Here is a 288,358-nt window from a genome sequence, read left to right as displayed (position 1 = left end):
TCCCTTTGTTACTGGACAGTCAACTGGATGTCTTAGACAGCCACTAAGTGACTAACGGACAGGTTGTACATATACCACGGTTATGAAGGACAAAGGTTTGTGTCACATCCTGGTCTGGACAGAATAGGAAACACAAGATTTCACCTGGCTTCTCAGGCCAGCACACAATTTACAACTTATAAATTGCTTATCTCTAGGATTTTCTGTTAAACATTTGCAGGGTGTGGTTGACTATGGGCAATTGAAACCACAAGAAGTCAAACTGTGTGTAAGGGGAAAAAAAATACATTTATTTTCCCAATAACCCTCTGAAGAATTAGAGACGTGGTAACCGCATGTCAGATAGGCTAAGTAACTCTCCCAAGGTCAAGCCAGTAGCATGAAGTAGGGTGAAGATTTAAACTTAGGGAGTCTGGCCCAGATCTGCATATTGTGGCATCATCAAACAGTTAGCAATACATCCCAGCAAACTGTGTTGCTCTAGAAACACAGAAATAGATCAATAAATCAGTCAATTAACTGATGTGTAGATGCATGGGTATATGTGCATACATATGTAAGGGTACTACAAAAAGTCACTTGAAAATGGATTTAAAGGGTAAGCTTATTTTCATGCAAAAATTAATATCCTTGCATATAAGATGTCTTCAAAAAGATCATGGAAATAATGTATTGTAAATAAACTAGATGTGGAATTTCAAAGTTGTTACAGCTACAGATTTTTTTCAATTGTGTACTTCCAATTGCCTTTGGAAGCACCTTCATGAATGTTATATATTCAATGACAGATTTTCACTAATATATTGTCTATTGTGTTTCAGCTGCCATCTTCTAAACATACATACACAGTGTCTGAGAGCCTACAAACAGTTCAATGTCAGTTTCTAATCCTAGTTTTTAAGAATCCTGAGTTCAGTTTCTGCAAATCCATTTGAGAGCTCTACATTCCTGTTCTCTCTATTACATAAACCTTTATATATAATCATTCACCAGGGAAACTTTGTGAATTTAGAAATTACTCAAAAACTCCATGTGAAAAATCAGTGAACTCTGAATGAATTTAGATACGAAAAGTGATACAAGTTAAACCCATCTGCGGCTCTGTGGTTGCTTCTGTGTAGTCCTAGAACGTCTGCCTCAGTGCCTGTGGCAAGTCCACTGACCACAACCTCTTCAGCGTGATTGACGCGCACCGTGGCTATACCATTACTGTGCTATGGGTGGCTGTGAAGCTGCTGTCCTCTCACCCTGAGACCCAGAATCTCAGGGAACTCTTAGTGCCCTCTGTCGCAGGTCCTCAAGGCTGCCATTCACTCACCGCTATGGACTAAACCCTGCTGGGAGCATTCTTCCTGGGCGATTTTCTCCCCCAAGCTGTATCCCAGGAGTGAGATACCCCCCATCTGTTCCTGGTGTCTCCCCTTGTCTACCTGTGGGATCTCTTTCCTTCCCCTTTGCCAACCTAGCTGCACAGAGCTGACCAGGGTAGCATCATTTTTGAGGTGCTCACACCCAAGACCAGCCCTAGAGTGGTTTGTTTTTCTCTGCTCTCCTTCCCTTCATGAGCAAAGAAAAGGTGGTCTTTTTTAAAAGGGGAACCTATCTTTTTCCTACCATGAGTTCCTCTTATGTTTATGGTTTATGGATAGATCTGTCAGCTGTGGATCCTTCCGTCTCTTTCTTAGAATAGAAAAAAAAAGTTGTTTTTCTCTCAAAAGACAATCTCTTTCTTAGATATCAGAACTTCTTTGGTAAATTTAATTCTCAGATTAGGATGCATTGGTTCAAACTCCAGCTCTCCAACTCTCATCCATTCACCGTAAGATCTTAGACCAGTTGTTTACAAGCTCTTAAAAAAAAAAAAAAAAAAAAAAAAAAAAAAAGTTAAGGGGCTGGCGCTGTGGCACAGTTAGTTAATCCTCCACCTGCGGCGCCAGCATCCCATATGGGGCCGGTTCTAGTCCCTGTTGCTTCTCTTCCAATCCAGCTTTCTGCTGTGGCCCGGGAAGGCAGTAGAAGATGACCCAAGTACTTGGGCCCCTGCACTCATGTGGGAGACCTGGAAGAAGCCCCTGGCTCCTGGCTTTGGATCGGTACAGCTCCGGCCGTTGTGGCCATTTGGGGAGTGAACCAGCGGAAGGAAGACCTCTCTCTCTCTCTCTCTCTCTCTCCTCACTGTCTGTAACTCTACCTCTCAAATAAATAAATAATCTTTTTAAAAAAGCAAAAACAAAATTCTTTACCTAATGAAAGTAATAATCAAATCCTATGGACCTTGAATTATTTGTCAAACCTGTGAACAGCTTCAGTACACAATTGTATAATAATTTTAAACACTAGATCTTAAAAAATGCAGAATCTAACTCACAGATATAGGATGAAACTGAAATGCAGTTAGAACACAGTAAGTATGTGACAGCATTAATAATAATAAATATAATTATAAGCTAATTTAATATTTAATAATGTATAATATATTATATTATGTATTATATATTTAGTATATAAATATATTATATTTATATATTTACTTATATATTATATTTATGTGTTCAATGATATATAACATTATTGTATATAATGAATATATATTATACTATATATTTAATATAAATATAAATATTATATATAAATAATATAAATATATATTATAATGTAATATACTAATATATAACAATATACAATAGCTTATATTTATTATTATTATTAGAAAACAAATGTTAGATGAAGAATCTCAGGCCATGAGAAGTGGGGGAAAGACAAATACATAATAATACAGAGCATAATAATCTTATTCTAACAAATTTTTTATTTATTCAGAACATCTTTGTGAAAAAGTTGGAAGTCTGATTTTTCTTCAGAATAAAAAACACTATCAAAGATTCACTGATACAGTTCCTGTTACTAAAACAGTGAAAAAAATATTAATTCCATTTCTTGACTTCAAATCCACATTTATTTTCAACTAATCTTCTATTGTGTAATAAGACTTTCCAGGCTCAATAAAAAAAATAGATTTAATAATGATATACAAACTAAACCTTCTAAAATATTTAATTTTTGGAGAAATATTTCTTGAGATTCTTTATGCTAGATGCTGCAGGCCATGCTAAGATTAAGATATATAATTTCTTTTATTTTCTAGTAGTTTAAATATAGTGGGTGGGCAGATAACTGTAAAACTTATTACTCTTGTATTAGAAGCCCTCTATAAATAAGTACCAAGTTTCTGTGGGAAGTAGAGAATCATTGCAATTCTCATTTAGCCAAGACACAATAGACTTCATAGGAGATGTGTACTACAGCAGTGACCGGAGAGAAGATATGCAATAACAATGAAAAACATGTATACATAAACTGTGTTATTATATAATTTTACTATATAAAGCTGCATAGTAGGGCCAGTGCTGTTGCATAGTGGGTAGAGCCCCCGCCTGCTGTGCCAGCATCCCGTATGGGTACCAGTTCTAGTCCTGGCTGCTCCACTTCCAATTCAACTCTCTGCGATGGCCTGGGAAAGCAGTAGAGCATGGCCCAGGTCCTTGGGCCTGCACCCTCATGGGAAACCCAGAAGAAGCTCCTGGTTCCTGGCTCCTGGCTTCAGAACAGCCGAGCTCTGGCTGCTGTAGCCATTTGGAGAGAGAACCAGTGGATGGAGGACCCCTCTCTCTAACTCTGCCTCTCTGTAACTCTGCCTTTCCAATAAAAATAAAATAAATAAATCTTTTTTTAAAAAAAGGATATGTTAGCTATTTGAAAAAAATAAACTTGATGGCACACAATTTATGATTATGAAAGTTATAATATTTTATTTTAATTTCCATACAAATTACAGATTCTCACAGAATGCTTTCACTGATTTTTTTTACTAATTCTTTGTGACTACAGACAACCTATGTTTGCAGTTAATGAAACAGTATAATTGCAGTGTGAATGGTTGATATTCTATGAATTATCGAGTTGAAAGTAATAACCAGATTTTGCAGACCTTGAATGGTTTATAAATTCTGTGAGCAAATTCAATACAAAATTAGATAATAATTTTCAATGCTAGATGTGTGGTACTACTCATTATATTTTAGTTTAATCCACATTCTTGACATTTTCTCTAGAGCCAATCAATAACACAAATCAGGTTCTCATATCTAGTGTTTGCTGATATCCATGATATAAATACCAGAGTACTTTAGAGATTTCATGGAAAAAAATGGAATTAAATTTTAAGTTTATTTTGGTACAAAAGAGATTTGAAATCTGGGACAGGCAGTTGATCTAGCAGTGAAGGCATAAGCTAGGTTATCCACAGCCCATATCAGAGCGCCTGGGTTGGAGTTGGAGTTCCAGCTCCAGCTTCCTGTCATAAAGACACTGGAGAGCAGCCGCCACGGTTCAAGTGATGGGGTCCATGGCACTCACATGGGAAACCCAGCTCTCAAATTCATCCTGGCCCAGTCCCAGCCAAGTTGGGCATTTAGGGAGTGAACCAGCAGAAAAGAGTTCGCACACATTCTCGTTCTTTGCCTCTGAAATAAATAAATGAATATTTTTTAAAATCTATTTTGCAATTCATACGTGTGAGGAGTTTTCAAAATTTATGGAAATTGTGCATGGGTTTCAATTTTTGGGACCAAAGTAAACTTCTCTATTAAGATCATTTCTTGTGAACTTTTTCTAGGCCCCTCATGCTGCTAAAACATGTCTGATTTCAAGCTACTGAGCTTCCTAGCATCTGTGAAAACAGACTTGGGGGGAGAGGTGTAGTTGCACAAAATAATCCTCTAGACTTAAGTAACGTAAGTACATAGAAAATAGTGAAATGTTAGTAAGATATTTAGGAAGTGATGGCCTTCGACTGTTCGTTGTTGTTGTTAACATGATTTACTTATTTGAAAGGCAGAGCAATAGAGAGAGGGAGAGATAGAGATCTTTCAACAGCTGGTTCACCATCCAAATGCCTGCAACAGCTAGGACTAAAGTAGGCAAAACCAGGAGCCAAGAACTCTGAGTGTCCCATGTGGGTGCAGGGGCCCAAGCACTTGAGCCATCTTCTGCTGCCTTCATAAGTGCATTAGCAGGAAGCTGGAGCAGAAGCAGAGTAGCCAGGGTTCAAACACATCTTCCAACATGGGATTCCAGTGTCACTGGCAGGGCGTTAGCTCACTGCACAACACTGGCCCCTGCTTGTGTTATACGGAATTCATGTAATTGCAAGTTTATATTGTTTAAATGATTGTGTTAGGAACCATATAATAAAATTCCTGAGAATTTACCACCAGACTCTTTTAAAAAAAAATCATTTGTGTGTTTATTTGAAAGGCAGAGTGAGCAAGTGAGAGGAAGGGAGATCTTTCATCCATCCTTTCATGCACCAGGTGTCTACAACAGCTGGAGATGGGACCCAGGAACTCCATCCAGGTCTACCACGTGGGTGGCGGGGCCCAAGTACTTGAGCCGTCTTCCACTGCTTTCCCAGGAACATTAACAGAGGGCTGGATAGGAAGCAGAGCAGGCACGACTCGAATTGGCCCTGCAATATGGAATGCCGGCATAGGTAGCAGCAACTTAACCCGCTGCACCACAGTGCTTGCCCACCACTAGACCCTTGTGAGCTGACTGGAGCCAGCCACAGCACACCAGTGGATCAACGTTTATAGAATATCTACTTGCCAGATTTTTCACTCTAATTTGTTGATAAGGAAAGAAAAGATCAGTTGAAAAGTATACTCAAGATCATTCAAAACTAAGGAATGGAGCTAAGATTTAATTCAGGTCTGTCAGATATCCAAGGATTTTTGGTGGCCAGGAAATCAATAAGATTATCAACAAGAGGTATTTTTGCCCACATTTCTAGCCACTGGAGGGACACACCAGTGCAATGCTTCTTCTACACCTTGCTGTGGCTGTGATTGGTTGATATCTGTAATTTACTTTAAAGCACATCACACGGGGAGAATGGTATGAATGGAGGCAGTCTAAGTAAGACACCACATGCCAAGGGTAGTCAGTCCACACACTTCAGAGATGACTACCGTGAGTGCTTGGTTATCCATATCTCAAGTAATATTATACATTTTGTTAATTAAAAATTGAATGTCAGAAAAAGGTCTGCATTGGGAAATTAGTAGTTCATAAGTCTATGGATGCAGAAAGTGGTAGCTTGTAACTACAACTGATTAGCTCAATGCACCTATAGATACTACCTTTTGGTGAACCCAGCATAAGCACACTGTGGTACCTGGGGGATCCTTAACAGGTCTTATGTGTTATGGGTTTCTGGAGATCTACTGCTTCTCTAAATCAAACAGGAGCCTGCTGCTGGAAAATTCTGCCTTTTCCTGCAGTTTAATTTTCTTCCAAGGTTGTGGTTGGAGCACTGTACCTAGAGATGATGTTATATGGGGTGCTTCAAAATGCTTCTGAAAAATGGAATTAAAAGGTAAGTTTGGGACCAGTGTTCTGGCCTAGAGAGTAAAGCTACCACATGTGACACTAGCATTCTGTATGGGTGCCAATTTGTGTCCTGGTTGCTCTGCTGTCAATCCAGCACACTGCTAATGGCCTAGGAAAGCAGCAGAAGATGGCCCAAGTGTCTGGGCCCCTGAACCAGCGTGAGAGACCCAGGTGAAGCTCCTGGCTCCTGGCCCAGATCTGGCTATTGTGGCCATCTGGGGAAGGAGCCAGAGGATGAAAATTCTCTCTCTCTCTCTCTCTCTCTCTAACTCTGACTTTCAAAATACATAAACAAATTTTTTTAAAAAACCAAATAAGCTTATTTTCATGCAAAATAATTTCAAAATTAATGCATAATTTTTTTCATGATACACATTTTCCATGATGTTTTTCTTGAAGAATCCTTGTATATACTGTTTTATGACTGCTTGTTAATATGTTTTTAAGAATAAGAGACAGAATTTGAATTGAGATTTATGTTCATTGAAGTCTGGTTGTTCACTTCAAAGTTATCCTACTGTCATTTTCCAAAACATACACAGAAATTGGCTTACTTGTTCCTCTAGGCAAGTCTTCAGCATTTTCATTAGTGAGGAAAGAATAGGGCATTCTGTGATGAGAAACCTAATTGTGAAATGGTCCAGAGGTGCATCTAGGCAAGCAAACCGTGGGGAGCTCATGGGAGCTCATGCAGTCTTCAGGGAAGAAGTAGCTGAGGAGACCAGGATGTGGAAGGTATTTCTCTAAGGCCACGTAAGGAGTCTAGATTGCAGCAAGCGGATTTATTTGGCTATTTTCAATCTGTGAAAATACTTTCTCACTAGTTGGTAGAAGAGAATTTGTAGGGGGTATCTTGAAAAGAGTTATTTTTCCCTAGGGTTCTGGCCACCAGAGGATCACTCAACTCTTGCCTTTCTTTTAATTTGTATTTAATTTATTTTCTTTATTTAAAAGGCAGAGAGAGAGAGAGAGATGAGAGAGAGAGAGAAAGTGAGAGAGAAGGTTTCTCATTCACTGCACTGGCTCACTCCCCAAGGACCTACAGTTACTGGGCCTGGACCACATCAAAGTTGAGAGCCAGGAATTCCCTCTGAGTTCCCCATGAGGGTGGAGGACCCCCAAGTACTTGAGCCGTCACCTGCTCCTTCCCAGTGTACTCATTAGCAGAAAGCTGGGTTTGGGAGTGCGGTCATGACTCAAACTCAGGTATTACGATATGGAAGTAGGCAGCCCAAACGGTGACATCCACCCACCCCAGTCTTGCACTGTGTATGAGTGATGTCTCAAAAAATCGTGGAAAAATAGAATTAAAAGATAAGCTTGGGGAATGGGCATTTATTTTAGCAATAAAGATGCCCATGTATCACATGAGTTCTTTTCCCAGCAGTAACTCCTGACTCTAGTTTCCTCCCAGTGTGGACCCTGGGAAGCAGCAATTATGGCTCAAGTAATTGGATTCATGCCACCCATGGATTGTGTTCTCAGCACCTAGGTCAGGCTCCAGCCCAGCTCCAGCCCAGCCCCAGCCATTGTGAGAATTTGAATTTCCAGCAGGTGGAAATGTTAGCTCTCTCTCTCATCATCATCATTACCACTCTTTCTGCCTGTCAAAGAAATAAAAGAAGAAGAAGGAAAAAAAAAGAAATAAAAGAAGATTTAAAAAGTATAAAAAAAAGTTTGAAATCTACTGATTGTTTTTTTTTTCATCATACATATTTGCCAAGAGCTCTTTGACGACTCCACATTTGTCGGTGTCAGAGCTCTGCCATCCACCACATTGAGCAGGTGTGTTTTTGTCTGCTCCACCTGAATATTTCAGGTATCACAAGGAGTGACTATTCCCTGGATCCATATCTTAAGAGACTTTAGTCAGCCTTAACACTCACATTATCAATCCCTTCCTTCTGTCCAAAAAACTAAAAAACTAAAATTTCCCCTGATATAAATTTAATCATCTGTGTCTGAAAAATTCTTTAGCTGTTCTCCTTCATACACAGGAAAAATCTAAACTTCTTAGCATTACATGCAAGTCTTTCCATTATCCAGTTCCTGACTGCAGCTCTCATATCTTCTGAAATGCCTTTCAAGGGTTACTGTGTAACTGTGCACGTCCCTTGGCCCTGGTGATGAACCCATTAAGTTGGCTATAGGTTCTTCACTTTCCTGTGCAATTGCTTTATTCGACTCAGGCTCAAAAGCATACTGAGGGAGTGGAATTTGAATGAACAAAAGAAGGGGGGAGTGCATTTTGGAAAATAAGAAAGAGAAAGATCATATCGCACAGGGAATTAGATGTCAGAGGTGAAAAAGAGAAAAATAAGATAGAGGTTCCAATATCTACAGATAATCTACCTCTGCCATCACTGTCACATCAGGTGGCCCTCACCTCCTGTGGAGAGTAAGAGCAATTAAAAACAGAGTCAGACGTGCGCATTTGGTGCAGTGGTTAAGACACCACCAAGGACATCTGTGTTCTATGTCAGAGTGTCTGGGTTTGAATCCTAGCTCTGGCTCCCAATTCCAGCTTCCTTGTAATGTGCACCCTGCTCCGGAGGCAGGCTGGAAAATGTGGATAGGAATTCTTGGCTCTCAGTTTCAACCTGGCCCAGCACTAGATGTTACGGACATTTGGGAAATGAACCAGAAAAAGGGAAATCTCTGTTCGTCTTTGGCTCTGTCTCTCTTCCTGTTAAATAAACAAATAACTAATGGCAATTTTCCTTCAGAGGAAACTCTTAGCTGGGTAATTAATTTTGAAATAAATTAATTTTCACTTCATGAATTTATGGAAAGTTCTTATTTTAATTATGATAGGTTAAAAGATAATGGCCATTAAAATAATCAATAAAATAGCCATCCATTTTCTTTGACTATAAATGTTTTCTAACCAACCATTTAAAAAATAAGGTTCAATGTGATAAAAATCACCTGCCATTTTGGTAACTTTTTTTTTTTTTTTTACAGGCAGAGTGGACAGTGAGAGAGAGAGACAGAGAGAAAGGTCTTCCTTTGCCGTTGGTTCACCCTCCAATGGCCGCCGCAGCCGGCGCACCGCACTGATCCGAAGCCAGGAGCCAGGTACTTATCCTGGTCTCCCATGGGGTGCAGGGCCCAAGCACTTGGGCCATCCTCCACTGCACTCCCACAGCAGAGAGCTGGCCCGGAAGAGGGGCAACCGGGACAGAACCCGGCGCCCCAACCGGGACTAGAACCCGGTGTGCCTGTGCCGCAAGGCAGAGGATTAGCCTAGTGAGCCGCGGCGCCGGCCCATTTTGGCAGCATTAATTGAACACACCATGTGCAGATTCAAACTTCTTAGATAGATTTCCCTCATCAAAGAAGAATTTTACTACCAAAGAAGAATGTCTAAGTTAATAAGAAAATAAAAAGTCCTAATATTGAGCTTAATGATTAATGGTATGGGTTTTAATTTGCAATAACTGGAAGAAAAGAAACCAGCATTGACTAATTCCAAATTAAAGGCATTAAGGTAGACAAAAATGGAATAAAGCTGGAAATTAGCAACTTAAGAAACTAGAAAACTTGCAAACACATAGAGACTGAACAACATGCTCCTGAGTGAACCTTAGGTAATAGAAGAAATGAAAAGGAAATAAAAATTCATAGAAATGAAATATGATGACAACACAGTATATCAAAATTCATGGGATACAGCAAAAGCAGTGTTAAGAAGAAACATTATAGCAAATTAATGTCTACATCAAGAATTTGGAAAGGCATCAAATAAATGATTTGGCAATACATCTCAGTGATCTAGAAAATCAATAACAAATCAAATCCAAAATAAGTAGGAGCGGAGCCAGCATAGTGGTGCAGAGTAAAGCTGGTGCCTGTGACCCCTACAATCCAAATGGCTGCCAGTTCTAGTACTGGCTGCTTCACTTGATAATGCACCTGGGAAAAGTGATGGAAGATGGCCTGAGTGTTTGGGACCTGACACCCACATGGAAGACCCAGATGAAGTTCCTGGATCCTGGCTTTGACTGGCCCAATGCTGTCCATTGTGGCCATGTGGGGGGTGAACCAGGATATCTTTCTCTCTGTCTCTACCTGTCTCTCTATCTGTAACTCTGACTTTAAAAATAAATAAATAAATTTTAAAAAGGAAATAAAATTGAAATAAAAAAGCTACAAAAGATGAGAAAAAAATAAACAAAATTGATAAACCAAGTAACCAAAAAAATAGGTGGGGAGAGGGAGAAGAAGACTCAGATTAACAAAATCAAAGAAGAAAAAGAGATGTTACAATGGATATCACAGAAATAAAGAAGAATCACAGGAATTCCTATTAACCGCTATATGCCAACAAATTGGAAAAATCTATATGTGTTCAGAAATCTATCCATTTTCTTCTAGATTTGCTCAAAATTGAGCAAAATTAATATATGGAGGCGTATGAGGTCTGAATAGACCAATGACTAAGATGGAGAGTGAATCCATAACAAAGACCCTCCCAACAAAGAAAAGCCCAGGTCCAGATGGCTTCACTGCTGAATAGTGAAAGACCAAATTAAATTTGAAAGACCAAATCAAATTCTTCCTAAAGTATTCAAAACAATTGAAAGAGAGAGAATCCTCTCAAACTCCTTCTATGAGGCCAGCATTACCTTAATTCCCAAACCAGAAAATAAACAAAAGAGAAACAGAACTCTAGGGCAATATCCCTGATTAATGTAAATGCAAAAATCCTAAACAAAATACTAGTTAATCAAACCCAACAACATATCAAAAAGATCATTTTCCTGGACCAAGGATAATTTGTCCCTGGAATACACAGATGTTTCAACATATACAAATTTACAAGCATGATATGTCACATTAACACATTGAAGAATAAAAGCCAGACAATTATTTGAATAGATGCACACAAAGCATTTGATAAAAAACAACATCCTTTCATGATAACAACAATAGCAGCAAAATCCTTAAGCAAATTGAGTATAGAAGCAACATACCTCAACACAATCAAGGCAATATATGACAAACTCACAGCCAGCATCTTATTGAATGGGAAAAAACTTGGAACCATTTACACTAAGATCCAAAACCAGAAAAAGATGCCCATTCTCACTATTACTACTCAATATAGTTCTGGAAGTTTTAGCCAGAGCCATTAGGCAAGAAAAAGAAATCAAACAGATCCAAATGGGAAAGGAAGAAGTCAAATTATCCCTGTGTGCAGATAACATGATTCTATACATAGGGGAGCCAGAAGAATCCACGAAGAGGATATTGGAACCATAAGAGAGTTTGGCAAATTCACAGGATATAAAACCAGCACCTAGAAAATGAAAAGTATTTGTATACAAACAATACCATGGCTGAAAAAGAACTTGTAAGATCAGCCCCATTCACAATAGCTATAAAAATTTAAATACCTTGGAATAAACCAAGGATGCAAAAGTTCTTTATAATGAATATTACAAAATACTAAGGAAAGAAATAGAAGAAGATCAAAAAATTGAAAAGTCTTCCATGTTTATGGAATTGGAAGAATTAGTATCATCATTATGTCCATAGATTCTGTGCAATCCCAATCAAAATATCAAGGAAATTCTTCTCAGATCTAGGAAAAATAACCATAAAGTTGATATGGAAACACAAGGAACCTGAATACCTAAAGCAATCTTAAGCAATAAAAACAAAGCTGGAGTTGTCACAATACCAGATTTCAAGACATACTACAGGGCAATTATAATCAAGTAGCCTGGTACGGGCACGCGAATAGACATGTGGATCAATGGAACAGATTCAAGACTCCAGGAATTAATTCATGCATCTACATCCAACTAATCTTTGACAAATGGACTAAAAACCACTCCCCAGAGAAAGGACAGTTTCTCAACAAATGGTGTTAGGATAATCGAACGTTCCACGTGCAGAGATATGAAACAAGAACTCTGCCTCATTCCCTATACTAACATCAACTCCTCCTTCCTAATCCTCTGTCCTCTGCCTCCTTCCTCTTAAGACCTGAACTCATCAAATTACTACAGGGAAACAGAGGAAAATTGCAAAACATTGGCATAGGCAAAGACTTCTTGGATAAGACACCATAAGCATAAGCAATAAAGGCAAAAATCGACTAATGGGATTGTATCAAGTAAGAAGTTTCTGCAGAGCAAACATTGAACAAAGTGAAGAGACAACCAAGAGAATGGAAGAAAATATTTGTAAACTATGAAGTCAATGAAGGATTAGTGTATCCAGAATTGGTAAGGAGTTAAGAAATTCAACAACAAAACAAACAATCCACTTAAGAAATGGACTAAGGATGTAAACAGACACCTTACAAAGGATGAAATAAAAATGGCCACCCAACACATGAAAAAGAATTCAGGCTCACCAGCCATCAGAGCAATGCAAATGAAAACCACAATGAGGTTTCATCTCAGTCCAATTAGAATAGTTATCACCCCAAAATTAAAAAATAACAAATGTTGGCTGGGGTGTGGGGAAAAAGGCTCCCTAATACATTGTTGGTGGGAATATAAACTAGTACAACCAGTATGTATGGAGATTCCTCAAAAATCTGAAAATAGATGTAACATACGACAAGCCAACCCACTCCTGAAGATTTATCCAAAGGAAATTGAATCAGCATATGAAAGAGTTACATGTACCCTCATGTTTATACCAACTGAACTCACAGTAGCAATGATATGGAATCAACCCAGATGTCTATCAACTGATGACTGGAGAAAAAAAATTGTATATATTGATTGTATATATTTTCGTATATATCTATTTTTACTTATTCATCAGTTAATACTTTTCATTCACAAACTTTGCTAAATTCATGTTTATTAACGTTAAAGATTTGAATCTTGGAATCTTTAGGCATCATATTTTTGGATGTCATTAACTTTCTATTCTGGGCACCATGATACCTACCCAGATCCCTGTCCACCTCATACAAGGACATATTCCTCTATATTCTGTGACTTAACTCAATTTCCAGAATGTAGCAATCAACCCTCACTAAGAATTGCCTCTTGCTTAAGTTGGGCAGGTCTATTTCTTGGGAAATGCTGACATTTGGTGCAGGAGAGTATCAGGCTGAAGCCTAAGCCAGCCTCATGGCTCTAAAGACTACCCGCTTCCAAAAGTAGCCAGAGTTGGCTGAGCTCTTTGTTGAGGGAATATTCTTGCTCGACCCACAGGAGCTCCTTTACTTCCCTTAGATTATTCACTGATAACTTCCTGCATGCTAATCTTTGTCTCAGAACCCACACTCCAGGGAACTAACTTGCAATATCCTTGCAATCCAACCTGTCTGATACATGGGAAATGAGCTGATAACAATACCCCCGGCTGGAAAAAGTCAGCATCACTTTCAAAACTACTTAGAAAAAGAAAGAAGTTAAGTAATGAGAATATCACACTTATTTATTTTATATTATGTAACCAATAGAGAGAGACAAGGTTTGGCAAGTTTAAGAAACTTCTGATCCTAGAGATAACTTACTTTTCAAAGCCAAAGTTAAAAATGCACAGAAAAATGTTTAACTTTTTTAGGTAACACTTCCATACATAAAAGAATAAACAAGATTTTTTAAAAAACAAAATCTTGATAGTAAAGCACTCATTAAAATTTGATGTTATAAGCAAAAGATGTCAAATCAATAAATCAATTTGAAAAAATACAGTTGGATTCCTGCGCATTAGGGGAGAAGCAGAACATGAAATGTTGTGCAAAATGACAATCTTGTCTTTGGTGGTAACTGATCTGTTATCACTCAGGAATAAGCTGTGTTCTAAGCTTGAGTTCGAGCTTGTTGCCCTTGCAAAAGCACAGAGGCCATCATGCCGGGGAAGTCTAGGTATGGGCAGGAACCAGGTGTGCACTCATCCATCAAACATGCCCTCCTGCCATGGCACTTGGAGGGGACTGTGCCAAGTCCTTTCTGTTTTCACCTGCCCTCATTGCAAAACCCTGCCCTGAGATGCAGACAAGTTAATAAATGTGTTTTATGCAACATCATAATTTATAAAACGTTCTAGTTCCTGAATTCAAGCTCTGCCAAAGGAATGATCCACAAAGGCATGTAGTTCAAAATTTTTGATTCTGGTTAGATACTCAGGACAATGTTTACTGTTTCTGCCAAGATTTCTAAATAATCGCCCTCAAGAGCCATGTCATAAGAACTGTGATAAATGAATAAATATCTAACCTCTGTAAGTTGTTTGAACTTGAGAAAAGTCCATGGTCCACTTAATTTTGTTTCAGTTTTAAAATCCACTGCCAAATCTTTGCTTTACAAAGAAAAAAATATTTTTGAGGTCTCAAGGTATAGAATATATTTTCTCCAGTATTTTTAATTTTAGAAGAAATATAAAAATATTATATTTTAAAACACGTTTATATCAGTGAATAAATACTAGGAAAACAGTTTTGGCTACAAACATATTTGGTTGTTGGTTCCTAGATGGCAGAATAGTGACAGGACTATCCCAATCACATGGGACAAAATTAATAACTAAAAAGGGGAGAAGATACACACCTGAAATAAAGCTGAGGGAAATCCACAGTGGGAAACCCAAGGAGAACAGCAGAGACAGTCCAGATCTGCGCAGAAAGAGCAAACAAGGAAAGGAAACAGCCGAGGATCCCAGACCAGGGAGGTGAGCACCGGCCCATGAAGGACCAGGTGAGAGGGGAATTTACAAGTCCACGGAGCTGCAGACAGCAGCAAGAGGGAGAGTTTGGTGAACTGCTTTTGAAGTTACATGCAGGAAAAAAAAAAAACAAGAAAATATAAAGGAACAAATGGGTAGGTTGGGCACCTACCTCCTCCTTTTCCCCGGCTGGACTTGCAGCTGGCTGGGAGAAATTATTTTGCTCCTTTCTTTGTTCATATTTTTGGATGCAAACTGGGGACTGCCACCTTTGCCCCCGAGCAAGTGCCCTGCAATAGTGGGGGTCACCTCACATCAGTCCCCACCCAAAAACGAGGGCACAATCCAGAAGATTTTCATCCTCCACCATGCAAGTTGTATAGCAAGGGGAAGCCGTGCCTATCAGAAGCTCATACCTTCCCCTACCACCTTTGAGAAGTGAGCCAGGCTCTACTAGGCAGGGCTCCACACATCTGTTCACAACACGCTGACCCATAGCAGCTCATAACACAGGGAACCGTGCTCACAAGAAAGTCCCACAGATTAGAAGCACAGTTCAGTAAGCAGTGCGAACAAGTGCTAAAAACACCAGGGACTAACACTCGGGCATCCGCAACTGTGAGGAGAAGGGCAGCTCACACCAACAGAAGTGAACAACCTCCTCAAACCAGATAACCCAGGGAAAGCTACAAAGCCCCACGGGGGCCTTACCTTGGATACTTGTTCCACACTGGAATACTGAACAGAGCACCTGGCCACATCCAGCACACATCTCTTGGTACTCACTAGAAGTATAGATGTCCCGCTAAACCACGAAGACACAAATCAAAGAGAAAAGCAACCAGACAAAAAAAAGTACACAAATGCCAAAAGAAGAGAAAGAACCAGACACTATGAGCCCCAAAGGAACACTACAACACTTCAATAGTAGAAGGGGAAGATGAAGTGATTGAGGATATGCCAGAGTGGAATTCAGAAAATTAAGCATCTGATTACTTAGAAGCAATTAGAAGCAAATTTAGAAACTAAATGAAAAGTTTTCCCATGAATCTGAGATATTAAAGAGAAGTCAGAATGAAATACTAGAAATCAAGAATTCAATAGATCAAATAAAAAATGCAGTGGAGAGCCTAATAACAGAATAGATGAGAGAGAATAAAGAATATAGAACTAGAAGACATTTTTCTGGGAATTCTACAGTCAGACCAAAAAAAAAAAAAAAAAGATGAAATTAGAAAACTAAAACATACTATTAGAGATCAACAAGATACTATCAAATGACCAAATATACGGGTCCTAGGAGTTCCTGAAGACGTGGAAAGAAAGGATTAGAAGGCTATTTTAAATGAAATATTAACACAAAACTTCCCCAATCTGGAGAAAGAAAGAGACATACAAGTACAGGAAGTACACAGAACTCCCAATAGATGTGACCAGAAAAGATCTTCACCACAACACATTATAGTAAAACATTCCACAGTAAAACATAAAGAAAAGATCCTAAAATGTGCAGGACAGAAATGCCAGATAACATTCAAAGTAACCCCAAATTTTTCTGATGAGAAGTCTGCTGTGAAACCCTACAGGCAAGGAGAGAATGGTGTATTATATTCCAAGTCTTAAGAGAAAAAAAAAAAACTGAATACTGTATCTTGCAAAGCTCTCATTTATGAATGAAGATGAAATAAAGATCTTCCATAACAAACAGAAATTGAAAGAATTTGTACCTACCCACCAGCCCTACAAAGATAGATGCACAAAGAAACACAGAGACAGGAACATCACTACGAAAGAAGGTGAAGGCAGAAAATTGTCCAGTAAAAGCACAAAGGAAATCCAAAGTAAAAGTTAGAACTATTATTGGAAATATGACAGGCCAAAATGGTTACTTAACAATAGTCACCCTGAGTGTAATTAGTTTCAACTCTAATTAAAAGACACACATTCAGGATTAAAAAAAGAAAACCCATCTACTTGCTGCAACAAGAAACACATCTCACCAACAAAGATGCACTCAGACTGAAAGTGAAAGATGGAAAAAGATCATTCATGCTAACAGAAACTAAAAGAGAGCTGATTTTGTCATCCTAATATCAGGCAAATAAGAATTTAACACGAAAACTATTAAAAGAAAAAAAGAAGTGCACCATATAATGATTAAAATATCAATTCAACAGGCATATGTGACTATTATAAATGTATATGCACCTAAATAGAGCACCTGGCTATTTAAAAGAGATGTTAATGGATTTAAAGGGAGATATAGACTCAAATACAATAGTAATGGGGGACTTCAATACCCCACTATGCAACAAGGGACAGATCAACCAGATAGAAAATCAACCAGAAAACAACAGAGTTAATCAGCATTATAAACCTAACGGATCTAACAGATATCTATAAAGCTTTCCACCCTACAGTCATAGAATATACATTCTTCTCACCAGTGCATGGAACTATCTCTAGGATTGACCACATATGAGGCCATAAAGCAAGTCTCAGCAAATTCAACAAAATCAAAACCATACCATGAATATTTTCTGGCCACAATGGAATGAAGTTGGTAATCAATGACTCAGAAATCCCCAGAACATATGCAAACACATGCAGACTGAACAACATGCTCCTGAAAACAATGGGTCATTAAAGAAATCAAAAGAGATTGGGCCGGTGCTGTGTAACAGGTAAAGCCGCCACCTGCAGTGCTGACATCCCATATGGGTGCCAGTTCAAGACCCAGATGCTCCACTTCTGATCCAGTTCTCTGCTATGGCCTGGGAAAGCAGAGAAGATGGTCGAAATCCTTGGGCCCCTGCATCCACATGGGAGACTTGGAAGAGGCTCCTAGCTCCTGGCTTCCAGTCACCATGTTTCCAGCTGTTGCAGCCATCTGGGGAGTGAACCAGAGGATGAAAGACCTATCTCTATCTTCTCTCTCTCTCTGCCTCTTCTCTCTCTGTGTAACTCTTTCATGTAAAATATAAATAAATCTTAAAAAAAAAGTAATGTCACACCATGGTGCATGTCCAACTGTTAATAAAAACATTTAAAAAATCAAAAGAAAATTTAAAAAATTCTGCAAAGAAATGAAGATGACAATACAACATATCAAAACTTATGGGATTGCAGATGCCGCTATGGCACAGTGGGTTAGTCCTCCACCTGTGTCACCGGCATCCCATATGGGCACCAGTTCTAGTCCGGGCTGCTCCTCTTCCAACCCAGCTCTCTGCTATGGAGTGGGAAAGCAGTAGAAGATGGCACAAGTCTTTGGGCCCCTGCACCCACGTGGAAGACCAGAAGAAGCTCCTGGCTCGTGGCTTGGTATTGGCACAGCTCGAGCCATTGCAGCCATTTGGGGTGTGAACCAACGAATGGAAGACCTTTCTCTCTGTCTCTCCCTCTTATTGTCTGTAACTCTACCTCTCAAATAAATAAATAAAATACTTAAAAATAATTGTGGGATAGAGCAAAAGTAGTGTTAAGAGGAAAGTTTATAGCAATTGGAGCCTACATCAAGAAATTGGGAAGGCACCAAATAAATGAGATATCAATGCATCTCAGAACTTGTATACCAAACCCAAAACTAATAGGAGAAAAGAAATAATTAAAATTAGAGAAGAACTCAACAAAATAAAAACCAATAAAATAATATGAAATATCAGCAATACAAAGAGCTGGTTTTTCAAAAAAAATAAATAAAATTGACACACCATTGGTCCAACTACCCAGAAAAAAGAGGGATAACACCCAAATTAATAAAACCAGAGATGAAAAAGGAAATGTAAAAGACACCACAGAAATAAAAAGAATCATCAGAAATTACTACAAAGAGATGTATGCGAACAAAACAGGAAACTTAGAAGTAATTTATAGATTCTTGACACATAACAACATACCAAAATTGACATGAAGGCATAGAAAACCTAAACACACCCATAATCAAGACCGAAGTTGAATCAGTAATAAAGACCATCCCAACAAAAACCCCAGGACCAGATGGTTTCACCACTGATTCTAACAAGCATTTAAAGAAAAACTAACTTCAATTTTTCTCAAATTATTCAAAACAATTGAAAAGGAGGGAATTGTCCAAAATTATTCCTAAACCTGAAAAAAAGATAGAACAGAGAAAGAGAACTACAGACTCATCTCTTTGATAAACATACACACAAAAATCCTCAACAAAATACTACCCAATTGAATCCAACAAAACATCAGAAAGCTCATCTACCCAGATCAAGTATAATTTGCTCCTGGTATGCAGGGATGGTTCAACATTCACAAATCAATCAATGTGATACATCACATTAACAAAATGAAGAATAAATACCAAATGATTATCCCAGATGAAGCATTTGACAAAATATAACAGCCTTTCATGATGAAAACTTTAAGCAAATTGAGAATAGAAAGATTATTTCTCAACACAATCAAAGCAATATATGACAAACCCACTGCCATTGTCCTATTGAATGGGAAAAAGTTGAAAACATTGCTACAGAGATCCATAACCAGACAAGAATGCCCACTGTCACAACTGCTTTTCTTTTTTTTTTCTTTTTTAATTTATTTGACAGATAGAGTTAGTCAGTGAGTGTGAGAGATAGAGAGAAAGGTCATCCTTCCGTTGGTTCACCCCCCAGATGGCCGCCATGGCCAGAGCTACACCAATCCAAAGCCAGGAGCCAGGTACCTCCTCCTGGTCTCCCACACAGGTGCAGGTGCCCAAGCACTTGGGCCATCCTCCACTGCCTTCCTGGGCCACAGCAGAGAGCTGGACCAGAAGAGGAGCAGCCGGGACTAGAACCCAGCACCCACATGGTATTCCAGCACTGCAAGTGGAGGATTAGCCAAGTGAGCCACGGCAGCGGCCCACAACTGCTTTTCAATATAGTCCTGGAATTTTTAGCCAGAGCCATTAAACAAGAAAAAGAAGTCAAAGGGATACAAATCAGAAAGGAGGAAGTCAAACTATCCCTATTTGCAGATGACATGATCCTATACATAGGGGATCCAAAAGACTCCACTAAGAGACTATTGGAACTCATAGAAGTGTTTCAAAATGTAGCAGGATATAAAATCAACACATAGCAATCTACAACCTTTCTATATGCAATGTCATAGCTGAGAAAGAGCTTCTAAAATCAATCCATTCACAATAGCTATCAAAAGAATCAAATACCTTGGAATAAATTTAACCAAGGATGTCAAAGATCTCTACAATGAGAAGTACAAAAGATAAAAGAAAGAAATAGAAGAAGACATTAAAAAATGGAAAAATACTCCATGATCATGGATTAGAAGAATCAATATCATCAAAATGTCCATACTACTGAAAACAATTTACAGATTCAATGTGATACCAATCAAAATACCAAAGACATTCTTATCAGATTTAGAAAAAATAATATTGGAATTAATATGGAAACACAGGAGACCCCTAATAGCTAAAGCAATATTATTAAACAAAAACAAAGCTGGAAGCACAACAATACCATATTTCAAGACACATTACAGGGTAGTTATAATCAAAACATCCTGGTACTGGTACAAAAAACAGATAGATGGACCAATGGAAAAGAATAGAAACACCTGAAATCAATTCAAATATCTACAGCTAACTAATCTTTGACAAAGGAGCTAAATCAACCCCTGGAGCAATTACAGTCTCTTCAACAAATGGTGCTGGAAAAACTGGATCACCGCATGCAGAAGTATGAAGCAAGACCTTTACCTGACATGTTTCACCAAAATCCATTCACAATGGACAAAAGACCTAAATCTATGACCCAATGCTGTCAAATTATTTGAGAATATTGGGGAAACCCTGCAAGACATTCGCATAGACAAAGAATTATTGTAAAAGACCTCATAGGCACAGGCAATCAAAGCCAAAACTGACAAGTGGGGCTACATCAAATTTAGAATCTTCTGCACTGCAAAAGAAACAATGAGCAAATGAAGAGACAACCAGAATGGGAGAAAATATTTGCAAACTATACAACTGATAAATGATTAATTACCATATTATACAAAGATATCAAGAAACTCAATGACAGCAAAACAATCTGGTTAAAAAGTGGGCAAAGGACTTACACAGACATTTTTCAAAAGAAGAAATCCAAATGGCCAACAGACACATGAAAAAAAATTTCAGGATTGCTAGCTATCAGAGAAATGCAGATCAAAACCACAATGGGGTTTCACCTCACCCCAGTTAAAATGTTTTTCTTATAGAAATCCACAAACATCAAATGCTGTTAAGGATGTGGGGTAAAAGGTACCCTAACCCACTGTTGGTGGGAATGTAAACTGGTGAAGCCACTATGGAAGACACAATTGAGATACCTCAGAGGTATTAATGAAGACCTATCATATGACCCAGCCTTCACACACCTGAGAATCTACCCAAGGGAAGTGAAATCAGCATGTGAAGGAGCAATCCGTACCTCCATGTTTATTGCAGCTCAATTCACAATAGCAAAGATATGGAATCAACCCAATGCTAATCAGCTGAAGACTGGAAAAAGTAATTATGGGACATGTCCACCATGGAATACTACACAGCAGTAAAAAAAAAAAAAAAAAAAGAAAGAAAGAAAAAAAAACTCAAGTCTGGCCATTTTCAACAAAATGAATGAAACTGGAAATCATACTTAGTAAAATAAGCCAGGCTCAAAGTGAGAAATTCTATATGTTCTCCCTGACTTGTGATAACTAACAGAGCACCTAAAAGGCAACAGGTAGAAATAAAATTGACACTATCAGAAGCAATGAGTTTATTTATTTATTTTTTTAATTAATCAGCATATCTTTTTTTTTAACTTTTATTTAATGCATATAAATTTCCAAAGTACGACTTATGGATTACAATGGCTTCCCCCCCATACCGTCCCTCCCACCCACAACCCTCCCCTTTCCCACTCCCTCTCCCCTTCCATTCACATCAAGATTCATTTTCAATTATATTAATATACAGAAGATCAGCTTAGTATACATTAAGTAAGGATTTCAACAATTTTGCTCCCACACAGAAACATAAAGTGAAAAATAATAGATAATTTTTTTTAAATGATGATGAAATCAGATCAGACCCATTGTCATGTTTAATCCCAGTGAGAGTCAAGTTGGGAATTGATAATTTCTTTTCTTTTTTTTTTTTTTACAGAAGATCAGTTTAGTATGCATTAAGTAAAGATTTCAACAGTTTGCACCCCCATAGAAACATAAAGTGAAATATATTGTTTGAGTACTCGTTATAGCATTAAATCTCAATGCACAGCACATTAAGGACAGAGATCCTACATGAGGAGTAAGTGCACAGTGACTCCTGTTGTTGACTTTACCAATTGACACTCCTGTCTATGGCATCAGTAATCTCCCTATGCTCCAGTCATGAGATTCCAAGGCTATGGAAGCCCTCTGAGTTCTCCGACTCTTATCTTGTTTAGACAAGGTCATAGTCAAAGTGGAGGTTCTCTCCTCCCTTCAGAGAAAGGTACCTCCGTCTTTGAAGACCTGTTCTTTCCACTGGGATCTCACTCACAGAGATCTTTTGCCAGAGTGTCTTGGCTTTCCATGCCTGAAATACTCTCATGGGCTTTTCAGCCAGATCGGAATGCCTTTAGGGCTGATTCTGAGGCCAGAGTTCTATTTAGGACATCTGCCATTCTATGAGTCTGCTGAGTATCTCACTTCCCATGTTGGATCACTCTCCCCTTTATTTATTCTATCAGTTAGTGTTAGCAGGTACTAGACTTGTTTATGTGCTCCCTTTGACTCTTAGTCCTTTCATTATGATCAATTGTGAACTGAAATTGATCACTTGGACTAGTGAGATGGCATTGGTACATGCCACCTTGATGGGATTGAATTGGAATCCCCTGGTATGTTTCTAACTCTACCATTTGGGGCAAGTCAGCTTGAGCATGTCCCAAATTATACATCTCTTCCCTCTCTTATTCCCACTCTTATGTTTAACAGGGATCACATTTCAGTTAATTTTCAACACTTAAGAATAACTGTGTATTAATTACAGAATTAAACCAGTCATATTAAGTAGAACAGACAAAAAAAACTACTAAGAGGGATAATGTATTAAGTTGTTCATTAACAGTCAGGGCTATGCTGATCAAGTCACCGTTTCCCATAGTGTCCATTTCACTTCAACAGGTTTCCTTTTTGGTGTTCAGTCAGTTGTCACCGATCAGGGAGAACATATGGTATTTGTCCCTTTGGGACTGGCTTATTTCACTCAGCATGATGTGTTCCAGATTCCTCCATTTTGTTGCAAATGACTGGATTTCGTTGTTTCTTACTGCGGTATAGTATTCTAAAGAGTACATATCCCATAATTTCTTTATCCAGTCTACCGTTGATGGGCATTTAGGTTGGTTCCAGGTCTTAGCTATTGTGAATTGAGCTGCAATAAACATTAGGCTGCAGACCGCTTTTTTGTTTGCCAATTTAAATTCCTTTGGGTAAATTCCAAGGAGTGGGATGGCTGGGTCAAACGGTAGGGTTATCTTCAGGTTTCTGAGGAATCTCCAGACTGGCTTCCATAGTGGCTTGACCAGTTTGCAATCCCACCAACAGTGGGTTACTGTCCCTTTTTCCCCACATCCTCGCCAGTATCTGTTGTTGGTAGATTTCTGCATGTGAGCCATTCTAACCGGGGTGAGGTGAAACCTCATTGTGGTTTTGATTTGCATTTCCCTGAGTGCTAATGACCTTGAACATTTTTTCATGTGCCTGTTGGCCATTTGGATTTCCTCTTTTGAAAAATGTCTATTGAAGTCCTTGGCCCATCTCTTAAGTGGGTTGTTGGTTTTGTTTTTGTGGAGTTTCTTGATCTCTTTGTAGATTCTGGTTATTAACCCTTTATCTGTTGCATAGTTTGCAAATATTTTTTCCCATTCTGTCGGTTGTCTCTTCACTCTCCTGACTGTTTCTTTTGCAGTACAGAAACTTCTCAATTTGATGCAATCCCAATAGTTGATTTTGGCTTTGACTGCCTGTGCCTCCTGGGTCTTTTCCAGAAATTCTTTGCCTGTGCCAATATCTTGAAGGGTTTCTCCAATGTTCTCTAGTAACTTGATGGTGTCAGGTCATAGATTTAGGTCTTTAATCCATGTTGAGTGGATTTTTGTGTAAGGTGTAAGGTAGGGGTCTTGCTTCATGATTCTGCACGTGGAAATCCAATTTTCCCAGCACCATTTATTGAATAGACTGTCCTTGCTCCAGGAATTAGTTTTAGATCCTTGATCAAATATAAGTTGGCTGTAGATGTTTGGGTTGATTTCTGGTGTTTCAATTCTGTTCCATTGGTCTATCCATCTGTTTCTGTACCAGTACCATGCTGTTTTGATTACAACTGCCCTGTAGTATGTCCTGAAATCTGGTATTGTGATGCCTCCGGCTTTGTTTTTGTTGTACAAGATTGCTTTAGCTATTCGAGGTCTCTTGTGCCTCCATATAAATTTCAGCACCATTTTTTCCAGATCTGAGAAGAAGGTCTTCGGTATCTTGATTGGTATTGCATTGAATCTATAAATTGCTTTTGGGAGAATGGACATTTTGATGATATTGATTCTTCCAATCCATGAGCATGGAAGATTTTTCCATTTCTTGGTATCCTCTTCTATTTCTTTCTTTAAGGTTTTGTAATTTTCATCGTAGAGATCTTTAACGTCCTTGGTTAAGTTTATTCCAAGGTATTTGATTGTTTTTGTAGCTATTGTGAATGGGATTGATCTTAGCAGTTCTTCCTCAGCCATGGCATTGTCTGTGTATACAAAGGCTGTTGATTTTTGTGCATTGATTTTATACCCTGCTACTTTGCCAAACTCTTCTATGAGTTCCAATAGTCTCTTAGTAGAGTTCTTTGGGTCCCCTAAATAAAGAATCATGTCATCTGCAAAGAGGGATAGTTTGAGTTCTTCCTTCCCAATTTGTATCCCTTTAATTTCTTTTTCTTGCCTAATAGCTCTGGCTAGAACCTCCAGAACTATATTGAATAGCAGTGGTGAGAGTGGACATCCCTGTCTGATACCAGATCTCAGTGGAAATGCTTCCAACTTTTCCCCATTCAATAGGATGTTGGCTGTAACAACAGACACCACAGAAATAAAAAGAATCATCAGAAATTACTACAAGGACTTGTATGCCAGCAAACAGGGAAACCTATCAGAAATGGATAGATTCCTGGACACATGCAACCTGCCTAAATTGAACCAGGAAGACATCGAAAACCTAAACAGACCCATAACTGTGGCAGAAATTGAATCAGTAATAAAGGCCCTCCCAACAAAGAAAAGCCCAGGACCAGATGGATTTACTGCTGAATTCTACCAGACATTTAAAGAAGAACTAACTCCAATTCTTCTCAAACTATTCAGAACAATCGAAGAAGAGGGAATCCTCCCAAATTCTTTCTATGAAGCCAGCATCACCTTAATTCCTAAGCCGGAAAAAGATGCAGCACTGAAAGAGAATTACAGACCAATATCCCTGATGAACATAGATGCAAAAATCCTCAATAAAATTCTCACCAATAGAATGCAACAACACATCAGAAAGATCATCCACCCAGACCAAGTGGGATTTATCCCTGGTATGCAGGGATGGTTTAATGTGCGCAAGACAATCAATGTGATACACCACATTAACAGACTGCAGAAGAAAAACCATATGATTATCTCAATAGATGCCGAGAAAGCATTTGATAAAATACAACACCCGTTCATGATGAAAACTCTAAGCAAACTGGGTTTGGAAGGAACATTCCTCAATACAATCAAAGCAATCTATGAAAAACCCACAGCCAACATCCTATTGAATGGAGTTTATTTATTTTTTAAAGATTTTATTTATTTATTTGAGAGGTAGAGTTACAGACAATGAGAGGGAGAGACAGAGAGAAAGGTCTTCCATCTGCTGGTTCACTCCCCAATTGGCCACAATGATAGGAACTGTGCTGATCCAAAGCCAGGAGCCAGGTGCTTCTTCCTTGTCTCCCATGCAGGTGCAGGGACCCAAGCACTTGCACTATCTTCCACTGCTTTTCCAGGCCATAGCAGAGAGCTGGATTGGAAGAGGAGCATCTGGGACTAGAACCAGCACCCATTTGGGATGCCAACGCCACAGATGGAGGATTACCTACTGCGCCACAGTGCTGTCCCTGAGAAGCAATAATTTTAAACAGCTCTTCTCTTGACTCTTGGGTTACAGCCTTTATTCCATATTTTTGGTCATCTTTTCCTTTATAATATTTTTCTTATCTTTTTCTCTTTCATACGAATCACTGAACTCTATCCTTAACATAGAGTTAATTATACATGTATAAAGTTAATGGAAAATAGATCTTTGTAAACAATAAGAGTGAGAATAAGAAAGGGAGGAGGATAGGGTTGAGAGTGTGGGAGGGAGGGTATGCACAGTAGGAAGAATTACCAAGATCCAAAATTGTAATTTTGATATGTATGAAGTTTGTAATTGCAAAGCAGTATAGTCCTACATACTTTCCTAGGGACTCAATTCTATGGATACAGCTAAACAGCTTGCTATAGGACCCCAAAATCCCTTAAGCTACCTGATAAAAATAGCATCTTAAGTGTTATAAAGACCAAATGGATAGGATTAAGTTGTAAAATGACCATACAGATAGGATCAAGTGGTAAAGTGAACATATAAATAGCACTAAGTGATTGAAAACAATAATAGAATTAAAAAGAAGTGAAGGCTCCAACATGGGAAGCAATCCATAAAAAAAAGACTCATAGAATAACAATCACTTTAAGTAGCACTCCAACCTCAGAATCACCCCTTAAGGCACTCCGGTGTGCCTGGGTAGCCCAAGGGAAGCATTTCAGACATGGAAAGCCAAGGGCCAGTGCTGCAGCTCACTAGGCGGGTTCTAGTCCTGGTCAGGGTGCCGGATTCTGTCCCGGTTGCCCCTCTTCCAGGCAAGCTCTCTGCTGTGGCCCAGGAGTGCAGTGGAGGATGGCCCAAGTGCTTAGGCCCTGCACCCCATGGGAGACCAGGAGAAGCACCTGGCTCCTGGCTTTGGATCAGCGCAGTGCGCCGGCCGCAGTACTCCAGCGGTGGCAGCCATTGGAGGGTGAACCAACAGCAAAAGGGAGACCTTTCCCTCTGTCTCTCTCTCACTGTCCACTCTGCCTGTCAAAAAAAGAAAGAAAGCCAAGACAGTCCTACAAAAAATTTCCTACATAAATGACCCCTGTGGGTGAGACCCCAGTGGAAAGAAGGTGCCATCAAAGAAGGGAGGGAAGTACTTCCATTTTTCTTATGGCCTTGTCAAGCTAGTGGATCCTAAAGGCTTCCATAGCCAAGGCAGCTCATGTCAAGAACCTTGGGTGATCACTTATGTCATTCATAAGAGTGTTATTTGTCAAATAAACAACAGTGCACTAACTTCTCATGCAGGACCTCTAGCCCCAAAGAGTTGTAACATGAAACTTAACAGCAAAACTTGTTCTCAAGAATCACTTCCTTTTAGTGTATTAAATGGTGGATATTATTATGTCTCATAAGTCACAGCTATATCTGAGAGCTCAGAAGAGAAGTAACATTCTTGGGTTCTTCTTTAAAGACAATTAAGTTTCTAAAAGGAAAGAAGGGGGAGGAAGGAAGGGAAAAGAGGAAGGGGGGGAAGCGAAATCGCCTTTGAGAAGCAGTAACATAGAATAGCCCTTGTGTAGACTGTTGAAGAACAGTTCTTTCATTCTTTTTCTTTTTCTTTCCCAGATAAAACAGGACATGGAGCAGGAAGGGAGTGAGGGGAGAATGGGTGGAGGGTGGTTATAGTTGGAAGAATTGCTATGTTCATAATGCTGTTTTTATGAGATACATACAAATAAAAAATTAAAAACCATATTCATCAATTTTGGCTAATGTGTCATTCTCAAAATCATTTTTTAATTTACTTTAATACTAATTCAGAACCAAGAGATAAACAACCAAATTTGAAATAATTCTCTGATTTAATTGTTCCTTTGTAAAAGGTACAATCTTGCAGAAAACTCGGCCACCACACCATGGGTGCCTTCCATAGGTTAAGGCTTCTGAGATCATACACCACCAGAAATGTAAACTGGCCATGACATAACACATGGCAGGCATCTGCTGGGTTCCCCAACATTGAGGCTTATTGTCACACTACACTAATATCCAGCTGACAAGTGGAAATAATTTAGAGGTAAACATATTACTAAATATGCATTTGGGCAAGGCTAATTAGGAAAAAATTCATTAAGCCTATTACTAATGTGGTAGGAATGGGTTCACACAAAGATAGACGTGATAAAAGTTCACTGATGCAAAGTCATTTGAGGAACAGAAGAGTCTTTTTTCCTCCATACTTTCCCTGAGACTTGAAGGTTTCCATTAAGAGGCACATGTTGTCTGGGTGAATTGAATTTTGCTGAAGAGTCCAGAGAGTAAGCAAAGCAATGATCTGTGCCCTGTATGTGACTTCTCGTGGAGAATTGCCTGAGTACATGTCCACCTCAAAGTGGAATATCTGGAGTAGCAGGAGAAACAATAATATCATTTATGGACTGTGAAGTCCTTGGTGTTATACTAATGCTTTGTATGATTTATCTTATTTATTGCTTACTCATTAAGACAGATACCGTTAGTATTGTACAGATTAGGAAGCCTCTGAAATTTAGAGAGATTTGTAAATACTTTTTCTAAAGTCACAAGAATAGCAGGAAAGAGACTAAGTTCAGTTCCTAAATTTCTGGAATTATTACACAAACTGTCCTTCAAGATGTGAGTGGGGTCTTCACAAAGTTCATAAAAGGTGGCAAGCATTTGATCTAGGATTAAGAAACCCACATCCAGGGCTGGCATTGTGGCATAGTGGGTAAAGCCACCACCTGCTGTGCCAGCATCCCATATGGACCCTGGTTCATGTCCCAGTTGCTCTACTTCCCATCCAGCTCCCTGATAATGTCCTGGGAAAAGAGCAAAAGATGGCTCAAGTGTTTGGGCCCCTGCAACCATGTGGAAGACCTGGATGGAGTTCTGGGCTCCTGGTTTTGGCTTGGCCTAGCCCTGAATGGTGCAACCATATAGGGAAGAAACCAGCAGATGGAAGATTTCTGTGTGTGTGTGTGTTCATGTGTGTGTGTGTGTGTGTGCCTCTCAAATTTTAAAAGTTCATAAAATGCATGGATTTCAAAACATGTTTGCACTGAAACAAACTTAACCAAGAATTCTGAAGTACCCTCATATCCATATGTCCCCACACGTATCTTCTCTTCCAGTGTTCTTGTGTCACATGGCATGCCATCATTCCATGACCATCTCCATGCCATGACCATCTCATTTCTCCATCCTATCTAATCTGTCTGCACCATGAGAGTGATATGGCAGCTCTTGGTTTTCTCCTGCTCACCCCATACTGTCTATGCAGTATCCTCAGGGAATCCTATAGAACAGCCCCCTCTTCTCCACTTCCCAGGACCCCTCCACTTGACAGAAAAAGCATTTTCACTGGCCACCACTCTCTCCTATATGAACCTTATTATTTCTCTAGTTCTTCCCACTGACAGTTTATCAAAATACACATCCTAAAAGTCCCCATTTTCTAGTCCAACAATTTAAACCACTTACGCATTGTTTTTGAAAGTACCACCAAATGAGGCAATGAGTGCTTAGTGATTATTCACGGTCTCTAGCTGCCCTTCTGCTCATTTCCCACATGCGCATCAGTATACTTCACACACCCTTCGCTATCGTTTTGTTCATTTTTCCTCCTATTATCACTAGACATAATGGACTCACAAATGATTTTTCTTTTTCCATCTTTAACAGGTGCTTCTGCCTCTTGCCACTCACTTTCCCAGCACGTAGAATACCACCTCTGCAGGCTGCAACCCACTCAGAATAGCGCTTTGATCACGTATTTGCCTTTTATCTGAGCTTGTTCAGAGTTCTTTTGGTCTCAGAGTAATACAGAAATTCCTTCACTTTCCAAGCTGTCAAGGCACCAAATTTGGCTTCACTTCACTGCTTATCCTTCCCCCTGTTCACAAAACATCTCTTCAGGAAGTGCTCCTGTCTTCTTGATTTACATTATTCAATAGTATCCGCACTTTTTCTGATCTAGGTCTTTTTTATCTATATGTGATTTCTTTTCTGCTTTAGGACTTCTTCACAACTGCTCACTTCCCTCCTATTGCTTTCATCCTCTCTGACACTTGCATTTCACATTCCAGTTTCCTCTGAGAAATCTTTCCTCACTATCTCATCCAGCAGCCTTTCCAACATTACACTTAGTAGGGTGCTTTAAAATTCTTCTTTTATAATTGTTGTGTTTGTGGATATCTTCCTTATTGAGCTACATTTAACATATTCTTGAGAGCATTATAGGATAGATAGATAATTTTTTGGTCTCTATCTGCTCTGGTTTGGCTACTAATTTCTGTGTCCCCCAAAGGCCCATGTGATAAAGGCAAGATCCGAGGGAGTAGCTATTTGGACAGTTGGAAATGGAATGCAATTATGGTGTTTAGGAGGTAGTCCTAACAGGAGGCACTCTGGTCACTTGGGGCTTACTCTTGGAAGGTAGAAAGCTGAGTTTGGCCTAACCACGATTTCTCTCTGTGTCTTGGCTCTCCGTGTGATCATCACTCTGCAGATGCTTTTCCCCTGTCATCTTCCAACCTCAGTAGGAATGCTGAGCCAATGAGACCTACTGTCTTGGACTGTGAAACTCCAAAACTGTGAGTGAAAATAAATCTCATTTCTTCAAAAGTAGTTTATCGTAGCTATTTCATTGTAGTAACAAAGAGTTGACTAGTATACTGTGCCTTTCCAATGCAGGACATAATACAATTCATTGCTGCGTAGTCATTGAGTATTTCATAGGTAATATTTATTTGATTTTATACTAATTATCTAAAGAATTGGAAACCATATCCTAAGGCAATTCTGTAACAAGTAAAGTAAATTTCTTATTAAAACAGATTTTGCATACTAATTATTGGATTTGCTCCCAACTTTATCATTCACATGAAAAATGCAAATCATATAACTAACCACTTATTTTAGGACAATTTTTGAAATAATTTATTTATGGCTCCATTTGTAAGGACATTTTATACATAATTAGGACACTAAATAAGCACAATAGGTAGTAATTAAAAAATAATAGGAAGAGGTCCATGCATTCAAAGAATTGTAGTCAGTCCATAAATAACACTTCTCAAAATAAATTAAACTATATCAAATGGAAGAATTCAATATGGGACTCTAGATGAAGAATAGAGTCGATACTATAACAGAGATGTGTCCAAAGGAATCATGAAATTTGTTTCAGTCAAAAATGTAAAAATTAACTATTAGACAGAACTAGAACCATTGTTTCCTTTGAGTCAATCAGCCATATTCATCCTGATGTTTTGAAAATTTTATTTGAAAGGAAAAGACACATTAAGAGAGATACTGTCAGGGATATCGTCCATCATCTGGTTCACTCACCAGTTGCCAGCAATGACAGTGGCTAGGCTAGGCCAAAGCCACTCTGGAGAATTTATCCAAGTCTCCCAAGTGGAGTGGCAACTAGTTGGGCCACGACCTGTTGCATGTCAGGGTGTGCATTAGCAGGAAGCTGGAATTGGGAGCAGAGCTTATTCTGAAACCCAGACACTCTGATACAGAATGCAAGTGTCCCAACCTGCCTTTTAACCACTGCACTAGATGTCTGCTCCCCTCGGATTGAACAAATTATAACTAAATATTTTTCAATTATTCAAGTGCTGGTAGTAATTACCATAAAATGAGAAGAAATACTAAGGTAATCATGAATAGATAATTAGCATAAATTACCATTATTTTATTTAAAATTTATTCTGGTCTGCAGTTTCTGGAAAGATGGAGTATATATACTTTTTTTTTTCTATACCTCTCACCAAGTACATGGAATTATACTGGATGTCATATATAAAGCAAATGTGAGACTGCTTTTATAGGAGGGAAAAAACAGAGCACATTGGAAAGGGGCCATGGGATCTAAAGCATTACTCCATGGCGAAGGAACTGGATTCTTTTTGTGCTGTGTATCACACACTGGAGAAGCAGATAAGTTAGAAATCACAATATGGCCAGACAAAAAGAGCCCCCATAAATGCCTTCTTTCCATGGCCAAAGGAATAGAAACACAGCAGTTTAGAAGGATAACTTTTAGATCCTAACCACTCTGTTCCAGCCAAACATCACAGAAAAATCCGTAATACACTCCTGTCGCTGTCAGCAAAGTCCAAGAGAAGAGCTTAGACCTGCATCCACATGAGGTCATAACAGGAGACCCTTTAACCTTTGAGTGGTATCAGAGAAGACCAAGTGGGGAGTCTAGATCTCCACCCCAACCTCACTAGGGTGGTGGGGTGCCACTCTGAAACCTCACTAGGGAGGTTTAAAGGAGGCCTACTTGGGAGTTAGGACAATTTAACAGTAATGGGAGACCCTCCACAGTGTCATAGGACACGGTGCAGGAAGCAGTATAGGGGTAGCCTTTCCTGCCATCCAATGTGGTATCAATAAAGAACTATTGGGAGACATTAACTCCCGCCCCACCTCCCAGCAATACAAAGGAGCACCCACTTGTCATGTCAGGAGAGAGCCAAGAGGGACCTGAGCATCCACTGCTGTCTGCTGATAACAAAGCAGTGCTCTCTTCACTTGTCAAAGTGGAGTCGAGAGGACCGTGAAACACATGCTTTTTAAAAAATCCAAAGTCAGATAACATAACACCAAAATGTCCAGATTTCAATAAAAAATTATAAATGGGGAGATGGTCATTCGGTGTAGTTAAACCTCTGGTTATGACCCTTGCATCTCACACCAGAATGGCTAGGTTCAAGTCCTGGCTGTGCTCCCAACCCCAGCTATCTGCAAACGCACACTCTGGGAGACAGCAGGTGATGGCCTAAATACTTGGGTCATACCACGCACCCAGATTGAGTTCCTAGCCCCTGGCTTTAGCCTAGCCTGGCTCTAGTTATTGCTGGCATTTGAGCAATGAACCAGCAGATAAGAGATCTCTCTCTCTCTCTGTCTCTCTGACTTTGAAATAAATAAAAAAATCTGTATGAAGAACAGTTAAAGAAATGACAAATTACCATGTGGCCAAATAATGTGAGCGGCAGCAGATTTCTTAAATGATAGAAGGCGTGAGACAATCTCTATCTAGTGCTGAAGAACACTTTCTATTTAGGATTCTATACCCAGTGGAAGTGTCCTTCAGACTCAAGTCAAAATTTTGCTTGGAGAAAGAGTTCTCCAGAGATATTTGTTTCCCCATTTCTTTGTCACAATTGACAGGTGACGGTAGAATCACATTAGAGATCACTGCTTTAGTGATGAAATGCTAACATCTAAAACTACAATCATTATTAAAATTAGTATTAAAATAATAAAGGAGTTTCTAGAAGAAATTTTATAGATAGAAATAAAATGATGACAAGAGAGATCTTAGAATAACATGATGAAAGAATGAATAGAGCAAAAATAAGAGTAAACACCATAAAATTTTACTTTCTTGAGTTTTCTAAATTATGTTTGATGTTTGATGGGAAATTTGCAACACTGTGGTTCTTAAAGGATGTAGAAGAGAAATTAACACAATTATATTATAAAGAAGGGAAGGTAAAAGGACAGAAAAACTTAACATGTATTGCTAAAATGTTGATGTCTGAAGACTACAAGAAGTTAAGCATGCAGAATAACCTGGTGCAACCTAGAGCAATAAACTTCGCACAACCAGAAAAACAGCTACACAAACAGATGCATTCAAAATTACTGCAGATCTCCAAATATCAAAATTATAGAAATGGAAATATGAGTATCTGTTGCCCACGCCAGGGAAGATGGAGCAGATTTGTTGACTGTTAACAGTACAAGAGTAGCATGAGAGATCTGGAGGGGATAGAATGCTTATCTTGACTGAAACAGTGCTTGCATGAATTTCCACATGTAACTAAATGCATAGAACCATGACGGTGCTTCAAAACATTAAAGGAAAATGAAATGGAGATATGTTTATCTTGGTGCAAAAAAATTTGAAATCCATGCATAAGAGGAGTCTTTTTAAAAACTTATGGAAATGGGACGGCGCCGCAGCTCACTAGGCTAATCCTCCACCTTGCGGCGCCGGCACACCGGGTTCTAGTCCCAGTCGGGGCGCTGGATTCTGTCCCAGTGGCCCCTCTTCCAGGCCAGCTCTCTGCTGTGGCCCGGGAGTGCAGTGGAGGATGGCCCAAGTCCTTGGGCCCTGCACCCCATGGGAGACCAGGAGAAGTACCTGGCTCCTGCCATTGGATCAGCGCGGTGCGCCTGTCACAGCATGCCGGCCGCGGCGGCCATTGGAGGGTGAACCAACGGTAAAGGAAGACCTTTCTCCCTGTCTCTCTAACTGTCCACTCTGCCTTTCTTAAAAAAAAAAAAAAACTTATGGAAATCGCATATCATATACACACAAAAAAAACCGGTGAATTACAAACCATTTTTGCAATCAAATAAACTTACATCTTAATTCCATTTTCTCTCAAACTTCTTGAAGTACAGTAGTACATACCCACGTTGTACCAATGCTAGTTTCCTGGTTTGAATAATACAATTATTATTAACTCTTAAATGAAGAGTTCATAATCCTCCCTATACTGTCTTTTCCATTTTATTCCTTTCGATATAACGTAGTGATGGAGAATCAGTGATCTCTAATGTTGCCTGTCGATTGTGACAAAAAATGGAAAAACAAACATCTCTGGCAAATTCTGTCTCCATGCAAAATTTTGACTTGATTGAGTTTTTGTACAGTAGCACCAATGCCCTTCACAAGGCACTCTATCTCCCTGTATTGCCTTCATCCTCAATTTGGTTATATGCCGATTGTTCTTTCCAGGAAAATTGAACAAGTAGGGTTCCTCCTTGGAACTGTGGTTGGTAACACTTTCAATCAAATCTTAAGAGTTGCCTGGGGAAAAGATGTTCTGAAAAATAAACTCAGGGTACCCTTACCAGAAAGAAGGAACGATTGATTCTGAGAAATAAATGAGAAGCAAGGGGAAAAGTTGGGGGAGGAGAGAGGAGTGCAGAAAAGGAAGAAGAGGAAGGGAGAAATTGACACAACTCGCGATTGAATTAGAGAAAATATCAACTTTATTTTTCAATTTTATTCTTTTCTCTTTCTGGTTTTGTAAACAAATATTAGAACTATGGTGGTAGAAAATAAAAATAAAACATAATAAGAAATATGCTATGCTGGAAACATTTACTTGAAATTAATCCACTAAAACATATAACCACTTGCAAGTTATATAATATGTCTAAGGAAGAAATTGTCAGGATATTATTCATCTGGAATAATAAATAAATAAGCAAATACAAAGATCAGGTCTGCAAAGGAAAGTCCTTCCTTTGAATTTTGCTTGCCACTGTCTCTATTAAAAATTAACTAATAATGAGATTCATATGCACTTAGTTCAGGCTGAATGCAGAGGGAAAAACTGACAAGGACAGCAAGCAGAGGAAAATAAAGCATCAGTCTTTGGCCCCTGCAGAGGGTCAGTGAATACATTACCAAACTGCCATTAATTTCTTTTCTACTTAGGTTGGTTAGAAAGGATTCTGTGGTTTGCAAGTATAACACCCAGGTGACACAATGCCTCTGTAAGTTTGCAGGTCTGCCAGCCCAAGGTGCCTGTGGGCCACCTTGGATAGGATATGCATGTGGATGTCTTGTGTTCTTGTTATTTTCTTTCCCCTCCCAAGTAAAAGAATGAAGAAAGCAAGCACATCAAAATTTTACCTTCCCAGGCATCATTCAAGGGGATCCTTTTGTGTTTACAATAGTTTAAACCTCAGCTACCATATTTAAGACAGTGCCCAAACTCTGGCACTGTGATTGAGTGTTGTTTTTATAGGCTTGATACGTTAATGCTGGGACCATAAAGCAAAATATTTATACAATGGGTCTTGTTCATGGCATTTCTAGTAGAAGGAATGCTGCACTTACTTCTTTAAGTGCCATCTTAAAATGATGGTAAAGGGAATTATAATGTACTTTAAACAAACATTTAGCCTTACACTTTCAAACGAGCAAACATATGCATCAGTGTGTTTTAAAGGGACAAGAAGCAAAGGGACTAGGTTAAATGAAAGATCCTTTTCATCTCACATCAGTAAAGCATGCTATGACTTACATGGATTTAACTCAAGTGTGCTATTATGGCGTGATTAGCATAGAAAGCTGACTTTGCACATCATGCCCTTATACTACCTCCATACCCTAAATTTACAGAACTTCATGTAAGGCTTGTGTGTACGTTGAATCACTTCTAATGTATATCACAAAAATAATTCCATGTCATCAACTATTCCCTGCATCTCCATCAAACCTAACAAGAATTTTATTGGCTATTCTTTCTTTATCCCCCCATGCAGAGTCCCTCATTATAGACCATGCTGTCCACATATCCTACTCAGAGACTGCAATACACAAGAAGATTGCTGATTGGGCCTCGACCCACAGACTTGTCACAGGTAGAGGCGACTGAGGCAGTGGGATCTGATACAAGTCAGTGCTGGTGAATGTTGTGGATCCTACAGCCTTCACTTTGGGACCGAGGCATTGATTCTGCTGGCGTGTTGGTGATTGGGAGTGTGCATTGGAGTCCATTCCTTGCTAATGTCCTTCCCAGCTCTGTCATAAAATGATTGATGACACAAGGAAATGATTGATGACACAAGGAAGGCAATGCTCAGCCCTGTGGCCCCAACTCATAGCAACTGAGAAGGGCATTTTGGCTTTAGTGCTTTAGAGAGTTTGGCTGAGACTTTTGCTGAAGTTGTTTCAAGGCATGAATCTTCCCTCTGCCCAGTCCTGCTTCCTTCTTTCCCCTAGAAGTGTCAGTCACACAACACACTCCAGTAAACCTCATTGGCAATGGTCCTTGCTTCTGTTTGTTTCCTGCAACCTGATTTACAATATCTACTGCTGTGTTCAGTGACCTGACCTTTATGAAAAATCTTACTTTGTCTTGAGAATTTAAAACAATAAACAAAGCAAGAAATAAGGAATGAATGATGAGTAATGAAACAGAGTTCGTGAAAATAAAAAAAAAAGCATAGGGACAGCCACATAGGATCCTATTTAAGATAAACGCAGGGAGTCATTTGACAAATGAGGGTAATGGCAAAGATTCACCAAGGCACTCATGGGAGGGATTGTGTGTCCCTGAGAGACAGAAAAGTCTCTGTACTCCTTTAAATCTCTGTGATGCCAGGGTACAATCAATATCCCCTCAACAAATATCTAAGAGGTTATATGTTATATCTGTATAAGTCTTCTCTTTACTTGAATCTATTTTCCGTTTTGTTGGTTTATTTTGCAATTAAACTAGCTTTGAAATGGAAAGTTAATTGAAACATAACTATAGACTTTTAAAATTTTTACAAAGTTCTAGGCGAATAAAATTATAAGCCATGGTCAAAATCAGTTTCTGAATCAATGATTCAAGGGCAAATGATTTACAGAGGACAATATCCAGGAAAAACCAATCCAGAACCGGAGGAATCATGAAAGGAAGAGGGAAAAGCCCAGCTGATGGGCAACTTTAGGTGAAGCCCAATATTTTGCCTCATCTCAAAGGGAGTTCCAGAAAATAAAGTTGATTCTGCTTCAGAGAGAAGAGGTTGGGCTGTTTTTATTTGCACAACAGCCAGTCACCAACTGCAGACACTGGTGTTTGTAAGTATGTGGGTGTGTAGTTGTTGGAGCATGGAAAGACCTCATTTTCTTTCTGTATGAGTGGAGCCCTTCAGTGACTAAGAGTGAGACTCTAAGAATGCCAAGTGCATGCTTTTGGCAGCAAGGCAGAAGCTGGAGAACAGGTGCATGAGAGTGCTGAAAAGCCCCCAAGAGGGACAGGTAAGGCCTTGAGACTGGAGAGAGCTTATCTACTGAAACAAAAAAGCAGGAGACTTGGCGAACTCAAAAGGCTTCCATAGCTTTGGCAAGAGCCTAGGATGATTACTAATGCCATAAACAAGAGTGTCAATTGTTAAATCAACAACAGGAGTCACTGTGCACTTGTACTCCCCATGTAGGATCTCTGTCCTTAATGTGTTGTACATTGTGAATTAACAGCATAACTAGTACTCAAACAGTACTTAATACTTTGTGTGTCTGTGTGGGTGCAAACTGTTGAAATCTTTACTTAGTATATACTAAATTGATCTTCTGTATATAAAGATAATTGAAAATCTTGATCAAGAATGGAATGGGAGAGGGAGTGGGAGATGGGAAGGTTGTGGGTGAGAGGGAGGTTATGGGGGGAAAGAGCCACTGTAATCCAAAAGCTGTACTTTGGAAATTTATATTTATTAAATAAAAGTTAAAAAAAAAGAAAAAAGCAGGAGAGTCTCAGAACTGCAGTTACCACTGTGGTGGTTTACAGACAATGTCCACGAGTTTTGCTGTTCCTCCTTTAAGAGTTATAACTTAATTCCTTTCCTCTGAGTGTAGGCTGGAATTGATGACTCTATTCTAACAAATATAGCAAGGCAGAAGTGATGGCTTGTGATCGGAGGCCAGGTCATAGTAGATGAAAATGGCTTCTCTCTCTCTCTCTCTCTCTCTCCCCTCCTCCTCCTCCTCCTCCTTCTCCTTCTCTCTCTCTCTCCCCTCCTCCTCTCTCTCTCTCTCTCTCCTCCTCCTCCCTCTCTCTCTCTCCCCTCATCCCTCTTTCTCTCTCTCCCTCTCTTTCTCTGGATCCCAATGGTAGGGCAGGTGAGCCAGCTATGCTATTATGATCAGGAGAGGGCTATGTTCTGAAAACTGTGACCAACAGTCGACAAGGAGTCGGACACTCCTGACAAGGTCCCCAGAGTAAGCTTGAAACCAAACCTTCCAGCCCCAGTCAATCCTCTAGATGATATGTTCCCACCTATATTCTGACAGAATCCTAAGAGAGAGCCTGAGGCACAAACACCTATCTAACCCAATCCTGGATTCCTGACTCCAGCAACTTTCTGAAGTAACAAGTGTGCATTGTTTCAAGCTGCTAAGTGCAGGGGCTAATTTATTACATCAGAATAAATAATGAAAACAAGCCCCCAGTGTCTTAGAGGCCTGGATTCCTTTGAGGCAACAAGGTAATTACTAGGTCAGGTAGTAAAAGACAGCAGAACTCAAAGAACAGGCAGAACCCTCAACAATGCAAGGGGTTCTGGTTCTCTTAAAAGCTGACAATAAAAAAACCAACTTCTCTAGCATCCAAAAACTCCAGAACAGATAGCCTCAGCCATGAAAGCTTTTCAGGAGGGGATAGAAATTATGCAAAAATAAGAATGGACAAACAAGATAAACGATTCATAAGTACTGGCCTATAAAAGGACAGCTTGGGGGCTAGCATTGTGGCATTGTGGTTAAAATCAGAAAAGGACATAACAAAATTTAAAGCTATCAGCTAACATCCTTGAGAAACACATAGGCAACAATTCTCAACAAAATAGTGGCAAATTGAATTCAAGAGCACATTAGAAAAACTTGTGGGGGTAGTGTTGTGGTGCGGCAGGTAAACCTATGCCTGCTATGCCAGCATCCTATGTGAGTGCTGGTTCGTGTCCTGGCTGCTCCACTTTGAATCCAGCTCCCTGCTAATGGCCTTGGAAAGCAGTGGAAGACGGCCCAAGTGCTTGGGGCCCTGCACCCACCAATGAGACTCAGGTGAAATTCCTCGTTCTTGGTTTTGGCCTGGCCCAGCCCTGGCTGTTGCAGCCATCTGAGGAGTGAACCAGTGGTTGGAAGACATATCTCTCTCTCTCTCTCTCTCTCTCTCTCTCTCTCTCTCATTCTTACTTTCAAATAACTAAATGAATCTTTAAAAAAAGTCAGCAGGGTGAGAAATGACAATGTCTAGGTTAGACGATGTCCTGCTTTTCCTCTCAATGATGCTAGGTCATTATCTAAGAGTTTGTGTCCCTCAATGACCTTCTCCACCAAGTGGAAACAAGAAGATGAGCTGCCCAGGTTGTTCTAAGGGTTCACTGGGTCAGCGGCTCTCATGGGAGGTGGGGGGCATTTGGCAAATGTTGTCAACTTGAGTAGAGCAGCACCGCTGGGACTCCCTGGAAAGGGCCAGGGAGGAGATCCCCACTGGTAGCGGACAGGGCAGAACAGCCGCACAGACTGCACAGCTCTCTCAAGCTTCACCTGCTTCCTAGCATCTTGGCACTCATCTGAAACCCAGGCTCTGACCCCGGAGCATCACACCTTCTAAAAATATAAGTGTAACAACAACCGAATCTCAGATTTGTGAAATAATGAATTTTCCAGGAAAACAGTTGCCTCAAATATTAAAATTTGCAATTTTTAGATATAAAATATCTTCTTTATTTTAAGATTTATATTTATTCCTTTGAAAGGCAGAGTTACAGACAGAGGAAGAAACAGAGCGAGAGAGAGGTCTTGCATCTACTACCCAAATGGCCGCGATGGCCACAGCTGGCTTACACCGAAGCCAGGAGCCAGGAGCTTCTTCTGGGTGTCTCACATGGGTATCAGGGGCCCAAGGACTTGGGCCATCTTCCACTGCTTTCCCAGGCCATTATCTGAGAGCTGGATCAGAAATGGAGCAGCTGGGACAGGAACCCATGCTCACAGGGAATGTCAGCACTGCAGGTGGCAGTTTAACCTGCTACAACACAGTGCTGGCACCTAAAATTTGCAACTTTTAAAAAGGGACTTTACCCAGTGCTGTTTAGCATTACGGAAATCATGTCTGGAACATGAATGCTGGTATCCTATCAGCGTAGCATTAGCAGCTAACACAGGCTATGACTCTAAACTTACGTATAAAACTTGAAATATTTTTGTTATATTTTCCAGTGAGCAGAGTCTCAAGTGCTGCATGTACTAACAAGTGTCATAAATGTATTAATTCCATTTTTTGGTTAATTTCAGGAACAGAGAAAGAGAGAGAGAGAGAGAGAGATACAGAAGAGTAAGCTCCCATCAGCTGGTTCACACCTCAAATGTTTGCAATGGGCAAAGCTGGACCAAAGCCATGAGCCAGGAACCCAATCCACGTCTTCCACATGGGTAGCAGAAACTCAGTTATTTAAGCTGTCACTGCTGCCTCCCAGGTTCTGCACTAGGAGGGAGCTGGAATCAGGAGCTGGAGCTGGGTGTCAAACCCAGGCACTGCAATACAGTGTGCAAACATCTTAGTCAGCATTTAACTGCTAAGCGAAATGCCTGCTTCCACATAATTTGTTGGTTTTCAGTATTTAAGAACTTTCTACTGTGTTTCAGGCTCTGGGCACCAGGCCCCTGGATGAAGACCCAGTAATGCTTTTCAAGAAATTCTGAATCTAATAGGGTATACATCATGAGAGTGAGTGACTATGACAAAAGATGCTACAGAAAGACATGGGTTTATGGAAATCTTGGCTATCACATCATGGATGGGTGAAAGACCAAGTAAACATGTAACACTAATCTAGAAAAGTTGTCTATTTTTTAAAAAATCTTCCTTATTTTTGGAACAAAGCCTTGTTGACATTTTTGTTGTATTCTAGTTTAAGAAGCTCTCTGTTCCAGGGATCATCTATGTCTAGGACCAACAAGGAATACAATGCAATGCTAAAATCAGTCATTCTTCAAGCTGTGCTGAGAATAAGAAGGTTCTCAGGAAAGCCAATCAATGCATGCCTGGTAATATTCCTAATCCCTATGTTGTGTAGCCCTGACATTTCTCCATTCCCCTCTATGAGCCCACATCCAGATCCCCTATGCCCATTCAGAAAGTTTGAGATAATTCCCTAGAGTTTCACAGGGCTCATCCACCTTCTGTTTTCTTCTTCCTCCCCAACATATTTGCTTGGGCCCACAACTCATGGATTAAACTGTGGTCTCCAAAAGTTTTTCAATTGAAGGCTTAATCATGGAGGATTTTTCCCATCTGGTCAAACATGGGGATCTGCAGACATGGGTAGATTAGCCTGTGCTGATGGCTCATCATTTGCTGTGAGAAAGAAACACAGAACAGAGGCATTGGTATCATCTGCAACAGAATCTGAGAAAGCTCTGTAGTTCCCAACGAAGAGGGCAGACAACAAAGCCATCAGTGATGAGAATTTTGAATTTTAAGGAAGGTATACTAAAGAAAAGCAAAACTAATACTAACTGATAAAATTAAAAAGGAGAGACCAATCCAACATGGGAAGCAGGATAGACAGCAGACTCATAGAATGGCAGATGTCCTAAACAGCACTCTGGCCTCAGAATCAGCCCTTAAAGCATTCGGGTCTGGCTAAAAAGCCCAGGAGAGTATTTCAGGCATGGAAAGGAAAGCCAAGACACTGTGGAAAAAAAAGTGACCTAAATGAAAGATCTCTGTGAGTGAGATCCCAGTGGAAAGAATGGACCATCAAAGAAGGAGGTACCTTTCTCTGAAGGGAGGAAAGAACTTCCACTTTGAATATGGCCTTGTCTAAATAAGATCAGAGTTGGCAAACTCAAGAGGCTTCCATAGCCTTGGCAGCTCATGACAAGAGCCTTGGGTGATTACTGATGTCAAAAATAAGAGTGTCAATTGTTAAATCAACAACAGGAGTCACTGTGCACTTACTCCTCATGTAGGATCTCTGTCCTTAATGTGTTGTACTATGTGAATTAACAGCATAACTAGTACTCAAACAGTACTTTATACTTTGTGTGTCTGTGTGGGTGCAAACTGTTGAAATCTTTACTTAGTATATACTAAATTGATCTTCTGTATATAAAGATAATTGAAAATCTTGATCAAGTGTCGCTCCCCGTCTTCGTGGAGGAGCAACACAGGACCCTGCGCTGTTCTTTCGTCTGCTCGGCCCTCCCCGGGTTTGCTGCTGGTTCTTCCCGGGTTGGCTACTATCCCTTCCACCTCCGTGGAAGGGCGGTTCCCCCTGGCCACATTCCCCACTTCCGCAGGGGAGCGGCACACCGCCGGCCGGCTCTTCTCGGGGGCTGCACAGGTGTTCCTTCAGCTAGATGTTCCCCTTAGATGTTCCTGGTGCATGCCGTCTCTCTCCTCCTTTATAGTCCTCCTCCGCCAATCCTAACTCGGCTGCCCACACGCCGAGTACGCTGCTCTCCTCCAATCAGGAGCAAGTCCTACAGTTTATTAGCTGAACTGGAGGCAGCTGTGTGGAAGCTGTTTACTTCTCTCCCAGCGCCATATTGTGGGAGAGCAGATGCATAGAATAAGTCTTAATTCCAGTAACTCAGTCCAGTCCGGGCTGCTCCCCACAATCAAGAATGGGATGGGAGAGGGAGTGGATGATGGAATGGTTGAGGGTGGGAGGGAAGTGATGGGTGTAAAAAGCCGCTATAATCCAAAAGTTGTATTTTTGAAATTTATATTTATTAAATAAAAGTTCTAAAAAAGAAAAGAAAAGAAAAACTAGACATCAGGATGAAGAGTGATTTGATTCAATTAATAATAAAAAATTATAAATAGCTCCTGTCAACCTTGTGTCTAACAGTATTCTCACAAAATATTTCTAGTGTATTTTCTTTTTTTTTAAAGATTTATTTATTTGAAAGTCAGAGTTACACAGAGAGAGGAGAGGCAGAGAGAGAGAGAGAGAGGTCTTCCATCCAATGGTTCACTCCACAGATGGCCACAAAGGCCAGAGCTTCTTCCAGGTCTCCCACATGGGTGCAGGGGCCTAAGGACTTGGGCCATCTTCCACTGCTTTCCCAGGACATAGCAGAGAGCTGGACAGGAAGTGGAGCAGCCAGGTCTCAAACCAGCATCTGCCGGCACTTCAGGCCAGGGCATTAACCCACTGCGCCACTCTAGTACATTTTCTGATTTAATCCTTTAAACAATCTGAGAAGTTGGGTACTGTTATAATTTTCCCTCACCTTTTTAGTTGTAGACTTGGTATCTTACTGAAGGTGAGAGACTTTCCCAAGCTAACACAGCTGATAGCTACGCTGTTTGACCCAAGTGCCCTGACTATAACCATGTGCTCACTGCATTTTCCAGTGTGTCTAAATATCATCACTGAGAATGCTTCTTGTGTGTTGAAATCCCTACAAGGAACATTCTCAGTCATACGTGATAGTAGCAGCAAAATGTGATAGTAGTAAAGTATAGACAGATGCAAAACATCGGTTTTATGGAAACCATTAGCCTTCAGAAACAAAGGGGCATGAGAGTGAGCGCCCTTCATTCATGAAAGGACATTAAAGAGGTAGCTTAATATATCAAACACTGAACTGAACTGAACTGAACACTATTTTTTGCAGTGGCGTTCAGACTTTTGGCAAGGGAAATGAAGCAATCCCATTCTTATTTTAGGTACAAGGGGTGGGAGACAATTCCTAGAAAGGCAATATTAGTGATTTCGGTTCTTATGGTAATGTACAAAAGTGAATTGTTATTTATGGGAAAATATTACTTTTTCCTAATTAGAAAGCGATTCCTCTTCATCTTGTAGCATTGTGTGTGTGGGCGGGGTGGGGGGAGTTAAATGGATCCAAAACGCTTAAAATAGCATTTTATGGTGTTTTAGAATCTGCTTGCAGGGTTTAAGGTGTGATATAAACATAGTACAGGAAAGAATGTTAGGTGGAGTGGGAGAAAACAACACGGAAAATGCCAATAGATAAATCATGGATGCAAAATACATCTTAAATACTTGATCTAACCTTTGTGTTTGATCCAAAGCAAAATTGAATAACAAGATAAAACACAGATTCTGTATGGTTATGTCAAAGAAACATTAAACATGAATCTTTGAGAGCATTTATTTACTTTGGGAAGTTAAATTTTTTTGCTATCAAACTATTCTTAGTTTGTGTTAATATTTTATTTCATTTACTCAGTTATTTAAATTTGGACTGTCAACAAGTGTTCACTGAGTGTCCACCGAGTGTCAGACACAGTTCCCAAATATAGTCAGCACTTTTAAAAAACAATGTTCTGTGTTCCATTCCTTCTTTCTAAACTCCACATTGGGTATAATTTGCAATAACGCACATGACTGTACATGCTGTGTGTTTGTGACAGTGTGTATGTTTCTGTACACACATCTCTGCTTGTGTTAGAAAGTGTGGGGGGGGGGTCAGAGTCTGTGAATAGAGTCCTGGTAAATGCTGTCACAAAGCAAAGTTTTTCCTTTTATTAATGTAATTTTATTTCTCTTAAAGGTAGATGCATATCTATATCTCCATCTGTGTGTGTGTGTGTTTGTGTCTCCCTCTACACACACGCACACATACACACACACACACACACTTCCATCCGTCTCCTGGTTACCTCTTCAAATACCCACAATACCCAGGGCTGGGCCACACCAAGGTCAGGAGCCAAGAACTCCATTTTAATCTTGCTCATGTGTGGCAGGGACCCACTTCAGCCGTCATCTTCTGCTTCTCAGTCTGCTGGCAAGACCCTGGTTCGGAAGTGGAGACAGGGTTCAAACCAAGGCATTCTGATAGGGATTGCAAGTAGAGGCTTAACCTGCTGTGCCACAACACCCCCAAAGCAGGTTTTACTCTTTACTGCTTGTCCAAAATATTGAGCTTTCCTTAGAATTAAAAACTCAACTGAAGACACACATTACTAAGCTTTTTGATGGGAACATTTCACAGTTAGCATGTGTTTTTCTTTGGAGTTTGAAAGCATCATTTTCCATATTTTCATTGATGCTTTATAACTCTTCTCTGTTAAACTGCAATAGTCCTTTAAAATTTATATTATGGATCTTTAGTATTGCTGTCTAAGTTAGGTCTGCCCAATGCTGTGACAGAAATAATTCCTTAGATGGCATACAAAGATGAAAGGAAAATCTGCAACCCACTGTAGGGAAAATACAGGTAATTGTACCCATGTATTAATAGTAGGTATCTACAACTACATGATGAAGTTGATCCATATCACCAGATCCTCCCCACCAAGAGCTGGCATTTACTTAACTTGATTTTTTTTTTTTTTTTGACAGGCAGAGTTAGACAGTGAGAGAGAGAGAGACAGAGAGAAAGGTCTTCCTTTTTCCGTTGGTTCACCCCCCAAGTGGCTGCTAAGGCCAGCACGCTGTGCCGATTCGAAGCCAGGAGCCAGGTGCTTCCTCCCGGTCTCCCATGCGGGTGCAGGGCCCAAGGACCTGGGCCATCCTCCACTGCACTGCCGGGCCACAGCAGTGAGCTGGACCTGAAAAGGAGCAACCAGGACAGAATCCGGCGCCCCAGCCGGGACTAGAACCCGGGGTGCCGGAGCCGCAGGCAGAGGATTAGCCTAGTGAGCCGCGGCGCCAGCTACTTAAATTTATTTTTAACAAGTAATGAAAATTGTCTTGCTAAGCAGTTAGCAAAATAAACTTGAAACTTAATGTGCTCCAGACTTGAGCCACATCATTTTCTAAGAGACAAGAAGATAAAATCCTTTACCAGACTCACATTCTGCATTCAAGGCAAGAAGAATGTGGATTATGCACTTGTTAGGAATTTAAACAATTAGCTTTCAATGTAGATGGAATTTTTGTGCCATGGAAACCCTCAAAAAGAGATCAAAGATCCTTTTAAAGTTGCTTGTTGATAGTGTACTAATCTTGTAAACAATTCAAACTAGAAAAAGGATATCTGCCATGAGGAAGAGCTGGACTGATAAGACAGAGATCCCCCAAAAGTGTTTATGATTTGTACCATTAACATGATCAATAAATAATATATATATATTGTTTTATTTATCTATAGTGAATTGTAAGAGTTACATTCATATCTATCATGGTATTTACTCATCAATATATTTGAAAATTTTTACCTAATAACAAAGCTTTGAATAAAAAGTCAGTAAAAGAAAATATAAATTAGTGATTATATTTCCATGCATTCCAATATTACAAAACAACTAATTAAACCATTCAATTTTTTAAAGGTGTATTTATTGATGCCAGAGCTGCATAATAGCAGTTAAAGCCGCTGCCTGCAGTATCAGCATCCCAAAAAGAATGATTAAAATAATCATACCCGACACTGTGGGGTAGTGATAAAGCTGCCACCTGCAGTGCCGGCATCCTATATGCGTGCCGGTTTGGATCCCAGCTGCTCCACTTCCAATCCAGCTCTCTGCTATGGCCTGGGAAAGCAGTAGAAGATAGCCCGAGTGCTTAGGCCCCTTCACTGGCATGGAAGACCCAGAAAAAGCTCCTGGCTCCTGACTTTGGATTGGCACAGCTGCGGCAGTTTCGGCTATCCGGGGAGTTAATCAGCGGATGAAGATCCTCCCACCCCCACCTCTGCCTCTCTACAACTCCACCTTTCAATTTATTTGTTGGAAAGCCAGTGTTACAGAAACAGAGATCTTCTCTGCTGGATCACTTCTCCAGCTGCTACAACAGCCAGAGCTGGTCGAGGCCAATGCCAAGAAGCCAGAACTCCATTCCATTCTTCCATGTGGGTGGCAGGTGGCAAGTAGTTGAGTCATCCTCCACTGCTTTTCTGGGTACAATAGCAGGGACCTGAATCAGAAGTACAGTAGCTGGGCCTCCAACCAGTGCTCCAGTATGGATGCTGGCATCACAAATAGTGGCTTAGCTGCTATACCACAATGCTGGCTCCTGCATTATTTAATAAATTATGCAACTTAAATGATGAGAGAGAGTTTATCATACAGCACTATATAGCAATGCACAAGAGAAGAATTGCTGATAATATCATTCCAACTTGGTAGAGCTAATGAGAACTAATTATGTCAAGACTTTAAATTAGAAAATATTGTATTAATAGAAATCTAATCAATACCCTCTTCCGAAATTAGCATTCAACGACACTTCATCAAAGGACACTCTTCTTGTTGCTGTCATATTGAAAAATTGTAAGAAGAATCATGAAATTTTCATTTTTGAATGATTTGAAGAGGGCATATGCACTTTACAGAACAGATATGGCATCAAATTCTAAGTGAGAAAATATCACATCAGGGACAAATTTACTAAGAAGTTAGAAACCTGTCGGGGTCATGTGGCAGGCAAGAATTCCTTCCCTATTTTATCACATCTAAATTAAGACTCCGCTCCCTGAGCCAGATGGTTTTTCTCTAAGCATGTGGTGAGGTTTGCATTCTTAGGGGATTGGGAGGCAAAGAAGGGGAAGGCTTCAAAATCAGAACATGTGAAAATCAGGTGGTCGCAATGTTGGAGGTGAGTCCAAAATTGACCAGGGGTTAATGTGCTTAAGCTTTTGTTACACTCTCTGTCATCTCTCCCATAATTTCACCAAAGCAGTTCTGCTTTCTTTCTTAGTAATTATCACTGACATACATCTGGCAACTTAATCCATGAGAATCTTCCTGTAGTTCTGCATGAAAGTCAAATTCACCTTGCTCTAGGTTGGCGCATAGAAGCATCCTTGAACTTAAATTTCTGTAGTTAGGTTGCTAGCCTGATTCCCACAGGTCCTCATTTGCAGGATCTGCTTTCACTGAGACTAAAGTACAAGTTAACGACAGTGCTGATGAAAGAGATAATCTCTAAATGCAGCACACTCCTTCCTGCTGTGTGACTTTTTCCAATAGATACTGGATACTTAGATTATAGAGTCAAGTTTATTCCTACCATCACTCTTCAGAAATTCTGAATTTAAAAATTCAAACTGTGTTATCTTGTAACACAATTTATTTTATTAGACCACTGATAAATAGCCTATTTTTTAATCAAAAAGCCTTCTGACAGTGTTAGATAAATATCCACACATGTATTGAAAAAATGTTTGCATGCAGTGTTGTGAAACTCACAGATGACTTCAAGTGCATCCAAGAGGTCTTTCTCTAGGTTCCAAACTATATGAACAGATTTCTGCAGCAGGATTTTAGAAGAGGGATGCATTCCACCTGAGAGCTATGCCGACTTTCTGAGAAAATTCTGTAATGGAATCTTCCTTTCCCATTTATTTACACAATGATATCAGACATCCATAACTTTTCTTGTAGAAAGATAAATATGACATTTAGACTCAAGAATTCCTAAACACTTGATTTCCAGTCACACATTATTGATAAATTACAAATTTTGAAATCTGAAAACATACTATACATACCTATTGACATGCAGGGTGGGAAATTTATCTTTTTATTTTTGTGAATAGCTATTGAGTTAATTATTGAGATAAATTATAATAATAACTTATTGAGAAAATAAAACACGTGGCACCAATTTAAAGGGTACACCTTGAAAAATTTTGACATATGTATACACCCATCACCACAATCAGGATAATGAACATCTAAGTCACATTGAACATCTCTTGTGTCATTTGTAATCCATTCTTTCCAATCCTCCCCAATTCTCTATTCTCAGGCAATTACTTATGTGCTTTCTAGCACCATAGATTATTTTGCATTTTCTAAACTTTTGTATAAATTGAGTCTCACAGTACAGCCTCTTTTTTTTTTTTTTTGTCTGGTATAATTCTAACATGGGCATAATAAGACCAACACCACAACATTGTAGGAAGAATACTACATATACATGAATAATGACCTATAGAAGTGACAGACTCCATCAACAAATGAAAATGTCAGCACACTGTGGAATCCCCTACAGTGGAATGCCATTCAGCAATAAAGAGGAATAAATTTGGTGTGTCAATCAACATGAATATATCTCAAAATAATTTTGCCAGGGACATTCTTTGTGGATTTCTTTTTCAAACCAAAATTGAGGTTTTTTTTTTTAAATTTTATTCTTTGCTTTTATAGCTCCTTGGTAATTTTTCTTGACATATATCCCTGGCAGGTGATTTGGTAACGTGATAGACTTAATAGGCAACTCAAGACACTGGCAGATCAAACAGAATATTCTCAAAAATACACAAAGTTCCATGTTATAAAATCAGCACACAAAAATTAATAGCATTTGTATACACAAGCAATACCATGGCTGAAAAAGAACTTGTTTTATTTTTTATTTATTTATTTGACAGGCTGAGTTGACAGTGAGAGAGAGAGAGAGACAGAGAGAAAAGTCTTCCTTTTCCATTGGTTCAGCCCCCAATGGCCGCTGCGGTCGGCGCACGGTGCTGATCCAAAGCCAGGAGCCAGGTGCTTCTCCTGGTCTCCCTTGGGGTGCAGGGCCCAAGCACTTGGGCCATCCTCCACTGCACTCCCGGGCCACAGCAGAGAGCTGGCCTGGAAGAGGAGCAACCGGGACACAATCCGGCGCCCCGACCGGGACTAGAACCTGATGTGCTGGCGCCACAGGCAGATTAGCCTAGTGAGCTGCGGCACCTGTCCCTGAAAAAGAACTTGTAAGATCAGTACAATTCTCAATAAATACACAATAATTTAAATATTGTGGAAAAAATTTAACTAAGGAAAGAAAAATTCTGTACGTTGAATGTTACAAAATATGAAGGAAAGAAATTAAAGAAGATACCAAAAAAATGGAAAAAATCTTCCATGTTCATGAATTGGGAGAATTAATATCATCAAAATGTCCTTACTACCTAAAGTGATTTTCAGATTCAATGTGACCACAATCAAAATACCAAGGACATTCTTTTCAGGTCTAGAAAAAATGATACTAAAATTCATATGGAAGCACAAGAGACTGCAAATAGCTAAAGCAACATTAAAGAACAAAAACAAAACTGGAGATACCACAATTTCAAATTTCAAGACATACTGCAAGGCACTTATAATCAAAACTGTCTGGTACTGTCACAAAAATAGACCTGTAGGCAAATGAAACAGAATAGAATCTCCAGAAATTAATCCACATATCTACAGCTAATCTTTGACAACTGAGCGAAAATTTATTCTTGGATAAAGGACAGTTTCTTCAACAAATAGTGTGGCATAATTGGTTCTACATGTGCAGAAGTTTGAAACACAATTCCTACCTTTCACCTTATACAAAAATGAACTCACAGTGGATCATGGAACTAAATCTATGACATGATGCTGTCAAATTACCAGAGGAAAACAGGGAAACTCTGCAAGTCATTGGCAAAGACTTCTTGGGTAAGACCTTAGAAGCACAAACCAAAAAACAAAATAGACAAATGAGATTACTCAAGCTAAGAAGTTTCTGCACAGCAAAGGTAACACTGACTGAAGAGGCAACTAACAGAATGGGAGAAAATACTTGCAAACTATACATTTGATAAAGGATTAATATCCAGAGTATATAATGAACTCAAGAAATTCAACAAGAACAAAACAAGAAATCCAGTTAAGAAGCAGGCTAAGTGTTCTGGTTAATGGATAAAGCTGCCACCTGCAGTGCCAGCATCCTTCATGAGCACCAGTTTGAGTCTGGCTGCTCCACTTCTGATCCAGTTCCCTGCTAATGTTACTGGGAAATCAGCACAGGATGTCCCAAGTGCTTGAGCTCCTGCACCCCCGTGGGAGACCCAGAAAAATCTCCTGGTCCTGAGGGAAATCAGCAGGTGGAAAATCTATCCCAGTCTGTTTTTCTCTTTCTCTCTGTAACTCTGACTTTCAAATAAATAAAATAAAATAAGTGGGCCAGCTCTGTGACATAGAGGGTAAAGCCACTGCCTGCAGTGCCAGCATCCCATATGGGCACCAGTTCAAGTCCTGGCTGTTCCACTTCCAACCCAGGTCTCTGCTATGGCCTGGGAAAGCAGTACATGATGGTCCAAGTCCTTGGGTCCCTGTACCCATGTGGGAAACACAGAAGAACCTCTTGGCTCCTGGCTTCGGATGGGCTCAGCTCCAGCTGCTGCAGCCATCTGGGAGTAAACCAGCGTATGGAAGACTGCTCTCTCTCTCTCTCTCTCTCTGCCTTTGCCTCTCTGTAACTCTGCCTATCTAATAAACAAATAAATCTTTTTTAAAAAATGGGCTAAATATACAAACAGGCATTTTTCAAAGGATGAACTACAAATGGCCAACAGACATATGAAAAGAGGCTCAGGATCACTAGCCATCAAGGAAATGCAAATAAAAGTCCCAATGTGGTTTCATCTCACTCCAATTAGAATAGGTATCGTCTAATAATCAAAAAATAATAAATTCTGATGAAGATGTGAGGAACAAGGTACTTTAAACATTATTGGTGGAAATGTAAAGTAGTACAATCACTATGGAAGACAGTATAGAGAGTCCTCAGAAATCTAAAAATACATCATTTGACCCAGTTATTCCACTGCTGGGAATTTACTCAAATGAAATGAAATCAGCGTATGAAAAAGTTGCCTATAAAACCATGTTTATGGCAGGTCAATTCACAACAGCTATGATATGGAATCAACCCAGATGTCTAGCAACTGATGGCTGGCTAAAGAAAATGTAACACATACACAATGGAATACTACAAATCCATAAAAAGAATGAAATAATGTCTTTTGCAACAGAATGGATGAAAATGGAGGGAGATCATTTTGCTAAGTGAAATAAGGCTGTCCTCAAAAGACAAATATAACTTTTGTCTGATATGTGGTAGTTAATATAGAGTACAAAGAGAAACCCACAATGTATAGAATAGAATTGATATCTTATGATTTCACTATTGTTTATAGCCCTAGTCTATATTCATGTGGAGCAGTGGTCTTTCTACGATTTTACTTGTTGAACGGTATAGTTAGTGGTACCTTACGCCTGTGTTTAAAAAATAATAAATGTTTCCTGTTTCAAAAAAAAGGGGGGGAATATACATATCCCATTAAAAGAACCACAGTGGCACATGTGCTCAGGAAGTTCTCTCTCTCCCTCTCTCTCTATTTGATCTACTTTTCAAATAAATAAAAATAAAAAAGTTTGAAAAATAGTACTGACCAATTTGAGGGTCAACTTGTTAAGTAAAACCAAAAGAAACTTAGTCAGTTTTTTTGAGGAGTGAATTTCCGAGAAATATCAGGAGTTTACTTCAAAAATAATATTTGGGAAACCACCCAGACTTTTAGTCATCCATTACACATGATTGAATAGCTATACATCATCTCATTACCCAAGAGAAGGTTTAAGTGCTCTGAAAAAGTTGGCTACTGACTGCTACATTTATTTATTTGAAGTTAGTTGAGGAGCTGCTAGATGTGAACACTTAGACTGGCTTTTAAGGGTGGTGGGATGAATTTACTTCTATGGGATGACTGTGGAACTAAAGGCTGTCCTTGAAACTTGAGGAAGTGAGGAGCTGGGCTGTGAGGTTCAAGTCATTTCTTGTTAGTGTGCTAAACTGTCTTTGAACCGAAAGCTGATGAACTGTAAATTCAAGATGATGGGGAGGCACATTGGAGATTGTGCATCCCACATCATGCCTGATGGAAATGGAATCCCTGGTTGATAGAGACTAGAGGGTCTCATGTTCAAAGTTTTTAAATTATTTTGTAAATTTATTTGAAAGGCACAAGACAGAGACAGACAGAAAGACACATAGAGAAAGATTTCCCATCCTGGTGCTCCACACAAATGCGTGCATCAGCCCAGGATGGGCCAGGCTGATGTTGGGAACCAGGAATTAAAGTCAGATCTCCCATTTGGGTAGCAGGGACCCAAGTGCTTGAGCATTTACCTGCTGCTTCCCAGGGCGTGCTTAGTTTATAGAAAGGAAGACACAGCTTTGTTTATGCAGGAAATCTCGTAGCTAAATTTAACAACAGATGAATGTGCAGGCAAAAGAATTTGATTTCTCTCATGAATAGAAACCATATATGAACCTCATAATTTTCTTCAAATGTTTTTACATGCCTATGTCTGATGCTGAGCAATTATTCAGTCATGTCACATTCCCACTTCCTGACTCAATCTCCAGTTGCAAAAATTAAGATGAAAAACTTTCTACAAAAGTAATCATTACAAGGTATTTAACTATCTTTGGATAAAAGTTTAAAAACAAATCACTATGATTTATTACCACGCCAGTTAAGATTGCACCAAGACTTACATTTTGTTAGCAATAATTTGTATGCCTTTATTCCACAATGATGACAAAATATATTATCAAAACAGATAAACTTTAGGTAATATTGTAAGTTTTTAATAGAACAAATCATTCACATTAAGCTATCAAAATATAGGATGGTGATCAAAATTCATTACTTGAATTATTGTGTCTTCCAGAAAACATCTGCAAATACTCAACACAAAGTTGTTCAAATTAAGCCATTTCATTTTATGATTTTGCTTATAGTCAATCACTTATTGCAATGGCCAAGTACATAGTCTCTGAGGCTCCAAGGCTTTGATGGTTAAGCTGGAACTCTGTTTTTTTACCTTACTTACACTTCTGGTGAAAGGCTGCCAAAATCAAATTTTTAGATTACGGAAGTAGGATGAAAAACAAAGCAAACCGAAATGTAGTTGATGAATTATTCATGCAATTTTACTGTCTTTGTAACATATTTTTCCCCTTCAATATACGTGACATGTTGGTTGATTTGTGAACATGCATTTGAAATTCAGATTATCTGTCTGGGTACTTGAAGGATATTGACTACTGAAAAGTTTGCTTCCAGATTAAGAGAAATAAATTTCAATACGTGTTCAATACAATAGGGAAGCATCTTATTTTCCAGATTTTGAAGCAGCTGCTTCTCCTAGCTTGTCCAATGTTATTATTAATTATCTAGACATTTAAATTCTGTCGGAATATAGATTATTCCGTAATAGTGATATCTATCTATCTATCTATGGAGCTATATGTCTGTTAGTAATTTTAGTGAAATATTTCTTTGAATAACTGCACAAAAATTGAGTTTTTTTTCCTTGGATCTTTTGGTTAATAGGAACTTGGATATTATTGCATTTCATAAAGGTGACTTATATTACAGGTGTCACTTAAGGAAGTAATTCTGAGTTCTTTACACAGATTTATAATTTATATTTCTTACTAAAGTATTTAGTTACAATTTGATGTACAATGATCACAAAATTCATTCATTTTATTTTTTCCCTAAATAAGAAGAAAATGTTTATACAGAATTGTTTTACATTGTCCGAGTCCTGGGGAAATCTTGTCTCACAAATGGGAATAGAAAGCGATACCAGTGGTAGAATACTCACAGTCTTTCTAGTACTAAGTAGTTTTCCTAATGTTTTTAATTAAAATTTCAATATGACTGAAACATGTATGCTTATATAGGACCTTATAGTATTCCTTTTTTTTTTTTTTTTTTTTGACAGGCAGAGTGGACAGTGAGAGAGAGAGAGAGAGAGAGACAGAGAGAAAGGTCTTCCTTTTGCCGTTGGTTCACCCTCCAATGGCCGCTGCGGCCAGCGCGCTGCGGCCGGCGCACTGCACTGATCCGATGGCAGGAGCCAGGTGCTTCTCCTGGTCTCCCATGGGGTGCAGGGCCCAAGCACTTGGGCCATCCTCCACTGCACTCCCTGGCCACAGCAGAGAGCTGGCCTGGAAGAGGGGCAACGGGGACAGAATCCGGCGCCCCGACCGGGACTAGAACCTGGTGTGCTGGAGCCGCAAGGCGGAGGATTAGCCTATTGAGCCACGGCGCCGGCTATATTATTCCATTTTTGAGTATAAAATGGAAATAGCTTACTCCAGTAGCAAACAAATACAAATTATTGTTAAAATCATAACAATTTGTGATATTCACACATTTCTAACATCAGGGCAAAATAGTAGAGGAGAGCAGTGTTGCAGAACCCAAAGTCTGACATTAATTTTCCAACAAGATCCAATAAAAGGACATACTTCATGCAATGACTTTCAAGGAATGACAATTAAGGAATGAGAGTAGCTTACAGTGAGGCTTATGTGAATTCTAGTCTAACCTCTCCTTCCTGACATAGTACTGGAATAAAATTCTAAGCATCCTTACTGATCTGGCCAGTTTTGAAGAAGAGCAGTTTGAGGAGGTCGCACTGTCTTTTTCTCCACTGTGAGTAGCAGCAGAAGGAAAGATGATTTCTGAGGAGATTCAGAGACAACATGGAAACTGAGAAGCTGGGACCAGCGCCCTCAGATGAAAGCTGGCCTCACGGTCTTCACCGAGCTGCGGAGAAGATCTGAAACCCATTCCACGAGAAATGGACACAGGCCTCTTCCAGAGTTAATCTCAGCAAAAGATATTTTGAGAGAGCGCTGAATAGATTTCCTTCATCAAAGACTGCACATTCCTTTAGCTGCTCCCTACTGCTGCCTCCAACAGAAATAGAAAGTTCAGTTGAGTATATCTAATCCTCCAACTGTAGCTCTGTTTGGCAAATAAGTTTTGGAAAAGTGAAACAGGACCAAGAATTCACCTTTCCCACATCCGAGTAAATAGCAGTTTGAAACTATGTACAATGTAAATAATCAGAAAAAAATGTAAAGGCATCAGAATCATGCAAATATCTTAGGTTACAAAGAGGAAAGAGGGAAGAAGGAAGAAAGGAAGAGAAGAAATGAGAAGGAGGAAGAGGAGGAAGAAGAGAGAGAAAGAGAAAGAAAAGAAAGAGAGAGAGATGCCATAACCACGTTTGGAGAGAAAATTAATTTAAAGGACAAAGAAAATTCCCCAAAGTGCTTCACATTATAAATATATTTATTTAAACATAAACATAAAACATTTTCATTAAATGACTAAATATTCATGAAATGGTTTTCACTATATTTATTAAATATTCATGTACTGTTATTAAATAAAAATCATAGAGTCAACAATATAATTAACAAAAAGGAGATGGCTGTGGAAGAGCTGAGCTGTTAGAATGCTATTTCCCCTCTCTTAATGGTGAATTGAAAATCTTTGATTGAAACAAAAGAAATACTTAGGAAATAATTCCATGCTTTTAATATTCTCAATTCTACTCCCCCCCCCCCCAACTTCATTGGGATTGTTTAGAAAGGTTTATCCTGGGGCCATTATTGTGGTGCTGTGAGCTTAGCCACTGCCTGTGATACAGGTATCCCATATCGATGTCCCAGCTGCTCTGCTTCTGATCCATCACTGTTAATTTGCCTGGGTAAGCAGTAGAAGATGCTGAAGTGTATGGGCCCCTGCCACCCACATGCAAGACTTGGATGGGGTTCTAAGCCACTGGCTTCAGACTGGCCCAGCCCTGGCCGTTGCAGCCATTTGGCAAATGAACCAACACAATAAATGGGAGAATTGGGTGATCTCTTTCTCTGTCTGTTTCTGCCACTCTCAGTCATTCTGCATTTCAAATAAAAAAATGAATCGTTAAAAAAAGAACGTTCTAGCCCTTGTCTAGACTGTGGAAGAACAGTTCTCTTAGTTTTTTTTTTTTTTATTCCATTCTTTCTTTTTATTTCTTAGACTAAACAGAAGAGGGAGGAGGAAGAGGGGTGAGAGTGGGTGGGAGGACGGGTAAGGTGGGAAGAATTACTATGTTCCTAATGTATTTATGAGATATATATATATAAATAAAAAACAACAAAAACAAAAAGAATGTTCTATCATATGTTGGTGAAACATTTTCCTGCATACATGTTTGCTTTTTTTGCTCCTCAATTTTTTTGCCTGTAAGTTTCAAGTGATATGTACTAGTTTCACTAAACAATATGTTATAATATGATCCAATTATAAATGAAATAATATACTTCTATTAGCTGACCAATGCCAAATAATGCTGCAAAACAAAACCCCTCAACATTTCAGTGACTTACAAATAAAAACCTTAACTTCTTATCTAAGCATCCATTGGTAGCCTGGACTCAGCTAAATACAACACTACATTACAGATTAGGTTCAAATCCACACAAAGTGCACTCTGGGAACACCAGACTCTTGCAAGCATACTTTTCTCATGGTGATGACAGGAGTCCACCACCACCACCAACAAGAAACCCAAGTGAGAGCACACTTGAAGCCTTTGCACACATCACAGGCTTTTTATCCATCCCCTTAAAGCCAGAAAAATGCCAAAGAGCAAATCCAGGAAGTGAGAAAATACAGTGTGACTCCCATGAGGCCATGGCAAAGGTAGAGACGTAGAACACTACTAGAGGGGACAGAACTGAGAGTACTGATTCTATCACAGCCTCCATTTCCTTACCTCCAAATGCACACACATAGGGAGCAAAAGGAATGAGTACGGGGCGGGACAACTTTAGATCTTTTTTTTTCTTTTATTCCTTAATTCCTTGTTTTAGAGGAGAAGAGTGACTGCTTTTCAAATTATTGTAATTTATACACCTACATTTTAAAAGGTTTACTGAAACTTAATCCATATATTAAAAATTCACTCCTTTAAGGTATGTAATTCAACGCACAAATATATATATATATATATTCACACAATTTGCAACTGTTATACAATACATTCAGCATTAATTCTAATTGAAGCCTATTTTCATAATTCAAAAGAAAGACAAGTAATGCCTACTAGCAGTCACTCCCTGTTTATCTTTTCACCCAGCCTCTGGCGAACACCAATGTACATCCCATGCCTATCAGTTTGTTTACCCAGAGCATTTCATATCAACAGAATCACACCACATACTGCTTTTGGTGAACAGCTTCTTCTACGCAGCATAATATTTACAGGGCTCATCTTCGCTGTGGTGTGTAGCAGTACTTTGTTCCCTTTTATTTCCTGATAAAATTTCTTTGCCTAGACAGGTGACACTGTTCACTCACTTCAACTGATGGACATTTGGGCAGTTTCTACTTTTTTGCTCTTGTGAAAAATATTGCTGTGAGAAGCCCGTACAGGATTTTTAATTCTATTGGGTGCATACCCATGAGTGGAGCTGTTGAGTCCAATTCAGCTCCATGTAAACTTTGTGTAGAACTGCATAACCTTTCAAGTTGGTTGCATCATTTTATAATTGACTAACTCAATGACATGAAAGGAGTCTTCTACACCAATGCCTTTCCAATAGTTCCATAGTTCTGTTTCTTACACTTGGGCCTTTGATGCATTTGGGGTTATTATTATTATTATTTGTATGTGGTGTGAGGAAAGGATCCAAATTCATTCTCTTGAATGTGTATATACAATTGTCCTGAATCCATTTATCAAAAATACTATTCTGTCATCGTTAAATTATCTTGCCACCCTTTCCAGAAATCAGTTGACTATAAATGCAAGGGTTTATTTCTGGATTCTTAACGCCATTCCATCAATATGTTTGTCCAGCTGTATCAACCTCATCACACTCTTCATGTGACTTTATAGTAAGTTTTGAAATGAGGAGAGAGCTCTTTACCTTTGAACAGCTTTACAATTTTTGGCAGGTTATTTGGGGCTCCTGTATTTCCATATGAAAACATCAATTTTTGTATGAAAGCCAGATGGAGTTGCATATGTAATTTTTCAAATGATGAAGTTATTAACCTCAAAATATATACTTCTTACAAAAATGAAAAGTATCTTCTCTAAAATTCATAGATTTATGATGGATAATATTTACTATAATGACTTAGTAGCTATATAAGAAATTGGTGCACAAAGGCTTTCTAGAGGAGAGTACAAAAAGATATTATCAACATTTTGTAGACTTCAGAGGATGTCATCGAGATAGGTAAGGGGCAGGAACAGTGTTGCGAAAAGAGAACACAGGATGTTCTTCCTGCACAGGCACATGAAGGATGCTGGTATTCTTAGGAAACTGAGTATTCATGAGAGCTATTATGTTTTAGAATTGATTATGCAAAATGATTTAAAGGAAGTAATTATGAGATGATAAACTATTAATCACTAAAATGCTTATATGTTCACATAGGTTGCTCTAAATGCTAAGAAGTTAGTATTCTACAGAGTAAGGATCTAAAATATGAATAACATATAAATAATTCATTAAGTTTTTAACATTAAAAAGAAGTGATTAGGTGTGGAGTTTGGCTTATCAGTTAAGAAGCCTGTTAACATGCCTGCAGCCCACATCAGAGTACCTGGGTTCACTCCCTAACTCGGGCTCCAGATTCTAGCTCTCTGCTAATGTGCACTCTGGGAGGTAGCAAGTGATAGTACAAGTTTGCCACCCCTATTTGAGGTCTAGACTTAGATCAGATGTATCAGCTGATGGGAGCTTTCTGTGTCTCCTCTCTCAAAAAAACAAGATAAAATAAAACAATCAAAAGCTTCTTTAAAAAAGTGATATCTGAGATAAATTTGGTAGGAAAATCTTTAATTGGAAAATCAAATATATGGTCTGGGGGCCAGTATTGTGATGCAGTGGGTTAAACTGCTGCCTGCTATACTGGCATCCCGTATCAGAACACCTGTTCATGTCCTGTAGGAGTCACAGCTTCTCTGGCTCCTTGCTAATGAACCTGAGAAAGCAGTGGAAGGTGGTCCAACTACCTGGGCATTTGACCCTATGCAAGAGACCTAGATGGATTTTCTGGCTCCTAGCTTTGGCCTGGAACAGACCTGGCAGTCATGACCAATTGGGGAGAGAACCGGCAGATGCAAGATCTCTTTCTCTTTCTCTACCTCTTTCTCTGTCACCCTGGTTTCAAGAAATAAAACTCTCCTCTCTCTCTCTCTCTCTCTCTCTCTCTCTCTCTATATATATATATATATGGTATTATATACACAGTATATATAAAGCATTATTTAAAAAGCAAATAAGTGTACAGCATTATTAAAAAGGGGAATAACTATCACCTTCCATCATAAGAAGCACACATTTTTGTCCATACACTCATCATTTTGGCAGGTGTCTCTAAAAAACTAAAGCCCAGAGTGTTTAGAATTAAAAAGTAGCCAGCCCCATCAACTAATTCCTTCATTATACATTAAGTAGCTAAAGTTTGGAGACATTTAGGAATGTCAGGGTTTATGGCGCTATATTTTAAGAAATCATTCATTCTTTTGTATGTTCACTTCACTTAATCATTGGTGTGAGCTGTAATTGAATCTGAATTTGATTCAATGTCTAATCAGGCATTGGAGAAAGAAGGGTGAGATGCATCCTGCTGGGAGCTCCATTATCCTAGGAGTCCAATGAGAAATCAAAAGGAGGGCAGGCGATTATAACTATTTTTAATTGAAATGTTTTGGGAGAATTGGGAGAATGGAGCCTGAAGTTCTTGGGGAGGGAGGAGAAGGAAGGAAAGCATCACTGAGTAGCAGCACTGAGCCGAGATTTGAAGGGGAAATTGCTGAGATAGGTAAGGCTAGGACAATGCTCCAAAGAGAACATGGCCTGTGCCAACCCACTAATGTGTGGCAATATTGGTAAAAACCACAAGTATTCACCAGAGCTTTTTCGTGGGCTCGATGGTGCAGAATGAGCAGAAAGTGGTAAACAATGAGATTATGAAGGATTTCGAGTGCCATACAGGGATTAAACCTTCACCTGTGGAGTTTCATCATAAAATTTCTACCCAAGTGCCAGGATCAGAGTTGCTTTCAAGGCTCTTGGGTTAGTGGTGTGGAGGGTGGATCAGAGGGCACGTGACGCCAGAGGCAGGCAGGCTGCTGCTCTGTAATGGGAGTGAGACATGACGAGGAGTAATTAGAGCTGCAGGAACGGATCGGTAGGAGGGGACACTGAACAGGCTGGCTGATGATTACCTTGGATCTTGAAGGGAAAACAGAATGTAAAATGAGTCATCTACTCCCATAGATTGTTTGTGTCTCCCCCAAAGTTATTTGTTGAAGTCCCAGTTTCCAACGAGAAGGTATTGGGAGGCAGAACCCTTGCAGATCATCAGGTCCTAAGTGTGGAGCCTCCAGAGACGGGATCGCGCCCTTAGGAAAGGGTCCCCGCTGGCTCACTCAGCAGCTTTTCTACCATGTGAGCACACAACAGAGAGGGCAGTCCGCGAGGGCCATGCCAGCTCTCTGATTTCACACTTACAGCCCCCACAACCAGGTGACATAAAGTTCTGTGATTTAGAATCTTCCTAGTCTATGAGATTTTGCTATTGCCACCTGAAGTACCATGTTTTTCCTTTTCCATGAATATGAAGGATGACATTTATAATTTTCATACGTGTTTATCATATGTAATTAAAGTAGACTAAAATATCCGAAGAGATAAGGACAGTGCATTACCGGTTTGAAGGATCTTACATGAAATGTGAAATTTGTATTTCCTGTCTTTTCTTAACCCAAACTGCAAATGTAACTCAGTGTGCATAGAGGCAGTGATGCACCAAGGACAGATAACAAAACCATTCCAGTATGGTTTCCCTAGTGCAGATTCTCATTACTTTGTTCCCTGTACTCTTTCAAAGTGTACACAAAGATTATTAGCTGAGGGAGGCGATGTAGAAATGTACAAAAAATGTAGACACAAGCACCTGCCTAGGAGCAATTCAGCCTCGCTGGTTTATTTTAATAAACATCACTCACTATGCACAAGAGTCCGTCATTCAGGGACAAAGGCAAGAAACACAGATACCGTGTGCAAAACAGGGTTTGGCCAATACAGTCAATGCTTCCTGAACTTCTGAGAAATTAGGTCCATGTGACTAACAGATTAATTTTTCCTAAGTGAAAATCACATAAGGTCTATGAGTAAGTGGTTATATTGTGGTTAATCCTCATACCCTTCTCACCACTGACTGCTACATTCAAAGAGTAATTTCTTTTGTCTGTCAACTTTTTACGCAAACAAAAAATATGAAAAAAAAGAAGGGGAAGAGGGTATCTAATTTAAGATTGGAAATGGCATTAAACTGTTAAACAGGTCATTTACTGTAAGATTCCATAGGGTCTTTACTGTGCCAGTGAGCATTGCAAATTGCTAGCTGCCTGCATTTTTTAAGGAGTATAGTTAAGTTCTGTTAGGGCTTCATAGGGCCAAGCAAAAAATATTAAAATATAATGAAATAAGACAGTACATCCATGCTTATTTGGTTCATTTGCTTTTCATGTGGTTGGGAGCAGGGTAGGACTGAAAGATGTAGAAGTACAAAACATGGAAGAGTGGTCGGAAGACTGCATGACACTCGGCAGGAGGCCATCTCCGACAACTTCAAGACCTAAGGAGAGGGTGTTTAAGACACTGGCCCTAAAAACAAAGAATGGTGCCTGGAACTGAGGCACCATTCTTTGAAGTGTGCTATGTGGAACACTTTAATGCTCACCCCATCTAGTAGTTGCCTTTGAATATGAAGATAGGAGTAAAAACATACCGTTTTTTTCTCCTCGTTTTACAATCACTGAGCAATCATGACTCACAGATCATAAATCACACATAACTTTCAAGTTTTAGTTTATTTACCAAGAATCATGATGAAGACCACAAGGAAAAGAAAGCTCTGCTCAAAGGCATTGGAAAGAAAAGACCTGGAATCCTCTAGAGAATGAGTCCGTTTCTACCTGTCTTTGGAAATGACACCTGTTATTCATTGCGTAATGAAAAGCATGGTATCACTAATGTTTATCATTTCCATTTCTTGGAGTCCAAGTGATAACTCTTGCATGTGTACACACATGCATGCACATGTTCAGGTATGTGCACACATGCAGATACACACACACACATACACACACACGCAGTTTCTCCCCAAAACAGCCTCATTCTTTTATTTGATGATTCAATACATTTTTAATTAAAATAGTCACCACATAACCTAGGCACAATATTAAGCATTTTACAAGCAAAGTAGTTTACTGATTTTCTTTTCAATTGCCAAAGAGTATAGTAAGTGGGCTTGCTAAAGGATATACTTCTGTACATAAAAATATCCATGTATTTATACAAGTGTATGGAACAGAGTTTAAAGATAATAAAACTGCAACATCGCAATAAATAGGATGTGTTCCTACAGCACAGGAAAGCACGCCTTGTGAGGAAGCTGCCGAGTCTCTGTTTTCAAGGTGCTTTATGGTCTTCTGAGCTAGGCTCACAATCCCCCCAGAAGGGTTAGGTTAGTAATGATTGGATCTGCATGTCTTCTTTCATATGTTGTATTTTATTTGCATACCCAATAACAGGGGTAGAAGACAGGATAATTTAATTATTTTCAAAGTCATTCCAACTTACCAATTCTATTGACTTCCCACTTAATAGTTTAAAATGCAGATTACTCTAAGCTCTAGCACCATACAAGAATGAAATACATGTATTTTTTTTTGTCAGAGCAACAATATTTTATATCGTCTTTGTTCCTCTGGCTATAACAATTCTGTTTAGAAAAAATTTACCAAGCTAAAAATAGTTGATCTAGGTTGTCATAAAAAAGAATATTAAATACCTTTGGTAAAAATAGATATATTTAACAAGATTAGAAAAGGCAACAGTTATAATGTCAAAAGGAGATTATAAAATGTACACAATAAAACAAATAAACCAACTTATAGATAAAGTGAGGATAAGGCCACTCTTCTTTCAAGGTCTGCCTCTTCCAAACCATCATTATAGTTCTTTTCTTCTAAATGGCAGAGATTTTATCAAGAAATATGGAAAATCCAGTCTTTCTTACCAGCAACACACACCTGTAATTCATAGCAACATAGTTCCTTTTGAAAAACCAAGTTTTCAGAACACAGACAATTCTGGTTTACACGTGTGAGGCCCAGAGCGCGGAGCTGTACAGTCGCGGAAGGGAAGAGAAGCAGGCGTCCGTCCGTTCACGTGCACTCGTCCCTCTCCTGACACCGACCTAAGTCCTATCACCACAGCTGGAATACAGAAGGCAGCGAGCGAGCGGAGGGCGAGCCTGGTGACGGGGTAACTAGCTAGAGAGCCGCAACTCCTCTTTTTCTCCCACGATTGAAGAGCTTGTCTCCGGTCCTTTGGGCCAAAGAGCTGCTGCGCAACTCCTAATTCCTGTGGTATCTCCTCTTTTAGAACGCGCTGCAAATCCTGAAGACGGAGGTCCTTGAAGCAAACAAGTGAGGTTATGGAAGGAGATCACGCGAGCCTCAGTTCGCCGTCGGCGTCAGCCGCTGCCCCGCGCAGCTCTGCGAAAGGGCCGCCGGGACGTTTACCCTCCCGCGTTCCCTCTGCACACACAGTCACACGCCTCGTGATGCTCCAGGGCCACGTCGGTGAGTGATTTATGCAAACCCCTGACACCAATCTTTGGTCTCAACTGCAGGACCTGAAAGGGAACAAGACAAACCACCTTTAAAACCAATGTCTACAACTGCAGATTCCACGTGCAGGTAACAGTGCAGAAAAGAACTTTGGGCCCCACAAAGACAAATTTTCCCGCTTCCTAGTGAACGTGTTAAGAAAATATTCCCCACCCAAGGAAAACCATAAACTTTAGTCATCGTTTCATGAAGGAAAGGACATGGTCACGTCAACTGCTTGGAATCACAACCGTCTCAGAAAAAGAAGCTTTTACATTGAAAGACTCACTATGGCACTGGACTTTGCTTAGCTAATTATGCTGGAGAGAATTTCACCTTAAGTATTTTGGAGCTACTAATGCGCAAGTCATTTTTTTTCTGTTTGTTGGTTTCTTCTTTCATTCATTTATTCACACACTTAAAAAATATTGATACTTGAAGCCATGCACTCAAGTACAGGAATACTGTGCAAAGAAACACGATCACTGCACAGCTGAGTCTGCTCAATTATGCCACTCATTAATTTTCTTGGCTACACTTCAAGTCCTCTATAAACTTGATGAGATGGATTAGATGTACTTCATAGACATCAGCTTCAGTCACAGCTAACTTTGCGCAGCTGGATCCTACTGTGCAGTGCAAGTAGGTTTGCATTTGCATCGTCGAGATCTCTAATAAGAATATCGCAAGATAGATGCCGATACTAAACATATTTCCTTTCAGCACTGTGACAAAGGGATATGGCTGTGCATTCTACCAAAGATTTAGTATTTATCAGTGGTAGCTAGATATTAAAGTGTATTAGATTTTATTTCTTCTAACAGACATGATAAAGTTTCAGAAACTGTCTTTTGTTTGGATTATGAACAGAGATCAGAACATATAATAATGTGAAGTTGTCTAGCATATTTGGTTTCTGGATACGACACAGACAACTTCTAAAACCTATCATTCCTGTACATTGTCATTAATTTCAAAAGGCACAAATCAAGTCTCTTGATTGTTCTACTCTAAGACTTAAAAAACAAAACTGGAGAACGCATATCTCATTTGGAGTGTGTGGTTATACCAGAGGTTAATTAGCTAACATTTTTTGAATGCTTACTGGATGCCGGGCACAATAACAATGTTTTCACATACTTTAACTCACAAGAATTCTATGAAGTAATTTACAATTATTACCCATATTTTACACATGAGTGAACAGCCGTTATTTGTACCTTTGCCAAATGTGACTTAGTGATAGACAATGATCGCATAAAGACTTAGAATATTACTATTCATACTTTCCATTTATTTGGTAACTTTCTCCCTAGAGCGATAAACTTCAAAGCCTTATAATGATTATCAGATAGTAAACTTTTAGAGTACATTGTTCCAATGTGACATTCCATAATTCCAGAAGAAAAATGACAACTACTGCATTACTTTATTGTGAAACTGAACCCAGTTTCTACCGAATGTTATTTTCTATCAGAAATGACTTACCATTCTTGAGCAACCTAGGGTGACACCCAAACTAATTATAGGTAAGATTTGCTCTTGCTATCGATTGTTCCTGGAATGAGGCTGGATGGGTAAGATGAACTACAACATTGACATAGCTAATGTCTTCAATTCCTTTCGCCATATGTATTTTCCCATTCATAGAAAAAACCTGAATGAAGGTGAAGGTGGGAGAGGCCACCATCTTCAATCCTAACAGAGGCAAAAGCTAGACTTTCCTTGCCTGCTTCAGCATGCTCAGGCCAAGAAGTACTTGCTGAATAAAAGCCACCAGTTTGCCCACTGATGCTTGTCGAAGCTTGGAAATAGCAGAATCCCATAACTTTCTAAGTCAGGGATATAAAATTCTAGATAGTGGGGGATGTTATTAGGGTTTTCCTTTTTAATTCTTTTAGACAAGTTTACTGTCTTGCAGGTGACCCAGGAGGCCACCCAAATAATGTTAAAGAAAAATTCAGCTTTCAAGACGTGGATTATGGGGGCAGCTAAGAGTGAAGGCAGAGGTATATCTCAAAATGTTTTGGGAAAGAGCTTCCAACTAAAAGTACAAATCCATGAAAAAGAAGTCCAAGGGAAAGCTCAAAGCAGAGATGATGGAGGTGAACAGAGGAGACACAAAGAACTGCCTCAGAACAGATGTCTGTGAACCTCTGCTCAACAGCCTTCAACGTTGCGGGATTTGGAGAGCACTGGGGAGCAGGATTCATTACAACAGTAAGTCTTTGGATGGTACACGTCTTCCTCAGAACAAACAGATCGGAGGTTAGAACTCTATACCTTATATTAAAAAAAGAAGGTAAATATATGTAGATATAAAATGAAAATCATTAAGCTGATTCAAAATGAAGAAAGAGGAACAAATATATTACTATTGTGAGATCCTAGAGATCTTTCGGCCATATTCACTCACGTAGGCAACTTCATTAATATTTTATTATTTATTCATAATAGAAGAATAAGTGTGGACATGGCAAGAAAAATAAAGATTAGCTAATTTCAAGGGCTTTACATGTGCCAAAGCTTGTTCTAAGTGTTCTGCAAGTCCCGACGTATTGTATCCTTACAATAAGGACTGAGGGTTGGAAACTCAACTTTACTGATGAGGAAACTGGGGCATAGGGAGTTAAGTAATTTGTTCAAAGTCCCAAAGCAAATTCCAGATTCAAAACTGGGGTGTGTGGCTTCGGAGTGTGCGTTGTCAAACACTGCAGTGTAAAGTCATCTTTGTTTTCATTACCTCTTGGTTTGCTAGAAACCAAGAGAAATAAACAAAGATGTTGAAAATATAGAAGTTCTCTAACAGGGATGTCTTTGAAGTCCCATAGATGTGTATGCCACGTTGGAACTAGCAGGTTACTGTTAGGACACCTGTGCTGAGGAGAGACTAACAGTAGTTATCACGGGGCAGGGAAGACACTAAAAAACATCTCAAGGAAGCGGTGAGGTCTAAGGTCATACATATGGAAGTTCCAGACTTGCTTTTCTGAACACTTCTATTCAGTGGGTGGAAAAATTATTAAGGGAATATATTTATTTAGCTAAAATGGCTTCCAAAATAGAGATCTACAGATTGACTAAAGCATGAAGAATGGGGCCAGTGAGTGGGGCAGCAGGTTAACCTTCTGTTTCCAGTGCCGGCCACTTGGATTCCCAGCTGCTCCACCTCCAATCCACCTACCTGCTAATCCGCTTCCTGGGAAAGCAGTGAAAGATCGCCCAAGTGCATGAGCCACTGTCACCCCCGTGGGAGATCTGGATGGGGTTTCAGGTGGCTGGCTTCAGCCTGGCCCATTTGGGGAGTAAACCAGCAAATGCAAGATATCTTTCTCTGTGTCTCTCTGTCTCTCCATCTCTGTCTTTCCCTCTCTTTCTGTAATTTTGCCTTTCAAATAAATAAATCTTTTGAAAAAATGAAGCAGGTTTTAAATAAAAAATTAAGAGTTAAAAAAGCACTAAGAATCTTACTAATAACAATATGATGCCATATTATTTTGCTATCATTAACACCATGACAATAATAACATCTTATATTTTTTGAGCTCTTAATTTTCTAAACTTACTTTTAATATTCACAATAGTTGAACAAAACCCAGTAAAAGTGGTATAGGAAACCAAATGAGGGAATAATTCAGTTTTATATATATAGTTCAAAAAAGAATATGATTCTAGTCTGATACTTATGAAAGCTAGTACATAGATGAAAGAGAGAAAAATTAGAACTTCTAAGATGTCTTTATTTTATTTCCATGAGGTGAAATGATCTTCAAACTGAAAACTGGAACAATCACCAAAACTAACTAACGTCATGATAAACCTGTCTTTAATTGAGTTAAATCTCTTGGTTCAGATGAATAATATTCAATTATCTAGTAATTTAAAACAAATTTAAATTATGCTAAAACATTTTCGATTATTTAGAGGAAGTAGTAGACTCAGACTTTATTTCCAGGAAATAAGAAAATCTCAGGCCTCAGAAATTATTCCATATGGTAAAAAAAAATTACAAAAATATTACTGAAAAATTAATGATTCCCACAAAGCATAAAAATTAGGTATTCTTGCTGCTGGAAATGTAGACTATGTCACTTTATCTGTCTGTACTCACCTGTGTATGCGAGGCATTTGAAGGACACTAATGGATGATCACGTAACTATCACATGTGTAGACCAACACCCATAGTTATGCATGAACATATGTGTCTACACATGCACAAGGCATGAATATGTAATCAACCTCACCCAAGATGTCATTCTGGAAAGAAGCCAGAGTCTACAGGTACTGTCACAGGCTTGCCCCAAACAAGATTTTTTTTATCTAAGGCTTGAAACAGATACTGCACACTCTGTGTCAATTCTGGGGATAGCCCTGGGCTAAGGTGACTTTGAAAGATATTTACAAGTATAGTATGGAGGAGGATGTGCTGGACCTGGGGACTGATTTGGTTGACCACAAGCATGATACAGATTCAGCATCTGATAAACTAGTTTTAGAATGCGACTATGTCATGTTTGGGTTTATAGATCATAGAAAAGCATTTGTAAATGCTAATTTGTTGTCCTAGAATAAACTCTGCTTCTTCAGTACCTGCTTAGCAACTGCAAAACTGATCGATTTTTAGGTGGGAGAAGATCACTCCAGTTTCACCCACATTCTCACTGCATCCTTTCATGTTCTGCCAGGTAATTCTGATATATGCCCAGCCCTTACGGCATTTTAGTTTCTATGTAACTTTAAACCTACCATGGTAAGGGTTTTTCTTGCCTACAGTCCCAGTTCTGGAGTAGTAGCAAGAGCTGTCTGGAGCTCTGTGAGCCACCATGTCCTTGTATCTACTTGAACCCTGAGTAGCGCTTCAGTTCCCCTCACAGATCTTTAGAACTCTAGGGCAGATGCCGGCACAGCGGCTCACTAGGCTAATCCTCCGCCTAGCGGCGCCGGCACACCGGGTTCTAGTCCCGGTTGGGGCGCAGGATTCTGTCCCGGTTGCCCCTCTTCCAGGCCAGCTCTCTGCTGTGGCCAGGGAGTGCAGTGGAGGATGGCCCAAGTGCTTAGGCCCTGCACCCCATGGGAGACCAGGAGAAGCACCTGGCTCCTGGCTTCGGATCAGCGCGGTGCGCCAGGATATGGTCCAGTGTTTGGGCCTCTGTACCTACCACGTGGGAGACCCAGATGAAGCTACTGGCTCTTGGCTTTCACTTGACCCAGTCCCTGCCATTGAGACCAGCTGGGGTGTAAACCAGAGGATGGAAGATTTCTCTCTCTCTTTCTCTCTAACTGTGCCTCTCAAATAAATAAAAATAAATCTTAAAAGAAAAAAACACCAAAATCTATGGGGCAAAAATGAAAGTAGAATGTGGATAACAACAGTCACTCTATTTTCATTTACAGTTTGACAATTTAGGGTGTTATCTTCTAAAAGACTGCCACCCAGTAGTTGTCATGGAATAATGCAGCTAGGAAAAGCCAGAGAGATTATCCTGGTTTATACTTCTTTTATCGAGGCTGTGTGTCCTGATGACAGTGACAACAAGTCAATGGTAGAAACTGGAAAGAGTCCCTTTTCTTCTGGATTCCAGAGCTTTCTTCTCCACGTTCTCAGCTGCCAATAGCACTTGGTGAAGGGCGGGAAACTCATGTCCTGTGAAGTACCTGTTCTAATGACCTCTCAGAAGAAGGTTTTACGGATGCCGCTTCGCATAAAAAATGCATTTATGAAGCAGATATTTATTCTGTACTATGACTTAGTATGTGGAAAAATTAAAAAGTAAGGAAAAGAAGGCATGTTGAAATGAAACCAGATGGGCCGATTTTGGGCGGCTGTCATATAAATATTTTGCTGAAATTAAAGGTGACTCATTGAGAGGACGTTAGTTCCTGATTAACATATGGTGCGTGATACTGAGGGAAAAGTTGAGGCAGGATTCAGCATATCCCAGCACTGATGACAGGGTTGTGTCCTAACATTTGCAAAGCTCTAAAAACCATCAATCCTAACACTTCATATTATACTTTCCTTAATTCCAGAGGAGAAAGACAGAAAAAGTAAAGACTCTTTAAAACATTTTGTGTGCTATTTGATGCCAAATGAATGATCCAATGATTAGTAAAATTATAAATATGTCCTCTGACATGTGCTCACATTGACTGAAATAAAAATAAATATCAGAGATCTCCTTTCTCCAAAACAGTCCATGATTTAGTCTGAAGTTTGTCTTTAAAGTTTTCCTTTCATAGTTTGAAAAATTTAAAAGTTGGAAAAACTTCACCCTTTTGTTTTTTCCGTCAGTAGAACACATTTTCTTGTTTTGGTATGACAGGTAAAGCTTCCTTGACTAACCATGATATACTACCAGAGTGTAAGCTCTCTGACTCCTTAATGCCTGGGTTTTTAAATTAAAGGCTCAGTAAAAAAATAAAACAAAACAAAACAAAACCAAAACAAACAAACAAAAAAAACAACTATTTGTAAACGCTGTTTTTTTTCTCTCAGGCATGCAACATCTCCATCCCAAACGTGAATCCATTTTAGACCGACTGTTTTGTCAGACCTGGAGTACCTGAAGAAAACCATGAAGGAATATACTTACCTCATGGTATTTTTTAGTGACTTTGCTGGGGACACACTGACATTCATTGCAATTGTGCAGACAACAGGCGCAGTTGCCACCACAGCGTTTAACCAGGAGACAACCTGGCCAGAAAATGGTATCGGTTCTCTTTAATTCTTCCCTTATGGACACGGAGAAGTTACGAGGGGTGCAGCTGTACAACCTCACCTCTTCTTTCAGCAGGTTCAGATCCACCACTGCAAGACACGGCAGACAGTGAAGAGAAATAGACGCTCACGTCCTGGGCCTGGGTGCCTTTCATTCAGAAATCTAGTTATTTCATGAATAATTGCCCTAACAATATTCCTTCTGAGTTTAACCAGGTTTTGGGGCTCTACAGCTCACAAATTGGACTTTCTATTTCGTAGTAAACAAAGCTTCATTATGACTAAGTGACCAATAAAGAGATGCTGTTGTGCACTATTAAGAACAGAGCCAAAAACACAGTTGAGAACTATAAATAGGAAACTTGATAGAGAAAGAAAAAAGGGCTGTTCCTTTTAACTTCAGTAAAAAAAAAAAAAAATGTAGACAAGGAGAGCATTGGAGGGAAGACTAGAACGTAAAAGGATGAACGCTTTGATTAAAAAGCCAATGCAATTTTTAAAAGGATTACAGGCTCAAATAATTACTGAAGAACAAGTTCACGAAACACATCAAGAGAACTTCCCATATCATAATCTTTATGGCGATAGGAATCACAAAATGTAAAAAAGGAATGAAGAAAATGTACTTTTACAGACAGATGATTGGACCATGAGTGAAAACACTATGCATTGTCTAAGAGCAAAGTTGTTGAAAAGCACAGCCTCAAACAGAGTGAGTAATTTATGACCTTGGAGATTGAGACTAACTAGATTCCTCAGGTTTCTATCTTTCCCTTGCTAACGGATGTAAGAAATGTCTAATTTATAACCATTGTCTCTATTCTTTTAGCCAGTTGTTTAACTGTATTGTGCTTTCTTTTAGAAGAATACCTATTTGTGAAGACTAAACAAAATACTCTTTCATCAGAGTGTTGCAGTAAATCCTCAAAGAACCATTATTTTTAACTACAAAATGACAGTGCTGTAAGAAAATTATGTCAGAGTAAAATGTCCTATTTAATATGAATTTATACATAACACACGAACAGCAGTTCTTAGGACAGATACCTAAAATTTTCATTTCTGTTTTGTAGCTCTGCTTATTTTTCCCCTGGAAATATCCAAGTAAAGTCATTCCAATAAAATTCAAGAGTTTCCAACAACAAATTCCTTCAGGCTTTTGTTTTTTAAATTTACAAACATTATCTAAAATATAATCAATCTTGTTAAATGCTTTTCATTAATATGGAAAAGCATCAACATGAATTAAAGGAAAATATTTTTAGATAAAGATGACTTAAAATGGGAACAATCACCATATAATCCAATTTCATAAATTAAGTACTAATATCTCTCAATAACTTTAAAATGGTGAGCAAATTAAGAATCAAATGCTGTTTTCTTGGCATTGTTATACTTATGGATATAATCAGGCTTTTCCAAATTGTTAAAGAGAGGAAATTTGAGTATTTCTAAGAAACAGAGGATAAAATTATGCATATGCAATTATAAATTACAAGCATATAAAATATGATGAACTAAAACCCAGGTCAAGCAATGCTAATTCAAAGGTTCCATTTCAAAATGTAATTCAACTAAAAAATTATTTTCAATTCAATAGCAAACCACTCTTTGAGTATTTAAAGATTTCTTTTTCATCTAAAAATGATCCTGTGAAAGCAAAGCTTTTATATATTTAAAAGCAAATGAGTTCATTCTTTCAAGCACCCTGAAGAGACCAACATATTTCTAATAAAATTAATGAGATCATTAGAGTAAATGATGTCACGTATTTTACCTGATATCATTTTGCTGAACTAACATGATATTTATACATTCCTCTTTTGTTGGTAAAGCTATATGTAAGTTTATTTGAAATTTTTCTCTAGAAATGAATATCTAAGCAACAAAGAAAAACTAATTAAAAACACGCAGAAACTTAAAAGCTCGTTGCCAAAATTTTGAAAGTTTAATATGTGTGTGCCTTTACAATGTGAAAGAAATTCTTAGTTTTCAAAGGATAGTTACCTATCTCAAATAGTTTTAAAAACACTATTTCATGAAACTAGAAAAACAGACTGTATACGTTCCCTTTAAAATGTTTACTTAACCACAATAAAAGGTTAGAGAGATTTCCCAAGTGAACTAAGTTATGATACCTGCTACAATGTGAAAATTTAAACACACTTTCAACTTAGCTTCCACTCATTTATCATGTTTGACACAAAGTCAAAAACTCTTTTTAAGCACTAGTTAGGCTTGATTTAGAAAATCTGGTTTTTTTTTTTGTCTGTGTGTGTGTGTGCAGTAACAACATCTTAGTGAGAATTCTGAACCAGAGGAAGAAAGGAAATAAAAGAAACAAAAACATTAATGGAGCCCACAGTGGGCTAAGAATGCAATTAAGGACTTTAAATCTGGCACATCATATTTGAAATTTACGTTTCCTCTTCCTAAGGCTTAAACTCATACAAGCTTCATTAAAATAAGTCACATGTCCATAATCTTGTGTCATAAATTCTCCAAACATTGTGCAGAATGTCTGGGCCAAAAAAAAAAAAAAAAAAAAATGGGGGAAAAAATCTGAGAGGGGAAAAAAAGAATCATTTCCCAAAGCAGATATTTTTGTAGGTTAACTATAACATTTAGGACATTTTTCCTTTGCAAAACATTTGTCAAGTAAAACTCTGCTTTCAAACTTTCCTGTTTTCATAATTCTCTCTGAAGACAATACATGTGGTAGGTTGTCTTGCTAAAGGAAGAAGACTTCGAACACACCACCAATCAACATTGTTATTTCTAATGCAAATATCATCAATATTGTTAAGTTTTATCACAAAGGGTAATACTGACAAAAAAATTATGGTCACGTTCTCCTTCGTTAGTTGTTCCTTCTTTTAAGATACTTGATCTAAGGCTATTCTATTACTGAAATGCAACCTGAGGGTGGTCTTGCGAAGATAAATGTGGTAACACTGTGGTATGTTTATTCTGTGGAAAATCTATTTCAGTGTCTAATTAGAAGCTTTTAAAAGTTTTAGTCCTTGTTCCTTTGTAGCAAGACTCTTGGGAGGGGAGTTGGTTTTGTCTACATAGATGTTATCCCACACCTGCATTTTAGTTTATGTAAAGTTCCAAAAATATACACTGCTTTTCTCACACTTACTGTGTGTGCTTAAAAAGTTAATAGTTTTGGCAAACTGCAAAGGGCTTCAATTTTGAAAGTGTTAAATGAATATTTGAAAGCTCTGGTTCAATGCTGACTGCTTTTAAATGCATGCTAGCCCTGCCTGGCCAAATCTTTTTTGCACACCAGGCTCAGAGAGTCACTCAGGAGGCCTGTTTAAAAGGGAGGTTTCTAGGCTTGAATCTAGAAGTCCGCTGTGAACAAGCCGAGCTTAGAACCCTTTCCACTCCCTGGCTTCTTACAGACGCACATGACCGCCTCCTTGAAAACTGCTAACAAGAGCTGTATTCATGGGTGTTCTAGCTAGTCTCTCCGATCTTCATTTTCCTCTTCCTAAGTGGGAGGGAAGGGAAGTGTTGTTCGGAACTTACTCATCAAGTTATTCATCAAGATCAAATCTTATAAATATGGAACAGTTTTCAGCATCTGGACGGGATTTTGCTGTCCCTGCACTTGAACAACCCATTTCAGACACTGCCAAAAGGAATCCACATCTGTCGGCACAGCCAAATACCAAGGCTGGGCAAGTCAGAACATGATCTGCTGAGATTAAAGCTCCTGATCCAAGGGCTGCCAGGCGCAGTGCAGGAAAGCAGGAATCCGGTTTCTTTCTGACAAGATTAAGAAGAACAAGGCTGGTGCAGCCTACCCCTGAGAATGGCTCAAATTCGCTGAATACTGTTCCAGCCACATAACTTCTCAGACTGTCATTCTGCTCTCTGAAGTGACAAGGGGTGCCCTCCAGTGTTTCTGACAGACCAGAGCAGATTTTCTGCATGCTCTATGAGTATCCAGTTATTTCTGTTATATTTTTATTTGTGTCGTTATGGAGGCTTTCTGCCTCTCATGTTACTAGGAGAATTAGCTAACCTTGTAGAAGACTCGGTTAACATCATTTACAATTTCTTGACTATGTGGAATTAGGTCTAATTACTAGCACGTTCACTCTTGAAGGGTGATATTGTCAGAGGTCAAAAGTGATCATTTCAAAAGCAAAGTGATATGGAAAAAATTATCAGGATGTGGGGCCCTTTAGATAATTTTTTTTCTCACTAGGAATCCAAACTTGGAGAGTACTGCCCATTTTATTTTGCACCATTACTATTTTTCATATTATTTAGAAGTTTCCAGGGTAAGGACATAGGAATTGATACAACTTTGACCCCTGGAAGATGTGGTGAAGAATGATTATTTTTAAAACGTCCCCCTCTGCTAGCCCCAGACCTGGTTTTGTGGCTCTGATAGTTTCTACTGTATCTTGAAATCAATATATTCTAAATATTAGGTTTGAGTAAGCAATGATCCTTATGAAATGCAATGAAAGACTTCACAACAATGGTATTTTTGCAGATAAGAACTATGGTATTTTTCAGTCAAAGTAACCCTTTTAATTTTCCAAGCCTGCTAATTTATAATTAAGTGCCTCCTTTTGTATGTATGCTTATTTAACGTACACAAATGTTGGAATGATAAGAAAATGGGTTGTTTGGATTTATCACTGAAGAATTTTAAACTCTAACCTTTAGAAGCTGTGCCTGAAGAATCTGAAACATTAGCTGCTAAGAAAATTAAACGAGGTTCTAATCTGAAAGGGGAGCTTACCTCTGGATTTTCTTCCAAAAACAAAAGCCTTGCCAAGAAGTTGCCAAGTTGGCCTATACAGATCTTCTAAGTCCAACTGCCATCTATCTGGCTCAAGATACCGAATAAGATCTTCCAAAGTACTAAAGGCAGTGACGGCATTATTAAGCAGGTCCAGTGGCAATGCTGAAGCGGGTAGCACTGAAGGGCTCACAGCTTCTGTGAATTGCTGAAAGTAAAACGAATCCCACGTTAACTGCTTGAATCACAACCATGCCCTCATTCTGCATCTCCACGCAAAGTCACAGAGCCTTAAGGCTGAAAATGTATGGGAAGTGAAATTGTTTTAAACCCAAGTAACAAGTAATTACTTTGCAAAGGCTTCATGGAGATGAACTCAGAGATGTTTTTGAAGTCAATGAGAAATACATTATTTCCATTAACACAAACCACGGTGGGTGTGGAAAACTTTTGCTCCTATTAAAAACATGGACATATCTCCAACTTTTCAACTATGGACTTACAATGGAAACTATATTATTGTTTACCAAAGTTTTCTTTTGATTTCCACTTTTTATTGTCCTCAGTCTGGAAAAATCATCGGGTTGTTATGCAAATTACATGTTTTAAAACTTCATACAGGGGCTGGCTTTGTGGCAAAATGGGTTAAGCTGCCACCTACAATGCCAGCATTCCACATGGGCCCCAGTTCTAGTCCTGGCTGCTCTACTTCCAAGTCAGCTCCCTGATAATGATGCTAGGAAAGCAGTAGACAATGGCTCAGTGCTTGGGCCTCGCCCACATGGGAGACCTGGAAGAAGCTCCTGGCTCCTGGCTTCCACCTGGCCGTGCCCTAGCCTTTGCAGCCATATGGGGAGTGAACCAGCAGATGGAAGCTATCTGTCTATCTTTCCTCACTCTAACTCTGCCTTTCAAATAAATAAAATAATTTTTTTAAAAAAAGCTTCATATAAGATAATCCATAAAAGAACTTGAGCAAAATATGAGTGAAAATCCTTTGACCTGGGAGAGTAATTTGTTCATCAGGAAAGAAAATACCTAAACCATAAAAGATCAGTTCTATAAATTTGCCTACAATATTTTTAACCTACAAAAGACTAAATAAACAAATTTAAAAACACAAATAACACAGGAAGAACACCTTGTCGAAAATACCTAACTGTCACAAAATTATCATCCAGAATTTTAAAAACATAAATGACAGGGCTGGCCCTGTGGTGCAGAGGCTTCAGCCAGCACCTGCAGTGCCAGCACTCCATTTGCGCACCAGAAGGACTCCCTGTTGTTCCACTTCTGCTCCAGCTCCTGGCTGGGGTACCTGGGAGTGCAGTGGAAGATGGCCCAAGTCCTTGCATTCCTAAACCCACAAGGGAGACCAGAATGGAGTTCCTACCTTCTGGCTTTGTCTGGCTTAGCCCTAACATTGTGGCCATTTGGAGAGTGAACCAGTGTGTGGAAGATCTCTTTCTCTCTCTCAACCTATCAAACTATGTTAAATTCAACAGTTAGCAGAAAACTGTAAAATACAATGATATTCTTATTCCACATACAAAAAATGAGATGGGGGCCGGCACCGCGGCTCAATAGGCTAATCCTCCGCCTTGCGGCGCTGGCACACTGGGTTCTAGTCCCAGTCGGGGCACCGGATTCTGTCCTGGTTGCCCCTCTTCCAGGCCAGCTCTCTGCTGTGGCGCAGGAAGGCAGTGGAGGATGGCCCAAGTGCTTGGGCCCTGCACCCGCATGGGAGACCAGGAGAAGCACCTGGCTCCTGGCTTCGGATCAGCGCGGTGCGCTGGCCACAGCGCGCGGGGCCGCGGCCGGCCATTGGAGGGTGAACCAACGGCAAAAGGAAGACCTTTCTCTCTGTCTCTCTCTCTCACTATCCACTCTGTCCAAAAAAAAAAAAAAAAAAAAAGAGAGAGAGAGAGAGAGAGAGATGGGGCTTATTCCACATACATAAGGTTGACAAGACTAAGATAAAGGAATAAGGAGCACATACACTGGAATTCCTTTGTTCTGCCTCCAAGAAGGAATGTAATGGCCACGACATTTTAGCTGGTGTAACTGGTGTATAGTGAATACAAGACATACACTTGTCATAGTTTCTTATAATTAGCTTTGAGATTTCTATCCTTTTGTGCACATGAAAGCATCTGCCATGATATTCACCACAGCATTGTGTGAAATAAAAGATCGGGAGCAACTTAATGTCACGTATAGGATTAAAACAAAATGGCAAGCCACAAAATATGACAATAATTCAAACAAAAACGAGAAGCATCAATACCATTTATATATATGGAACTCTTTAAGATTTCTTTATTTATTTGAAAGTCAGAGTTACCAAGATAGAGGGAGAGACAGATAGAAAGATTCTCCCTCAGTTGTCTCACTCTCCAGATGGCCGCTAAAAACAGGGGTGGGCCAGGCTGGTTTGGAGTAGGTGGGACAGGAATTGGTGCCCATAAGGGATGCAGGCATTGCAGGCAGCAGTTTACACACAATGCTATGATGCTAGCCCCCATAAATAGAGCTCTTAAAACTCAGTAAGAACAATTCATTCCCAATTTTAAATGTTGACTAAAGGTAGATAGTGGAAGGTAAGAATTGAAATCAAAATATGAAAAATAATCACAAACTATTTATCAGAATAAAAATATTACTTCCAATGTATAAATGATGAAGAGTACAGAATAAAACATTTATCTTGATTGATATTCATTATAGAAACACAATAGCAAAAACTGGGAGGGATCTAAATTTATAATAGTGGAATTACATTATACTAAAAATGCAATGGTGTATAGCCATGAAAAATGAGGGTCCCTTGGAAAATTTTATTTTAACCAGGGAAATGACAAAATGAAAACTACATAAATATAGCTTTAAAATTACCATGATTCCAGCATGCATAAATTGAAACAAAACAAAAATTAAAATCAAAAGTGCCTAAATGCAAAGCATGTTTATCTATCACATGAGAATCAGTGATTTTAATTTTCTTTCTTATTTATGCCCATATTTCCAACATTTTCTATAATCACTATGGATTCTTTTGGGAAATCAGTTAAAAATAGTATTTGCTATAATAAAAACACCATCACATCAGCTCATTACAGGGATTCTAGGCTTTTACTCAAAGCAGAGGCTACACACAGCAGCTGCTAACCTTGCCTCCTGGCCTTCAAGCTTTCCTTATTCCTTTTTGTTCTATGATGCGTAACCTTAGGTTAATCCACCTAAAATAAGCTATCACGGATCATGCGATGAATTTGGACAAATGCTTATGTGATTTCTCATCTGGAGGATAAAATCCAAATTCCTTACCCAGCATTTGAGACCCTTAAAATCTGACCTCTGCTCACCTTCCCTTTTAATCCCCCACTCATCAAAGACATGCATTTTGTTTCCATCAATCTGGTCTCTTTCACAAACTACTACACATGTCATATTCATCTCGGACTTTGTACCTTTACCCATACTGATGTTGCCCCTCCTCCCCCATACGGAAAATTCTTCCTCTTGTTGATTCACACAGTAAATCTTTACCATTTACAGTGCCTTACAGTGGTCTTGGAAAAAATCCAATTCACGAAAGCTTCCGCAACAACAGGGCAATCACGGTCCCATATATCTCAATTGTGTCCATTTAAGAGACTTGTTCTGTGCGCTGCCTGTGGACACCTGGCTTGAGGATCAGAAGTCCACTCTGTAAACTAATAAAAGGGGCAACTTTCTTTGGGCAGGGACAACCTTTATCAGGGCTCACAATCTTGTAGGTGCAGAGTCCCTACCCGCTGGGGACATTTCAACAAACCATCTCAGGGACAGGACTGCAGTACTAATTTTTTTTTTTTTGTATTTATTTTGAATGACATTGTTTCTGTAAGTTCTATCTCAGTGAGTTTGTGGTTAAAATGCTAATGAATTTTGCTTGTTGCTTTTTTAACCTCCAACTCTGCTGAATTCGCTGATGAGTTAAGAGTAACTTGGTGGAGTCTCTTTTTCCTCCATGTATAGAATCACGTCATTTGTACACATGGAAAATTTGACTTCCTCCTTTCCTATTTGTATGTCTTTGACTTCTTTTTCCTATAAATTGCTTTAGCTAAAACTCTTAGAGAAGTAATGAATAAGAGTGGTGGGATTGGACATCTTTGGTACCAAATCTTAATGAAAATATTTCAGGCATGGAAAGCCAAGACACTCTGGGGAAAATGCTTTCACCTTGTCCCCACTAAATGGGATGCTGGTTGTGGGTTTGTTATGTAATTGAGGTATGTTGAGGTGTGTTGTTTATATGCATAACTTATTCAAAGTTGGTATGCTGTGTTTCATCAAATGCTTTTCCCCCATCTATCAGATGATCCATCATTCTTTGGATGCATTGCAATGCATTGATTTGCATATGTTGAACCATCCCTACAACCCTAGGATAAATCTTACTTGGATAGGGTGGATGATGATTTTATTGTGCTATTGAATTCTATTCGCTAGTATTTTTTTAAGAATTTTTGCATTTATGTTCATTAGGGAGGCTGGACAATAGTTTTTTCTTTTTTTGTTGTGACCTTTCTGATTTTGGAGTCAAGGTAATTCTAGCCTCAGAATGAGTCTGGGTGTTTTCCATTCCTTTCAATTTTTTTGAATATTTGAGAATAACAGCATTAGTTTTCTCTTAAATATTTAGTAGAATTCAGCAGTGAAGACATCTGGTCCTGAGGTTTTCTTTGTTGGGAGACTATTCCTGACTCAATCTCACCACTCAATATTGGTTTGTTCAGGTTTTCTATGTTTTGGGATTTTGGTAAATTACATTTCCAGGAATTCATTCATTTTCTCTAGGTTTTCCAATTTACCGGCATATAATTGTTCACAATATCCCTTGATGATCATTGTTATTTATGTAACATCAGTTGTAGTATCCCTTTTGTCATGTCTGATTTTATTGATTGAGTCTTCTCTCTTTTTTTCTTAGTTAATCCAGCTAAAGGTTTACCAATTTTATCTTTTCAAAGAATCAACTCTTAATTTATATTTTGTATTGTCTTTTCAACTTCTGTTTTATTTATTTCTTGTGTCATTTTTATTATTTTTTCCTTGTACTAATACTGAATTCTAATCGAGAATGTAAATGACATTGACAATGAAAATTAGAAAATATTAATGAAAAGAACAGAACAAGACACACACAAAAAATGGTACTGGCATAACAACAGATACATAGACCAATGGAACAGACTAGGAACCACAGGGATAAATCCATGCACCTGTAGTCAATTAACACTCCCTGGAGAAAGGAGAGTCTCCTCCAAACAATGGTGTGGAACAAGTGTGTTTCCCCATGTAGAAGTTTGAAACAAGCTGCCTCTCACCCTATAGAAAAATCAACTCAAAATGGATTATAGGTCTAAATTAAGAACTAAAACTATGAAACTACTAGAAGAAAACATATGGGACGCACTTCAAGACATTAGCATAGGCAATGACATTTTAGATAAAACCCCAAAAGCACAATCAATAATAGCAAAGATAGACAAGTGGAATTTTATCAAACTAGGAAGTTTCTGCACAGCAGAGGAAACAATCAACAGAATGAAATAACCGACAGAATGGGAGAAAATATTTGTAACTTGTGCATTTGACAAAGAATTAATACTCAGAATATGGGGCTGGCGTTGCAGCCGCCTGCGATGCTGGCATCACACATAATTGAAAGTTCGAGTCCTGGCTATTCCACTTCCAATCCAGCCCCCTGCTAATGAGCCTCAGAAAGCAGTGGAGGATGGTCCACGTCCTTGGGCCCAGCGCCCACATGAGAGACTCAGAGAAAGCTCTGGCTCCTGGCTTCGGATCTGCCCAGCTGCAGCTGTTGTGGCCATTTGGGAGTGAACCAGAGAATAGAAGACCTCTCTCTCTCTGTCTCTGCCTCTCTCTCTCTCTGTAACTCTGCCTTTCAAATAAATTAATAAATCTTAATTTAAAAATACTCAGGATATATAAAGAACTTACAAAATTAAACGACAACAATAAAACAATCCAGTAAACAAATGGCTAAAGGGCATGAATAGAAAAATTTTTAAAGAAATACAAAAGTCCAACACATGAAAAAATGCTCATTATCTGTAGTTCTCAGGGAAGTGAAAATAAAAATCACAATGAAATATTACCACTGCATTTAGAATCGCTATTATCTAAAAGAAAAAATCAGCAATGCTGGCAAGGTTGTAGAAAAGGGAACTCTAACACCTTGTTGCTTGGAATACAAATTATTACAGACATTATGGAGAACAGCATAGAAGATATCTGCATTTCATGTTCATTGCAGCAACACTCCTAAGACATGAAATCACCTTAGATGTCTACCAATGGATGAATGGATAAAGAAACTGTGAGATACACACACCCACACACACACACAAAATGGAATATTATTTAATCATAAGGAGAATGAAATTGTGACACTTGCAACAAAATGGATGAACCTAAAGATCATGATTTTAACTGAAACAAACCAGGCACAAATATCATGTTTTCTTTCGTATGGAGAAGTTACACATGTATATTTAGTCTATATGAGTCTAAAATAGTGTTCTTCCAGAAGCCGGGATATGCAGGGGGCAGATGGATGTGATAATCAGCAACAAAATGCAGTTCGGAAAGGGAACAGGTTCTGGTGTTGCACAGAACAGCAGGTGAACTACAGACTGCGATGAAAGAACTGTGGAGGCTAACGGCCCAGTATGACTGGTTCATACTGTGTATATGTTACAATGTCACATCACACCCCAGTAAATAAGTTCAATTAATACAGAAATGCATGGTCTAGAGTCACCCTCTATGCCCCAGCTCACTTCAAATAAATGTGGCAGCCTTGAAACTACAAGAATTTTTTTTCTTTAGGAGAGAATATTTTAATAATTTCATGGGTTTTGTTAAAATATTAGGATATTTTCCAATCATTTTAAGATATTTTTGTTCTGGCCGGTGCCGCGGCTCACTAAGCTAATCCTCCGCCTTGTGGTGCCGGCACACCGGGTTCTAGTCCCGGTCGGGGCGCCGGATTCTGTCCCGGTTGCCCCTCTTCCAGGCCAGCCCTCTGCTGTGGCCAGGGAGTGCAGTGGAGGATGGCCCAAGTCGTTGGGCCCTGTACCCCATGGGAGACCAGGAAAAGCACCTGGCTCCTGTCATCAGATCAGCATGGTGCGCTGGCCACAGCACACCGGCCGTGGCGGCCATTGGAGGGTGAACCAACGGCAAAGGAAAACCTTTCTCTCTGTCTCTCTCACTGTCCACTCTGCCTGTCAAAAAAAAAAAATAAAGATATTTTTGTTCTATGAACTAGATTCTTAAAGTTTTTGAGAGTAGAAACTAAATCTTATTCATTTTTATCTATTCATTGCTTTTTATAGTTGTCCAAAAACAACAAATTTTATGACTGATAACTCTACAGATAAATAGAAAAACAATATACAAAGATATAGAAAATCTAATACAGATTTTTATTTTAATTTAAACAATTTGGTTAAAATTGATTAAATTTATAATATGAACAGGTTAACACAAATATATTACAAACTTAAAAAATAGAAGTCACTACATATGCATTTTTATAAATTTTAAATTAGGGGTTAGTCATAAAAAACAAGTGAGTGTTTCCCATTACTATTATGATGTAAAACACATTGAAGTTTCATACTTTGCACACAAAAAGCAAATGGTTTCTAAGAATAAAGATACGATTTATGAAAGTTTCAGTGCTCAGATGTATATTATAGGCATGAAATAAAATTGTAATTTAGGGTACATTTTGACTTTTCTTTTAAAAAGTATTTACCTGGGAAAGAGAGAGAGAGGCAGAGACAGAATTCAAATGCCTGCGATGGTTGGGTCTGAAGCAGGCCAAGGACAGGAGCTAGGAACCCAATCCAACTCTCACATGCATGGCAGCCCTCCCTGCTGCCTCCTAGGGCCCGCATTAGCAGGAAGATGGAGGCAGGAGCCCAAGCTGGGAACTGCACCCAGGCATTCCAACACAGGACGCCTTATCTGAGATCTTCATCACTAGACCACTGTCCACTCTGAGTACTTTCAATTAGACCATCTAAGAGACGGCTTTATTTTGCATCCACATCTTTTGGAGAATCCCTGAGTTCAGCATTCAGCCTGAACAGGTCCAGGATCAGCATCGCTGTGATAAAGTGCAAAATATTAACACAAGAGAAAGCAAAGCAAAATAGCCCCATAATACTGGACAAGTAAAATATGCACATCTCAGGTCCAGTGAAGTGTCAGCCTCTCTACCCCCTCAAAGGACAAAGGTGGGAGAAAAGCATCTTGTCTATGTTGTTTGCTGCAAGGAACTTCCATGTTTTTAAATATTTAAATTGAGAAAATTAAAAAATATACCCAACCAGTACTACCACACAAGTACCAGTCCCCCAGATTCTTCAACTCTTGCAAAAAAAAAAAAAAAAAAAAAAAAAAAAAAAAAAAAAAAAAAAAAAAAAAAAAAAAGAAGGGACAATCAACATGCTTGTCGTGAATTCAAAGAATCAACCCCTGGACAGAACAGAGGAAGTAGTGATTCTATTTAAGGCCTTCTCATGATGGTCACCCCACCCACTGGTTCAAGGAACAACCAAGTGGTTCGCTGTTGAGGTTCTGCTTTTCTCAGCTAAGGGATTCTTCTCCTACGGAGGGAGCATGGCAAAAAAGAAGTAAGAGGGAAAACTGCCCTCTCATCGTTTTTATAAGATTTAATTATCACTCTTATGAAACACCATTCATCAGTACAAATTTCCTTTCTAGTGTATAGAAAATTCTAACAATAACTTGGATATTTAAAAATACCTAAGGGTAGGGTGGTTAAGCTAGTTAGAACATGCAATGTGTGCCTTTGATTTGCATTGGAATTTCAAATTTCTTAATTTCTCTTTTCCATGAAAATATTACAAATTATGTGCTGTCCTCCATGACTGCTGCTCAACAGGAAGGGAAACCAAGGTTTTCTGTAATGGAAACAACTCAATCGACACCCTTCCTTCTGTAAGCCAGAGAGAAGCTGTGCAGCTCTCACCTGCAGGGCCCTAGTGACAACCTCCCCTCCAGTAAACAGGCCTCCTGAGGCCATCCCACCCACAGACCATTCTGTTAGCACAGATGTTCAAGGAGTGGTAATGGGATCTGAATTCTCTCTGAAATAAAGTGTCCCGTCAAACAGCTCATTTCTACAATGTCAGCTCCAGGTACGAAGGGTCCTATATAAAGTGAAGTCTTTAAAATTATAGAGTGAAAGTTTCTATGAATTACAACATGACACCAGAGAAGAACCCTGACAAGGAGACAAAAAGAGCTTGTAGGGCCAGCGCCGCAGCTCACTTGGCTAATCCTCCGCCTGTGGCGCCGGCACACCGGGTTTTAGTCCCAGTTGGGGTGCTGGATTCTGTCCCGGTTGCTCCTCTTCCAGTCCAGCTCTCTGCTGTGGCCCAGAAGTGCAGTGGAGGATGGCCCAAGTGCTTGGGCTCTGTTGGGAGACCAGGAGAAGCACCTGGCTCCTGGCTTCGGATCAGTGCAGTGCGCTGGCCGCAGTGGCTATTGGGGGGGGTGAACCAACAGAAAAGGAAGACCTTTCTCTCTGTCTCTCTCTCTCACTGTCTACTCTGCCTGTCCAAAAAAAAAAAAAATAGTTTAGATCCTGATCCTGGAGTTGTTCACATTTAGGGAGGAGAATTTCAGCAAATAACTGAGTTTCTGTGCTTCAGTTTCCTACTCTGTAAACCATAGAAGCTAGACCAATTCCCATTTGCATTTCTATGTAATTGTTTGCCTGTAATAATTCAGCAGAATTATCCTGAGAACTTAAGAAAAACTATCATGCATAACTTCTTAAAAGATGGGGCTGTTTCCTTTAAATCTCCTTTGTTGCTTTATATTAGTGAGTTTGGGAGACATCGTCCTGTGTACAACTAACATACAAGAATATTTCAAAAACTTTGTGCAAAATGGAATGAAAAGGAAGTTCATTTTGGTGCAAAAAAGTTTTTAAATCCAAGCATAGTTTTTTTTTTTCAGATTATAAATTTTCTATGATCTTCTGAAGTATCCTTATAATTCTACGTATATTTTAATGGGTTCATATATGCATGTATGTACACATATCTTGAGAGCACACATTCATCCTGCCCATTTAGAATCCAAATATACTACAAACACATATCTAATTTCTGCATGGGAACTTTATGGTACTCCAGATTGGAAGAAAACAGGTCTATGCTTAGAGACTTGATGTCAAATTTTCAAGTCCATACGAGACACCTGCTGTGTTACAGGCTGAACCGCATTGACCCTAAATTGCTATGTTTACCTCTTATTCTCCAGTACCACAGAGGGTGACTGTATTTGGAGGCAGTCTTTAAGAACATAATTAGGTTAAAATGAGGTCACAGGGATAGGCCCTAATCCAATATGACCAGTGGCTTTACAAAGAGATTACCCAGGGAAGACCCTGTGAAGACACAGGGGGGAGACAGGCACCTGCAAACCTAGGAGAGAGGCCTCAGCCCCACTCTGATCTCAAACTTGAGTACCCGCTGCTTAGAGAACATGCATTTCTGTCACCAAAACCAGCCAGACCAAAGCTAAAGTCTCCTTAGAGAGATAATATATGATGTCATCAACTTCTCAAATTATTACCTGTTAGACCAGTCAACTAAAGTTACTATTATACTATGTCTATCACATTACTTAACAAACAACTATTAAACAGCCTATGAGGTGAGCATGGTGATCCAGACCCAAATTCCTTCTGTGTGCAGTACATCCTTAGTAGGCCAAATACTGTGCATCCCAGGAGAGATTTTCTTCTTGCCAGAACAAAGTCAAACTGAAAATGCGCTGTTATGAATCACACCAGCAACCAAACAACATCTCACAAATCCTGGTGAGTGCAATCCATAAAAAGTGGACTTGGTATGAAAGGATACATGAAAAACAAATGTAGGTTAACTTTTGTTATTGAAAAATAACTGGTAACCCATAATTTCAGCAAAGTAAGTGTCGAATGAACCAGTGTTAAAACCAAGACAGAAAGTTGAGCTGCAAAAATAAATTGTATTATAGACTTCTCCAGTGTTAGTTTTGAAAATCAATATTTTAGTGTTTCATATTTCATTATGACTACCTTAAATATTCTATGCATTTATTATCACTGTTCCTTTTTTTATAAAAATGAAAGCTGACTTTCTGTTTACACTAGTTCTATCGGAACTGCTTATAATTTCACAATAGATAGCCGCTTATCTCTGAGAAACCATAGTCATCTTATTAGAATTTTTGTGGTGAGTGCAATTTCAAAAATACAGCATTCACAATGAATCTTCCTGGGACAAATATGCATGCACCAATGTTTACCTTGAGTAGCATAGCAACTGTTGTTAAAACTTTTGGGGCCTACCAAGATTTACATTGCAGCTTTCCTACTAGTCAAATGCAGACAGGACTTTGGAAATTGATAACAAGGCTTTCACTCCATTCATACCTAACAGAAAATCACGAATGCACATTAGGCTTTATCATTACAGTTAAAAACAAAACAATCAGGTGTGTGGTAGATGGATTAAAAAATGGTGTCTTGTGTAATATCATTTCTTAAAGATGCCTTCACTCTCATTAGTATCATGTCAAGCGCATACACTGTACTCCTACGCAGGTCTGACTTTTGAAGAACTTAAGAAGCATACAGAAATGCCTGCCAGGAACAACTGATGGGAGGTTCTGTCGAGATACAAGAATGTCTGGAACAATTCATGTAAACACGCTTCTTTGTCTTCCCCCTTTTTCTTATCTAAATTCATCCCCAAAGTTCTCTGTGTTATGTTTTTAAATTATTTTTAAGCCAGCACAGAAAAGCCAACGCTTGCATTCCTTCAGAAGAACAGATGTTTTAATACTGTGTGGGTAACGCAGACTATGTGTTTAAGGGAGAAATCCTGGGGAAGATGGTCAATTGTATTCCTATCAGGTCTTAATATTAAATGGTTCTTCTTAAAAGAGCATGGCAACTGAACAAAACTTGATATAGTTGTACCACCATTCATAGTGACAGTCCAGCAGGAAAGAGAAAACTGTGTATCATTCAGCACTTACTGAAAACAGGAAATTTTCAGGCTCAAACCCGAAGTTGAGCCTTGAGGCCATGATTTGCATGGTTTCAGGAATGCCCTGAAGAGCAGCAGAATTCTGCAGGGAGCCATATGGAGGGAAGCGATGCTGAGTGTTGTTGAACACATTGTCTCAAGCACAAGTCCTGTTTACCGGTGTTAAGTGCAGCTTGCTAAGTGTACGGATGGAACACTGCTACTGGCTCCATTTTCCTATCAGCATGAAACTTGAGCACTATCAAGATTTGACAACAGTGACAAGACATCCTCGTCTCCAATACGCCTCTACTAGAGTACTCTGCAGGCCAAAGAGAACTTCACCTTAGAGCCCGTCCTTGGGTTTGAAGGTCAGCAAAGAAGTCAGTTCGTGACCACAGAGCAGGGAAATTGTGGGCCGATGAGTCAGGGTCAACGCACACAGTTTTCCACTTCCGAGGTAAAAGTGTGGATTTTAAGGAATAATCTATATTGAAAACTAGAATTCCATGGGATGACTAAATAACATAGTTCCAAGAACATTTTCCACAATGGCATTTGTGGGAAGCCAAAATTAAGGTTTTTTTTTTTTCCCTACCAAGATTTGAAAAATTATTACTCTGAATCAAAAAATGTGACAGGCCATAATAATGCTGAAGTAACTTCTAACAGCTGCAAGTTTTTGACAACAAAGCATCACATGTTTTCCTTTCCTTATTATACGGATGCTTATGGATTCACTTTGTTAGTGCTCAAGAAGTGACCAGTAGATGGGGAGTGACAATAGAAGAGAATGGAAAGTAATAACTGTTAGAACAACATACCTTCATGCAAAACTTAAATATTCCTCAAACCAGAATCTCTGAAGCCACTTTCTCACAGTTTATTATGGAAATTTCTCCTTTGGGACAATATTTATTCAATGTATTATGCTCAACAGCCTCTATGGGAAATTTGGAATGTTACATGGAAAGCAAGATGAGAAACGGTGACTATTCCTGTTACTTACCTGCAGCCAAATCAGATACTACAACCCAATCTAATCTCATATGAGAGTTGACGGGAAGGACTTATTTTGGATAAGAAGCATGGTACAGATATTTATTCTAAAGTGGCTTCATAGTATAAATAAAGGCGGGTAAATCAAACTGATTGGCAATAAAAATAAATCCCTCAGGGGATTGCTTTGAGAGGAAAAATGAGATAATCCAATGGAAGTAGTCAGAACGCTTGAGAGTCACTCAACATGGTTGCATCAATGTCCGCTTTCTCTGTCCTTGTCCCAGCTGACCTGTCAGGTGCACATGGATGGCACTTGGCATGCTACAGGAGCAGACGGTCCTCCCACCTGGCTGCCTGTCTCCTGGTGCTTCTGACACTCTCCCTTCTTCCTGCCAGACAGTCCCAAAGCTCGCTGCTGGGACCTCTTGCACTTTCCGTCTGCTTTCGTTCCTCTGGAAATACCCCATAATTTATGTGATTTCTATAGTTGCTACCAGCAAATCCTAGTTCTAACCTGCACTTTGTTTTTAAACCATCTCATTAAATGCCTCAGTAACCGGCAGTCATCTTTCGCTCCTTTGCTTGCAGCCCATGTCCCACACCATGTTGGCTTGGTTCTACCTGCAGACCACAGCTCCGTCCTGCCCACTGCCACCTCCTTCACCAGTGCCATGCTACGGCGCAAGCATCATCCAGAACTGCCTCCCAGTTTCTGCTCTTGCTGTTGCTGCCTGAATTAAAGAACAGGACTATCACATCTGTTCGTTTTTAAATGTTAAAGTTTTAAAAATGGCCTTTATTTGAAACATTTTATAAATTATTTACAGTAGAACCTAGAGAAGCGGTGTGCAGAGTTTTCATGAACCACAGATGACCCAGTGTGCCTTCTGGACCTGCCACTCATCCTCTCTTTGGGGTACATTCTCTCTGGTCAGGAGGTGCTGACCCGACTGCTGTTGTGGTGCAGTGGGTTAAGTTGCACAGGCGACGCTGGCAATGCTGTCATCCATACTGAAGCACCAGTTTGTGTCCCATCTTCTCCACTTCCAATCCAGCCCCCTGTTAATGCCCCTGGGCTGGGAAAGCAACCAAAGAGTGCCTAAATGTTTGTGCCCCTGCCACACACATGGGAGACCCAGATAGTGTTTCAGGCTCCTGGCTTGGACTTGGCCCAGCTCAGGCTGTTGTGTCCATTTGAGGAGTGAAACAGCAGATGGAGAATCTCTCTCTCTCTCTCTCTCTCTCTCTGTCTCTCCATCTCTCCCCATCACTCTGCCTTTCAAATGAATAAAATATGTCTTTTTTTAAAGGTAATAAAGGAGCCTGCCCACATACTGTGATGATGGTCACCCCCTGCCTCCTCCAGACCCTTGCCCACAGCCTAAGAAGATGGCATTCTTCTAAATGGCACGCTGAACACCTCACCAATGTGTGTGTCTGTACTGACAAATATTTCAAGCAGGGACACCACCACCTATGCGGTGTCTTCAAAAAGTTCATGAAGAATGCACATTATGAAAAACTATGTGTGGATTTCAAACAATTTTCTGCCAAAAAAATTATCTCTTAATTCCATCTTCCAGCAAACTTTTTAAAAGTACCTGCATACTTACAGAAATTGTTGTGAGGGTGAAGTAAAATAGTACAATGAACAATTTAACAAACCACTAAGCATTATACATTCTTGGGAATTATCATGCACACTATTTTTATTGAATATATAATTATCTGAGTTACAGCAATTTTAACTAAGGTCAATAATTATTTTCACATTGATTTCATGATTGATGTCGCTCTGTGCTGTATGAAGTGACATCATCTATTGGTTAGCAGGCAACAGTCTTCTGCCTAACATTGTTATTACACTGACATGTGTGACATGGCAGATCAGAGCTTGCCCTGCCCCACAGGGAAAGTCCTTGAACAAACCTTTTCCCTCCACTAAAACAGAGTTATGTCCAGCAAGTCTTCTGAGCGAATAAATGGGCATTTCCCAACAATCAAGTCAGTAATTGCGAGCCTAAGTCTTTTGATAGCCATAAATAGTTATATGTTGAGGAACTTCTAAAAAATAAGGATAATAATATCCTTAGTTCCTATCTCCTATGACGATTTTCCTTTATAAATTCTTTATATGAAATAAACCAAAACCCCATCAAAAGTGTTGGCTAAGTTTCTCTATTTAACTGCTTTGATTGAAGATTTATTTATTAATTTATATGAAAGGAAGAGTGACACAGACAGTAAAAGGGGGAGAGAGAAAGAGAAAGGGATAATCTTCCATCTGTGGTTCTTTCTCCAAATGGTTGCAACAGCCAGGTCTCCCACGTGGGTGGTAGTAGTCCAAGCACTTGAGCCATCTTCCACTGCCTTCTCAGACACAGTAGCAGGAAGCTGGATTGGAAGCAGAGCAGATGATTCCAGCTTCCTGCTAAGGCAGAGCCAGGGAAGCAGCAGACAATGGCTATGGTAGTTGGGTCCTTGCCACCCACATGAAAGACCGGGATTGAGTTCCTGGCTCTGAGCTTTGGCTTGGCACAGTCTGGCTATTGTGGGCATCTGATGAGTTACTTAGTGGATAAGTGATCTTTCCCTTTCTGTTCCTTTCTCATATTTTGTCTACTTCTGTCTCAGGTTGCCTTCCTCTGGAATGATTAAACAACATGTAAGACAGCACACAATCAAGTTTATTTTTGTGCCTTTCCTATTCTATACGGAGTGGAGTTCCAGTTGGGGTGAAGGGAGTGCGAGGATTCTCCTGGGGGCTGTAAGCAAGGCTCTGGAAGCTGAACTGTGTCTCATGCTGTTGTCCTTTGTCACTAATTGCCTTTCCTCTCTCATCACATAGTTCATCATCTCTCATCAGTAGGACCCAGCTCCATCAGGACATGTCAGCCAACGAGACCTCTCTCTTTGTTCTCCACTGCTGCCCAGCTAGTTCTCCCTTCTGATCCTCCATCGTTATGCTCATATCCCTGCACGGCAAAGAACTGAAATCACTGTACATCTCTCTCCTGTCATCTGTAAGTTCTTTCAGAACAGGACACACATATTTCTTCTGCATAATTTTTGACTGGTTTTCTGGATCTGGGAGAAAAAATACGAATGAAATGCTGACAAAAAGAATGCCTTGCAAACTGACCAGTTGCAAGCACTACTGGTGCTTGTTTAAACAGGGGCCATTATACTGTCAATAATTTTCAGTTTCAGGGAAATATCATAAAAATGAGACTAACTCCTGGAAGCTCAACCATTAGACAAGTAAGATGATTGCATCCTGCATGGGTAAAGAAACTAAAGAACAATGAGGCTAAGATCTTATTGTTCCTTCACTTAAGGGTGAAACGCATCTAAAAGTAGACCCACAGACCTACTTAGAATGTGCAAGCTACACATGGCATGCCTAAGAGGCTTGAAAGGGAGCAGATGGACATTAGGTACAAGAATTCTTGACATCCTTGCAGGTACACATTAGGAAGGAATATGACACTTTAAAAAGGGTAACCCTCATGTATTTACAGAAGGTAACATTCCATCAATAAGAATCAACTGTTATTCCTAAAATAGTAAGTGTTTTCTGTATGTTGTATCTAAGATCTAGATTGGGCTAGGCTAGAATATTCAATAGATGCAAAGTCACAGTAAAATTTAATGAGGTTCAAGGTCATTTGATAAATGCCTTCCCACACTCTTTTCTCTGCTTGGATCTAAACCCAACCTTGCTTTCCCCCAAACCTCAATGCTTTAGCTGATTTTAGATAACAGTATTGTGAAACTAGTAAATACTACTGTATAAACAGGTAGGTACATTCGTAACCACAAGAGTAGGCTCATGATGAGTTTGTGGTTCTTCTCATGATACTAGATACATTCATCTGATTATTCAACAAATACACGCTGGGCACCTAATGTAAGTCAGGTACTGTTTTGGTGGTGAGTAGGAAGAAGTGAGCAAAAGAAAAAAGTATCTCTGCCTTTACAGAGTACACAGTGGAGAAACAGACCATAACTAAACAAATAAAGCAAAGAGATGATTAGATGGTGAGATATACTGCAGGGAAAGCAAAGCAGGGAGAGTGTAAGACGCAGACGGGAGATGCTGAAATGCATGCACACTTAGAGCAGTTGAGGGAACAAGTCCTGCAGCTATCTGAAGCCCATCACCCCAGGTATGAGGAAGAGCAAGGCAAACAATCCGAGGCAGCAAGTAGATCTGGTAAATTCAGTTCAAGGAATGGCAAGAAAAGGTCATCGTAGCTGAAAGGAAGTTTAGAGACAGCTAGCAACCAGATGATGGGGGAGTATCAGAGGACATGTATTAGGAATTTACTGTGGGGGTCGGAGCTGTGGTGTACCCTGTAGAGGCGCCACGTGCAGTGCTGGTGTCCCATATGGGCAACGGTTCAAGTCCTGGCTGCTCCACTTCCAATCCAGCTCTCTGCTATGGCCTGGGAAAGCAGTGGAAGATGACCCAAGTATTTGGGCCCTTGCATTACATGGGAGACCTGGAAGAAACTCCTTGCTCCTGGCTTTGGATCAGCCCAGCTCTGGCTGTTGCAGTCATTTGGGGAGTGAAGCAGTGGATGGAAGACTTCTCTGTCTGTCTGCCTGTCCGTTTGTCTCTCTCTGCCTCTCTGTAACTCTGCCTTTCAAGTAAATTAATTAATTAAAAAGAAAAGAATTTACTGTGAGGAGCCAACGTCATGGCATAGTGAGTTAAGCCGATGTCTGTAATGTTGGCATGCCATATGGGTGCTGGTTCGTGTCCCGGTTACTCCACTGCTGATACAGTATCCTGTGAATGACCTGGGTAAAGCAGAAAAAGATGGCCCACATGCTTGGGTCCTTGTTACCTATGCGGGAGACCTGGAAGAATCTCTTGACTTTGGCCTGGCTCATCTCTAGCTATTGTGGCCATCTGGGGAGTGAGTGAGTCAATGGATAGATGAACTCTCTCTCTCTCTCTCTCTCTCTCTCTCTCTCTCTCTTTCTCTCTCTCCCATCTTTCCCTCTCTCTCTTTCTTCTCTCTCTCTCTCTCTTCCCCTCTCTCTCTGTAGCCCTTTCAAATAAATAATTTTTTAAAGAATTTACTCTGAGTGGGTTGGCAGTTGAGTTGCTAGATAAAATATAGGATGGTCAGTTACACTTGATTTCTGATAAACAATGAATTTTTTGAAAATGCATGTCCCAGAGGATAGAAAACCATTATTGTTTAAGTGACAATTACATATGCAACTGGGCATCCTTGATTTTCATGTGCTGACTCTGCCAACCACAGTGAGAGCCACTGGAGAGGTTCAGGTAAAGGTGGGGCATCAGGTACCTCATGTCTGAAAAGGATCACACTCCCTTGCAGGAAGGCAGAGGCAGAAACAGGGAGGCCTCTTAGGAAGCAGTTTAATAACCCAAATGGAAAGGTTGGACAGGGGGACAGATATTCAGGAGAGGAGGTGAGATGAGGTGTATGGGCTGGATCTGTAAAGCTGGGAGCCAGTGGACTATGATGGTTCTAAACGCCATGAGACTGGATGAGCTCTGTAACTGAGTTGTCATTAGAAGAGGGCAGTGCTATGGTTATCAAGCTGTTCTTGATGTAAAAAGGAACTAACTGCACTCCCACCATTCCAGGTCAAGGAGAGGAGGAGGAGCCAGTAAATGGATTGAGAAGGAGGAGCGAGGCAGGGAGAAAATGGGGAGAATACGTTGGTGTGGAAATCAAGTGACAAAGGGTCCAGTGGGGGTTACACTGTGCCGAGAATTTTCCAACAGAGTTAGCAAGGTGTGGTTTCCTGAAACTTGCATGGGTGATAATTGTAGGATGGTAAGGAGAAAAGCATGATGACCATGAGGTAGGAGAGCAAGTGGAGACTGCAAACACACACACACACACACACACACACTCGCTGTTCCAAGTAGTTGCTGGAAAGGAGAGCTAAGAACACAGACAGCAGTTGCATAGGGATGTGGGACCAAGAGAAGCTCTTACATTTTCTTAAGATGGAGGAATAGCAGCATACATGTATGCTGAGGGGGAATGAATGAAGAAAGTGGCCCAAAGAAAAGGAAACAAAAAGAGGATGTGAAAGAAGACAGCGGAGTGAGGAAGGGAGATGAGGCTGGAAGACAGAGGAGAGAATGCTGAATGCTAAGTCCAGCAGTGAGACAGAACACCTGACTCTAAGGTAAACCTAGTTTCAGTGAGAATGGCAGACCTCAGGGTTTCTTTCCTATGTGAGCTGTGGGGGACTAACTTTAGTGGCTGGGCATTTCCAGAACTTTCCGAAGGGTGCTGGCCGACAACCTCAGACTCACAGACTTACAAGGTGTCAAACTGGGCACAGGCTATGTGGATGGCAGCAAAGAAACCAAACACAGGGCAGAGGCTCACAGTGAATGGAGAGAGAAAACAGAGGAGGCAAGAGAACGCATGAGGGGTGACAGTGAATTTCCCCAACCTCCAAAGACTGTGAGGTCAGCAGGCATTTTCAGAACCCCGAAGCTGAGAACCCCTAAGAACTTGACCATCAGAGATCACAGTAGAGTCTGCAATGAGCTACATTAGAACTTTCTGAAGACAGGTGGGTCTGAAAAGTTTACTATAATTAAAGAGTTAAATTTCAACACCATAATGTCAGCGGAGGCTAAAGTCTTGAACCTATCACTTGGCTGTCTTCACAGTGAATTCAATATTACTTTGAATTCAAGATAAAAGAAAAATGCTGAATTCTAATTATATTCTAATTATACCCACCTTCTAAACACATAGCTTCAGAGAAGCTGTTTAACTTATTCAAAATACTAAAACTTTCAGTAATACAAAAACTTTCAGTAAAAACAGAGAGAGCACAGTTTAAATAGGAGTACATAAATGTGATATCATGAACACTCATGCAAAGAATGCTGCTTCTAAAGTGTTTTTCAAAAATAGTGACTTTCACATAACTGTTCTTCCAAATGTCCTCCTATGCATTGATGCAGAAATACTTTCTGACTTCTGATGATTTTATGCAGACTATTCTGGGCAGAATTATGCACTAGTACTAGGAAAATTGTGGTTTTATGTGCACTGATCAACTGTGGTTTCAGCTCGTGCTACTGCTAGTCACAATCTAGGAAGTGGTTAGTGTTGTTCTTGGGCTTACAGTATAGAATTATAGAACTGCTGACACTGGGCTAACCTCTTACTTTGATATTCAGAGCATGGTATAATCGTGTATCACTGGGCAAAGTTCTTTCTCGGTGAATTTTGGAAATCCTTTATATTACTGATTCCACTCCTACAACTTGAAGGCATTTATTTCCTGTGCTGATTGAAGTTGGCATGGCCTGAGGGTTTCCCTTTAACCAAATAAGGAGTGCAGAGAGAAAAACTCATGAATTTTAAACAGCTATGCAGGAAAAAAAAAAAAAATTAATTCCCCTGATTCCACTGGAGTCATATATAAAGTAAGCGAGAAGCCTGTAATTCTTCAGTTGAAAACTCTATACTCTGAAACGGTAAATGATGCACACATTAGTTTTTGAAAATGTCTACATAAAATTTTACATAAAACAGAAAACTCAGAGAAACCAAGATTATCTAAGGGAGTGGGGAGTAGGCCAGTGTTCAGACACTGGGTGTAATTCCAAAATATATAATTCCAAAATACACCAGCCATAAGGCCAGGGACTATTCCCAAGCTCTGCATGTGCATAGAGGCACACACAAAGCATCTGCATTACCAAAGCTGCTCTTATTAAAAATCAGGTCATCTGAGGAATGGCTGACAAAATTGAGAAACTAAAGCAGTGGAGGGTACTGAATGTGAAGACGTGCAATGTTGGTGGGACATCACCAGATTCGGAAAAGGTACTTTGAGGCAACACAGTGTCACAGAAAGAACATGGGGTTTTGTATGGACCTGGATCCACCATTTCTAATTCGTGAGTGTGAGCATTGCCAAATTACTTATTTTATCTGTGTTCTAGAGTGTTTACTTATATGGCAAAGATAATACACAACTTAACTAATTTACTTAGTTGTTTGGAAGCTCAAATGAAATGATGTACAAAATATATTTCATAAAGCAGTAAGCAAGTATGTGTTAGCGGCGGTGAGAAAGGTAGCACAATTATATGTAGTTTCAAAGAAAAGATGAGGGCCAGTGGCAGAGCATTGAGAGGAGAAAGATTTTTGCTTAAACCGGGTAAGAAACTACTAAAAACCACACTGAGTAGCCTTGAGAACTTAGAGACAAGGAATTCATAAGCATTGTGCCCAAGTCAAAAAGCCATTTTCTTCAGGAAGAAAGGGCATTGCCAATCAGATGGAAGCCATCCAAAATAAATTAAAGGTTTTTTTTTTCCACTTTGATACTTTATGCATCTTGTCAGAGTAAAAAAAAAGATTCAAGTATTAATAATACAAGGCGGGCCGGCGCCGCGGCTCACTAGGCTAATCCTCCACCTTGCGGTGCCGGCACACCAGGTTCTAGTCCCGGTCAGGGTGCCGGATTCTGTCCCAGTTGCTACTCTTCCTGGCCAGCTCTCTGCTGTGGCCAGGGAGTGCAGTGGAGGATGGCCCAAGTGCTTGGGCCCTGCACCCCATGGGAGACCAGGATAAGTACCTGGCTCCTGCCATCGGATCAGCGTGGTGCGCTGGCCGCAGCGCGCCAGCCGCGGCGGCCATTGGAGGGTGAACCAAGGGCAAAAGGAAGACCTTTCTCTCTGTTTCTCTCACTGTCCACTCTGCCTGTCAAAAAAAAAAAAAAAAAAATACAAGGCGAATCTACCCCTTAAGCTAGCCTCCAGATCTATTGCTGTATCTATTGCAAACTGTACCCATGCTACATTTTGTAAATAAAAATATTAACCTCAAGGTACAAACAGAGGAATTCACATGAATTATTTATAGAGTTTTCCCATCATCATTATCCATGAAGCATATTAATACATATAAGAGGACTGTGTGATGTGAAAGCCACCATACGAACTCAGACACAGTTACAGACTGCAAAGTGAGTACAAGACAGTAAAGTTAACTTCCTTCTGACACACAGGGTGGGAACATGGACTTTTTAAATTCTTTTTTCCACATGATCTGAATCTGTTTTCCTGTTCCTCCTGCAAATTCTACATCCTGGGCAAGTATCACTTTCACATCTTGGAGGTGCCAAAGATTCCGCAGGCAAATCACCGAAGGGTTTCTCTAGGATGAGAATTCATGTTGGGCACAGGGGTGCTGCCCTCTGGCTCTGGGCTTTGAGATCTGATTTGCTGCACAAGGCAACTGCAGGCACTTCCTCAGCCGGTGCTAATTAATGAGTGCTGCTGTTAGCTGTCACTGGAACTCTGGCACACCCGTGAAGGATGAGTCTGTAATTCATTCCTTGTGCTTGCTGCGTTCTAGGTACTCTGCTATGCCCTGGAAATGCAACAGTGGGCAACACACTCGGCTCTCAAGGCACTGAGATCAACTGCAGTCACTCCTGCAAATAAGCCTTACTACTGAATCACGCATTTACTAGGAAATTGGAATAAAAAAATACTGTATGAGTTTGATCTTAAACATCCATCCCGAGAGGGTTAAACATGAATTTTATTTGAGGTAGAAATGTAATTTTATTTGAGGCAGAAATATAATTCAAAACCAGATTTAGGAAATCAATTAGCAAAGCAGAAGAAATAAAGTAAAGAATGCTCCAGGCCAGCGCCATGGAGCAGTAGGTTAATCCTCTGCCTGTGGTGCCAGAATCCCATATGGGCGCTGGTTCTAGTCCTGGCTGCTCCTCTTCTGATCCAGCCTCTCTGTTGTGGCCCGGCAGTGCAGTGGAGGATGGCCTAAGTCCTTGGGCTCCTGCACCCGCATGGGAGACCAGGAGGAAGCACCTGGCTCCTGGCTTCGGATCAGCGCGGCCATCTGGGGAGTGAACCAACGGAAGGAAGACCTTTCACTCTGTCTCTTCCTCTCACTGGCTGTAACTCTACCTCTTAAATAAATAAATAAAATTAAAAAAAAGAATGCACCAAAAAGACTTAATGAAAGAGGGCTATTTAAAACAAAGCCTGAATTCCAAAGAACTGACTCACACATCAATGGGAGGAATATCCACTAAATGTAGAGCAGTGCAGACACAATTTTACATATTGTATGAAGGCTCAAAACAAAAATGCGTACGTTTATTGTGTTTCCTACAGGCTAATCATATAGCATTGCAGACGGTCCCAGTGAAGTTGCTCTGAAGTAAGAAATAATCAGTGGAATACACAATCCATTTCAGAACATGGAAAACATGCATTTGGTGACTAATACAAATAGGTGTCCTGGCTACCATGGAGCACCTTGCCTAGCACTGGCTTCAAAGGCTGATCTCCGCTTGGCCATGATTTTAAAAATATATTTTGAGAAAGCCTACAAACTTTGATATACCTAAGGGAACTCTCCCATTTATTATTCATAGAGATCAAAGGGATGTATGAAAAGCAATTTCACCAAGGCTGTCAATCTTCTGTCAACCCTTCCCCCTGCCACCTCCAAGTATCCACAGACAAGACCTGTCACCTTTACATTTAAAACAAATAGAAATTCTTAATATCTTTAAAAGTATAGCATTGGAGATATGTAGGAAGGTAGGAAAGTGACTGAATAAATATTAATCTCTGTATGAATACAATTAGGATAAAATTTAAAAAATACAGATTTCACTGGGACTACAATTCAAATAGATAAAGGAAAATACATTTGTATTAATGTAAGTCATTCATAAGATGAATAGATATGAATAGTCATTCATAATATGAATTAAGAGAACGCTTGTGCCAATTTGGAATTGAGTTAAAACCCAAAAGTCACATTCCACGAGAAGAACATCAAAGAGGAGATTTCAAAAACAATAAGATGTCAAGATGAGAAAACAGAACAGCAGGAAAACAGGTGAGCATGTAGGGACAGAGAAACGGTTCTGAAATTCCAGCCTCTCTCAAGCAAAATGCCTCAACCGAATGACAAGCTATTTCTACAAAAAATGTGCTATCTTCAGGCAAAAATGCCATTAATACACGAAGTAAATACCACTAACGGCCCCATTCCACGTTGTGTGCATAGTTCAGGAAGCCCACAGACCTGTCTAAACAATGCATAACTGTGGTTTCCAAAAACCTTTTATCTGTGTTTCCCATTATACCATGGAGAGCACGGAGAAGAAATTTCACAGTCCCGCATTTTATAAGCACGTCCAGGAGATAGCTACCCGCAGCTCTCCAGAGCTCTGGCCCCTTCTCTGGCTTCACGGAAAACCTAGATAGCCAGAAGGCTTGCAAGAAACCCTGTTCTTCACCTGTGCTTATCGCCGATGGCACCAAAGAGTTTGGGGGTTGGGGGGGTTGACCCTTCTGTTGACTCAGAAACCACTCACTGAAGCCTAAGTTGCTGTACAAGAAGACGGATGAGTTCCTCAAAAGGTAAGTGGGGAGGCAACTAAACCAGTAGTGTGTGGTGGCAGCAAGTCATCACTTTTAACACCACAGAGCTCCTGCAGGCACACAGAGAGGCCCTATCATCAGTAACGTCACAGCCAGAATGCTGAAAATGATCACGAAGGACAAGTTCTTAGGACAAGTGTTGAGTGAAGACCTTGAACCCAAATTTTCTAAAATCTATATTAGGTTTTACACATTACAATCAAAAGTATATTTAACATCCGTTTTGGGGATTGCATGAGTGACTTTTTTTCATATTTTCATGTAATACAATATTTTTTCCAGAAAAAAAGTAAAATGGTCAAAGAGCATAGTCTTTCATGATAAATGATACATCTTTCACAACCTAGGTCAGACTTTCAAAGTCCAATTATGACATATGTAATGGGGTTGTGAAATCAGTGTAATGGATCATGATCAGCATTCTCAAAAAAAGAAATGGAAAAGAAAACCTAACAGTGATTTCATGTTATGGTTGGGTATTACTTCATAATATATTCATAGGCACATCCATATCACATTTTTAATGTGAGGTATTATTTCATTTTTATAGTTAGGTATTATTTCATTTTTTATGTGATCATTTGTGTTTGTGAGCATGCTTCCACTAGAATTACTCTTATGCCGGGACTAGATCAAATATGTTTAAAAACATTGATTTAGGAGGGTTGTGGTTTGGAGTCAACATGTCAGCACACCTGACTTTCAAACAAAGGTAACACATGAGCTGGCGCTGTGGTGCAGCAGGTTAACGCCCTGGCCTGAAGCACCAGCATCCCATATGGGCGCTGGTTCAAGACCCAGCTGCTCCACTTCCAATCCAGTTCTCTGCTATGGCCTGAGATAGCAGTAGAAGATGGCCCAAGTCCTTGGGTCCCTGCACCCATGTGAGAGTCCTGGAAGAACCTCCTGGCTCCTAGCTTCAGATCAGCGCAGCTCTGGCCGTTGCAGCCAACTGAAGAGTGAACCTGAGGATGGAAGACCTCTCTCTCTCTCTGACTCTTCTCTCTCTGTGTAACTCTTTCAAATAAATAATATAAAATAAAATTAAATAAAGGTAAATATACTCACGTTTTTTGACTATGCATGGCAGACACTGAGCTAAGCATGACATATTTAATACGCACAGCACTGGATGATACAGTTTTGTTGTTCACATTTTGTGGCTAGGAAAACTAGGGTTACTATAGGAATCCAAGCCAGATCTGAAGCACTTAGGCCCCAAGAATACAACCCCTATGCAGTGAGGACAAAGAATCTTGGCCAGGAGCTACAGACACCTTGGTAGTATACAAAGTCTTAAAGCAGTAAATAGTATTGTTAACACGGATAATGTCATTTGTATCAGAAAACGGTGTTATATACAAGCACCCACAATGGTGTGCTAAGTGTAGCCAATGGCAGCTTTAGCTTGAGCCTATTTTAATTTTGTTTCTTTGGCTTGATCTGTTCTTAGCCTTGGGGTTGCTGATACCATCAGACAGCTTCAGTAGCTTATCTGGTTAGACCTCAGTCACTCAGTGGTCTCTTTCCCTGACATCAGAGTGTTTCCACATTAGAAGAACACGCTGCAATGTTACAAAGTAGAATATATGACATGGATTCTCTGCAAAGAAATATTAAGGCAATTTAGACAGAATTTTAGACAATAATTTTCAAAAGAACACATCAGGAAATATAGTTTAGGATATGGGAGAATTTAAGAAATAAAACAGAGGGTGGAGGGAGCAAAGGTAGGAGGCAGGAAAGTGGTAGGAGATTACTTTGGTGAATATCTAATATTTTTATAAGACCCTCTGATTCTCATTGAAGCAAAAAATACCTATTTATACATCTTCGTCTGGAATTCTTCACAAAGGAGACTGCTCTAGTAGAGAACTTACTCCAAAATTCAAGTAGCCTCCAATTTCCCATGATATTATCTATAGCTTATAAAATGAAGTTTAATCACAGGAAAAATTATGGAAGAGGAGAAAATTGGATTAAAGGTCTTCATTTTGTCAGGTATATTGTTAGCTACTTTGATAGACACAGAGAAACAATTGTCAATTGCCTTTCTTTTAACCACATGCACTGAACATAAATTTTCTGATGATGCAAGGCTATTCAATATCATGATGGAGTCTCAACAAAGGTCAAGGGAAAAGTCATTATTTTAACTGACTTCAGGTAACTGGCCTGGTTTAGTCTCCTCTCCTACAGGTGCAAAGGATACCCACTGATGACACCTGTTATCTCATCGAATGCTATGCTGACTGAATGCTAAATTGACCAAGAGATGTATATGTTTTATGTGTACATATATATCTATATATTTATTAGTTGTACTTCCTATTATAGTTACCGAGTTATTTAAATATTATGTAACTCAACAAAATACATGTCATTGCCTCTCCGAAATTGAGACAAATGCTTTGAAAGGAGTCTAAATAAAATGAGTTGCTATAAAAATTGCTGTTAAATCAGGTATGAGAAAGGGAACTGTAAAATGTAGAAAAAGAGAAAAATCACAAAAAATCCTAGAGGAATTCTGTCCTTGGAAGGCATCTTTTTAATTTTGTTTAAAGAAACCCAAACAGAAAGTTATCATTAAAGGCATTATGAAGGTGATTCTTGAAAGAAATACAACAAAACTCCAATCAGGAAAGCCCTACTTATAAGAAAAAAAAAAGTACTGACCTAAATTAAGGGCAGCGAAATGAAAGGTTTAAAAGTATAAGAATCACAGTGGGTATTTGGTGCAGCAATTAAGTATCTGCTTTGGCATGAGTGCATCCATTTCAGACTGTCTGGTTCTAGGCCTTGCATCTGATCCAGCTTACTGCCAATTCATACCTCCAAAGGTACGAAGTGAGATGATGTCTCAACTACTTGGGTCTCTGGCACCCATGTGAGAGACCTGGATTGGGTGCAGATTTGCTGACTTGGGTCTGGCCCAGCCCTGATTTTTGTGGGAACTTAAGAAATGAACCACAAGATGAAAGATCTTTTCTGTCCTTTTCTGTCTGCATTCAATTAAAATAAACTTAAATAAATAAATAGTTCTTGAAAATAGTCTATCATTTTTATAATTGTCCACCTGGATGACTCAAGTCAATCTGAAGAGAAGCTACCAATTCAAGATATGTTCATGAGACAGTGTCCATGAAATTCTACAATTAAGATAAATTTGAAAATATCATATGCAAATGTCTTTTGCTTTGAAAATAGTTTAACTTTTATATAAAATACTTACATGTAATATGTAAACATTACCACATACCATACTTGTTGGAACCAAATTATACATTTTGAATGAGAATATTTAGTAGCACTAACGTCATCAATCTATTCTGGAGAAATGAAGGGCTTTTTAAGCAATCAGTTCTGCATCTTGACATCAGTTTAAAGCTATAGATTGTATCTTGGGCTCTCAGCATCTGGAAACTTCATTAATCTCTGTCTTGGAGGTAGAAAAGCCTTATTCATGGATTTATTTATAGTGACTATTTATGTTTCACACATTCACTTTGGATCCCACATCAAAAGGAATGATTTGTGGGATTATTTTTGATTCTGTAATCTTTAATCTATGAGAGATGTTCTGCTTTAGACTGTAATATTGGTTCTGCACCACGGTATAGAAGTTTAGACGAAGACTGTGAGATCACTTAGTTTAGAATAAAAGATTCCCTCCTTAACTAAGTTAATATTCTGAAAGCATTTCATGACTTCAGAAAGTATAGATGTTCATTGTCTTCTTATTCTTGATTAATTTTTAAAACTAAGTAATAATCAAGTATATTTCTGACTCTTATCAAAGTCTTTTTAAAAATATTTTTATTTAATAACTCCAGTAGTGCTTTGCATTTATTTATTTCTTATTGACATAGGCAGATTGTATCATGGTCACTTTCCAGGCTGTGGAAACTGTGTATACTGTACTGTATATACTCACCAAGGACGCCACTGTTGGGGACAATTAGGTGGAGAGTACACAGGACCTCTCAGTATTTGCACTTACAAATGTGTGTCACTTTATAATTATCTCAAAATAAAACCCTATAAAAGTCCTAAGCTATATTCTCTGAGATTCCTGTCCCCTAACTAGAAGGGGGTTAATCGCTCATGGAATCTACAAAAACTGGGATGATGTACACAAACAAACCAGTACAACAGCAAGTGTTGAAGAAACCGCATATATAGTGCTGTCATCATTGAAATGTGTAGTGGCTACGGTTTGCACATGGTTTGACCCAGAGTTTCACATGCCCCCCCAGCGTAATAGTACAGAGAGGTGGGGGTCTTTAAGAGGTGGGCCCGCTGGATGGTGATGAAGTTATTCAGGCACCATCCTTTTGGAGGAATATAATGAATCAGGTCCCACATGAACGTGTTGTTACACAGCCAGTTTGGCTTTCTGGCATGGTTTCTAGTTTCCACTCTCTCTCACACGTGCTCCCTTCATAGGTGCCTGCTTACCCCTCATGTCATAATGTAGCTAGGAGCACTGGCCAGAGGTTGGAACTGTTACTTGGACTTTCCAGCCATTAGAACGAGCTAAAAAAAAAAAAAAAAAACACCTCTTTTCTTTAAGAAGTACCCAGCCTCAGGTACAGGTATTTTGTAATAGCAACACTAAAAGATGAAGATAACTGACTTTTTAAAACTGACTTAAAGAAAACTTATAATTGAATACAAAATTACATAGACAAGTATCTCTAATTCAAATGAGTGCTTACTTTAAGCAAAATCATCTCTTACCACAGGCTCATAGTTTATTAAGGGAATCACAATCAGATGCAAAAAGGCACTACAAAAGAAAACTCTAAGGATCACATCTAAAAACTATCTGAACTCAAAAAAGTTAGAATCCTTAAGTTTTTGGGTGACACAGAATTATGACATGCTCTTAATGCCAACCGAAGCTTATGCCAAGGCATGGAAAACACTGAAGGGTTAGTAAAGCCCTCTTATGTCATAAGGAATTCCACTGGAAAAGAAACATAAGCTGAGATTAGGAACAGGGAAAGCAATTTAAATATGCAAGAAAAATGAGCATCTTTCCAACTAGTGTTGTTCCACCAATAGCCTTTAGTGGAATGTACCCTTCTAGCATGCAGTCATACAATATTACACTTTTTTCAAGTTGGAGGAGGACACTACGTGGCCTGGAAGCTTAAATTCAGCAGTAGCACCTTGCAGTAGATCGAGTCTGAAGGATATTCCCAACTGCAAAACAAACCAAAACACTGACTGCCTGGTGGACCTGAGAATTTTTTCTGTTACTTCTATCAGTAATGTGTCACTTGTCATATTCCAGAAAGAAAGGGATGCCTATGTCAGAATGTTTGAGATGACTTCTAAAGGCTCACCCAAAGGATGCGTCATGTATTTTAATACCTCCTCACTCCAGAACTGGAAGTCAAGTTTTGGCATGCTCTGTCTCTCTCACACTTCAGTGTCTTGCATTCTTCTTTCTCTAAAACAACTAATTATACTTAATGCTGTTTCATTAAATTATAATACCCAGCAGCAAAGCACAGTTTTGTTTTTCACTCAATCAGAATGTTATTCCAAAGGAAAAAGGCATTTCCTCTTCTACTGCATTTAAAAGCACATACCGCAAAGGATGATTTGAAGAGTTCGGTATTTATTTCCAATTGTATCTCAGATTTTACTTTCAAGTCTTAGATAATTGTTAATTTCTATTATTTCTCCATAAGAAAAAGAAGCTTCTTATTATAAATTTTGGCTTTCTTTTTTTAATTTTATATAATGTATTTTATTAAAAACATATGAAAATACATTGGCTGTATATTATCAATCTTAGATTTCATAATGACAAAAGCATTCTGTTTTTAAGATACAGTGTGGCTTAAAATAGAAATTATTTACTATATTTCATATTTTAATATTTATAAGTTACAGATTGAAATAGAAACAAATGAGAAGTAAATTCTCAACATTTTATACAAATTAACATTAAAATTTATATTTTTCTACTTCAAAAATTGCATCTGTATGATCTAGAGTTCTGGAACTTCTTTTTTTTAAGTTTTTAACTAACAAATGCATTTTTTCATGGATACAACCTTAGGAATATAGTGGTCTTTCCCCCATACCCAACCTCCCACCCTAACTCCCATCCTACCTCCTTCTTCCTCTCCCATCTCCTTCTTTATTATGGTTCATTTTTAGTTTGATTTTATATACAGAGGACCAACTCCATGTTAAACATGGATTTCAACAGTTTGCACCCATGCACATATAGAGTACAGTTTGGGAACAAAATTTGCAGTCGATTCTCATAGTACAACACATTAAGGACAGAGGTCCTACATGGGGAGTAAGTTCACAGTGATTCTGTTGTTCCTTTAACAATTAACACTCCTATTTATGATGTCCGTGATCACACGAGGCTTTTGCCATGGGCTGCCAAGGCTGCCTTTTGTGACCACAGACTCCATTGGTATTTGAAAAAAAAAAAAAAGATGTATTTTTTATATATATATATATATATATATATATTTGAAAAGCAGAGAGAGGGAGAGGAAAAGACACAGAGAGATGTCTTCCATCTACTGGTTGACTCCCCAAATGACTGCAATGGCAGGGGCTAAGCCAGGCCAATGCCAGGAGCCAGGAACTTGTGGATCTCCCAAGAAGTTGCAGGGGCCCAAACCCTTGGGTTATTCTCTACTGCTTTCCCCGGGCACATGAGCAGGGAGCTGGATCAAAGTGGAGCAGCCAGGACTTGAATTGGCATCCAAATGGGATGCCATGTGCCTTTTAAAGGAGCAAATGATAGCCTTAATCACTCCACAGCCTGAATAATTCCTTGCAGGGGAGACACACAAAGAAATTTCCTATCCAGGTATTTTTCTAATGGCTATGCTTCTAACTTAAACAAAGCCTGACTTACTAGGGTGGTAACACCTACACAGAGCTAGGGCCTGAGCCCCGGGGTCATGACCCAAAGACCATGGTCCCAGAATCTCCCCCTCAGTTGTCTCAGGCCCTTCATGACTTACAGGTAGCCCCACCCGGCAAACATCTGTTAACGGATTCCACATATATATCCGAGATCTTCAAAAAGTTCATGGGAATACATATTTTGAAAAAACTGTGCAAGGATTTCAAAACACTTTGCACCAAAATAAATTTACCTTTCCATGCATTTTCCCACAAACTTTTTGAAGGGCCCTCTATTAGCCCTGTGAGTCCCATTCATTTGAAATATTTATCCATGCCTATTGGTTTTGGAAACTAAACACAAATGGCGTACGATCAGACTAAAAATGCTATGTGTCTTATGCATTCAGAGCAATGCACACGACAGCTGACTGGAAGGAGACAACATGTTCACTAGACACACTTGCTTTCTAATTTTACTTTCCTGTTTCTTCTATGAAATTTAGTCTGCAAAGTTACCCGAATAACACACAATTCTGGAAACTTTGGCACTGATAAAATCTCCAGGATATTCACACTAAAGACCCGGATAATTTTTTAGTAGTGATGGATTTTACTGTCGTATGTTCAGCTTCTCATAACTATAATGACACCAGAGGCAGCTACCTTATAAGGAGCAAAGGTTTATTTCAGTTCACAATGATGAAGGTTCATGTCCAAGATCAGAAAGCCCCACTTATCAGCCTCTGATGATGGTCTCGCTAGCAGATTCCTAAGGTGGTGTAGAGCTTTGGATGGCAAGATGTAGGGAGTGTGCACATCTATCTATATCTACCTGTGTCTTGCTTATAAAGTCAGCAGGATTCAATCACATATGTCTATTATAATGACCCAATCCAAGCTAAAATCACTCCCTAAAGACTCCACCTCTGAATGCCATATTTGGATTAAATGTTCACTTTCTTAGTACCATTAACATATGACTATGGGGTTTAAACTCCTAGGTAAGATCAGGGACCAAATCATATTCAAATCATAGTAACTGTGTGACACTTGACTGCATTTGTATTTGTACTTGGTTTTTACATTGTTTACATAGCAGATGACTTTTAAAGGACCTTATGTCTTAATTGTGTTTGCATTTTAAAGGTAAATGTGTGGAAAGGGTACAATTTAATTCTCATTATGTATCACTATAGTCGTTGACTAAAACAACAACAAAAACATGGAAAATTCTACCACAGTTTACTAAATTATCAGTTTCAAATTTTCTGTTTCATCACAATCAACAGAAAGAGTATTTAGCTATTTTTAGAGGACAAGTAAGATGGTCAAAGATTTTAAATTTGCTCTTGTCATTCTTCAGTGACTTTCCTCATATTGGCCAAACCAGTCCAGAGGCAGCCTGGACTCTGGCAATCTGGAAATCAGGGGAATTCTAAATAACATCCTCACGTGTATGTAGGTAGGTGACCTTCTCTGAGTTTTCATCTTGCAACATCATAACAAGTCCAGAACCTTCTGTATCTTTAGTTCTACAGGTTTATGCACTTGTTTTCGAAGAGCTGAGAGTATATACCTGTGCCTTTCAACAGGAACTTCTTCAGACTTACGCAACACTTACTGTACTTACCTTTTGTCTTTGTTCTAAAACTGTCACAGGATGTAAAAAATGAGAGTTACATATCTAAAATCAGGTTTCATAGGAATCTTAATACATTAGTAGTATTACTCCAAAAGATAAATATTTACAGACAGTTTAAGAGGCTAGCGTTTTCTCAAATGAATGGGTGATACAATGAGTTACTGGGTTACACCTACCAAGGATAAGGAAGGAAGCACAGTTAGTGTGCCTTAGATATGACTAGACATAGCACTAATATTAAGGCAGAGTTCAAGCTATGCTAAATCACTAATCACTATCTGGGTCTTTCTTACATTAATAAAGGTAAAACATATTACTAACATAATTATCCAAAGCATCTTCTAAGGAGTTTTTTTTTTTTTTTTCAAGATTTTCATTTATTTACCTGAGAGGTAGAGTTACAGACAGTGAGAGAGAGAGAGAGACAGAAAGGTCTTCCATCTGCTGCTTCACTCCCCAAATGGCCACAATGGAGCCAGGAGCTTCTAACGGATCTCAAACGTGGGTGCAAGGGCCCAAGAGCTTGGGCCATCTTCTACTGCTTTCCCATGCCATAAGTACGTAAGTCCAGAGCTGGATCGGGGGAGCAACCAGGACTGGAGCCAGCACCTACATGCGATGCCAGCACTGCAGACGGAGGATTAACCTACATGCCGCAGCACTGGCCCCTACCAGCTTTCTTTCATCTGACATGGGAGGGTAATCCATGAGTTGTTGCTGAAAGTCAGTCACCAAGCAGGGCATCTGGCACTTTCCATGTCATTAATATATTTGTGCAGTTTCTGGACACTATTCTTTAAAAGATTTATTTGAAAGTCAGGGTTTTAGAGAAAGAGGGAGAGACAGACAGAAGTCTTCCACACACTGGTTCACTCCCCAGATGCCTGCAATGGTTGGCGATGAGCCAGGCTGAAGCCAGGAGCCAGAAACTTTGTCTCTATGTCTCTCACAGAGGTGGCAACAGCCCAAACATGTGGGCCATCTTTTGCTGCTTTTCACAGGCCATTTGCAGGCAGCTGGATTGGAAGTGGAGCTGCCAGAAAACGAACCCGCACCCATATGGGATGCTGGCCTCGCTGGTGGCAGCTTCACCTGCATTTCCACAACACTGGCCCCTCTGGATAAGTTGTTAATAAAATATAAAGTGAATTGCTAATAAGGGCAACAAAATATGAATTTCCTAAGTAAGGAAAAAAAAGATGTAAATTTTAGTTCTGTTCTCTCCTGAAATTATTAATTATAAAACTAGCTTTTAAAATTCACAATCCCTTAAGGCTGAAGAAGATCAGAAATGAGCCAACAGTAATAAAATCTTGGAAACTAGAAATGAGGCTGCTATGTGGCATTGGGTTGGTGGATTTGATAAAGCTTGGGGAGGGCAAAGCCAAGAGGCAAGTTGACAGACATGAAAGGACACCTAAAAAGCTCTGGGGTTCAGTGGCAACCTCAGGTGCTCACAGAAGTGGTATTGACAATGGGGTTGGAAACAGGAGGAAAATATGTTAATGAAACTGTCAGACTCCTCAGATCTGTTTACCCTCTTGGCAGAAGACTGACTCCCTGCTCAGATCTGTTGCCTTAACTCAATAAAACTGAAGATTTATGAACTGGGAAACCTCACTAGAGTTGGCAGTGGTGACAGGATTTTGATTACGATGGTATGGAGGAAGTAGAGATGAAATTTTTATACTTAATGCTGAGACTCTTCATATTAATCCACTCAGCTCCAGTTCTAAGAACTGGGAACCAGGATTTAAACTTCCAGAGAACAGGTTGCAGCAAACAGTAGATTTTCCAGGAATGGACCCATCTAGCTCCCCACACAGTAAAGATCCCTCATCAAATATCCGTTTAAGTTTCAAAGTTAAATACAGGCATTTTCAGTTATTTCAGTTAGAAGGTCTCTCCATGCTCGATTTCCTCAGTAAATTCATGGAGGTGTTGCTCCCCTCTCGAGCAATGAAATGAACTATGAGAGAAGACAAGAGATCCAACAAGAAGGCAATGCCAGAAAAGGAAAGAACACCCAGGAGGGTAGAAAAAGGGTGAGGTCCCAAGGATGAGCGTCGTGCAGCAATTCTAAAGCGCTTTCTACAATCATATGACTTTCCTAGAAAATCGAATGTGTTTTATGCAAAGGAACAGTTTGGGGATGATTCAGGGGTACAATGTAACACCAAGCCAATCAAGAAAATAACACAACTCCAGACAAAACAGAAGAAGGGAAGGAAAGAAAGTGTAGTCCCTGTATACTTCATAGCTCAGCTGTGAGAAATGATTGCATGGCCACCACAATGTAGACAATGATGTGAAATCTAACTAGGGAATGAGAGGAAGAGGTGGTGGGACAATGTCCAAGTGTATAGTAAAGGAAACGAGAGCTTCATCTTCCAGAAAGTGAAGTCAACAGACAATTCTTTAAAACAAAGAACCAAAAAAAAAAAAAAAATTAAAAAAAGCAAGAAAAGCATGTTCCATGAAGTTGTGGAAGTAAAATCTGAAAAGTGAGCCTGTAGTATGAACACATGGAAATACTGGATTGAGCACCCCTAAAATGAATCTCACTGATACATAATCAAAGGACTCCTAAAGGATTTGTAATTTTGTAATGACAGAAGTGGACTGAAAAGACAGACTACTGATAATTTTTGTAGAACTTAAAAGCATTTTTCTGAAATGTACTTTTCATTTATTTAGTTTTTTTTTTATATTTCTAGAAAGAGTGACAGAGATGGTGGCAGGAGAGGCAGAGAGGGAGAAAGGGGGGAGAGAGAGAGAGGGAGAGGGAGAGAGAGAGAGAGAGAGATATGTGCTGGTTCAATGCCCAAATGGCTGCAACAGATGGGCTAGGAAAACTGGAGCTCCATCCGTGTCTCCCATGTGCTTGGGCCATCTTGGGCCATCTTGTTCTACTCTTCTCCTGGGTACATTAGCATGGACCTGGACAGTAAGCTGAGCAGCCAGTTTGGGTGTAGCAAGCAGCAGTTTAATTTCCTGTGTGACAATACTAGCCCCATTTATTCAAAAAGAAAGAAGTGCTTGCTTGCAAGGAGTAGAAAAAGACTTTAAGCAAAGGAAAGTCAGATGAACTGCGATTTTTATAAGTCCAAGCGCCATATTTACCCTTTAACACTACATGGAAGACTATCCAAGACAAGATGTAAGCACAAAGATTGAGGAAATGATAAAAACCTTAAGCAAATTAGATATAGAAGGAATATTTCTGAGACAATCAAGACAACATATGACAAATCCACAGTCAGCATTATATTGAATGAAGAAAAGTTGGAAGCACCTCTACTAAGATCTAGAACCAGATAGGGATCCCCTCTTTCATCACTGCAATTCAATACAGCTTGGAAGTTCTGGCCCGAGCCATTAGACATGAAAAAGAAATCAAAAGAATACAAATGGGAAAGAAGGCCGTCAAATTATCCCTGTTTGCAGGTGATTCTACATATTAGAGAACCACAAACCTCCACTAAGAGACAACTGGAACTCATTAGCTAAGTGGAATAAGTGAGTGCAAAAAAGACAAGTATCACATGTTTTCTCTGATATGTGGCAGTTAATATGGAATGCAAAAAATATATAGGGACGAAATGGACATCTTGTGATATGACAGTTCTTTGTTTATACTCCTGTGGAACTGTGCTCTTCCTACTTTTTACTTGTTGAATACTATGGTTAGTGATGAATTAAGCCAGTGAAGAAGAGATTAAAGTTATGTCTTTGCAAAAGTTAAAGAAAAAAAAGGACGGAAACAGGGGATTGAGGGAGGGAGAGAGGGAAGTACACTTATCGTCTTAGAACTGTACCTATGAAGTACATGAAATCTGTTCTCTTCATATTAATAAAAATAAAAATAATGAAGAAATGAAAGAATATTTCTTTAAAATGATTTTTAAAATATTTATTTATTTGAAAGGGAGAATTGCAGAGAGATTGAGAAGGACAGACAGAGAAATCTTTCATCAACTTGTTCGCTTCCCAGATGACAGCAATGACCAGGACTGGGCTAGGCCAAAGCCAAGAGACAGGTGCTTCATCGGGGTCTCTCACTTGGGTGGCAGTGGCCCAAGAACTTGAGACTTCCTCAATGCTTTTTCAGGTCATTAGCAGAGAACTGGATCAGAAGTGGAGCATCAGGGACTTGAACTGGCACCTACATGGGATGCAAGCACGGCAGGCATAACTCATTATGCCATGGTGCTGACCCAAAGAACATTTCTTGATGATTGTAAATGTGTTGTTTACTAAGAATATCTTATCACATAGTATAATGAAAGACTTTTCTAGAACTCTGTGCCTCAATGGTAGAAAATGCCATCTGCAAATTACAAGCTTAGTGTTGAAGAGGAAAGAAGAAAGGAATAATCATTACAGTTCCATGCATAACAGATATTGACATTTGGTACAACATATTGTCTTTCATAAGAAGGTTAGAAAAGTTGGTACAATAACACAAATGCTAAAAACTGCAATATAAGCATCTAATCTTATGAGAAAACCCATTCCTTTCACAACACTGAGAAATAAACATAGGAAACATGGGTAAGTTAGGAATTAAAAATGCATGTAGGATTTCTAATCTGCTCCATAAAATATTCACGTTTGACTGAATATAAAAAATGTCTTCAAAATCTTGTAATACAACTCACTCTTTCTGACTCAATTTGTATTTTATGGAACTCCATTGCACACCCCAAATTTCCAACAAGAGAACATTTTATATTACAGTCTCTGAAGAAAATGCATATAACTGGGCATGACTGAAGACCAAGAGACTGAAGACCAAGAGAATCGTAATCTCTGACATGCGATAAAAAGCATTTAATATAAGTTCTTGAGAGATCTTTATAGTATATTTGATATTACATTTATACTAGAGATCTCCCAGTGCTTTTGTCTGATTGACTGCTTATATTTTTAACATTTTTAATTTAAGGGCTATGATCTCTGTTCTCAACAATCACCTCTCTTTCTTCTCTAAAACTTTCCAATCATTTACAGGATTATACGACTATGGCACTTACTCTCGTGCTGTTCATATACGGGCATGCATTCTCCTCCAATACAAGCTATCAAAGACTCATGGCAATATCTGACACATCCTTGGAATTTCTCAAAACAACACGTGTTATCATATAGCCCTCACTAACTTTTACTGAAAGGCTTAAAGGGAAAAATAGAGGGTATATTGCGATCTATTTAATGTATACTTTGTGCACCAAACTTACTTATACAGAACAACTCTCTATCCATCAGGTTCAGGCTGCTATTGTAAATCTAAGCTTTTAAATCTTTGTGGCTTAAGATGTACTATACGAATCAATCAAGTCTTAAGGTTTCAAAGAGTCTAAATTTTTTATAAAACAACTTAAAATATTCTGGTTTACTTTTTTTTTTTTTTTGACAGGCAGAGTGGACAGTGAGATAGAGAGAGAGAGAGAGAGAGAGAGAGAGAGAGAAAGGTCTTCCTTTTCCATTGGTTCACCCTCCAATGGCCGCCGCAGCCAGCGCACCTCGCTGATCCGATGGCAGGAGCCAGGTGCTTCTCCTGGTCTCCCATGGGGTGCAGGGCCCAAGCACTTGGGCCATCCTCCACTGCACTCCCGGGCCACAGCAGAGAGCTGGCCTGGAAGAGGGGCAACCGGGACAGAATCCGGAGCCCCGACCGGGACTAGAACCCGATGTGCCGGCGCCGCAAGGCGGAGGATTAGCCTAGTGAGCCGCGGCGCTGGCCCTCTGGTTTACTTTTACCACTTCTACAGTAGTACTGGCTACCTTTTCTTTCTAATTACAAAGCATGCCATCTGCAGAATTGTTTCCTAAATAGCAGAGCTAACTGGAGTAAGAGGCATAGGTAGAAATGGAAGACAAATATCACAATCTTCTTATGAGGTAGTACTCTGCCTATGGGGTAGAAGCTAGACTGAAAAATATATTAAAAGGCTCTGAGTTAGTCTCTGGGGCAGCTGAATAATTTCCTTGATGCAAAAATATATTGTTATCTCAAGATTACTTACATAAGTACCCAAGCATATTCTATATTTCATAAAAATGTAATCATACAATAAGTGCTTCAGATATATTATAGATATACCATACCTAAAACACCACTTCCATTCTCTAAATACAATAATAAATTCTAAGAGACAAATTTTATTAATTCCCTATAATTGTAAAGAAAAAATTTATATCGAGATCATATAAATATTCACCTATTAAAACAGTTTAATAAAATTACATGGGAACGCACCACAATTTGTTATGAAAATTTAAAATTTTTAAAAATCTTGAGTATATTCTGTCACTGATATTTTAGCTATATGACTAGGTTATGATATTTGTCTAAGTATATTTCTTTTAGGTATGTTTCTTTTTTCTCCTAAGAAAGTGAACTGATAAATTGGAAGCTTTACTTTAGAGTTGGTTGGAGTTTTTCTTAAACTGCACATAAAAGCAAATTTGGCATTCAGTTGAGACTTTTCTTTACAGGACACTGACAGTGAAATAACCTACTGGCATATGCCAGAAGGGATTAAAAAAATATCCTCCCTAACTCACTCTTCCTCCAACTGCGGTAGTCACTGAGCTGCTTTGTTCTCCATATCCTGCATAATTAATAACCACTTTGCCCATCAGTCATGCATTCCTTAATGGCACCTCAGGCATCCAGTGTCCTTCTGAACTCCCCCACAGGAGCTAGTGCACAATGGCGGGAACCCTGACTTCACTCCGGACAAGTCATTCACAAAATCCTTCCGAAGGAAAATGCGTACTTGGGGCTGTAACACTTACATACTACTTGATATTAAAATTTAATCTCTGAGTATAATGCTACCAATGCATAGCTTGCAATATTCAAATAAGTACAATTTATTAAACATAGCTTTTAAAGTAAAACCGTAAGAAAGGTAGAACAAATTGGAACCAACTTAAAAGAAGATGTTTTAGTGAATGGTTGTGAGGTAAAATACTCCTCCTTTCATTCATCATCCCCTCCCTGCCTACTCTCTGTGGTAATAAAGAAAAGATATAAATATGGAGTTACTTGGTATTGAAGGCTACGTCTTTTTCTCTTGATCTAAACTGATACATTCACCAAAAGGAAAAAAGAAACTGCTTCTCATCAGAAACTTTAGATTAAAATGATTTAAAAGATGATACTCACTAATACTATTTCAGAGAAACCAGCGGTTGTTTAATCATTTTTTTTTCAGTGTTAACCAGACTGGAGGGAAAAAAATGAAATACTTCAGATCTCAGAACTATTTAAAAAATGCATTACCAGAAGCACTGCACTCAAAAAGCAAAGTTCTACACATTAAGACTACTCAAAAATTCAGACTTGGATCTGTACATTTTATTTTAAAAAGAAGCATCATTTTAAAAAATCTTTTGACAAAAATATGCAGTTTTTTTTCACATTTAAAGTTGAGAAGTAAAACTTTTAATAAGGCCCTTTGATACCAGAGGAAAAGTTGTTCATTTCCACCTTTGTAGGTTTCTTAACATTTAAAAAAAAAAAATGGTGCTTATGCTGCAGTCTGGAGTAAAACATATATAATCCATTATAAATTTCTACAAAATCAAACAAGAAATTTTCTTTTCTTTCTGAGAGATCTGAAATGTGTTCTGGCCTCTCACTGTGTGTGGCCTCCAAACAGAAACAAGCTCGCACTGTTTTATTTCAGTTTTGCTTCATTTCTTCTCAAACAATCTCTCATTGCTAATCTACCAGGCCCCCCTTTTTCCTCTCTCTTTTAGCAGAAAGGGAAAAAAAAGACATTATTAACTCCTTAGGAACAATCATAAAATCCCAGAATAAGTCATTTGGCAAGAGTTTGCATGGCTTTGCTTTTCATTATTTATTAATGGGGCATGATAGGAAAATACCATTTCCATAAATAATTATCTGAAATAGCACTGAAATGTTAAAATTTCAAATTGGTGTAACAAATCCAGGACTATTTTTTTTTTAAATATACAACTGGCTATAACTCCAGGTAAAGACCTTAAGCTAAAGTTATGTTTAAAATTAAACTTAGCCTAAAATACCAAATTAAGATAATAAAATAAAGAGAAATTTATGTCTTATTCTAATGCACCTAGGATTAAGGAAATGATACTCTGTTAATAGCGTTTAAAGGGATGTTGATATATATTTGTATATATAAGATATACATAAAATCTTTAAATATTAGATCAGTTTCAGTTTATTCAAAATAATGCCACCTCTTGTTTAACTATATGCTCCATTATCCATTTGTTGAGGGAAAGAGACTAGGTAGCTCATCTTACAAAGGTGAACATAATTTCTAATGAAAACTTGCATGGCAATAACTGTTTCTGGGAATAATAACTAATGTGTCAAAACTCTACCACTAAGACATATGGTTATCAGAATCATGGGATTTTAAATGTTGACCTGAATCAGATACCCTTTTATGCTCTCAACTGAGCTAGCAGACTTACCTTTTTACTTATAAAATGTAAAAATGCTAAACTAAACTTTCTCCATAATTTCTTCTAAAAAATGAATAATTAAGCTCACTTAAAATCTTTTTTCTATATATGAACAGATAAACAAATATGCACTGGGTTGATTATTAAAAGTATTGAAGGCTAAATTATAAAAATTAATCATTATAAAATGGTAAGTATGTACTGATTTTTTAAACAACAGGGAATGTTTCACCATTTTCCCTTCATTTACTCCCCAAAAAAGAGGAAACTGAGCAAGAACAGGACCAGGAGAATATCTGGGGGTCAGGAAACTGATTGTCCAGTTCCCTCATTTCTGAATCTTGTCCACTGTGTGACAACCACAAAAGTAACAGACAATACACGCGCAGTTAGCCCCACTCTACCTGGGCGTTAGACAACTCTATAGCAAAATGGCTCGATTTTTAGGAAGCCTTAATGAGCAGCTGCAATAGGTGTGGCATTGTATTAGGCACTCCTAGTAATGCCAGCAGTTAATCCACTACCAAGAACTGTGGTAACTTTTTATCAGTACGAAGTGAAGGTTCCATTGAGGTCAGTGGAGGCTCATGTGCTATTTTGCAGTGGTGAGTTTGCATCAGTGAGCCCACTGCTCCCCCTTCCTCCCTGAGCTATTGGGTGTGCTACTGTGAGGTTTATCCACAGCAAAAAGAACACAACAAAAATATCAGAGATGGTCCAGGGGCTTGGAGGGGCACTTGCCCCTGAGCAAATGCCACAGGAACATCTCAGCCTGCTGTCCAAGGGGCACAGGTTCTTGCTCTGGGCTTTCACTCATCTGATACATAGATAAGGCTGATGGATTACTGCCCTGCTACTAAGGCTGGGGAGTGCACACAGGGAGGAATGTCATGGGGAAACATACAATGATAAATCAAAGCCTTCTGCAAGGCTTCAAATCATGACCGCTTGCCAAATTTCCATTCATCAAATCTCCTGCAGGTAGTTATTAAGATCAGGATGAATGAGGCTGTAAGGAGACATGACTATGTGGAACCAACACAACAGACAGGAGAAGAAACAGCAGTTTAACTGCCACCATCAATTTAAACATTTAAACAATCAAATTCATATGTCAATAATTTTATCACAAGTAAACTTCAAAATTAAAATGACCAAGTGGCACTTAATAGACAATGCAAGACCCTGCCTTGATGCTCTGTCTTCCCGTCCAAGCCTACCATTTTCCTACACATAATCAGATTAATTATAATACCTCCTATGCTATTTCTCACATATCTCCATTAGCTACAACCAAGCAGAGACAGACTCAACAAACAGGAAAGTGGCTCAACAGAAGTCAGGAAGGTTGACAACAGCCCACCCCATTCCACATGTACAACTTATCAAACTATTTCAGTAACGAAAGTCTCTGAAAACAGGTCAAAGCCGGTGGCTGGCAGGCTCTTCCCTATTCAAGAGAATGGAGGGGTGGGCCCTGTGGTTGGATCCCTGTCCTGTGGTCCTTTGACCTCATCCCAGGGCTCCCGAATCTCATATATGTGTACAGACTTTTAATACACCTGGCAAAGGATATTGTAAGTTAAGGTGGGACAACTGAGTGGCATGATCAACTCGGCACTCAATACTTCCTGAGAAAACATAATGAGTTCAGAGCTGAGCAAGGCACTGTTAATACTCTTTGTTTTTATTTGAACATATTTCATTTAATCCACAGGACTCCTTGGATTCTAGAACCAGGTAACTCACGTGGTTACAAAACCAGAGGAAAATGCTTAGTGGTAGCATATAGAGATTTTAGCTTTCATGGTTTATTCTGCAGCAGGATAGTAGATTCCTATTTATACATATTTAAATTGATTTAACCTTAAGAAAGCTGCTCATTTAAAATACAAATAATCATAGCTTTCAGCTTATTTTGTCATAGATTAGGATACATAAAACCTGTGTTCCTGGGCTGGGCTTGTGGTGCAGCGGGTTGAGCCGCTGCCTGCAATGCCAGGATCCGATAGCTAGTTCATGTCCTAGCTGCTCCATTTCCAATCTAGAAGATGGCCCAAATGTTTGGGCTCCTGACACCAACAGAGACCCAGATGAAGCTCCTGACTTTGGCCTAGCCCAGCTCCAGTCGTTTTATAGTGCAACAAATAGGCACAAATGGTTGAAATAACACACACAATATAAGAACAATATAGTTAATATACAACACAATTATAATTAAGTAAAATATAAATTTTTCAATTTCAGTGAGAATTTCAAAACTTCTTTGCATATAAGGGTCATCAGTATTATTCAAGCACAATAAATATTAATATAAATAGGAAAATCTAGATAACTAGTATTAAGTATATTTTATTAATATATTGTTTTAAAGATAATATCTAATGGTTATTTTTTCCAAGGTAAAAATTATGTCGATATTTATAAAAAAGAGATATAAAAATAAATGCTTGCTGGGTAAAGAATAATGCCATTTTAGTAAAAAGAAATCTAAAAGATTATATAAGCTCATAGATTTTTGGGGCAATACACACATGAATTAGACTAAAATGGTATAAATCTCAAATACTGATGGTTCTCTAGCACTACAATATTTGTTTCAAAATTTATATGTGCTTTTGAAAATAAGAACACAAAATTACTCTATTCACCCATCAGCTATGGAATATACATTCTTCTCATCAGAACATGGAACATTTTCTAGGATACAACACATTTTAGGCCACAAATCAATTCTCAACAAATTTAAAGACCGAAATAATATCATGTATCTTCTCAGACAAAAAAGGAAAAGAAGAACAATAGAACACTCACAATACTTGGAAATTAAACAACATGCTACTAAATGATCAATGGGTCACTGAAGAAATTAAAAAGGAAATCAAAAGCTTTCTCGAAATAAATGAAAATGAAAACACAACATATCAAAACCTGAGGGACACAGCAAAATCAGTATTAAGAGGAAGTTTATAGCATTAAGTACTTAACATTAAGAGAAACCTCTCAAATTAAAGATGCAGTGAGGCATCTTGAAGACTTAGAAAAACAGGAACAAACCAAACCCCAGATTAGCAGGAGGCAAGAAATAATTAGGATAAGAACAGAAATAAATGAAATTGAAGCTAAAACACACACACACACACACACACACAAAATATCAGCAAAACAAAAAAATGGTTTTTTAGAAGAGAAAAAAATAGAAAAACCTCTAGCCTGACTAACAAAGAAAAAAGGAGTAAGAACTCAACTAAATAAAATCAGAGATGAAAAAGAAGACATTACGACTGACATCACTGAAATACAAAGGATCATAAGAAACTACTATGCTGGCTGGTGCTGTGGTATAGTGGGTAAAGCTGCCGTCTGCGGTGCCAGCATCCAATATGGGCACTGGTTCGAGTCCTGGCTGCTACACTTCCGATCCAGCTCCCTGCTAATGTGCCTGGGGAGCAGCAGAGTATAGCCCAAGTCCTTGGGCTTCCTGTACCCCTGTGGGAGACGTGGAGGAAGCTCCTGGTTCCTGGTTTCAGATGGGCCCAGCTCTGGCCATTGTAGCCATTTGTGGAGTGAAGCAGTAGATGGAAGAATTTCTCTCTCTCTCTTTCTCTCTCTCTCTCTCTGCCTTTGGCTCTGACTTTTTGTAACTCTGCCTTCAAATAAATAAATAAATCTTAAAAAAAGAGAAATTACTATAAAGAAATTACTATTACTATATGCTAAAAAACTGGAAAACCCTCCAAAAATGGATAAATTTCTGTATTCGTATAACCTACCAAGAATAGATAACCTAAACAGACCCATAACAAGCAGTGAGATTGAAGCAGTCATCAAAAGTCTTTCATCAGGGAAAAGTCTGGAACCTGATAGTTTTACTACCGAATTCTGCAAAATGTTAAAAAAGGAAGTAACTCCAATAATCTTCAAACTATTCCAAAATATTGAACAAGATGGAACTCTGCCAAACTCTTTATGAGGCCAGCATTACTTTGATACCAAAATCAAAGACACGACATGAAAACTGCAAAACCTATATCTTTGATGAACATAGATGCAAAGATTCTCAACAAAATACTAGCAAATCGAATTCAAAACCACATCAAATCAAAAGATCATACATCACAATCAAGTGGGATTTATCCCAGAAATGCAAGGGTAGTTCAACATTCATGAATCAATAAATGTCATAAATCAAATCAACAGAATGAAGAACAAAAAACATATGGTCATCTGAATAGACGCAGAGAAAGCATTTGATAAGATCCAACACCCCTTCCTGATAAAAACTCTTCTCAAAATTACAAAGGCTATATATCAGAAACCAACAACCAATTTCATACAGAATGGGGAAAAGCTGAAAGCATTTCCCCTCAGATCTGGAACAAGACAACAATGTGCTACTTTGCCACTCTTATTCAATACAGTATTGGAATTGTTAGCAAGAGTGATTAGGGAGGAGAAAGAATTAAAGAGCATCAAAATTGGGAAAGACGAAGTGAAATCATTCATGTTTGCAGATGTCATGACGTTGTAGATGGATAAAACTAACACCCCACCCAAAAGCTGTTAGAATTGATAAACCAACTTTGTATCTTTAAAGTAAAAGGAATATTTAGCAAAAGAACAAGAGTATCATAAAAAATGGGTCTTCAAATATGCTAGAAAACTAAAATTAGGTTTGTTGTTTACCATGACTCAAACTGGAAATTCATTCAGAAATGGCAGTGTAGAGTCAAATTTTGACGGTGATCCCTACCTAAGAGTAATAAATAACAAAAATTTTCCTAAAGAGAAAATCCCTGTGTAATTTCCTAACAACACTAAAATGCTAATCAATAACCACATAAATGTTATAAAATATTTTATTTCATTATATTGACAAGGTATCCAAGATTGCTAATGATCTATAATGACAACATTTATAAGTTACTTGTAATGCAGTGACATTTATATGAGAATAAAAAGTCCAGGCTTTGGAAAGGTTATTGTTTTTTAGGCTTGCAGATTCTTATGTTTAAAGGGAGGTGGAGGAAAAAAAAAAAAAAACAAATAGAGGACTCGCAAAAGGATTCATTAAATAAGAGGAACTCAAAGCAGTACTTACTGGCATGACAATGTTGTAGTGGATGCAGAACCCTGGTTCAGACGGAAAATATTCATCAGATACAAATCGTATCCTGATCTGATTTCCTTTAGAAATCTGCTTTCCTGGTACAGAACCAGAACCACACCAGCGTCCTAAGACAGTGCCATCACTGGGTTCTTCAACTTCTACAAAATCATACCTAGAAGAGTCAGGGAAAAGAGACATAAAGTCATGATCTATTGTTTTGACAAATCAAATTCCATATTTCTGAATGCAATGAAGCAATGAATCAGTTAGTGAGTTATCCCAAATTTGGGTAGGTGTAATTAAATATTCCAACAAAGAGAAGCAACTGAAAATGAGTCACCAACGAAAGACATAATGGGTCTTCAATGTAAAGTTCTCTAACTTTGCCACAACAAGTTAGAAATTTAGCAGTTATTTATTTTAAAAGTCAATAGTTTTGTATGGAGCACCTTATATATGATGTTCAATTCATGAATTACACAATGAAATTTTAAGCTGGACATGAGAGTCCAGTTTTAATTTCTACTGTTAGCATCCGTTACTTTACCACAGTTATTTTATCCGCAGCTGTGACTCCAGCCTTCCAGAGTCACTTCATTATGTACACACCTTTCACATTTCACTTTACACAGTCCTGGGTATGCCCCGCTCTCAGTCATCTTTCTCTTTTGGATAAACAAACATTTTAAATGTTAACCGTATATGTGTAAGTGGCCCATCTTCTTGGTTAGGATGTTAAAACCTTGAAGAAGGTGATCATTTCATACATACTTCTATTTTACCTTGCGCTACACATCTTAACCAAGGAAAAACTAATTGTTTTGAATAAATGCTAACTTTGGTTTGGAAGGTTTTTAAACAGTGGTACTTATTTAGGACAGTATTTCCCCATGAGAGAATCTTTCAGAGAGTTGTAGAAGCATTTTAGGTTGCCTCAATGATTGGTGGTGGGAAGGGTACTACTGATGTGGTGGGTGAGGTTCAGAAACACTTACCATTGGAAAGTCCCCCAAACCAGTATTTCACCCACCATGTCCCCATTGCCTTCCAGATACTTCACTGGGTGTTTCATATAGGGGAAACCACTCTCATTCATCGGAGTCCTAAGCCCAACACTATGTCATATATAACCACATATGTCCTTTACACTTTCAGTCTAAGCTAAGTTTTCCAGAAATAAAATCCAACAATCAAATAAATTGAGGTAAGTTGCTGCATTTCATATGGAGCTTTACCAAGAGTTACTCTTTTGGAAAAACACGTCACCAGTAGGAACACTGGTTATACTAGTCGCCTCACAGACAAAACAACTTGAAAATTCCTATGTGTATAATGGCTGTCATGTTCACAATGATTCTACCTAAAAAATCATTTGGGGAGTGAACCAGTGGAATGGAAGACCCCCCTCTCTCTCTCTGTCTTCTCTCTCCATGTAACTCGGACTTTCAAATAAATAAAATAATTATTTAAAAAAAGATCAAACATCTGAACATCCCTTTTAGTTTCCTAGTGTAATTGTCAATGTGCAGTTATGTGTTAAAATGCATAAAGGTTGTCCTCTTCTCCAGTTTGCATGCTCCTGCCCACCCCCCCAACCTACCTTTTAAGATGACCTTGGGAGTTTGAGGGCAATAAATAAGCAAATCCAAATACAAAGGGGAATGTTTTTGCTATAGTATATGACAAATCCAGGGTTATAAATTACAAATGCAAAAGTCAGCAAGCATAACCATTCCAGAAGTTTTGGTGTGTGTGTGGCAGGAGGTGAGGGTGAGTTTGACTGTGAGGCAGTACAGAGTGCACTGGGGTAAAGTAGGCCTTTCAGATATACCTGGTACAAAGTGTGATAATTATGACTTTTACCAAATGAAAAGTTTTATGTCAAGCTGATTAACACATGAAAGAAAGCTTCAGTTCAGAGAAAACTGTCTGTTCCATGCTTGCAAGGTAAACCTATTGGATGGAGTTAACTACTGCTCATTCTGAGATATTTACAAAGCACTGATTTTGTTACAAACTGCTGTGCTGAACTCCTGGTATGCAAAGATGAAACTATAGCTTTGGGCAGGGTGGGAGGGGTTCAGCAGCACAGTGGTAAGTGTTCCAATAAAAGAACATTTAAGAAATCCTGTGCAGTACTGGAAGAATAAGAGGAATTTTGATACAGTGAGATTAGGATTTGCTTTCAAAGGATTTAACACTGGGCTATCTATGAGCATCAACCAACCGGGGATGAAAAGGGAGAGAAATGGAAGCACATTCTAGCAAGAAGTACAATACATAAGAAGCAACAGAGGAAAGAAGCGGCCAGACATTTCGATCAGAAACAGAGGATGGTAAACAAAAAAGTAGGCAGAGATCAAACTGGAAAATCGAACACAGTTTGGGATTGTAGACTATGATGGCAGAATATTATTTTATAAGGCCAATGTTGCAAATAGATGGGTGTGGTTTCAATTGGTCCTGCATCTTTAAGCATTTTAAGTCAACATCTAAAAGAAAATATGGAATTGTATAGGAACCTGGAGTTCCGTTTATCTTTTTTTTTTTTAATTTTGAAGATCTAGTGATCTTGAACATCACTTCACAAGCTTTTGTTTGACATCTTGAGAAACAGTTAAGCTCCAAAAGACATGGCTTATTGTATTTTCTTCTCTTTGTCCACCTGCATGCCAAGCACATAGTAAGTACTTTATCAGTAGTAGGTGAGTGAAGAAATGAGCACCTGCTTTCATAGGAAACAGGCTGGGGTGAAGTAAAGCAGCTTTAGAAGAAGCACACTCTTCCTCATTTCTGGAAATTCCTCTCTGCTTTCTATGTGTGTGTTTTTTTTTAATATCCTCATCTCCTCATTTACTGACATTATTGCCTCTGGAAGGACCTGCATTTGCCATCCTTGCAGCACTTGAGAAAACCCTTGGAGCTTTCAATGAAAGGAGTAACACAGACATTGTATTATCCTGTGTTTGAGGAATTCCAAGAAACGACCACATTTCAAGCATCAGTCAGAAGAAAAGAGCCTTTCACAAACGCATTTTGAAAAGGGACACTCATGGTGACCAGGGGCAAACTGCCCTGAGAGACGGCACAGAAGCTGAGGCGTGGGGGTGAGGGGGATTTCCATCAGAAGCAGAACAAGCCAACAGTGCCAAGTGCCAATGAAAGGTCAAAGATGAAACCATGCTGGTGTTGTGGCGCAGCAGGTGGAGCTGCCATTTGCAACACCAGAATCCCATATTGGAGCGCCAGTTCAAGTTCCGGCTGCTCCACTTCCCAGGCAGCTCCCTGGTAATGCACCTGGGAAGCTGCAGAGGATGTCCCAAATGTCTGGGCTCCTCCCACACAAGTGGGAGATCTGGATGGAGTTCCAGGTTCCTGGCTTCAGCCTGGCCCAGACACCCCTGCCCCGGACCTGCTGCAACTTGGGAAGTGAGCAAACAGAAGGGAAGATCTTTCTCTCTGTGTCTCTCCCTGTTTCCTTGCCACTCTGTGTTTCAAATAAGTAAATAAATCATTAAAAATAGAAAAAAGATAAAACCCCAAAACTAGCCATCGAACTTGGAATTTATGAAGTGATTTTCAATAAATAGACTGGGCAGAACCCATCAGGTCAAAATTTTTCTTGAGAGCATTCCCATAATAACTATTATGATCTTTCTAATATAGTAAGAATCCCAAGAAAAAAGTATCAAATTCAGGAAACCTCAGGTTAACAGTTTACATAGTTATTTTATTTCTGTTCTTTTTATTTTTGTTGAAAAAGAAACATCATATGCGTCATATGATTTGTAACTTCATTAAATGCATTTTAAAAATAATTAACCACAGACAGAAATATCTGGATTATAAATGTTAAGAGTTGATTAACAAACAAATAAATCTGAACTTGACCTATATTAACTTATATCTTGATACAAAAGCCAGTGTCCTTCAAGTAAGAGAAGGGTGAGTTGTACCTTGTTACCTATTAGATGAAGATTTTCTACTGAATTTGATACCACTGAAATAACAAACTTAATCTTTATAACAATTTTTGGATTTACAGCCAGCCATCTGGCAATGAATTTGTACATGCTCGTGCAAGTTGGGTGCATTCATTTATCATACTGCTTTAAAAAATTCTATACAGGTTTGCATTCCATGAAACTTAAGAGAAATGAATGTCTTAAAAAGTACTATGTTCTTTGCCTATAAAACAGCAGAATTTAGCATATGTTATTAATTATTTAATAGTAAATTAGATATGTTAAGCATTTACCAGAATTTTATGGTAATACAATAATATAGTTCTAAATTCATCCTGTTATTCCCCCATTAAGTTTTAGGGTTATATTCAGTAATTGTTAGAATGCCTGTGGAATTCAAAAGTGCTAATAAAATCATTACTCATTAACATTTAACTTTTTCTCTCTAAAGAAAATATTTAAGCCCCTTGCAAACTGATAGTTATAAAAATAGCATTTTTTAATTTAAGTCACATTCAAGATCCTGCAAAAGAGACCAATTACAGATCTACCTGGAAAGTTTCCCCATGACTCACTGTTGCTATCTTATCTTCTAAACAGCAAAAGGAAAAAAAAAATGCAATTGCCACTTGCCTCTTGATTTCATTATTTCCTTTTAACTTGTCTGAGAATGTCTCATAAAGTTGGAAAAAGAATAACATTAAAACCAGTCATCTTCCCTAGCAACTTGAAGTGTTTCTTTTTTCTGAGACAATGCCATTTGCAGAATCTGAGGTTCACAGAAGAAGTTGGTTGGAGGGCAACTCTGACATAGCTCAAAACATCAAGAAGGAAATGAAGAGAGAAAATAATGACAAAAAACTTATGTGTAGGTCAGTGCCAAGGAGGGGAGATAATAAAACCAAGCGACATTTGACAGATAAAAGGGAAATCATAAAATGTAACCACCCTAAAACCAGAACACTACACATGCCTGGGTGATGGTTCTGGAGACACAGTGATCCTTATAATACACTCTCAGGTATTAATTTCCAACGTGCACAATTACCCACATCAGTATTTACAGGATTTACTAAGCCTACTTTATGAGCCAATCAAACAGCACTTTCTCAGGGCAACATGATACAGAGCACACAGCACTAAGTGGTTTATAATGATCACTCCCTTTCTCTAACATCCCCCTGGGGACCCGCGGAGGATTTATGTTCTTTTATGTTGAACAAACAAGTCTGGTGTTGTAGACAAAATTTTCATTCTCATGTGGGAATTTAAAAACTGTGAGGACATGAGGACTGTTTTCTTACTCCTAAGAACTGTAAGGAGTATACCAAAGAAATAAATTCACTGGTAAACACAATTGTCAGACACCCAGCTTGCTTCAACAAAAATAAACCAACCCGGCAAAACAGGCTGTTTCTGGTTCATACTAACTAAAGCCCTGTCAATTAAATCTGTCCTATGACTTATCGAGACTGACAGTAGGGTGAAACCCTGCCAACAAACGAATGTGGATATTAAAAAGGCCCAGCTCTGCAAGTGTCAACTGGAGTCTGAACTTGTTGGGAAAGGTAACAGAATTAATAAGATGACAATTATTCTACAGTGCTTATTGGCTTTTACTTTAGTTCAGCAGAATGAACGTCACAGAAATAGAAGTTTCTGACATCTGTTTGAGAAACAGAATCTTTATGCATACTTTAACAAATATTGAAAATAACTTTAAGACATTTATTTCTAACATAAATAACCATTGCATTTATTAAGTGATTATTTTGATTTTCAATGTGCTTTTGGGTACAGTCCTCACTCCTCCTTCAGTCCTCACAACAGTCATAAAAAACTGACACTGCTATTGTGCCCATTTATAGGTAACAAAATATACTGAGTCTAAGTAATGTGGCCAAGGATATACTTAGGTTACATTCAGCAGCTAAATGTAAAGCCAAAGCTTCAATGGTAGGAGTCAAACTCCAAAATACATGCTCTGAAGTGCTAGGCAATGTTGTTCATTATATTTAAAATAAACCTATATTAAGCATATTTATTCTGAGGTCTAACTGCAGAGAAAGTGTGGCCCTTTATTTAAACTGGCCAGCTGGTTTTGTTCAATGGCTGAAGAAACACAGAGGGTCATTACGAATAAACCTGGTCAACTAGGTAACATGGACATGTAAATTTCACAGAAATTTTAATTAGTTAGGCAACATTATCTGACACTCTAAATTCTAAGTGTAGGCTTTACACCTACATAAGAAATGTCTAAGTTAAACCAATAAATGTGCTTCACAGGACTAACAACATGGGATGGAAGACTTCCTGTGAAACCTGTGAGAAATTATTTAAATTATACACAATGTGAAATTAATAGTTTCACACTGTATTAATTAAAACACTAAAATAATGTTACTACTCAATAAAAATATTGCAAATATGTAAGCTTTGAGTTTAACTTGCAAAGCTAGAAAATTTAATAAAATAAAAAAACCTAATGAAGACAAAAGCTGGAACAGATACAATCAAAAACAAAACTAAAATTCAGAATGGAAAAACAAGAGGAAGTGAAGGGGGAGTCCAAGCAGGGGTTGGGACCAGGAGGAGAAGGGCGGTGGGGGAAGGCGGGAGAAATACGAATGAATCAATGAAGAATCTACAAAGGAGGAACACACAATCACAGACAGGAGTGTATTTAAAATTCATACACACACTTCACAAAACACTATGTTAGTTAAACCTGAAAAAACTCAACAAACGGATGAGCAGGAAAATGTAAATGATCAATATTTAATGAGAAAATGTACAAGCTAAAACTCTGGAAGAAATGGAAGATATATTCAAACGTTTATCAGTAGATGCAGATGCAGAGGTGGGCATTTGGCCTAGCAGTGCAGGTGCTGCTTGGATATCCATGCCCTATATCAGAGTTCCTGGGTTCAAGTCCCAACTCTGCTCCTGACTGCAGCTTCTTGTCAACATGGACTCTAGGAGGCAGCAGTAATGGCTCAAGTAGTTGGGTCATGATCATCATGTGGGAGACCAGCACTGCGTTCTCAGCTCTTGGCTTCAGCCTGGCCCAGCTCCATCCATTACAAATCTAAAAATATAATGATATTCGTTCCTCCTTCCATCACTCCCACTTGCTCTCTTTCTTTAGTTTTTGATATAACATATTTTTAATTTATATTACATTCAAGGGCTTTATACTCCACTTCATAAAGAGCTCAGCAAGTTACAGCACAAGCATAGCTATAACAAGGACTATAAATAATAAGTTTAAACAGTAAAGCATGAATATCAAATAAGGAAACATAATATTACTGAATGACAAAAAGTAATGAGTTAGTTTTTATCAAAAATACAAAAGGCATCTAAAATATTGATATACAACAAACAGTAACAATAAAGCAAACATAATGAAAGGTATACAATGAGTGAGATACTTCATACATTTCAAGTGATCCAACATTCAATCACAATCCCATCTGGCTATTATTATAAAACCCATTCTAGAGGTACAGACAGGTTATGTAACTAGGTAAAGGGCATAAAGTAATCTAGCTGGGACAGAAACCTCAGCCTAGGCTGCAGAGCCAGGTTCTTAACCATTACATGATTTCCAGTTCCACTTAACCAAGGGACAATAAAATATCGTTCACCCAAATTGTCTCTAACCATAATCCAACAGATTTAAGCTCTCCACATCCTCTTCTTCAAAATGAGCATAATACGCATCAACTCTCAAGGCTGCTGTGAGAATCAAATGAGAAACAGAATCTATATAAAGTGTTAGCACAGTGCGAACAATCAGTTGCTCATTAATTTATATTATTTTTAAGGATTGCTTATACTGCAACCTCACATGAGTACATAACCCTGAAAAATTCATGGGTTGAATACTGTGAAAGAACAGCTTCCCAAACTCCTCACTGACTGCTAAGTTGCACAGATCACTATGTTTTTATAACATGATGTTTTGTACATTGTTAGCGGTAATGTAAACCAGTATGGTCCTTTTGGGAAATACTACAGAGATTCCTCAAAAAACTCAAAATAGAGTTACCATGTGATCCAGTGGCACCACATTTGAGTATATACACAAAGGAATTGAAATAAACATGGCACAGTGATAGCTACAAACCCATGTTCATTTCAGTATAACTCACAATAGCCGAGATATGGAAATAAGATAAGTATCCATTAAAAGCTGAATGGATAAAGAAAATTCAGTATATATTCACAAAATAATACTATTTAGTCTTGTAAAAGAAGAGAATTTTATGATTTGTGACAACATGGATTGAAATAAGCAGGTATAGAAAGACAAACAGTGCATAAACATATTTATATGTACAATGTAAAAACAGCCTATCTCATAGAAACAGAGAGTGGAAAGGTAGTAAACAGGGGTGAAAAAGATGTGATATTCAGCTTTCTCTTCTCTCTAAGGATCATTTTCTATACTACTCATTCAGTCTGTTATAATTAATTTTACCAAAAAGCTTTTTTTTTTTTAATATTTAGGCCTGCCTAGTGGTTTTTTTTCTTCTTTCTGTTGTGTGGCTGCTTAGGAAACACATATTCAATGAGTTACTATTAATTCAGTTTTTTTTTTTTTTTTTTGACAGGCAGAGTGGACAGTGAGAGAGAGACACAGAGAAAGGTCTTCCTTTTTGCCGTTGGTTCACCCTCCAATGGCTGCCATAGCCAGCGCGCTGCGGCCGGTGCACCGCGCTGATCTGATGGCAGGAGCCAGGTGCTTTTCCTGGTCTCCCATGGGGTGCAGGGCCCAAGCACCTGGGCCATCCTCCACTGCACTCCTTGGCCACAGCAGAGAGCTGGCCTGGAAGAGGGGCAACCGGGACAGAATCCGGCACCCCAACTGGGACTAGAACCCGGTGTGCCGGCGCCGCAGGCAGAGGATTAGCCTAGTGAGCCGCGGCGCCGGCCTAATTCAGTTTTAAGTTAATAATAGTTCATGTAACTGATAGACCCAATACCTTTATTACATTTGCCAACTGAACCACTGCATATGGAAAGAAAGCTGAGAAACTAAATTTAAGAAATAGAATTTACATTCTATTTAGACATAAGCAACATTTTTTTTCTCATGGATTATCACCTTATCATTTCTCTTTTTACTTTCTTATTTTATCTTTTTTTTTTTTAAAGATTTATTTATTTTACTTCAAAGTCAGAGTTACACAGAGAGAGAAGGAGAGGCACAGAGAGAGAGGTCTTCCATCCGCTGGATCACTCCCCAATTGGCTGCAACAGCCGAAGCTGCACCGATCTGAAACCAGGAGCCAAGAACTTCCTCAGGGTCTCCCATGTGGGTGCAGGAGCCCAAGGATTTGGGCCATTTTCCACTGCTTTCCCAGGTCATAGCAGAGAGCTGGATCAGAAGTGGAGCAGCCAGGATATGAACCGGCACCCATATGGGATGCTGGCACTGCAGGTGGCAGCCTTATCCATTATGCCACAGCGCCCGCCCCTCTTTCTACTTTCTTTCTTTCTTTTTTTTTTTTTTTTTTTTTTTTTTTGACAGGCAGAGTGGACAGTGAGAGAGAGAGAGAGAAAGGTCTTCCTTTGCCGTTGGTTCACCTTCCAATGGCCGCCGCGGCCAGCGCGCTGCGGCCGGCGCACCACGCTGATCCAATGGCAGGAGCCAGGAGCCAGGTGCTTTTCCTGGTCTCCCATGGGGTGCAGGGCCCAAGCACCTGGGCCATCCTCCACTGCACTCCCTGGCCACAGCAGAGAGCTGGCCTGGAAGAGGGGCAACCGGGACAGAATCCGGCGCCCCGACTGGGACTAGAACCTGGTGTGCCGGCGCCGCTAGGCGGAGGATTAGCCTAGTGAGCCGCGGCGCCGGCCACCTTTCTACTTTCAATACAACAAGGTATGAATAAAGATGTTCCAAAGAGGGTAGACAGATACAGGGAAGGGTCAGGGCCCCCTCCAATGCATTCTGATGGCTTTGATTAGGACCTCTAGGAATGAGATCAGAATGTATGTATCAAGACTTCAACGGTTAAAACTTTCAGAAAAGAAGGGCTATGAATATATTCTCTCAGAAACTCAACACCAAGACTATTCTAGGCACAGGAAACCCATAACTCAAAGTCTTCTGGATAACATTCAAGGGTTGCTTCTTTTAAACATTAATTATCTACCAAATTACATGGTTTTTTGTTAAGATTTATTTATTTATTTGAAAGAGTTAGAGAGAAGGAGAGGCAGAGAGAGAGAGAAAGGTCTTCCATCTGCTGGTTCACTCCCCAGTTGGCCGCAAAGGCCGGAGCTGCACCGATCTGAAGCCGGGAGCCAGGAGCCTCCTCTGGGTCTCCCATGTGGGTGTAGGGGCACAAGGCCTTGGACCATCTTCTACTGCTTTCCTAGGCCACAGCAGAGAGCTGGATTGGAAGTGGAGCAGCTGGGTATTGATCCAGTGCCCAAATGGGATGCCGGCACCGTGGGCGGCGGCTTTACTCAATAAGCCACAGCTCCAGCTGCGCAAATTACGTTTTTTTTTTTTAATTAAAAAAAAAAACCACATTTATTCAAAGGGGTAGAGAGAGAGAGAGATGGATTTTACATCTGCTGGTTCACTTCCCAAATGGCCCCAACAGGTCTGGGCCAGGCAGAAGCCTGGAACTCCAACTGGGTCTCCCATGTGGGAGCCCGGGCCCCAAGCACTGGGACCACGTTCTGCGGCCTTCCCAGGCATGTTAGCAGTGAGATGGATCTGAAAAGGAGTAGCTAGACTAGAACTGATGCTCTGATAGTGAGTCAGTGTCCCAAGGGGAAGCTGAAGGAACTGCCCCTAGTTATGTTCTTTGATTTTCATTGCTTAAACCTATCTATAACAGAACATGACAATATTAATTGTATTCTTTTAGTTCAATAACAAACTTCTGGTGACTATAAAGCAAATTATTTTCTACTTAAGATGACTTAAATTATTCACTATTATAATTATCTTTAAAGGACAAACTACAGATTATCTATTTGAAAGGCAAGATGACCTCAAAAGAGAGAGGGAGAGAGCCATCCACAGTGCTTCCATCCATTGGTACACTCCTCACCTCAAATGGCTAAAAGGGCTTGGACTGGGCCGGGCTGAAACCAGGAGCCTGGAACTCCATCTGGGTCACCTGCATGGGTGGCAGGGGCCCAGCAGTTGGGCCATCTTCTGATGTCTTTCCAGGCACATTAGCAGGTAGCTGGATCAGAAGCAGAGCAGCCAAGATTCGTGCCGGCACTCTGATCTCAGATGCTAGCATTGCAGGAGGTGGTTTGGCCCACTATACCACAACACCAGTCCCAGTTCTTTGGTTTTTTATTTGTACTATATCATTGCTACACTGACAAATGACAATGTATTTCAGATATGGGTTTATCTAATCCTGAGAGCAATATGTAAGTAACATAATAATAAAAATTATGACAGGATTCATGTGACGTTTATCAGTGCTTCATGCCTAAAGAAATTATTTAAAAACATGGCCATAAGGAATTTTAAAAGGGTGAGCTGTTTGGAAATATGAGCTTACCTTTTGATGATGTCTGTGAACATCACAAGGACAGCTTGTTTTAGGATACACCAAAGTGAAAGGAAATTGTCTCATTTTCAGGATATTAGAGAATTCATTAGCAGTTCCTCAATATGACTGTTTTAAAAACTATTTATTTTGAGCATTTACACTTATGAAAATCCATTTCATAATGAGATGGTTTCTCATAAATGTGTCCGAATAACTATCCTCTGAAGTTCAAATGGAACTTCAGGTCATCCACCATAATTCATTATTCAAAATGTGATTGCAGTTAAGAGCAGATCAGGAGACCTGAACTTGAACGCACACAAGCCCATGAGCACTGCATTTCTATCCTGGTTGATGACTGCTTATTTTAAGGAACTGGGTGCTTTATACAAAACAGCTGTAGACTTCAGGTTCCTTGTTGGCAAAACACAAGGCTGAGTAGATAATTTAAAAGCTCAGTTCTTAAATGTTTAAATTCTTTTTTTCTGACTTAAGAACCAACCACACTTCCTTTGAATGTATAATTACACCAAAAATTGTGCAGCTTAGACACAGAGTATGTTATTATAACATGACTATTAGGACGTTTTCCTGAAATTTTGATTTTATTATTTTCCATATTTTCTATATAGCACCACTACCACAATATACCCTAAGTTTATAGTTAATGTCAATGCAATGCAAGTTATAAATGCCCATGTATCATGAAGTCCTTAAAGATTTGCTATTAGAAAGTGAGAGAACAGATACTTGGGAGAGTGGTGAGATGCAAAACACACACACAAAGAAGTCCTGTATTTGAAAGGCCTGCCCTGAACATGCAGGCCCAGCACCAGGAGAAGCACTAAAGCCTTCCAGGGACGAGGGACGCTGCCGCTATGGAAAAGTCTAGAATATCTACCACTGCCCTTACCTGGGCACATTCACAAAGCTCTTTGGAAGAACATTACAGGTAAATGCAGAACACCTGTGTCTCCCCACTGCACGTGTTCTCCTCCAGGACAAAAACCTTCTTCTTAAATACTCTGTATCACAAATCACATTTAAAAGCTTAACTTTTAGAACACAAAACAGTACTTCGAAATACAGCGGAGGTATGTTCCATCCTAGTCTTTTGAGAAGAAATATAATCCCTGTTCCTTATCAGCATTAAGAGTTTTCTAACACATAATGATAGACTAGGCATAAAGAAGATACTTAACAAAGTGAATATGTTTTCATCCAATCATTCTGTCAGTTTATAAATTTATTAGTTTTTCATTCACCTTTGTTGTCCAATATAAGTTACAAGACTGTCTCAATTTTGATGGCTTGTCTGCTTCCTGTACCTTTTCTTCATGGATCACTACACTTTACATATGTACACACACACACACACACACACACACTTCAAAAAGGCCATGGAAAATAGAATTAAAATTTAAGTTGATTTGAGTGCAAAAAATTGAAATCTAGGCAGTTTTCTCATAATATACACTTTCCACATATGCATAGATTTCAAAAATATTTTGCACCAAAATAAGCTTGCCCTTTTTTTAAAAAATTTATTTGACAAGTAGAGATATAGATAGTGAGAGAGAGACAGAGAGAAACATCTTCCTTCTGTGGTTCACCCCTCAAATGGCCGCTGCAGCCGGTGCTGTGTCAATCCAAAGCCAGGAGCCAATTGCTTCCTCCTGGTCTCCCATGCGGGTGCAGGGGCCCAAGCACCTGGGCCAACCTCCACTGCCCTCCCAGGCCACAGCAGGGAGCTGGACTGGAAGAGGAGCAGCCAGGACTAGAACCCAGTGCCCATATGGGATGCTGGTGCCGCAGGCGGAGGATTAACCAAGAGCCACGGTGCCGGCCCCTAAGCTTACCTTTTAATTTCATTTTACATGAACATTTTGCTGCACCCTTATATGTAGGCAAACAAACATTCCTGAGCATGGACAATGGAACTGAAAGATAAAGTTATTTTGGTACAAATTTTTAAAAAACCTACAAAACATTTTTAATAATATACACTTTTTAATGAACTTTTTGAAAAGCCCTCCAATTTATATATATGGTAGTATATTATGTACATATATTTGTATACAAGGACATGTATGTACATGTGAATAGGTAAATAGGCACAAAGAACAGGTAAAATTTTACTTATATCATTTTAAGTTTTGTATTATCTCTTAAGTAAGCCTGTTTCTATTTTAAGTCTGTTCACTATCTATAAAGTTAATATCAAAATATTTTAAATATCACAAAAGAAGCAGATTCTTGGATAAAATTAGATAAAGCAGGAAATCAAGGTTCACTGGCAATTTTAAGATCATATCTACTAGAAAATGAGATTTCATGGAGAACAAAATTATTTAAAGAAAATTAATCAACTATACACAGTGATAGCATTCCTTTAGACTTAAAATCTTGACAATGGAAACTAGTGGAAAACCTGGAATTTTAGAAATCAGAGAAGCAAGTCATCCTATTCATATGACACATGTTAAAATACGGAAACAAGTTTTTAACTTTTGTGTTGTTCTTACTTTAGTTTCTAACGACAAAGTCTTATGAGATGCACAGGATTACATTTTCCATAGAAACAGATTATCGTATGAGGGATTTTAAGAAAGGATGACTGTCATTTCACAAGAAACAAACAAAACAAGAATCTTCATATAAAAGGAAACATTGGGATTGTTGGATGATTTGATCACTGTACTAAGTCCCACTAAGGCGATTACTTCATATTTCATGCATGAAGAGGGAAATAAGAAACACTAGGCTTGGTGCCCACTTGGCTAAATCCATCTTCCTGGGTAGTATCCCTGCACAGGGATTTTCTTGGCCCTGGATTTATTTTATTTTCCTCTCCTCCTTCAAAAACGTTCCTCTTGCTGTCTATTTCTTTCCTTATCCTGTTAAAACTACATTTTCAAGGTGCTTGGATAGCCAAGATTCCTAGCGTAACTTTTACTGGGTTCATGTGCTACCAGAAAGCTCTGCAGTGTTTAACAGCTTAAAACATTATCACTCAATTCATTTCCTCTTTTGCTCCAGATGTTTTCTCTTGCTCCTGGAGAGAACAGCAGCATGCTTTGAAATCAAAGCTGTTATCATCTTGCGATGAACTCACTTTTGTTTATTCCGAAGTTTTATATGCCCACCTCTACAATAACTCAATTTCCCCTACTGCAAATACCAAGAGTCAATCATACATTTCATGTTTTAATTTTATGAATTTTATAGATAAGAAAACAATAAGCACAAGCGTCTCAAAGCATTAATATCACTTCTGATATTTAATAGAACCAAATGGACACTAACCCCCATTAGTTTATAACGTCATCTACAAAGTTGTATTAATTATCAACCATAAAGGGAAAATCGAGATCCAACAAGTGACAATTAGTATTAATTTACATATTATAATTTCAAATTAGTAACTCATTTCTATTTTAGTTTAAACTTGAGTTTAAAATATGAAAAGTAAAGGGGCCGGCACTATGGCATAGCAGGTAAAGCAGCTGCCTGAAGTGCTGACATCCCATATGAGCGCCAGTCTGAGTCCTGGCTGCTGCACTTCTGCTCTAGCTCTACGATTGCTACGTCCTGGGAAGGCAGTAGAAGATGGCCCAAGTCCTTGAGCCCCTGCACCTGCGTGAAGACCAAGAGGAAGCTCCTGGCTCCTGGCTTTTTTTTTTTTTTTTTTTTTTTTGACAGGCAGAGTGGACAGTGAGAGAGAGAGACAGAGAGAAAGGTCTTCCTTTGCCGTTGGTTCACCCTCCAATGGCTGTCACAGCCGGCGTGCTGCGGCCAGCACACCGTGCTGATCCGAAGCCAGGAGCCAGGTGCTTCTCCTGGTCTCCCATCGGGTGCAGGGCCCAAGCACCTGGGCCATCCTCCACTGCACTCCCTGGCCACAGCAGAGGGCTGGCCTGGAAGAGGGGCAACCGGGACAGAATCTGGCGCCCCAACCAGGACTAGAACCCGGTGTGCCGGCGCCGCTAGGTGGAGGATTAGCCTAGTGAGGCGCGGCGCCGGCTCCTGGCTTTGAATCAACCCAGCTCTGGTCATTGTGGCCATTTGGGGAGTGAACCAGCAAATGGAATACTTCTCTCTCTGCCTCTCCCTCTGTCTCTGCAACTAAGCCTTTCAAATAAATAAGTAAATCTTTAAAAATATGAAAAATAAAATTTGAACGTCTTAAATTTTTATATAAAGAAGACACTTGTAAAAATAAACTCAGCAAGTAAGTTCCTTGAAGGCAGGGACTACCTTTGGTCTTATGTACATGTGTCTAGGTCATATCTGTGATGTTACACAGTGGGTTCAGAGCATGCACACCGAACCATTCCATTTGGTTGACAAGAGAACTGAAGTTTCCAAAGGGCAAAGGAAAATAAAAGATAGAGCAATGTGAATCCCCTCCCTGCCCCCGCCACCCACTTCAGCCCAGGAATCTGATGAGAGGCAGACAGCTTTCCACGCCATGTGTGGGCCTGAGTAATTGTGGGCTACTTAGGGCTTTAGTCATTTGTGAACCTCAACTTGGGCGAGACAGCATACTTCACCAGATGGCAAATATGATCACATTTTTTGGTACAGCAAGTCCAGCAATAATAGTCCTGTCATAGGTCAAGAACGTACTTTATATCACCAAGTTATGACTAATGGGTTCCAATCACATACGGCGGCACATTGTCAGTGAATATACTTAGAAACTGTGTAATGTGACTTTACAGATTTGGGGCCTATAATTGTTTAAAACAAAGGATTTCAGGCTCCATATTTTAAAAGCAGGTTGATTCCCTTTCTCACTACCAATTATTCCGCCTTTGCTGCTTCCCTAGGCACATTTCCACCTCTCCTTCAGATTTCTGCTAAATGGGACCTTCCCAAAGAAGCCTTCTGGGTATTCTGCAGACAGGGGTTGCAATGTCTTTGCGTGGTGCCCTACCACATTCATTAGTATTTTGAATAATAATTTGTGTATGCCTGTCCCTTACGATTTAATACATTCTGGAGGTCTGGAGCCTATATATATACATGTATAATATATAATTATATAATATATATATTATATGCCATAGTGCGCATTTATATACATATATAGGCAGCATAGACAAACAAGGTCATGATTATGCAGGGAGTGTTGAAATATCATCTTTATACTCTTCAAAATATTTTTCATTTTTTTCTCAAATATTGGCTGTTGAACTATAATTTTCACAAAAATAATGCAAGTGGCTTTTTAAAGATGATTAAAAATGAATCTTAATGAAAAATGGGATGGGAGAGGGAGTAGGAGGTGGGATGATTTGGAGGTGGAAGGCAGGTATGGGGGGAAGAACCATTATAATCCAAAAGTTGTACTTATGAAATTTATATTTATTAAATAAAAGCTTTCTATAAAAAATAAGGACACTGTGGGTTGTGGGGAGCAACTCGGACTAGACTGTTACTGGAATTAAGACTTATTCTATGCATCTGCTCTCCCACAATATGGCGCTGGGAGAGAAGTAAACAGCTTCCGCACAGCTGCCTCCAGTTCAACCAATTAACTGTAGGACTTGCTCCTGATTGGAGAGCAGCGTACTTGGCGTGTGGGCAGCCGAGTTAGGATTGGCGGAAGAGGACTATAAAGGAGGAGAGACGGCACGCACCGGGAACATCTATGGGGAACATCTATCTGAAGGAACACCTGTGCAGCCCCCGAGAGAGCCGGCCGGCGGTGTGCCGCTCCCCTGCGGAAGTGGGGAATGTGGCCAGGGGGAACTGCCCTTCCACGGAGGTGGAAGGGATAGTAGCCAACCCGGGAAGAACCAGCAGCAAACCCGGGGAGGGCCGAGCAGACGAAAGAACAGCGCAGGGTCCTGTGTTGCTCCTCCACGAAGAGGGGGAGCGACAGTGGGTGGCGTGTGGCCTAGCAATAGAGAAACCAGTCAGAATGCACAGGATCTCTGGCTCCTGACTGGTTTCCTGCTAAGCCAGCCCCGGGAGGCAGCAGTGATGTTCCGGGCAGTGGGTCCCTGCCAGCCACGTGAGAGACCTGGGTTGAGCTCCTGGCTCTCAGCTTCAGCTCCTGGCTTTGGCCTGGAGCCCAGCGACTGCGGGTGCACATGGAAGTGTTCCAGTGAATGGCAGTGCTCTAGTGCACTCTGTCTCTCCTCTCTCTCTCCCTCTTAAATACAATTTTAAAAAACAGCAGGGCACTAGACATTATTCAAAGTAATGAGCTAGACGGATTTTTTTAGAAATCCACGATAGGGTTAACTATCCCCCAGTTTTCAGTCACCATCTGGCACACTAGCTTGAGTACAGGTCATGCCCCTTGATGTCTTGTAAGTCTGTGGTCCAGGTGTTTTACTGCTTCTTTTTCAAAGTTGTCTCCAACTCGGGATATTATCAGATCTCACTGGAAATTCAGCTAACTGAGGACACATATATATCCTATCCGCAGTTGTGGTTACTAAACTGAATAAAGAACTGGAAATGCAGTAATCATTACATATTCACAAGTAAATTCATATGCATATGAATAAATATTTTTTCATTTTTTCAAGGAAGTGACAGAGGACAGAAGATGAGTTTTTCCCTAGCTCTCCTCATCGGCAGTCTTCAACAGGAGATTAATGGATACGATGTGGTGTACGACCAATCCTTCCCCCTTATCACACAGCTCACTTTATTAACTTGTGAGTTCCAATAGGTTTTCTATTTAAAAATACTTTTCTCCTATTTCCTCTTTTCATTCTGAAGCCCCCTTATCCCAGGTCCTTATTAATCAATACAGATTCTCCCCATAGCCTCCCACAAGGCCTGTTTCACCCACAGTCTTCCTCTTATTCCCTCCACACACATTTCTCTATATCAGTGCACAACTCTTCCTTAAAACCAATCCAGGAACTTCTTAACACCTAGACTGGCACTGCAATCACATATAAAACCATCAATGGTCATTCACTTTCTCCTCAATCAAGTCAGGACTTCCAACAGTGTTTGAATTCAACCTAGAGCAACTGCACGGAGCATCTCAGCTGAAGGGCACGTTCTGGCTGTGACTCCTGGAAGGCAAATCGCAACAGGGGAAGCTTCCTGGCAGGCAGCCGGCTGATGACCTCCTGCAGTTATATTCTGTTCTTCACAGCATGGCCTTTGATTTCATAGGCTTTTGTTTCCACTTCTGTTACGCATTTCTGTAGTATCTCTGGTTGGTTCCGATGTTCCCTGGGGGCTGGGATGGTTTCACGGCTTCCCTGCCACTCATGCTTCCTTATGGAGAGCAGAAGTTCAGTCAGCTCCTGTGAACTCTTGACTATGGGCGAGGAAATGCTCGCACCACCTGACCACAACGCAAACCAAGCATAATTAAACTTTAACTTTGCATCTATTTAAAAACATTTGAGGGCCATAAATTCCAGTTAGCAAATGCTTCTGGGATGGATAGAGTCCAGGGGTGGGGTTATAAAGTGTAAACCTGTGACTGCTTTATTGTCACAATCATGAAGCAGAAAGTCAACTGTTCACGTGATTATGACTGTGTCGCTTAACAATTTATATTCATTACTAAGGTGTCTTTTTTATGTAGCCCTACAATGAAAATGGAAGAGATATTAAGGAAATAATCTACAACTTTTTTTCCATGCCTACTTAGAAAAACAAAATATCGGCCTGCGCCGTGGCTCACTAGGCTAATCCTCCGCCTGCGGCGCCGGCACACCAGGTTCTAGTCCCAGTCAGGGTGCCGGATTCTGTCCCAGTTGCTCCTCTTCCAGACCAGCTCTCTGCTGTGGCCCGGGAAGGCAGTGGAGGATGGCCAAAGTGCTTGGGTCCTGCACCCCACGGGAGACCAGGAGAAGCACCTGGCTCCAGCCTTCGGATCAGTGCGGTGCGCCGGCCGCAGTGCGCTGGCCGCAGTGGCCATTGTGGGGTGAACCAATGGAAAAGGAAGACCTTTCTCTCTGTCTCTCTCTCACTGTCCACTCTGCCTGTCTGAAAAAAAAAAAAAGAAAAAGAAAAACAAAATATCTTCAAAAGATTGAGAGAAACTACATATTATGAAAAAAATTATGCATGGCTTTCAAATATTTGCCCCCAAATAAACTCATACTAACTTGTTACATGCCTGAAGAGGATCTGGTTGGAGGCACTAAGAAGTATTCAACATCAGTTTGAAAAGAACCTTTAACAGAGCAAAATGAATTCTGATAAAATAAATGCAAGAAAAATGGTAAAATTCATGGTAAAATCTGGGTTAATAAATGGAAAAAACACTGATGGCTTGATAAAAAGATTATGAGGACAATGTCTCAAAGAAACCCGCAATTTACAAGGGTACTCATTTTAAGAGAGAAGACAGGGTGGGCATAGTAGCACAGTAGGTTAAGGCACCACTTGGAACAGCTGCATACCACATAGGAATGCCCTGGATTGAATCCTGCCTCTGCCTTCGATTCACTGTCCTGTTAATGCACCTGGATGGCAGCAGATAATGGCCAAGAACTTGGTTTCCTGCCACCCATGTGGTAGAATGGATGGCATTCTGGGCTCCTGGCTTTGGCCTGGTCTAGTCCTGCCTAATGCAAGCATATGAGAAGTGAAATAGTGGATGAAATCTCAATCTCTCTCTCTCTCTCTCTCTCTCTCTCTCTCTCTCAAATTACCTTTCAGATAAATAAATAAAACTGTAAAAACCAGGACATGACAGTGTTAAAGCTGAAGCCCATGGTGCAGAACATCCGTATCAGTTTTTAAGGAAGAATTTAGCCTTGTTTGTGCACAAATAGCAGAAGATCAAAGACGACCAGAAAAAAAACAATGGCCAACACCACAGGCATCTCAGCAGGTTCAATTTACACAGTTCTGACTAAAAAGTTAAAATTGAGTAAATTTCTGCTCAACTGGTCACAAAATTATGAAATTCAGAAAACTGCAAACAAGTGCAGAGCTTTCAACAGCAATTCTAGGGGCCAGTGTTGTGCTCTAACGGGCAAAGCTGCTGCCTGTGAAGCATCCCATGCGGGCACCAGTTTGAGTCCTAGCTGCTCCATTCGATCCAGCTCCTTGCTGATGATATGGAGAATGCAGAAGAATGTGCTCCAAGTAGTTGGGTACCTGCCACCTACATGGGAGACCTAGATTAAGCTCCTGGCTCAGCCCTGGACATTGTGGCTACTTAGGGAGTGAGCCAGTTGATGAAAGAGCCCTCTCTCTCTCTCTTTCTCTGTCTTCCCTTCTCCCTCTCCCTCTCTCTAATTTTGATTTTCGAAAAAATAAATAAATATTTAAAAAATAAAATAAACTATAAAGAAGTGAGATGAAGATCCTGAAGCACATCTTTGAAGAATTATATTATAGAAGATATAATTGGGTTTTTCCAGTACAGTCCTGAAAACAAAGCATAATCAAATGAATGGCTACCAAAAGGTAGAAGTGGTCCAGTCAAAGCATGAGTGGACTCGTGAAGAGCAAAGGTCAAAGAATAATCATATTTGGTCACTGAGAGAAAGTGTTGAAAAAGTTAGAGAATGTTTTCCAGAAAAAAATGCAGGAAGCTTCAAAGAGAGGCAAACACAGTGACCTTATCCCTGCTCATTCCTCTGACCAAACAGCTGCGGGTTTGTGAGATTCTCAGTGGGAAATCATTATGCATCTACCTTACTGCTACTACCAATGTGGCTCCTTCTGACTTCTTTTAGTTTCCTAATCTTCAAAACCTTGGCGGGTACCCATTTTTCTTCTGTCAATAATGTCAAAAGCTGCACTGACCTGGTTAAATATGCAAGACTCTCAGAGCTTTCAGTAAAGATGAAATGGCTGGTATCAATGGTTACAAAAAATATCTTGAACTTGATTGAGCTGACATTGAACAACAAAATTTATATGCTTTATATTTTCTTTTAATCCAATTTTCCGCAAAATTTTAAGACCCTCAAATAACAGAGACAGTGGTACTGCTAATCGTATTACTACATTTAGAGAAATGGTGTGAATTCCATTTCTGCAAACTTAGTCAATTTTCTCCCTCCTTTTACCCTGCATACTCTTATATACAACAGGGAATAATATGAGGAATATCACACATATGTGGACTCTCAATAATATGAGTGATATCACTCATATGTGGTTCTCACAGAATTAAAGAACAGAACAGTGGTTACCAGAAACTGGGGAAGATATGGGGGGAAGGGGCACAAAGAGCACATAGTCCATGTGTAAAAAATTATAATGAGTTGGAGGAATAAGTTCTCATGCTCTATACTGCACTACTATAGCAGGTTCACCACACTTAATAATACAATATGTGAGGGTACTTCAAAAAGCTTGTGGAAAAATGTAATTAAAAGATAATTTTGTAGGCTGGCGCCGTAGCTCAATAGGTTAATCCTCTGCCTTTGGCGCCGGCACACCGGGTTCTAGTCCTGGTAGGGGCGCCAGATTCTGTCCTGGTTGCCCCTCTTCCAGGCCAGCTCTCTGCTGTGGCCCGGGAGGGCAGGGGAGGATGGCCCAAGTGCTTGGGCCCTGCACCCGCATGGGAGACCAGGAGAAGCACCTGGCTCCTGGCTTCGGATCAGCACAGTGTGCCGGCTGCAGTGGCCATTGGAGGGTGAACCAACGGAAAAGGAAGACCTTTCTCTCTGTCTCTCTCTCACTGTCCACTCTGCCTGTCAAAAAATAAAAATAAAAAAAAAGATAATTTTGTGCAAAAAATCTTGAAATAAATGTATATGTTTTCATAATACACATTTTCTCACAAAGTTTGGAAGACTCTTCATATACTTCCAAATAGCAAGAAAGGGGGATTTCATGTGATTTCACCACAAAAAAATGAATATTTAACCCAGTGGCTATGTTAAATTACTCTGATTTGACCACTGCATAATATAAAGACATTCCAAGCAGGACAATATACTACATAAGTACGCACACTTAATTGCCTGTTGACTGAAGAGCGATAATACCTCCCACCATGGAGACGGCTGAGCTATGAGAGCTCCTCCATTGACCAGTGGTAGCATTTATTCGAGGGCACCTAATGCTTGGCTTGTGAGCACCAGCAGAGGCCTGCACGTGGCCTGCAGCACCCAGAGGCCTCTTCTTCCCCATTCCTCCTCCCTCCCTCCTGAGTGTCTCCCCTTCTCTTCATCTTGCTTTCTTTGCATGATACATGGGAAACACACATTCATTTGCCTTCCCTTTCTGCCTCTCAGGAAATTTTCTCATGTTACAATTTTTTTTTTCTTTTACAATGATATACTTCTGGTCTATTTTACAATCTTAAGCTTAACTTCCATTAAGTGAAGAATTCAACAAGTAAGAAAAAAACACTGTTCCTCAACAGTAGAGACAAGGGCTGTAAACAATGCTCACATCTCAAAATGTCAGTTTTGCTCATATACATTACCTTTTTGTACTCTATTAGTTACTACAGATCAAGAAAAACATATGATATTTGTCTTTTGGGGACTAGTTTATTTCACTAAGTATGATGGTTTCTAGTTGCATCCATTTTGGTACAAAAGACAAGATTTCATATTAGGAATTTTGTGATTTATAAACCACTACCTGAATTTTGGTGACCTTGAATGAGGACCATTTGCAGCATGATATCAAACAGTTACAGTCACTTTTTTGGAAGTCCTTAATCTAGGTAAATAGTAGGTAACTTGCGATTAGGGAGATTTTTTTTCCCTCAAAATGTGTTACGATAACATCTAGTGCAGGCCTCATTTCCACTGAGATTAACCCCAATGCCTCAACAAAAACAGTGCCTACCACAATCCCGTGAAATCATTTCAGAAGCAATAAATTATGGCTGGTTCCATTTACATAAATATTTTGATATCATGCACTGGCTTGCTTATTCAAACTGAGGGACAGAGATGGAGCGCTACAGATAGAAAGGTCAAGGAGTAGATGATGTTTTTGAAGTTAGTGTGTGGAGCTGCTGATACGAAAGGAGTAGGGGGTTAAGTCAGCTGCTGGGAGCAAAGCATACCACAGACATGCACATTTATTCAAAGCTTTTCCAAGGGCTTCGGACAGTTATGGAGAATAGGTTTTTGGGGGAAATAAATCCTTGGGCACTGAGGTTGCAAAAAGTATTGTGGTACTCATTTCATAACTCCAGGCAATATACTGAATCAAAAGAATTTTGACTGCAATCATCACAATTTGGAATTGTTTATGGTTTGGGGCCAGGCAGTTAAGAGTTTGAAGATGGCAAAAGAGACAGTTAAGCATGTTAATTCTTAGCATTGAAATTTTTGTCATGTTGAGTTTAATTTAAAGGAAGAGGTTTCTTAAACCTCAAAAATACTAAGGATTAGGACTAAGATATTACAGTACTCAGAAAAGAGCGGGATAGGAGGAGATGAGGAAGGTTCATTATGGCAGTGGCATTTCCACAGGGAGTTTATCAGAACACGAAGCATGTAGCACTCAAAACTAATATCACATTAAAAATGGATTTTAATCCAAGGGATTACATGTAACTCAGCAGCTTAAAATATGAATTCTATCTTACTCATTAATATTTTAAAGAATTTTCATAGTTGAAGAGGAGAAAGACAGTTTCCCCAAAAGCCTGTGGCTATTCAGGGAAACACAGGTCTTTAAGTGTTGGAAGGAACTTGAATCCACACCTGAAAGCAGTGGAAGATTCTGTGTGTGTGTGTGTGTATGCGTGTGTGTGTGTGTGTGCGTGTGTCTCCTCTCTCTAACTCTGCCTTTCAAATAAGTAAATAAATATTTTTTAAAGTATCCCTTTCAAAAATTATTTAAGAAAACATTGAGAGATGATGCCCTTATTTTCTTATATTTTAAGAGCATAATGACAAAGCAGAGAAGGTAATGTAAACAAGACCATATTGCTAATAGTGAGGGAATCTGATGCTAAAACATGGGCAGAATCTCAAGCTGGCACGTCTGCTAGTACATTCACCTCACTCACGTAAGAAGTTGCAAATTCATCCCACCAACAAATCTAAGTGACCAGAATAGTACCTGGAGCAAGTCTCTCCGTTTCTCTACGCATGTGGGATTTCACCTTCACGCACAAGCTGTAATTTCTTCCCCTCAAGGTCTGTTCTGAGGGCCTAATCATTGGGAACAGGAACACAAACCTGTGTGTTCTGGCTTCCTAGACAGGCTATTAATACTCATATTGAATTATAGAAGGCATACAGTACTCTCGGCAAGAGCATGTTTCCATTCCTACAGAAAACAAAATGGGCCACTGAATCACTTACTATCTCAGAACTCTGAACTGGTTCCACAAAGGGAAAGTTTATTCCACGGAGACTGCAACTTCTGGTCTCCTCCGTCTGCACTGCCCATCTCGGAAGGAATATCCATGAACACACAGTCTCCTGACTGCTCCTAAGCCAGGAGCCGGCTTATACAAGCATCCGTAGCACTTCATATCATCCAATCTGTGCGTGAGTCATAACTTCCAGAAATCTCTGTGTTAGAGCACTGCAACATGGCAAGGCCTTCTCCCTCAACGGAACGTGCTGATATGTTAAATTTACAGGAGCCGCTTTCCAGACTTCCTTTCTTCATTAACTTTAATCTAATAAAGAACTTCCTCCTAGAATTCTATGAAATGGGCTGTCTGCCTATTTATGTTTCTATGTAAGTACTTAGCTATGTATCTATTTACCTGAATAGACCAACAAAAACCCTTTTTTCTCTGTTATTTATACATGTGTCAGTGAAAGATAATAGTTATTTCTGTCTTCACGGGTAGTCTACTAGGGCTCACTTATTTCCCTTACTTAAAGTGAACATGGATATATTACTCACATCATTTCTTCTGCTGAAAATGGAGATATGCACATGACAAAACATTGCCAAGGAAATTGGAAAGATGGTACTGAATCAGTTGCAATACAATCTCTTTTAGCTTAATCTGGAAGGGCTGCGTTAAATACACATTCAAGCTTTGTTAATCATACAGCAAAACAATAATTCTTCTGTGAAAGAGTTTTTAAGTCGCTGTGGAAATACCTTAGAGGAGAAACCAGATGACAATTAGAAATAAATCCTCCATCAGCATCTGCCTGTATCATGAAAGTCAGTGAGGGTGGTCTATTGAACAGTCAGCCTATTTAAAGGGTAGGTCCTTCCATGAAGACAGCTAAGACCTAGTCCTCCAAAATCAAGCATTAATAGGGTCAGGTGAATTTAAGGATGTGTGTTATGCAAAAGCTCATACAGCATAAATTATAGTCATCCCTTAATATGAGGTATAAAATAACCACAAACATTGAGAAACCTTAGATATGAAAGGCCAATGCTGAATTCTTAAGTTAAGCTTGATCCATTTAGAAGTCCAAAAATGACTGCTACTCTACTGCTACTACTTGGCTTTTGTTTCTAGCTAGTTAGCTAGACAGACAGTCAGAAATATGGCTATTTCTTTGATGCTCTAAGTTGTCCAAGTGTAAGACAGCTTGGCAACAAGCCAGAGATTCCATCATCACCCCAGCGGCAGCAGGGTGACAACTGAAAAGAGGAAGCACGGCACAAAGAATGTCATTTCAACATTCCCCCAATAATCATGGAGTGCAAACTGTGAAACCCATCCTGAATCAACACAGCAAAGTGATGTGGGCCACAAACAGGGTGAGTGGGTCAAGAAAGGCAAAGGAGAGGCAGGTGCTGGGAGTAGAGTAGGAAATGATACAGCCAGGACAACACACAAGGCTGGTGAGACGAGCACCGGGTGAGCCAGACAGGGCTTTGGGAGTCGCACGACACATTCTTTCTCTACTTGGAATGTCGATTTTGAACATTTCAAAACACAAAACCAAAACATCTCATTAGCCAAGAGCAGAGTCCCTTGATCTCTGACTTGGTCAGATCTCCACCCTTCATTTTAAGCCCTCTTGGGATTTTTTTTTAACAGTTACAAAAGTAACTGCTACAGAGGTCAACGGATAACAAAACTATAAATTAAGCCACTGAGTTAACTATACTCAAAAGAATTTCGGGAAAGGGCACTGACAAAATCTGAACTCTAAGGAGAACTTTATTCTGTGGCCAGGAGTGCAGGTAGGGAAATCAGCATGTGCTAAGTTTGGAAGCAGTGCTTCAATTCCTATCTGTCCTTAAGGCTAACAGTGGTGATCATTATTTTTGAACCACAAGCAACTCTTGGCTCCTTTGGATGGAAAAAAAAAAAAAAAAAGGTCTGCTTTAGGAACCACCATCTGCTAATCACAGTGCATCTCTTGGATCTCAGAATGGGCATGCAAACCAAGCTTGCCAGGCACAGTGACACAAGCTTCAAGCTCCTGCTGTTGCAACTGGTTGAGGTATGTATACTTGGTCCGCATCAGTCTGATCAAAATTCTTCCTAAAACTTCTGCAGGGAATGTTCCTCTCTCCTTCCAAGATTGCAAAGGATAAAATCTGGGCACTGCCAATGGCTTTCTCTGCCATATGATGATGACATCCTGATAGAGACTGAGGTCCACTGGAGGAAAGCAAGCCTACAGAAGCAGACCAAAAGCAGCACAGACTTGCTGGCATCTTTTGAGACTGTGGGTAGTCTTCCTCCTGGAATTTTCAAGAACGTTTTCCAATTATTTCCATTTTAATCTGGTTAGAATCACTATTTGCAGTCACTTAAAACCAAGAGTTTTAAAGCAACATTTCATCCTATGAATTCTACTATCTTTCAACTTATGCTTCTACCTGTTAGGGAAACTTAACTCAGTATGGCATACTGCTAGTAGAAGTGTTGTAATTCCTAAACATGGTGCAACATTGGTCTCTCCTCCTGTCAGGGCCCCTCTAAAATGTCCCTGCCCTAATGCAGGAAAATCAAGGAAGACCCCCACATATCCATGATAATCCAATGACCATCTAACATGTGAAGTTACTCTTCGAATTATCTGTAACGTAATTTTTTTTAATGTCAGCAAAATTGAGATTGGTGATGTTGTTCCTTTTAAAACTTGTGCCCTGGGCCAAAGGAGTATTTATCTTTGAAATGCTAAAAACAAACAAACAAAAAGCATTGGGAATATCTGTAGGTTTTCTTCATGCACTAGACCATACTTTCACCTCCTTACTATGCAGAGTGCTAACAAGAAAGGGAGCAATGTTAAAGGGATCAATGCTTTTTCTGTTATTGGTTTAATCAAAAGTGACCAAGGCAAAATGTGAGTATCAGGGAATATCTACCTGTAAAGTTTTGTGTTTGAGAAATTAAAAAAAAAAAAAAATTCTTCCAACAACTCCAACTGCTTTCTCTCCTCTGATATATTCTACATGATTCTTTCAGGATTGTCTTCCTAAAATATAGACTGTCATGTAACACACTATTCTGCCACAAACCCTGTTTTTGACAATATAAGAAAGGAAGTCCAAATCCAGTTTAATATTCAAAGTTCTTCACAAGCTGATTATTGCCACCACTGCAGGAACCACTCACCACACTTCCAAGGTATCCTATGTTTCAGGGAAATTCATTGTTTCAAAATACTCCCTACATCTTCTACCTCCAACTTACCTCTGTTGGTCTCATTATAACCCATCTTTTGCTTTAACTTTCACTTAGTATGGAACAGGTTCTAGGCAGCTATTCAGATCTCACTTATCCTTCAAAGCCCAACACCTCTTCTCATTATAAAGCTTCCCAAAATTCACAAACTCTAACCCCCAAGGTGAAGGTAATAGGAGGTAGGGTTTTGGGGAGATGTTAGTTCATGAGTGGAGTTAGTGCCCTGGTAAAGGACACCGCCCTCTCACCCCTTATACCAAGTGAGGACACAGGGTGAAGACAGCCATCTATGGATAAGGAAGTATCTCTCCCTAGCCAGGCATCAGATTTGCTAAGTGCCTCAATACTGGAAGTCCCAGTTTCCATAACTGTGACAAATAAAATTCTGTGGTTTATGAACCACGCAGATAGCAGTGGTTTTGTTTTTTTTTTTCTTTTTTCCAGTAGGCTGAATGGACCGATAGTGACCAACAAGTCTACACGTCAGTGAACATGGTCTCCCAAAGCCAGCCTTGGGGAGGTGTAACGAGTGCTTTAAATCAATGTGATACTCCTGCCCCAGCAGTGGCTGGGATAGGCTAGCACAAGAAGGAACCCTACTGTCACCTATACCACAGGGTAAATACTCTTCTGGCCTTACAGCTGGGTTCCCACAGTATACTGTGCAAAGAAGATGACATTTTGTTTATCTTTTCCTTGCCATCACACAGAATCTAAAATTCCGAGTTACTGCCCAAAATTCAGTTGCTTATTCTCAGGCCCAGTTTTGCATATTCAGGATAGGGAGAGAAGCTTGGAATTGTGCATATAAGGTTTCATGTGATGCCTTCATGTGATGTGAAAGGAATATGCTTATAAAGTGGTATTTCCTTGAATTTAATAATGCAAAGCTCACACTGGCATTGCAAACTTGGTTAAGGAGTCTGTATTGTCTTTGAAAGCAGTATCTACTACAGAAAACCCAGAAAGTGAGTGAGTTGTTGAGGTCTCCAGAGGAGAACTTGTCGACTACCAAACCCCCGTACAATAAATTAATAACAACTGTTTAGAGACTGTTACTGGTAAAAAATAGACAATTATGGTATGAATTATAAAAATGGGCAACAAAGCAATCTAAACAAAGCCTCTGAAGTTACCGTGTCCTATGGTGGGGGCATTCTATCATCTCTGCCTGTTTACTTCTTTGCCTCTTGACCCAGACTGTGAGCTACTTGAGCTACTTGAGGGCATGAGCCAAATGCTGTTCACTGATGACATCTTATTACCCACCACAGTACTCGGCAAATGTTGTTGAATGTAGGAGTAAATAAATGAGCAAATAATAAGGCCACATTAACTCTATTATAAACAGGAGGAAGAGAGGAAGAGAATAAAATGTCTAAATTTATAAAAGAAAAACTAATATGCTTTGTTCTTAAGTTCTAAATGTTAAAAAATCAGGTTTTTTTTTCATTTAACAGATTTAGCATTCCTATAAATTGTTAATTTTTCCCCACATTGGTCTGGTTATGGATTTCTCCAAAAGAAACTAAGGAAGTTTGTTGAAGAATTGGCACAATTTCCAATTGAATACATTGATTCACTCACTTTTTTTTTTCAAATATTGTCTCATAATCCTTATCTTTGAAAAATCTTACATATAATAAGCATATTAGCTTTTATCAGAACCATTTATTTATCATTTTAAAAATATTTATTTAAAGTCAATGTTACAGAGAGAGACAGAGACGCAGATAGAGAAAGAGAGATCTGCCATTCTCTAGTTCACTCCCCAGATAGCGGCTGTGGCAGAGACTGGGCCAGAACCAAGCCAGGAGACAGGAGCTTCTTCCAGGTCCCCAACATGGGTGCAGGGGCCCAAGCACTTGGGCCATCTCCCTTGCTCTTCCCATGTCATTAGCAAGTAGCTGGACTGGAAGTGGAGTAGCTGGGGTACGAACTAGAACTGACATGGGATCCCAACATTGAAGGCACCAGCTTTATCCATTATGCCATAACATCAGTCCACATTTACCTATTTTCAATGTATTTTTAGTTTTAAATCTCAGACTAAACTGAAATGCCCATTTATTTAGAAGAACATTATGTAATATTTAAACAGATATACACAGTATTATCATACCAGGCAATTAGGAATCATAGATTATGGTTTACCTACTGTTCTGTGGAATACCTGAACCTATGGGTACCAAAACATAGTAAAATGAAGATAATAAGCTGTAAGCAGATTATCTACTGCAGAAAGAAAGAAAGAAGTGAATAAGAAAATCTTTGCTCTAAAAGACATATTCTTGTAGGGACATCATGTGTAACTAACATCAGAAGTCTTGGAGAAAACATAATCTCTAAGTAATATGACTGACTGTTTCAAGCAGAGGACTAGAAGTCCACTGATACTCACTTGTGCCTTTTTCTATATTTAGCCATCTGATTCTCTCTCTCTCTCTTTTCTGTATCTCTCTGTCTCTGTTTCTCTTTCTTTTACACACACACACACAGACTCCACAAGTGACCTCCATTTCTCAGCTTTCTATCAGGGACCAGGAATCTCCATAAGACACATGCATCATTGAAAAACAAGACACAGTTCATTATGTACTGTATCAAAGCAGTGCTGGTACCCTCTATGTACCCAAATGTATGCACACGATCCCCTGTTCTCCTTCCTGCCTGTCCTACCTCAATACCCTCTACAACATTTCTTGCATGTACAAATCAGGCTATAAAAGTAAAAGGACCTTACTTGCATTTTGTAATACTCTTCAATGTCATGAACATTTGATTCACTATTTTTCTTTAGAATAGCTGATTTGAGAAACATGGCAGGGCTATACAGAAGCTTCACACATCCCGCCAAACCCTATCCTCTTTTAAAATACAGCTAGAAGAATGAATGAGATTTTTTTAGACTTTCCTATGTTTTAGCCTTGAAAAAATATTTCAAATGTAGCAGGATATATTCTTAAAATAAATTCTAAAGGGACACATTTGTATTTCAGATCCATAGTACTATCATGGAAAAGAGTTGACTCTGCCTTTAAAAAAAATAGGGTTCAATTTAGTAGTAGTAGGCCCTAGCAGGAAATAAAAATTCATTTTCCTTGTCATCAGTCTATGTTCTCACCACATGGAGTTGGACAAAAGTCAGGCAGAAATGTTCTTCTTGGTACTTTACAACTAAAGTTACTGAGAAAAAAATGAATGAAAACCATTGTTTTTAATCAGGGAATTAAAGACATACAAACAAGAGAAACTGCGAGTTCAGGGAGTTGAGTATGCCCTGACACCCTGGGGTGTCTGCTGAGCCCTGGCATCACGAGGCTGAACTTAATGCACCATGGTGGGCACAGCAGAAGAAGCTGGGGTTGGAGAAAAACATGTGCTGCTCTGTGGAGACCACGAGCCTATGTCAGCAAGTAATGTGATGATGGCAAGATATTGAAAAAAAACTTCAACACAGAGCCTAAAATTCTATATCCAACCTGACCGCCTTCTAAGAATGAATGTGAAATAAACAGAATATCAAAAACACTACAATAGAGTATTGAATACCAACAGACTTTCATCTGAGAAACTTATTTCAAAGTCTACAATTAAAGAAGTCAAGTAAACCTAAAAAAATATTGTGGAAGGTGAGAAGGAACAGTTGGCACCCAAACTAGACAAATGATTAAAGATACACACAGATTACACAAAATGATAAAAGCAATTTGTACAGTTAAAAACAATAAGAAAGCTAAAATCCTCAACCACCACTGCCGGTGACTGCAGTGAGAACCAGAACCACCCTGGACTGAAAGGATTCACACTGCCTGCTCGGCCCAGATCACCGCTCACAGCACCAGCACTCTGTCTCAGTGCCTCCATTACAGTCCCGGAGGCTTCTGCACAGGAAAACAGCTTTACTAATCTTTATCTAACCCCAGTCAAGTCCCTGCATGGAAAGATCCATTCTAAGCCAAACTTCACATTCATAAGTCTGGATTGTTTTTCTTCATCAGACAGACTTCAGTGATCCTGTCAAGGGGTTCCCTACATCATCACAAAAAGCAGAAAAGTCACCTCGGTTTTATCAACAGGTTACAGCTCATCTAAGGGTTACAGTCCATGCTTAGCTCCATCTAAGGAGCCAGCATTTGGCAGTAGCTAAAACCTTACAAGGCAATTCTGTATTGCGGGAAGTGGACAAACATGATTACCTTTAGTTAATCTGTGAGAGGCAGAGAGACAGAGAGAGGCAGACACACAGATTGTCCATCTTCTTTATCACACTCCAAATGCCTGCAACAACCTGGGCTGGGCCAGCCACAAGCCAGTAGCCAGGAACTCAAGCTGATACTCCAAAACAGGTGGCAGCAGCTCAAATACTTGAGCCATCAATCCCTGATCTTCCAGGGTATGTATTAGCAAGCAGCTGGAGTTGGAAGTTGAGCTGGCTCTTGAACCCGGGCACTGTGATATGGGATGTGGGGGTCCCAGGCGTATTTTGAACACTGGGCGAGTGCCTACTCCCTGATTAGCTATAGATATCGTTATGTGAAATGTGCATTTCTAAGGTACTCATTCAAAGCAGAAACTAATGGATACTCTGAAGATTAGTACAAATAAAAATGCAATGAGAAGACAACTTGCATGAAAGGAAACGGAAGAAATATAAAACTGTGAATAAATGAAATGTACAAAATAAGTAGTAGAATTGAATCCAAAATACTCATGAAAACAATGTACTAGATTAAATTCCATAGTGAAAATATGAAGAATTTTTTTTTTGCTGAATTGTTCTTTATTACACTGTGCACATGACTTTCAGGAAAGACAACCAAAACACACACAGACACACATACTGAAATGCATTTCCAAATAAACACAGGGACATAAGAAAGTTAATAATCAGAATGCCAAACAAATAGCAACCAAAATTAGTTGACGTACTTACATTAACATTAAGCATAATATATTTAGCATTTTTTTTTCAAGAGAGAGAAAGAAAGGAATGCACAGTCAGACAGAAATAAATCTCCCACGCACTGGTTCATGCCACCAGATACACACATGCCTAGATGGAAGACGGGAGCTGAGAACTCAATCCAGGTCTCCTATGTCGGTGGCAGGGATCCAACTACCAAAGCCGTCACCTGCTGCCTTTCAGGGCACAGATTAGCAAGAAGCTGGAATTGAAATTGAGCTTGAAATGGAACAAGGCACGATGATACAGGATGAAGGCATCCCAACCAGTGGCTTAACCACTAAACCAACCACCTGTTCTAGGCATAATATACTTTGAGGGAAAAACAAAACATTAATAAAGATAAATAAGTTTTTATCTCTGGACTTGTATGTATCTTTATAAGCACATTCACAACAATTAGATTTCTGCAGCTAATAAAACAAGTTTTCAATTTTAAACCATTACAAAGAGGACATAATCTTTATCTAAAACACAATTAAGTTAGAAATCTATAATAAAAATGCTTTTTATAAAACTAATTCATAAATACAGAAATTGAAAAATTGCTTCTATATAACTTTTGGTTTAAAAGAAGAAACATTATAAAAACATCAACCAGATAACAATTAAAATATTATATAATCAAAATTGGCAGAGTACATCTAAAACAGGATTGATCCATAAAGAAATGACTGTGATTTATATGAATAATATAAAAGCGCAAGATTTTAAAATAACATTCAACTCACAAATGAGTAAGTATCACAAGAAAGAATACGTGATGAATACAAAACCACAAAAGTGGTTTTGGTTCATGAATTAAAAGAATTAATATAATCAAAATGTCCATACCACCCAAAGCAATTTATATATTTAATGCAATTCCAATCAAAATACCAACAACATTCTTCTCAGCTCTAGAAAAACAAACCTGAAAGTCATATGGAAATGTAGGAGACCCCAGGTAGCTAAGGAAACCTTAAACAATTAAAAACAAAGCTGGAGGCATCACAATACCAGATTTCAAGATATATTACAGAAAAGTTATTATGAAAACAGCCTGGTACTGGCACAAGAATAGACATATGGACCAATGGAACAGATTAGTAACCCCTGAAATGAATCCAGGCATCTACAATCAACCAATCTTTGATAAATGAGCTTATATCACTACCTGAAGAAAGGACATTCTCTTCAACAAATGGTTTTGAAAAAACTGGATGTCCATGTGCAGAAGCATAAAACAAGACCCATACCTTATACCCTGTACATAAATCAATCCACAGTGGATCAAAGTTCTAAACCTAAGACCCGAAAACATCAAATAACTAGGGAGAAACAATGCAACACATTGGCACAGGCAAAGACTTCTTGGATAGGATCCCAGAAGCAAAGGCAATAAAAGCAAAACTAGGCAAATGGGATTACATTAAGCTAAGAAGGTCCTGCACAGCAAAGGAAACACTTAACAAAGTTAAGAGGCCAATAACAGAATGGGAGAAAATATTTGCAAACTATACATCTGATAAAGGGTTAGTGTCCAGAATATATAAGGAGCTCAAGAAATTAAACAACACAACAATCCAATTAAGAAATGGGCTAAGAAATGAACAGGCATTTTTCATTGCAAATAGACACATGAAACAAAGCTCAGGATAACTAGCTATCAGGGGAATGCACATAAAATCCACAATGAGGTTTCATCTCACTGCAGTTAGAATGGCTATCATCCAAAAATCAAAAACTAATAAATATTGGTGAGGATGTAGAGAAAAAGGCACACTAATACACTGTTGGTGGGAATGTAAACTTACACATAATCATTATGGAAAACAATATGGAGATTCATCAGAAATCTGAAAATTCATCTACCATATGACCCAGCCATCCCACTCCTGGGAATTTATTAAAATGAAATGAAATCAGCATAAGAAAGGATTATCTGTATGTCATGTTTATAGCAGCTCAATTCACAATCCATCAGCTGATGACTGGACAAGGAAAACTGTGTATACATGCACGATGGAATAGTAAGGAACCATAAAAAAGTAATGAAATTCTGTCTTTTGCAACCAAATGGATGCAACTGGAGACCATTATGCTTAGTGAAATAAGCTAGTCCCAAAAGACAAATATCTGATTTGTAGAAAATATATAGATTACCAAAAAATGTTAATCTATATATTAGATTATTATTGAACTGAGTTGCTTCCTCAATAAGTTACTCTTATTTTTTGAATTCGGAAATTGCTAATAACAGTTAAGTTTCACTATTTTTTCAAAGAAATTCTACACATCAATGAAACCAATGATCTAAGCTCTGGTCACCAACATAAATCAATTTTAATGTAATATTGTTTATATTTGCTTGTTTTTAAATGTTATATCAAGTCACCAAGAAAACCTATAGCATTAATACATTGACATATTTGAAAACAAGCAAAAATAAATTATTTTAAAGGGTAGGGCATAGGCAAATGTGTATATGTCATTAAATTATAGAGAAAGGAAGAATAAGTAGCAATTTAAGAAAATGATTCTTTTCACAAGGACAAGAAGATGTGATCAGGGATAAACATGGAAAAGAGATTTCAAACTACTGGTAGTATATGCTGGGTGAAGCTGTGTAACACACTGGCGAGGCACGCTGGATAAGAATTTAATTTTTATTACTTAACTAATAACATATTATTTATACACATGAATATGTAAATATGAATGTACACATCTGTAGTGTTTCCTCATCCATAACACACTAAGTATTCAAGTATAACATGAACCCTGTTGGTGTTGACTATGGGAAATAGGACTCTGGAAAAAGAATAAGCAAGCACCAGAACATCAGATATTTATATTATTCTACTAAAAACTTTTCTCCATGACTCAGCCATCTCTGGTCTTCATCCACGAAACTGTGATAGGCTAACTAGCTACTCAAAAGGCAGGGCAAAAATCTAAGACCCTTTTCTATAACTGACAAGATTATGAATTCTCACTTACAGAAAGAATACAAAGGGTGCTACTAGTATCACCTGGGGAAAACCAACCCAAATGAATGTTACAAAAAATGGGTTCTAGCATTTGTTTAGATATAATATACTAATGAAATCTAGAACAATTACTTTACTTCTCCATTCTGTTTCCTTATGAAGTGTTGAATAACACATTCCACTAATGATAGGATAGCTCCTAGTTCTCACAGTCTAAAATTACAGATGTAAGGAATAAAACAACATGAAATGCATAATCACATAAAAAGTTATGTGAAAAAATGTAACTATGTAAATACTAAAGATAAAAAGTGTGATGACAGCAAGTACAAAGTTTAGTTCATCCACTGAAATATTTATCTGTAATATACCATAAAATGAAAATTCTCTTTTAACTTGAATATCAAAGAGAAAATGAAGATCCCTGCAAAGAAGTTCAAGTAAAATATTTTTATGATATACAAATGCCACTGAAGTGAAAAATCTTCAATAAGACCACCCAACCTTGACAAGTGTATTCATATGGGATTTAAAGAGTAATATTTGTATGACATAAAGTAGGTGGTCTTTCATGTGGGTGAAATATTCCAGCTGACTTTGGTTCATGAATGTTTCTAGAATTATGGTGAATTTTTACCTGGCAAAATATATAGTAGCCAAAATTTTAAATTCTGTTTTCAAAAATCTACTTTTTCTTTGTGATAAATTTTTAAGCGTCTTGGCCGTGTGTATGTGCATGTGTGTGTGTGTGCATTTGAGAGAGAGATCGAAAGAGAGAGAGAGAGAAGGAAAGAGAGAGAGGGAAGGAAGGAAGGAAGGAAGGAAGGAAGGAAGGAAGGAAGGAAGGAAGGAAGGAAGGAGGGAGGGATGGAAGGAAGGAAGGAGGGAAGGAAAATATATGTATCAAGATAATATGAACTCATGGATACAGCTTTTCTTTCAACAGCTTATCCCTTATTTGGCCGTTAGAAAGCTCAAATGTAAGATTTTTAACACTAACAGTAACAGGATTTCTGGCAAAATTTCATTATTTTATGTAGTTTTTTATTCTCTCTTCTTTAGTTTAAATGGTCTTACTCTATATGTAACAATACTTCAAAAATTTGTGGAATGATGAAATTAAAAGAGAAGTTTATTTTGGTGTAAAGCAAGCTTAAGTCCATGCCTAGTCTTCATAATACATATTTTCCTTAAGCTTCTGGTGAACTTTTGTATATTATTAAATTATCTCAAATCATTTTAGAAATCCAATCATTTTCTTAAGTCATGAGCAAAACAGAAGAAAGCTGCCATTTTAATTCACAGCACTGAGGCAACTTGGAAGACTCCAGTTGTTGGTACATTCCACCAGAATTTCAAGTACGACAACTTACTTGCATATATCATCTTCTGGGTCCTCAAGCCCAAATCTTTCATCAAATGTAAGTTGTATCCACACATTTTCCTCTACGGCTACTAATCTCCATACCAAGACTGTATTTCTTGGATAAGCATGAGGAAACCTCGGGCTGTGGATACTTCCATTAGTAGACACAGTAATAACTCTCTCATGCTGGGGATCTTGTACTCCTAAAACAAAAGCATAGACACAGAAATGCATTTAGAACAGACAGTCCAAAAAATTTAAGTTTAAAAGGAACATTTTTTAAAAAGACTCATTTTATTTATTTAAAAGGCAGAGTGAAAGAGAGAAGAGGAGAAATAGAGCAAGAGATCTTCCATGCACTGATTCACTCCCCAGATAGTCACAACAGCCGGGGCTGGGCCAGGCTTCAGCCAGGAACCAGAAGCCTCACTGTGTCTCCCACGCAGGTGGCAGGGGTCCAAATACTTGGGCCTTCTTCTGCTGCTTTTCCCAGACCAATAGCAGAGAGCTGGATTGGAAATGGAGTGGCCAGAACTCCCACTGGCGGGCATATAGGATGACAGTGCTGCAGCCAGTGGCTTTACCCACACTATGTCACCATGCTAGTCCCCAAAATAAACCTTTTTTCATTAACCCACATCTAGCCCCCCACAAAAGTACTGAGTAAGCATCACACAATACAAATGCAGTATCATTTTTCAGATTTACTGAGAAATAAGGAATACTTTAATGTTATTAAATAAAATACTATTTATACTTGATAGGGCCCAGTAAAATAGTGTGAAAAATCAATCAACCACCAGCTAGTCTGGATTCCTAAAATCACAATAAAACTGTGTTAAGATTATTATCTCCAAGAATTTATCACATACGAGTCATATGATAATAAAAGTGCCATATAACCCTATTTTTAAAAATAAAAAGTGATTAAAGTGTCCTAATTTTAAAATCAGACAGCTCCAATTAATTATATAAAGATCTGCACTACTTCTATATTTGACGAAATAAGAAGGGTATGCAGATAACAGAAAGTAGAAATGTGAGGACTGGGGCCTGGCATTGTAGTGCATCAGGTTAAGCTGCTGCTTGCAACACCTGCATCTAATATCTGAGCACAGGATTGAGTCCCAGGTGCCCTGCTCCATATCTAGCACCCCACTGATGTGCTTGGTAAGGGCATGGGTGATGGTTCAAGTACTTGGGAATTGCCATCCACATGGGAGACACAGATGGAATTCCTGGCTCCTGGATTCAGTCTAGCCCAAGGCCTAGCATGATCTGCTAGGCCCTACTAAACTGCAATGCAGAGTTTGCTGGAGCATACCCAAAGGACTTGAATAAAATGAGATTTATCGTATTTATTTCCTTGTGTAAATGCTTTTTAAGAGATTGGGTACAGACCCACCAAAGTCACCTGCCTCTTGGTTAACTCAAAGTTAACTAGCTGTTCCTGGGAGTGCAGTAATATCTCATCAGGTTCCACATCTCAACTGAGAGGAGTATACTAGGAGGAAGGACACTGGAGATGATCTTTGAATTCTGCCTACCCCAGAGTAACTAAGCTCACTGGTGTAAAATCAAAAAGTCAACAGAGTTTAAGATATTGAGTAGAGATGCAAGAACTAGGGAATAGCCTGGATAAAAGACTGTTGTAGCCATTTGGGGGTGGAAGATATATATCTCCAGTGGTTGGAAGATATATACTCTCCCTCTGTCACTCAATTTTGCAAATAAAAATATTAATAAACATTTACCAAAATAAAGAAATATGATAGAAGAGGCAGCAATGGAATAATGTAGGAGGAAACTAACTGGTTTTCTCTTTAATCCTGAACTGTCAGTCAGCCCAGCATATCACACATCAATTATTGTGTTTTACCTACTCTTTATTCCTAATGCTTTAGAAATCAAGCTGACAAAATGACCTCAACAGTGGCATACTATTTGGATTTACAACTTCCTAGAAGCTCCAAGACACACAAAAATTGGAATTCTAAATAATGTCAAGCCTAAATGACCTCAAAAAGTAAAATGAGGTCAAAATACTGGTCTTAATGTCTTATTATTAAGAAACTATTAACATTATATGCAAGTGTTAAGATAGAAGAAATGGTGCAGAAGCTCTTAGTGAATTACTATGGTAACATGAATTTTGAGCTTCTGAAGAGTATTTAGTACACAGGATATATTTTTACGGCTGTGAAATAAAATATTTCACATCTGCTAAGATATGCGTTTGTTTTTTTTTTTTTCTTTTTATTTGACATCAGAGTTAGACAGTGAGAGAGACAGAAAGGTCTTCCTTTCGTTGGTTCACTCCCCAGATGGCCGCTAGGGCCAGCACGCTGCACCGCTCTGAAGCCAGGAGCCAGGTGCTTCTTCCCGGTCTCCCATGTGGGCCCAAGCACCTGGGCCATCCTCCACTGCTCCTCCCCCCTATCCCCCCAGACCACAGCAGAGAGCTGGACTGGAAGAGGAGAAACTGGGACTAGAATCTGGCGCCCATATGAAATGCCGGCGCCTCAGGAAGAGGATTAACCAAATGAGCCACGGCCCCGACCCCACGATATGCGTTTAATAATTGAATAAGAATGATCGGGAGAGAACTGAAGGTATGGCAAAACTGGAACTGCTAAGAAAAAGTTTTCTTACTCCTGTCCAACAGGGAGTTACTAACACAAAGAAACACAATTTTTTTATAGGCAGAGTTAGACAGTGAGAGAGTGAAACTGACAGAAAGGTCTTCCTTTTCCGTTGGTTCACCCCCACCAAATGGCTGCTACAGCCGGCGCACTGCACTGATCCGAAGCCAGGAGCCAGGTGCTTCCTCCCGGTCTCCCATGCAGGTACAGAGCCCAAGCACCTGGGCCATTCTCCACTGCTTTCCCGGGCCACAGCAGAGAGATGACTGGAAGAGGAGCAACCGGGACAGAACCGGCACCCCAACCAGGACTAGAACCTGGGGTGCTACTGCCACAGGCAGAAGATTAGCCTAGTGAGCCACGGCACCGGCCTAAAGCTGTTATTTGTGGAATGAGCATTTGTAAACTCGGAAAAAAAAATCTAAGAACTAATACATTCATGGTCTTTAGACCATGTAAAGCCCTTTAAACATGCTAAATTTCAATGATAAAAAAACTATCCTATCCTTTATTCAATTCATAATAATATAATTTTATGAAAATTTTCCAAAGCACTAAACTGGACTCTACTACATGAAGTCATGTGCTGGCCCATGGCAGGATAACTGACATGTTAATAGGTTGGTGCGACTTTTACAAACTTATGTAGCGGGACAGTAGCTTCACCAGAGCAAGTTCTCATTAGTATTTGTGATTTAGAGAAATGCTATCCAACTCGGAACTTTGTATTTGCAGTGAGATTATATTATTACTTGATAAGCACCATTCATTTGCCTCTTTCCCAACACCCAATCTCTTAAGTAAGCATTTACACAAGGAAATAAATACGATAAATCTCATTTTATTCAAGTCCTTTGGGTATGCTCCAGCAAACTGCATTGCAGTTTAGTAGGGCCTAGCAAATCATGATCTTTTACGGTAAATTCTACATCTTTCTCTTCTCTGCCTTATTCCATGAGAATTTCTATCTTTTTCTCTTCTCTACTTCCATTTCTCATAACTAGTTCCCTTTTATCCAGGCAATTCCCTAGTTCTTGCATCTCTACTCAATATCTTAAACTCTGTTGACTTTTTGATTTTACACCAGTGAGCTTAGTTACTCTGGGGTAGGCAGAATTCAAAGATCATCTCCACTGTCCCTCCTCCTAGTATACTCCTCTCAGTTGGGATGTGGAACCTGATGAGATATTACTGCACTCCCAGGAACAGCTAGTTAACTTTGAGTTAACCAAGAGGCAGGTGACTTCGGTGGGTCTGAACTCATCAAGTGAGCTCCTGAAAGACACTGGGTCCTTCTTAAACTTAGAGAAAGCAAACTGTAGAAAGGCTTCAACAGGAGGGAGGTGCTCTGTTGCTAGCTTTGAAAATGGACAGGGCTATGTGTCACAGAAACTGGGGTTGGGGGCGGTATTCTAGAAGCTAAGAACAGTCTATTGAAATGGGGATCCCAGCCTTAAAATGTCAAGGGACATAGATAAAGCTTGGAGGAAGATCTTCTTCAGAGCCTTGAGGAAGGAATCAAGTCTAGCTGAAACCTCCATTGTAGTCTTGCAAGATACTCTTTACAAAATTAGGGGCTGGTGCTCTGGCATAGTGGGTAAAGCCGCTGCCTGCAGTATTGGCATCCCATGTGGGTTCCCGTTTGAGACCCGGCTGCTCCATTTCTGATCCAGCTCTCTACTATGGCCTGGGAAAACAGAAGAGGATGGCCCAATGCTTGGGCCCCTTCACCCACGTGGGAGACCTGGAAAAAGCTCCTGGTTCCTGGCTTCAGATCAGCTCAGCTCCAGCAACTGAGGCCATCTGGGGAGTGAACCAGGGGATGGAAGACCTTTCTCTCTGTTTCTTCATCTCTCTGCCTGGAACACTACCTCTCAAATAAGTCAATCTAAAAAAAAAAAAAAAAAAAACAAAAAAAAACCCACAAATGTGGGCATGCAATGATTTTTCTTCCATACACAATCTAGAAACCACATTGCCATTCAAAGGTTTGTATTGTATTTTTATACCTTTAGTCAGAAAGGTCATGGCTAAACTGAGTATACTTAAATTTGGGATTAAAAAGTGCCTTTTCCTTTATAGTTCATAATTTCATTAGACTATAATTAAACATAACTTAAAAACATCTAAGCCTTATTTATAGTCACAGAATTGTAAATTTTCTTTTAAGTTAAATTGCTGTTCCTCCAAATTCACCTCAAAATGGAATAAGGTTTGCCACCAAACACATATGATTTGCAGATGACTATAAAAGTTTCATGTAAATCTCCAGCAACTAGGCCTTTAATTGAGGGGAGAAATGAGGAACAAACATTAAATTCTACCAAATTAAGACTCTGCACTTACAATTCTATTGTTTTCAGTCATCTTTTAAAGCATATATAGTATTTTAGGGATAAGCCACATATTTAATATCTTGTGACTATTTTATTGAATGTTTGTTTTTCCTATGTTTAATTGACAGTGCATTCAAAATACCATTAAACTAAAACAAATCATTAAAATATTTACAACATGATCTTTGCAATATACACTGAAACAAGAATAATTCTTGTACATCTTAGATAGTGAGCTTAACATGAAAAGTGAAATTTCATGTAAAAATTAAAGTTTTAAAATTATAATCACACACAAATTCATATCCTGCCCAACCCCTTTGAATGCAGAAGTTTTGAAAACTTAAATGAAGCAAAAAGAGAAAAAAAGAAAGATTTATAATGTGAATATTGTAAAACTGACAGGTACAATTATAATTCAATTATATAGAATCATTATACATCTGTACATATATATTAAGTTTAGCATTAAAATCAAATCAACTGGAGCTAGCAAATGTAGCATAGTGGATAAAACAGCTCTGATTCATGACCCCGTTGCTCCACTTCCAATCCAGCTCCCTGCTAATGGCCTGGGAAAAGCAGCAGAAGATGGTCCAAGTGTGTAGGCCCCTACCACCACAGGGGAAACCAGAAGAAGCTCCTGGTTAACTTATGCTACAGCCGGGCCCAGCTGTTGTGGCTTTTTGAGGACAGAATCAGTGGACAGAAGTTCTCTGTCTCTGTTTCTCTGTCTCTTCCTCTCTCTCTGTACCTATGACTCTAAAATAAATCACAAATCTTTAAAAACAAAACAATTCTATGATGTGTGCATGCATTACATACTCTGTGCTCTTTAAAAGATGCATTAATCTTGAATGAAGGAAGACAGCAGTAACAGAATTACAAAAAAAAAAAAAACAGTAAAAACTATGATGGCTTAAAAATGCTGTGTTATTAAAAATGATAATAGTAAAAAGAAATTTCTGGATAATAGGTAATTTATAAAGAAAGGTAACCATCCACATCCTTCTCCTTGCTATTATTTAAGCGGACTCTATCAGGTAAGAACCACAGGCTTAACAGGTAAAAAGAAAGAGATCTCCAATCTCCACTTAGTTTGGGGTTCTGAAGAATTGTTTCCCTGTTTCACGTGGGCAAGACTAGCAACATGTCAGAGAAATGGTAGATTTCAAAGCTGTCTAGTGAGACTTTTAATGTGTTCACTCTCAAATATATGCTATTTTCAAAGCAAAAAAAAAAAAAAATTCTCTAAGAGTCAGCTGCATTTACTTTCCAATCTTACTCGACAATCGCACAAATTCCCTCGTCTTATTTGTGCTTTGCCCTGCTGTTTCATCACCAGCAATACTGCTTCCTTATCTTAATCTTGCTAGTTGGTTTATATAGCTACTTCTGCTTCATTCTCACTAGCTCTCAATTAAAAATTCATTTTAACAACTTAAAACTACATTATGTATATACATGCATGCATATATATTTTCATATGACTCATGGGTACCCTTTTGTCTCGAAAATCCAGGCTAATTTCATCTTAATGTAATCATTTCTATAGAGAGATGTATCTGAGTACTGTAGTGAACAAACGAAATCTCTCCATCAATTGCAATCCATGCCAAAGCACCACATTTGTATGATTACTATTTGAAATTCTATCAATACAAAAGTCTGATAGTATACTGGACAGAAAACCTAGACTCTGATGTTTGTTTCTTCATTAGATGTTTTTTATCATTTATATTTAGAACAGTTTAATAAAATAATCAACAAAGCTTGTGTTGTCTACCTCAAAGTACTTACTTATTACAAGAAAAAATGTTGACTAAGAGAAGATAAAAGAAGGGTTTGTTACATGAAGCAAATCATGAAAACCGATCATTTTAAGACATGCCCTACTGAATCTCTTGAATGCATCCCAGAAGAGGGTTAATCATTGCACTCCTCTGGTAATAAATGGCCAAAGCTTGTATCTGGAGAACATGTTATGCTTGAGGCATTGTTTCAGAGGCTGGGGACATCAGAAACAAAACACAGCCCTATCATCTTAATATGACAACTGCCAGGACAGTAATTTAGTGTCTTTCCAAGTATCATCATCAACTGGTATTCAGTTAACAAAACACAGCTCAGAGGGTTTTTTGCACATTTCTTCAGGTTTGCAAATTTTTAATCTTATGTTTATATTTACTTTTCTTTCTCATCGACCTCACTATGACTTGAAGGGAAAATTATTTCTATTGAAGGCTAAAACCATTATCTAGTTCTGTGTCTGGCACATGGCACTCCCTCCTACTCACATCAGTAGTTTAAGGAAACTTGGTGTCTCAGAATACGCCAAGTATCATTTAGGTATTATTTCACTTTGTCTCCTTTCCTCCTAAGTTTTCACAGAAGGTATATAATAAACCCAAGACAATCTTACAATTTGTATTCCTCCAATTAACGATCCTTAACTCACACTGGATATCTTTCTCAAAGTTCATCTGTTATAAGCCAATATTTCAACTGATGGTGATCTATCTTTTGGGATTCATTATTGAGATGTCAGTTTCTGAATATGCCCTTCTACTTTAAAAAAAGACATGTTCTATAATTTTACCACACACTGAGAAGGCCATATTATAGTCATTTATTTTGCTTAAACGCTGAAATATAAATCAAATAATGATTAAAAATCTGATATTTTACGCAAGATTGAGAGAGAAAATTTACTAGTATGCATCACATTTCCTGATGTCACTGAATAGCAGACTGTTATGCAAGACAAAAAGCAAAACTGATCATATAATTAATATCACAAAGCTCAAATTAAACTATAAACACTCATTGTTAGCAAAGATTTCAAATTTATTTCCCTTCTACTTGTTGATAAAAGCGGAAAGAAAGCAGCTCCTTTGTAGAAATTGTGCCATTTCCTTGATTTGATACTATCTTTAAAATAAGGTTTGAAATTCCCTCGACTCCAGTGAGAATTACAAGAACTGATCTTACTAGCTTCTTGTCTATGTGCAACTATCATAGAAGCCTGTGCTCAGGAAGCTTCCATGTGCAGTGGAGAAAAGTGGATATGCTGAGCGTCTCCCCAGTCTCCCCCTCACCACTGGATAATCACTACACTGATCAAATCCAGCAACACACATGGGAAATCAACTTAAGTGATTTCCCTTACGGAGAGGTTGATCGGGGTAACCACAAGGGCTTTTTTTCAGCATCTGAGGATGATAATATTTTGAGTGTTAAGGTATGGTCAGAACTAGGGTAGCACTTTGCTACAATAAAATGGGATCCAGTCCAATGAAGCAGTCATTGCCCACAAGTGGGCAGGTAGATGTTACCACAGAAAAACAAAGCTAGACCTCAACTCAAATAACACATAAGTCACTCTGTCTCCACACTTCTTAGTTACTTGAACATACAATTCACTATGCAAGTCAATTAGAGCAGGAAATTTCTATACTTGCAACCTAAATCATTATATTAGAAACATATATTTGGATGCACCTGGGATAATCTTGGTTTAAGTGTGATTACTACCAGTGCCCACATTTCAACCTCAAAAATACTCCCATTTGCATGCTAAGACTCAGTCAGAGCTATAAAATTCTTCTAGTATTGAGGCATGTGACAGAGAAATTGTGAACATTTGACAATATACTTTTCTAGCCTCCAGGTGAGGCTAAAAACAATTGATTTTGGTTTTATACAGTGGAATGTGACTTTTTAAAATGAAAGCTTGATTATGGAAGACAAGCTGGCAATAATCTTCATAACCTCCAGTGGCACAAGATAAACAGTCATCTATAAAATCGTAAAATCTATTTAAAGCCTTTAGCACACTCTAATTAGTAATGAGTATTATTGCATATGCGTGACTACATACCCTACCACAGTAAAACATGGTTAGATAATGCTGTTATTTTTTACTGTATTAAGTTGTGCAGTGTTTTAGAAATCACACAGAAGCCGAAGCCAGAGTGTACAAGAGAGATAAATTAAGAGTAATTCACATTACAGAGAAAGATCCATCTTAAAGATTTACCATTCCTGTCATTTTTTTCAATATTTGATCCATTGTTATTGAACTGAAACTATCACTTTGGAAAATTAACACAAAATAGTAGGCACTCTGAAATATCTTATGTAGCAAAATGCATTTATACTAAATAATATTTTTATGCCAAAAAATTGGCTGACATGATAAAGCACAACTTCACATTATCCTTAAAACAACCAAGCTTATTTAACAAAAAGTGCTTTCAGTAAAGAGCTGTGTGGACTCTTCCTGCGAGAGGGAGCAGGGCGATGGTGTTCTCCCACAAGCAGCACCGGGGACAGGCTTCCGTGAGCACGGCCGTCTTTATTCACAGCCACGTACACTTTTAAAAGGCAGGCCAAAGGGACGAAACTACTCAGGGGAACACTAACTTTATAGGACAGAACCGACATGGTGCCAATACGCCTCTCCAATCAGCTGAAAGGCCACGTAGCTAGGGTAGCTCTCCAGGTGGGCCTGGGCCACACCTGGGAACAGTCAACCTAATTGGCAGAAGGCGGGGTGGGGAGAACAGTGCCTGTGGCTCCAGGCCGTGAGGGTCCCTCCCTCCCGGGAGGCATGGCACACCATGCCCTCTCAACCTGCTGCATGGGCAGGGCAGGCATCTACATGGGATCGCCCACAGGCCTTCATCTATTTGGAAGACTTAGCACTTGCCAGCTTTATGTCCACACTGCCCACAGTATACACAACAATCAAACTGGAGTTTACCAGTTACCTATTTCTTTCATGGCAAACAGTGTCTAGACTAAACGCTAACATTTTGACAGGAAGATGTTTAAAATTTTCAGTGAAAACAACAACAAAAAGCAATATAAACTTACTCTTTCATAGAAAAAATGCAAATAAATCCATTAGTTTATGTCTTTAATGAATATTTAAAGTCCATTTAAAATTCTATTTTGGGTTAAGCTCTTTGAAAATAAATGTTGGAACCCATGAGTCGTACTTTGGAAATTTATATTCATTAAATAAAAGATTAAAAAAAAAAAAAAAAAAGAAAAAAGAAAATAAATGTTGGCCGGCGCCGCGGCTCACTGGGCTAATCCTCCACCTTGCGGCGCTGGCATACCAGGTTCTAGTCCCGGTCGGGGCGCCGGATTCTGTCCCAGTTGCCCCTCTTCCAGGCCAGCTCTCTGCTGTGGCCAGGGAGTGCAGTGGAGGATGGCCCAAGTGCTTGGGCCCTGCACCCCATGGGAGACCAGGAAAAGCACCTGGCTCCTGGATTCGGATCAGCGCGGTACGACGGCCGCGGCGGCCATTGGAGGGTGAACCAACGGCAAAAGGAAGACCTTTCTCTCTGTCTCTCTCTCTCTCTCACTGTCCACTCTGCCTGTAAAAAAATTAAAAAAAAAAAAAAAAGAACAGAAATGTATCCTAAAGAAAATAATAGGTTAGGAATATATTTAACTCAGTCCTAGTATATACAGCTTAATATATTATTGCTGAAAATTAGACTTTACTCCTTCCTATTTTAAACAAGAAATATATTTAGCATTCTACATTCAAAGATGAATGCATACCATGTATATTAATAAACCTATAATTTTCTTATGAATGCCATGCAAATATAAAAAAATAAATTTATTTACTTCTTTACAAATTACATCCTCCTATCCTGTTCTTTAGTTATTAAATACTGTTAATAATACATTTGCCTAAGAAATAGTTCATATTTTTAAGTTTTAGTTGTAGCAAGAGCTTTGGTTTTTAGCAGTAACTCTACAAACAGCAGTAACTCTACAAACAGTATCAAGAATAAAGAGTAATTTGGGTAAGTTTAAACAAACTATACTCATGAAATTTCTCATCATTCTGTCCTGCTAGAAAACACTGTCTTGCCACCCCACACTCTTCCCTTAATAATCCCTGTCGATATTAAATTGAAATATAAATATGAAAAAGTGAAGATTTTAAAAGGAATGAAAGTAATAATTTTATAAAAATACCTATGGCATTTTCATGATAAAACAAGTGGTTTAAATTTTATTAAAATAAGGACATTTTTAAATAATGATGAAAATTAGCCAATCATGCCAAGCTATTCCATCTCTACCCACACTATTTTTCATCTAGCTGGTCCATAACAAAAGCGTGAATGAGCATAAATATGAAGATTTTATGTATCCTTCATTCTAAAATTAGCTTTAGCATGTGTATTAGTGGGATTCTTCAGCAACAGCTTAGCTTTATGACAACACTTTTAAAATCAAGCCCAAGACCAAGGGACAAGGGGATTAAAAAAAGACAAGCTGAAACACAGGATGAAACAGAAGATATACGCGTTTATTTAAAATAGGGACTCAACTTTATGAAGCCTACCAGAAGCTCCACTTGCAAGATGGGATTATTCTCTAACGCCCCATTATCAGTATTTCCTTTCAACATTATTCAAAAATACCGACTTTCCTGTCGTCTGACCTCAGGGAATACTTTGAGAATCTGTCTGTCACATTGGACAATGTCAGATGCCACAAAAAGATCTGCGAATCCCTCTCCATGGCATCTGCAGTGTTTACACGAGTGTAATCCCCAGCCAGCAAAGGCACCAGCTGCATTCACGACCTCCCAGCAAGCGGGCAGACCTGTTTGAACGCAGCATTTCCTTGAGAATTCCTGCCCATGAATCTAAACGTGACGCTGAAAACTCGCCACTCACTACCTATAAGTCCATTCATTCCTCTTCTGGAGAAATGGAGTCAAGATATGGGCAAATGCCAGAGTGGGGGAGAAGATGACAGAAGAAAACCAAGAGGGCAAAAGTCCACATTATATTCTAATTCAACTGCAGCAGTTGTAACAATACTAATTACCTTGACAAATGGTCTGACTCCTATTCTCAAGATGACATAGAGCTTTTTAAAGAAAGATATGCACAATCTAAACCTTAAGAACAACTATAGTAATCCTTTAAACTGTCTGAGTTAAACTAACAGAGATTTGTTACTGCAAATCACCTCAATTATCAAGTTATTTACTTTATGAAAAAAATACCACCAGGCAAAGTTTGATCACAATGGCATAATCTTAGTCAATGTGAGCCAATACAATTTCAAAAACAATTCTGATGGGGAAGCAAAACACGAAATGTTTAAAAACTGATGTAAATATGTGAGGACTTACTCATTAATTATCAAGAAGCTTTTATTGAGTACTTTCTGCCAAACTAAAATACTTAACAAATGAAGCATGGGAAATATTCAAGAAACACCTGAATAATAAGATATCTTGAGAATGGTAGTTCTATTCTCTCTGAATCATAACAGTCAGGATATCTTGCCAAGTACAATTATTTTAAACATGTCAGAGAATGCAGAGAAACAAGAATATAGACATTTCAGTAAGCACACGACAAGTGAAAGATCATTAGGAATATGAAAACAGCACTGAAGCACTGGAATGAATAAAAAGAAACGTACTACAGACAGAAGACTGTCACTATGAAAGAAGGGACCCAAGCCTACACTTGCTTGTGTGTACGAATCAGATTAGAGTATTATACCACCTCAACAAGTCATTTTGCTTTAGGACGGCTTGCTATATTAACCTTAGTTATCTGAGAATAAAATAGAGTGTATGACCACAAAAGTTTAAAAATCAGAGTAAATAAAAATATATGTTTTGCTTACCTTTTAAATGTTCTTTCTCCTCTTTTCTATGCCAGTCCAGATGCCTGGGTATAGTTCCTCCCTGCCAGTAGATGGAGATAGTAAAATTGAGTCTTTGGTGACCTCAAATCCTAATCTAGCTGGTTCAGAATATTCAATTTCAGATTTTGGAAGTAAAAAAAAAAATTGAGTGATTGAATAGACACATGAAGATTATAAAAATGATTATCTGAGTCAGTCAAATGAACTTTTATTCATGATCATTTGTTTTAGTCTTTAAGGGAGAGAGTCTTGGCTGGCATAGAAAAAAATAAAAGAAAGAGCATTATTTGGTAGGATAGAGATCCCCTTGACGGTTCATTCTTCCCAGATCTTGCTCATTCACTCAGCTAATATCTATTGTATACCTACTAAAAATTGCAGGCTACTGGCCAGATACTTTCATCAATATCTACTTTATGTTTTCATAACCCCACGAAGTAGTACTTATCGTCTCATAATATCTTGTCCCATAAACTCCACTTTTAAAGTTCTTTTAAAGAGTCTGAGCTGACTCTTGTTTGCCAAGTTTCTGTAGTCCTTCTGATGGTTTGTTAAAGGCTTCTCGGATTTAGGCAGAATTAATTTCTTCTTCCTTTTGTTAAAGGGATTTTGCAGTTAGAAATTCATTTGCTACTGTTAAAAACTGATTTTGCTTTCTTTTGATTCAGCTTAATACAAATCCTCCAACACCTTTCCAGGAAGAAATTAAAAAGGCTAAGACGCAGCCCTTTTGTGCAGATGAAGTGGTTCATCTAAAATACAGCACGATTCAGGACAGGGCTGCATGGAAAGGGTTTAGCTTGAGAGCTACACACATCTGATCAATCCATAGGGAGCAGCAAGAAAATTTATGATTGCTGATGAAGGCTTACGAAAATAATGAAATATTAACATTTTCAAAAGCTAAAAGAAGGATGTGCATGTACCTTTTGAAGATGATAAAGAATGAAACTGAAGAACATTCAACACTGAACTGTTATGGCAACATGAAATAATTTTTAAAATTATGCAATAATTGTTCTCACTGAATTTTAATTAAATGGAATATATTCCTTATCTTTATCACAGGCAAAGTCCAAGTGTCAATATGCCTTGTAGTGTGGCTTATGACTTGATTTCAGAATAACATATGTTGGGAAAATAGGCAATATACAACAAATCAAGAAAAAGCAATATCAATTTGTTCAATAATGACAAATAAAACTATTGTCTTTTAAAAAGCCGCCTCAATCACTCTGTGCAAATGAATAAACCAGTATTTGCCAATCTATTTATAGCTCTTATACAAATTTTAGATTATAAAATATTTTCTTTTAAAAAAGTGTTTTTCAGCTACCATAACAAACATAAAAACTAAATGTGGTACGGGTGCTTGTTGCAGAGGTTAAAATGTTATTTGGAGCACATGAATCCCTTATCAGAGGGCCTAGGTTTGAGTACTGGCTCTGCTTCCAATTCCAGCTTTTAGCTAATGCACATCCCGAGAGACAACAGATGATGGTTCAAGTCTTGAGTCTCTGCCACTCACAAGGGAGACCTGAATTGAGTTCCAGGTGCCTGACTGGCCTAGATCAGCCACAGCTACTGCAGGCATTTTAGGAGTGGAACAGTGGCTAGAAGTCATCTCTCTCTCTCTTCCTCTCTCTCTTTCTCTGTGTCTCCCTGCATTTCAAATAACTGTTTATAAATTTAAAAAAGAATCATGCACTTTGCTCTTGTGAAAACAGTTGGCTGTCAGCATAGGTTGGATGATCATATCATTTCTTGTGCAAAACAATATATTATTTTTGTGTTTTGATTACAGTATGCTTTATTACCATGTTTACATTTTAAGCATTTTATTGAAATACAGTATACATACCAAAAGTATACAAAGGTGTACATATAAATGATTTTTTTATATTTTATCTCACTCATAACCAATGCCAGATTAAAAGCAAAGCATTACTACTTTCCCCAGAGTCCTCACTATTTGCTCTGTTTCCTTTTTTTTAAACAGGTGAAATAATAGCATATGGTCATTTGCATGGTATGATTTAGTGAAGTACTACTTATAAGTATATACTAATTGAAATAAGCCAGACCCCAAAACACAAACATCAGATGTCTTCTCTATTTGTGGTAGTTAACATAGAGAAAAAGCATAAAAATTGTGGTGGATGTCATATCATTCAGTATATACTTTTATAGATAGTGCTTCACTGAATTTTACCAAGCCAATATAATTTTAAGTATGCGAAGGCTGATCACATTAATTGTGTCAGAGCATCAGAACAAAATATGACTGCTCCCAGAAAGCTGGACATGCGGTATCCCAGTGACAAGTGACTGCGAACTTTTAATCCAAATCTCCTGAATCCAAACATTGTTCTCTTTGAACTGTTCTGGGATTCAGTCTGGAAATCTTTGTGCTTATTCTTATGTTTTCCGATTTTTTTTCTAGGTCAACATAGCACACAAATTATAATTTCCCTTTTTGCTTTCAGAAACTTGGTAATATCCATTGCATTTATAGTACTTTAATGATATGTTAAAACAACAACAAAAACAATAACTTTTTCTGTTTAATTGATTTTAATGGATTATGTGTAAGGTGTTTATAATACTACTAATGAAGCAAGAAACTTTGCTTGTAAAATATTAGTGATTTGCGGCCGGCGCCACGGCTCACTAGGCTAATCCTCCACCTTGCGACGCCAGCACACCGGGTTCTAGTCCCGGTCGGGGCGCCCGATTTTGTCCCGGTTGCCCCGCTTCCAGGCCAGCTCTCTGCTGTGGCCAGGGAGTGCAGTGGAGGATGGCCCAAGTACTTGGGCCCTGCACCCCATGGGAGACCAGGAGAAGCACCTGGCTCCTGCCTTCGGATAGGCGCTATGCGCCGGCTGCGGCAGCCATTGGAGGGTGAACCAACGGTAAAGGAAGACCTTTCTCTCTGTCTCTCTCTCTCTCTCACTGTCCACTCTGCCTGTCAAGAATAAATAAATAAATAATAAAAAAATAATAAAGAATAAAATATTAGTAATTTGCTTGGTTCGGGTTCCATTCCACTGCTTAAATCAATAGGGTGTACATTAATTCTACTTCTAATTATAAAATTTTTTCCAGAGCTTGGTATTTCTTAAAAAGTGGTGAATCCCATATTAATTCAGAGATTATTCAAAAAATCATTTAAAATGTGTTACATGATTACAATTTAAAAAATATGTAAAAATAAATACTAAACTAAAAACACTTGTAACTTTCACAGTGAATCCAAATCTCACACACAGGGCCAGCGTTGTGACACAGCAGGTTAAGGGGCTGCCTGTGATACTGGAATCCCATGTGGGCACAGGTTCTAGTCCCCACTGTTACACTTCCAATGCAGCTCCTTGCTAACATGCCTGGGAAAGTAATGGAAAATGGCCCAAGTCCTGGGGGCCCTGCATCCATGTGGGAGACCCAGATGGATTTCAGTCGCCTAGCTTCTGCCTGGCCCAGTCCTTGCTGTTTCAGCCGTTTGAAAAGTGAACCATCATATGGAAAGTCTCTCTCTTTCTCTCTCTCTCTGTGTGTGTGTGTGTTTGTGTGTGTGTATGTGTGTGTGTGTGTGTGAGACTCCATCTTTCAAATAAATAAATAAATAAATATTTAAAAATTTTCACAGGTATATTATTTATTTCATTTTTAAAATATCCATGTGTAATTTCATGAACAAAGTCTAGAGACGTAGATTTTGCCTAGGTTTTTGTTTTGTTTAGTGTTGACAATGTTTTGTTTTACTATTGGGGCCCCCCAATGCACAGCACATGGCCTCACACAAAATAAGCACTCAATAAATATTTACTGATTCTCTGACTTTCCAGAGAAAAGTCTATATTTCACCTGCAAACATATTTACAAAAAAAAAAAAAAAGGTAGTTTAGAAGGATGGAATTTGGGTGGATTTCCAGGCTACCATTGCTTCCTGTGTCACTGGCTTAAGAACAATTGACTAAGATCCCACAGGCTATATGAAAAGACACCAGAAACCCATTGTATTGGCATCATCTGTTCTATGGAGTACAACTGTATTTAATTCACATTTGAAATTACTTCACCATGATAGTTGAGATATCCAAAGTAAAACGTTCAACAACTGCACAATTCCATCAAAAGATCATCATTTTCAGAGAAGGATGATTCTTTTTTTCACTTGACTGCAAAAGTCAAGTATTTTCTTTAAAAATAAGACCCCTATTCTCTTCACAAGACTTGGGAAACATTCAGATCACACTAATCCAATGGCAAATTTGAGACTTTGCCTCTTCACAATGCCCTTCTTTGCCAGAAATCCAAGATCAAAACTAGTCTGAGACAACTATATTCCTTTATTTTCCTGTCCCAGATGTCAAGTATAAAACTGATTGTGAGTATCTGTGGCAAATGAAGGAATATTGTATTAGAAATGTTATGACAATTTACCAGTGTGCAACAATGTAATTAAAAGAACATAATAATGCAGGAAGTTTCTGAGACAAAGACAAACCTTAGCATGATTTATTAAATAATGTCTACTAATTCTCTGGACTTTTATAATTGTTCCATTTTTAAAATGAGCCTTTAGAATTCCTATGCATGTTAAACTTCTGAACCAGATATTTATAAAACAAAAGCTACTTTTATAGGCATTTAAATCAATGGCTTAAGAAAGTTTGAGAATCTGATGAAAAGGTACTGCTGCTCAAACAAGACAATTATGTACCTAAATAAATACTCAACACAGTTCTCACAAAGGAGAACCCAATTTCTGAGTATTCACTCAACTTCCAGAAACCACTGATCCTTTTATAAATGAGTAATTTAAAAAGCAATTTCTCCAAAAAAAAATTGTCATTATAAAGTGAAATCAAATGACCAGTTTTTCATTCCAGGATCAGAAGGGCTAAATGGCATTTGGAAACACACACAGATACACACACACACGTATCCACACAGTAAGTGTAGTATGCCTTTTATATAAAAATAATAACATTTCAACACCTCTAACACAACTTCATAAATACATTTGATATACTGTCTGGAATAGTGTATCTTCAATGCATAATTTATAATAATCTAAGACTTCTTTATATTCATTCATTTAAAAAATATTAACTTTACTCAAGAAGTTTAAAAGACTGTTATCAAGAAATATTTATATAAAAGACTACAGTACATAAATCAGTTGTACTACATTTCAAGAACAGTGATTTATTCGGTAGTTTCTCAGTGCTGATGACAATAGCAATAACCAACGATTGAGCACCCCAGTGAGCTAGCTGTTAGGCAATCCCATGACCTTCCTGCAGCAGTATTTATAGCAGGGGACATTATCATCCACAGTCTGCCGGGAGAAAACTCCAAGCTATACCAACACATCAGGAACAGAGAGAACAAGCTGGCGCCTCACTGGGAAAGATGCTACAAATGCAGGCACGAACTGATGTCAAAGCTGCTTTTTCCCTCTGGCCTCCATGAACAGCTCCTTTAGGGAGAGTGGCAGGAGTTCATATATTGTAAAATGACCACTGGTTTCTTGTGAGCGAGCTCAGGTAGCATAAAACAGATTTAATTTGATCTTGGTCCTTTTTTGGCTGAGTTGTTAGCGTTACATTTTGAGAAGATATTCAAGGCAACATTACAAGTTTTCCTCTTTTAACAGCAAAAAAAAATCTTCAGGTCTAAAAGCAGTTAACATATAGACTATATATGTTATTCTTTGCTTCTTACTTCTAAATTTTTATTCAATTATTTTCAATTTATTTGAAAAGCCAATAGAAAGAGGCAGGAAGACAAACAGATTCCATCCACTTGTTTATTTTCCAAAGGCCAGCAACAGCCAAGTCTGGACCAGGGAGAAAACGGGTGGCAGATACAAATTCTTAAGCCATCACCTGCTGCCTACCAGGGTGTGCATTAGCAGGAGGCCAGAACAGGAAGCAGAGTCAAGACTCAAACCCAGACACTCCGCCATGGGTTGCAGGCATTCCAAGCAGTATCTTTAATCACTGTACCACTCACCCCTATTTTGTGGTTCTTAAATAAAACTTTTAACAATAGAATCAAAGTCCTTCACCAAATTTCTTTTCTAAATTAATATAAACATCAACTCTATATAGATTTAAGATCTTTTCTCCTAGCAAATATCAACTACACAATACATTATTATTATCATTTCACTGTCCCTAGGCTCTACACCAGATCCCCAGAATTTGTTTAACTTGCACATCTGAAAATTTGTATCCTTTGAATAACATTACCAGACTTTTTTTTTTTTTTTAATAAAAGGATACTAAGGAACATTTTCAAAAGTAACAGTACTAAGTAAGAGGGGCCTTTGAAAAGACTATGGAAGGCCGGTGCTGCGGCTCACTAGGCTAATCCTCCGCCTGCGGCGCCGGCACACCGGGTTCTAGTCCCGGTAGGGGTGCCGGATTCTGTCCCGGTTGCTCCTCTTCCAATACAGCTCTCTGCTGTGGCCCGGGAGTGCAGTGGAGGATGGCCCAAGTGCTTGGGCCCTGCACCCCATGGGAGACCAGGAGAAGCACCTGGCTCCTGGCTTCAGATCAGTGCGGTGTGCCAGTCGCAGCGGCCATTGAGGGGTGAACCAACGGAAAAAAGGAAGACCTTTCTCTCTGTCTCTCTCTCTCTCACTGTCCACTCTGCCTGTCCAAAATGAATCTTTCTGTCAGTATTAGTAACCGAAACAGTTTTGCCTTGAGAACTGTATGTAAGTTCTCTCCTATGGTCCATTAGTAAGGCGACTAGAGTAAACTTAGCATATAAAAGTGTCCAGTGAGTATATCTTCACTCCTCCTTTTATCCTGGCTCATTCAATGCTATCACTTCTCTACCTGTTACTGGATGAAGAGTGTTAAGTGGGATGGAAAAGACAACCAATAACTGAGTTTGTCTTATTATTTTTCAGTTACCTCTGCTACTTAAAAAGTATAACAGTGTATTGCAGTATAAAAAATCCAGTATATTAAAGCCCTTGGAAGGGTATTAAATTATAATTTTTAAAGATTTAATTTACTTATTTGAGAGGTAGAGTTACAGACAAAGAGAGGGACACACAAAATTCTTCCATCCACTGGTTCATTCTCCAAATGGCCACAATGGCTGGAGCTGGGCCGATCCGAAGCCAGGAGCTTCTTTCAATTCTCCCATGTGGGTGCAGGGGCCCAAGCACTTGGGCCATCTTCCACTGCTTTCCATGCCATAGCAGAGAACTGGATTGGAAGAGGAGCAGCCAGGACTAGAATCGGAGCCCATATTGGATGTGGGCACTGCAGGCAGGATCTTAGCCTACTATGCCACAGTGCTGGCCCCTTAAATTGTAATTTTTAAAATACTTTTTCAGCCATAAGTTTGGCATTGCAATCTAGAATAACATATTTTAGAATGGGTGTTTAGCTTAGTAAGACAGACATCACTTGGGAAACACACATCCTATATCAGCATGCCTGGATTCAAGTTCCAATTCTGTTCCTGATTCCATCTTACTACTTCTTGCACACCTTGGGAGACAGCAGATAATGACTCAAATGGTTCAGTCCCTGACACCCACATGCAGACCCAGACTGAGTTCCCAACTCCATGCTTCAATCATATACAGGGGCTGTTCCGGGCATTTGGGGATGAGACAAGTAGGTTTGAAGTTTCTCTCTGCCCCTTAAATAAATTAATAAATAAAGTACTAATAGATGGATAAACCTAAAAAAAATTAGAAGAGAATAACACTTTAACATGCATATCAAGCTGAATGTTTTAGTAAAATATGGAACATGTTCCAAGTAGAATTAGATTTCAGAATTATGTATAACGAGTTCAGTCTATAAATACTCATCAAATGACTACTGAGTTAAGGCAACACACCATGGAGCCAGACTGCTACAAATGAACCTTGGCTCACTGTTCAACACTAACCTGTGCCATCTATTTGAACTAAAGGACTCACAGCATTTTGCAGCTGACCCTTCTTCCTCCAGAACTGGATGACTTTTAAAACTATATGTAATATCTCCACATGCATAATGTTCAACATTTCTTTGGTTTCAGGAGTTGGTGATGTTTGGTAATGGTCTTGCTGGTGAAAGTACATACAAAGAGCTACTGTGCTAATATCATGGTCAAGGACAAGTGCACTTATCTATCAATTCTCCCACACTCTGTGGTTACCTTAAGAGCAGCAAGTCACCCAGAGAAGGCTTACAGAATCAAAAAATAATCAACAAAAGCACCTGTGACTCATATGTTAACTTCTTTGCCTCTTTTGTTGTCCACTAACACATGGCCATAGCTAGTTTCAATATTTTTCTACATTAAACAGAATTACAGAAAGTAAAATGTTTAAACCTCAAATACATATAGAATTGTCTTAGTCCTAATAATATGAATTTGCATACATGTATGTATGTAACAGAAAAATATGAAAGATGATAGATTCAAGTAAAAAAACGCCAAATCATTTTATTCAATGACACTGACTGTCCATATTGGAAAATAAATGAAATTAAACATAACTCAGAACATAAACACAAATATTTTTTAAATATTCAAGAGAGGGCCTAGCATTGTGGTGCAGTAGGTTTAGCCACCACTTGCAATTCCAGCATCCCAAACCAGTACACTAGTGTGAATTCCAGCTGCTCCACTTTCAATTCAGCTCCCTGCTAATGTGCCTGAAATAGCAGCAGAAGATGGTCCAAGAACCTGGGCCCCTGTCATGCACATGGGAGACCTGAATGCAGCTCTAGCTCCTCGCTTTTGCCTGGCCTGGCCATGGCAACTGCAGCCATTTGTGAATAAACCAGCAGATGGAAGGTCTGTCTCTTTCTCACTGTATTCCTCTCTCTTTTTCTCTCTTTCTCTTTCTCTCCGTAACTCTGCCTTTCAAATAAATAAAAATAAACCTTAAAATAAAATATTCAGAAGAAAAATACAAAATGACATGTTTGATATTAGGCAAGGTATATTTTCCCAAATTAGACAAAGATGACTCAAAATATGACTATTATAATTAAGTTATTTGAATCTGTATATATCAGAAACATTAACAAGCTTACTGAAGAAATGCTGAATGAGAAACCACCTTACTCTCATCTTTTCCACTTAAAAAATTGGTTAAATAAAACCAGACATGAAACTTAACAAAATAAGTTTCACAAAAAAATACATTAACTACTAGGAATAATCCGCATCTTGAAATTTTAGGGACAATAATATCTACAACAGAAAAAAAAACTAATGCATATAAGAACTTGAAGTAAAATATTTTATAATGCAAAACTGTTAAGCTGGAAACTAAATCTTTCACAGGTCTCTTCAAAGACAAATAAAATCTCAGTGCTGAGAAAATAAAAAGTTCTAAAATGAGCTCTGTGCAAACATTTCTTCTTAAGAATTCTCATGGTAAACAGCAAATGTTGGGTCAAGGACATGTGGTAGAGAAAACCAATGATGCTTTACCATGAACAAAAATACTCAAGGGGAAAAAAAAAACTGGTACATAAAAGCAAATCTACCCAAAAGCAAAGCATACCATTTGCTTTTCTTGTGACTAAGAAAGTAAGCAATTTTCAGAGACTGATTTGTAATTGTTTTCTATCAATGAACCACCAACAGGAAAATATGACAGTGATGGATCTGTCATTTTATTTAGTATGATACCACTTTGTACTTTTTATGTAAAATAACTACAGAACTGTACCCTTTTAAACTGAAGTTCTTTCTTAAAGATACTGTGCTCAATTTTCTAAAATCTCAACCCTACGTGATCATAGGTACTCCTTGGATTTAAATGAATTTAACTTTCATAATCACTAGCTCTTTAATCTGCAGCAATAGTCAGAACTCTCTTCCAAATCAATGAGCAATGACAATCCACGGGGTCTCCTTAGGTCAACTGGAAATCGCCAATTGCAGATTCGGGAGAAATCCTAAAGCCACATCCAAGAATATGGGGTAGAAAGAGAGGAGTGCTAGAAAAAGTAACCGCTGTGGCAGCTCCCAAAATATAAAATGTTAAAATCGCATAATTTGTAATTCCCTCACTCCAAACCAAGAGACTACCCTCATATATGTTATATCCATATCCTTTATCAGTTCTCCAAAAAATATCCCAGTAAGTTTTAAATGATCTCGTATACTTCTTTTTAGGTAAATTAAAAGGTAAAAATTTTGTAATTTTTGTGAATGGGATCTTTTCTTCACTATGTTTATCATACATCTTCTTCGTATTGCTTTAAGTTTACCTTTTTTTTTTTTTATTTGAATGGGAATTTATTTTTGGCTTTTCCTTCCTTGGGAATCCCAGACTCTCATTGATTAACATTTAAAAATCATTTTATTTTTTCCTTGCTTGCAAGGAGATCATTTTATTTTTATTTTTTAAATTTTATTTAAGGTATACAAATTTCATGTTCTTCCTACATACAGATTCAGGAACGTAGTGATAACCTTCCAGTAAGTTACCTGTTGCACTCTGCACTGTCAAATTGTGTTAGGAGACATAAGAATACTGTACTGTCCTCCTGCCTGTGTGCTGCTACATCTCCAGCAACTGGAATAGTATAAAACCCACACACTGCCAATACATATTTGTTAAATTAACACATTTATATTTACCTAATGATATGCTTAAATGTAACTATGCAAGTAATCACACTGTCTTAGCAGTTTTATGACTTTATAACCTCTTATCCATTAAGATACACCAAAGAAAACCAAGATAATAGACCAGAGCCAGCAATAACAGGAGAGTCTACTAGACAAAAATGATTGACTCACTTCTCTACTCCAAGGTCACCCCATTTCTTCTTCCTTTCACTTCCTTTTACATACATATTACCTTAATTTTTTAAATATTTATTTTATTTATTCGAAGGACAGAGTTACAGAGAGAAGTAGAGCCAGAGAGAGAGAGAGAGAAAGAGGTCTTCCATCCGCGGGTTCATTCCCCAAATGACCGCAATGGTCAGAGCTGAGCTGATCGGAAGCCAAGAGCCAGGAGCTTCTTCCGGGTCTCCCACGGGTGTGCAGAAGCCCAAGAACTTGGGTCATCTTCTACGCTTTCTCAGGCCACAGCAGAGAACTGGATGGGGAGTGGAACAGCAGGGATTTGAACCAGCTCCCATATGGGATGCCAGTACTGCAGGCCAGGGCTTTAACCCTCTGCGCCACAGCACCAGTCCTAACATTTTATCTTTAACAAGTATTTTTTCTTTGTGTCTTATTTTGACTTAATAGCATTTCCTTTCCCTCTCCTTGAACCTCTTGCCCACATATCTCATCCAAAGGAATTTCATTAGAAATAAAGCTCAAAATGTTTCAGAAGAGACAATATTTCAGTGTTATAAAACCACAAGGCCAAAGGGAGCTTAATGAAATATTTCTTTCTTACGTCTTCAGCTGAAATACAAGCGTATTATGAGTGATTATCTTCTGTTCCTAAGAAAGTTTACTTCTGGGTATGGCTACGCTGTGAAATGAGCTCTTTCCCATCTTGTTCTTGAACAAGGTGTTATTCTTACTGTACCTGCACAGCTTTTATCCTCCTCATCTACAAATAAACTGGTGTTACAAAGTTGCTTCTACTGCTTATTAACCCAAATTTTTAACAAAACAATTGGCACAGGGTATGAGTGCTTCAAAGGAGCGCTCAGTTCTTAGAGTTGATGGGAAAACACCATGAAGATGCAGAGCCACTTCCTGAGGGTAACAGCTGACGTTCATGCCACAACAGGCTCACACAATTTTCCAAATTTAACCCAATTTTATTATAATTTATTTGTGTATTATGTCATGAAGTAATTACATGACCGAAAATCCATGCTATGAGAAGGTTTCACTAAGAAACTCCTAAAGGAAAATTTAAAGGTGAGAGCATAAAAGAAAACAATGAATGCTGAATGGTCCGAAACACTGAAAGTTAAGGTGAAGGGACCATCCTGTAAGTAAACAGAAGGACGGTCCACAAAGCAGGAGCTGTTTGATGCACAGGGTCTGATGCAGGAAAACACAGTGTGGGGAAGTAAACCCTAAGCTGGGCATGCCTTCCTATGAACGCTCACTTTCTAGCAGCGGCTGCAGTGTCTCTTAAGTAAATGCCTACATAGGGCTTTTAATCCGCTTAGGACGGGAAGTGCACAAGAAACCCCTTGCAAATATTAGCACAACACAGAAACGAAAGGCAGGATATAGAACAAATCTAGAGAATTTAGAGATGAAAAGGCCTAAAAAGGATCAAATTTTAAAATAGTTTCCTGGCAATGACTGCAGAACAAAAAAATGAATAAATAAAACCAAAAATAAACAAGTAATCAAATGACCTGGTGAATCTAACCAAACAGCTAATGTGTTATTCTGAGCTTTCCATTTACAAATTTGACTGAAAGTAAGAAATGGTGGAAATAAAGTCAAAACAATGCATAATCTAAGAGTGGCTTGTTAATCTAAACATCTCTAGTTAATAATTTCAATATCTCCTAGTAATGACATAGCTTCTTCATACCTAAGTACTGCATATGAGCAAATAGGTTGATTTTCAACACTGCTCTTCTTTAATCTAGAAATTACTGATGACAAATTTTAAGTGACATACTCAAGTGACCATAACTACATAATTCCAAGTCAGTTATGAAATTATAATAGGATAAGCAATGCCTGTGTTAGTTATTTTTATAAAAATCATTTCTTCTTTCTTGCCTCTGTTCCAAATGTTGCAAAAATCTAGTAGTATACTAAATCGAAGATCACTTAGCAAATGCTCTCTGCAAAGCACTGTTCAAGACATTGTGGTGGTAAAAACATAAAACTCCCATATTCTAGGAATACAGAATGAGGAGGTAATAAAAAATAGCATAATATTAAAATTAAAATCTGAATGACTTGCACAGACACTAAAGTAGTAGGAAATTCAGAAAAGACAAAGGGGACCAAAATGAAGTATGTTTCCTCTACTAAGATCTCCCTATGGGGATCCCCAGCCAACTCCCAACCCTCCACCCAGAACCTGCATCCCAAGTGCTTTTTCTTGGTTAATTCCACTTGCCCTACAGCTTGCAACACAAATATTGTCTCCCTCATCTATCACAGTGGGACAGTCCCTTGGTAATATGCTCTCCAAGAATGCTGTACCATAACACATACAATGATTTCAATTAAATTAGTTGTATTTCATATCCCTTCCCAGGTAGAAGGTAAATTCTCTACCTCAGGTCACTCCCGAGGGCCTTGAACATGGAAAGCACCTAACAAATACTTGGGGAATCAGTAAACAGGTGCTGTGGTGGGACAGACAGATGGGTACATGTAACTTAGATCAGGCATTTAGAACGGGGAGGGGAGGTACAACTAACTTCGTTGGGCAGAATGTGAGCAAAAAGCAATACATTCCAGTAAAATCCAACCATTTTGTGTTTAGAGTAAATAAAATACTTTGCCAAAGTGGCTTGCAACCAAAATATGGCAGCCTGCATTACACCAGAGATATAATTCACCAGAAAAGTGATTAACTAACAAGTCAGTTATCCAAGCATATTATTCCTTTGTTGAAAGGGGGTGGGTGTTTGGCCTAACAGTGCCTAGATTGCTCCTCACCTCTGGATCCTAACACCAGCTTCCTGCTAATGCAGACCCGAGGCAGTGGTGATGGATAAATGGATTCCTAGCACTCTCAGATGAGACCTGGGTTGAGTTCCTAGCTCCAGGCTTTGGCTTGGTCTGCCCTACCCATTGTGGACGTTTTAGGAGTGACCCAGCAGATGGGATCTCTCATTCTCTGTCTGTCTCTCTTTCCATGTCTCTCTGCCTCTCAAATACATTAAAACACACACACACACACACGCACGCACATACACACACACACACACACACGCACATACAGTCTCCCAGTACACAAGGGAGTAATGCACAATCATTGATCTATCATTCAAAAACTTCCCTGAGGAGCTGCCCACAGTGCCAGCATCCTACATGGGCACCGGTTTGAGTCCTGGCTGCTCCACTTATGATTCAGCTCTCTGCTATGGGTTGGGAATGCAGTGGAAGATGGCCCAAGTCCTTGGGTCCCTGCATCTGAGTGGGAGACCAAGAAGCTCCTGGCTTTGGATCTGTGCAGCTGTGGCCATTGGTGAGTGAACCAGCAGATGCAAGACTTCTCTCTCTCTCTCTTTCTGCCTCTCCCTCTCTGTAACTCTGCCTTTCAAATAAATAAATAAATCTTAAAGAAAACAATAAAATAACTTCTCTGAGTCCATTTCTTCTAACTACTCCAGGATTTTTACCTGGTACATAACATCCACCTGCAATACCACCTAAAATGCACTAACAGTACCAAGACTTCACAGTTAGACAACGACTTTCTGCGTGAAGTTACTCCTGCAAAGAAGCTGTGTGTCTAATTCATCTCATTCCTCCAAAGACGAACATGGTGCCTGACATCTTGTTAAGTGCTACGTGGAAGAAACATGTCTGATTTTTAAGCTTCTCAAGCCTTTGCAAGCTATGTGATCATGACTAATTGACCTAATATCTCCATGAAGCAGATACTTCATCTGTAAATTCAGATAACACCAGTGCTTTATGGGATGTTTTATGCCTAGAATATGTTTAAAAATGAGTCCCCTTTTTTCCCATTCTCTTTCTTTCTGGCGGTTTCCTTTAGTACTCTTTGAAGATCACAACACAATTTAATCCTTAAATCAACCCCTCTTTGGGGATCATATTAAAGAAAAGTCTCTACTGTTGGTGAGAGCAACTAATCATTTATGTGCTCTTCACTAGGGCTATTATGAAGGACTTACTGTCACATTGATAGATAAAAATCAACTACCAACACGAAAGTGAATCACCCAACTCCAGACAGGTAAAGCAGGAGCAGCGAAAGCCAAGCTGAGAAAACAAAGCATTGCAGACTTCACTCCCTTGCTGCTTTCTCTTAAATCACTTACTTACTCAAATCCCTCCTCTTAGTAAAGTCCAATAGGGACAAATACAACAAGAATGAATTCTCCAGGAGCACTGAACACCCCGTTCCCAACAACTGGGTGTTACTCCAAAGTACAGTAAATCAATAATAAAGGATAAAGCTGCTGATCAGAACCTACGTTTAATCTCTGTACAAACAACAGGGCAATTACTCTAAATACCAATGTTTCAAAACACGATTTATGGATATTTCTAGCTACAGAGTAAAACATGCAGATAGTTACTGTTTTGATTTTCAAAAATAACACGCTCTTCTTCCTATGCTGACATAAACATAGTTCCCTCAAAGCCTCCAGAAATCCGCAAAGCAAAATTATCAATTATTTTTGTGACTGGACATTAAGCAGGCAGACTTTCCAGGCTGAATTTTTCCATGTAAAGTCATAAGCTAATTATATAATCCATTTAATATGTAAAAAAGTACAAATATATGTATGTATATATACATATATATTTCACATACATATGGATATGGCTATGGATATGGATATATGCATTTTACTTGAAATGCAGAGCAATGGGGTATGGATAGGGGGAGAAGACGGACAGAGAGTCCATAACAGGCAGGTCTGGGCCAGGCTGAAGTCAAGAGCCAGGAACTCCATCTTGGTTTCCTACCTAGCAGCAGCGGCTCATTTAGGCCATCCACCTTCTGCAGTCTTCCCAGGCACATTAGCAGGAAGCTGGATCAGATCCGGGGCAGCACGTCCTCCAGCCAGCACTGCGATGTGGGATGCTGACATCCCAAGCGGCTGCTTTATCCACTGTGCTACAACACTAGTCCCATACTAAAGTAGACTGATATTGAGGCAGTTCTCCTTGAAGGTGAATTTAATGGCCTAAATATAAATAATCCTAGAAAATATCTTCAAAGATATATGGTGAAATAGTTAAAATACTATCTACACTATATAATCATACAAGGTATAGAAAGCTAAAAAATAGCACACAGGATACAGTCTGAAAGTTGCATGTCTACAGAATCACTCTCCCTTCTTAAAAACATGTTCATATTCATCGTCAGTATTGACACTAAAGCAGGGCGCACTAAATACTGGAGTAGTTTTCTCTCTCCTTTTAAGCAAAAGTTTAAGCTAATTATTACTTCAGAATTAGACACTTGCAACTTTGAGGTTCTATGATACAACATAAAAAATGTCACTCAGCAACTCTGGTTTGAAGTCATCACTAATCAACTAGTAGTTACATTCCTAAGAACTTCCTCTTTCTAAGTTGTATTTATTTATTTTGATTTATTTGAAAGACAGAGTAACAGAGAGAGACACAGAGAGATGTTTTGTCTATTGGTTCACTCTTCTAATACCCATAACAGCTGGGGTTGGGCCAGGCTGGAGCCAAGGGCCAGGAACCCCATCAATTCTCCCAACGTGGGTGGCAGGGACCCAAAACTTGAGCCATCACCTGCCGCCCTCAGAGTGTGCATTAGTAGGAAAACTGGTTGAAAGCAGAGGAATGAGTAGATCTCAAATTGCACCACTATGCATGTCCCTCTATGCACTTTCCTGAATGAGGCTTTGTCTGCATCAATCTATACTGCATGGTTTTCTACACCGCTGTATCTTTTTCCTTATTATTTTGTAATATTGTACAGTTGAGGGTAAAGCATTTGGCTTGGAGGCCAGGATGCCATTTGGGAAGCCCATGTACCACACTGGATTGCAGGCTTGGAGTCCTGGCTTTCCTTTCACTTCCAGGTTCCTAATGAGCATCCTGGGAGGCAGGTGATGGCTAAAGTAGTTTGGTCCCTGCCACCTCACAGAAGACCCAGATGGATTTCCCAGTTCCCAGCTTTCCCTTGGCCAAGCCTTAGATACTATAGGCATTTGGGGAAATAACTAGCAGATGAGAGATGTTTCTGCTTCTCTCTTGCTCTGCCTTCTCCAACAAATAAATCAAATGTGTATGTTTGTGTGTGTGACACAAGACACTACACAGTTGAAAAAATCCAACTTAGAAATTTTTGGATCAACTCTGCTAACTTCCAGATGAAGAATATCTGTCCAGGTTCAATGGAATGGCTGTGTTAAAATCATGGGATAAAAGTCATTTGGGTTTTGTGAGCACAAACCTGAAAATGTACCCAAGTGATCTTTATACTCCATCTGCACCTCATTCTAGCTAGCTCCGTTACCATCTCATTCACATGCATACATTAAACTACCACCAAAAAGATAAATTTCAGGCAATGGCATTGTAAAATCTTCTTTATGAAATACCTAAAAATATATAAATTAATCTAAATTATTATTTAGATAGTTTCATTTTATTTGAAAAGCTGAGAGGACACAGAGAGAGAGATGGGGGAGAGATAGTGAGCTTTCTTCAACTCTTTCACCCCCCACATGTCTTCAACAGCCAGAGAGGGACAATGGCGAGCCAAGAGCCTGGACCCCACCCAAGATCTCCTGTCAGAGTGGCGGGCACATGTACTTGAGCCATCAGTGCTACTTCCCAGGTTGCACATGAGCAGGAAGCTGGATGGGAAGCAGAGGAGCTGGACCACACATTCTAATATGGGAGGTGGACAGCCCAAGCAGGGATTGAACTGCTACGCTAAACCTCCACCCACAAAGTACAAATTATTTTAGTATTGATCATTTACACTTCCCATTTACAATATGCCCAAGAAAACAAATTAACTAGAATACTGCCAGTGACCATTCACTACTTGTATATATATCATTGAATTACTGCAGTCTCAGTGCGCTTTCTTAACTTCTTGATAAAGGCAATGACATTCTTGATGCTTTGGGACTCTTTTTCCCTCTTTTTAAAAAATGAAATAAGGCTGGTGCCACAGTTCACTAGGCTAATCCTCCACCTGCGGCACCAGCACCCCGGGTTCTAGTCCCGGTTGGGGTGCCAGACTCTGTCCCGGTTGCCCCTCTTCTAGTCCAGCTCTCTGCTGTGGCCTGGGAAGGCAGTGGAGGATGGCCCAAGTGCTTGGGCCCTGCACCCGCATGGAAGACCAGGAGGAAGCACCTGGCTCCTGGCTTCGGATCAATGCAGTGCACTGGCGGTGGCAGCCATTTGGGGGGGGTGAACCAATGGAAGGAAGACCTTTCTCTCTGTCTCTCTCACTGTCTAACTCTGCCCGTCAAAAAAAAAAAAAAAAAAAGAAAGAAAGAAAGAAAGAAAATCTGTTTAGCTGTTCATCTCAACCATTATTTTCTAAACTATTTCAACTGATGGAAAATTTAACAATATCATGTATTGGAACGAATTCTGTCTACTTCTCAACTTGTGTTCACTTTTACTAAGGTATCTGTTCTGAATCCAAATATCTTCAAGATAATGGTCTCTATTAGAAAATAATGTTTCCACCAGTCTTGAGGAGGAAGTTAATGATCTCCATCTCTCCAGGCCAGTTAGGATTTATTCACTCGATTTTTCACAGGAAAAGTACAAGCAAGTATTCCACGGTGGTTCCCCAAGGATCCCTGCCGTTCTTTAAGTTCATGTGCTGCATGAACACTGCAACCAGGAGGGAAAGCTAAACACCAGGGGAAAATCTAAGGGAGTGCAACAGAGCCGGGAGAGCATGTGCCTTCTCTATTTATGTGGGAAGGGCGCTTCCTATCTTCTTACCTGATTTATTTCTTTCTCAGCTACAAAGATAAAAATTTGTGAGGCCAAGCTTAGAGCTGATTCCAAGGTACAAGAGACAAGAAACAGACCCATATGCAGGCACCAGTCTAGGCTGTGGGAAACACTTTCTATGGTTCCCAAGGTCATCAGGCAGAAATTCAGTGAGCTGGTAATAAAGAATGTGCAAAGGTCTTTCCTGGAGTGTCCAGCTGCTAACAGATCCCTGAGAACCTAGCCGGGGAGGTAGTTCCAGGTCACCAGACTCCAGGAAAGTCTGACTCACAGAGATGAGTTCCCAGGCACTTCTCTCTCTAACAGGTAATACCTTAAACAGTTGAGTATCTGGATTCAAAGCAATAAATTAACAGCTAGACCACGGCCTCCTCATATATCCTAAGCAAAAAACGCATGAGTAAAAGTAATCAGAAGTTTCTGATTTATTCGAATTTTTATTTGTCATCATTACGTGCCTCCTAATATATTTCGATCTAAACATCTGTATATTGACTAATTAGTTTCAAAAGTAAAAAGGGAATTTTTAACATTTAATTTAAAACACATTTGAAGTTCATATTGTTTACATCCAAATGCACCCGTACACTATGCATGCTAGGAAACTAGTTCAATGGTAAGTATTTTATTGGATACACAAAAGATAATAAATATGTAACTATCCCATGATGAATTAATTTTTCAGCCCTTCTTACAAATTTCTTTTCTTTTTTTTTTTTTTTTTTTTTTTTTGACAGGCAGAGTGGACAGTGAGAGAAAGAGACAGAGATAAATGTCATCCTTTTTCCGTTGGTTCACCCCCCAATGGCTGCTGCGGCTGGCGCACCGTGCTGATCTGAAGCCAGGAGCCAGGTGCTTCTCCTGGTCTCCCATTCGGTGCAGGGCCCAAGGACTTGGGCCATCCTCCACTGCACTCCCGAGCCCCAGCAGAGAGCTGGCCTGGAAGAGGGGCAACTGGGACAGAATCCGGTGCCTCGACCAGGACTAGAACTGGGTGCCAGCGCAGTGGAGGATTAGCAGGTGGAGGATTAGCCTAGTGAGCCACAGCGCTGGCCCAGATTTCAACAATGGTACATACATAACACAATATCCAGTCTACTACTTCATTTCTAATTCAATATAATATACCAATTGATAATTTAAATTAGTATAATGATAAATTATCCATCATCTTCCATATTCTTATTTTTATTTTATGAAATAAGTTACATAATAAATATAATAATAACTACCTGTATGGGTAATTGATTTTTACTGTTTTCATCCAATTTTAGTATCATTCTTAAAACTTTTGAGCTCTTGGCTCTAGTCAAAATTCAGTCTTATGAACCATAATGAAATACAAAACTACCCATATGAACATCTGCAGATGAATTTCAGCATTTGGTGAATGAGCCCTAGTTCTCATATATTTTGCATTAAGTATTTTTATTTACCACAACACAAATTTACTAGTTTTAAATCAACTGAAATAGTTTGTATGGAACATTTACAAAATTTGAATTTTTCTTCATCCTATTTTTGCTCTTTTTTTGTAATAGAAATATATGTGAAACCAAAGATATTTAGGAATATATAAACACAATGTACTATATCTTATTATGTTTATTTGTTCCTATAGCTGACTACTTATATATGGATATTCTTTTTAATAGCAAACATCTACAGAAATAAAGTTTGTATTTATGTTTAGAAAATAACTATTGCCCATTATTTTGTCCTATCTGTTTAACTTTGTAAGCTAAAGAATGTCTACCTCAAATTAATATAATAGTCACAATTATTCTAAAAATGAAAAAAGATCCTATTAATATGACTTTGAAATGTCATACAGAATATGACAGGCACATTCATGAAGTCCTCCAGGGGTGGGAAACATCTGGTTCATGGGCCAATAAGTCCCACAAAATCATTTCACCTGGTCCTGCTATGGCAACAGCAGCTGGGCTCAAAATTCAGTGAATCTACAGCAGACTAATTTTTAAAACTGGTATTTTGTATGGCAATGAACAATGTTATAAATGTCCAAACGGTCCTTGAAAGAAAAAATGTTCCCCACCTATGAGGCTGAAGAGATGCTTTTCTGCTCCCAACCACAAACACCCAAATATACCCAAGGCTTACCCATCAGGGAACATAAATTGCCTCAAGCAAATATGGCATGTAAGAGTGATTTTTATTTGTACTTGTACAAAATTATTAATTTGCTACCATAAAACATACTGGATCACCTACAAGGATCTATAAAAGTAGAATCTTATCCTGGTTTTCTTAGAAAAGAATAAAGGGCTCTGTAAGACTCAAGTTGCTGGGAATTCAGGTTTGCCTTAGACAAACCGCTCAAAAAAAAAAAAAAAAAAGAAACCTTCCAGTCTAGATATTTATATTCAACTTTTACATGAAAGACAATTTTAGTATTACTGGTACAGTTGCTTTAGGTGTCGTGTATCTGGAGAGATCATACTAGTAAGATACCTTGAGGTCAGATTTTCCAGAGTGAATGTCCTACATCAAGCAGAAATAGAAAATGTAGAGAAAAATAAATATTTGCACATATAAGTGTGCATGAACACATCCCACCCCTAGCTTACCTAAACATTTAATAATATCTAAACATTAAATGATCATATTTCTGCTCTACAATTGCACACATATAGTTTCACATTTTAACTTGACCTTTCCATTTTAAATAGCATCCAGGGAAATTTTGTATTTCATAATAGGCCAAAAACTAATGACTGGTATAATATTTAATATGTAAATCAATAAAAATATGTTTTAAAATTTTCCAAACTATAGTCATTTAAATTGATGATTAGATTATTTGTGTAGCCTTTTAAAACAGCCTATGTGACATTATATCTTACATTTCTAACAATCTGAATATGAAATATGAGAAATATAAATTTCAACTGATTAATTAGAAGTATTTTCTCATGATGTTCAAACTGCGGGCAATTTACAATGTAAAAAGATTTAGCCCTATCTAGTCCTTATTTTCATCTTCTAATATGGCAAAATAACTTTAGCAATTCTCTTCCGTATCTTAGCATACCTAGAATAATATTCAAACTTACATTACAACTTATAACTCCCAGATTGATAATTATCACCTAGAATGCTGGCTATTCCCTGAAGAAGCCAAAATATAACAGATTTATCAGGAAATGAGCCTTGAGGGTGGATAGAAATGGCATGGGCAGTCAGTTGGAAATAAGCAAAGGAAAATACACAAAACAGAACAAAGAAACACAGTAAAATCTTTCACATGATGTACTGTTTGATGCATTAACAGGAAGAGATGACAATTTTCACAGATTTCACTTGCCTGTCGTGAGAAAGCCAATGCACGACACAGTATCCTGCGATGGACAGAGAGCCAAAAGATGAACAGCTACTTCATTTTAACAGCTCATTCCCATCAGACTTGTACTTCCAGTTGAGACACGTGTTTTTAACTGTAGCTTTTATGGCGTAGCAAATTATGTAAAATATTAAGAATTCATATTTGTCAGACACAATTTTGTTACTAACCCAACTGTCATCCTACTGTCACTTACACTCTGTTTGCAGAATCTTGTGTTTTCTCTCAACAAGGTCATCACGTCCTTCAGGGGAGCCTGAACCCCATCCAGCCCCCAGCTCAGTGGTACACAGTACCTGAACTAACAGGATGACAGTTAGCCTCCTTGCCCCTTGGCTAGTGATTGCTCTAGCCAGGATCACAAGGCCTAACGATGGGGAAGTTGTTTTAAAAAGAGATGCTGTAGAAGCAGCTTTCCTTTTCTATGTCAAAACACTGGGTTGGATTTCTGGCTCTGGTCTCTCACTCCAGGTGTCTCCCACTGTAGCCTCTGGGAGACAGCAGTGATTTGGGGCCTGCCAGCCAAGTGGGAGACAGTGACTGAATTTCAGTGCCTGTCTTTGTCCCAGCCCAGTCCAGGCTGGTGCAGGCATCTGCAGAGTGAACCAGCAGATGAAATCTCTGTCTGCCTGTTTGTTATCTTTCTCTGTCCCTCTGCCTCACAAATTTATAATAATAATAATGATAGTATAAATTTATTTCTATATTCAAATAATCATTAGACCATGCATCCATAAGAATGTGAGGAAGAAAATCATCATAAACATTTCATAGCACCACAATTGACTGTAGGTGTGAAAATCTGACTTACATTTTTATCAACCGTTTATTTAAAATTCTAATCACTAACTTGCTAGCTCCATTAGTTTGTTTTTGTTTTTATACTTTTTTAATTTTATAAATGTAGAAAACAAATTATAAGTGCTTCATAGATACAATTTTAACAACATAGTGATACACCCCTCCTCCATCACTCCCCCACTACTTTGTAACAAGCAACAAGCAAGGCTGGGGATATACAAAGCTGCTCAGTTCAAGGTCACTGTGTCATTCTCCACTTAAAATCTTGTATCTTTTCCATAATAACAGGGTTATGTTCTTATTATGAAATACGAGCATTAACACACTGTCGGAAGTCACATACTTTAACACGTTATAACTAATGGATTTGCTGATGTCACAGAAGTAACAGCATGCTTCAAAATAAAGAAAATGTAAGAGTCCATACAAAATACTTATTATTATAACTGGTCCAAAGCTTTCTAATAGGTATCTTCCTTAGAAATAATTCACTTTTTAAAAACCTTTTCTTGAGAAATATCAACAGGAAATTCAAGTGTGGCTATAATGTGTGGGTACTGCAGGTCAGGCTGGCCTAACAGATTGGAAAGAGGGCAGGTTGGGAAGTATCACTATGTTCCTAAATCTATATATATGAATTACATGAAATTTGCTTTTTTTAAAAGATCTCAGTTGTTTGAATTCCTGTCAAGTTACGGAGGAGCCCATGCACAGACCTGGTTAGGTACTCGTTTTCACAAAGGACAGCGAAGTTACGAGAACGCAGTCCTGCCCTACTGACTTGGATGTGTATTCTCTTCCTTCTCAGGCAAGGATCAGAAACATGACACTCATCCTGGTGCGTAGAGGACAATACAAAAAAGAAAACGCGATATTGTGGTAAGCCAGATGGGTCACACTTAGTCATCCGCCAATGTATGAATATTATTTTAGAATTCAATTTAGTGCACATATTTACATCATTTGATAATTACAGCTTAATTTAGCTTATTGATAGGGCTCTTAAGTAAATAAGAACTTTTCTGATTATTAATTAGATTTAAGTTCAAAATATTTTCTATCATATGGCATCTATTTCTTATCCTATGACATTTTTCTTCTTCTTATCCTACGACATTTTTCTTCTTCTTATCCTATTATCCAAAACACTTTCCATAGAAGTCCCTTATTTTTAAAAGTGGTGAACAATTTTTGTTGACTTCTATTATTGGGTGCTTTGATTTACTATGCAAACTCTCTGTCATGCCTGACCTTTTTTGTTTTTTGTAATTCGCATGTTTTTCTTAGTGCTTCTTTTTTTTTTTTTTTCCCTCCACATCTACACACACAGTATTGTGTATTTACTCCTGACCAGTTTTGCACTCTACCATCTGGCCTCTGGGCCTTCATTAAGTATGTATGTTAAGCATTCACAACTTGGTGGGAGAGACACAGTATATACAACTCGCCTATAACTGGGGAGGAGGATTGTTCACCCAGGAAATAAATACACGCTTAAGAAAAAAGTGTCTCTCAAAGTCTGTCAAATGGCTTGAGTTATTCACACTTGGAGGTATTTTACTGTGGAACTTCATGGTGTATTAAAGATTCCTTTGTGAACTGCTCTCAGAACTTAGAAAGAACACACACATTGTGTGTCTACTACTTGTGTGAAAGATTCAGACACCATTATTCTGGATGATTGCAAACCTCTCACTTTTAACTCAAAGCTATTATCTTCAGAATTCTAGTTTCCCTACCCAAAGACACCTATCCTTCCTTGGACAATAATTCTTTTTTTATATTTTTAATTTTTAATTAGTTTTTAATAGATTCAATGTGCTTTGTAGATAAAATTCTAAGAACATAATGATATTCCCTCCCTCATCCCCTCCCCCTCTCTCCCTCCTACTTGCCTTCCTTCTGTTTCTTAAAAACACTTGAGATAACATATTTTAAATCTACATTACAGTAAAGTGGCTCAATACTTCACCAAATAAGTTTTAAAAATAAGAAGGAAAAAGATCCTAGTTTAGTGGGAATATAGACAACAGCTATAAACAAGAACTGAATGGAAAAATGACCAATTCACCCATATGCAGTACATTTTACAGTTATCACAGACCATTAAAACTACAGTAGTATAACATTCTAAACCACTGGTTTCACAAAAGTATAAAACAAAGTTTTACAAACCCATATTTGCAGCAATACTGATATACACATACATGTCTTTCTTTTTTCTTTCTTCTTTTAATTTTAGCTCCCACATATAAAGGAGAACATGTGGTGTTTGTTTTTCTGGGTCTGGTCTATTTCACTCAACATGATGCCCCAGTTGCATCCATTTTGCTGCAAATGCTAAGATTTTGCTCCTTTTTTATGGATGACTAACATCCCAGTGCGTACATATACCCATTTCCTTTATCTGTTCATCTGATGATGGGCACCTTGGTTGATTCCAAATTTTGGCTAGAGTGAGCAGTACCGCTATAAACATGGTGGTACAGGTGCCTCTCTGATACGTTGTGTTCAAGTCTTCTAGATATACATTCAGTAGTGGGATTGCTAGATCATATGGCAAGTCTATTTCTAGTTTTTTAAAGAAATCTCCACATTATTTTCTACAGTGGCTGCATTAATTTACATACCCACCAACAGTGTATAAGCATTTTCCTTTTCCACATCCTCGCCAGCATTTATTCCTCTCTGTGCTTTGGATTTCAGCCATTCTAACAAAGGTGAGGTGCTATCGCGTCGTGGTTTGGATTAGCATTTCCCCAATGGGGAGTGATAATGAACACTGTGTCATATACTTGTTGGCCATTTGTATTTCTTCTTTTACCAACTACAAATTGAAGTCTTTTGCCTATTTCTCTAATGGATTGGTATTTTTGTTCTTGAGTTTTTTAGGTTTCAGCCATTGATACTTAACACTATTCACAGTTGCTCCTTTTTCTTTCCCCCCTCAACTTTTCGTCTACTCAAAAACTCAGCTATAATTACAAAAACCTCACACCCAGGTCTGGAAGTTTCCCTAAACGTATTAACCCCAACCTAATTTGGATTGCATTTTATGTTTTCCAAAATACATCAGTTCCTCACAGTGCCCTGAGGCTATTCTAGCAAGAACAGGTATCACTGACAGCGTAACCTGCACAAAAAAACAGCCCTGGCAGTATAACCTGCACAAAAAACAGCCCTGGCAGAGTTAGGCAACTTGCCCAAGTGGTTTTCAAACTTAATGCCCTTAATTGCCATGCTGCTTCTTAACATTCATCATCACTTGTCCACATGTCTATGATGACAATGTTGTAATTAGCAGTTAACATGTAAAACTGGAACCTTTTGTTCACCAGCATTGAGGTCCTAGGCTAATGGATAACCCCCACAGAGCCTACTGGACAAGCTTAATACACAAAATTCCAAAACCGAAAGGAGATCTGAAGCTTGTGGGCATTGTGTGACATTTTCTAAGCCTGGAGTTTGCCCAGGTCTTAACAGTAGCCAACTGACTTTATGAAAGGAGTCACATGCACGTGTACATATAAATGGCAACCTTGCAAGTTTTATTTATAATGGTTTAATCATAGCTAAGCTGTGTGTATATAGCTCCCTTTAAAATGTTGAATTATCAGTGGAAAATCTGTGTGGTATCTGGAACCAGGTATGTAAGTTGCATTTGTTATTTGATTGGTTAATTTTTTTTTTTTACTTATTTACTTATATTTAACTTAAGCAGGTCATCTGAGTTAACATATACTGAGAGCCTACATTTTGCTAGCTCCAGGGGTTACCAGAAGGGTGTGCACTGCTCTGGAACCTACATGTGTCAACTGAGGAGACTGAAGTAAACAGGAAAGGGGCGTTGTCTATTAAAATCAGTGATCAAGGGAGGGGAGGTATTTGAGCATTTATCCAGAATGGAGAGACCAGGGTGGCAGGGGAAGAACATGTTCGTACTTAGACTTTGAGGTCCTGCTGCTCTAAAAGTGACGGTCTACCTCCTGCACCCATGATGCCATGTAAGCCAAATTAGGAACCACGGGATACGCTGCTTCAGCATTTGGCACATGATACAGCCTCAGCTTGAATGCTCCTTCCACGAAACTCATTCCCCTCACTCCTCCAGACCTGAATAACGTCTCAGCTTTCCTGACAAGTCTCCTACGATCAGCCCCCTCTTCTAGCACCCTGCCTGTACTCTTAGCCTGTTGAAAGTTAAGGCTTTTTCTTTCCCCTGCTGCCAAAGCACATAGGTTTCCTTTGGTTGGTTTGTTCACCTGTCATTAAAATGAGAGCCTTTTGAAGTGGAAGCAAGATCCTTCAGCTTTCTTTACCTAACTCAAAACACAGACAAAAGAGATGCTCAAAAATGTGTTGATTAAAGTGCTAATATAAACAGTGCTCTATGTTGCATATAAATATTGGTAAGGTAACACATCGGCAAATATGAAGAATGCTTCTACAAACCTAATACTCACTAACCCTGTTATTTCAATGTTTGCATCTTTCTATGCATCCACCCATATGTATTCATTTGGTTATTTGTGCAAGGTTGGACCCATCACTACTGTAATGAATGTAATAGGTGTTCAAACACATTTTTTAAAACTTCAACAACTAATCAATTATACTTAGCAAATACATAGCAGTATTTCAACCTTGAAAATCATGTGTTCAAAATTAATTAATCCTTGAGTTCAGAGGGAGGTTTTACAGAGAAAAAAAGGATAGCATGGGATTGTAGAATAATTGGTTTTTCACCACCTAGGAAACTACAAGGACCCAGTAGGTAATATGTCTGGAGACACATGAAATGTTAACAGAAAACTTAAAAAAAATAAGTTCTTCACTCACTTTATCCCCTCCAATTTAGATGTAGATACTCATTTCTCTGCATTTGATCCATCCTCACAAGCTGTCAATGAAACTTTGCTAGTCATTACCACCTTCAGGATTTTCATAACCTGCACATGTAACTTACTAATTCTATGTCCAACTATGAAATGCCCATGACACATTTACCCTTCTATTTCTGCAAGTAACACAGACATTTTTTGAGGTCAGATAACATATTTTCCTTGTAACCCTCACAGAGCCTATTACTATATGCACTGTGTAAGAGTAAAACCACAAGGTAACCGCACAAGTTATTGTCCACTGGGCTCTATTAATAAGATGAAACAAAAGATCAAACCAGTTTGCACCATTCACACAGTTCTCCAAATCTATGTCCTATCACAATGCTAGTACAATCATAACAGAGGACTGTAAAATATTTAAAAAATTAAATATTTTATGGAACTTGAGATAGTAAATCAATAGAAAACACACGGGTGTCATGTGGAACTGCTGAAAGTGACCAATTCTGACTTTATTCATCAAAGAGATAAAAAGAATCATTGCACATGTGTGTACATCTGCACAACAGTACAAGTGATAAGTGAAATGCGTAAGTGGTCTAAACAAAAACATGAGACTAAAACAGTCACACAGGAAAGCAGGAGAGTAAGTCAACAAGGAAGAATGAAACACTGAAATAGGAAAGTTAATAAAGTAGCAAAGGAGCTGAGTATTGATTTACTAGGGAGGCAAACATGACTAATGTATTAAACATTAATGTTGCTACAATAATAACTAATCCACCTTTATTTGAGTTAATCAAAAGAAAGCAATTTAGTCAACTCTCCAAAAATTGAGATTAGAAATGATTACATTTTAGTACAGAGAAAATGAATGATAATGAAAATGATCAGGACTAAGAAATTCTGGTTAATTAAATATTAACGAAAGAAATTACACTAAATGTCAGGTATCTTTTTACCAAATGTAAAATTCAAATACATAAGGTATAATTCAATATCTATTAAAATATAGAATGATTCAAAAATACTTAATGGGCTATACTGTCCAAAGGTTAGATATACAAACAATTGTTGTCTTGCAGAAGTTTTTGAGGATCAACCTATCTTTGCTAATTTTGAATCTCTGATCTACAACTGAAGACTTGAAGCTGCTATCATAAGTCAATTCTCTGTTATGCCCCAAAACAACCCTGAGTTGTAAGACTTTCATTTCATAGAAGAGTCTAAAGATAAAACAGTTTAAACTTTTAATTATTTATTTATTTGAGAGGCAAGCGAAAGAGATTGAGCAAGCTCCCCATGCACGGGTTCCTTCCCCAGATGATCAGAACAGCTGAGGCTGGACCAGGGCTGACAGCTGGGAGCTGAGAACTGAATGCAGGTGTCCTCCTGGGTGGCAGGAATCCAACCACTTGAACCAACAATACTGCCTCCCAAGGCCTGCATGGCAGCTCACTGAAAGAAGCAGGCAGAGCTAAGGCAAAACTCAGCACTCCGACGTGGGATGTAGACATCTGAACCACTGGGTCAAACACCCATGTCAAGGATTAAGGAGTTTTTGCAAACGGCTGGCACACAGTTCTGCAGATCATACTGCGAAGAGGAATGCACTCTGATACAGACTCCTCCAGCCCAGTATCATCCTTTCAACATAACCAGAACAAACTTTTACTGCAGCTTAAGCTTATAAAATTTTATAAAATTTTAAGTAATAGATTGGTACAATATTTTGTATGAAAAAATTAAAAACTCAGTTTTATATCTGGAAAGATCATACATACATCAATGGCAAATGAAGACATGAAACTACAAAGAAAACCACAGATACCATCATGCTATCTCGACAAATAATTAAAGCAGATAAAAGGCAGGAAGTTTTTCAGTCACACAAGCTCATTAAATTCCTGAAAATACGGGCAGCCACTGAAAGATGTTCCCATAAGAAAAGTATGTATGCTTAATATCATCAAGTACCACATTTGGAAACATATATTAAGAAAGTGTTCTACCCGCATAGGCATTTGCTGCACCCATCAAGACACAAGTGGGGACCCCCACGTCCAATACTACAGAGCTTGGTTTGAGTCCTAGCCACACTCCTGATTCCAGCTTCCAGGTAATTTGCACACTTCAAGGCACAAGGTGATGGCCCAAGTAGTAGGGTCGCTGCCCCTCCCCAAGTGGAGACACAGACTGAATCCCAGGCTCAGGGCTTCAGCCTTGCCCAACCCTGACTCTTACAGGCATTTGGGGAGTGAACCAACAGATGAAAGATTCTCGTTCATTCTCTCTCTCTCTCTCTCTCTCACTCTCTCCTCCTCTTCTCTCCCCTCCTCTTCTTTCCTCTTTCTTCTCTCCTTTTCAAATAAATTTTAAAAATAGAGGGGCAAGCACTATGGTGTAGCCTGCAGTGCCAGCATCTCACACGGGTACCAGTGTAAGTCCCAGCTGCTCCTCTTCTGATCTTCTTGCTAATGCTCCTGGGAAAGCAGCAGAAGATGGCCCAAGTGCTTGGTTCCTGCATGCATGTGAGAGACTAGGACGAAACTCCTGGCTCCTGGCTTCAGCCTGGCCCAGCCCTGGCCGCTGCAGCCATTTGGGGAATGAATTGAAGTGGATTGCGGACCTGTCTCTCTCTGCTTCTGCCTTTGACTTTCCCTTTCTATAACTGTCTTTTAAATAAAGTAATGAACCTGTTTAAAAAATAGATTAAACTTTTTAAAAGTTGTCTACCAGGATTTGAAATCATTCCAACAATGAACTAGTCGATCTACCACTTGTTAAAATGATGACATTAACTTGGCAGAAATGATCTCACTCATTTTATGAGTAATAAGTTAATATCTAAAACAAAGAAGCCCATTTCACTATCCATTTGCAGTAACAAAGAAATCTTAAAATGTGAAGATTTGTAGGTAAAATAGAAAGGAGGACACAAAATTTATTTGGGGATTTAGAAGCAGTGAGATTAATTTTTTTAGATTTTTGTTGAGGTACACTGAAAGGCATTTCACTCAAAAATAAATGAAGTATAACACACTTTGTAATCAGAAATGACATTTTCCTTAATAATTCACAAAAGGGCACTGCTTGTACTAACTATAATACAGTCAAGTTCATGCTTCCAAACCCAACACAATTAAGGTTGCTCTTAAATTTTTACTCTGCACCTGCATAGATATACGTTTTCTGGCCTTAAAGCTGCAGGATGCTTTCCTCATATTAAACTGACTCAATCAGCTCCATCTGACCTAACAGAAGAGAGGCTCGCCAGGGTACCATTCTTTTTTCTAAAATATGCATTAACCAAAACGTGATCACCTACATGGATTCACAGAGACAGGTGACATTTACCAAAAGGTTCGCAGCAAACACCAGCATGTGTAATGGCCATGGATGTCTCCAGAAACTATGATAAGGATTTATACAAAGAGTGAGTCCAAGAGAGGGATAGACATGAGCATAGACAGGAGCAGGGCAGGGAGGAGATGCTGGGGGCCTTACTCTGGCAATGATGGCAAGGCCACATGACACAAAGCTATGCGAAAAGAAATGGGAGCTGGCGAACAATCACCTATTAATGGCAAAAGCCAAGGAAGGCTAACGGTCAGCTATTGTGATTAAAGTGAAATGTGTCACCTGATACCAGTCTAAGGGCAGTGGGACAAAATTAGCTGATATTCAGAGGAGCAGACTACCTGGGGATGGGCTCAAGGATTTCAGAGTCATCAACATATTGATGAGTAACCAAGGCCAGAAAATTGGATACACTGATAAGGAAAGTTAAAATCTCAGCAAGCCACTTAACAGTCTTATAATCTGACTCCCAACTACTTCTTCAACTTACTTTCAATTGCTGTCTATTGCATATCTTGTTATAAAACATACTTTCAGGGCCTGCCTTAAAATATTTCAAGCAGTTCAGGAAAGATTATAAGAATCACTGAGTATCTACTACCCAGCTTTAAGAAATCTTTTTTTTTTTAATATTTATTTTATTTATTTGAAAAGTAGAGTTACAGAGAAGCAGAGGCACTGGGCTGGGCCGGCGAGAAGAGGTCTTCCATCCTCTGGTTCATTCCCTAAATGGCTGCAACAGCCAGAGTTGAGCTGGGCTGAAGCCAGGAGCCAGGAGCTTCTGCCGGTCCTCCCACGTGGGTGCAGGGGCCCAAGCACTTGGGCCATCTTCTACTGCTTTCCCAGGCCATAGCAGAGAGCTATATTTTAAGTGGAGCAGCTAGGACTAGAATAGGTCCTCATATAGGATGCCGGCACTTCAGGCAGTGGCATAACTCACTAAGCCACAGTGCTGGCCCCAAAATCTTAATATTTTTAAATAAACTAATCATCAAAGGCACAGTTCAAGAGCCTGTGTTCCTTTTACTATCCCATAATGCTTCTTGCCTTTCAACTTTTATCTTAAATTTGGTTTTAAACATTTCTTTCATGTTTTTATGCTAATCCTAGTATGTGTATATCCCCAAACAACATATCCTGTTGTTTTGCATGTTTCCACACTTCACATATTTCAAACTGTAAGAATTATGTGAAATTCACTCCTTTAAATTAAAGGTTATATTTCTGAGACTTATCCTCTTAAAAAGGGGCTTAAGGAGTAAGAGTTGTGCTACAGGGGGTCAAGCCACTGCCTCAATGCCAGCCTCTCATACAAGCACCAGTATGAGTCCCTGCTGTTCCACTTCTGATCCAGCTTCCTGCTAATGCACCTAGAAAAGCAAAGGAGGATGGCCCTAGTGCTTGGGTCTGTGCCACCTATGTGGAATGCCCAGATGGAGTTCAGGTTCCTTTCTCTGGCCTGGCCTAGCCCTGGCTATTGCAGCCATTTGGGGAGTGAACCAGAGGATGGAAGATCTCTCACTTTCTCTCTTCCTGTCTCTCCCATTATCTTTCACTCCCTGGTAATTCTGCCTTTCAAATAAATACATAATTTTTTTAAAAAACAGGGTTATATATTAATTTATTGTTGTGGAGTTTTGTATATTAAGTTACCATAGTTTATCCACACAATTTCCTATTGATGGACTGGTGGTTAACAACCCATTTGCATTCTATGCACCAGCCAAACCAAACATGTGTGAAACTATGTGGTATAGACTTCTGGCCTGGATTCACTTGACCTCTGCATGAAATATCCTTCTTAGCTTTAGCACATCAGCACTCGGTATTTTTTCTTGTTTGGAATCCCTGCAAACTTTTTATTTTTGTGATGGCAAAAATGTAAGCAGTCAACAATTACTTACTGGATAGACTCAGTATCTAGTTCTTGAAGATCAATTTATAGTGTTTATTATGTTCCAGTGTTGGAAGTAACCTAAAAGAGTTTCAAATACTTCCTACCCTCAAACATGTGATGCATTCACACATATGACACAGTGTGAAATTGGTACCTGCCTAAAGGAACCGTCATTCTTGTAGAGAAATACTAAACCTAAATAACACTACAGGGAAAATTACAAAATAACTAAGGGCACAACTTAAACATTAACTAACTTTCTGTAACACAATGATGTGTAAGGAGCCACATGACCAGGAGCATCTATGTATATACTCAATTCTACATGGGGGAGCATGTGCTCAGTGAAAATCATTAGAGAAGCACACGGAACTAAAAGGTGACACAAGAAATCGTTTACCAGATGGATTTGTAATACTCATGGATGGTAAAGCTAAGTACTTCTTCTATATCTAGACTTATTACAAATAATGCCATCAACAACATGACAGATGTCTTCCTCTATTAAGAGTGGAATAATACTAAAAGAAAGAGTGGAATAATACAACCAACAACTGAAAAGTAAAAATAAAAGATAGAAACAGGTATCAGAAACAGCTGATAAGAATAACAGATACAGACATGTTAAGAACAAAAGCTACCCAGTAATTAAAGAATGAAGTTTCACTGATAAAACTAGTAAATGAAGCATGGGAATTCAAGACAACACACCTGTCAGTGATTACCAGTAACACAAATAAATCCAAGTGTGAAACACTGAATAGGTACCCAATGTCTTACCAAATACCAGCAAACAAATCACACAATTCATTTCTGTAGACAAATAATTCAGTACTCCTTTGGCATAATTTCAAGATTAATTTTAAAATGCAGCAATATACAGGCAGAGAAAATAAACAATTGCATAGTTTGGCTGGAAGAGGAAGGGAGGCAAGAATTCAGATTCATGTATTATGAGAGTCTACTAAAAAGTCTATTTTAATCACACTCGTGTGATTTAATGCAAAAGGCAATTCCTTGTTAGTAATCCAAAACCAAGATACATATGTATTTAAATCAACCACAAAATGTAATATTCAAGTTTGTCAATTAAAATGGGAACTTAACTGTCACATGGTTGTAACATGATTACAGTACACAATTTACAGGAAATTTGAACTAAATTGAGCTTTAAACAAGATGGGGGAGTTAGGGAAGAATCAGGGAATTTTTAATTGGACAGAGAACTGAGTTCCATATCAACTGACTTGGATTTTCATCCTTGAAGCGTCCTTATTTATCAGAACTCATGGATGGAAGCAAGTATAAAGGAAAGAGACCACGACTGAAATCCTTTTCCATCCGTCATTCATAGTGTTTTAAGGCACTTTACTTAGTTTTACTGAGCTTCTAACACCTCTGTAATAGAGTTAATTATACTCTCTCAAATCACTGTGAACATAAAACAAAATAACACACTGCAAGTATCCTTGCCTATAGAACCCCATCACTTAGTAAAAATAACTGCTATTTATCCACTGCTCAAAATACTAATTCCTTCATTCAGAATATTCAAAGAGGAATTAAGACTCTGCCAAGTTCTTTGTGTGACATCAACCTTAGTACAAATGAACTAAAAAAAAAAAAAAAAAAAAAAAAAAAAAAAAAAACCTTCATCCATGTGTGTCTGTGTCTGAGTGTTTTACAGTTATTTTAACTAGCTACTCTCACACGAAGTTGAGATGCCCCTTCTCAGTCAGGTCTTTCCTGGCCACTAAAATAGTACCTGCCAATCAGGACACCAGGATTCCCTAACTGGTGCCGCTACCCTTGTTTTCCTCTTTGCATTCATCACCACATGGCACATCTACTCTTAAATGTTAAAATGGCTGCTTGCTACTGCTGAATTGCTGGCACTGAATAGGTACCCAATAAACAATTTCTGAATAAAAGCACAAGTTAAAAAAGAAAATTAGAGACCATCTCTGCAGAAGAAAACCATCCTTAGAGAAAATGGAATGCCAGGTGAGGAAACGCACACTTGCTGAAGTCCCCCATCCCAGCAGGGTGCTGGGCACTCTACGGCTGTCAGAGCCAGGTTCTGTGTGTGTCCTTTGCCCCTAAGTGATCTATAAAAGGAAGGCACAGGAGCTGGCAAAGACTCAGAATAAGCTCAGAACCAGAAATCAAACACTGACTGCCAACACAACCTTCAAGATGTACTCAATGAGTCCAACATGCTTTCATAGCAAATAAGAGGATGGCAATGAGAGCACATATGGAATGATGGTACCATATTTGAACATCGCGTAAATGACACTGCTTCAGATGGCTTTACTTTTGTTTTCATCATCTTCAATAAAAGCTTATGAGTATCTGTAGTATCCTCTTTTTATTATTCTATGTGCAGACACCTTGTTGAGGTTTTTATCATAATCACTAAGCTTTGGTTTATTTCTCAAAGACAAGACTGTTATCCACAATAGTGCAGATGGGTACACTGAAATCATGGCTGAAAAATATTAATAAAACATTCTCAGGGGCCAGCGCTGTGGCATAGCAGGTAAAGCCACCACTTGCAGTGCCAGTATGCCATGCGGGAGACCCGGAAGAAGCTCCTGGCTCCTGGGTTCCGATTGGCCCAGCTCCGGCTGTTGCAACCATTTGGGTAGTGAGCCAGCAGATGGAAGACTTCTGTCTCTGTCTCTCTGCCTCTGCCTCTCTGTAACTCTGCCTTTCAAATAGATAAACAGATACTTTAAAAAAAATCTACCTAAATAGCACAGAGATTTAAGTACTAATCCAGGATTCACACCCAACACTATCACTTCAAAGCTCATTTTTGGATCTAACACAAATCACTTCAGAACACTGGCTGCCCAATTTCTCAACATTTTGAAAATGCCAAATTTAGGTTTCTCAGCTCTTTTGCAAAAACTATATTCACTGTTAAAGACAGCAAATTCAATTTCTATTTCACTGCTTAAAATTCTGGAATGTTTAGGGCTCCCAATGAGGGGTGGCTTGGTTTACTATTTCATATATTGCAAAATGGAAATAATCACTTTCTCCTTCTGATTTACTGTACTTTTTATCCTCACTTGTAAAACCTGATACAATGGAATGTAAAGCTATCACATAAAGAGGAGACCATGAATAATGGGAGCTCACTTCCTGCTTTTTCACTGTGCAGTAATTAAGAATTCTTGGAAGGTAGCTTAGGGGGACAGTGAATTCATGAAAAGATTTATGATGTACTTTTAAAAAATTCTTCGCATGGGCACAGATTTACCTTTGAAGTTTGGGGATGTAATTAAAGTGTAAATACTCTTGATTCATAGTACTCGTATACAGCATTTCCTCTCCGCAGGCTCCAGTTTCCAGATTTCCTTTTGGCACTGTTCTCAGGGAGGCACAAGGCGGGAAAAGCGCGTACTCACTCATAGCTCAATTAAATTTGGCACCTGGAACGGTCTCCCTCGATTAGAATTATATGGACTTACAGTTACATACAGTCTTTTAAAGATGAGTATGTATGTAGGTGTTTGAAAGGCAGAGCCACAGAGGCAAAGACAGAGAGAGAGATCTTTCATTTGCTGATTCACTCCCTTGAAATGGCCACAATAGCCAGGGCTGGACCAGGTAGAAGCCAGGAGCCACAAACTCCATCTGGGTGGCAAGTGCCAAAGCACTTGAGCCATCATCCACTGACTTCCCAGGCACATTAGCAGAGAGCTGGATCTGAAGCAGGGCAGCCAGGATTCGAACTGGTACTCAAATATGGAATGTTGGTGACACAGTAGCTTATCTTGCTACACCATAACTGCTCCTTTTATATGTAATTTTTAAATAAACTTTTTATTCTAGCCGAGTTTGAAATCTGCAGAAAAACTGAAGACTTACCAAGTTTCCACCTATCCTATGTCCAGTTTCTCCTATCATCAACATCTTACAGGTAATGATACATTTGTCCAACTTAAAGAACTGATAGTGATACATTAATTATTGTCGGTATTTTACTCAGATTTGCCAAAAATCCTTTTTTCTGTTCCAGGACAAACCTTTATGTTTGGCCACTACGTAACCCTGGGCTTGTACCACTTTTTCAGATATTCCTTTTCCTCCTTTTCTTTGATGGCCTTTACAGTTCTGAGTTGTGGACAGGTTTGTATGGAATGTTCCTCAACTGATGTTGGCCTGATGTTCGTCTCACGGTTAGAGCGGGTGACACAGATTTAGAAGCAAGAGCACACAAGAGAGTATCATGCTCATCACACCATTTGCATTTTTTCTGTACAAGAAATTTGTCTCCTCTCCCATGCATTTATTCAATTATTTACAGCAGTATGGACATTAGTTTAAATGTTGGATTTTATATGTACTTTCTAAAGATTTATCTATTTGTGTGAATGTCAGAGTCACGGAGAAAGGTATTTTAGCTTTTAAGATTATTTATTTGAGGCCGGCGCCACAGCTCACTAGGCTAATCCTGCACCTGCGGCGCCAGTACCCCGGGTTCTAGTCCCGGTGGGGGGGTAGGGGCGCCAGTTCTGACCCAGTTGCTCCTCTTTCAGTCCAGCTCTCTGCTTTGGCCCGGGAGGGCAGTGGAGGATGGCCCAAGTGCTTGGGCCCTGCACCCGCATGGGAGACCAGAAGGAAGCACCAGGCTCCTGGCTTCGGATTGGCGCAGCACGCCGACCTCAAGGCACCGGTGGTAGCAGCCACTTGGGGAGTGAACCAACGGAAAAAGGAAGACCTTTCTCTCTGTCTCTCTCATTAACTCTGCCTGTCAAAAAAAAAAAAAAAAAAAAAAGATTATTTATTTGAAAGGCAGAGAGAGAGAGAGAGAGAGGTCTTCCATCTGATGGTTTACTCCTCAGAAGACTGCAATGGCCAGAGCTGCACCAATCTGAAGCCAAGAGCCAGGAACTTCTTTCAGGTCTCCTAGGCGGGTGCAGGGGCCTAAGCACTTGGGCCATCTTCTACTGCTTTCCCAGGCCACAGCAGAGAGCTGGATCGGAAGTGAAACAGTGGGACATGAACCAGAGCCCGTACAGGATGCCAGCACTGAAGAAGAAAGTTTTACTGGCTCCACCACAGCGGTGGCGCTGAGAGGGAGAGATCTTCCATCCAATGATTCACTCACCAAGTGGCCACAACAGCCAGGGCTTGGCCAGGTTGAAGCCAGGAGCTTTCATAAGTACCTTCCAGGAAAATGGAATTAACTTTATTTTGATGCAAAATATTTTTAAATCCATGCATTGTTTTTTCATAATCCATATTACCATGAATTTTAGAAGACCGCTTTTTGTATATATTTCAAAAAATGTTTGCATCAAAACATATTAAGTTTTAATTCTATTTTCCAAGAACTTTTTTGAAATATTCCCCATATACCGTGATATGTATAGAAAATTCCTAGAAAGGCAAATTTCTATAGACAGAAAGTACATCAGTGTTTGCTTAGGGACTAATTTATTGAGGAATAAAGTGATAGGTAATGAGTACCAGTTACTTTCTTCCTTTTTTTTTTTATAGTTAAAGACTTATTTGTTTATTTATTTGAAAGTCAGAGTTACACAGAGAGGAGAGGCAGAGAGAGAGAGAGAGAGAGAGAGAGAGAGAGAGAGAGAGAGAGAGAGGTCTTCCATCCACTGGTTCACTCCCCAATTGGCCGCAACAGCTGGAGCTGGGCCAACCCGAAGCCAGGAGCCAGGAACTTCTGCCAGGTCTCCCACGTGGGGGCAGGGGCCCAAGGACTTGGGCCATCTTCTACTGCTTTCCCAGGCCATAGCAGAGAGCTGGATCGGAAGTGGAGCAGCCAGGTCTCAAACCGGCGCCCACATAAGATGCCGGGCGCTTCAGGCCGGCCCCAACCAGTTACTTTCTAAGGTGAGGAAAATATTTTTTTAAAGTTATAGTGATGTTTCTACAAGTCTATCAATATACTAAAAGCATTTAATTGTACACCTTAAATAAGTAAATTATATAGTAAGTGAATTATTACTCAATAAATAAGCTATTAAAAATGAAATTCCTAAAATGATGTGAAATTTATTTATTTAAATAAAAATAGCAAATAAATAAATAAATAAAAAGTGGCCGGCGCTGTGGCGCAGTAGGTTAAAGCCCTGGCCTGAAGCACTGGCATGACATATGGCCACCAATTCTAGTCCCTGCCGCTCTTCTTCGAATCCAGCTATCTGCTATGGCCTGGGATAGCAGCAGAAGATGGCCCGAGTCTTTGGGCCTCTGGACCCATGTGGGAGACCTGGAAGAAGCTCCTGGCTCCTGGCTTCAGTTCAGCACAGCTCTGGCCATTGTGGACATCTGGGGAGTGAACCAGTACCTCTACTTCCTTTTTTTCTTTTAAAGATTTTATTTATTTATTTGACAGGTAGAGTTACAGACAGTGAGAGAGAAAGAGAGAGAGAGAGGTCTTCTTTCTGTTGGTTCACTCCCCACATGGCTGAAACGGCCGGCGCTATGCCGATCCGAAGCCAGGAGCCAGGTGCTTCTTTCTGGTCTCCCACGTGGGTGCAGGGGCCCAAGCACTTGGGCCATCTTCTACTGCTTTCCCAGGCATAGCAGAAAGTTGGACTGGAAGAGGAGCAACCGGGACTAGACCCGGCACCCATATGGGATGCTGGCGCCACAGGCAGAGGAATAACTCACTGGGCCAAGGTGCCGGCCCCTGTCTCCACCTCTCTCTGTAATTCTTTCAAATAAATAAAATTTTAAAAACTTTAAAATAAATAAATAAAAACAGCATTTTCACACGCTCATCAACCCAACCTTCTCCAAAGCTAGGGCAAACAGAATTCTGTCTTGGCATTGCAAAAATTATGGCCATAATAGAAAACAACGAGGAAAGGAAAATAAAAGAAGTGAGTAAGAGGTACAGAATTATACGACACAGTGTACTTCACAACCATTTGTGTAATTATAGTTGCATGTCACTCAGTGAGAGCTACTGTATTATCCTAAAAATTGTTCATGATACAAAAGTAAGAAAAGATATGAGACATTAGCTATAAAATGATCTATTTCCATAAATATTCACATACAATTATATTCCCATATTAGTACAGTGTAACCTTTAGGTAACAGCAGTTATGAATTCATTCCATTTCTTGTGTGTAGTTGCCCAGTATATTTCCCCAAAGGAACAGACCCTGTGCTTAATTCCGTGTACCTGAGAATGTGAACGTATCTGGTCTTTTCAGATTCTTAGCTAAGGATCTTGTGATGAGATCATCCTGGACTTTGGGTGAGCCCTAATTCCTCGTAAGAGAAGGGAGAAAGAGACTGGGAAAGCTGAGACACAGGGCGAAAGCTCTGTGAAGAGAAATGTAGAGAGGGGAGTGATGATTCTGCAAGCCTAGAAATGCCAAGGACTGCCCGAGCCCCTGCACGTCAGGACACTGTCCTGGAGCAGCGTCTTCCCCAGGCTTCTCGAAGCAGCCACCCTGCAGGCCCCAGCGCTGCAGACTGCTGGCGTTCTGAACTGAGAAGCAATAAATCCCCGTTGTTTTAAGCCTCTCGAATTGTGGCAATTTGTTATCCTAGTCTGCACGAATAAAAAGCTATATACTGTAGCTTCTAGCTTTTTTAAAACTTTAAAATGATTACTCGTAAAGTTCCAAAATATAGAATGGGAGACTTCAAAGAGTTCATGGAATTAAAGGATGATGTGAAAGAGTGAGCTTTGGGCCTAAGGGTTAAGATTCCAGGGTCCCACATCAGGGCCTGGGTTCATTCAAGTCCCAGCTCTGGCTTCTGAGTCCAGCTTCATGCTAACCCAGATCCTGGCAGACAGCCATGGCAGCTTAAGTCACTGGAGTCCTGCCACCCACCTGGGAGACCTGGATCGGGTTAGGGCCTTCCAGAACGGGCATGGCCCAGCCCCAGCTGTCAGACACATCTGGGAAGTGAACCAGCGAATGACATGTCTATGTTTATCTGTCTCCAGCCCTGTCGCTCTGCCTCCCAAATAAACAGATACAATTTTTTTTCTTAAAGGATAATGTGAATGTTCTGTGATCTGTTTTGAAGCCCATTATACATAATGCCCGTTAAGCTCTTTGCTTTCCCAGATTTTGACATCTTATATAACTACTACAATATCAAAACAGAGAAAGTGACCGGGAAACACCATTGTTACCACACCCTTATGTAGCTGTCCCTGTTCATTGATGCGTGTGTATGTGTACATATGTCCACCTGTGAGTACGTATGTCCTCCTATGTGTGTACGTATGTCCTCCTATGTGATCCGATGCCTTGGACAGGCTTTTCTACCCATCACCACATTCAGGCAGCCCCATCAACACAAAGGAATCCTCCAGTGCGGCTGTGCCCATCACATGTTCCACCCCTGTGTCTGTCTGTGCTCTGGCAACCATCAATTCATTTTCTGTACCTGTAATTTGGTCATTAGATAAAATCATAAAAATGCAATTAGGCACCATGTAATCTTTTCTCGCTGGCTTTTTCATTCGATATAATGACCTGAAAGTGCATCCAAATTGTTGCATTTATCAATAAATCAGATTTTTTTCAATTGCTAAGCAATATTCCATTGTACAGATGTACCACAGTTTGTTTAACCATTCATTCCTCAAAAGCCATTTGGCTTACAGTTCATGGCTCTTACAAATATAGATGCTATCAAAATTTATACACAAATTTTTGAGAGAGTATAGCTTTAAATTTATGTGGACTAAGTGTCCCCTAGAGTGTAATTTCTGGATTATTGGGTAAATGCATTTCAGGTTTTATAAGAAACTGCCAAGGTCAGCATTTTGGCATTTGGGTTAAGCCATTGCCTGCAGTGCCAGCATTCTTTATGGTTGCTGGTTCAAGTCCCGGCTGCTCTCCTTCTGATCCAGTTCGCTGCTAATGCACCTGGAAAAGCAGTGGAAGATTCCCCAAGTCCTTATACCCCTGCACCCATATGGGAAACCTGGAGGAAGCTCCTGGCTCCTGGCTTTAGCCTGGCCCAGACCTGGCCATTGCAGCCATTTGGGGAGTGAACCAGCAGATGGAAGATTTCTGTCCCTAGTTCTCCCTCTCTCTGTATGTAACTCTGCCTTTAAGACAAATAAAATGAATATTAAAAAAATTGCTAATCGTTTCCCATAACGGCTGAGTATTTTGCATTCCCACTTAGAATGGATGAGATTCACTTTCTCTAGTTTCTCCAAATCCTCACCATTTGGTGAGGATACCCAGTCTTTTTTCTTTTCTTTCTTTTCATTTTAGCTATCTAACAGGAATGTAGTGCCACCACCTCGATCCCGATCTCACACATGGGTGGCAGGAATCTAATCACTAGAGTTTTCACCAATGCTACCCAGCTGGAGCCAGGAGCCAAACTCAGCTTCTCTGATGTGGCTGGGGCTTGGGGATCTTAAACCACGTGTTAACTCCAGGCTAAACACCTGTCCCAAATTTGTTGTTTTGATGAAGTCAAATTTATCAGTCATTTCTTTGATGACTTATGCTTTTGGTTCCCTATCTAAGAACTCTTTACCTAGCCTTTCGTACCATATAAATTTGTGTGAGAAAAATGGCTTACTAGTGTAATTTACGCAAAGTTCCTCTGAACTCACATGTAAATGAGTCACATGCAAGGAAGAATTCCTTTTTCAAAGAAGCATAAATTTATTATATTTCACTAGCACTTATATCTTGTTTAAAAAGTCCTTTCATACATTTAACTGAATACATAGGCCCTTCAAATAACTCAGAAAGTATGTTATATGAAAAAATTCAGGCATGAATTACTAATTATTTTGCACCAAAACAAAGTTATCTTTTAGTTCCCATTTTCAAAGGATTTTTTAAGTACTTTGGCATTTGTACTATACAATTAAAACATTGTATAAGCTTAGAGTTTTCTTCTTCTTTCATTGTAAAAAAGAAACAAACTTCCCCCATTCTTTGACTACAAGGAAGTATTTCTCTTTTCTGTCCTGAAGAAATAGGGTCATAAAATTAATATTCTACTTCTAAGTATTATGATGGGTGTTCTATAAAAGAATACTAATATCAATAACAGTAATAATAATGGTTATTGACAGCTTTCTCTTACTAGATTTTATGCTATGCACATTATCTGTATCAATTCATTCTATCTTAACAGAGGAAGCAGATATAACTGTTGAATTTTTACTCCCATTTTATGGATGAGAATGCCAAAGCACAAAGAAGCAAATCATTTGTTCAAGAGATAGAGTCAAGAAGTAAAGATGAGAGGAATCCGCTTCAGCTGGATTCCAGGATTAACCCTTAAGCACAACAATGCTCTAATTACCCTAAAAAGACCTCTAGGCTTGCACCGCGGCTCAATAGGCTAATCCTCCACCTGCAGCACCGGCACACCGGGTTCTAGTCCTGGTTGCTCCTCTTCCAGGCCAGCTCTCTGCTGTGGCCAGGGAGTGCAGTGGAGGATAGCCCAAGTGCTTGGGCCCTGAACCCGCAAGGGAGACCAGCAGGAGGCACCTGGCTCCTGGCTTCAGATCGGCGCAGTGCGCCACTGGAGCGGCCACTGGAGGGTGAACCAACAGAAAAGGAAGACCTTTCTCTCTGTCTCTCTCTCTCACTGTCCACTCTGCCTGTCAAAAAAAAAAAAAAAAAGTCCTCTATACAATGGAATTGAAAAACAGAAATTAAGACTACATAAAAAATGTACCATGCACTGGTTACATGTAAGTTTTATTTCCTACAGTAGACACATATAATTTACATATGATAGTATAATGACTAAAGAATTAAGTAATTATGGCCGGCGCCGCGGCTCACTAGGCTAATCCTCCGCCTTGCAGCGCCGGCACACCGGGTTCTAGTCCTGGTCGGGGCGCCAGATTCTGTCCCGGTTGCCCCTCTTCCAGGCCAGCTCTCTGCTGTGGCCAGGGAGTGCAGTGGAGGATGGCCCAAGTACTTGGGCCCTGCACCCCATGGGAGACCAGGAGAAGCACCTGGCTCCTGCCATCAGATCAGCACGGTGCGCCGGCCGCAGCAGCCATTGGAGGGTGAACCAACAGCAAAAGAAGACCTTTCTCTCTGTCTCTCTCTCTCACTGTCCACTCTGCCTGTCAAAATATATATATATATAAAAAAATTAAAAAAAGAATTAAGTAATTATGGCTAAAAACAGCAAGTGTCCCTATTCTTGGGCAGAAGTTAAATTGCAATACGAAAGAGGAGGGGCCAGAATCAGGACAAGAGGGGCTGGGCAGAGCTCCCTCAGGATTCCACCAGAAAAAAAGGAGAGAACCAAGAACCAACCCAGCCCAGAGCTTGGAAACCCATAGGACGACCTAGGTATCATCTCCAAACCTGAAAGAACCCAGACTTCACCTGTTTGATTTGGCTGATATCACCACCTAGAAAGCTCGCAAACCGGAGCCCAGGAATCCTGTCTGTGTTGATGTTAAATCCCCCACAGGGTACGTGTTCAAACAGGCAAATGCTCATTAATCGCAGCCTTTTCTGAGCTGGAAGTGATTAGGGCGCTCCAGACAAACGCCCTTGGAAAACAACACTGCCTGCCTGCCTCCCTTTCTCCATGCCTCCCCCCTCCCTTCTATTTCGTCCCCGGAGAAATGTGGCCCAGGCAAAGTGGCAAAACATCGGTAAATCTTGAAAACTGAGAGCAATCTAAAAACCTACCGCACATTAAGTTTGTTTCATTCATCTACTGCAATGAGATCATACCATTTTAATAAAATCAATCAATCAATCACAGTCTTAGGTGGATAACACAGGCAAGCTCTAAAAGTCCGTAAGTGTACATTCTGTGGTCTATGGATATCGAAATGTTTTTTCTACATCAGAAGTTGTCAGATTTTGGATATTCTTGACAGCCGGATGGAACACAGTTCACAAATGGTTTTTCTTTTTCTTTTTCAAAATTATAGACTATGAAACAAAAAGAATGCTGGTAAAAGAGCTGGAGGATAAAAAAAAAATCTTTTAAGAGGTATTTTCCCTTCACTTTCATGATTATAGTCTTTTGAGGCATAACCCACATCCATTCTTCCATTATGCACACAAGGTTGCCTCCCAAGACCCACTGACAGAAAAACCTACATGAAACATGTAGTTAAAAACACCTGCCTCCTGGGACTGGCATTTGGCCTCGTGGTTAAGCCACTGGTCAAGACGACCGTGTCCCACACTGGAGCACCTGGATTTACATCCCAGCTTGGCCTCCCAGTTCTAGCTTCCTGCTGATGCAGACCCTGGGAGTCAGCAGGTGATGGCTCAAGTATTAGATCCTTGCCACCCAAGTGGGAAACCTGGATTGAATTCCTAGCTCCTGACAAGGGTACTGCCAAGCCCATGCTATTACTGGCATTTGGAACATGAACCAGAGTATGGGAGATTCCTCTATCTATATTCTCAAGCTCTCTCTCATAAAATATACATCTGCCTCATAAAGCCTGTCTACTTTGTGCCCTCTTTTCCTCCAAGGAATACATGAGATCCCATAATATTCCATGTATGCCCTTGGCAAAAACTACACTTTCATATCAAAACAGTGTTCAATGCCAATCACTACCTCCATCTGTTGGTTAAGTGCCAGGAGTTTCTAACAAATTTGTGGATCTCACAGGTCACTATGCTTTTTGGAACAGCTTTACTGAGGTTTATTTTGTTCGTTTTTAAAGGGGTTTATTAATAAATAAGATTTTCTGGGTCACAGTAACAGCATGATAATTACCACAACACAATGCTCATGTGAATATGATACTAATGCAAAGAGAACAGATTCAATGCAATTCCTAGGTATAAATTTAAGACTATAATGATATACACCCACACAATTCATATTTTAAAGTATATGATTTGTTGGTTTGGGTATATACAGAGTTGTGCGACTCAATATATACTTTTAACTAGTTAACTTGCTACTTACTGAAATCAGATGAACATCATTTTAACATACATTTTAAAATCTATCATTGATGCTCAGCATCACTTTATAAAATGCTAAAACAATAAGCAGTCAAAACACTGTACTTCCCCCAAAAAAAGATACTTAAAAATTAGCCAATGCCAATATACATCCACATACAAAACTCCTTTCTTCTATTTTTTTTTTTATTTGATTTGACCATGTGAACTCCACTGAGGGTGAGACTTACGCAGTGCCGTGAAGACTGGAGTAGCTCACAGTCTATGTGCCTTACTTCCTCTTCCACAGAACCCAGGCAAACAAATGCTATGACGATTACCATCAGAAAAGAAAACTCTCTCCATACTCAGTGTAAAACAAATGCACTACCAAGGTGTTTCCTGTAATTATAACCTGAAAATCACTTTTAAATAATCTGAGTGCTACCAAACCCATATACTAATAATGTTAAAATGTAAAGTAAAAAATTCCATTTAATCCTGCACTCTAATGTTTAAGTTACATAATTAAAAAAAGAAAGAAAAAAGAACTTCCTCACTGAGGTTCTACAATAAGAGTTTCAAAAGTATTTATTTTGCAAAATGTTTAACAAATTAATTTAAGTCAACTATAACCCACCTAAACACCTGAGTGACATTCAACAGGATAAAGTGCTTCTACACAGTTCTTAGCTTCCAAACTCTGTGAATGTTACAAGACAATGCTGTGCCAATGTTAAATAATGTTCTTTTGTTTTCATTAGTTGCTCAAGTAGATTCATACTTCAAGCCATGCGTCTGTTCCAACATTCAGAAGAGTTTTAATTATTTCAAATCAAATTAAATTCCACTGGTGAGGGAAAAAATGCTTTTTAAATTTTAGATGTGTGCTTCACAGCATTTTGTTTTAGGTCCCAAGCTACTTTCCAGAGCTGGCATTCCTTAAGTAACACTTCCGCCACAGCACCTTTAGGTCATAACTGAATAGTTTTCATTATTCTGTTGTTTCAGAAGCACTTACATACCCTAAGAAATAACTGTTCCTGGGAATTTATTCTAAGAAGTCATAATTACATTAATTCTAAACATGTACGGAGTGGAGCTTACACAACCCATTTTGGAGAAATAAAGGATAAGAGGGGAATTAGAAAAGTTCTCTCTATAGCCCTGTCCCTTAGATGGCTGTGAAGTATTTTTACAGTAATTTGCTTTACTAAACACCATTGAAAGGTAAAATTCATACAGATATATTAAACAAAAAGTCCTCACCACATTCCCCAAAAGTCTTTGTTCTGGTTGTATAGTTTAGAGTGGTTTCCAGTACTGCTTGAGTATTAACTAAGCTCTATAATAATAAAGTTAATAATAAAGTTAAGGCAGAAAAGTGATGGTACAACATAACTTACTAAGCAAGAACATGCCTCCAACGCTGCTTATTAAACGCCCTCCTTTTCAACCTACACAAATAGTCACTTCTTTCTGGAAATATATTGAATCTGATATGAACAAAATGGATTTGCAAATGAAAAACATAAAGTATACGGTATAAAAACTGTTTCTATCAAGATATATGAAAAAAGAAGCAAAGCATTATCTTTTAAAGCAAGCTGGTTTCACAAATCATTTTTCTCACCAAATTCATTCAAATTATAAAAATCACAACAATCAACTCAATTCAGGAAAGCACATGTGCTTTTACAGTCAAGGAGACCCATCCTTCTTAAAAGACCATCACATTTCATTATCTTAATGTAAATAGAGAATTTGTGGGTCCAGATAAGGGAGTTATGAAACACTCATTTAAAAGGGTGGTTTTTTTTTTTTTTTTTTTTTTTTTTGGTGTGTGTGTTTGTTGGAAAGGTAGAGAGACAGAGAGAGAGATTCATTGCTTTAATCCTCAAACGTCCACAAGAGCCAAGGCTGAGCCCGACTGAAGCCAGGAGCCAGGAAATCCGTCTGGGTTTGCCTCATGGGTGGCAGGGACCCAAGGACTTGAACCAGTACCTGCTGCCTCTGAAAGTGTGCAGTGGCAAGAAGCTTGAATCAGAGGCAAAGTCAGTACTCAAACCCAGGCTCTCCATACAGACGCGGGCTTCCCAACTCAACCACTCTGCCAGCTTCAAAGTTCTGACACTACCCGATGAAGAGGGAGTTACTCAGAGAAAGGGACCAGAGAGTCCACACAGCAGGCTCGTTCATGTCCTCACGTGTAGCTTATTCTCATCATTTCTCCTTTTTCCCAGAACACTACTTAACTGAGTTTATATCTTCTCGAAGCCTAACGAGGCTGTGAGGGAAGAGCAGAGGCCAGAGGCTGAGAAGAGAAGCAGAGGACAAGAGAGAAGGCTCTGTGAGATGTGTCCTTTGACAGCCCACTGTGACTTCGAGTCACCCAAGTAGTGACAAGGCAGTAGCGATCTGGACAGAGTCACAGTATGAGACAAAATGCAAATTTCAACATAGTGTAGCTCTCTGAAAACCAAACTCTCTTTATTAGCATCCGAGCCTCCTAGGAAGTGTTAATAAATAGCTAAGAAACGCATTACATAGAAAGTAGGCCACTGCTTAAGCATTGACTCCTGTGGTCCTTTGGACAGCTCTGTGAGGCCATTGCTACAGATGGAAACCACCGAGGCTATCGGAGTAGCCCAAATAACTCACCATGGCAGATGGCTTCTGATACAAAAGGATCTGGCTCCGAAGTCTACACTACAGCCAAACTTCTGAATAACCTCAACAAAAATAGCCTTCTTCTCAAGATACATTTTTTAAAAAACTTAGGTCTGCAAATGTCCCCAGCTAAAAGAAACCAAAATGATCTACGAAAGTGTATTCTGAGAGTTTACTACTTCTGCTTTAGAAAAGTTTAACAGGAAGGTAACACACACAACAAACACACAGACACAACACACAAATACACACAGAGACATACATATAAACACTCAACACACACATAAATACAGAGACACAAAAACACAACACATATATACACACACAAACATGCACACATTTACAGCACACAACAAACACGTACATACACAATGCACACACATTCAGCATATACACGACACACATGACACATATATACATGTACACATATACATATAACCCATACACAAAACACACAGGCATGCATAAATAAACCACAGAGACACACATGTGCATACATACACACAGCATACACAGAGACACACAAAACACAACACACAGGTGTACATACTTACACACAGACACACACACAACTCTCACAGACACACGTGTACACTGCAGTTTTTCCTGTGGGTAAGGAACAGTTCCGCCTAAGGATTGTCTCTGGCCCTACTTACAGGAAGACTGTAATTGCCAACCTTTTCTCTACTTTTTTTCTGGTTCTAAAAATGTACAGTTTAGTTGATGGTTCCTTTGTTAGGAAAATATAATGAACCCTTTTGTAGAGAGAAAGGTAGACTGGAACCTAGTTATTACAGATTGAAAGTTAAATTTCTCTGCATTAGAAAATAACACAAATGTATAACTTCAGGGAGACAACAGTGGGGATGGAAATGGATTGCAACTGAAAATGAACCCCTCCCGCACTAAGAACATGACCGGGGCCGGCGCCACGGCTCAACAGGCTAATCCTCTGCCTGCGGCGCCGGCACACCGGGTTCTAGCCCTGGTCGGGGCACCGGATTCTGTCCCGGTTGCCCCTCTTCCAGGCCAGCTCTCTGCTGTGGCCAGGGAGTGCAGAGGAGGATGGCCCAGGTGCTAGGGCCCTGCACCCGCATGGGAGACCAGGAGAAGCACCTGGCTCCTGCCATCGGATCAGCGCGGGGCGCCGGCCGCGGCGGCCATTGGAGGGTGAACCAACGGCAAAGGAAGACCTTTCTCTCTGTCTCTCTCTCTCAATGTCCACTCTGCCTGTCAAAAAATAAAAAAAAGAACATGACCGGAAACTGCACCTAAGGAATCAGACAGCCAATAGGTGGTCTCTCGGAAGGGGGCACTCAAGACAATGAGATTGCTGTGCAGTTTCCAGTTTCCAGTAGTTTTCTTCCCATGCTAGGCAGAGTCCCTTCCTTATTTACCCCCAAAAGCCTACAATTAAAGTGTATAATATAAAAAGCTTCGAGCTAGATCAAAAGAAGAAATTGTCCCTTACGTACAAAGTTACAGAATTCAGAGTAACAGGAAGAGAGGTGATGGTCAAGAATCCACTCCAGCCGTATCCAGGAAGTTAGAATTTATAATGAAAGAGAAAGGAAGCACAGTCCTAAAATTAGTGGGAATGGTGCTGAACTCCCCATAACAGATGGGGAGAGATATATTTGGCTGTTAAGATAATGTGATCCCAAGAAGTCCAGAAGATTTGAAGAGTATAAATTTACAAAGGAAGGGAAACGAACCTTAAAGGGAAAGGGAAAAAGAGAAAGGAGGAGGGGAGGAACAGTGCGAAAGGAGGAGACAGAGGGGAGAGGAAAAGACAGGAAGACAACAGGAACCAAGTTTCCTCCCTCCCCCCACCTTGGTGATCCAGCCAGCTGATAAAAATAGGGTTTAAGTTAGATGCTCGGAATACCACAATGAACAAAGATCATTGCACTCTAGAGCCAGCAGACTCTTCCATCATACGGTGCAATCTTATCCAAGGTACCCAAGAGGAAAATGATTTCCAAAGAAACACAGGTAGCTGTTTCTGCTAATATGTGGGGGTTTATTGGGTTGATAATTCTAATTTTTCCCCAGCAGAAAACCCGCTTCCTCAATATTCTTCCCTCTCTGGCAACTATCTCTTTAGCTCGCATTTACACACAACACCACACACGTGGAAACATGTACACAGAATTACTTCTTTACATGCTCAGCACAGTGATCACGGGTAAAACAGACAGCTTAATTGGGCTAATAGTTATCAAGAGTACTGAAGTGAACACGGTCCATCGGTGGCTCGCACTGAGCTTTAGCTCAGAGGAAAACTAAAAAATCAAAATCAGCGTAATTAGGAATGCAAAATACACATTATGAAGGAACCAGAGGAGAGGAACCTATAGTGCTGAGCCTGTTTCACAGGCATTCATCCACGTGAGTATGTGTATGTGCATTTCTGGTCCTCTGTTCAGTTCCTGCACAAAGTACTCAGATAAGTAATCTTAATTTAGAGTCTCCTCTCCCAAATTTGGGAAATTTTCATTTATTCACTGAAGGCCTAACACAGGCTAAGTTCTAGAGTAGGCAGTGAGAACACAATACTGAACAACATGTACCTGCCTCTATCCCAGAGAGTTTAATATACTACAAATATTAAAAATAGGATACAGCTAAGACACGGTGTGGTTTACGTGTTAATATGGGCACAAGAGGAAGGGCAGAGTACAGGTTACAAGGGCAGATGGTGGCTTTCAATAGGGCAGGAAGTGTCCTTGGGCCCTGATGACTGTGACTCCACGCGTCCACACAGAGTCATGGGAGACTGAACAGCAACAGAGTGAGCCAATTAATACAAGAAAGCAGAGGGGACTCCACACAACATGACGGTGAGGAGGGCTTCCATCCTCAGGAATGGTGCCGGGATGGGAGGGTTCCACACGAGCCAGTGAAAAGACCTGTGATGTAGAAGTACAATGGGAAGCTGGGTCAAGAGAGAAGAGGAACAAAAAAGAACAGATGATACTGTGAAAAAAGATACACAGTGACTGTGATGCTACGCATCGTCCTACGCAAGTCTGCACCTTCTCTTACCTGCATTCCTTGGTAACTTAGCCAAAGAATGTAATGTCCTACCTACCATCTCAGCTCCAGGTGCTTACTCTTACCCACAAATTGTCTAGTAGCCACACAAAATCCAGATTGTCCTACAAAAAATGCAGCAGACTACTTTCTTTCCCTAGCAGATAGTCCAATCCGTTCACCATGACCTGCAAAGCTGCCCTCTGTGATCTGGCCTCCTGCCAAGCACTCCCATTTGATCTGCTCACTTCTCACTGGATTCTCCTGCAGACACTGGTCTCCTTGCCACTCCTTTAGCAGGCAGCCCACACCCATCCACCACTCAGGGCCTTTGGATTTCCTATGCACTCAGCCTGGATGACCTTGACTTTGCACAACTGCTTCACTGCCACCATTCTGGTCTCCAGCCAAGCAGGACACCCTCATCAAGTCATTCCCTGACTGTCATCTCCAAGTGCAACCTCCTCAGCTGTCCTCTTCCAATCCCCTGTCTTCTTTTCCCTTTACCCTGCTGTATGTTTTTTTTTTTTTTAGAGCAGCTACCATTATCTAAAGGTATATATCTCTTTTTATGGGGTGGGAGTCCTTGTTGTTTATTACCTTTCAAATTAGGAAGGTTAGCCCTGCAAAGGAGAGGCCCTCTAGTGTTGACCTCCATGGTCCCGGGGCCTGCAGTAATGTCTTCCACAGAGCAGACACTCAAAAATATGTTAAAAGATTACATGCATTAAAAATGGAGGAGAGAGAAGCTACGAAAGGGGGTAAGCACAGGAAAAGGCAATCTAACTGGCACAGACAGACCACAGAATCTTACTACTACAGTGCCACAGGAGATGAAATCCAAAAGACAAATAGGAGATAATATTGAGTAAAAGTTCAGAGGGAAATGAAGTATTGGAACATAAGGGGAAATTTTTTTTGAAGATTTTATTTATTTATTTTAGAGGTAGGGTTACAGAGAGAGGGAGAGACAAGAGAGAAAGGTCTTCTATTCATGGTTCACTCTCCAAATGGCTGCAATGGTGAGAGCTGGGCCAGTCCAGAGCTAGGAGCCAGGAGCTTCCTCTGGGTCACCCATGTGGGTGCAGGGGCCCAAGCACTTAGGCCATCTTCTGCTGCTTTCCAACGCCATTCTCAGAGAGCTGGATCAGAAGAGAAGTAGTCGGGACATGAACCAGCACCAATATGGGATGCTGGCATTGGCAGGGGGAGGCTTACCCTACTACACCACAGTGCTGGCTCCAAGGGGAAATTTTTAATAGCCTCCAGAGCTCTAAATGAAAGCCCCTGAGAACACAAAAACACTAATGAGATTCTCAGATGAGTACAGAGACCCTGATGACAATGTAGCCCCTGAGACTATGAAAGGAGCAATGAGGAAGTCCGCCCCAGCAAGGTTCACACCATCACCAATGGGGGAGCTGAAAACACAAAGTCCTTCACGCCTACGACACTGTCCAACAAACAGCAGCAGTTCTATCAGTCATCATTAAATGGGCCAAAAAATCAATTTATCATAATAAGCTACTGAACCATACATCAACACTGAAAGGATCTTCATAAGGAATTTAACGATTCTCCTTCTAATAACATTTTTCCTTTGCTTTATTGTTTTTCAAACATTCAATGAGAACCTCATTTATGCTGAGCTAGACACTGGCTAGTTAATACTTTATTGGTTCCACTCTTGGGACAAGTGGTAACAGAAGTCATCTGGAAACCCTATCACCTGTAATGCTGTGGCTGCTCCTAGGAATGATGGGAAGGCCAGAACACAGCAAACCTGGGGATGGAGATTCTCGGGCAAGCAGGGGCTTGCAAGCTTCTCCAGGCATACCAGGTAGGCAAACCCAAATCATCTGAAAGTAAGTGCACAAGAGGATGAAAATGTCCAGTAAAAGAAACAGCATCCCACAAATGAAGAATCCATTTTAGTCACTGCCTTAGGATTTAAAAACACTTTGCTACCAAAGTAAAATGAGTAAGATTTACTTTCAAAGTAAAATGGGTAAGTTTCTCAGGACCTGGATAGAGTCCCTCACCTTGTCTTAATAAAAGCTTACTTATCTTTATTTAAGATATACAAGTTTCATGTATTTCATATATACAGATTTAGGGACATAGTGATACTTCCCACTCCATCTTCCATCCCATCCATTCCCCCACCCTTCTTCCTCCTCCCTTGCAAAGATCTATTTTCAGTACACTTAAAATTTACTATTCTTTGATGGCTTCTAGGCTTCAAAGGTGACTAAAGGTGCCACCCCAAGGTGGCGTTTGCATCCATTAGCCAGCACTGCCCCCAGAATTTCTAGGATGATAGAAACGTTCTAGACCTGCACTCCCCAATATGTAGCCACTGTCAAAAGTGACAACAGCAACTGGGGAAATGAATTTTCAAATTTCAATTCATGTATATGTACATAGCCACCCATGGCTAGCACCTACTGGGTTCTAAAGCCCGTTTGGGCTACAGCTCAGTCACAGGTCTCTTTCATCAATGCCTGTATGTAAGATATGTTGTGACCTCTTTCTCTCCCACCAAGCAGAAATGAGAATTTCTTCCAACAGAGAATGACAGTTTTTAAAAGTGTATAATTTCTAAAGGATCAGATAATCAACATATTCCTGAAGTTCCCTTATTCCACCCAAAACAGAAGTGTGACTTAAAACTCTTAATTTCCATGGACCTGTGCTGCCTTAATAATAAGATAAATTACAGTGAACATGGGAATCATTGGATACTTTATGGTCTTTTCCAGCTCCAACAAACATGATTTAAATCTTTATAATTTAGCCTTTAAAAAGGGTTTTCTTTATATAAAATTAATACATCTAAGACATCACTAACATAACACTGATTTAATAACACTTGATTAAATATTCTCCAACTACAAGGTATACAAAGGATTTACAAATGTTTATGGAAAATGGGTCTTATCAAAACATCCATGGATTTCAAATTTTTTGCATCAAAATATATCTTTCATTTTTCCATGAACTTTTTCATTACAAAGTAATACAATTACTTTGTATTACAACTTCAGTCACAGAAATGCTTTTTAAGTGAGCAACTTAGAGTCAAGGAAATACAAACCTGCAATAGAGAAAGCATAAATTATTACCTTATCATCAACTATAATTTAATTTTTGTTGTTAGCCAGCTATGATTTACTTACTTTTATAACCGTAAGTACAGAAGCATCATATTAACCCAATGCCAATAATGCCTCATATAATTAATTATGTACAGAATACACACATAAAAATGATAATTGGCAATGTTCTCATAGGAAGGCTGACCCATTTTAGTTTTCTTCATAATGGCTTAAGTTACGGTCTGACCTAAAGAATGACAAGCATGGGGCTGGCGCTGTAGCGTAGCAGGTAAAGCCACCTTCTGCAGTGTTGGCATCCCATATGGATGCCAGCTTGAGTCCTGGCTGATCCACTTCTGATCCAGCTCCAACCTGATGCACTTGGAAAAATAGCAGAACATGTCCCAAGTGCTTGGGACCCTGCACCCACATGGGAGACATGGAGGAAGCTCCTGGCTCCTGGCTTCAGTCTGGCCCAACCCTGGCCAATGTGGCCATTTGGGGAGTGAACCAGTGGATTGAAGATCTCTCTCTCTCTCTATCTATCTCTCTCTCATTCCTTCTCTCTGTCTTTCTCTCCCTGTAACTCCTTCAAATAAATAAATAAATCTTTCAAAAAAAATGGCAAGCCTAATGATGAAGTGTCATGCAGCTTTGAATTTCCCAGATTTTCGTATATAAAGCCCCTCAGGATGTTTTACAGATTGTAATCTTACATATTAGAAATAAAATTCCAAAGATAACTGAAAAACCTTTGCTAAAGATGCCCCAAAATATGTTGATTTCATTGTCTTTAGAAATAATCAGTGTGGCCACATGAATGACAACTTGTTTTTCTTATACATAAAATTTTAGATTCCTGTGGGAAGTTAATGCATTAAAAGACATTTAATATTATCAGCTCATACTCATATTATCTGTATCTCACATTTTTATGTGAACAGCTACATCAGTTGACATATTAGTTAAAAGGCTAGCATAATATGCCACTCAGCTAAGCAGCCTAGCCTGAAACTCAAAGAAGTGCCACTCAGTAAATGCTGCCCAAATAGCTCCAACTTTTGCTCTCTGCAAAGCTGATCCACAGATTTCAAAGTGCCATAGGATACTGTCAAGAGTTTATTCAAGAGCAGTTGGAAGTGTCACCCTAAAATTTGCATCCTTGAAATTGGGGTCCTTTTTCTGGGTAACCTCATTCACCCTTGTTCACTCATTTATTCATCAATCCCTTATTGAGGGGCTGCATTTTACTTGCTGGGCACACTGAAGTGGGGGAAACACCCTGCTTCCAAGTCTCTAAAATCCACTGGGAGGGGGGGAGCAACTCGGACTAGACTAAGTTACTGGAATTAAGACTTATTCTATGCATCTGCTCTCCCACAATATGGCGCTGGGAGAGGAGTAAGCAACTTCTACACAGCTGCCTCTCACCAACTTGACTGATGAGCTGCAGGAGCTGATCTTGCTCCTGATTGGAGGAGAGCAGCGTGCTCGGCGTGTGGGTAGCAGATTTGGGATTGGAGGAAGAGGACTATAAAGGAGGAGAGAGACAGCATGCACCAGGAACATCCGGATAACCTCTGAGCAGCCCCCGAGAGAGCCGGCTGGCGGTGTGCCGCTCCCCCGTGGAAGTGGGGAAAGTGGCAGGGGGAGCCACCCCTCCACGGAGGTGGAGGGATCGGCAGCCAACCCGGGAAGGACCAGCAGCAAACCCGGGAAGGGCCGAGCAGACAAAAGAACAGCCTAGGGTCTAGTGTCGTTCCTCCGTGAAGAGGGGGAGTGACAGAGGGGAAAGGTTGTTTTGTTACTGTTGGTGGTGGTAGTTTAAATAAATTGCATCTAAAGTAACAAGGGCAATGTCAGATAGTGGTCATTGCCACGCCGAGAATTAAAATGTTTAATGTGAGACAAGGTGGTCTTCAATGGTCACAGAGGGTGCCTTAATTTTGATTCCCCTCAGAGTAAACTTGAGTGCAAAGTCTGGAGTGCAAAATGTTTATTAGGGAGGTGGATGAAACACGGGTAGCAGGTGGGAACTAAGAGAAGGAAATGAAGTTGCCAACAAAGGGCCCCTTATCAGGACAACAACTGCTGTGATCAACATTGGGTCCCACTGGGGAAACTCAGGACTTGGTTCTGAGTCTGTACCTGACAAGCTGGGGAGCTCTGGGTTAAAAGCTTACAAGGGAGAGAGAATTCCCCAGTATTTCTGAACTTTTGAGCCACAAACGGAGTCCTAAGCAGTACAGAAATGTTGCATAGGCAAAAAAAAAAACAAAAAAAAAAAAAAAAAAACCACACAGATGCTTCTGGTAGATTGGCCAGTGAAGCAGTTGGGGCAAAGTATAGGGATGGGTGGACCTGCAGAAAGCTTCCTAAGAGGGGCTGGCACTGTGGCACAGCGGGTTAAAGCCCTGGCCTGCAGTGCCGGCATCCCATAAGGGAGCCAGTTCTAGTCCCAGATGCTCCTCTTCTGATCCAGCTCTCTGCTATGGCCTGGGAAAGCAGTAGAAGATGGCCCAAGCCCTTGGGCTCCTGCACCCACATGGAAGACCCAGAAGAAGTTCCTGGCTCCTGGCTTCAGATTGGCAGAGCTCTGACCATTGCGGTCATCTGGAGAGTTGAAGCAGCAGATGAATTCCTCTCTCTCTCTCTCTGTAACTTTCTTTCAAATAAATCTTAAAAAAAAAAAAAAAAAAAAAAAAAAAAAAAAAAAAAAGCTTCCTAGGAGAGGAGATGTTTACGCTGGTACCTAAATGGAAAGTAAGCTTCAGGGAAAAGATCTGAGACTGATAAAACTGCTAGAATGAGATTAAAGTCCATATGCTGAAGAAAATAAAATGTTGGTTGGCCAGAACAGATGGGACAAAGGAGAACACCTGTATAAAATCAGGTCAGGAAAGCAGGCAAAAGCCAGCACACGAAAGGCTCCAGGAGCCAGAGTGAAGTGCTGCCTAGGATCTTATTTGCATGTTATAAGGCTTGACTGTGCACTGGGCATAAACAAGGCATTCAGGAAGCTACTGCTGTTGCCTAGTGGCAGCAGTGATAAATATGGAAAAGCTGCTAACTATTCTGGTCCACTAGAACCATTAGATAGATCTCAGAAGTGTCCAATAAAAGGAAGAATCCCTTCCCATGGTGTCAAATGCATACTTCTGGGGACTTAAAACAAAGAAGCATAATTCCATTCCACTTCCATTTTACAGACTATTATTCCCCACTACAGTCATTATGTACGCGGAAGTTCCTTCTCACTGTCATCCGGTTGGTTGTATTTCACCACACCGCAGGTCGGTTACTGGTATCCTTTCATCTACTGGTCCCTGTGACTTCACCACGAAAGATTAGAGACTTGGGCATTACACCCACACTTATAACACAGGGTTCCTAGATTGGAATAAAAGGACAAGAAAAGGCCTGGGCTGAGAAAGAAGAAGAAACACAGGCCCAAAATATCTGGTGAAACAGTAAGTGCATGACCAGGGTCAAAGGTCAGCGCAGGGACCAGGTGATAGACACAAAGGGAGGCTGCAGCTGGTCCATGTGTTCCACTGTCTCTTCAGAGACCCTTCAACGGAAATCCACTGGCTTGGTTTATTTTTGCCATTGTTTAAGAGACCATGAAAAACATCCATTTATAACATCCATTTATGGTGGCCTTGAAAGACTTTTTAGTACACAGTTCCCAAAGAATAGAATTTAGTCAAAACAGACTTTCTGAAAAGCACTGCTTATAAGGGATTCCAGTTTTTCTCCTATTGATTATCATACGAGTAAAGTTTATAGTAAGGGAGGAACTAAATGTTTACTTCCATGGAGTTCTTGAGAGGACTGCCATGCTAACAGAGCACAAGTTCATGTGCAAGGGAGCCAAGCAAAATAGGAAGAAGGGATAGAATGAGCAACGAGTCAACTCAAAGAACGGGGGTGGTTTTCCCAAAAAGAGGAACTGAGCAGAAATACTTGCTACACATCAACCTATGGGGGCAGCTGATGAGGCTGGAAGAGCAGCAAAGAACCAGCGATGTGCCTGCTGTTCAAATACTCTGAAGCAGACTGAGCAACACAGCCCCTCAACTGGGAAACTCGGATTTAAACAACACACGGTGCCGAATAGGAGATATAATGGTATAACATGCACAAGTCAACCCTCTAGGAAATTACTGAATAATTTAAAAAAAAAAAAACACTAAATGAGTTAGCTGTGAAATTTATCATCACCTGTTCAAAACAGAAATTATGAAAACATTGATTCTATGTCCTGAACTATCACCGTGAGATATCAGGGTGCGGGGAGGAAATAACAGGGAGTAAGTAGCATACCATCTAAAGACCATATTTATACATCATAAAATCCACTTTTCATAGCCAAAAAAGACAAAGACAGTGAAACAGAATTACTCTGAATTAAAAAAAAAAAAAAAAACTGGTTTTGCTCCATGGTATCTGCACATGAAATCTCTATTCTTCTAGCCTTCCGGGAAGCATCAAAACACAAAAGAATTATTCAAAAAGACAAAAATCTTTCCTCTTCCTCCTCCGCTGAATGATTTACTATTCAGTGAGGGTTAAGCCAGGCCAGCTCACAAGAGAAAGACGCCTGGACTCAACCTTTACGTGGAGAAGAAGGGAAAACATTCTCTACTTACTTACCCTTTCACGACTTTTAGATATTAGGAATCGTTGATAACATTTATAAATACTTGATTTCATAAGTTACCTCTCCTGCTTTCAAAGGCTCCTTTTAAGATATGTGTGTTGCCAGGGTAGATGGCGCAGAGTCCTGAGCAGAATACAGCACTTCTCAGAGGCCCACACAAGTGGAAATGTTGAAAAAACTCCCCAGGTCACACACGGTGATATGCCAGATGTTAGAACACCAAACGGGTTGCCACTGAAGTCTGGACTGGTTCACTCACTGGACTAATTCCTCCTCACATGCATGCGTCTAACCTCTGAAAAGTGAACTGCGATTTTCACCTCACCTGTATGCTGCGGTATGAACACTGGGTAACTCACATACACTGTATGCAGGTATTTTTTAAAACCCAGTTTTAGGAAACACTCTTGTTCAAAAGTCGATGCACCAAGTCCTGCACGGTTTGCCCTTATCTGAGTATGGTTTTCTCAGGTAAACAGGTGAAGTGAGAATGTCAGGCTGTTAAGCAGAGTATGTACAAATGATGCAAAATTCATCAAATTTAGGGACCGGAAAGGATTTCAGAAAGTAAAAAGCAGGCTTAAATAAGACATCTGAGGTTTAAAAAAACTTATCTGAGGTGAATGGATAAAACAATAACACATTTAAGCTGGGCTAATGAATAATTTGTAGTGTAGCAAACTCTATTATTAAGTTTTCACAGGAGGAAAACAATGTATAGAATGAACTGCTTGCCCCCTATAAAAGGATATTTTATTTAAATAAGACATTACCACAACAACCATGTAATTATAAATGAAAATGAAATCCCAGGACAGACCTGAGATTCCTTGTAATGACTATTAATTATAAGACAATTACTAAAAAAAATCTAGGTTTAGTTTTATTATGTAGGAAATTGAGCTACACTCACTTCCCATTATCATGTTATCGCTTTTAATTGCCCTGCCCAGTAATCCCCTAACTGTATTTTAATGTCTTTGTCCAGTCAACTGTTGCCAGAGGTGGGAAGACAGGAGGACAGCCACCAAAGTGTGGAACGCAGTGTGGTTGCTCTAAACGCACACAATGGACAGAAACCGTGTAAGCAGAGGATGTGACAGCCTCAGAATTCTGACCTTTAGAACCTGAAACCAATAAACACGAATTCCTTTGTATGATGGGTGAAATGGCAAATATTTCCTGTTATTAAAACGTTTTTGGCTTACCTTTCCAAGACTGAAGCAGAGGATCTGCAAAGATAACTGAACAGTGACAATGAAAAGACTGTTAAGAGTGCCTGGAAGCTGCAGGACAAAGAGTATTCTATTTCTAGTGGGAAGCAAACTTAAATCATAGGCAAAGAGCCATGAAGGTTTAAATTGCCCAGGACTGCATTCAGCTCCTCGGTCACTGTGTGTGCTTCAGGACACTTGACGATCCCCGGGCTGGTGCGCTGTGGGGGAGGAGAGTCGGTAGCCAGGCTCTTTCATAGCTAGCCAAGAAAAACGAGCCACGTAATCCTGAAGTGCATCACACCTTAACTGTTTATTAGAGCTGGGACAACTAAGGCGGAGACAATACACAAATGGCAAGGTTGTTAATATTAGAAACGAAGCTCACTGGCCCTTACTCCCTAGAACACTCAAGTTCCATGAAGCCTTGGACCACCCAGACATTTGCTATGCTAACTATCCTCTTAAACTGAAGTGGAGATATTTATTCAGAATTATGGTTTATACTTACAGTGAAACATATCTTTGTATGGATTTTAAACATTACATTTGTAAGACTTGTTTTTCCTTTAACTACATCTGTTGAACAGAAAACGCTCAGGTAGTAGAATGCGATCTGGTATTTTTTATTTCAGAATCTTGTTTGTCTTGAAAGTTGTTCTATATATTACTCATAAGAAGTTTATCACAACAACATCTACAATACCTGGCCATGACATGCAATATATATGATTTGGTTTAAAACTAGCTGAAAGTTTTAGAAAATGATAAATAAAAGGAAAAGACAAGTATGTACACTGACTAAGAATGAAGAAAAAATGAAGGATGAGAGTGAATATTTAATGAAAATCACAAATCTTTACCAAGTGATTGACCCATTCCACCTATGTTTGTGTAGGAACACTCTTAAGATGTTTGTACAAGGGCAAAATTGCCTAAACCACATCCCAGAATGCATCTCCACTGTTCAGTGATGCATGATTTTTTTAAAAATTTATTTGAGGGACTCTAACTTAAAATATCCAAACCTCCTAGGATAGATCTTCATTACTCAATGATTACTTATTTGTAAATTTGTCTACCGGCTAAGATTTATTTGTAATCCCCAGATCAGAACCCACCCCAAAAGCAGCACCTTTTGTGGACATTTGCAGATATGCATATTAACAGACTGACTGAGATGGAAAAACCTGGAGTCATCCAAGGCCAAGTGTTCACATTTGATGTCAAATAAGGCATGTTGGATACACTATGCCTACACTTTGCTCTATATCGGCTCTATAGACATCAGCTTTAAGTTACTATTAACTAAAATGCCTAAAAGTAGCTTCTTAGGAAGCAAAAAGTTTATTTGGCTTAGAGTTCAGAGGTTCAAAGTTCAAGACTGGGCAACCCCACAAATGTGGCACCTGCTGGAGGCTGGCCATGGGGGAGGAAGACCACGTGGTGACCAGTAAGCAGACAGAACCAGAAGTATGCCCTCCCTCTACCCCCTCCTTAATAGCATCGTCATGACTTGACTGCGGAGCTCTGCCATCCCAACGCAATCCAACCCAATTACTTCCCAAAGGCCCTACCTTCAGACACCATAATCGGATCAGGCCGCTACCAAAAAACATCAACTACCACCATGAATCCATCAATTGTGAACACAGGATGTTGGGGCTTAAACACCTGCCTGAATTTTGAGAGCCCAGTCCCATTCAACACAAAACAAGCATTCACTTTGTAAACAAATGTCCTTTTTACAGTGTTTTCAGTGCCAGGTTTGTCTGTGTGTTTTTTTGTTTGTTTATTTGTTTTTTGCTTTTTGGAGTTTTTTTTTTTTATATTTTTGTGCCTTTTGTCAGTAAGTTTGCTACTTAAACGGTCCCAAGTGTAAGTGCTGAAGTTCCTAAATGCAATGTGCCTTAAAGAAAACACTTGTTAAATAAGCTTCACTCAGGCATGAGTAAAAATGCTGTTGGCCATAAATTCAATCTTAATGAATTAACAGTATGTGTTAAATAGGCATCTTTAAACAGAAACACACGTAAAACAAGGGTATGTATTCATCAGTTGATGAAAATGTGACCAAGAGCTTGTAGGAACCTTGTCATGTATGTCATGTAGGAGCAAGGGTGCAGTGTTCACCAATCCAACGTTAGCAATGACTTTATAAAATAGAGTGCATACCCTGGATCACTTGTAATACAACAGAAATACAAAATTTAACAACGCAAGTCCTTGCTCACAAGGACATTAAAATGTCAAGTGCACACTCTGTAAAACATTAAAATACAAACTGACAATTGCTAGAATGGAAATACATCAGAAAGTGTCATTATAGATCAGTATCTTTCCTTTTCCTGTTATGTAAAAAACATAACAGCATGTCACTACACACGAATATTACATACAAATTACCACTCTCTTTGGCTATGATCAGGTAATACCAAAAATTGCCTGCCTTATGAACTCTATGTCGATGTCTTTCAGGTAAATCTGTATGTGCTCATCATCTCTAGAGGTTGAGTCTCCAAAAGCATCTGTCTCTGTGTTGTCCCAGATGGAAACTATTTCCCATGAGTACTGAACTTCAAGCCTCGATTGTATCTAAAGAATAGGTCAGAATCTTGAGACATAGAAATGTTCACCCTTCAAGATTCTCTTTTTTTATAACCACCACACACTCACCCCCACTCCTCCCACACCTGCTGAAAAGCAGGGAAGGAAATAATACAGTTAATAATAGTTTATTGGTCTAATAAGTGACTTTTTCTTAAGGAAAAAAAAAACACTATTTTTACTGTTCTCTTTGACATTAAGAAGGCCCAGAATTCAACTTTTTGTCCCTCCCTGAGTATTTTAGACCATAGGTAAATGAGGAGTGGAGGTGGAAGGAGAAAGACTAGAGAGAAAACAATTGGGGAAAAGGAGAGATTTGAAAGCCATACTAAGAAACTTGGATCTTATCCAAATGGCAAAGCCGAGCCTTGGAGGAATTTTAAGAGACAGACATTTCTGATAGCAACATTGATATGTGAGATAGACCATGTGAACAGAAAACAATGACAAATTAGAGGTTACTGCAGTACTCCAGGAATACTTATGTTTTATTAAACTAAGCCACAGAGAGGACTAAAAGAAATGCTTAAGATATATTTAGGAAGTAGGAAGAACTGCCCTGGGAAAACACTGAAATGTAGGAACAGAAGAGGAAGAAAGAGAATCTACATGAACAAATAACGACTTCTCTCTCAGATTCTGGATGAGTAAAGTCTAGGCCTACAACAGTCATTAAAGATGTTTGGATATTTAATTTTCATATCATTTTTTCAGCTTAGACATGCCAAGCCACACAATGACTCTGCCCCAAACTCTACTGAGGTTAATACACCAACACCTTAACATCGTGTTTTTTCTGGTTCCAAATATTATCTTAAACAACATTACATACAATAACATGAGGGTAAACTTGTAATACTGACATGATGAACAATATGAATTCACTAGAAAAATAACTCAATGAGTCAGAAATAGAAACAAGAACGAACAAGTAAGTTCAACCCAGCATGAAAGAAAAATCCAATAATCAGCAAGGCATTACTCTAGCTGCATTTTCTCTCACAATCCTGAAAAATCAAGCACATGAAAGAGGACTTGAAGAGATGAGTCCATACAAATCTTCTTTACACAAAAACACCATCTTAATTTAAATGACAATGGGGAATTCACATCAGAATTGAAATGTGAGCTGGAGGCAATGCATAAAGAAAATGTTTTATCATTGTATTTGCACATCCTAGCTTACTTAAATAAAATACCTTTCAAAAACACGTTAAGACATCAATGTCTTCAAAAGAAGTTAAATTAACTTCTAGGTACTTACTATTCATCTCACACACTAACTTCACAGAAATATTAAATACCAACTCTGATCTTTCCTTTACAAGTTTACTCCTTAAGTATTATTCCTATAATTCAAAACTGTTAGCATGACGCCGGCTTCATGTTGACAGGACACAGAATAAAGATGGAAGTATAATCACTAGGGTTTGTCAGATATAAAGCTGGAAGAGGCTAACTGAAAAGGAAGTCATGGGAAGTAGTTTGCAATTGCAGTTCTTCAACCCCGCTTTCTCAAAGCAGTGTCCCCTATTTGTAATCGCAAGGAAAGAAAAAAGAACCTGAGTTCTCCTTTCCTTGCCATATCGGAAGCAATGACCAATAACTCAGAGAGATTACTTACATAGGCGGGGTCTCTCCATTGCTGCACAATGTGAAGTTCTACAAATGCATACTTATGGAATCAACCTACTGATCTACAGTCAGGGAACTATACAGAAAAGCATCTTCTTATTACATCAAATCAAATTGCTGTCCAATTTCAACACAGCATTTCCTTCCTAAAGACTTAGGTATATATTTCCAAGTGTCTTGAAAAAGTGAAAGACACTATAGCATTTAAATCAGAGAGACTTAGGCCAGGCTTCCTAATATTTTGGAATCATGTCTATAATTGGTAACAAGAATGTATTTATTATTATTCTTATTTTATTGGACAGGTAGAGTTTACAGACAGTGAGAGGGAGAGACAGAGAGAAAGGTCTTCCTTCCGTTGGTTCACTCTCCAAATGGCCGCAACGGACGGAGCTGCGCCGATTCAAAGCCAGGAGCCAGAAGTTTCTTCCTGGTCTCCCATGCAGGTGCAGGAGCCCAAGCACCTGGGACATCCTCCACTGCTATCCCAGGCCACAGCAGAGAGCTGGACTGGAAGAGGAGCAACGGGGACTAGAACCGGCGCCCATATGGGATGCCAGCACCGCAGGCGGAGGATTAACCTAGTGTGCCACGGCACCGGCCCCAAAATGTCTTAAAAATATAGGGTTTGAATATATATATATACATATATATATATCCAATCTTCTCAACAGTTGATCTTATAACCATTCACTCAATCAATGTTTAATTATGTACTGAGAAAAATTAAGCCACGAGTGAGACTAAAAAGCAATAGGCCCCTGCCTTTGTGAGAGACTGCATTGTCATGAAAAGTTACAGGGTTGAAAAGGGAAAATTGCCTCATGTTATGAGAAACCCACACTGCCAAAGGATGGAATGTGTGTCTCTTTATGTACCCATCTACCTCCATGGCCCAGGGTCCCCCATGCATGATCTAGGCACCCCAGGGTGTCTGTCCACAAGAGCTTTTGGGGTGAGTGTGAAGTCAAAATATTTTAATAGTAATACTAAGATGCTTTTTGCCTTTTTCACTCCCATTTCCCTACCAGTATAGGAGTCAACTTTTGCTTAGGCTACTTAATGTGTGATTGCAGGAGTGGATATGAGCATGCAACTGCCTTCTAGCAAACTAAACATAAAAGCACTTTTTAAGAATTATAAAACAATTCCACTCTTCTAATAATCTTGGCTTTGGAAAATATAATAATTTTTCATAAGCTATTTTATGTTTATCGTTGCTATTTCTAAATAAGCTAACAAAAATATAGCTGCCTTTCTTAGCTTCAGTGGCTCATAAGGTAACTGCTGACAGATACAAGCCACACAAACAAAAGCTTTCTGGCACCTTCAATGGTCTTCACAGCTCTAAGGGGATCTGGACACCAATGGCTGAAGACACAGCTGGTACTCAGTGAGTATTTGTCAACTGCTTTGACTGATTAAGGAAAGCCGTAATGTCTCTTTCAACACTATTCCATGGTCCTAGGAAGAGCCTTGGTTTCACAGCTGGACATTCAAGAGCTTTTCACAAGAATACTGTACTGTGGGAAAAATTAGTGCATTATTACATTTATTATTTTCTAGAATACATCAGCTTTTTAAAAAAATGTTAGGATCAATGTTAATATTATTTGCTATTGAAAAAGTATGAAAAAGCAAAACAAAATACTAAATAATGTGTTTGCTCAACTTGATTCCTAAAATCACCCACCCATTATCCTTGTTTAAATTAAGTCAGTTAATGCTTTCTTTAGCTCTATAAAGGTATGATATTCTACATCAGAAACCAAATTTCAAGGTGCTTAGGTGATAAAATGATATCATATATTCCTTGAAGAAACCAAGGTCTGTGGTCAAAATAAAGTAATACTCTCTATTTTGCAAACAGAACTCATTTTGTTAAAATTAAAAAGTACAAAAAAATTAAAACAGGAACAGAGATTTAAAAAAAATAACTGATTTTTTGCATAAAACCTCACCTAAGTTCCTGGTTGACCTATTAGTGAGTAAAGGCAAGTGTAAAAAGTCTTTATAAGACTGCATAAAAGAGAGCCAGACTGTACAATCATTCTTATGGATGGCATCAAAAATACATTCTTGAGTATAGCTCCGTGGTCTCCCTAAAGGCCAGAGGGAAAACCCCTGGTTGACCATAAAAGGGCCGCCTGCATGTTCTCAGTGGAAAGTATACAGGAGCTTATTTACACAAGTATAAATACATGCCATTCCTTTGTGCTCACAGGCACTGCTGAAAACTGGCCCTAGAAGAGGGTCCAAGTGCTCAATGCAAACAGGATTCAAAAAGTCTACGACATTTTTCCAACTCCTAATGTACTTTATTTTTCTAGGTTATCATCTTTCCTAAAAAAACTATACAAAGTATAGAATCACTATAATTTAACAGGTGGCAGCTTTAGACATACTTGGAAACAAGCCTCTAAGATTCAACAGGAAGACAGAAAATGCATTTCCCATAAATAGACACTTTTTTTAGTAACATTACAGCTGTGTGAAAATTGAGGAATAAAGAGGAATGTACTTGTGGTCAATAACAATGCCTTATCCATTTACATTTCTTAGTAACACAGAAGGCTCAATTTTGAGAAAGTGTCTAAAAAACAGTAAATGCACAAATCACCATGATCTACAATAGCAAAAAAAATTCTACTAACAATAAATTAAAGGAACTGCATAATTGAGTGCATATTACTTGGCATATCTGTATAATGCAGCATATATGACGTGGCATCTGATTGTGCATTTGTGTCTGTGTATATATATATATATATATACACACACACACACATATGTGTGTGTACATGTGAATGAGTATGCAAATAAATTTGAGACTATTTTAAAATGCTCGTGAAAAAACAGTATTAAAAAATAAGTTTACTCCATTGCAAACAATTTTTGAATTCTGTGATAGTTTTTTCATAACACACATTTGCCAGATTATCACACTCAGCTGGAGTGTTTGACTTAAAGTCTTAACCCAAGGTTACAATGAACATTAGTAGTCATCTAATTTGATTATCTTTCCAGTGAGTGAATTCACTCTAAAACATCTGTGCTTGCTGGCCTCACAGTCCAGGAATCAATCTAACCAATAATGCTGAAAAGTTCTATCCACTTCTATTTAAGGTTAACGCCTACTAATGAGTAAGAGAAAATTACAGTCTGGCCCAACCCCTCGTGTCTCGGATGTACCAGTACAAGGATCAAAAGTGACAAAATTCAGGTTTGGATCAGGAATTAATGCCCATAAAGCAGCTCATCTCATCTTGGAAAAGCATTGTCAAAGTGGTTTTACTGATATCAATCTCATAATACTCACTATAGCTTCCCATGGCCCTTCCTCATAAGTCTGTTTGGTTAAGTCCTTGTTACTCAGAGTGTGGTCCCCCAACCGCAGTGCTGCATCACATCAGCTTTTAAAAAATGAAGCATCTCTGGTCCCACCCCAAGCCTAGCAAAGCAGAATCTGAATTTTTTTTTCAACTTTTACTTAATAAATATAAATTTCCAAAGTACAACTTTTGAATTATAGCGGCTTTTCCCCCATAACCTCCCTCCCATCTGTAACCATCCCATCTCCCACTCCCTCTCCCATCCCATTCTTCATCAAGATTCATTTTCAATTATCTTTATATACAGAAGATCAACTTAGTATGTATACTAAGTAAAGATTTCAACAGACTTCACCCACATAGACATACAAAGTATAGAGTACTGTTTGAGTAGTAGTTTTACCATTAATTCGCATAGTACAACACATTAAGGACAGAGATCCTATATGGGGGGTAAGTGCACAAATGGACATTCAAATATTTTTTTTATTTATTTTACAGGCAGAGTGGACAGTGAGAGAGAGACAGAGAGAAAGGTCTTCCTTTTGCCGTTAGTTCACCCTCCAATGGCCTCCATGGCCGGGGCGCTGCAGCCGGCGCATCGCGCTGATCCGAAGCCAGGAGCCAGGTGCTTCTCCTGGTCTCCCGTGGGGTGCAGGGCCCAAGCACTTGGGTCATCCTCCACCGCATTCCCGGGCCACAGCAGAGAGCTGGCCTGGAAGAGGGGCAACCAGGACAGAATCCGGTGCCCCGACCGGGACTAGAACCCGGTGTGCCGGCACCGCAAAGCGGAGGACCAGCCTAGTGAGCCGCGGCGCCGGCCCGACATTCAAATCTAACAAGTACTGATCTAACTAAATGCACACAAATTCATTCTTTAATATTCTTCTATAAGGGGCAGGAGTTACATATGAGGTGAACCTCTTTCCTTTTTAGGTAGTTTCCGGTACTTCATTATGGTGATGAAAAGCTAACAATCGGAGCAGGAATAAACCACAGGGTATTTAAGAACACTCCTGGATTGTCGACATGTAAGAAATGGAACTGAAAACAGCAAGTCTACTTAGCACCTATCCAAACCGGAGCTTGAGTTCCAGCACATTACAGTGGATATTTGAGGTATATAATACGATGATTAAGGGCATGTGCCCTGAAACCAGACTGTAGTTACTGGAACTCCAACTCAGCCGCTTGACTTGGCCAAGTGGCTTATATCCTCCTTTTAATGGAATATTATCAATTTTGCTTAAAAATAAATGATTATAGGTAGTATTTATATATATATATATGTCTAGTGTACATAAGCACTCAACAGGTATAAGGTATATTTATTCTTAAATGGAAATCCTTATTCTGATATAACCTGCCTCTGTTTTTAAAAAGTCAGCTAAGCAGCTGGTCATATTCTCCCAAATCAGTACCATATCTACTTCCTTCTTGTCTAGCGTTCTATCCATATGACTGATCACTAATTATGATTAAAAATGAACAATAAAAGCCATCAAAAATTGTATCTCTTATAGAATTCCACTGTCACAATCAATTACTGTGTCCAAATGTTACCATGTTAGGACAAATCATGAGGAACCTGAGGACATTTGGCCAAAACATCAGGCCAAAGACAAAGATGCCTATCAAGACCCACACATGGCAGATTCAGGCTTGCCCTTTATAATCCACTCTGAACTCCCAACGTCTGGCATGTCTGCAAATTCCAACAGCTCTAATTTAGAAAGTATCTAAAACCTGACCACTTATCTCTTTTATTCCAGTCTCTGTCACCATCCTGACACTCCTTTGCACCACTAAGTGCACTGTTTACCCAGTAGAAACAATAATCCCTGTATAAAGTCCATCAGTCACCACCTATCCCACCCTGGAGCACTATCCTCCTCGCTGTTCTTCAACTGTGCCAGTTACTCTCCTACGCCAGCACATCTGCCTCTCCTATTGGCCCTCTCTATACAGGCCTTCGTCTCTTATCTATTGCCAAGTCACCTCTTGCAGGTTCTATGTGACCTACTTCAACTGCAACAACATTGTCTACGTCCACCCTTCCTAACCCATAGCACTGATCATTTGCCATCATACTTCATACATTTACACTGTTTGTCATTTTTCTACTGTACAAGACTATTTCTACTTTAGAAAATACCAGTAGCAACATGCTTTCTCCTAGACAAAAATCTCAAAAATTAAAAGAAAAGGACAAAAAAAAACCTTCCACTTTATAGATGCTAAACAACTAATCTTTTCCCAAAGTAGAGTTTAAAAACCCTGATGAACATATAAGTCTATTAATTAAAGTGATCACTTTCTGAGTTAAAGAGGCTCCTGGCCCTGGATGTGACAGCTGAGCTCAGGAAGTGGATGCGATGACCTTGTACAAATGAAACTGCAGGGGCGATCGACAGAGCAATTACTCATTTGGTCAGGATGCTCGCTAACAACTCATCATCTTGCAAAAAGCACCTTGGGAATTTTAATGACCATACAGGCTCAGCAGTTCAGTTCCAAATCTCATCTGGAAAATATCCAATCCCATCCCACTCTCTCTCTCTCTAGTCTGCTATTCACTGAAGAGCTCAATCTCACTCCTGAATCATCTCACTCGTTATCAGAATGATCACATCTTAACCAAATCAACCACGAAAAACTGAGAAATTAGAATTCATATTCTGTCTTCTCTCCATACTGTTTGGTAATATTAATCACTCCAATGTTTAGACTTGATGTTTTCTCTGCAAGGTATATAGCATTTGTTATATTTATGATAAAGTGGATAAGAGCAGGTTATATTCTACATACTAAAACAGTCTAGGGAATATGCAAAATAGATGTTGAGAATTCTGCAGAGCAAGTATTTATTAATATTTTCATGTCTGAGAAACTAAAATGGTTTTTAAAAAATTAAGAAATGTAAGGTAAAATATTTCCTAGTCTTCCACTTAGAATATGGAATATGTAATCAGATTGAGGCAAAAATAACAACTCTGATTTCATCGCATGTGGTAAAAAAAAAACTAACCAGATGTGCAAAATTAATAAATCAGGATAAGAGAGCAGCCCACTTTAAAGGACACAATATCTACCAAGACAATTTCATTTACTTATCAATGAAAATTATAATCATGAATGTTTTAGCCAAGTTATTACTGTTGGTGATGAAAAAAGTCTCCATATCACATTATCACATTTTCACATAATGAGCATGGCATCAGAAATTACTGTTTTAAAATAATCCCTTTTCCAAATTTACCAAGGTTACTGAAGGGAGAACTAGTGCCTTCTCTCAACAGTTCACACCTTGAGATTCATAAAGAGTTTTGATCGTCTTGATTTCTCCTCAAGTGCACGAGAACTCAAAGGCACGACACGAAGGGGCAGACAGAACCCACAAGAGCTAGACTCCTGCTCAGCCCCGCTGCCAACAACATACATGTCTAAGAAAATGACTTCACCTCTTATAAAATGACCTCACCACCCAAGAAGGGGAGGGCCAGACAAGATGATATCTAAATCACTCCCAGTTCTTGTTTTTCTATTTTTAAGGACCCTCTCACCCCTGAAAATGTCCAGAGTGAAAGTAATCAAAAGGCACCTCCACATTTACCCAAGAAGGCTTAGAAACTGTTAATGGGTCTCAGGAGAGAAGGTTACGGGATCATAAAAATCTCCCTTTCACTGTGCAAAGACTCAGAGATAGGCATCACTCCTGTAGGGTGGCCAAGGAGTGTCAATGAGCAGACATTACAGATCTTAGGTAACGAGAGGCACAGAGGTCAGCTTATGGACAAAAGAGATCGCTCTCTGATCTCAGGATGCCAGCCACTAGGAAGCCAATGTGATAAAAGGACACAGGGAGAAAGATCAGGAGAGCAGCCAAGCCCCTCGACAGCCTTCTCTTGGCAAGAAACTGTCTATGCACCAGGGACAGCCACACCACAGCTCGTGCACAGGGTTGATTTGGCACTCATGCCCCTACTCAATACTTTCTTTTACTTTAATATTCTCCCTCTCATGTGGCCTAGTGCATGCACTTTGTTTTTCCTTTATGAAACAGAGAAAGAGATGGGGGGGGGGGGAGAGAAAGCAGAGATCTCCCATCCACTTGTTCACTCCCCAAATGCGCACAGTGGCCAAAGTGGCCAAGGCTGGGCCAGGATGAAGTCAGGAGCCTGGATTCCATCCCTGACTCCCTTGAAGATGACAAGACACAAGTACTTGAGCCATCACCTGCTGCCTCCCAGGGTGCACATTAGCAGGAAGCTGGAATTGGGAGTGGAGGCCGTGCTCTCAACCAGGCAGTCTCCTATGGGATGCACGCGTTCCAAGTGGCAGGCGTTGACCTCTGTGTGAAACGCCCACCCTTATTGCTCATCTCTTCACTTACATGTCAACAAATTAAGTAGGGGTAACATCCACAATAACTGCCTTAGTTTAGGGACAACTGCAGTCACAAACATACTACACAAGGTCATCACTGCTGCCAGCCTCTTGCTTTTCTCCGTGCCCCTTGTAAAATGAAATCTTTAGTTCAGTTTGTTGTCATAAATACAAACTGTAATGTTTCTCCCCTCCAGCCAAAAAAAAAAATCCATTAGGAAAGAATTTTCTATATGCTTCATACCTAGAGTATTTACCCTTGATTTTCTACTAGGTAGCCACAAAATAGACACGCGGGTCATGTCCACGTCTGTGCGAGTCAAACCAAAGCAGCAATTGAACTAGCCCTTGCTTGATTTCAATAAGGGCAGATGCTGGTGTGTCTGATGGATACACTCTACTTAGAAAGGCAAGTGAGTTTACCACTTCTCAATCTACTAGTTTTAATGAATGTGAGTAGTGGGAGTCTCTTCAGTCAACAGGGACCTGGATGGGATGCTATCTGCAGAGGCGGATTTGTTTCTTTCATGGTTTATATCTCACACACTTGTCTATAAACAAAGCATATGGTGTGCAAACTAAAGGCATGGTACAGATGTTTCCAAAAAGTGCAGCAACACACACACACACACACACACACACACACATATAATTTTTTTTTCTTTCTTGAGCTTTAAGGCTTAAGAGCAGGATGTAGAATGCAGAAACAATACACTGAGCTTAAAAAAAAAAAAAAAAAAAAAAAGGCCAAGAAGAAAATCCCATATGGTGCCAAATGTTGGCAGCTATCTTCTGTCTTCCCAGACAAAACTCTTAGGTCTTGTGAAAACATTTTGTGTAAAGTGCCAAAAACAACACAGATAATTGTTGTGATGGCTCTCCTGTTCTGACTGCTTCAACCGGCTTATTGCTTTGACTGTATCCACATCTAGCCTCAGGGGCAGAATCAAGAGCCAACTTTAAATCCTAACCCTGAAGGCCCACCTTTAGGAATGCCATCGCCTAAGTTTCTAAAACCAACTCTTGCCTTTTAGATGTCTCCTGTTACAATAGGGGGAAAAAGGTGTTTGTGTGAGTATTTGCTCACCTCAATCCTCTGTTTAAGCTAGATTTTAAAAATCTGCATGGTTTTGTTAATATGGCATAGGATGAGTTTACTACAGAAAATTTAGGAAATACTAAACATATTTTAGGAATGAAAATATGAACATCCTGTTTGCCTAGTTTAAATGTCAGTGTCTGTTTAAATATTAAACAGTTTAAATATTAGTATCTCTTATTCTAGTCCTTTGAAATACATAGGAATAAGCAATTACAGAGGCATACATAAAAATATTTTAAAATACTATTTTCAGCATTCAAGTGTGAGCATGCTTCTGTGGGGAGACAGCTTTGTGATCATGACCATGTACCCTGTGAGCAATGACAGCTCCGTATAATTCACAGCACTTCTCATGGGAGGCTTCCTGCTCTCCTGGCCAGCCACAGGACCAGCATGAAACTCACAGAAGGCATGTGTGGCTGAAATATGAGAAAGGTGCGAATGGATTACAGTGGAGAAGAGTAGCAGTCCCCCAACCCACCTCAACACATCCCATTCTGGGGTGACTTCTTCAAGCACACAGACAGAACGTCTTTTTGTTAAGAACCAAAAAGAGAGAAATTTTCTCCATATATGGTCTCTCCTCATATTGAGAAGCCTTTGAAAGATTCATGAGTACTCCTCTAAATATGAAACCATGTACATGTGTGTACAATACAGAAAATTAACCATTAAATTTGAATAATGGAGAAAAGTTAAAAGGCATCCGTTACCTTCTTCTGCCTAAGGGTGTGAGCTCATTAATTACCATGCAAATTAATGGGGAAAAAATCTAATGCTCACTTTTCTTCCTTACAGAGCATTAATACCATTCCAATTGGTCATTAGGGAGTAAAATCACACGTGCACATGAGCACATGCATGCATACATGCACACACACACGCACACACACACACTCACACACACACAGTCTGGGCTGCAATGTTTCTTTATAACAAAGTGGCCTCAGGAAATTATTAATGAGGGGTTAGGAGGTTACACAACAGCTCAGCCCAGAAGAATGTCTGTGCGAAGAGAGAACGACCTATTCAGAAGGGAGGAGTGCTGTGTGGGGAACACTGGCAGTAAGAGAAGGAATTCCTTCCTGGCCGAGACATTTTCTATACCGTGCGGGGCCAAGGCAAAATGAGTCACAACGCTTCCCATTTCCCCACTCTGGACGGCTAGAATGCCTATGACGCTCTATGGGAAGCAAGGGTGGCACAGGGGAGAAACAGATCTGCTTCTCTGGGCCCCGTCCCCACTCGCTGTGTGAGCACCTTGTGAGATGATGCAGGGTCAGGCCTGGCAGGAGCCATGAAGAACTGGATGGCACATTATTTCTAACATCCAGCTTTGCCTCGAGGAGCAGAAGTGAGGATACCAGAAAACAAAAGGAGCTTTACTCAGGATACACAAGCAGCAGCAGGCCCGGCCAGCACCAGCATCGCTGGCAGCCTTTTCCTCTGCTATGTATGCCATTGGAGAACACGAATGCTTTAAAGAGCCTTGTGAAGGGTCCAGAACGGAGCCCCCTAAAATACACCAAGTTGCCATTAGGATTATTTTGAGTTGAAGCATCTGACAATCAACACATGTAGGAAAAGCTGTTCTTTACTAACCTGCCTGAGAGTAAAGCATAAATTTCCCTTTGTGATAGGGGCATAATTTATCCCTTTTCCCCTGTACCAAGAAACGGAAAACAACCCTCATCACCAGAGATGGAGGTGTGGCACCAAGATGGGTCTGTATAGACAGACGTTACTAAAATGTCCCTTAACAGACATGGGCTTCCCCCATATCCTTCCTGGTCATTTTCTCAAAATTTATTGGCCCTAGAATCCCACACTACCTTTCCTTTGCCACGTCACTTCTCCACAATGCATCACCCTTTGTTAGAATGGTATATAAAATCCTGAGTTTAACTACTTCACTTCCTTTCTATGACGCCCCTGTATGTGTAAAATTTAAAATATTAATAAAATGTGTATGCCTTTTCTCCTATTAATCTGTTTTTATTAATTTGCCAGCCCTATGTACTCAACCTAAGAAGTTAAATTTTATTTTCTTGCCTACAGTCTAATAAGCATTTTGAAAAGTGTTCAATTATAAGAAATCCATTTATACTCATGAATACATAGATCTCCAAAATGTTTATAATTGTTGAACCACTAAATGACTATAAATTTATGAAATAGAAAATGAAGACAAGAATTGGCAAAAATTCACTATTAAGATGCCAAATGACTGGATCACTGGATATGGATCTGCCCTGGAGTCAAAAGACACCCAGGTTCACTCTTCCCAGCTTCCAAGATGACCACCACTGCTGAGGGGACAGCCAAGTAGGGTCAGCAACACTGCCGGCAGAACTGTAAATTTCCTCTTAGAGATGCCACCTGCCTTTACATGGCCAGCTCCCCTCCCAGGCCAGCTGGGTAAAGGAAGTCAACAGGGTGCCTTCCCAAGGAGGTTCACAGTTCCCTTAGGATGTACCCTATGTGAAGAGACAGATGGGTCTGGGCCTCACAATTTACAAGGCCTTAAAGCCCACCAGATTATCATCAGGCCCCTTCTGTCACTTTCTATTTGCCTCAATAAGAAAACTTAGTCGTGGCTTAAATAGCACCTTTCTTAAGTCCTCTAGTAATGACCCTGTCCTTTGTTCTAGACCCTGTCTGGCCCACTGGGCCTCATTCCTTTGTAATCATAGCCTCTACTCTAACATCACTGGCTCTACTCCTGACCTGTGTGTACTGATGGTCCTCTCCCCCAATTAATGTTGTATGATTGTTCAGAATTTCTCTACAGACAAACCCCTTTACCAGCAAAAGATGAGTGGCTTTTCTCCCGGTCTTGGCTTGGATCAGCTTTAAACCACGTCCATTAAACTGTCCTCACAAGGGTCCAGAGACCCCCCTCATTTCCTCTGTTCTATGAAATCCTCTCATTACCTGGTTAATGCCACTCCTAGGATCACTGGTTGCTATTCTCACTCTGTCTTTTATACTACCGTGTCTGTTTAACTGTTTACAGCAGGTGATAATGGAACAAACCAAGGCCTTCAGCAATCTGGCAGCCAACCAAATGCTGCTACTGGGATATACCCAGCTCCACAGCCAGGACAGCGGCTTGAGACATAGCCCCATGCCAGCAAAGAGTACCCTGTCACCCCATGTCGGCAGGAAGTAGCTCTAAAGACAGATCATCGTCCTTCTACCCCTCCTGGATTTTTGGGACTAACGTAATCCCATACAACTCCTGCTTTGTAAAAAACAAAAGGAGGGAATGTTAGTAAAATGGCTTAGTTTTACCTATGATGCGATATACACCCTGACACTATCCTAGGCTATAGCCCCCGTCGCCATTGCTGGAAGCCAGGTGGCCACCCGGCCCACCCCCATCCTGATGGGATTTGCTGTTCCTGCTTCCCTGCCTGCCCTCTGGCAAAGTTTTAAAAGGACCTGTTCCAGAACAGGTGGCTCTGTCTCTCTCTTCCTCTCCGTCTCTTGATCTCTGTCTCTCTCTCTTACACTCTCCTCCCTCTTTTCCTTCTTTGCCCCTTCCCTCGTCTGTCGGGTTTCCCCCAATAAACTCTCTCCCTTAAAAAAAAAAGATGCCAACTAATATGACATTGTAACTAATAAAATGAGCAGTTCACATTTTTTTAGCTTTAGAAATTCACATATTATGGCCAACGCCACGGCTCACTAGGCTAATCCTCTGCCTTGCGGCGCCGGCACACCGGGTTCTAGTCCCGGTCGGGGCGCTGGATTCTGTCCCTGTTGCCCCTCTTCCAGGCCAGCTCTCTGCTGTGGCCAGGGAGTGCAGTGGAGGATGGCCCAAGTGCTTGGGTCCTGCACCTCATGGGAGACCAGGAGGAAGCACCTGGCTCCTGGCTTCGGATCAGTGCAGTGCACTGGCTGTAGTGGCCATTTGGGGGGTGAACCGACGGAAGGAAGATCTTTCTCTTTGTCCCTCTCTCTCTCACTGTCTAACTCTGCCTGTCGAAAATTAATTAATTAATTAATTAATTCACATATTAGTTCTTTGAAATTCTGGGTGCTTATCAAGCCCTAATCTAAGCACTACGGAAACAATGCTTTATATTTCAAACAGGGAGGAAGGAAAGTTTCCATTTCCTTTACACCTACCTGTACTCATATTTTATCTCTTGAAGGAGAAGTTTCTAACACTTCTTCATTCATTACACAAATAACATTTGAGTACCTACTGCCTGACAGACAAGGCTCTAGGCAGGAAATTCAGGATAATGAAGATAAAGTAATGAAAAGGGAAAAATAAACAACCTCTAACAACAGCAGAAATCTAAGCCTTCTAGATCTTATAGGCCAGTGACTTCACATAAGATTCTCTTTCCAGAAAGTAAAAACAACATAGGTTATTGCTAAATGTATTAAATTAGATTTCACTGTGAAGTTTCATTCCCGGTATAATCAATATAAGCAAATGTATGGAGAGAATGCACAACAGAAACGCTCTGTGTTGACAAGGCTGATGGTGAAATTGCCAGCATCAATTTTTTGTTTTCTATTAGCAGGACTAGTGCTGTGGCACAATGGGTTAAGGCGCCATCTGCAGCACCAGCATCCCACATGGGCACCAGTTAAAGTCCCGGCTGTTCCACTTCTGATCCAGCTCCCTGCTGATGTGCCTGGGAAAGCACTGGAGGATGGCCCAAGTGCTTGCGCCTCTTCAACCATGTGGGAGACCGAAGCTCCTGGCTCCTGGCTCCTGGCTTCAGCCTTGTTCAGATCTGGTCATTGTAACCATTTGAGGAGTGAACCAGTGGATGGAAGCTCTCCTCTCTCTCATGCTAACTCTGATCTTCAAAGAAATAAATAAATCTTTTTAAAAAATCACTATTAGCCATGCAGACTGTGATTAACAGATGGTAACATTTTCAATGCTTTGTTTCTTACTGAAAAATCTATGGAAAGGGCATTTTTCCACTACAAGACTGACAGAGGGGGCAGAAGTTTCATCAAGTTTCCTGAGTGGTTATGAGGACTGTCAGTAAAATGGCGCAGTCTTACCTCTGGTGCCATCTATGCCCCGGATGCCATCTTAGGCCCTGGCTCCTGTCATTGCACAGTAGGCTTAGGTCTTAAGCCCCATGGCCCAACCACTGGTGTCAGCTCCACCCCCTCCCTAATGGGATTCACTGCTCCTTCTTCTCTGCCCACCCCCTGGGCACAGCTTTTTAACAGGAGCTGTTCCTGAATGTGTGCTCTCTCTCTTATGCTCTCTTTCTCCCTCTTACTCTCTCGCCCTTTCCCCCAGGCCCAAAGGGCTTCCCCCACCTGACAATAAACCATTCCCCTTACCCGGATGTTCCATGTTGTCTTGTGGTGGCCTTACAGGGACTAGGCAAGGAGTGAGGGACTCAAGCCTTGCGCATCCCCCAATTCTCTCACCTTGCAAGCTGATTCAACATGGCTGAAGCCTGGGCTCACCCACTCCTCACCCTGCAGCTAAGACACACTTTCCATCAGGCACCAGACTCCACGAACACTCCCTGGGCCTCACGTGAGCTGCAGCCCCACCTTAAACCCTGCATCCTTTGGATCTTCAATCAGGCCCTGCCCCAGGCACTACCCTTACCCTACACAAAGGACTGCCCCTGCCAGGGTGGGGGAACTTCTCCCTCATGAGGTTGCCATGATCGTATCAGGGTGTGTACTCTCCCATTGCCCTTCAAAACATTCTGCTCTTCTCTCTTCTATGTCTCCCAGTTGTATTCTTCTAATAGGGAAGACAAGAAGAGGAACTAAGTCTACCTCAGGGTCTCTCTGAGCCTAACCAGGGCTTTCAACTCCACAACATAATTAGGGAGTCCCATTCCCCACAACAATTTCATGCTCAAGGTCACAATATTAAACTATCAACCACAATTCAAGTGGAATTTGGTGATGAAAAGAAGGCACCCCTTCTGTGCTGAGCCAGTGTTGGTTTGTTGATACAATTCCAGCCAGAAAACAAAACAAAACAAAAGGCATTCTTACTTTAGCCAAAAATCTGAACCTGGAAATCCGTACTCCATCTGCTTGGAAAGAGTAAAATCCTTGTTTTCTACTCAAGATTCACAGAACAAGTGGTCAAATTAAATTTTTCCTATGCCCACAACACACACTCAATGTAAAAACTCAGTGCAATTCAAGCATAAATTTTGGAGTAAAGGAATTGCCAGTGAAGTGCCTAACTAGAGAAAAAAAAAATTCTTCCCCCAAGAATATTCTTTTGCTTCAAGCTTCCTTTCCCTAAATTAGCACAACCACAAGCACTGGTTATATTATCCTAATAGCAGAGTAACCTGTTTTAATATGTATACTGAAATAACAAATGTTGAGTTTTTAGCATAAGACAATATATTTAGGCAAAGAGTTAAGTCTGCTAAATTTTAAAATCAAATAGGGAAAGTGTTTTTTAGAGCTCTTGCTAAATATGTGATTCTACCAATATCCTCTTTGCATTTCGACAAACAGAGGAATCTTGAAACAGTCAACAACAAAGAATTTTAAGTCACAAAATAATGATGGTCTTAGACTAAATTACGGTTTAGCCATCACACACGGACATGTGATACTGCCAAATTCCTTAGGAAACACAGTAACTTAATTGTTGTCATTAAAACACTGAGGTATCCATCAGTATTTATGTCCCGATAGAAAATCAAATCAAAATCTTTAAGGACATTTTAATCTTGAAGGACATTTTAACGACAGTGAATGTTTTGGTACTGACTGAATTACTGACAGCCTTGAAACTAAATCTATTTCAGACAGGAACAAGTCTTTCACCTAGTATATCTGTACAATGCCCATAGTCACGCACAAAAGTTGGAAATCAAATTCGGCAGCTAGAATAGCATGTAAATAGTGCAGGCTAATTCTTCACAATGCCTAAGACACTTCCTACCCGCTAAGATTCTGAACACTAACCATGCAATAAATTGATCAGATACTGGACTGCAAAAGCCAGTGTTCTTGCTCAGCTCTCTAATAATGACCAAGGACATTTCCTTGGGATTGTTTAATAATCTGCACAGGAATTAAACACCCAGAGTCATGTGTACAGTATTTCTCTTTAGCACCAAAGTTAGACATGAAAAGATCCGTGAAAAAAAAATCTGTGATCTTTTTCTAATTCTCAGGCATAAAACATTAATTATTCTGAAAAGGATGGTACAGGAAGGCTTATTTTCTCTTCTATCTGCGTCTGAGACAATTATTTACCAAGAAAATATGCTGAATTCTATCTTTTTTACATGACGATGCCTAATAAAGTGTATGATGTGCCAGCAAAAACCTTAAGCACAATGGTTAAATTACTAAACCCCAAAAATAAAATAACTCCTTAAGTATCTTGGATTCCATCACTCAAGTGAAAGGATTTACATAGTCAAGCTTCATTTACTCACAAGGAAGCTACTCTTGAAAAACTTCTTTCATCCTGTAAATGAGAAAGCCTCCTACTTTGCAGGAAACATCGCCACATTCAGCCAGCAATTGTTCTTAGAAACCTTCACTTGACACTGAGTTATGTGATCATCTCTCCTAAAGTCAAATCCAACATTCAACCTAAAGACACCCAGCAATCTGGTTAAAGTCCAGATCTTTTCTAGACTGGAGTCAACTAATACAGGAATCTGGGAAAGATCAAGGGTTTTAAAAAAGGCCCATTTAGAATTCATTCACATCCAAATGTTATACGCGCCAACACATGTAACAGGCTATTTTCTACGAAACGTGTACTGCTGTATGTTTTGTATTATTTCTCACTTACATTGCTAGACAGTTTATAATAGTGTTATTATAACAAATTATTAGATGTCTTTGTCTTGTAAAAGCAGAGAAAAAAGATGTACTCCAAAAAATGCTTCTGAATTTTTATTGTTCCTAAAATTTTTCCAGATGGTAATACTTTAAAAAGACATAAAATATGTCTCACCAAATATATGTGTGTCTGGTTTTCTCCACAGCGGTGAAGTCCAGGTTCTCGAAGAGCATGAGTAAGATGCAAGGTATGAAAGACTGAAGATTACCCACCTTTAGATACAAGTGGTAGCCCATGTTCACTATCACTAATCAATATATTAACTTGCCCAGCTCAACAACTGAGAAAATCAGAATGCAAATGCCTGAATATGTTACATATAGAAGCAGAAAGCCAGTCTTCATGCAGGCTAAATGGCACTCCTTCTAATTCTGACTGAATTTTAAAACGAATATAAGTGAAGATAGTTCACCATCTCTAATGGACAGAAAGAAAATGAATGTGAAAATAGTCAAGTCTCTATGCATCCTAAATATTTGTATTGCCTTAGGTTTACTGATAAACATGGGGACAAACCTGTGCTTTCCAGGTACCAAACTTAGGTAAACAGTAGAGAGTACGGTTTTAATATGGTTGTGACACCATAAATACTGGCATACTGAACATGTGCTTATTGCCATGAATTCTGAACTCCCTCTCCAGGGTTTGCTTCTGTTTCGTACACATGCCAGAACTAAGGACTATTTGCCCATAATTTCACAGGATCAGAGCTGAGAAAATTAACTTTATTTCCAAGCAAAAAAAAAATAGCCTTTCAGTGACTTTTTGAAAAAAATTACTTTTTCAAGACTCTTGCCTTCCAATGATAAATGGGAGTTGTCAATCTCAAAGCTGCAAAGCACACACATACAAAAGCAAAGAAAAACAAGCTAAAAATAAGAAAGTACATGAGCTATATCTTATGTTACCTGGAAAAAAGAGAGGCTGGAATCACGAAAACCAAAAATAAGTTAAAGTTATTGAAAATAGACTTTTGATAATCATATTCTTCTTTGTCTTGATTGCAATAAAACTTTATCTGAAAGTTCCCTGTTTGAAAATAATTTTCCTGGAAATGATAGATTTTTTTTCTGCTGAGGAAATAACATTCTAAGCAGTCATCATTATAATTTTGCCAACCAGGAGCTTTGCACATCAATTTTACTCAATCTAAGCAGAAAGAACAAGGCCTTCAAGTGAATTCTCTTTTAGTTCCTCAAAATGAAGCCAGACATTAGTTGCATCCTAGTTGTGAAATAAGGCATGTGACCGGTTTAGAGCCGCTCAATGACAATTTATGACACCAGATGCCTACATGACCACAGAACAGGCTGTGTTGGGTCTAAGCTGTTTTCACTTCACTTAAAAGAGCTACCATCCAGTAGAGTGCTACTGTTAAGATTATTCAACATTTTCTTCTCTGACCTTTGGAAGTCATGGGAGACGATCATTAGAACCCAAGGAAGAGACTGGTACAGTCTGCATATTCTCAGAGTTTGCAGAAGGCAGCCATTCCAGACTGAGAGAAGCAGGGAAGGTTTTACAGAGGGGGTACCATCAGGCTGGGCCTTAAACCCATGTGGGCTCTGCACATGCAGAATGAAGGACAAAGAGGGACTCCCCTCTATACCACACACAGGCACTAACTGCGCCATTTTCTCATGGTTGCGGATGACTTCAAATTGCTGGCCCTGCCTCTAGCTACTCTGTGCTGCACAATCCTCCTGATACAGCCCTTCTCTACCAAAAGCAAAAAACAAGCAAAAAACAAGATTGTATATTTGTAATTTGTTAAGAAAGACTTTCCATGTTCTCATCATAGAAAAGCAACACATACACAAAATATAACTAAGCAGTTGGAATGACTGTAGAAGGCTCTATACATTACCCACCCACCAAAATCCTTCCATGAGACAACATCTAACATGCTCCTTGTATGTCACACAGAGACTTTCATAACTGATTAATATTTTTTCAATATTATCCCCTCTCCCCCAAAAAAGTTGGCTTTTGATTAGACATGTATGCTCTCTCACAAGTTTATGCCTTCTCTTCCTTTTCTGGTGAATTCTTTATCTTTTGAATGCCAGATCACGTGGAAGCCTCATGAGAACCCTTTTAGGTAGAATGTCCTTGTGTGTCTCACAAATCACAGTGATCATGAATGAAAGGAATACAAATAACCACATTGTGTTTACCTGCTTTCAGGATGTGACGTGGTCACTGAACAAAAGGGCTCTGGGTGTTTACTGGACTGAGATGACTTCTTAGGCAAAGGAGTTCTGCAGGGCAGAAGGCATGGAAGCAGAAAAGCACAGATCCCTGCGGTGAGCAGAGGTCAGCTTTGTGTGATCTTCACTAGAAAGGCTGAGCAGGCTGGAGATCACCAAAGCAGACTCTTGTCATTCCAAGTTTGGTGCTAAGTTCAGCAGCATCACCTGGAAGTCTGCTGAAATGCAAACCCTGGGTCTCCACCCCAGCCCTCGGAAAGCAGAATCAGAATGGTAATGAGATCCCCAGGCCATTTTTATGTATAATTTGTGAGTATAATTACAGATTAAGAATCCCCCATGCAAGCCTGACTGGAGTAGACACAACCAGACTCTATGGCAGGAGGATTATCCAGCACTAATGCCCTATAAATGACCAGCTAGGGGTGAGAGGGCATGGGAAAAGCCTGGAGCTTAGAAAAAAGAATAAAGACACTCCTGCCATAGTGTAGGCCTGAGGTAGCCAGCACCTGACTTCAGATGGTGGCAGTGAGAAGGCAGAAATTACAAATATAAATACAATTATTTTGCCTAAACATAGAAATAGTACTATTCATCTACTGGATTCATCACGACCCTCTGTGTGTGATGATTTACTGTGCTCTACATTTCCAATGTTTGTGAAGAAATGATATTTAAGCAGAACAAAATCTACTAGCTTTAATTTGCATTCTTAGACATGGAGAGCTAAAAGCAAGCCAAATCTGAGAACCAGGACATACTCTAAATACCCAAATAATTGGATGCTAGAATGGAACTAAGGCACCAACAAGGTAGGTACCAGGACATCAAAGTGAGAGTCAGACAGATGTCTTCCATATGCACATTTTTAGTTGGAGAATTAATTTAGGGCAAAATGCACTGTCAGGAATCAAATAACCACACATATTTCATTTATTTGAAAGAAATTCAGAGATAGAGACACCCACAGGCAGACAGGGAGAAAGCTTCCATTTACAGCTTCACTACCCGAATGTTGCAATGGCTGTAGCTGGGCCAGGCAAAAGCCAGGAACCAAGAACCCAGTCCAGACCTCCCGTAATGTTGGAAGGAACCCAAGTACTTGAGCCATCACTGTTGCCTTGCAGGGCACTCATCAGAAGGAAGCGAGAGCTGGTGATCTAACTCAGGTACTCCAAATTGGGATGCTTCCATGCCTTAACCGCTAGGCCGAATGTCCACCCACCATGCAGATTTTCAAGGGAAATGGCCAGCAGCCATTCTACGAATGCTGAATCCCTGAGATACATCAGGGATTCTAGCCCCTCTTAGCCTTCCCTTGTGACCACTGCAGGCTCCAGTCAGCAGGCATCAGCAGAAGTGAAGAGATCCAAGGCTGTCACAGTTACAACTGGAATTATTCCACAGGCCTGGATATTCTTGTTTCTGAACTGCAAGGGTCTTTATATTAGAGGTCGCTCCTGAACTGTCCATCACCTGAAAGTAAGCTGAAAAGTCAGGGTCTTGCAGGAATATTCATCCCAGTGCAGGGAAGGATTGCTCCATTCAGTGAAATTCAGGAGCAACAAAAACCAAATTTGGGTCATGATCAAGCCCCAAGGGGTCAAGGTTGTTCAACAGACCAATCCCATGTGCATGGTTCCAGTGATTACTGGCACATAAAGTGGGTTTCTCCATGATAGGAACACACATAATCCCTGTTCTACAAATGTTTAATGCAGACAGCACTCTTTAGAGAGTGTGGAATATGCATACTGACTTATGTCCTCTTGATCAAACAACTGCTAAAAATTGCACCCACGCCAATACATGTCTACATGGCATTAATAGCAGTTAAAACAACAACAACAACAAGACACCTTTGCAGTGCCTGAACACACACTAGCTTACACACAGGGATCCAAGCCAGGATCTGGTGGCTTGCCCTATCTTTCACAGTTTCTGGAGACATAATTGTAAGGGAATTATAAGGACATCACAGACAGAAAGGTAAAGTAAGTGTCACTCAAGTGGTCACTTTAATTTGAATTTCCATGGCCTCTTTTTTGTAATCTCTAAAGCCTCCTTATAGGTTACCAGTACTGCTAACTCAGATTCAGACGTATATTTTTTAACATACATTGTTCCTGTGTCACTCTCCAGTGGATAACTACTGTTTCCTACGACATTTGATGGAAACTTCTGCCACTGCATTCAGAAGTCTTTTTTGTCTATCAACCTCACTCTTCCTTTTATCTACATATTCCAAACTTAGTATTCTCTGATGCTCCTAAGTACACTAGCCAAACAGAAACACGTGCTTTTTTTTTAAATCTTGTCTGTCATATCAGTTGTACCTCTCCTCTGTCACTGGGCTGCACTAAAACATCATCACAGGGTCCATCCCCCTTTGCTGCAAGGGAACCCCCACAAAGTTACCCCTGCACCTCCTTGCATGTCCTCACTTTGTCACAAATCATCTCAAGGCTCACTTCCTCCGACATTTAATTCCTACTACTCTACGAGGTATGCTCAGTTCCTACTCCAATTACTTACGCGTCACTTAGTGTTCCATGGTGGTTTCACCTGTGTCCCAAGAACAGCCAGGCAAGAAGCACACGGGCCAGGAGATTTCTATTTGCTACACATAATCAATGTCTTCCTACCCTCTGGTTCTCTCCCAAACCCCAGAAACAAGCAAAATAAAAATACAAACAAACATGATTTCCCTCTTCCTTTTCCTTCCAATCTGGACCCACTTTTCATTAGCCCCTTTCCTCTTAAAACCCCCATGTCTTACTTCCTCACTTTTCTCAACAACCATTCTTCCACGTCTCTCATTACACTGAAGTTTTGATTTCTTCCACAGTGAACAGTCACAGGCTGTTCACTGGTCCTCATCTGCAACCCCCGTGGTATGTTACAGAGTGGGCTAATTTCCCTGACTGCTCCCTCTCTTTACCATGGCAGTCTCACCTAAGCAGGTACCTGAAGGCTTTTTGTTTTCTAAGATTTATTTATTTGAAAGTCAGAGTGACATTGAAAGAAAAGGAGAAACAGAGAGGGACAGAAAGAGAGAGAGAGAGAGAGAGAGAGAGAGAGAGAGAGAGAGAGAGAGAGGTCTTCCATCCAATTGTTCACTCTCCAATTAGCCGCAATGGCCGAAGCTGGGCCAATCCGAAGCCAGGAGCCAGGAGCTTATTCTGGGTTTCCCGTGTGGGTGCAGGGGCGGAAAGGCTTGGGCCATCTTCTACCACTTTCCCGGGCCATAGCAGAGAGCTGGATCGGAAGTGGAGCAGCCGGGACTAGAACCAGCGCCCATATGAGATGCCGGCACCACAGGTGGTGGCTTTACCCACTATGCCACAGAGCAGACCCCCTGAAGGCTTTTGTTATTGCTGTGTCCCCCTTGTTTCCTTCACTGACTCCTCTTCCTGGGATTTCCTTTCCCTTCTGAATTTATTCTTCACCTGTCAAAAATCTTCATTCCCTCTCTATGTTCCCTACACCGTCAGGAACCAGATTTAATTCGTAATTTTGCTGCCTGTGTAGCAGGAAGAATCACTTTCCTATTTACCCAAAGCTAAATCCTACAGCAAAGGCATTCCCTCTGTGCCGATTTCCAATGACCATCCCACTGAATCTATTTCTGAGATCACCATCAAAACAAGTCTAGACTGCATGAGTCTCCCATATTTCCCTACTCCACCTAATTACTCACCACGGTCCAATCTCCCAAAACCCCAGCCTGCAGTTGGATCCTGCATGTACAGGTGAAGCTCATCTCCCTAAGCCCCTTTGTTCAAAATACACTTCTCACAGGCAGGTGTTTGGGACAGTGGTTAAGACACCACTTTGAACATCCATCCTCTTTCAAGACTCCAGTCTCCTGCAAATGCACACCCTGGGAGACAGCAAGTGATGGCTCAAATGTGCAGGTCCCCGCTACCCATGTGGGAGACCCAGGTTAACTTCAGCCTTGGCCGTTTTATTTGGGGAGTGAACGAGCAGACAGGAGGCCTCAGCAGTCTCTCTCTCTCGCTCGCTCGCTCCCTTTCTGCTGCATTTCAAGTTAAAAAATGAAAAAAAAAATTATAAACAAAATATATCTTCTCCAGTTACTTTTCTTTGGCTTCCAAAAGGCTTCCCTGTGAATAATCTTACCTTTCTTTGCCCACCAAACATACCATCACTTTTTGTTTTGGATTATACAATAATACACACCTGAACGTACTATCTCCTCCTCGACAGGACACTTCCTGAAGACAGCAACTGGGTCTAATTTGCCGTGGCATCCTGCACAGTACCTCACAGTTCTAGGCTAGTGCTCTACCATGACAGGCATACTTAGACAGTAAGCAACTATACAAAATAGGTGAGCGGGTACCCAAGGCACAAAGACATGGATTGTTGAATTCAAGATCAGAAAGAATCCAATTTAATGGCAGATCTTAGGTTTCTTCACAGACTTAGATCCATTTAGCTGTAAGTTACTCATTTTAAAAAGGAAACAGCAAGTCACACATGACACAGAAACCATAATATCCACCATTGTCCCTTGTTTTTTAGGCCTGTGGAGCTGGAGCAGTTATTTCCGCGGCCGAACTTCCAGCAGTAACATTTAGAAGTTGCCAGTACAGTGTAATGCCATCCGTTTTTAAAACTCAGAAAGGCTCATTGATTTTTACTAAGAGTTTCTTGCACAATCACTTCCTTTAAGGCCCAATAAGCCAACCATGATGGAGAGAAGTTACAGAACGAACAAATGTTATGGTATCAACCCAGAAATGGTTTAGCTTCCTTTGCTCACTTCAATTTCCAGATTTACTTCCAACTTCCAAAGGCCTTAGTCATCACCACTAATGGGCAGCACCACAGTTTTGTATTCGTACCCACCCAACTCCCTGTCAGCTGAAGGTTTTGGCACAACCTTTGCACCCAATTTCAGGAAAGGTAAATCAACATCCTAATGCAATAAAGTGGCTCTCCTAAAATCAAGACAACCTGGGATAGGTCTTATTACCTACTTCTCAAGTAATACAAATTAATGTCACACTAAGTTGGTTATAACAGTGGTTTTATGACAAGACTGGCAGAATTACAGTAACAGTAAATCATAAAACTTGGATTCCTACTGTACATAATTGTAGTTATGAGTCTACTCCTCTAAGCCAGAACAATTACTTTACAATTAGTTTGGACATGTTTGAGCCCAGAAGGAAAACTTCCATTTCAATCATCTTATTTTCCTTGAACAGAACCCAGTACTACCCAAAATCAGGTCAATTCAACTTTGCACATGTGAGTTTCTCGCAATTTTCCGAAGTTGAACAGATTTCTACATGGAAGTGCTCAGAATTTTAGGTATGCCTTCAAATGGCCATGCAGAATAGAAATAATGGATTTCCATGCATCAGACAAATAAACAAATGCAAATAAGCGCATACCCCCTTGCTCAAGGTAGAACATGGTCACGATCCTATAAAACATCCTACACCCCCCTAATTTTGGACTGCAAATCCATCACTTAAACATCTAGTAAATGACCCAATTTGTTTACATGGCCCTGTAGCTTTTTATGGCCTTTCCATAAAGAAGTTATTACATCCATTCCCTTTATTTTGTTTAAGAGTGTTTGAATGAGCCCCAGAACCACAAACTAGTTAAACAAGCCTCGCTTAGATGGACGTGGTCTCATATAATTCACCACTACCGGGGAAATTTTCAGAACAATGTTTGTAGTTTGGAAACACTACACATTCCCACACACCAAAAGTATTTCCTGTGCTTTATGTAGTTTTAAATGTTCAGCAGATATATTTAATAAGTCCTATTTCTCCATTTTTCCAAGTAAAAGTGTGGCATTTGCACTTCTTCCAGAAGATTTGCACCTCTGAGTGCTTTGCTATGGTAGCTTGGCCATTCAGCAATGACTGCAAAGGAAGATTGCAAGGGAAATGTGAAATCCAGACTCCCTAATTGATTTCCTAGGATGTAAATGTTAGCTCTAAAAGGAAACCCTTTTAAATCAGTTAGCTTAATGGGGTGCCCAACTGATGCCTATTAAAAGTTATCGGTACAGATTAAAGATAAATTTTCCACCATAAGGAAAACATTCTTTTTAATAAGCATAGCAAAGATGTAATCCTAATTTTACATTCTTAATTGCGGATTTCAACATCAAACCTGCTAATATTCTCAAGAAAACAGAGATGGAAACCAGTTTTTAAAGGGTCAGCATTTATAAATTAGCTATCTAGGATCATCTCTCAATATCCTGGCCAGATCTGGAATTCCTTGCTATTTTGAGATTGCTGCTTTTTCCAGAACAAAACAGCAACATGGTTTTGACAACAATGACACAAGGCAGAGATAGAGTGGAACCCACCCTATAGTGATCTATCATACACATATACATACATATACATATATACATACATATCATATACATACACACACACACGCAACTGCTTTTGAAACTACCAAAGTTTAGTGTGCTCTATGGGCTGGTTTCTTGTATGAGAGAGACGATCCATTTTTCTGGAGACTTTCAGCTACGGTTTGCTTTTGTCTATAAACAGACAAAACAGTCTACCAGAAAGCATACCTGTGGAGACACTGCTGCTTACTAAATAGGGCGCATCCTCTCATACCTCCGATCACCTACTTCATCAGAATATTTCCAGCAGAGATCTACTCTTTGCAACCCCCATGCCTGGCTACCAACGCATAGCCCTGTGCTCTCCTTGCCAGCAGGACCGAACCTTTCCTCGTGTTTTTTTGCAGTGTTTCCAAGTCCAAAAATCTAAAGAAATCCACCTGATTTTTTTCTGTCCTTTGAATGGTTAATCCAATGGCAAATCACACTACAGTAAGAAATCCAATGGCAGATCACACTGTAGTAAGAAAGCCTCTTTAATATGTTTCCATAGCGCAATTGAAAACACTGAGAGTTACTGTGTTTTCATATGTTCTCAAACAATCTGCTCCTACCTGTCATCGTGTCTCAGGTTTAAAGTACAATAAATCAGAAATTAACCCTGTGGATTCTCCCGTTTTCCCAAACTCAGTGAGCATCTCCAATAAGGGAGCTGCATTTTTTCCCTCTTATTTGTTCACATCTACTTGGATTTTCAACAAATGCTCCTTCTTAGCACACTGTAAACATCGCCTGCTGCCATATGAAGAAGAAATAATACAGCTTTAATGACTTCCATTTTGCATTTCTAATCATCTTAGACTATGAATATGGGTGGCAATATGGGAAACAAGCTGTAATTTATTCCCCAGTCAGAAAAAAAGATGAATAACATGACTGTGTAAAAGACAGATGTCCTTATAAGTGCTCAGCACAAATGACTGCCAGCAACAACACGAGATAAGCACCACGCAAGTCCAACTTCTGTTGTTAATGGTTTCTGAACTCCGTAGTAACTCCTAAGGCAGGTGCCATGGCCAGCTGGGCATATTTATATACAGAAGCATATCTCTATCTTGCAAACACTGAAATGCTTAAAATAGTATCCACTCATGAACAAGGATTTCCTAGAATGCACACAGCACAGCTTCAAAAAAAACTGGCATGGCATCAAAACAGCACATGTACAAGGAGAACTGTCATTTCAAACCCTAAAAAAACTGTGAAGTATGTCTAGCATCACATACAAGGGCCCAGAGTGAAGCTCACCTAGGCAGGATGCAGTCCTTCACAGGAATTAATATTCCACTGATGTGAAACCCATGCTGTCCCCAAGTGCTCAGGCTGGTTTTTCTGCTTGCAAGGTAACAGCTTCATTACACTAACTCTGTGGGCTGGGAGCTGCTGCTTTTATCACCATCTCCTTCCTGATCCCTCACCCAGCCCCATTCTGCATGCCATCCATTTTGTGAATGAAGTGTGAAAATAGCTCTTTGTTTACATAAAGAAGGCAACGTGGAATGGTGTGGACACAGCCATAGCTTATGTGAATGGAACTGAGGCTGTGCAGCCTGCCCTACTGACTCCCCAATGCCTAATGACTGAAGGAAAATTGCAGCAAGAAGCAGTTAACCACACTCACACACACACACACACACACACACTCACACCCCAAAGCTGCACTCTGCAACTGTGGGTCTGCTTAGGAAGACAACTGAAAATGAATCTTGGGGCTGAGTCTTAAACATGAAGGTGTGCACACTGCACACAGCATCAGGGAGTCTGAACACTAAGTCCAGGACACCTTTCCACTCTTCTGCCTCTGCTCCCACTCTGCCCCTGCATGCGTCTCGCCCTCACTCTCCTGTGCCTCCATTCTTTGTTCAACCTGCCCCCCCCCCCCCCGCCTAGAGTGCTTTTCTCTCTTCCCCAGTCTCATTCTCTGTGGGAACTGTTCTCCGTGAGCTTCCTTTCTGGACAGAATCAACTGTTGAGAAGACCAAGAGAGGAATTTGGAAGGGAATGAAGGCCCTCTGTGTTCCCACTGCCCTTGGAGCACAAAGCCCACACCCAGAGAGGTAAGGGAAGGGAGTGCCATCCTTCAAGGGCACAGCGCCGCAAGTGCAGGTATCACATCCTTCCCTGTGTGCACCCAGCACCTCGGGCAGAGCTTAGCAAAGAGCAGATGCTCATAAATATCTGCTGAATGCAAACAATGTTCCAATAAAACCTTAGACCATTTAACTTCCAGAGGAGGAGGCACGTGGCTCCGAGTCCTGGCTGGGAGTCAGACCAAAGTCCAAACATTCACCAGCTGTGGGACCTTAGCGAAGCTACTCAGCCAGGGAAGCCTCCGTGCTGGTCCTAATACCTCACAGGGAGCTTCAAAGATAAACTGTATACTGTCTGCAAACACTGAGCACAAACGTGGACCTAACAGGCACTCTCGGAGAGACAGTAAGCATGGCGAACCAACGAACTAGAGGCTCATTTAGAGCTCCTTGGACCCACCTGAGAGCCCCCAACGGAAGTATCTAAACATTGTTGCTTTTACGTCCTTTTTGGTGCTCTTACTGCTTTATCCCTACCCAGCCGACCCAGCAGCGATGCAAATCTCTATCTTGATGGCACTCACCATCAGTGGGCCTTGTGCTGGCCAGGGAAGTTCTCTTCCTTCAAGGAACCAGACTGCTACTTCAGCCTTGGTACCTCACACCCAGCAACAACCCAGGACACACTGCAATCGACTGGCCCATGACTCAACTATTCTCTGAAGCAGACAAAAGCCAGTACACAGAAGTGTCCCTTTGGAAATCAAAGAGGAATTAAGGACAACGCCAAGAAAGAAATGCTAGTGACACTTTGGTTTAGAAACAAGGCAATGTCCAGGAAGGAGGCCACTCCATCACAGGAGACCAGTGAGAGCTGCTTGCAGCTGGCACATGGGGTCCAGTGTGAAGTCTGATGGCAGAAAACTGGTTAATCCATAACATATTGTAGCCAGATTATCTGCTCTACTCAGTTAACTATGAGATTGCTCCCCTTACTGCTGCTGTAAATAACATTCCAGAGGCAACAGATTCCCACTTCACAAGCAGCCAAGCTCACAACCTCCAAACATAATTAAGAAATGCCTGTATAAAAAGTGTCTGAAGTTTGAAAGCAGAATTCCATATACCTAACTGGTTCTCCTCTCTCACATGTAAGGAAAGGTGTAGCACTACGCATGCAGAGGAATATCTTGACAAAGTCACTTTCCTCCCAGCAGGCTAGATCTGATCAGTGAGGACAGGCTCTAGGAATCCTTCTCCAGCTCTCCCATTCCAAGCACACACCTGCTGATCAGCCTGTGCAAGGTACCACGGATCACAGGCAAACGCTGGGCAGCACCCAGACTGTGGAGGCTAGTCATCCATTCGCCATTCACCATTAGCAAGAGTCGTTGGTCCACGTCCTGCAACAAGCCTCATTTTTGGAAAGTGCAGGCATAAAGGTGGGCACAGCAGATTAGCCAGCACCAGTTCTAGGACACCTGCCCATTTGCTTGATGCATGCTTACTTGATAACACAGGATATTTACTGAGATTATAAAGTAATACTATGACTGGCAGATCCCATGAAAACCAATACACACATAAGTTTATATTGAAAAAAAAAAAAAGTCACTCAGTATGGAAACTGCAAGACCAAAAGACATCTTCAAAGACAGCCGCTAGAGCAAGTGACCAGCACCATCTTCCTCTGATTAGGCTCTCCATCCAGACTTTCACCAGATATCTAATGGGCACATATGGCATGCCGAACCGGTTCTGGGAGCTGAAACTCCTACAAGTCAGACAAGGCGCATGCTCTCAAGGGACATAGATTCTACTGCTGGGAGGGTGAGAGGGAGGGAGGGAGGGAGGCAACCAGTAGGCAATAAAGTAATTAATTGCTAAACAACAGGAATATCACAGAGCAGTGAGTACTATGCAGTTAATTAACTTTGATGAGACAGTGAGGGGCAGCTACTCTAGACAGATAGAGAGGTCAAAAAAAGTCCTCTCTGAGAAGGTGATGCATTCAACCTTCATGCCAGCGGGGAGCCACCCAGGCGAAAGCAATTGGCCAGAGTCGGCCAGAGAGGTGGGAAAAACCAGTTGCAGGTTGCAGTCTCCTGCCTGTGTGCCACGCCAGTGTTCCCCAGGTCTCCTCTGAGGCCCAACCCTTGAAGGGTTAAAACCAAAAACGCTGCAAAAAGAGCTGAAAAGAAGCCACACTCTTGCATTATTCCAAGTCTTTCAAGTCATGGGTCAAGTCTGAGCTACCGAGAGGGAGAAAGAGAAAAGATAGGAATTTTAATGCCAATATGAACTACGTTGTCCACAGCTCCAAGTGTCAACAGGGGTAACAATCAGTACAGCAGGAACCCTGTTGGAGCAACATGGAGACACCTGGGTTGCAGAAGCGTCCCAGATGCTTTGAGCAGAGCCAGGCATCGCAGCTCCTGGGTCAGCAGATGGTCGATCCATTTGTCCTGGTGGAGTGGTACTGGCTCCTTCCCGAATCAAAGCAAATACTTCAATATTTTAACAATCAGTTAAATCAGTAGTCAGTACTGGTGCATACCAACTGAAAATCAACCACGAGACAAGACATGCCCTTAGGAGACAGGAAAGGGAAATTCAGGGAAAAAAATCACAGTTGGAAGCAGACGTGGAGAAAAAAAATATAACATACAGACTGTTTAATATATGAGTCATTCAGAGACTATGCAGCATTATACAAAGATATTCTGGCTATGCACATGGAGTCTTCAAAAAGTTCATGGAAAGTGTGTATTGGGCAAAAAACTACATATGGATTTCGAAATTTTTCGCACCAAAATAAACTTGTCTTTTAACTCATTTTCTATAAACATTTTGAAGTACACCCACCATATAAAACAATCAGAAATGTTTAATTGGAGTTGAAGGGACTTTGATTATGACTTCTACAACAGAAACCTGTGGGAAAATTTCAGCAGTCTTGGAAACTTTTTCTTGGTGTGGACATTAGGAATGTCTTGATTCACTATTATTAAATCATTTAACACCTTATATTATCATTAGAATTCCATTTCTATAAGAGATGTGAAAGTCTGTAGATAAAATCTTAGCACTTCAAAGACAGAGATAACATGAAGTGGAAGCAAATATAAAGAAGATATATAAGAAATAATTTTCAGAAAGTATTAATTAAAAAAAAAAAGACAAAACCAAAACTCAGGTGACAGAGTCTGGGACAGCTCGACCAGATGGCACCATGGTGGAAAGTTAAGTGAGGAGTCCTTGTGTCAATTTACAACTAATTCACAAACGATAAACTAGTCCCTGATGTTTCCCATACAGACCTTTATACTTTCTAAACACCTTTTAGAGCCCAGTATAAAGCACCTCAGATTAATTATAAAAGATAATGGTAAGGGAGAAAAAGTTGCCATATAATACAATGGGGGCTCTTCAATCACTGTCCAAAATTAAAAACTCATCACTGCAAAGTGATATTTCACTTATTCAACTTCCTCAACTATCCAGACAGAGCACAGATGGAAGAGGAAGTGTAAGACACAAAGAAAACCCTCTAAAACAACACAAATAAATGTCACAAAGGTCAGGCACTGGAACTTACAGACTGACTGACAGGAAAGTCCCTTTGGTCCTCAGAGTCCACGCACTGTCGGGCACTCCTCTAAGAGTGGGCTTAGCTGGTTTTTAGTAGGGGTTTGAAGTTGTCACGCAAAAAGGAGAGGGTTGGACATGGTTTGTTAAATTCAGGTACATTAGGAACAGTAGGAAGGAAGCCGGGACCAAAAAAAAAGAGCCAGAAAATTCATAAACACAAAAAGCCATTATTAGAGGCTAAAGTGCCCAAGTACACTGACCCACATCTGGTGCACAAAGGCACAAATACAAATAACCAATGATCACACCACTCTCCCTAACCAGTGGAGGCACAGTCAGTCCGAATCTAAACTTTAAAAAGAGGAGAGAAGTGACAAGTGCATTTCAGGTGCATGGGTAAATTGAAAGCACTCCCAGTGATGCAAGGTGGAAGAAACAATACTCCATCAGCAACTCTGTAACTGCCATCTACTCCGGCTCTATGCAATAGGTAACATAAGCTTTGTTTTCTTTCTTAATAATTATAGGATTCCTTCTGTTGTAACTCAGAAGCACCCTCCTGCAACGTGATTAGCGCGTGGTAAACATTCTTATGTAAAACCAGGGTGCACTGACATTAGGGGTTTTTCCTATGGTCACACAGGAAGTTTTCAGGCCAAAAACGTTCCAAGCAAGTCAGTGTTATCTTCAATCTCTTTCCAAGTTAATTCTGGAAATGTTTAATAGGTGAGACTTCAGTGGTGAGAATTAAGGTTAAGAATGAAGTACGCAAAAGCAACTCACAATACTGGATAAATAATAAGGCTAAATTCGGCTATTGTTACAGAAAAATGGCAAGAATGGCGATGCTATAGTGGATCACAAAACTGTACCTAGCAACAGGTAAAGGACACTGAAGCTCATTCTGTATCTTCTCTCCCTGTGTTCCAGACTAAATCCATGAATGTACCACTGGCCATGGCAAGGCCATAGCAATCAATTTCCATTTGTAACACCTCTCGGGACACTAAGCTAATATTGAAACAAGAAACAGCAAGTCTGCAGGCCTGACCGAGTAAACTCTGGTGGAGGCTGGGAAACCCTCAAGAAGAGGAGTATCATGGGCCAGGGGTCTTAAAAGCAGGCTCCTCTCAGCACAACAGACACGTGGCCACGTCATGTTTAGTACTTAGAAGAGCTTTCACAAAACGAGCCATCTTCTAGCGAATCCCTCGGGAAAGATTCGTCCTTAGAGAACTGCATAAATGTCAAAACTGACGGAGCAACATGGCAATCAAATCAACCATAACATAATATGAGGGCCAAACATACCCATATAAGGGAATGGAAATTGTGAAGGTCAAAAAAAGAAGTAGCAGTAGTAGCATTTCCAGCAAACTACTGGGAACGACCACAGTCACATTCCATGAGGATCTTCAGCACCCACCTGTTATCCTCAAATCTTGAACCTTGAAGAAACATTGCAATCAACCTGAGCATGTGCAGAAAAATAGCTCTATGTTGCCCCCTAGTGCTGGTCAGTCCCACTGCTCCTTAGGCTACAAACTACAAGGTGAGTGGTTCCTCTACTTCTAGCTACTTCCTGCTGCCAACCCTCCCAAGAGCTAAACATAGCCCAATCCTCTCTCTGCCCACAGATTAGGAAACACCAGGCTATTTTTAGCACCATGCATCTTAGGAATGGAAATGGCCCAGCCTCAGATGGCAAGAGAATGTGTGTGGCCTGGCTTAATGAACTCACCTCTACTGAGGGTGTGAACTTACTGAGTAAAGTGGCCAATGGTTGCACGTGGCCTGAAAGCTCTGGGGCCCATTACAAAGCAAGGCTAGCACGTGGGTCACAAAAGAGAGCCACAAGGAAGGGACAAAGAGACAGGCTGCCACAGAGAGATGCCACAAGGCAGTAGGAGAAATGGTAGGGGACAATAAAAAAAAAAAGGAAAAAAATTATAGAAGCTAGGAATATTGTGCATTATGGTCATTCTAGACAGGCTTGTCTAGCAAGAAGGCATATTTTGAACTGGACGTTTATTTTATAAGAGTTAGAACAAAGGTTGGTCTGATGTGTTTCCTGCCTGGGTACAGCTGGTGCTTGGCTCCTTTGATCACTTTCCCCCAGTGCTCTGCAGCTCCTGTGATTAGAGATGGATCCTGGGCTGCCCTTTGATCAGCAGCTCAAGGGGCCTGCAGGTGCCATGTGCCATCACATTAGCAAGTTGCAAGAAGCAGCCACATTAATATTGACTGATAAAAGTGATGCCATGTCTCGCTGCCGGAGCAACAAACACAAACAATGTCTGTAAACTCCCAGGAACCCTTCTTTTATCTCTTTTCCTACCCTAGTACTTTCTGTGCTGCTTTTATGAAGAGCACTCTCTGGAACTTTGAAATAGCCCCACCATGGGAAGGAAACAGGACCGAGAGGTACAGCACACCCCCTTTTGAGGTTCCAGGTACACCCCTTCTGTTTATTTCTCCTGGTTAGTGCCGTGACAGCCTCCCCGCATTCTGAACAGATGACACACAAAGCAGAAAAACATGCACATTTCTTTTCAAATAACAGTAAGAGCCACCACTTGTAAACAGGGTGTTTAATATTCCAGTTTTAGACAGCCTACATTAACATTGTGGTTTCATGTGCAGTATAAAATTTCTATTTACAAAGTCTACTCAAAAATGACTTCATAATGGCAGATCAAGAGAAAAAGAGTTTAGAAATTGAATGATGTAAATCATATGGGGTTCAGAGGCTAAGCAAATTACACACCCTGGAGCTGCCCCGGCGGTATGAAAGGAGCCTTTCTCCAGCTCCGTGCAATCCCAGCCCAAGGGAACTTGCATCTGAGAGTTTTCTAAACATTTCAGGTACACTTGAAAGCTGAAAGTAATTCTCATTTCCTATGCAGGATTAAGTCGTTTCCAGCACACACAAAATAGCAGTCATTCACTTACACATACAAAAACACACCACCAGAAAGGTAAGACTTCAGAGTACAAAGGCAAGGCACGTTAAAAAAGAGAGAGAGAGAGAAGAAAAGAAAGAAAAAAAGAAAAAGAGAGAAAGAAAAACTTGGGAGCGCAACAGAAGTACTTTTTTAAATCTGCCCTAAAAGGTGCGCATCAAGGTCTCTCGACTGCCGTACCTCCTACCTACTTACTGATTCATTGATGCCTTTCCATCTAAGCCCCCCTCGCACCTCCCACAGCCCCCAAAACCTTGAGTCAAGTCCAACGGGCCAAGACTCATTCATTTCAACTTCGTTTTTAAAGGCAGCTCTCGATCTCGTGCCGTGAGCCGGAGCCGCCACGCGCGTTCCGCCACCGCTCCCGGAAAGGCCCCCTCTCCGGGGCTGCAGGGGCACGCACGCTGCCCCCGCTGCAGCTGGGTGGCAGCCCCAGAAAAGTTGCCAAGCACACGTTAACCCACCTCCCGCGAGCCCGCGCCAAGGGCCGGCCGCGCGAGGCGAGAGGGCACCCTGGCGGGCTGGGGTCCCTCTCGCGCCCGCGCGCGGTGCCCACGTAACGCACACGGCGAGCGCAGGCAAGGCGCACGGTGGGGGGGCCCCGACTCACCGTTCTGCTCCTTGTTGCTGGAGAACTGGAATTTACTACTGAGGTTGGACTCAGCCTGAGTCCCGGGTCTCTGGCCGGCCAGGGCAGATGTCAGCAGGAAAAGCCCGAAGAGGAGCATTTGGCTGAGTGGGGCGAGCGCTCACGCACGGCGGGCACAGGGCAAGCAGCGACTCCCGAGTCTCTCTCACCGCCGCCAGGGGAAGGCTGCACTGGGGTGGAAGCGCCGCGCCTGCTCTGGCAGCAGAGAATCGCAGGGTAGTTTCCACATAATCCCATCCAAAACTTTTTCCTAGAGCCCTCTTCTGTGTCTCCAGTTTTTTGAAAAGGATCAAAGCAAAACCTGGACCTGAACCAGTTTCCCAAGGTTTAAACAAATCCTGAGCTGTGCCGAAGTGGTGGGGGTGGGGGTGAAGGCGAGGGAGGAAAGAGGGGGGTGGGGACGCGGGGGAGCCGGGGGAGCGGCGAGGAGTCACCAGCGAGTCGCTGGGAGCACCTGTCAGTGCGGGGGCCGCGACGCAGGCGACCCCTCCGGGCTCGTGCGGAGCCGGCCTCCCAGCCAAGTCCGCGGCCAGCAGTTTCGGATCGATAACAAAGCTGCCGATCGATGCGGCGCCGCGGGCGCCCCTCTCCCCCGCCCCACCCCCACCCCCGGCGGGGGGAGGGGGAAGACTCCAGGCGAGGGCGCCGCGGCGGGTCCCCACGCGCGCCGCGGCGCCGGAGCGGGGCTGGGGGCTCGGGGTCGAGGCCGCCCCGGGCGCAGGCGGAGGGGAGGCCGCGGGGGGCTCCCGCTCCGCGCGCGGGCGCGCCGCCTGCGCCGGGTCCCGACCGCCGCAGCACGAATCCCGGCACCTGGCTTGAGTGTTTTTTTTTCCAAAGTTCACCTTGTCCGGGCGCGTCCCCGGCTCCTCGAAGCCCTGGGAGGGCGGCTCGGCCGCTCGGGGTCACCGCGGGGGGCTGCGCTCGCTCGCCGCCCCCTCCCCCTACGCCTCGGGCTCGGCGCTAAGCTCGGGGCGCGGCGGGCGCGGCGTCTCCGCACGGCGTGGAGAGGAAAGGCCCGGGCGGCCGGGAGGCTCCGGCTTGTCCCCTCCCCTTCGCTGCCTTCCCCCAGCCGGGCGGCGGGCGGGAGGTGGGGGCCGTGGGCCCGGCGCGGGCGGCGCGAGGCCGAGCCGCTCTCCCGCGGGCGGCCGTGGGGGGCGGGCGCGGGGCGGCAGCCTGCGGGGGGCGCAGCCCGGACCGCGTCCCCCAGCGCCGGCGCGGGCCTCCAGCTGGCGGTCCGACAGGTGCTGGCACGGCCCGGCCCAGGCCGGCGCTAGGGGACCCGGAAGGACCCCCGCTGGGGAATGCCGCAAGGACGCCCCTAACCCCAGAGCAGAAGCAAGACCAGGACCAGGATTGGGGCGAGAACTTCCTGCAACTCGCATTCCACCCCTACTGCCTGGAGCCGCGACGGGTCCTGGTTCATTTCCGAGGGGATCCCCTCTCCCAGAGGGCTTGGCCAGAGTCTCCGCTCTGAAGCCACAAGGGAGATTGAGGTCAAAGACTTCCCTGCAACCTAACAGGTCCCTGAAGCAAGATGAAGACAGTCAAAATGATCGCATGCAGTCAACAAATAGTACCACCGTGCTCACTGTGTGCCCGCTGTGCCACGCACTGCTGCAGGAGCTGGCGCGGTAGCAGCCACAACAGGCAAAAATCCCTGCGCCTGGGAAGCGGGCATGCTGGTCGGACAGCCTTGGATTATGGCCAAGAGGATGTCTAGAACCACCCAGGCCTCAGTGTTTGTCATTCCTAAAATGCAGCCTCTCAGAAAACTAGGCTGTCAGGAACCCCTGGCGGTAGAATTGTTTACCTCTCCAACAAGAGGGGTTAGCACCTAGGTCCGCCTGTTGCACGTGTCCCAGGCAGGTTTCTGGGGTGCGAAAGCTCTTAGGAGGTTGTCTAAAACCAGGTCAGCAGGGCCTATATAGGGGTTCCACGTTTAATGCAGGAGTCCGTGGCGGCTCCTGGGAGGAGCAGAAATCCTTAGGAAAGTGTTGAAGGGACAAGCGCCCCCTTCCCCCAAAATAAAAGAGACACGTTTGGAATAATTTTTAAAAATCAAAATTCAAAAGGAAAAATCATTGTCAAGCAAGTTCAGTGGCAGGCAAGTCAGAATTATCTCCCACCGTGTTGGTGGGCAATTCGGTGCAGACCATGCCAGTTCGGTGGCCAGGGACACTCAGGCTGGGCGAGAGGATCAAGAGAACAGTGTCCCTCAGACCAAGGAGTAGCGTCTGGTGAGAGACATATGCCCACCAGACCAAACTAGGAGCTGAGTCTCTCTCAGCTATGCTGTGAATGCCAAGCCCTCTGATTCCACCTGAGATGGACTGAAGCCAACCAACCAGACTGCCCTGCTTAGAATATTTTAGTCCTGGGGCCCTAGGTTAATCCTCCACCTGCGGCCCCGCATCCCATAGAGGCACCAGTTCTAGTCCTGGCTGCTCCTCTTCCTGTCCAGCTCTCTGCTGTGGTCTGGGAAGGCAGAAGAAGATGGCCCAGGTCCTTAGGCCCCTGCACCCGCATGGGAGACCAGGAGGACACACCTGGCTCCTGGCTTCGGGTCAGTGCAGCTCCGGCCGTTGCGGCCATTTGGGGAGTGAACCACTGGATAGAAGACCTTTCTCTCTCTCACTTTCTGTAACTCTACCTGTCAAATAAACAAATAATAAAAAAAAAAAAACTTTTAAAAAAAGAATATTCTAGTCCTCTTTCTTCCCTCTTAAAATTCTGCTGGGCTCAGCTTCTCTTTGAAATCTGTACCCAACCTGTTTGATTCAGTCAGTCTTACTCCTTTAGCTTTCAGGTCATCAGAGTGTTGAATGGCAAGGTAAACAGGGCCATGTCTTTAAATTTAAGGAACTCAACAGTTTAGTGGACACACACCTAGTCACCAGGGTGAATTCGTATTTGCACAATAAATGTGGTACACAAGTGTTCCATTTACTTGTTGAGAGACTTCCCAGTTATAATAACACAATAAAGACATGCTTTATGAATTAATTTTCATCTATGTGTAATATAATTAATCATCTTTCAATCATTCTAATTTTAATTTAGTTTTCTAAGCAGGATTTTTCTAAGTGAAGTCTTTATATGTGCATATAATTGAGGCTCCTGACCACCCACGGAGTGTGTGTGTGTGTGTGTGTGTCTGAAGATTTAATCCATTTGCTCTCACCAGATTGTAAGGGTGATGATTACTCTTTATTTTGTATCATTTAGTATTGGCTTGAACAGTGCCTGGCACAGAGGGATGATAAATAAACACACTTGACTGACTGACAGGTTTCTTTATTGGAGTCACTTACATTCTCCCTGGAATTTCAGCAGGAGGGTTGTATTTGAAAAGTTACATATGATCTAGAATAATACTCTAGCTCTGCATTTCACCTCATCTGTATTCCACAGATTGATTTGACAATTGCCTTATAAATAAAGCCAGCCAGGTGCTCCTGCATGACCCCTAGACAAAATCATATCCACATTGACTGGTTTCCTTTCAAGGTACTTGCATTGTTGTTTGTTGAACTACTTTTGCCCTTGGCATGGCTGATTTTTTTTTTAACACTTTATCCCCTGCCTGTCCTTCCTTCTCTGTTTTTCTCATAAACCTTTCCTAGAAAAGTGAAATCCTCACATTGAAAATAAATTTCCTATAACCCAGAGTCTGCGCAATTGCTAAACAATATATTTTTGAATGAATATGGCTTTGTTTTGGCCTAAGCCATTTTCCTTAAGGAAAGGCATCTGTTCCGCCAACCAACACAATATGATTTCGAACGTTCTTTGTGGTTTCATGTGTTCTTAAACCTTAGGAAGGAGTGCCCATTCCTGCCGAAGTCAGGAGGAGTGCTACCTCCAAACTCCTGTGCAGGAACTGGGCTGAGTACACTTGGTCCTTAACAATGAGGATTTGGGAGAGGAGGTAGGGGCTTCACTACCAAGTTGTTGAATTAAGTGAGAAAAGGTTTTGAACAATCTCCTCCTACTTTACACCAAGAAAGGCAGGCATTAGAACATAATTTTACCTCAGAAAATCAAATATTATGAATGTGCTTGCTCTTCTATTTCAATGCACACACACACACCAGCACACCACGCAAAGTTATTAGAAGGCATTTTCCAGATTTTTTCAGTATTCCAGTGGCAGGTAATTGAAGTTCAGAAAGCTTTGTTTTCCTTAAATGTCCATTGTGTTTCCAGAATAGATAACAGGCAGCAATATCTGCACATATATAAAAGGACTAGGCCAGAGAAATCATTAGTAAGCAATGTAAAAGTCACAGACCATAGCAAGAATAATGATTCATCTTGGAAAAACAGCAAATAAATAGTCTGTCCAAAAGCCAGCTTCCTCTCTCCCACATTCTCCAACTGTCCATCTGAAGAAATGCATCTTGCTGTCTCTAGGTACCTAGAGTCCATCAACACTCTGGTTTCCCATTCTAGAAATCATAAAACACAAGGTTTCTTACACTTTATTCTAGTGGCAGATCCCCTTTAGGGCCCCGTGTGATCCCTGCTGACGTGGCAAGGCTTACCTGCTGTGGCTGATGGTGGAAGGTTTTGTGAAGACTCCACTCTGAATGGAGCAGATAAGCGTCTTAATTCTGATGTTTTGGGGGAAGGGACTTGACGAGGTGGGAGGTTAGATATGTGATTTGGAGAAACAAGTGACAAAGACTGGTCTTGGGGTGGCCATCTGAGGTCTTTCCCATTGGAATAAAGCTGCTGTGTCCTTTTTGAAATCATGGTTGAATATGCACTGATATTTGCAAAGCCTCAGAAGTGCTTTTTTGACTCAGAACTCAAAGTGGCCAGAAACAGCCCCAAAGAAGAGCCCTGGTAACCTTTGAACCTGCACAACAAAAGATCATTTAACTGCAAGATGAGAGACCAGGGACCTAGTCTGGCTTTACCACAAACAAACAGTACAATCTTGATGTAGATAGAAATTGTCTGTGCCACTCTTTCCTTTTCCTTATATAAGCAATTTGCACTGGGTTCTATCTTAATCCTCTTATTGCTTTAGAACTCTTTGATTCTCTCAGGCGTTATAAATGGTGGCAATTTTTTTTCTAACTTCATTGTGCTTCTCTCATAATAAACACAGAAGTTTCCTAGCCCCAACTCAAAGACATCTCAGTGGCTGGCAAGAGAGAGATGATGAACAGGCGCTTCTCCCTAAATTTGCCCAGCCAGAGTGTGAATCTTATTTTATCTGTCACTCTGCTGGTTTACAAAGATGGTAAGAAAAAGAGGGTAGGGAGATGAGTCTGCAAGCCGCTGCCTAGGGCCAGTGTCAGGGATTTCATTGAATTCCAACTACATGCAGGCACCCATGCTTTAACTTTTAGGATTTGGCTGGCATCATGATAATAACCCCAACAGAGGCAAAATGAGATCCCAAGTGGAGGGTCAAGGTAAAGAGAAATGGCTTTCCTAGATAAGTCAGTTATAAATAATGAGAAAGTAACATGTTGGCAGCCAAGAACAGAGGGCCAATCTCATGCCATTCCATAGAGTCCCACTGGTGGAATGTGAAACAGGCCGGAGAGCAAGGCGCATCCCCTAAAAATGTGGACAGCAACCAAACGCTATGTTCAGCCCTGTCCTAGAGTCCGTAGCATGTCATTTTTCTCCCCCTTGAAATCATTTGTCGGATATGAAGGCCGTTGTCTGTCTTGTGACAAATCATAGCAGAGAGGTCAAGACACAGCTACAGATCCCCCTTTCTCAGAGGGTGACCCTCTCATTTCAAAGGTCATGGGAGAAGGACCCTTTCACTTTGTGTTCATTGTTTCCAAGGCCGTCCTTTCTTTGGCGACTGGCCTTTAAAAGAGGTGGGTAGTCTCAATCCACTACTGAGCAGTGAACATTGAGGAGGGGTTGAAGGCGAGCAGAAAGGAAAGTATGGCTTCACTAATCTGACATTAAAAGTTTCCTGAATTGCTTTTGAAGTTCAAGATAGATCAAGAGATTTTTCTCACCCTTTCTGTTATAATTATTACTATTTGCTATCTTTATTATCTTTGCAGTAATAGAAGCCTATGTTCCCCTCAATCGTAAAAAATGCCTTTGCAATATTTCTAAGGCATCATTTTTATTTCCCCAATTTTATTTTTATCAGCACAATTTACTTTTACGTTTTCCTCATCTTCCTTCTCTCCTTTCTCATTGTCTGAATTTATTTTCAATTATTCTCTGTGCAATCAAGAGTGGTAGAAAGCATGTTTTTCTCTTGCCCACTGCTCAGAAAAGATGTGCACATAGCAAACCAAGGAAAATCAAAACGAGGGGAGAATGATTCACCTTCAAATGAATGATTCTCTGACGTACCTATCATATTTCAGGAACTACAGATACTCAAAGTTACATTTTCTCATTTAATCTTCCCATGAAGCCTAGGAGCAAAGCCACAGTTGCCCCATCTCACTGCAGTTTCAAGAAACTGAAGCTCAAAGAGAAGCATTAATTTCCCCCGAGTGACACTGTTAATGACAGGTGAAGTTAATGTTTGACTCCAGGTCTTCCATCTTCTCCTTCTGTGCTTCCAATCTGACATCATTAGGCCCTGGACTTTGCACAAAAACATTCTTAACTCAATACTTCTTAAGTTTCTCCTGTAAATTTTCTATACACTGACTAAATGTCTTCTGTGTTTAAACTGAGGCATTCCGTGGGCTACAGAAGCAAACTCTCCCATATGTTCAAGAACACTAAGCACTGGACACTTGCTGGAATAGCCTAAATAAATTGTTTGATCCGTAATGACTATGAGTTAAGTTGAGGCAGTGGTAGTGACTAAGGCCTCGGACAGCTGGCCGTGGGGTTGAAGCCCACCCAAAGTGTGGGCTAGCAGGAGTATCCTGTTTATCCCGGCCAACGTTAGTCATCCAGCTGATGCCTTACCCTAGACCATCTGTGGGCACTTACTCCAAAGAATCTATCTCCCTGTCTTTGAGGACAAAGGGAATGAATTATCATTCCTCCTTTGCTACTCGTGATTGCTACTGAATTGAAGCATCATGGCTAGGAAGAAATACACTGTTTTCCCAGTTCCTTCCTTTGAAGAATCAATTTATGATTAACTATAGATGTCAGAGTATAGGCCTCTCTTATTTATACAATTCCTACAGGCATCCCTCCACATGTTTCTAATTTAAAATGCTTGGTCCAGAGGTTTTTAAGGCTGCGTGGTGAGGCAAATTTGCATCTCCATTGATAATTTTACAAAGGTATTTTTAGGTTAGTTGGAGTTAGTCAAAGCACAAAGACTGCTACATGAACTGACTAGTGGTTTGTTAAGCCCTCAGGCAAGCAAAAGCCTCCAATTGAAATTCTAATTCCATAGATAAATTCCATTTAGATGAAGGGGGTACTATAGGAAATGACCCTTAGGTGGTATTTGTGTCCCACAGGACAAGTGGAAGGCATTATTTTTAAAACACATAAATAGGAAAATGAGAGAATGAGATCATGACTATATAGCTATATGAACATATATAAATATATCATATTTATCAAGGCAAATTATTATACTATACTACTACAAAAATAGCATTTTAAAGATCCTAATATTCTTTTCTTTAATGCTAGCTAGATTTTTTTCTTTCTATCTATCTAGATTTCTGTTAGAAGATTCTTACCCCTGTGTACACCGTATTCAGACTGCTAATGAAGAAAAACTTATCAGTCTTCAGAATCTATTTATTCTGCTATACAAACCAATCATTGCCTGATCTGGGGGCTTTGGTCAGCTGTCTACTTTCATTTTCTATCTAGTGGAGCTGAACACCTTTTTAGCTTTCTCAGTGAAATATTCATGATGAAATATTCCAGAAAAGGGATCCTTTATCACTTATAATACGATTGATAAATAAACTAAAAAACTCTATGAGTAGATACTAATAGAATCTTCCTTTGTTAAGAAGAGAAATGGAGCTACAGAGGGATTTTATAAATTGCCTGAAGTCACCCTGTTTATAGATATTGAAGCAGACTTGGAATTCAGGCAATTGGTTCCAGAACTGGTCTTTAGCCATGTCATTTTCTTCCATCCACCCCATCATGCAACACAGTGATTGGTCTATAGTTCCCCAAAACATGTTTCAAACATACTAGGCATATATTTATATTGAGTATTTAGTGCTTATTTTATAACTATACAATTGTAGTCACAAACACTGAACTCAAAAGTCTCTACTAAACCTCAAAATAAATCATTCTGATTTTTGTCTGGTATCAAAAAGATGGTGCTCCAAGCAGACAGGAAACAGGCATTCAGTCACTGGAAACATTGCAGTGTCGTGATTGAATGTTCTTTTTAGTGGGTCTAGAAATGAGAAATGAATCTTTTGAAATCATATGAAGGGAAAAGGACCGTATGTCCTTTTTAAAAAGCAATAAAACCTTGCCATAAAATCACCATTAAAGTGTGGCTGGTTCTGACAACTTAGGATGAAAGAAATACCTAAGTTGTATTTAAATGCATTTCTGAAGGACAAAGCAGGAAAAAGCAAACTTAGTGTGAGGGCTCAGGATTGTCTTGGTCAAGGTGAGAATTATAAATGGGAGGTCAAGTCTCTGTTACTGCTAACCTTGGAATTATGAGGAACTTTACAAAAATAGCTAACTATCAGGAACAATCACACAAGCTGTGGAGCCCAAGAAGTTACAATGTAAGTAAAGTACATTATTGTTACCCTCAACTAGTTTCCTTTTATTTTGCACATTCAATGAATCTTCGTTTGGTTTGGTTTCTACCTTAAATACAACCTCTGTCTTCTCCCATATCTATTCCCTGAACAAAGGCCTCCCAAATGCTGTATGTCAAGTGTTGCTTTTTTTCTTTTAATTTTTATGTTTTTATTTGAGATAGACAGGCACACACACACACACACACAGGGTGTTGAGGAGAGAGAGAGAGAGAGAGGGCTTTCATCAGCTCATTGGTTCCTTCAAAATGTCCACAATGGCCAGAGCTGGGTTGTGACTGAAGCCAAAATTCTGCAACTCAATCCAGGTTTCCTATGAGTGGCAGTTAGCAACTACCTGAGCCATCACCACTGCCTGCTAAGGTCGGCAGCAGCAGAAAGCTGGCATCAGGAGACAGGCATCTTATTGGTGTCTTAGCCATAAGGCCTCAGCTTGCCCCCTTGTCTATCACATTCCTGCAAACTGTGCTCGGGTTTATGGCTCCATCTAGGTACAATACTGATCTGATCAAGGTCCCCTGCTCTAGATGCTTCTGCCCTGCCTGGCCTGAGGGTCAAGTCCTCACTCCCGGCAAGGATCTGCTCTTCCTCGGGTGTCAGTCAAGTCTCGCGTACTCTCAGAGAGTCTCGTACTTTCCTGATCCACCACAATTTACAAACTCATACTTACCGGCTTTGCTTCTTTTCTTAGACTTTGTCCCCAATTATACACACCCTAGTATAGAACTTGGCTCTATTCTATTTTGCATTTCTTTTCATACACATTTTCATGGCATTTAATATACCATACTTATCAAACACATTAACTGTTTGTCCTGGATGCCAGTGTATTGGACACAGGCTGACTTTCCACGTTAAAGAAGTTGAGTTAGACCTCAGTTTTAGAAGTTGAACCCCAAACATCATAGCACAGGTTTTGTCAGTGGCCTGCCTTAGCTGTGAGACCTCATGGTGGATTCCAAAGGCAGAAGCCTATATGGGGGCAAGCGATCACACCTCAAGCAAGACAGAAAAAGGGGGATGAGGTCACGCTTGCTCCTTTCATAATAACCTATCCACAAAGGCATGCTAAGGGGTTTCATAAAAACTACAGGAATCCTTTCAGAGGTATGCCCCAGCAAGACCTACTTACCTCTCACTAGGCCTGGCCTCTGAAAGAAAGGGTCTTCCATCTCCCCATAGGGCCACCCTAAGAACCAAGCCTCCAACACACAGAGCCTTGGGAGACCTCAGACCGCCAAAACTAGGTGATTAAGCAGTTCTCCAAGACCAGGCAGAAGGTCCGTGGCAGAGCTGGGTTTTGAACTTGAGTAGCCTAACTCTGGAGTCCATGCGCTGGACTATGACATCACTGCTATGCTTCGGATATGATTTCAATGTGTTCCCCAAGGAGATGCGAGCTGGAGCGTGGTCCTCAGCTTCACAATGTGAAATAGGGTGTAGCGTTTAAGAGGTGGGTCCTAAGGCAAGGTCATTCGGTTGTCGGGGCGCTATTCATGAAAGTATTCATCGAGTTCTCATGAGACCCCAGTTAGAGCCCACAAGAATGACTTGTGAAAGGGCAAGCCTGAGCCCTGTTGCTCTGGCTCCCTGCCATCTCTCTGATCCCTGTGATCTCTCCTTTTCACATGTGCTGCCCTGGGATGCCATCTACGATGATGTGTGTGAGCCACAGGGCCCTCTCAGAAGCCAAGCTAAGGGACGGCCTGGTCTTTGACCTATTATCTCCAAAGTGTGAGCTACATAATCCCCCCCCCCCTTTTTAATAGAGAACCTAGCCTCAGGTTTTTTGTTTTGTTTTGTTTTTATCATAGGAACAGAAGTGAGACCAGTCCACACTCTGCCGCGATGGTGTCCAGCCAATGTTTAGAGGTAGGGTAGACTCCAGGTCAAGACCTGAGTGTTGGAGCGAGAGAGAAAAGCTAACATTTTAGCCACTGAACAGCTAAGAAAACGGGTACCAGCAGGCTAGTATTTCTAGTGTCAGAGTCACTGTCACCACAAATAAATAACAAAACCTACATCAGAAATCTTTAAGTATTAAGTGAGACTAAGTCTGTACCTCCTATGACACAATACCCTGCATGCTTTAAGCATACTATACATGTAACCATTTATATGATTTTATTGTCTTAATTATTTTTTTCTGTTGTAACATTTCTGAAATTGAGGTATCTTATGTTCAATGTTAGATGAAACTTAGCAACTATTTTTTCTACAAAGATCACCATTAATTCAACAGGTAATTTTGTAATCAATGATGTCTTTTTTTTTATTTATTTGACAGGTAGAGAGATATAGATAGTGAGAGAGAGAGAGACAGAAAGGTCTTCCTTCCGTTGGTTCACCCCCCAAATGGCCACTACGGCCGGCGCTGTGCTGATCCGAAGCCAGGAGCCAGGTGCCTCTTCCTGGTCTCCCATGCCAGTGCAAGAGCCCAAGCACCTGGACCATCATCCACTGCCTTCTGGGGCCACAACAGAGCTGGACTGGAAGAGGAGCAACCGGGACTAGAACCTGGTGCCCATATGGGATGCTGGCGCCGCAGGCGTAGTATTAGCCAAAGTGAGCTATGGCGCCGGCCCCAGTGATGTCTTAAAATCAAGATAATACTAAATAATTTTTGGACTAAATAAGCCTTTTCCTCTTGTCTTTTTTTTTTTTTCCATCATCTCCAACTACTAGGCCAGGATGAGTCTTCTGATTCTTCTAAAATATTTTGTGAGACTGTTATTTAATCTCATCGCCACACATTAATGGCTATATTTTCTAGCTTTGTTGTTACGCCTTCCCTCCAATTAATTATAAACTCTTTGATGGCAGAAACATTGTTTTGTATTTCTAGTTTTTAATCTGCTAACAATTTCTGCTCTGTCTCTGCATTCCAGAATCTAACATTACATGTGTGTCATCCCATATGTAACACATCGTTTAATATTTATCAAATGAAATTAACAAAAATATGATGTCGCCAAAAGCAGATACACCCATGTTAAATCTCCATGGAAGAAAAATAGATGGAATAGCAGCTACTTCTGACATAATTAGGGTGACTGGAGCCATGTGGAGTTCATTTTCTTGCTTGGCTGTCAGTCAAAGTTGAGGATCTGGTAAAAGGAAGTGCTAAATTATGGAAAACAGCAGTCAAGCCGTACTGAGTCTCCATGCTCACACCTACGTGAAAATTATGCATAGAATTTTACTTACTGGGCAAGCTGGAAACAAGAACAGATAGACACTTTCCAAAATGGAAGCAATGCTGTATCCGTGTTTTTTTTTTTTTTTTTCCCCCACAAATGCTGTGTTAACATTTATTTCAACATTATAATGCCATTTCTAAGGTCTGGCAAACAGCCCATACTCATATTGTCTGACTGGTTTAAATAGAGTTAATTCTTTTTGATAGCAAAATCTTACATACCAGATGGCTTACAAGTCTCTGTCTATTTAATAAGCAAGCTGTTATATCCAAGATGTCATCATTTTGAAAAAGAGCTTCTTTGAAAATAACTTCCTAATGTTTTGAAAATATAATGTCAAGTGCAATTCTTATTTTATTTTTTGGGTTTTAAAGTGTGTATGTTATAGTTTAAAATATATATTTGTATGTGAGTGAGTGTGATTTTCAAATGTTAGTACTGACTGTTGCTACCTGGGTAAAAGAAATTTCAAGAGACATCAAGATAAAATCAGACAGGAATTACGTAGTTTTATGAATATTCATTCATATTTAAAGCAAATTAATTAAACAACTCATTTTGCATTTTATGGGCTTTGGGAAATTATTTTACTGTGAAATCTTAGACTTCAACTCTTAGTTAATATCTTAAAAACTAAATAAACTGCTATGGGATGAACCAAACATGCCGCTCAGTCCTTCTCTCTGGCACCAGTTTATTACTACAAATAGTCTATATTCTGAGAATTTAGCCTAAGAAATGAATTAATTCATAGCATAATAACACTAAAATAGCTTAAAGAAGTTACATAAAATTACTTTCTTAGATGACTCTTCAAGCTCATAGTTTTCTCCTTAGTGTCATATAAAAAAACTGTTTATGATGATATTTTTCTCATACTTTAAAAGGTCTCATTTGATATACTTTTATGCAGAAATTATACACTTGCAGTTGACATGATATAGAGTTTTAAACTACTGCTCCAACTGATGTCCCTTATGAACTGATCAGGCAGAAACTTCACAGAAGTAAGTATCACATAGTTTTGGAACCAGAAGTGAGTTTTCATAAGTAATTTAATTTTGAAGGTTTTATAAATGTTTTAAAAGTATCAGTGGTTGGTCCAGGACGTTAATTTACTGTAGGATACCATGGTACAGTGGGAAGTGCTCACAGCTGGGAATCTGGAGTTCTACTGTAGTTAGACACATGATAGGAAAGAAGGAAGGAAGGAGGGAAAGAAAGAAGGAAAGAAGAAAGATGGAAGGGAAAATGTTCTGGTTCCCAGTTTTCATAGGTGCAGAAATGATATTTACCCTTGTTGAATGGAGGATGTTTTCCATTTTCAGCATTCTCACGTGCTGGTTGTGGAGAGATGATTATCAAAGGGGTCTGGGCCTTAAAGACATTTCTGACCAGAGGTCAGTATAGATATCTCACAAAAGTTTAACGATCGTTTTAAACAAGAAGTCAACTTACCCAGGAGGGAGGAGAGGAATACAGAATGAAGAAAGTAGGATGAAAGAAAGGCCTGTGGGAGGAGAATGAGGGTCTGGTCAAATGACCATTTATTAGAAACATCTATTATCCCAATAATCCTTCAAGTGTTCAACAATGTATCACTTCCATGTTGTCTTTAGTCATTATCATTTTATAAAATAAGACTTACAAAATACCAGTGTTCAGTCTCTGCTTTGGCTGTGCTAATGGTTCTGCAGTCAAAGCCTGGGGTGTTTGAACTTCATAGACAGTGCAACAGGATATTGATTGATGGCTCGGCCTATTCTTCTATACATATGCAAATCAGGTTTGCATTAATATTAATATTTTCTAGATACAAAAAGGAATGTTTCCTTAATTGTTTTAAGATAATACAATAACAAACATTAATGTTTTATAGATTTAAGCATAAAATAAAAACTCAGTGGTTATTAAAACTTATGATATACTGTGATGAATATTTTCTTTGCCTTTCTATGACTCTAATATTGTTCTGTTATTCATAGTGATAACACCAGGAGGCACATAGAGGAGAGTCAGCTTCTGTTACTATGGTGACTATTAGGCTTATTTTAAAAGAACAAGCATCATGTATGCATATATTCAAAGATATTACTGCCCCCCCCTTTAGAATTACTTAAGCATAAAAAACCTTTAAAGTCATATGCTTCCTGTTTTTATTTCTCAAGAAAAATATACCTAATTGCAATAATACATACAAATAAACTGAGTTTTTAAGGATAGCAAAAGTATGTTTTCTTCTAAAAATGTTCAAATCTTTATTAAGTACAGCGGCTTTGGAGACAGCCAGATTGGCTCAAAGCATTAGCTCTGCTGCATATCCTGTGTTTACAGTCATCTGTTCTACAAAAGGAGTTTGAAAGAGGAATTGGGATAAATAGTGGATCTATTTCATTTGAGGATGCCAAAGAAAGTCACTTTTAGGAAGAAAGGACAGAGAAATAAATTTCATTTGTGATACTTACTAGACTTAAAGTGTCAGCATTAGACTTTGAAAATGATATTCTTTTTCATATCATAAATCTTAATACTACCTGCATGCAGCTATATCCTGAGATTACACTTGCACTATTTTATTTGCTCCTTTTCCCACAATAACTCCCTGTGAGTATCAGGCACTGTGCTGGACTCTGGAAAGCAATGAGGGACAGCAGATGGAGAAAGGAGAAGACTCAAGATAGCATCAAGAATTTTTGACAGGCAAACCTTGGAGAACAATGCATGCATTTTAAGTGTACCATATGTGGACTTTGTCACCCCAGAACCTCTTCATGTCATCTTGCAGTCTTTACCTCATTCCCCTTCCACCAGTAGTGACTGACCTTGCTTCCAACATTTTTTAAATTTTATATAAGTAGGATTATCCCATAATATAGTATTTTTCTTATGACTTCATTCAATCTGCCAGATAATTGTGAGATTTATCCATGTTGCTCTGTGTAGAAATTCATGCTTTTTTGTTTGTTTGCTGAGAATATTCCATTTGAGGACTGTATCATATTATGTTTGTTCAATTGACCTATTGATAGGCATTTTGGCAGTTTTCAGGCTTTGGCTAATATAAATTTTGGGACTGGCGCTGTGATGTAGTAAGTCAAATCTCTGCCTGCAGCGTTGCCATCCCACATGGGTGCGGATTGGAGTCCTGGCTGCTCCACTTCTGATCCCGCTCCGTGCTAATGGCCTGGGAAAGCAGCAGAGGGTAGCTCAACAGCCTGGGCCCCTGCATCCATAGGGGAGACACGGAAGAAGCTTCTGGCTCCTGGCTTCAGATCTGCCCACTTCTGGCTGTTGTGGTCATTTGGAGAGTGAACAAGAGGATGGAAGATATTCTCCCCCTCCCCCCGCCTTTTAAATAAATAAAATACATTAAAAAAAAAAGACTTTGATTGTTTAAAGATAAGGTCATTAAAAGGTTGATGAAGTTATAATGAGATCTTTAGGATACATCTTACTCCAATCTGACTGGCATCCTTCAAAGAGAGCTTTGGACACATTAAGAGACATTAGAAATCTGCAGGGACTGGCACTGTGGCATAGTGGGTGAAGCCGCCACCTGCAGTGCTGACATCCCATATGGGCACTGGTTCAAGTCCCGGCTGCTCCATTTCCAATCTAGCTCTCTGCTATGGCCTGGAAAAGCAGTGGAGGATGCCCCACATGGTTGGGCCCCTGCACCCACATGGGGCACCCAGAGGAAGCTCCTGGTTCCTGGCTTCAGATCAGCTCAGCTCTCTCTGCCTTTCCTCCCTGTAACTCTGCCTTTCAAATAAATATATAAATCTTCAAAGAAAGAAAGAAAGAAGGAAAGGAAAGGAAAAGAAAAAGAAACCTGCAGACAGGGAGATGCCCGTGTGAAGACACAGGAGAAGGGGGTGTTTGCAAGCTGAGAGGACAGGTCTCCAATGAAACAAGAGCTGCCACCCCCTGGATCTCAGATTTTCAGCTTCCAGATTGATAAAATAAATCTTAAATACCCACTCAAATTGAGATAAATCGCAAATTTCAAAATGTCCACCCTGTGG

General features: G+C 39.8%; 1 protein-coding gene across 5 annotated transcripts; it reads right to left on the bottom strand.

Moving 5' to 3' along the window:
- Window positions 1-63,500: 63,500 nt before the first annotated feature.
- On the bottom strand, window positions 63,501-273,393 carry PDGFC (platelet derived growth factor C). Of its 5 annotated transcripts, none has more exons than XM_089302282.1 (7): window positions 273,256-273,393; window positions 272,375-272,608; window positions 160,539-160,734; window positions 123,221-123,401; window positions 76,512-76,719; window positions 71,616-71,833; window positions 63,501-65,047 (listed from the first exon to the last, which is right to left on the bottom strand). In XM_089302282.1, exons 2-7 carry the CDS (start codon window positions 272,490-272,492, stop codon window positions 64,931-64,933), a joined length of 1,038 nt encoding a protein of 345 aa, XP_089158408.1. In that variant the 5' UTR covers window positions 272,493-272,608; window positions 273,256-273,393; the 3' UTR covers window positions 63,501-64,930. The 5 variants fall into 5 exon arrangements, with proteins under 5 accessions (XP_089158408.1, XP_089158409.1, XP_089158411.1 ...); XM_089302283.1 differs by having other exon boundaries at window positions 272,375-272,603; window positions 273,256-273,391; XM_089302285.1 differs by lacking the exon at window positions 273,256-273,393 and adding an exon at window positions 173,193-173,253 and having other exon boundaries at window positions 272,375-272,768.
- Between the last annotated feature and the right edge of the window lie 14,965 nt (window positions 273,394-288,358).

Source organism: Oryctolagus cuniculus, chromosome 8, assembly GCF_051225735.1.
Source record: "Oryctolagus cuniculus isolate XC-2025 breed Fujian yellow rabbit chromosome 8, ASM5122573v1, whole genome shotgun sequence".
Classification (NCBI taxonomy): domain Eukaryota; kingdom Metazoa; phylum Chordata; class Mammalia; order Lagomorpha; family Leporidae; genus Oryctolagus; species Oryctolagus cuniculus.
Note: the sequence above shows the minus strand (reverse complement) of the source record. Positions and strands in the feature narration are given on the sequence as shown.

Bases quoted from the DNA above. Each gene is read 5' to 3' on its own strand.
- PDGFC (XM_089302282.1), bottom strand. From the start codon at position 272,492: ATGCTCCTCTTCGGGCTTTTCCTGCTGACATCTGCCCTGGCCGGCCAG. The intron at 123,402-160,538 runs GTAAGTTGTCGT...TGACTCTTCTAG, and splicing joins CCAGAAGATGATATATGCAA to GTATGATTTTGTAGAAGTTG. The intron at 71,834-76,511 runs GTAAGCTCCCCT...CGTGTCTTGCAG, and splicing joins TTTTGGAAGAAAATCCAGAG to TGGTGGATCTGAACCTGCTG.